The 288,358-nt window shown below is 41.7% G+C and overlaps 12 protein-coding genes across 18 annotated transcripts; 6 read left to right on the top strand and 6 right to left on the bottom strand.

The window, feature by feature from the left end:
* Positions 1–116,524: 116,524 nt before the first annotated feature.
* On the bottom strand, positions 116,525–120,381 carry bloc1s2 (biogenesis of lysosomal organelles complex-1, subunit 2). 2 transcript variants are annotated; one of them, XM_061239699.1, is made up of 5 exons: positions 120,302–120,381; positions 119,437–119,553; positions 119,108–119,227; positions 118,372–118,476; positions 116,525–117,339 (listed from the first exon to the last, which is right to left on the bottom strand). In XM_061239699.1, exons 2-5 carry the CDS (start codon positions 119,477–119,479, stop codon positions 117,308–117,310), a joined length of 300 nt encoding a protein of 99 aa, XP_061095683.1. In that variant the 5' UTR covers positions 119,480–119,553; positions 120,302–120,381; the 3' UTR covers positions 116,525–117,307. The 2 variants fall into 2 exon arrangements, with proteins under 2 accessions (XP_061095683.1, XP_061095682.1); XM_061239698.1 differs by having other exon boundaries at positions 120,147–120,356.
* Positions 120,382–120,548: 167 nt separating this feature from the next.
* Positions 120,549–171,164, top strand: usp24 (ubiquitin specific peptidase 24). 4 transcript variants are annotated; one of them, XM_061238342.1, is made up of 67 exons: positions 120,549–121,351; positions 128,414–128,582; positions 129,963–130,030; positions 130,288–130,431; positions 130,706–130,828; positions 131,751–131,786; positions 132,514–132,579; positions 135,216–135,281; positions 135,399–135,473; positions 135,727–135,885; positions 136,180–136,294; positions 136,796–136,899; positions 138,199–138,306; positions 138,847–138,942; positions 139,158–139,319; positions 140,300–140,395; positions 141,252–141,359; positions 141,738–141,884; positions 142,169–142,300; positions 142,456–142,567; positions 142,910–142,986; positions 145,447–145,587; positions 145,676–145,729; positions 146,013–146,128; positions 146,316–146,382; positions 147,013–147,123; positions 147,349–147,447; positions 147,782–147,955; positions 148,037–148,122; positions 148,220–148,328; positions 148,675–148,833; positions 149,200–149,297; positions 149,512–149,607; positions 150,595–150,823; positions 151,434–151,596; positions 152,170–152,325; positions 153,135–153,205; positions 153,611–153,771; positions 153,965–154,026; positions 154,116–154,307; positions 154,836–154,950; positions 155,234–155,378; positions 155,488–155,607; positions 156,311–156,436; positions 156,681–156,779; positions 156,939–157,021; positions 157,108–157,249; positions 158,296–158,415; positions 158,750–158,970; positions 159,048–159,172; positions 159,521–159,662; positions 159,744–159,894; positions 160,025–160,120; positions 160,241–160,344; positions 160,547–160,660; positions 161,643–161,850; positions 163,337–163,426; positions 163,517–163,619; positions 164,437–164,558; positions 164,826–164,939; positions 165,383–165,448; positions 165,883–165,949; positions 166,091–166,169; positions 166,277–166,352; positions 166,448–166,534; positions 167,160–167,270; positions 167,442–171,164. In XM_061238342.1, exons 1-67 carry the CDS (start codon positions 121,067–121,069, stop codon positions 167,502–167,504), a joined length of 7,881 nt encoding a protein of 2,626 aa, XP_061094326.1. In that variant the 5' UTR covers positions 120,549–121,066; the 3' UTR covers positions 167,505–171,164. The 4 variants fall into 4 exon arrangements, with proteins under 4 accessions (XP_061094326.1, XP_061094325.1, XP_061094329.1 ...); XM_061238341.1 differs by having other exon boundaries at positions 141,735–141,884; XM_061238345.1 differs by lacking the exon at positions 140,300–140,395 and having other exon boundaries at positions 120,550–121,351.
* A 158-nt stretch (positions 171,165–171,322) lies between these two features.
* pcsk9 (proprotein convertase subtilisin/kexin type 9) lies at positions 171,323–178,518 on the bottom strand. The gene is made up of 12 exons (XM_061238346.1): positions 178,212–178,518; positions 177,405–177,596; positions 177,014–177,137; positions 176,661–176,794; positions 175,690–175,831; positions 175,385–175,581; positions 174,879–175,062; positions 174,507–174,677; positions 174,256–174,404; positions 173,982–174,147; positions 172,694–172,866; positions 171,323–172,297 (listed from the first exon to the last, which is right to left on the bottom strand). The coding sequence occupies exons 1-12, from the start codon at positions 178,389–178,391 to the stop codon at positions 172,100–172,102; spliced, it is 2,010 nt and encodes a 669-aa protein (XP_061094330.1). The 5' UTR covers positions 178,392–178,518; the 3' UTR covers positions 171,323–172,099.
* Positions 176,547–215,899, top strand: dhcr24 (24-dehydrocholesterol reductase). Of its 2 annotated transcripts, XM_061238348.1 has the most exons (10): positions 176,547–176,738; positions 177,349–177,482; positions 204,880–205,035; positions 205,717–205,822; positions 207,124–207,242; positions 209,711–209,974; positions 210,380–210,523; positions 212,692–212,889; positions 214,342–214,520; positions 214,982–215,899. In XM_061238348.1, exons 3-10 carry the CDS (start codon positions 204,916–204,918, stop codon positions 215,133–215,135), a joined length of 1,284 nt encoding a protein of 427 aa, XP_061094332.1. In that variant the 5' UTR covers positions 176,547–176,738; positions 177,349–177,482; positions 204,880–204,915; the 3' UTR covers positions 215,136–215,899. The 2 variants fall into 2 exon arrangements, with proteins under 2 accessions (XP_061094332.1, XP_061094331.1); XM_061238347.1 differs by lacking the exons at positions 176,547–176,738; positions 177,349–177,482 and adding an exon at positions 198,987–199,466.
* bsnd (barttin CLCNK type accessory subunit beta) lies at positions 179,196–185,480 on the bottom strand. Its single transcript, XM_061238349.1, has 3 exons — positions 185,297–185,480; positions 183,289–183,374; positions 179,196–182,146 (listed from the first exon to the last, which is right to left on the bottom strand). Exons 1-3 carry the CDS (start codon positions 185,471–185,473, stop codon positions 181,864–181,866), a joined length of 546 nt encoding a protein of 181 aa, XP_061094333.1. The 5' UTR covers positions 185,474–185,480; the 3' UTR covers positions 179,196–181,863.
* Positions 185,488–190,466, bottom strand: si:dkeyp-51f12.3 (uncharacterized protein LOC107988041 homolog). 2 transcript variants are annotated; one of them, XM_061238350.1, is made up of 3 exons: positions 189,863–190,466; positions 188,735–189,050; positions 185,488–187,431 (listed from the first exon to the last, which is right to left on the bottom strand). In XM_061238350.1, exons 1-3 carry the CDS (start codon positions 189,900–189,902, stop codon positions 187,257–187,259), a joined length of 531 nt encoding a protein of 176 aa, XP_061094334.1. In that variant the 5' UTR covers positions 189,903–190,466; the 3' UTR covers positions 185,488–187,256. The 2 variants fall into 2 exon arrangements, with proteins under 2 accessions (XP_061094334.1, XP_061094335.1); XM_061238351.1 differs by having other exon boundaries at positions 185,491–187,431; positions 189,840–190,466.
* Positions 195,290–197,805, bottom strand: si:dkeyp-51f12.2 (uncharacterized protein LOC100151460 homolog). The gene is made up of 2 exons (XM_061237411.1): positions 197,512–197,805; positions 195,290–196,211 (listed from the first exon to the last, which is right to left on the bottom strand). The coding sequence occupies exons 1-2, from the start codon at positions 197,778–197,780 to the stop codon at positions 195,971–195,973; spliced, it is 510 nt and encodes a 169-aa protein (XP_061093395.1). The 5' UTR covers positions 197,781–197,805; the 3' UTR covers positions 195,290–195,970.
* Positions 215,900–216,609: 710 nt separating the features above from the next.
* Positions 216,610–220,524, top strand: si:ch211-121a2.4 (transmembrane protein 205). Its single transcript, XM_061237871.1, has 4 exons — positions 216,610–216,741; positions 219,508–219,679; positions 219,892–220,055; positions 220,216–220,524. Exons 2-4 carry the CDS (start codon positions 219,586–219,588, stop codon positions 220,522–220,524), a joined length of 567 nt encoding a protein of 188 aa, XP_061093855.1. The 5' UTR covers positions 216,610–216,741; positions 219,508–219,585.
* A 1,393-nt stretch (positions 220,525–221,917) lies between these two features.
* On the top strand, positions 221,918–224,201 carry pars2 (prolyl-tRNA synthetase 2, mitochondrial). The gene is made up of 3 exons (XM_061240173.1): positions 221,918–222,110; positions 222,520–223,087; positions 223,228–224,201. The coding sequence occupies exons 2-3, from the start codon at positions 222,524–222,526 to the stop codon at positions 224,107–224,109; spliced, it is 1,446 nt and encodes a 481-aa protein (XP_061096157.1). The 5' UTR covers positions 221,918–222,110; positions 222,520–222,523; the 3' UTR covers positions 224,110–224,201.
* A 926-nt stretch (positions 224,202–225,127) lies between these two features.
* Positions 225,128–229,662, top strand: ttc4 (tetratricopeptide repeat domain 4). The gene is made up of 10 exons (XM_061240764.1): positions 225,128–225,488; positions 225,995–226,112; positions 226,386–226,547; positions 226,704–226,781; positions 227,214–227,338; positions 227,689–227,775; positions 227,975–228,222; positions 228,470–228,554; positions 228,855–228,937; positions 229,077–229,662. Exons 1-10 carry the CDS (start codon positions 225,381–225,383, stop codon positions 229,177–229,179), a joined length of 1,197 nt encoding a protein of 398 aa, XP_061096748.1. The 5' UTR covers positions 225,128–225,380; the 3' UTR covers positions 229,180–229,662.
* Positions 229,607–234,345, bottom strand: ttc22 (tetratricopeptide repeat domain 22). The gene is made up of 7 exons (XM_061240763.1): positions 233,766–234,345; positions 233,404–233,459; positions 233,125–233,240; positions 232,901–233,019; positions 232,338–232,499; positions 231,358–231,510; positions 229,607–231,045 (listed from the first exon to the last, which is right to left on the bottom strand). The coding sequence occupies exons 1-7, from the start codon at positions 234,327–234,329 to the stop codon at positions 230,512–230,514; spliced, it is 1,704 nt and encodes a 567-aa protein (XP_061096747.1). The 5' UTR covers positions 234,330–234,345; the 3' UTR covers positions 229,607–230,511.
* A 3,542-nt stretch (positions 234,346–237,887) lies between these two features.
* On the top strand, positions 237,888–251,215 carry lurap1 (leucine rich adaptor protein 1). Its single transcript, XM_061240091.1, has 2 exons — positions 237,888–238,734; positions 247,288–251,215. The coding sequence occupies exons 1-2, from the start codon at positions 238,525–238,527 to the stop codon at positions 247,987–247,989; spliced, it is 912 nt and encodes a 303-aa protein (XP_061096075.1). The 5' UTR covers positions 237,888–238,524; the 3' UTR covers positions 247,990–251,215.
* The last annotated feature ends 37,143 nt before the right edge of the window (positions 251,216–288,358 follow it).

The raw sequence follows: 288,358 nt of genomic DNA, 5'->3' as shown, positions 1-288,358 counted from the left end.
TTTGGATATCCCCATGTTGTTTCTTTGGGGCTCCTGGAATAATGTGCCCTTAAAGTGAAGCAAGACCATTTCTGAAGCAATGTCTGAGAACCTAAAAGTCACTCTGACTCATCGAGACATTAATTATGTAAAGTGAATGTCCAGACGATAGACACATTGATTGCACACTGAATACTGAATACTGACACTCACACTGAACTTACTAACATTGAAATGTGCCAGCTGAACATGACTGCCAGTAGCTATGAAAGTACAGTCTAGCGATGGCTCTTCTGAACTTACAAACAAAGGAGTTGTCTATAAACTAGAAAGAGTGAGTTCAATATGTTATGCTGTATATATGGGGTACAACAGAAAACTATGTTACTCTTGACAGCCCGAGAAAGTATAATACATGGAAGCACAGCCAGTCGGTTGAAATGTGATAGGTGTTCGAGGATGGCTGGTGGCATGGGGAGTATTTAATCAAGTGGAATTCTAAATTAAAACAATTGGGCTTCTGTAGCAAATTGAGTGATACAGCATCAACATCAGAGACCTGCTCTTAGAATGCGGCATAAGTAGTGTGTAAATGACATTAGCTCAATTGACGAGGAAACAATAATTTAAGCTCCGTGAACAAACCACAGTGGTTGGACCCGATTGTCTTAAATGCCGTCAGAAAATTATTGTGCAAATGAATATGGTTTACTGAGAAGTCCTCTGTGCTTACTGTAAAACTGACCACATTATCCTTTATGGGGGGGATTTTCAGACCACTTCCAGGAAGAAATGAGCGTGAATAAAAGGGAATAAAAGGGACAAACCAAGACAGCCTACGGACAGGCCAGAGCAGTCCCAGGGGACACCATTCATCAGACTTATCAGCCAGCATTCCCGGCCGTTTCATTAACCAACGCCACGCTGTGTCTGTGGCTCCCCGCTAGCCCCAGCCCTAGAGAAGCTCCAGCAGATCCCTATCTGTGTGTGAATAACCAAACAAAGGTGTGGCAGAGAATCGTGACCCTCCTTTTCATCCGCGGGACGGAAACCCAGAGCCGGGCCGTGTGTCACTGCACTTACCACGTTTCCTTCACTCTCCTCCCGGCTCAGCTTTCATTGAGAAACTGTAAAGGGTGTGAATTTCCAAAAAAGTCACTCTGACTCATCGAGACATTAATTATGTAAAGTGAAAGTCCAGACGATAGACACATTGATTGCACACTGATGTGCAATACTGAATACTGACATTCACACTGAACTTAGTAACATTGAAATGTGCCAGCTGAACATGACTGCCAGTAGCTATGAAAGTACAGTCTAGCGATGGCTCTTCTGAACTTCTATGAGAGTAGCATACAAAGGAGTTGTCTATAAACTAGAAAGAGTGAGTTCAATATGTTATGCTGTATATATGGGGCACAACAGAAAACTATGCTACTCTTGACAGCCCAAGAAAGTATAAAACATGGAAGGACAGCCATAGAGTCAGTTGAAATGTGATAGGTGTTCGAGGGTGGCTGGTGGCATGGGGAGTGGCATTCTAAGACATCTGAAAATGATGGATTGGTATATGCCTACTCATTTATTTTGGAGAGATCCAAGGGCAATAGTTCCTTCACATTAAAGGCATGTTGACCCCAGTCTGTGAACCCTACAACTCCCCCCCTTTCAGTCCTGGGGTTAAGTGTCCTTTCACAATTCTGCTCAAGACACAATCATTGTTATTAATAGCCTTTTGACAGTCAGAGTGAAACAGAAGCAGTTGTTAATTATTTGATTTGGGATCAGTAGATGGAAAAATCTGATTTATTCACATAGACATATTCAATGTAAATACTGAACATAAATGCCACAATTAGTTATTTGTTATTAAATGAGGCTTCATCTTAGATACAGAACAAACATAGGTGTCAACCAACAGTGGTTTAAATATTTAATCAAGGGGAATTCTAAATTAAAACAATTGGGCTTCAGTAGCAAATTGAGTGATACAGCATCAAAATCAAAGACCTGCTCTTAGAATGCGGCATAGTAGTGTGTAAATGACATTAGTTCAATTGATGACGATTTAAGCTCCGTGAATAAACCACAGTGGTTGGATCCCATTGTCTTAAATGCCGTCAGAAAATTCTTGTGCAATTGAATAAGGTTTACGGAAAAGTCCTCTGTGCTTATTGTAAAACTGACCACATTATCCTTTATGGGGGGGATTTTCAGACCACTTCCAGGAAGAAATGAGCATGAATAAAAGGGAATAAAAGGGACAAACCAAGACAGCCCACGGACAGGCCAGAGTAGTCACAGTGAACACCATTCATCAGACTTATCAGCCAGAATTCCCGTTTCATTAACCAACGCCACGCTGTGTCTGTGGCTCCCCGCTAGCCCCAGCCCTAGAGAAGCTCCAGCAGATCCCTATCTGTGTGTGAATAACCAAACAAAGGTGTGGCGGAGAACCGTGACCCTCCTTTTCATCCGCGGGACGGAAACCCAGAGCACGGCCGTGCGTCACTGCACTTACCACGTTTCCTTCACTCTCCTCCCGGCTCAGCTTTCATTGAGAAACAGTAAGGCGTGTGAATTTCCAATAAAAGTGGAAAAAAGACACTGATTTTCCTGAAATAGACAGTTGTAAACAGGATAGCTTGTTTAAGCTGGTGCATGGTGCAATGTTGTTGAGGATATTACTGTACTAAACAGTTTGAGTAGCTCCTAGGCTTAGGGGAGTTACTTTCTGTATTCCAGCAAATCAAACACTGGGCTTTAGAGCACTCAGGACGCCTCCGGATGTTTCTGCTTTTTAATTTAAAATTACAGCCTGGCGTGGGTGGCAAGGGATGATATGGAATTGAATTAAGCCGTGTCCTGGAGGAAAGACTTATTTAATCACAAACTCTGATTTGAAACTTCAAATGTTTTCCTTGTTTAACTCTGCAAATACAAATGTAATTATACTGGAACTAAATCAGCCAGAGGTTCAACTGGATTGATATTTTTACTGCTTTCTATCCCATTTTGTGTTGAATATTATTTGACCGCCTACATCTTCTGCCCCCTAGCTAGAAAATGGGACATCAGACAGATGACATGCAGCAAACTGGGTCTCCATCTGCTCTGGGTTGTCCTGTCCAGTACTGTTTCAGTTCAGTTCTGCTGTCCCCAGGGCTGCAGTGGTCAAAACACATCTATATCTGTCCACCACCATATATACTAGCCGTATCCGTTCGTTCAGATAAAACATGTTCAAATTATGATCATAATGTAATGGCACAAGTACAATATAACGTTGGTTAGCTTTGACCTGATTGGCTTATTATACGTATGTTCATAGATTTGTTGGTCTGCTGTTAACCTAAATCCAAACGACAAACGTTTAACATCTTTGCTGGTATAACCTGTGTGATGTTTTTCTTTTTGAAAGCCATTTATCTGGGACATGCATTTAGCATCTTTGGTGTGATGGCCTGCTTTATTATTTTTCTTTTCTAGATCTGCTCTTGCACCAGCAAAATGTCGAAAACAAACTCTGGAGGTCATTTAGAACCTCATGTGGAGTGGCAGTGGGAACATTCAGCAAATTATGTATTTTTGTTTTGCATTCAAACACTCACTTGGAATCTAGACTCCATATTTAGGCTGCATCTCTCTTTACCTCTCTCTCACCCTCTCCCAATCCTCCAGACTCACATATACATTTCAGATGGCCCAACCAAAGACCAGTCCAACCAGCCATGCCTGAAATATAGAGGAAACACAAACAATACTTTGAGATTATGAATAGAGAAAAAATATATTTTTTACAGATGCTTGCTGAAGAACTGATAAATGCATTATATATTATTTAAAAATGTTCATATTTCAGTATCTATGAAACTGAAGCAACTACCAAGAGTTCCTTTTAAAGAGCTTATCACCATGTTGTTATATTCCGGTTAAGCCAAGTTTCTTCAATCCTGGAATTGGAATTTGTAATACTACCACACGCCCACACTAAACCACATTTGAGTAATAATGAGATACAGCTGCTCTTATACTGAACTGAACTGAAAATGAGCCTAGCACAAGGCCTGTGTTATCTGCAGATAGTAACGCATATACAGTTGGAAGTGTGGATTGAGTGCGAGTCTGTTATTGTGCCATGCTCGTGTGGCAGGTAGACCAAACACAGCTCGGACCTCTCTCCCCCTCCCCCATCCTGCCTGCAGCTGCACATCAGCGCTCGCTCAGGGTGTGGTGAGTAGGGAGACGGGCGGAGAGCGTGCGGTTCACGCGGCTCAGGTGCTGCCTGCTTCCTCCCGCCAAGAGCCGGTGTTTGCCATTCAGCCTGACAAGGCTGTGTAAACCTGCCACACGCAGCCCGGAGTCTGGAAACATCTGCCCCCGGGCTAAGTCAACAGACCCCGCGCTCCCGCGCCAGCCCCGGCACACGCCTTACAGTTGGTTCACAAACCGCTAGAGTAGGGAGCGGCTCTCACGGTGTGCCGTTACTCAACGTGGCTGGAATTTCAGACACGCTCGCCCTTGAATCAACATGGCAGCTGAGTGGAACCATAGTGCTTCCTCCCATACATCCCTGACCCGTCCACGCCACCAGTATCCTTCTCTCACATATGGTGGGCCCACCCCCAGGATCCAGAGCTCACCTGGACCAGAGAGGGTCAATGGTGTGCTGTGGCAAGTGAAGCGTGTGACCCAGTGATCCAGGCCAAGTTCTTCGCATGGAAAGACGCGACGGCGCAGGCTGTATAGGCTGGGAGCAGCCACGGCGTTAGCCGCTGATGCAAACAAACGGGATAAACTGGGGTGCCCTCCTCATTCGGCGCGTTAGCAATCACTGCTAGCCTAGCCTTCCCGGAACGTGACCCGGTCACTTCTGAGAAAGTGAGATTAGTGGATGCCTGTGGCTGATGAGCAGGGGGCTACACCTCCTCAGAGGGGGTCTGGAAGGCTGACAGTTGGGTCAGGATGATAGGACACAGCTGGAGTTGGGGACAACAGGGCTTCAGGGCGCCCGCAAGGCTGACAGGGCCAACTGCTCCTCCTTAAATTAGTGCCAGTGACATTTACAGTGCTGAATGATGCGCTACGCCAGGGTTCATTCTTTCATATTGCTTTAGGAGCTGGCTGCTGACACACACACATACACACACACACACACACACACACTTAGATACATATGTGGAATGACTGGTTTTTGGAATAATGTCAATGAAAGAGCTCAAAGTTAAACCAGGAATACTTGAAACTTTGTATACACAATCGCTCTTAGGACAGCTTATATCTTTGCATATTTCACTACATTTATATGTTTAAAAGTCATACGCACTTCCAAGTGCAGAAACAAGTAACCTTCAAGGAAATTATTTAAATTGCATTTTCTTTATAATGCATATGTAATATGCTTGAGCAGTGAAATGTGCCAACATCCAGTATTCACATGTAAGTAATCTGTGTTGGACATGTGCCTGCTTGCCAGTGGTAAGTGTTTTTGTTTTTATCTCTCATATTATTTCAAGTCTAATATGAGAATAACTAGCCCATGAAGTGAGTGAGATATCCAGATAATGACAAATAGACACTTAAGGAGGTATTTACGCAACTAAGTGGAATCCGGCCAAGTTCATTGTCTACATACTTATGAAAAGCACTCCACTTTAAAAAAAGTGACTACAGGGGTTACATTACTATGTTGCTGCTCTGTGTGTGGTGCGGGAAATTGACTGGCACCTGATCTCTTGCCAAGGTGTAGGTGAACTTTTCAGACACAAAATCCTGTCGACGAGTAGCAGCCAACCACAAGCAAAAATTAGCTAGCGGAAAAACAAAACATTTATGTTAAATAAAGGTCCTATGCCAACTTTATGGCACCGCTGCCTGAGTAGTCTAGTATGAGTACCATACATGAGAGAGAGTGAAAGTGAGCGCAAAAGCAAGAATGAGTGTGAGAGAAAGAGTGAGTGACGGAGATTATCTAGAGCTCTGTAGAAAAGCGATGGAGGAGCGGCTTCTGACAAAAAACATTTATGTTCTGTAGTATTCAGCATGTACAAAAGGTAATAAAAAAGGCCAATTCAAGACTGGGTCAGACTGTTATAAATTGGAGGGCTAGTACTATGTGACCCAGGCTGCTGGAGATGTCAGGCTTATAGCCATTCTGACTAGTAACAAAAGTTCTTAAGTCCTACCCCTACATAAAAATTCCAGCTGCTGGTCGCCTTTAACTCTCATTATAGTTGAAAAAATGACAGACAAAGGTCTACTCCAAGTTCAGTGGTACAGTTCCTTCTGCAGACAGATTTTGTGTGAAGCCTGTCTCTGACCTAATACAGTGGGACTCAGCAGGACTCATTTTGTGCCATAATGAGTGCCACTATTTGTAAATAATTTCAGAAAACACCCAAAAGACCATTGGATTTCTCATGAACATGCAAATCCACTTAGCATGCTAATAGCAGACATGCTGAGGGAATTATGGGTCAAGGGTACGTAAACGGTTCAGTGCCATTTGTTTTTTACTGGGCTTTATCCAAACACAAAGTGGAGACGAAGGCTTCAGAGACAAGATACAACATGAAGCAACAATCATTTGTTGGTACAGACAGTTAGGTCAGCCATGACTCTATGTCTGTGTCAACTTTACTTTTTTTTTAAGAAATGAAGTAATGCACTGTAAAAAATAGTTATTATCCGAAGCAGGCAGTATAATAACTCATGCCATCAATGTATGCTAGAATGCACTAAGCAGAGAAACTGGAGCAGGGTTTGGTACTGAGCAGTAGTTCAGCCACAGGCACTCCCTCTGGTGGTTTTATGGAAAATTGCAGCCTGGGTCACTGTTGTGCTGCAGATTCTGAGAGAATTACTGGTAAAAACGAAGGGTATAACCACTGCATTTAATGAAATTAGTGACTTGTGATGTCAGCAACTCATTGTAATGCATGCTCATGCACAGCCAAACAAATCGGATGCCTTATTGATGCAAGCGAAACTTTGCAAATGTCAAGCCATCCTGTTCCCATCACCCCTGCCAGGAGTCTCCTCTCCTTTCCCACAACCATTCAGTCTCTAGACCTAGCCAACTGCATATCAAAGCTGGCTGGAACGTGAGAAATTACTCAAAACAATGGACTCGTCCGAACAGTTATATATATATAGCAGGGGAGGAAGCTGTGTGACAAATAAAACTGAGAGTCACTTTCCTGGCTGAGGGAAGCGCCATCCAGCCGGCAGGTAGTGGCGCCTGCAAGATGTCTTCCTCGCTGGTTGTGTTCAGTTTCCATAATTGCGGCTCACTGTCTCTCAGTTGCCTGCATGATATGCCATGGTTTCCTGAGGAAGGGGTCTGTGTTCATTTGAATTCAGACATACTGGGCCATTTACTTGCCTGGCACTTTTTCAATGTATCCCACCTATGTTAAGACACTATACAAAATAATATAGCACTGTATATGTGAAGGTAAATATGTCTCAACATAGCTGTGAGCCCAGAGAGAATCGTGTCAGCATATTCGGTCTGTGTATATTTCCAACCCATGCAGTCAGTGCTGGAAACTGCCTGGCAATCTTCCACAAAGTAACTGTTGCAGGAGACAAGCACACAGAGATGGGGAGACAACTTCTTGTGCAAAAAAGCAATATCACCCAGGAGAATTTTTCGAGGAGCCGTCTGCAGAAAAACTCCAGATGTCTGTGTGCTTTTGCTTGCAAAGTGAAAATTAACAAAACATTAAGCATTCATTGACACACATACAACTGCACGACTGCAAGAATCATTAAAGCAATAGGTCCATTACCATTAAGAAACTAATGGTTTAACAAAAATAGATATATTGAGGAAGAAAGACTTGGATAAAAACAGCTCATTGAGAAAAAAGGATGAAGGGTTTCTTTCAGCAGATAATTTCCAGCATTCTTTACAAGGAATACATAACCAACATTAGTTGCACTTGCATTGTATTAGAGTTTATATCACATTACTTTGAACGAATGTAATCATAGGCACATTATCAAATAAACATGTGCATAAGAAAGGCAATATAACTTAGGTAATAGGTGTCTGGTCTGAAGATAATAGGTGTCTGTCATAAATACAAAGCAGATATTTGTATTAAGAAGGCAGATAAACATGATTAATTGGGTCTAAATGTGTTCCCCTCAATCCAGACTCCCCGGTGTGTTAGTGCTGGAGCTAATATCATTATTACTGTCTGACTCCAAACTAAACGGCTTTTATACTGTAATTTGCCCATTCTCGAATGGCCAGTGTGCCATCTTCACGGCTATCTGACATATCTCTGAGGGACATTACACAGTTTAGTCTGTGAAAGTGAGCTCTATCTCAGTCTTCATTCATGCTTATGCTCACAGGAATATACTGTCTTAGTTTAATAGGGAAGCTTGAGGAATTCAGTGTGAAAGCATGCCTATATGGAAATGCATGGAAAACAATTTGCATTCTAAGCAATGGTCTCCATCCAGAACCTTCTTCACTTCATCCCAACCCCTCTCCTGTTTTCTCCAGCACTGCACAGAGGTTTTCCAATAAAAGCTTCAGTTTGTGAGTGTGATTGAGTGTGTTTTGGGTTACCACGCGGTCAGCACAATGAACTCTCAGCATTGACACGGTACTGTGACCAGTTGTATTGTTCTGCACAGGAAAAAGGGCTTGGGGCCTCTTCATGAGCCCCAACAGATGTGGAGCGTCAGGCTTGCCGAGTGGACCATGCCAGCTGGTCCTCACCCTGGAATGACGGGGAGGGGCTTGGTCAGAGTTTGACTGCCTAGAGCTTCTAGGGTCTTCCAAGGACAGCATGTAGAGGACCCTCCCCATTGATGACTGTACCCCAGCCCTCTTGCTTATTGACTGGGGCCCACCCATGCCCTTTGTGAATGGGCCACGTTCAGAACACTGACCAGAAAAGTCGTTCTGATGCAGGCCTGCATTACAGCACCATCGAGGCTATGCGCTAATACCCCAGCCTGAACCCCTCAGGCTGACATCACTCCTGAAATGCCTGAAAGGCGTTCATCTTTAGAGGCTACAGGCACTTCAGCTTGAGTTATGGTGAGCTGGACGTGCTCACTGTATTAGTAATGCACAATCTGACCTTTTCCGCTTTGAGCATTTGGACTGGGAGATGATTCTGCTGGCCAACCCGTCCTTCACTGGAAGCTTTACTTCTCCATATTTTCCTCTCTTACTGTTTGGAATGTTTGAAATGGCATGTGGACTGTTATCTGGCTATTAGTAAGGGCATAAAATTCAGACATACATATAAATTATGTGTAAGTTGATAATTTGTTTATGACTCATTTCTGGATTACAAACAGTATGGCCAGTATAAAATATATCTACAACCACGGCATTCAATCTATTTAAAAATGCTATGATTCCTTAAGATTTATAGATGATTCATTATTACTTACAAGGGAATTGAAAGGAAATATGCAGTACTTTGGCTGTGCCACCTAGCATTCCTGTGTGGTTAGAGCAGAGCTGGAACAGACACACTGAACAGGTGCAAGCAGTGAATGATTTCTTTCCATTGCTTTCAGAAGTACGTCCACAACACCACATCAAGGTGAGTGAGGAGTGTGAAAGCATATTAGCTTTATTTGTATGAAGATGTATATGAAGCAGACATGCAGAAAGGATGAATGGGGCGACATGGCTCAGGCAGTAAGAGCAGTCGTCTGGCAGTCAGAGGGTTGCCGGTTCGATCCCCCGCCTGGGCTGTGTCGAAGTGTCCCTGAGCAAGACACCTAACCCCTAAATGCTCCTGACAAGCTGGTCGGTGCCCTGCATGGCAGCCAATCGCCATTGGTGTGTGCGTGTGTGTATGAATGGGGGACTGCGAAGCATCAATTGTCCAGCGCTTTGGATAAAGGCGCTATATAAATGCCAACCATTTACCATGAAGTTGTGGTAGGAGAAAAGTCTGGGAGAATAAGCAGTGGGGCCTGCCAGGATTATGGTGCCACTAAGGAATAACATGGTGACTGCTGTCAAGTTCTGGCCTATAAAGCACATTGTCTACCAGCTTATTCATGAGTGATACACCACAAAACCCAGGCATCCAAAGGATGCTCTCTGGGATCAATTACCTTCTATAAGAACTGACCTTGTAGCCTAGTTTTATTTATGATTAACTGGCTTCACATACACTTTCCCTCTTTCTCTGGCCCTGCATGCACTTATTACAACAAAAAACGACTTTCCCTCTATAGGCATTTAGAATAATCATCCAGCACAATTTTTCCGAGTCTCCACCAGTGATGGATTACTCCCATAACAGATGTTGGTTATTTACCCCGTTCTGCTCGCTGAGTGTCATTTATTCTCAGATCTCCGAGTGGAAGCGATTGTTTGGACAGAGGGTCGGCCCCCTGCACGGTCCCGCTGTGTGGCTGGGGGGAGTCTGGGCAGAGCAGTGCGGCACAACGCACCCCAGCACGGCGAGGTGATTTACCGCCGGCTAATGGGGAGGGTCCCGGAGGATTACATCACTGGATTCTTAATCGCCACGGCCTCTTCTGGCAGATTGGACACGATCCAGGCGGAGAGAAAAAGAGGAAAAACTGCGGCCATGTGCAGGATAATTAATGTTCTCTGTCTTGAAGCAGGAAGATTTTTTTCTTGTTGTTGTGGACCTCATATGTACTGTAGCACCACTCTCTCCTTCCCATGCCCCTACATTAGCCCTGATTCACATATTTCAATGCACCTAGCACCCATTTTCACTGTAAACCTCAAGGAAATTGAGCAACCGACCATTGAGTGCAACCAAATGTAGACCTGGCTGACATGCATAAAGCCTTCTGGGAATCCTCCTACTCCCTGTTCATTTCCCCCCAGAAAGGCTAAAGCTAAAGTGCACTTCTGCAGTAAGCTTTGACCCCTCCACCTGTGCTGGCTCCCTGTAACTGTGTATAGAAGAGCTTTCTGCAGCACGTTGGGTTATTTCCACATTACTCATGGGCTGTGGGAGCCATCGGTCCATTTGGCAGGGAGATCACGTTGGCCAAGAGTCTCCACAGCTGGATGGGGAAATCAGCTTTTCAACACTTCCATTACACCACCAGCTCTCATCTGAGCTCTGAGCAAATCTCATCTCTGAGGATGAAATTAGCTCATTCAGAATTCTTATCAAGCCATATCCATTAATGCTTGACTAGTAAGATGATGTATGGATGTTTTAGAAATGCGGTCTTTACATTAGTCTCACTAAAGCTGTCCACAGGATGGCCAATGAGCATATGGATGTACTGGAGTTACTTGTGTACTTGTCTCCACTGATTTACATGGGTGTGAACATGGAAGCAGTGAAACATTTAAACATTTGATCCCCTTTAAACCCTCATATGAGGGTGACGGGACATAGGATTATTTTCTCATTTCTTACAGCTATACGTGATTGGTTACAGTTTTTACACCTGCCTCTAAACATCATCCAAGGGGATGTGGAAACCACTTTTTGGTATGCAAATAAAACAAAATACATACAGTATATTGCAATGGTTGTTATGCTGGGCTTAGCGCTTTTTTATATTTTTGTAGATTTAATGTGAAATACAGAAGATTAGGAATACACTGAAAGTGTGTTAGTGCTGTGAAGCAGCTTTTGCACTGCATTGGATAACAGTCTGAATGTCTGTTCTGCTAAATCCTGACACTTATCAGATATCAGAAAGATATTCTTTTTGCAATGCAGTACAATGTGAAATAAGGACAAAGAAACTTGTTTCAAAACGTGCACATTTTATGTAATCATGACTTGGATTCATGCAATATTTGTCCTCATTTTGGAGATTGTTAAACTTGGCAAAATATGTGAAGGAAAAAAGAGTGTGTTGACAGAAAGACCAGAGTCCCGAGTGATATGATGAAGCTATCACCTGAACAGTGTTTACAGGGTTAATGCTGCAGAGCATTAAGAGAGAAAGAGATCCAGGGTCCACCTTCATATGAGCCCAGCTCCTTTCTCTAGGTGTTTAGATTGCTCCCGTCACCTGGTGTGTGTCAAAGGATGTGCTCAAGACCTTGGGCAGCAAGAACCCAAGCAGGATTCCATGATACATTGTCCTTGAAAGCCCTCAGAAGGTTCTGTTAAAGTTAAAAGAAACTTCAGAGAACTCAAACCCATTTGTCTAATTCAATGAACCTTCAATGAGTCAGCAAGCATAGAATCAATAACACTGCTGGAAAAGTTAGCAAAAGTTCTCTCTCCTGCCTTGCGCACCAGTGCAATTGTGCAGCCCGTAAATCTTTTTGCTGTACTGTACATATGTAAGCCATTGATTGTTTTTTTTTCTACAGCGTACCCCTATCCTCTTATATTGTAAATGGATCATTTTTTCCCTGACTGTAAGTTCACATTGAGAACAAAAGTTTGCAATTAGCCTGACACTGTTTATAAAAAAAGAAAGAAAAACAGCTTGCATGTGAAAATGAGAAACATCTTTAGGGTCTCAGCTTTCCTGACTGTGAATGGGGAGGGGGCGGGGGGGGGGGGGGGGGGGGGGCTGGGCTGGGTAGCTCTTGCCAAAGGAGTGCAAACGTATGTGCAACATGAGCCCTGTTTCAGAGGAAAGCAATCAGCTGTGCTGTGCAGGTCAGAGGTACTATCCAGTTTTACATGTCCAGTCTCCAGCACCTCTCATTTTTAAGGTTCATTAATATCAATCTTTTTTTTGATTGGCTAACGAGCTGGCTAGCTCTGCAACCACCTGAATGCCGTATAGCTGTGACGTCAAACCATCATTCAAAAATTACTTTCTTAATATGGATAGTGTTGATTTCTTTGGGGACTGTGCATTTTCATACTTTCACATTGTTTTTATAGCACCTACAATGTTTTCCACAATATGGGGTCATTAAAATATATGTATTGTTACAGTGAAACACATTCTGAAAGATGGTTCTGTTTCAATAAATCACAATGAATACAATAAAGTAAATAATACATTAAACAAAACCCAAGCATTGAGGTGTCATGGTTTGAGTGTCTCTCACATACATGCTAATTACAGACACAATTGTATTCACTTTGGAAGACTAGAGTAATATGTTGTCAGCTTATGTCAGGTGATGAAAAATTGATGCAATATAAAACAAATATAAATGAGTACTGTTGGAAAGACAGGCAAATAGCACTATCTACACAAGTAATCGTGATACGTGTTTTTAGTTGTATTTCTTAGTCCTTTGTCAGAACATGTGGAGTCAATTTTTGCAAATTTGAGAACAAAATATGTTACTGGCAATTGCATGGTGATGGGGAAGGTGCAATTCGTTTCCAAGAACTCAATCTATCTGATTACTTTGCTGGTTTACCTAACACGGTGTTGAACCCTGCATCTAGAGAGAGGGAAACCTGCTTTAACCAAGCTTGGCAATATGCATACTGCTAGCATGCTATTGCTAAAAGCTATAAATACATTCACCCAGTGACCACTTTATTAGGAAAACCAGTACACCAGCTTGTTAAGCAATCATGTGGTAGTAACTGAATGCATAAAACCATGGTCAAGAGCTTAAATTGTCATGCAGACCAAACATGAGAATAGGGAAGAAAAGTGATGCAAGTGACTTTGACCTTGGAATGATTGTTTGTGCCAGATGGGGTGGTTTGAGTAGCTACTGATCTCCTGGAATTTCCATTCACAGTCTACAGAGTTTACAGAAAATGGTGCTTAAAATGAAAAACATCCAGTGAGCAGCAGTTCTTGAAATTGCCTTGTTAATGAGAAAGGTTATTAAAATAACCATGCCTCATATAACAAAGTAACAGAAGACCAATATGTCTAAAGAAATAAGTCTAATAAATACCTAATAAGTGGTCATTTAGTGTCTATAAAACTGAAGAAATAATGTTTGAAATACATTTTATATAAAAGCTATACTCAATGGCTCCTTTCTGACCCCCTTCTGGGAATCCAGTACCTCAATAGCTTTGTTTTAAAATGAATACCAAAGCATTATATATCTAAAGTTTATGTGCACATCCCTGTTAAGTTATTCAAAATGATGCTTTAAATGCCTAGAAAGGATAGGCCTGTGTTCCCTGTTTCTTTTCCATAAATTTTACATTTATCAGATAAACATGTGGTTTGAGTTTAGAAAAAAAAGTATTACATTAGCAGAATTAAAGCCCATCAAGTTTAAATAAATGTATATCTCCCTGGGGTATTTTCTACAGCAATAAAAACAGTGCTGTACAAATGATAACCCAGAACTGGAACCAGTAAAAACTTCAAAGTCTGAAGAAAGATCTATAAGCATGGGAATCAGATTGATGTCAGCTCTGAGTTTGACTAATATAAACATTAGTCAAACCAGGTTAGCAGCTTTGATTTCAGATGGAAAGACGTAGGCTTAAACATAGGTGTAGAGACTTAATGCTAATAGATCCTATTTAGCCGTAGATGAAAGCAGAAAGAACATTGGAGGAGCTTATAACCATCAGTTCGTGTGGAGCTCAAAGAGAACACAATACCTCTTTGCTACCTTTGACCATAATCATATAGAAAGAAGAACTTTGCTTTGCAGAACTGGGATTTGCAGGTTTTGGGGAGGTGCAAAGAGTCTTTGATGTTCTGCACAGCCTTTTTCAGCAGAATTCAGCATAAAATGCTGCTGTCAGGTCAGTACAAGGGGCATCTGGGTTTCATGTTTAAGTTTTTAGATATTTTTTGCATTAACAAGTTTTCATGCTCATTTCCATTTCCTCCACCGAACAGACCCAGCTTCAGATTAATGACAAGCAACATGCAGCAACTGTTTTAAATAATATAACAGATGATACATCAACCTGATACTAAGACACTTCATCAGATGCTGAAACACTATACTGTCCAATCTATATAACACAGGGCCAATTAGCATTTAGCCAGTCTCTGTCTGAATTTCTTTGTGTCCAACTTTTATATGTGACAAACAGAGGAGACAAATTAACTTGTTACGCAATTAATACATCAAAGTACACAGCACGGCTACATGGTATACACAGTCTCAGATGACTCCGCTGCTGGATAAGAAGTCAGCAGGTAGCTTTTATATTTATTTGCATTCACACTTATTTATATAATTTAATATGTATTTCTCACTGGCACGGCTAAAATAAGTTTAGTTTATTGTGTGCAGTAACATGGTTTTCATGGAGACATACCATGAAAAATATGAGAAGAATTTCAGTTGGGCTCTCTGTTGAGATAGCAAGCTTATATGCCTAATCCCTATCACTCAGCAGCACAGGCAAAGATTTGGAAGGAAAATAGACTGAGCCAAACAGAGTTTCTCTCTGCTGTGGAGTTTCTGAATGAGTCAACAAACAATCCCATCTGCACTGGGATTCCTGAACTCATTGACCTGTCTTCTCAAAATGCCCTTTTGTGGCCCTTTTTCTGGGTCAGATACAGTGCATTGCCCAGAAGGGTGAAACTGGAAAGGACCCAGGAAACGGGCTTTGCACAGCCGGATATTGCTGGTGCTCGGATGTCCTTTCCGGTTTCCCAAACTAGAGTGATAGCATTTCTCTCAATCCATCAATCATGCACAGTGATGTTCCAAGTGCATTGTGCAAGTTGGAACAATACTTTATGATTTGGGTTCAGAATGTCTTTGCAGCTCTGACACTGAGCCTGGGAAACTCAAAAAGCTGGAGGCTTACCGCATCACTATCATCATCATCATCATACCCTGCTTTTGTGTCCTGATAGAGCTGTGCAAATCTGTCATGCCTACTGAAGATATTATTAGCCTCACCGTGACTTTCATGCTTGTCAGTCTGTCTTGAACCATAATTGGCTGGTAAGAAATACACTGAGTTATGCTATTATGATGACCCATGGGATTTGCTTTAGAACCTCAGATATAGGGTGCTCGTGACCCACCTACAGCCTAGTTCCCAGACCTGCCCTTAAAGAACCCTCAAGAATGCTCTCTGTTGCCCATGTAATTCATTTGACGGTACTCCCAGAGAATGGCTGCCTTTCTCCAATAAGAACGTGTGAATATGAAAAATAAATGGGAACAGCTGAGGTCTCCCACAGCTGTCCTTGCAGCTTGTGAAAACTGGCATGCCTTTGAGGGCCCGTTGTTCTCTTCAACTTTGTTTTTCTTGGTGAATTTTCAAATCGCGAAAACAAAGCAGCTTTACGACCTCCAAAAATATACAACAACAATCATTTTAAAGACTAGATAAGAATTTTTATTTATTGAAGCATGATGATGTTTTTCTGGTGTGGAGCTAATGTGTATGCATACCCAGTGGCGTAAAAGGTTGCCAAAAGCTAGATATGATTTAAAGTACAGCTGCTCTATTTAATAAAATTCCTCCACTATTTTCAGAAAAGTAGAAACTGTCTGCTTTAAAATGTACTCAAGTACCAAAAAAACGTCTCTGACTGATTTATTCTGTTTTTCTGGCATTGGAACTTATTTGGTCCACTCCTATAATCAACTCTAGACATTTTGTCTGCTTTCTTATGCATGCAATAATGATGCAAAGCAACACACATGATGAAGGGGGCAATGTATAAACAGGGCTGTAATGCATACAGGGATCACATGCATGTGGATGTAAATATCCACAAATTAATAGCCTGTGCTTTAACCTTCACTCTTATTTCAAATCCAATGTGCTGGAGTACAGAGCCAAAACAACACGTGTATCACTGTCCAAATACTTTTGCATGAACTGTACAAATATTTTTTTATATACTACATACTACAAATATCTGCAAATGGCAATCCTCATAGTCAAGTTGTCAAATAAATGTTAGCTCTCTAGTTAATTACAAGGCTGCCAAAACATGCAATTTATATAATCTGTATGGAAAAATGTTACCTTTGAGTTCACAAATCATCCACAAATCACATTCTATTCGCCAGCACATCCTAGCAAGCCAAAAGGCTTGCCAAAATGACAATATTAGAACCATTTGTCCTAATTAGCAATACGTTATCTGGTTCTAATTTTAAACATGTCATTTTTTTGCCAAGTTGATGCTGTTGGAGACCTAACAACAGCTAACAGTTAATGAGCTTGCAAAAAATGTTATGCCAACATGTATATACCATAAAAGATATACCATATTTCTGAATGCAGACATTTCTTGCAACTGTGGCATGCACAGAAGGTATTTAATCTGCGTGATCAGTTATTATGAGCATATTCAAATATTTTCCTTAAATTGGGTCATGGGTGAAGATGATCTTCTTCAGACAAATGATTAGCTTCTGAAATTATAGTGAGATGTCTTTATTGGCAATTATTTGGTTTAGAAAGGTAAATCCATTTTTACATTGGCTATACCTTAATTCAAAAGTATGAATGGAGTGATGGTTTATGGGAATCCTGGGTGATGTTCTAGAATTTAGGTGAGATATTCTGCCCTCAAAGAATTGAACAGATTTCCAATATGGAATGCTAAAAATGTATCAAAGTTAAATATACATCTTTAAAAGTAAATGTAGACAAAAATGGCAATAAAGTAAAGTACTAAAGCAACCAAAGTCAGCTTCATTTGTTTCTTCTTTCATCATCTGACAAGGGGATGTTTTGAGACTACAGATTATTTCAATCAGCGGTCCATCATCCATTGTGGCTCTAAAAACTCCCATAGGAGGTTTAAATCCAACTGCCTGTGCACATTGCATAAAAATGACCCCCTCTGTCACAAAAAAAGGATGGGAAGGTTTTTCTGTCAGTTTCACTGTCACTGGATGGGCCGTGGCATCCCCACATTTTGTTGCAAGGTGAGAGATTACAGACACTGCATTGAAATCTCTGACATTTACATTGTTACTTTGAAAACTGATATGTTATGTGTCCCTTTGCTTGCTCTGTTGTGTTGTGTGGCTGAAAGCTCCTCTAACCATTACACTTGTCAGGGCCTCACATCGTAATGAGCTGCTCTGTTTCTTTAGGGGATTAGTCGGGTACCAATAGGAGGCCTATGGCTGACAGTTTCTTATTTATGGCTTTGTTTCCTGGAAATGAGCACCAGGTGTATTGTATTTCATATTGGTGAGGCCTTCTCCTAATATGCAGAGAGAAAAACAATCTCCATTTCACATTGGCTCACATTTGCATTCTACAAACACAGGCTGTGCCAGTTAATCACATCACCAAGTGTTCTCTGTTTAACTCTTACTTACATGCTCTACTGATCACATCATTCTGTCCTAAAACAGACTTTCTAAAAGAGTGGGCAAGTTGGTCTCCTTAATGATGAAAGCATATGAAATGTAGGCCAATGAATGTTAGACTAGTGTATGTGATAGGCTAAAAATATTAGCAGATATTATCGTCTTTCACTTCTGAGAGGGGTGACATATTCCTTTTATGTCATCACATATCTGCAAGTTTTATTTTTGATATTAATTAAAATATTTTCATTCTCTGTAGGTATCAAAAAGATTCATTCTTGACTATGATTAAGCAGTATTAGGTGAAAATTGAGATAACAGTTTATTAAAATCATCACGCAATCTATTTAATTGAGGCTTTTGAAGAAGATAAGGATGTAGCACTCCCAGTCGTTTGCAGGAAAAGCTTTAAGAGACCTTTGTTAAATTCTGAAAATGCATACTATTCAATAGTTATCCAAATTTACAGTATTATGAGGATGTTTTAGGATATGTACTATATGCCGTAAATCATAATAATGATAAACACACAGTAATCAGAATTTCTTTTTTTTTACTTTGAATACCATTTATACTATCATACACACAAAAAAACTACTAAAACTAGGCAGTTGTAAGCTAGTTTTAAGAGAGAGCCTTCTGCATAGTTATGCTATGACTCAGCAAGAGCGTTAAGAGGGAGCAAGTGATCTATTACTCATTGAAGCGCCATTCAAGAGGATGGGGCGTGGCAGGGAGTTGGAGACATTACCGTGTTCCTAAAACACTGGGTTTCCGGGCAGAGACCGACTTCAATTGCTTATTGATTGCGTGCATATGGGTGGGGTATGCAGGGCGGGGGGTTAAATGGAAACGATACTGAACTAATGCATCGCTGTGGAGCAATAAATGATTGATGGTTTGTTTGAGTCACTTCCTGGAAAAACTGGACTGCGTGCGGGGAAGGGAGTGGGGCAGGACTGATAAGGCTGAGGCACAGAGGAAGTGGAAGGGGCAGAATAGTTTGTACTACAAGGCGTGGATTCTGCTTCATGAACTTCATGGAGCCTGGAAACTAAGAATAAATGCAGCACATGACCAGAAAAAAAAAAAAAATGTAATGCAGATCAAAAAGTTTGTCTTCATACATGCCACATGATTCCCTTTCCAATTAGTTTATTCAACCTGAAGGATTCATACCGTTTTACAAAAAAGTTTCAAAATGGATACAAAATGAACATGTATATTTTAATGAGAGATTACTCATTCTTCATAAGCAAGCAGTAATACAGACAATTAGGGAATATAAAAAGTGTCCAGATTTCATGTAACTCTTTGAAACACACAAGAGCTTGGCATTAATATCAACCCTACCCTCTGGGAATGCAAGTAACTTTATTTTTACTATTTCGTTTTGAACTCACTTCAGATTACAGTTTGCCTTATTATACTTACATGTAGTAGTATAATGTGAATTTACTGGCTGTTAAAGAGAGACGTACTGGACATGTGTTATTCTCTCTGTCTCCTGAGGTCTTTGCCCTTGGCTCTGCCAACACTAGGGAACTGACACTGTGATGACAGTTGGGGATTAATCCTGTGTAATGGTTTGAAAAATTAAGGCTGCACTCTGCCTGTTTTTGAACACAATCTGACTCAACCAACCACCTCCTCACTTGCTGGGATGGACAGGAGTTTGGCAGGGGCGGTTGGGCACGAATTGATTTTATTCCAAAATCAGATCAGCGCTCTAAGGGGTTCTCTCTCCCTCTGCCATGATTCCATCTCCGCATCTGTCAAGTGAGCTCTAAGTTTCCCTGAGGCATAGGACCTGCAGCCTGTGTTTTATTAGGCAGTCACCTCCCTCTCTAATGAGAACATCCCTCTGAGACCACGGCCCTCATCCTTGGGCGCAAACAGAAAGCCCTGTAACACAACTCTACCAGGGGTGCAGGTCCCCCACACAAGGACTGCATGGCTGTGCCAAAACTGAGTGCAGGCTAGAGTCCCACAGGCCTTTTCCAGTTACTGTGTTGCAATGAGATCACAGGTCTCTGGCATCCACAATTCCGGGACTGAAATTGAGCAAGGCCAGTGACAACTAAGAAAGGAGCCAGGAATGTCGACTGTAAATGTCTACAGTGCAGATTTTCTCAGAAACACAATTATGCGTATTTTCTTCAAAGGGCTTTTTAATTTCTGTGTAAACAAAAATGCTGTACCCTGTCGTAACTCACTATTGTGTTTGCTAAAAGTTAGAAAATGTTACAGCATGTGATTAATGACCATCTCGTGAAGCATCTGTCACACAAAGTCGCAAACTGAACATGAATTATGTAAATGCTGTTTATTTAGTTTTAAGATTACCCCAGTGGAAATTAACATTTTGCCATTTTAGCTGGGCACAAATTCAGAGTTTGTAAAGGGAATGTACAACAGCCTGAAGGTTTAGAAACATGCATTTTCAGTTGTGTCAATTACGCACTGTTACAGCTGCTGTAAAAATGGGCCATGGGTGATTATTCAACTTTTAAATATTTCCGTGCTTATTTATTTGCTCGTCTGGCCGTCCATGAAATCATCTCCCAAAGAACACCAGCTGTTTACCCTGCACATCAACAAGCTGCAGACACATCCTGCCCAAGAGGACCATGGGTGTTCAAGCAGTTCTGCTTAATCCTAGACCATGGGCCAGAAAGTAGAAAAAGGTCATTCATCGTCTCTTGTCATATTTTTTGTGATAATTTAGTTTTGTTTTATTCCCATGTATCTGGCTAAACAAGCACCAAAACAGCGATATGCATTTTAGCCTGGTCTAAAGCTTTTTCAGTCAGCCTGGTCTAAAGCTTTATCTGAACCGACTGGATGAAAACCATCGGGAAAGAATCTCACGCTCAACATTAAACAAGGACACAAATTATAGAGTGTCACTTCGATGTAATGTTGTCTTGTCAACCTGGTGTTAGGGGTGCTATCATACAGTCCTGGCGAATGTTGAATGTTCTGCTCTGGAGGCTTAGAGCTGTATTTGCTGCTCCTCTGTAGTCTTCTCCAGGCCTGGCATTGTTAATGAGCTTGCTGTGTGGCCATATGGAAGCGTTTGGGAAGAGGCAGAGGCTGAGATGCACCTGAAAGGAATTAAGGTTAGGGGCATGTCCGTGCCCAGGCTCAGCAGCTATCAAAGCCAGAGATGGAATAATCTCACTCTTAAAGAGGCCAGGAATGAATTCTTAGGTTACAAACTATTTAGGAGTGTCAAGAAGGCAAACGCTGACAGTTTTTCTTTCTTGTTTACAGACAGTAATTATGTACAAAGTTGTTTTTATACAGTGCTGTGCGAATAATTTAATTTTTTGTTGTGATGGTAATTGTTGACTGTGTATTTGCATTATTTTTCTTTTAGGCATGTGAAAGCAGTTAGGCAAAGGGAGAACCGCATGGCTTTCCCCACAAGGATAGAAGAATTTGTTCTCACCTCAGATAATCACATATAGAAATAATATGCTTCTCTGGTGTGTAGGAATTTCTGTTCAGACGGGGACATTTCCCCAAGTTATTTCTGAAGGAATGTACAATTGAAGAATTTACTCCTTTCAGTGCTCTCCTATACCCAAAGCAAGTTGTAGTCCCTGGTCATCACCGTTCTCTATGTGAATGGCTCACAAAGCCCCACTGTGTTGAGTTGTATTGTCATGTCAGTGAAAGGGGATCTCCGTATCTGTGGTCTGTGGTGCGTTGAGTTGTAGTAGAAAGCCATGTCTGCTTGCAGTGGATTGTGTTGTAGTGCGTTGTAAGAGAGTGGGCATGCGTGGCTTTTATAATTCATGTTGTGGTGGAAAGTGAATGGCGTTGGCAGATTATGCTGAGTTTGGTTGAGCTGAAGTGAAATGTGCATTGTGATATCAAACCGTGTTGGATTGGGTTATGTTGCAATGGAATGTGAGTTGTAATGTCTGGTTGTGTTGGGGTGTTCCGTGTTGCAGTGGAAGGTGGGTTGTAATGTCTGGTTGTGTTGGGGTGTTCCGTGTTGCAGTGGAAGGTGGGTTGTAATGTCTGGTTGTGTTGGGGTCTTCCGTGTTGCAGTGGAAGGTGGGTTGAATGTCTGGTTGTGTTGGGGTGTTCTGTGTTGCAGTGGAATGTGAGTTGTAATGTCTGGTTGTGTTGGGGTGTTCTGTTTTGCAGTGGAAGGTGGGTTGCGATATTAGACTGCGGGGTGTTGTTTTGCAGGAGAAAGTGAGAGGGGATCCCTTCGGGGGCCAGTCAATCTAACAGCTGCTCACAGAGACAGCAAGAATGACGGGCGGGGAGTCCGGTGGGTCGTCCGCTCAGAGGAAGCGGTGTTGAGTGACCACAATGTGGGGCGGCCAAATGGGGCAAAGGTAGTCGTACTGATGTCTGACTGGATCGCGCAGTGGCACCACTCGCAGGCCCCTCTGCCAGCTCAAGAAGAGCACAGCATCAATCTCACCCTCTTCATCTTTGGCCCTGGGTGAGAATCAAAGGCGTCTTTGGGCTACTTTTACACGGCTACATCTTATCTGCAACCACACATTTTCACAGCATCAAAACAGGGCATTGGGGTTTTAATACAGCACATCCCATGCCAGAGTGTCATGGGTATGTAGAGATTTGGATTAGCCCTTTTAAATGTTTATTGCAATATTAATTTCATAATAATGCCATTTTTACTTCTTTCTGGAGGGACACAATAAAAGGCAACTTATGAATATACATCCTCATCTATTTGAAGGAAAATCAAGATATTTGAATAGTCGGGATAAATGTTGCAGAATACCTATTTGCCTGCATTTATGGGAAGCAACACTGAATGTAAGGGAACATTAAATACAAGATGTCTATGCAAATTGTATTAATCAAAAGGTATATTATACACAGCATACAGAACACAGAGTTTGTTTTGCATTTGCAAACAGACCGGAACACAAACAGGAAATGAGTTTATTACCGTTCTGTTTAGCATTCCAAATACTGATCAGGTCACGCCTTGACCTCACGCCTTGACCTCACCAGAAGCTGACAGTTTGAGCAGCAACTGGGAAGTCGATCAGCTTGATTTGACTCACAAAGATGTTCTTGTTCTCCGAAACATTATTTGCAAATGCATCATAGCCTAAGAAATGAATGAGATTGAGGCAATATATAGAACTTCTGACAAATCTAGGATACAGATATCCAAATAACTTGGATTCTGTTCTTAAAAATGATTTGACTGAAATTTAAATTGGAAACAAATGTGTCCAGTGGAACTGACACACAGCAGAAAGTACGTCAATTCTAGGAACATAATTAATTTGAAAGGAACCTCAGATTATAATCAAATCCCCCTGACATTACTAAGGCCTCAAAGATTTTTTCAATTAGTTCACCTATAGCACAGTCAGAGCCAAGTCATACACATAGGATTATGAGAAGGGAGTGCAGCATTTTTAAAATTCCCGGCAGTAAAGTATCCCCATCTGAAAATGTCTCTTCCTGTACTCCCCCCCTCTCCATTTCTCAGATACTTCTCATCCCCTGAGTGGGGAAATAAGGAGACCATGACGGTGGATGGTCTGTTCTGATGGGAGCCCTATTTCCAGGCTCTCATACCAGCCGGACAGGGGGAAGGGTTTGGGGACGTCTGTCGGAATGCGTTGGGACGCAGCAGATTATCTGGAAACACAGTCCATTAGGGACATTACTTGGGATACCACTCAATTGTTTTTTAATTGAAGGAGGCCTTTGTGTTCTCACAAGGCCTGTTTTGTCTTCGGAGTGCCCTATGATTTCAGTCTGTAACTTAGATTTCCCTTTCCATCTCAGAGCTCCAGAATGCCCAGTCGGTTAGGGGTCAGGGCCCTAATGGTGCAATAATGTGCGGACTGTTGTCCAGGGGGCCGTGCTTACTGGGAAGGAATCTGGTTTGATGAGGATGCACAAATGGCCGCATTGTGCAGGGAAAGTTGTCATCTGAGAGCATCCTGACATTCTTGGGAGTGGGGGAGGAGGGTAGCTGGGACAAAGGTCACGTAACTGCAGAGCACAGTGATGACACTTGCGAGTGGAGTGCTTAGTTGAATTTGATGTGTGTTCACGTCTGTATGTGGCCCTTTTTACGGCTGCTGTGTTCATCGGTATTTCAGTGGAATGACATTGACTTTGAATTTCACTTCTGCCTTCCGTTCAGGGGTCTCACTGTCACCCGCATGCACGAGGTATGGTTTACATTTATTCACATGTGCAAACTCTCTCTCCAGCCCTCTCTCTCCCTCACAGACACACACACGCACACACACACCCTTGCGCTCACACAGCTGCCATTGGATATCATGAGAGATGATTCATAACAGTGACTAAAAGATGACCAGAACTTGGACTGGATATGGAGTCTGTGAGGACCCTATGAAAATATTTCTTTGTGAGTATTACTGTAGGAGGGAAGCAGTTGGACACTTTGCCAAACAAGAGAGGAAACAGAGAGTGACTGTGAATAGTGTCTCACAGCAGGTCCTACAGATCCTGTTTATTTTTTGGCTTGGTGGATATTAACATACAGAGCACTCTGTATTAAAATGAGCAATCCCAGAGGTAGCAGAGCTCTTTGGAAATCGCAGGAATCCCTGTTTATCTGGAGCTATAACAATAAACCAAACCCTCGCTGTATGGCAGTTCACGTGGCTGGCAGAAATTATTTTCAAGTCCAGTCAGTCTTGTGGGTAGAATGGGAGGGTTTGTTGATTTCTCCTTGCATTGTTGTTACTGTACATCAGTGTTGTGTTCATATGGGAGGTCTGTAGAAAGAAGCCTCAGCATCTGTATTGCTTGCTTGCTTGCATCTCAAATGTAAGAATTTGTCATACAGACTTTCCTTCAATAGCCCAATGACCTGGCTGTATGCTCAGGACCCTCGTAAGGTCTGATTTATTTCAGAGGTAGTTTTCCCACATCTGGTAAGTCTTTCAAACATGTGCAGCGCATGACGCAAGGAGGAATTGTGCACACAACAACCATCATGCAATTTTATAAAGTGACTCATCATTGCAAGAATAGATGTCATCCATTTGCAAAGCGAGAGGAGACAAGCTGTCTTAGCTCTGAATGTTCAACAAGAGTCGGTAATGACTCCCAGACCAGTGTCTGTTTTCACAGCACTGTTTATAGAAGACCTGCCTGCTGTTTGTTGCGGAAGGATACGTTTCCACACCTTCGATTCTGCGCCACGGTCTTCAGGCTATCAGCCTGGACATCATGGGCTAGGCTGAGTAAATGAGCAGAGGCTTGGCCTATTGTGGACAGGAACCAAGAGTAAACCTGTGTGCATGTGTGGGTGCGTGCATGTGTGCGTGCATGTGTGTGTGCGTGCGTGTGTGCACATGCAAGCTTGCATGCATGTGTGTGTGTGTGAGAGGGAGACATGATATATTTATTTAGGGGCTATTCGTTTTGGAGAAATATTTATCCATATCCACCGGCAATTTATTCTAAAATAAATATCAATCTTGGTTTTGGAGCAAGGCTGTGTACATATGTGATTTGTGTATTGCGGCTCTCTTGTGATAGGAATGTACGGCTCATAGTGACCTGTTTTCTAAAGGCAGTGGAACTCACCCCCTGAAGGGCTCTTATCCCCAGAGGAAACAGGAGGAAAGCAGTACCTGTGTAACAGTGGGAGGAGAGGGCTGAAATGAGAGAAACTACATCTGAAGGGCCTGTTTGTTCAGCCTCAGTAATCACTTCCAATTAAAACACACCTCACTGTGCATCCCACCTGCTTTCCACCATAACATCCCATTTCATGACCTCATTTCCCTGTTCCCACGTGTGTGTTCAGCCAGCTGCACACCCACACTGCACAGCAGGGCCATTCAGAGGCATTCACTTATTGCTGAATAAATCTGTCAATCATCCATTTGGTTGCATGGAGACAGGGCTTTCAAAATACATGCAGAAATCAAAATCGCACATGAAAATACTTCTAGAAAAAAATGTAATGGTGGGCTCTGACTGTTTCACCTGTAACCACTTACCATTATTTTAAGCTACACCCGAAAAAACACAGAAAGCCCAGTGCTTTAACTGGTTCATTGAGTTGCTGATGTGTGCACACTGAAGGTTTTGAGTTTCCACTAACCGTGACACAGTCTTAGACCACTGGCTTGTCATTTGACTATGCATTATCTGTACAGGAAGTAGGGTTATGACCCTACTGTCAGCCCTGGCATATCCAGGACATGTTTATACAGTGCGTTCTTCAGCTTCAGATCAGTGCACTCAGGATAATCTGCAAGCCTATCAGAATCTGTAACTAAACTCCGCCCCCCCAGGGTGACTCTTTGTCTTAAGGAGTGTGACACCACTCGTCAAGTCAACGCCCATACTAAGCTGCTTTCACAGCAGTCAGGAACCTGTCAGTGATATGGTCTTTCACACACACTTGTGTTTCTCTCATGTTTTCTGAAGGCCCTGATTTTATCAAATTAGAAAGTTAAGCTTAAGTCACAGTTGGTGACAGGTCTTCTTTTTAGAGAAGCTAAAGTACATTGTTCCAGTTGAAAATTCTGTTTTGAGTTCTGATGAGAAGTGGTTCTGACGAGATGTACTGCCCTTAATACTTTATCCATCATCAATGCAAAAGCCCTGGACTCGTCATGGTTATCCCGATATTTCCATTTCGGCATTCACAATGAGGCAGGCATGCACAATGTGCCCTTTAATTCTTTTGAAATCTATTTGAAATGGAATATATCAGGGTGGGGGAGGACAATCGAACTCCAGCTAAAAAGGTCAGTGAGTGGGAGCAAGTTTACAATATGGGACTATACCCAAACAGAGACAATACCATCTAGTGTAGAATAACAGATGTTTTACTCAGTTGTTCAACATACTGACGCATGCATTTCATAATTAACTGTGCTAGATGGAAGCAGTTTAAGTTGAGCTGGGTGGTCGCAAGCCACTGTTCCCCCTTCGATGTTTCCTCACAGATGCTGCATCTTTTAAGAAATGGAAAGACCCTTTCCAACTAACTTTCATAGTTCTCTCATAGTTCAGCCCATGTGTCCTCCTAGCACTGTCATTTGTCACTAGCTTTCAGTTATCTGTGTAACTGCCAGGCATATGCTATATTCTTTATGACACATTTAATTTTATGACATTTTTCATAACAAACAATGGTTACCATTCTCCTGTATTTGGTTATTGCCGATTAACTAGTTACAGAGGGGAGCCTGTTTTCAACATAAGGCTAGAATATTGCAAGTAACCATTCCAGTAAATGGTTCATATTCACTTACACAGTTATGAGTATTCTGATGTTCTGATGTTCTCCTTTATTTGAAGATCAAATCAATCAGCTGTAAATGTGGACACTGACAGGACAAGGGCAAGGAAGAGAACAGTTAGCAGGGTGAATAAATACCGTTGCTATTATGCGACTTGTAGCAAACTCGTAGCTGCTATTTGTTCCAAACTCGTAGCTGCTATTTGTCGTATTTATGGCACTGAAGACAGAAATAATCAAAGTCAAAGTCATGTCTTGAATGCGCATGTACAGAACTGGCAGATTTTTCTATTATGAGCTGTTACCAAATCGTTTTTTCAGTTGTGTTCCTAAATAACTAACAGAGCATAGCCTTAGCCTAGTGGATGTGATTAGTGAGTCTGCACAAATGGCATTGATGTAAAGGGCTGGGCATGGATATTAATGAAAGGTGTGGGGGTGGATAAGCCTTCAGGTCAAACCACTGAGAATTTTAATTATGGACCAAAGTGGATCAAGCCATGGCACAGAGGCAAGAGTATGCAAATGTTGAGTGATTTCCACTCACGTGACACTGCAGATGTTTCCTTTGGCAACAGGTTATCTTGCATCAGGTACTTCGGTGGCAAGGAACATGCATACAATATATGTGTTAAACTGCATGTAATCAGACGACCATTAACAGAACAAACAGGTGCTAGAATCTGAAACTCCAGCAGTTGTTGCTCCATTGTGTTTCCATCCGTTTATTGAATTCTGGACTTCCAATATACATAGTTTCAGAACCGGTTCGAATGTCATAAAGAAATGTAGTCATACAATATTCTGTGGCACTCTGGTCTATAGCGGTTGAATCTCTGCATGCTCTGGACTCAATCTCTGGAAACCAGAGTACCCGGAGGAAACCCACGCAGACACGGGGAGAACATGCAAACTCCGCACAGAGAGGCCCCAGCCGACGGGGATTCGAACCCAGGACCTCCTGTGCTACCCACTGCACCATCCGTGCCGCCTCATGTCAGGATATGTACTTCCTAAATAATTTATGGTATATTTAAATAGTAGTTACAGTATTTTGTACAGTATATTTAGTGGAATTTAATTTTCAACTTCTGGAAGATTCCACCATGTTGACTCATTGGGGGAATATGTCATGTGTTTTCAAAAATGATAATACAAAGTAGTTCAGGGGGCTGACAGCTCCATTTAAAGTAACACTGAAATTGCACTTTAAATTGATGATGGCTTACCTGCCAGCAGTGAGTATAGCTAGTAGCATACCGTATCTGATTTTCTCGCAAGCTGACACAACAGACAAATGTTTCTTTGTTCCCTGTGATGTATTTTTATTTGAATATAATTGAGTGGATATACAGGCAATATCTTGTTTTTTTTTCTGGGGAAAAAATGGCATTTTAAAAATTATTCCATTGTGTTGCGATCCAAATCAGCAGAGTTTGTGCTGTCATTTTAAGCCAGTGTCTAACCTTTTCTGTAGTAATTTATATGATTGTCTGTTGAGCAAAAATAAGCTCAGTGTTTGCAGTTGTAACTATACCAATTACCATGTAGTGTACCGTGTAGTTCAGGGGTACACATACCTAAACCTTTTTATTTACCTTCTAAATGGAAATCAAACTGATCATATGATTACATGTAACAACCTCATAATCAAATCAAGCTGATAAAAATATGCAGTTGAAACAGATGAAAATAGATGACAGACGTTACTGAGATTTGGACAGGCACAGTCTTACATAACCGCAGAGGCGTGCATGTGAAATCCATACTCTAGAGTGATTTAAGGCACATGGTTTTTTTCTGGAGCAGGCTGTACTTGCGGACGGCAGATGTGGGACGGTCCTGTATGGAGCGCAGACTATCACTCCGGGTACCACAGCTCCAGCAGTGAAGCCAGTGTTTTGTTTGGCTGAGTGTGCATCAAAAGGTGACATAATTGCTTAAACGCTGCCAAATGTCTGATGTAACCCAAGAAAGCGAAAGGAAGGCTCAGAATCCAGAATGGAATTGTAAAGCTAAGTGGCCCTCCGGGAATTGTTTTATTATTGTTTTAATGTCCGGGTCAGGCTACACTATATCACTAGGGGAGATTTTGCTTTCAGTCAGAGGAACTTTCCTCCACATAGAAACCCTCAGGGAGCATTTCCTCATCACCAGGCAGTTCAGGGGTGCATCTGTAAATGACACATGCACACTGTGTTGGGACTGGTAAGACCAGCAGTCTTCCTCGGGGTCTTATTATTGGAGAGGTAGAGAGATGACCCCTAAGGCACTCACTTGTCAAGGCAAAGTCACATTGTTATCCCCGTGTCACATAAGTACTTTTGGTGAGGTATTATAAGGATTGCACTACACCACTGACCACTTTGCTGCAGCAAGCCAGTTCCTGTACCACCTCAGTTGTGGCAAAAAAAAAACAGGTTAACAGCCTCATGAATTTCATGACACTTGGAACGTGCTGATTAAGTGGTTGAAAGTTGCATGATATACTATGTGCAAACATATTAACCTCTAGATTTTGTTATTATATGAGAACTGGAGGGGAATTAACTACTCAAGCTTTCTGAGAAACGTTGATAGAGCTTAATAGGCCTGAGTAATAAACAGCACTTCACCTCCCAACTGCCAAAAGGAACAGAAATGATTTGGTGGATCTGTCAGGGTGAGAAGTTGCTGGAACTTTAACTGAGCCTGTATATCTCAGCCCTTGCAGTTGAGTCTGGGGCCAGAACAATAGTCCTGGATCCCGGAGCACGCCGCTGGGAGCCTCAGGATCCAGACAGTGACCCAGCGGAGACATCAGTGACACAGTCACTGCGGGGAAGCGTCAGTCGTGGAGGAGACTTATGTGGAACATTTATCCCGTAGTTCAGCTAAATAAACCACCCTGAGTCCTTCCTTTTCCTGTTGTTTTTAGACAAAATTAAATACTGAAGAAAACCATCAACCAGCGTCGATGAATGTTTTATAAGCCAAGTTCATTTCAGTTAATGTCAAATATTATACTGAAGGAACAAACCGTGCCTGCTCACAGATGGAAAGCTGACAATTTCATTTTGTTGTTTAGTCAAACAGTTATGACACCATTTTAAACCCTGCAGGCTTTGTCAGGTGGACTATTAGTCAAACCAGTGTATACTGTATGTACAATCTCTCCTTTCATATTTCAGCTTCTACCACATGTAAATGATGGAAACATACTGTACATTTACATTACATTACATTATTGGCATTTGGCAGACGCTCTTATCCAGTGCGACGTACAGTTGTTTAGACGAAGCCGGAGACAATCCTCCCCTGGAACAATGCAGGGTTAGGGGCCTTGCTCAAGGGCCCAATGGCTGTGCGGATCTTATTGTGGCTACAGATTATTATTATTATTATTGTGGGATTAGAACCACCGACCTTGGGTGTCCCAGTCATTTACCTTAACCACTACGCTACAGGCCGCCCCTGTATATGTATACTATTATACTCATTTTGTGTAATTGTTCAATTTAGGCAAAATTGTGAATTCATAAGAGAGAAAACCATTTCAAATGAAAACAGACAATAATTGGCATTTTGCAGAATCATATTAAAAGTTTATACAGCTGATCTACCTTAAATCACTGTTAAAAGTCTGTGTATGACATGCATTCATGTTTATTTTGCACAGAGGTTATGAACTTTAGAGTGGGTTATATTTATTGCCTGTGCCTGCTATCTGGGGGGGGGGCCTTCTTCTCACCCAGCGCACCAATGGTTTCAGCTCTCAGGGACTGTGCCATTTTCTCTTTCGGATTTGGGTTTTGACACCTTGACACGTAGCCACTGGCCAGATGTTGCAGTCTTGCACAATGGGGGGGAATTCTAACAAATTCAACCTGGGCTCTCTCTGGGCCCTGCACTTTATGACTTCCCTTGTATACACGCCGCTGTCCGTGCTGATTTAATGACAAGTCTCAAATATTGACCAACTGCAGATTTGTTTACGCACGCACAGCTAAACCAGGGAAGAGCTGAGCATGTGGGTGACATTGTCGGTATCGCTCTAGCTGCCTCGTCTATCTCATATCTGTTCTTTCCTCCCTGGTCTTTATCCACTCTGTTTCCTCTGTGCCATTCTTTCCCAGCCTCGGTTTAGTTTGTTTTTCCAGTCTTGCAGTCTAAGCCCGGGTTGACACTGGCAGAACTTGTGACTATGATAGGAAGAGTGGGTTTAAATTTGTCTGCGAGGGTGCTTTAGTTGGTCTAGCACTAGGTATCCTGAATCCATGTTCACTGGGGGCTGTGTGTTGACACTGCAACAGCAGAATTGGAATTAGACAATACAGTCTTGGGGGTCTGTCCTTTGAACCCGTGTCCAGTAACCCCTCACCCGCAGGCAATGGACCTTGATGTTTTGGGTTCCATAATCAACAGCAGCTGCAGTTTTCTGTTACCTCTAAAGGCTCTGAGCTGTACCCATGCCCATTTAGACAAAAGCAAGAATTGGGGGTGGGGGGAGGGACATTTGTGGGATCAGAACTGGGAATTAACCTCTTTTGACACACGGATTGCAATTTCATACACACGGGTTCAATTACGTGCTGCTGATATCCAACCAATGAAGGACCCCAACAACAGTTCGCCCCTCAACCTCTGCTCCTCACACCCTGAAAACTTGCGAAATCGTGATTTCTTGCCCCTTGGTAACTGATGCAAGGCAGAACCAGAAAAACAAACTCCCATAATGTCCTGCTAATTACAACATCTCATTCTCTATAATGGGAGCTGTGGGGTACTGTCAACCTTGACATGTGCCAGAGGGCAGTTGTATTGTGTGCTGATATTATGGAACCTCACAGGAGGTAATTGTTCACCCATGTATAATCCAACATGATAAAGTCTGGAGGTGTTCTTTACCATACACTCTGGAAGAAATGCAGCAACCCCGATTTCCTTTTACAGAGCTAAAAGGCAGGTAAGATGTATTTATTCTCCAAAAGACCAGATATACATTCGCTTCATCCTTTAACAGATATACACATGTTTATAGCTGAGACGTCTGTGAGTAATTTTTACCTTTTTGGAAGGCTTGGAGGATTTTTTATGTGGCCGGTTAACTTCAGCTTGGCAGGAAATCCCTACTACTCTGGATAAAAAGGTGGAAAATGCATGTTTATCCATATTTCCAGGCTTAGTATTATTTTCCATGGACTGTCACTCTGAAACGTGACTTGTTTTTTAGTATGGTAGAGAGGCAAACCATTATATCATTTAAAATGAAACATACATGGCTAATACAATTCTACATTTACAAATGGTTTAATTTATTTATAGGACTGTTTTTAAATAATTCTGTCTAGTTATTGTTGGCTGTATTACCAGTTACAGGGTAAAATCATAAATTACATATAAAATTTCATCCCTGCGCTAAAACAGAATGAGCCAGAATGCTTAGTGTCTCTTACCATAGTAGTGATGGGAACTCTTTTTCAGTTTATGAGCTGCGTCTTTTGGCTCTATTTGTTCCAAAGATTTGTTCGTTTGGCTCACTCATTCGTTCACTTGTGAGTATGCACATGAGTCTCATATGTTCCTTGGTTCGTTCACAATGTAAACAAGGCGCCCGCAAGTGGCTCCCTCAGAATATCAACCAGTCCAGTGGAATTAAATATTTATTTCCTATTTTAAGTTTCATTTAGTATATTGTGTAAACCGCATCCAAATAGGTTTACTAGGCTATATAACCATAATCATTACCCCTCTTTTAGACAGCATTCTTTGATGCCCCCTCTCTGAACCTCCGCCTCACGCTCACGACTACTGTCTGTTCTGGCTCCACGGTGGTGGAACGAACTCCCCGTTGAGGTCAGAACTGAAGAATCTCTCCCCACCTTCAAGCGCAAGCTGAAGACACACCTCTTCAAGCAGCACCTCTCCCCATCCCTCCCTACCTCCCTGTGAACCTTAATTGTTGTCTCTGTGACCTGCTTTGTTTATCGGTATTTTTAGTTAGCTAGGTAAGCAGTGTTTGGATAGTGAACTTTGGTCACTTTTGCTCTGTTGTTTGTTTATTTGTTAAAAAATAAATAAATAAATAAAAAATTGGCCCTCGTCCTTATCTTTGTTGTACGGGTAGCAGTTGAAATTGTACTTCCCTCTAGGGTCTTTCAGCGAACTTATCCCTGGTTATGGGTATGCACTTTGTTGTACGTCGCTCTGGATAAGAGCGTCTGCCAAATGCCAATAATGTAATGTAATGCCACTTGTTGCCCTGTTGTAGCCTAGCTTATTAATCAAAGGAAATTAAAATGCTATATTTTTATTTTTTGGATTGCAGATGGTTAGTCAATTGTACATTTATTTAATCGTGCTTTGCTGTATGGATGATACTGCACAAAAGCAGCCTGCTTAGTTGCCTAAATAATACACTCATTTCAGGTTTCATAACAAATGATATCCCTGTTCTGACTGGCACGGACTATTTACATACACACAGTCTGTTATCATAAGCATGTAGCATGTCTGAAGTGACTAAGCATTGGCTATATAGTTGCTATCTGCAAAGGCCACAGTAGCTAGCTTGTTTAGCCTACTGATTTCCACTTGCCAAATGCCTATGTCCACAATAGCTAGTTATTGGCAACATGACATGCCTTTCATCAAGAAAGGTTGGTGGAATGTCCTTTTGAATGGGTTAGTTTACAGTACATGCTGATTTGCATTATACAGTGTCTGTGGTACTTGCTGAGTTCTTCAGAACCCTAACTCAGGAATGAAGCACATTCTGTCTCGCTAAGGTCGGCCCATGTAAAAAAAAACACTTTTTAATTGAACTGAAGCGGCTCAAGAAGTTTTTACTGGGCTACATTTGGAGTCAGAGAGGGACTGAAGGGAAATGTAAGGGAACAAAACTCTTTGGTGGAAGAATAATGGCTGGTTAACTATTGTTTTGTTCTGCCATTGGCGTGCACCGTGGAAATTGTGTGGTTTTCTGAGAAATTGAGTGAAAATTGCTTTGAAATCCTCTAGGTCGAATGCATTGTTATGTGACCACAGAGGACAGAGGCAGACTAAGTGAGGCTAATTATGTCCTCTCAGGGAGAGTAGAGAGTTGTGTTGAAGGGAAAGGTGAGAGGGCTCTGTGTATGGCCAGGTTTGCTTATTGGTCTGACATTCACGGAGGATGACAGAGGGGACAATGAATGGCTGTGACGCAAATGCTGGGTCCTCCCATCCCTAAACAGGAAGAGGAGCAGACTGGGGAGAAGTTCATGGAAGGCCATGAGAAACCATGGCAATTTCTCTTTCTCAGCTACAAGCACCAACGTGTCCCACTGTCTCTTCTACCTTGTGGGCTTTGTCCGTCCAGTCAACCTATCATAGTTACAAAGGAAATCATAGGTTAATAGGAGGCAGACAAACCATACAAAGGAAATTAATATTTAAAAAAAGCTTTTTTTAAATATTAACTTTCTCAAGTTCAGGACAGCGAGGTTGGGGTGGCTGAGGGTAACACTCTAAATCCAGTTTGTCAAAATTGTTTCCTGTCACATGTGGACCAAACAAAAGTCTTTCAGATTGGTCACTTTGGGTATTTATTCTTTTACTATTCTCTTCGGATAGAGGTCTATGCTGGAAGGCGTCATGTAGCATCTCTACTCCAGACCTTGGAACCACTTGGCGCCATTTTCATTCCAAAGCAATGAGCAGTTTAATTGCTTTCTGGGGGGTTTAGTCTTTCTCTAGCTGATCCTTCCCTTGCTTTGCATCTGACCTCTCTGTGTCAGGATCTTAGGTTCTCTGCTATAATATTAAAAAAGGAATATTGACTTCAAGCAGCTCTCCCTCACTCTACTCGAATGCCAACTCTTTCCCATGATCGCACAACCAGAAGGGGCTGTTTGTTCACAGGGCTCTAGACGATCAAAATCATTTCAGCAACTAGCCGACCAACCCCCAGACGCAACTGCACAAGTTATAGAATTTCATGATTTTGAGTGTTCTCCGTAGAGCTACTTGTGATACTGGGATCCCTGGAGTGGAATCTGGGGAAGAGATCCCCTCCTCAGCTACCTCTAAGACAGCTGGAGATTGTCCCCAGCAATAAAGCAACTCACAATAGAGTTCAGCTGGAGAGTGCAGAGAAAAACATCTGATACTTTTAAAAATGATGATTCAGCAATTTTTCTATACACCCTGAAGATTATACTTAGTATAATATTGTTTCAAGCCCCGTACCGCTCTAGCTATGTTATGAGAGATTTCCAGAAAGAATATAAAAGCCACACAGGGACACAGAGATAGAAATGTGTCCTTAGGTCAGAAGCTAATGCCAAACAGAATTAGTTAGCATTACATGTATCTTTTCATTTCGCCTCTGCTATTCAGTCCTGTTGTTATCGAATAATATACACAAGCACTACCTCCACAGCTATCCCCCGATATCACCATAATGTTCTGACTTGTCCAAACATGGAGCTCTCTGTAATCAAAGTTCAGTGGTTCCGTTTAGTCCAGCAGATGGTTATGATATTAAATGAAAAGGTTGGATATAAAGCAGGATCATTTTTTTCCACACCTGTCCTCCTCTGATGAAGTACAATATGGCTACGTTGTCTTTTTAATCATGTTTTTGGACACCCTTTAGTTGAACTCTTGCTGGCTTTTGCTCATATGTTTTTAATCAAGTGATGTATCTGTGCTCAAATCCACTGGCCATTAGCTGAGATTTGGCATGACAGCCCAGGACGTTCTGTACTGTTCAATCTCGCGGATGAGGCCAGATTTATTTTGATTCTTTTAAGGAAGACTAGGGACTATGAGAGAGACAGGGGTTGCATCAAGGGAAAGCTATTAATTCTGTATCGTCAGGCTATCATAAGAAATCAAAACTAATATAGAGGTTTCTCTGGGAGAATATTATTAGCTATGTATCCCTCACTGAAGTGAATCTGAACAAACACAAAATTTTCTTTAAGTTCTAGGGAGTGTATAAAACAGAATTCCATGAACCAAGGCCCAGTATGGGAATTTGGAATGTGATAATTAAAAGGCTAAGATTTATATCTGTTTTCCAGGCCAAATGTCTTTTTTTTTTATCTCAAATAAAATGTGCAGAAATCTCTACAGAATTGCTCATTGTATTTTTCCATCAGCGATTAGATATGGCACAAATACAGCATACCGTAACTCCTGATCATGCTGAATAGCTCTGAAGTGTCAAGCCTGACAGAAGGAAAACCAATTAAATCTAAAGAATTTAGCTCTATGATTTATAAGATCCTTCCATTCTGAAATGATACCTCGGCCTTTATAGATGGGCTGTAAAAGGACGCAGTAAAACATGGGGACATGTAAAGAATAAAACCAAGAGGTTTTTTTTTACTGAAGAGGGTCTTTACTGCATCGTGTGCGATCCACCACTGTAGACCAGGCTTATAGGTTCATGGACAAGTTAAGTGGAATAAGTGGAATAATTTTGTGCTCGTGTGGTGGCTGATGATTTCTGATTATTTTTTGTGTTAGGAAGTAAATTCCACTCAATGAACGTGACGTTGAGGAAACTGGCCGAGGCCCAGTATTATACAAAGTTGTACAAATATTTAGGTTGGATGCGTATGTGAAGAAAACATGGGGTCAACTTTTTTGAAGGTGGCTGAGTGTGTAGAGAATAGTTATTGTCCGTGTAGTGAAATGTGTTCATTATTAGTCTCTGCTATGGCATTCAGATTTTTTATACAGTTTGTTATTTATGCACATTAAATGCATAAAACCTGTTTTATTGAGCTTGATATCCACTTCCTTTTGTGAAACAATTCACTCTCAGCCTTTGTGCTACTGATGTACTGGTAATGAAGCTGGAACAAGCCCTTTCAATTTCTTTAGAATTGCTTTTGATTGTCTACGTGTCTGTGTTTTTCTCTCCATAGAAAATAAGCCCCAAATCATTCCATGTGATGTTGAACAATTTTATTTTCATAGCATTTTCAGGATATGTGTCCTTAGATGGCATAGAACCTCCATAAGCATTAGCAGTACTATGCGTACAGTGGTGGGCATTCAGTACAAAGCAGGTTGGCTCATAAACAAGGTTAATTTAATTGAAAGAATTGGCAGTACTTAAAAATTACATTGATTTGTAACTGGGCACAGCTCTAGTTTGCAGTGGTTTCTCCCCTTTGATGATGTGCATGCATTTACCTTGTTAACTGGACATCCTCCATGCCCCTATTTGACCTCCATGGTTTAGACCCATCTTGCAGTCCCTCCCCAACCCTACCTGGCTCATCAATCACGGCTCTCAGCAGCCTTTTAGAGGGTTCCGCTACAAGATGAGGACACGGTAACAAGCAGAGTGGGTTCCTGTTTCCATCCAAAATGATGGACCAATGGGTAGGGCCATCACTCTTTAAAAAGAAGGCCATCTTTCATTCTTCACAACATTGGTGTTTTTTTAGACATATTTCCCAGCATGCAAAGCTTATAGTGTCTGGTAACCCCCCTCCTGTGTACTCTTCACCTGTTTTCAAGTCTCACACTAATCAAATCACATGTGCCAAACGAGCCTATTATGAGGTCTAAAGTAGTGTTACCTAATCATAGGTACATAATACTGTGTTTTGAAAACACATTTGAACAAGTGACTTGTTGTTATTTCTTCAAGCCTAATTAAATTGGACTGGTAACTACGTCAGTGTGAGTAAATGCAATTGTGACTTTCCTGCATTGCTTCTGGGAAGGAACCAGAGAAGGTCTTGTGATAGGTAAGAGACCCAGAGTGCACTTCCAGGGGCTCCTCTGTTCCCTTTTCATGATGATATTGTTTTAATATTTTTGTAATGTGTAATGGAACCCAGATGGAGCTCTACAGCATCGTTTGTGCTTTATTTATATGCTGTACCATGGACGCCAAAGCTGATTTCAAACTAAAAACGTAATTCTGACATTGCTCCGAGGCAATGACCGATGAATGCATTTCAACTGGGAACACTTCAAACAATAATCTTTAGATACCTACAGAGCGTTTTGCAGCTAATTAATTGATGCAGAGGTGGTACTTTATGTCCAAGCCAAACTTTTAGGAGCAGATTGAAATAGACAGCACATATACCAGGCAAGAAAATCTTGGACTCTGTTTCTCACTTAACATTCCCAACTCATTAGACCTGATGTTACGAAGAACAAACCAACTATATTATGAGCAAGTAAGCTATTTGGCTATGTAACTAGCTGGCTATATAACTAAAATATGACAGTCTACTGCAAACAATGCAACTCTAACTTTTGACGAACAGTTTTAGACAAATAATGGTTGAGCTAAACACGGCCCGAGATTTGTGGCTACACACATTTTCTTAATTTTTTTTTTTCTTTCCCCCCCGCCACCATTGACTGTGGGAAATAAAACCAATTTTCAACCAATGAGCTTGAATTATTGTACAGCTGTACAATGTTTTGGTACAGAGTGTCGGTCCGTCAACTCTATATTTTGAAGCCAGAATTTAAGGATAAAAATATAAACACAGACAGAGGATAAGTCTACCTGCTCATACAGCATCCATCCATCCATCCATCCATTATCTGAACCCGCTTATCCCGATCAGGGTCGCAGGGGGGCTGGAGCCTATCCCAGCATACATTGGGCGAAAGGCAGGAATACACCCTGGACAGGTCGCCAGTCCATCGCAGGGCACACGCACCATTCACTCACACACTCATGCCTACGGGCAATTTAGACTCTCCAATCGGCCTAACCTGCATGTCTTTGGACTGTGGGAGGAAACCGGAGTACCCGGAGGAAACCCACGCAGACACGGGGAGAACATGCAAACTCCGCACAGAGAGGCCCCGGCCGACGGGGATTCGAACCCAGGACCTCCTTGCTGTGAGGCGGCAGTGCTACCCACTGCACCATCCGTGCCGCCCCTCATACAGCATACACTGCTTAATTAGACATTTTGGCTTTTCGGTTCCATCATTTTAGGGTATAGATTCTATTCGCACTTTATTAGGTAGACCTATACACAAGCTTGTTAATGCACATTTTTAATCAGCCAATCATTTGGTAGCGACTAAATTCGTAAAATCATGCAGACACTGTCAAGAGGTTCAGCTGTTTGAGTATCTCAGAAACTGCTGATCTCCTGGGATTTTCATGCACAACAGTCTCTAGAGTTTGCAGATAATGGTGCGAAAAACAAAAAACACCCAGTGAGGAGCAGTTCAGCAGGCAAAAACGCAGTGTTAATGAGAGAGGTCAGAGGAGAAGGGGCAGACAGGTCGAAGCTGACAGGAAGGTTGCAGTCATGCAAATAACCCCACATTAGAACAGTGGTAAGTAGAAGAGCATCTCCGAACACACAATGCGTCAAACCTCTAAGTGGATAGGCTACAGTAGCAGAAGACCAAAAAGTAAAATAATAAGTCTAATGAATACATAATAAAGTGCTCAAATAAAAACTTTGTTTACTTACACTATAAATGTCTGCTCATTTATACAGCCTAAAATCTTTACTGCATAGATAAATAAATAACTCAAAATTGCAAGGATTTGGAAAGAGTGCTGACTAGTACTGACTAACTGTAAGTCAGATAGTCTCCTCTTCATTAGGCTCTTTCATAGTCTTGCATTCACTTCAGAGAGCAATGCCAAAGGGCAGCACAGTATATTCAATATTCAAGAACAGTTTCATGTCCATTTTTTTCAAGTCAACAATAAGGTTTTGAATCGCAATTATTTTCCTAAAACCTCAAATATTGCTGCAAGGTCATCTGGCACACGGTGGTTTGGCACAGGCCTCTGTCTTAAGCCTCGGACTAAAACAAGCAGGGGCCTTGTGACCAGCATGACCAGTTGTGATAGTACACATCAGTTTCAAATATCAAATATAAAGTTTTATAACTTTATTGAATAAAATATACTGTACAAGTGCAATAGGGAAAAATGTGAACCAGGTAGACAGAGAAAGCCTTCTTTTCAGCTCACCTTTTCGCCCTAAGTTGTGTGGGCTGGCCCATTTATGCAGCTGTTTGCTGAACTGCAGCTGCTACGGGAAAGCTACACTTTGCCACTTCCTGTGTGTGCATGAAGCACAGCCCTGGTGAATTGTGAATGGAGCCAGCCCACATGAGTGCCCCCACAGCCCACCCCCCTGGCCCACGGAGGTCGAGGAGGCTCTGCCTCTGGAGCAGAACTGAACAGACACTTGCACCAAGCCTTCCTGCGGACAGGCAAGCCCAATAGAGCAGTGGAGCACCGTTCATCTGGTTAGCACATGACACAGCCATCACAGCAGGGAAGTGTGGCAGCACTAAACAACAGCTCCCCCAAAAGTTTGCTAAAACGTTTGAATTCAAGGCTTATTTTTCATGCCATTACATTTGGGTGGGAACAAAAGCTGGGAAATTTATGGAGTAAAGAGTACCTTGGCCATGTTGTGGTAATTTCGCAGGGTGAACTCCTGCTCTGGCCCTCTTTGCGTTTCCTTGGCAGAGCTCTTCTCTCATTTCCCTTCTTCGCTCCCGCTGAGCGCTGACCAGACTGGGCCACCCTAGCCAAAGCTTATTTATTTTCAATGACGTCGATGACACCTGGCCCACGGACACAGCTCACCACCCACGAGTGTGTCCAAAACCCAAGACTCCTCTTACCACCCACGTTCCTGTTAGACCGATTGTAGCACTCCAACAGAGTCCGGTACTGGGCTTGTTAGTTTAGATTGCAAATGTGCCTTTTCAATGCCTTGAAAATAAGCGAGCGCAGATTGTAGGTTGATAAAACCTGATGTCAGACTAGGGCTACTTGAGAAGACCTTGAGAAGAACGTGGTAACAGTAGATTGGCTCTGCTTCTAGAGAGTAACTGCATTAAAGGTTCTGCGTGCGCCAGATGAAGTGTTCTACCAGAAGGTGCGGAATGACATTTATAGTCTCTAGGAAGGAGCACAGCACAGTGATATACCCACTGCTGCATATGTAAGTGCTTTGTGGCTGCTGCACAAACCATTACAGTCCTGTAACAGTCTGATGGGACTGAAAAACAATATAGATTACAGCAAAGCAAACATTAGCACAGCCTTCCACTTTTCACAAAAGTACTTATGAAGCAGTTCAGCTGCATTGGGTCCAGCTTTGACATTACTGGAAGTGAACCTGTCAATATGAGGCCTACACAGCATGTGTGCGTCCATACAAGAGCTTGTGTCTGAATGGGCTATGTAAGCATATGTATATGTGTGCATTTGTTTTTAAGCATTTATCGCATTTTAGTAAGTAGTGTGCGTGTGTGCGTGCACGTGTGCATGCGTGTCCATGTGGATTTAGGTATTATTTTTACAGCTCAAGAGGTTACTGTGTCCCTGGTGTCTGTTCGCTGAGGCGAAACACTGCCTTTTATCTGTGTGTTTGAAGTGCCACATGACCTTCTAGCACAGCCAGCAGACTTTCTGTGAAACACAAAGTTCTGCTTTCTGTATTTCATCCCCCACCACAAATAATTTCCAGGGAACTGCGAGCATCACGATAGACAATAGAGTTCATTAGTGCTAGTGTTCAAAATTTCTGTATTTATTGCAACAGAATTCCAGCAAATGAAAAAAATACATGTTTTTCTGTGGCTACAGGAGGATAGAAGGAGATGGACTGTGTTCATTGAATGAACAGGAGATTGGGCAGAAGTGGAGCTCTGTTGTTTACGGCTGGACCCTGTTTCTACCTGAAGTTTGCCCTCACAGCCAGTAACAGTGATGGTACAGGCCTATCCATGCTATGCTCCGAGAGCTGATTGCCTGAGTCTGGAGTATCTTCATTATTGACCTACAGTTCAGATCAACAGATTCAAATGGGCCCTGGGACTCAGACACAATCACAAGCCACAATTAGATTAGCCGTGTGTCATTTGTCAGATTTCGACATTTTCTAAGTGCTGGCTTCAGTGTCCTGGAAAGAGGGGTGAATGTGCAAATTGTACCCCACCATTAGTTTTCCAAAGGAAAAACAGGCCCTCTGCTATGGTCTATGTGTGTGGGGGGTGGAAATACCTTACAATCACTTCCTGAACAAAGGTCATTGGCTACCAAATTCAACATTATATCATACACTGGAACAATATGGATCGAGCTGGGTAGCTCTGTAACAGCATAGTAATGAATTTGGCTCCTTTTCAGTCGAGCAATGGGATAACTAGGCTGGGCCTGGTTTTGATCCAGTAGTGGTGTTCTTTTGCAAAATCCCAGTCATCTCTGCCTTGGATGAAATTGCCTCCCATTGAGTTTTCCTGTCGAGCGCCTTTAAAGTTCTGCCCCTTTCTCACCGATCCCACAGTCCCTGAATGACCACATTTCCAGCTTGGGCCTTTGTAGCTAATCCAAATGGTAAATGCCAGAGGTACTGACTCTTTCCAGTCAGGCTGCCAGTGAAAGGGGTCACCAGTTTTATAAGCCTGTTTTAATGCTACAATATTATGCGTCCCATCGTTGCGCAGGAGGGAGCTAAGAGAGACATCTGACTGTGCAAATAAAAGCACTGCATGCTTATGAGTCTGCAAATATTATCTCAACTTCACAGCTTTTTGTTTTTGTGGTAGAAACCTCATCACATTTGTAATAGATGTGATAGACCTTTTACACTATAAATGATTAGGGATATTGTTACATGTGCTTCCATCAGCATTGCAGTATTACTTCAGAGATACCTTTTGCACTCTAAACATGTGCTGGAAGAAGAAAGCAGGCCAATTGGTATCCTGTGAGATTGCATTAAATCATTTATACACATAGGTCCTGTCATAAATCACTTCAGTATTAAGCCACAGTGGGTCAGCACTATAGAGGTGATGGTTAATGTACTGTAATTTACTGAGCAGAAAAATTCTCACATTCTCAAGGGTAGCGAAATCCGCTCGGACACGGCCATAGGTGGTCCAACACTGGCGCTAATGAGTTAACCGTAAAATAATCCAGGAACCAGGGTGCATTCAGGGACACTGGGTCTATTGGACCTACAGAGAGGGAGAACAAGAGAGCATGGCATTTTATGGGAATCCATAAGGCAAGCCACATCACAATTGTTATTGGAAAAGCATTGGCTACTCCCAGGCTGGTGGAGAGCTCAGGTCTAAGGGAAGCAGGAAGCAAGCTGAGGTAAGAGCGTCATAGCCTCCGGTGTTGGATCATGTCACACATTAGATGACCCGGGTCAAAGTGCAGGGGGGGGGGGGTGCAGACAGAGCTCACGCTGACCTTCTGCATCTCCTGCATTTGTCATGATCAACGGATGCACTTTCGCCTCTCAAGGTTTTCCCACCGGCAGACTGCAATGTTCAACGAACAGGAGAGGTTGTTCTTCAGCTGCTCTCGGAGCTGAGAAAGAAGGGCACTGGAGATGTCCAGTGCAGCAGGCATGAAGCACCAGATAGCTCTACTCCTTGTGCGGATGGGAGGGGAAGGGGGACAGGGGTTGGGGTTAAATTAATAACACATGCAGGCTGAATTTCCCGTATTGTTCGCAACTCAAACCAGCTGGGCACTCTTGGCTCATCCATCTAAATAAACATTCTTGGAATGGCCATAAGCGCTCAGTGTCTGTTAGTCATTAAACAGCGCTCTCTGCTTGTCCTCTTTGATGCCTTCCATGGAGTTAAAAGCTACATACACTGTACATGAAAACTCAATGTTAAGGAGGTGTTCCAGAGTTTATAACACCTCTATGTATTTTCATATGGTGTTGCAAAATGTAAATAAGAGGGTTCTTGGGTTCTGTGAAAACGGATGCTTGACAGAATGCCACTAGAAAGTGAAATAATAATGTTGTATGCACTGTGTGCATTGGCCCTGGTTCAAGGGAACTAAAGATAGCAGTGAAAATAATAATGGAGCCATCTGCTGTTACATTGGCACAGTGGGTACAACAGGTCCAGAATGTAAGCTTCACCCTTGAGTGCGATGCATAATGATGGGATCCGTACATATACTCAAGACAGTTGAAAATTGACAGAACTCAATACGTAGCTGTGATAGCCTTCACAGTGTCTTTTTTAAGGAATGCAAACAAGACTTTTTTGCAATGACTTGCCTTTCATTAAAACATCGGGAACAGCTGTTTGAAGTGCTTGTCATGATCCAAGCTACATTCGTGGAGGCAGAGAGAGTGATTTCTTTTTGTTGACAATTACATACAAAGATCAGAAATGGCTTTAATCCTGTAGGCCAAAGTTTCTTTTATTTTAATTAGGTTTTAAAATCTGTTTCATTTATGATTGGCCTGTTTTATGTATAATAGGCCAGAACCTATTTTGTAGTTATTTAAGGCCATTGGTTCTTTTTCACAAGCATATCTCAGATGTTTTCTAGCCAATAGGCTATTTATATAGGTATAATGCGAGAGCATGAATTACATCTGCAAAGCAAATAGTATCTATGTCTATGTCTATCGAACAAACTACAATGTTTAATGTTTAGCACCTGCTTGTAGTGCTGAACAGTAAGATAAAGAAACGTTCTGTGACTTTGAATGATCATTGACTTCATTGCTATATTGCATGGTGATATGGCCAGCAGCCATGGCAAGCAAGTCTGCACTTGGTTAGTACTTGGATGCGAGTTTTAATGGGAAAAATAAGTTACTGCAGGAAATGGTGTTGGTGGGCCAATAACTATCTTTCCTCTGGTCAAATAAAAATGCCAATACCCCAGTGCTGTGATGGGGACACTGCATTGTAGGAGATGCCATCTTTTGGATGTTACAATAAACCGAGGTTCTGACTCACTGTGAACATTAAAGATCCCATGATACTCATTGAAAATAGTATGGGTTTCCCCAATGTCCAAATTGCCAACCTGACCCTCTCAACCTGGCACCTAATCATCCATTGATTTAACTGGCTAAAAATTGTCCTCCACCACTGGTGCAAAATGGCTGCTGTGTATCACCCAGGTGGGTGCTACACATTGGTGGTGCATGAAGTGACATACCCCCTCATCACTGTAAAGAGCTTTGAATCGTTGGCCGATGAGAAAAATGCAAGGCATTCGTTTATTATTTAAAATAGTATGGCTTAGCCTCACACAACCATTCAAATCACAATGGCTTAAAAACACCAGATTGCTTGGTTTAACAAATTTAGTTTGTTTACACAATGAAGAATTGTTAAACATCAATTCCACACGGCTATTGTCCCAGCAGACAGATCACAGACAATGAACCTCAGCTAGAGAAGTTCAAGCTGCATCCAAAGTTCATATTATGTCCATTCTAATATTGAGTGTTATTTGACGTTCATAATGACAGTGCTAATGCTGCTAGTTCAAATATGACCAATGTGTTTTTACAGGTAGATTATTGCTTAAAACAAGCTCAGTTGCCCAGGATAATATGCATATATTCACTTTGGAAGGAACAAAAGGTGGTTGTTTTCACATGCAAAGAAATCCTTTTTTTGAATGACTATTTTAAGATTGATGTCTGTGCTGAGAGACTGTGATTTGGCTTTAGTGATCCTGCTCTGTCTTTGTGGCTGTCCTGGCATGGCCTCACCATCTGGAATGAGCAGCACAAAACTGAATCAGTGGTACTGAATTTTTCTCACAGCGGAAAGTATGGAATGTCTTCCTTCTAATCCCAAACTTGTCTCTCCCAAGGAGGAGGCAAGTAAGATTTTCTCTTGTCCTCTCTGCTCTGTGGAAATTTGCTTTTTTGCAGCATCAACTTCGAAGCTGTTTGACCTCAGGAAAAAGAAAAAATAATTGTATATGAATGGGAATTATGTTTCAGCTGACCTTCCACAAGGAACCTCTTATTTGTCTTTGGCATGCTGTGGCTGGCTAGTCTTTTGCCAAGTCATACCACTGAATCAGACACAGTGGGATTGTGAAAGGAACAACTGTTGGGTGAGGATAGCTCTGAATGTGGGGACAATGCTCGGTTCCCAGACAGCACATGATTTTACGTACTGCCATTACCTGCTCTAATTGTGCTATATTTCACACTTAGAACATACCTGTTTTAACTGTGAACCATTAGAACAATTATAGAACAATTAGAACAGCTGCCCAGCTCTACGGGAATACTATATTGTTTGTCTAGGGAATACATTTACTTCATCTATTTAGTGTGGTAAAGAGTTAACCAGAATTAACTGTGTAATTTATTTATTATTATTTAGTCACATTTAAGCCCCATGCTTAAATCAAGAATGTTTCCACCCTTTTCCCCTTCAAATTCCTCCAGCTTTTCCCTTTTAATGCATTGAACCCACACTAATTCTATTCCCTGGCGTTTAAGTCCAGTATGATCCAATGCAGAGTCTCTCGCAGTATACAAAGCTCACCTTGTTCTCCCTGCGGTGATGTCAGTGTTATTGTTTAATGTCGAGATGCCCAACACAGTGATATAATTTGATCCTAGCTGGGAGCGCAATATAAAATGCTTTCCTGTGCTGATCGTACACCCAGAAGCCCCGGCTGTCAGAGACCCAGCTGTGGGTGTTTTTTTTAATGCTGCTTTGTGGGGTACAGTTTGCTTGACGGGAAAATGATCCTTTGTCTTCCTTTTGTTTTTGTGATTTGTGGAAGAAAGCGCAAAATAACTCATTATACAGATTGTAAACTGTTAGCCTCTTTTTAATCACTGGAGCCCAGGGGAATTCCCTGAACCACGCTGTAATGACTCGCATACAGTAGGCTGCTTGGAAACTGTGAAGTCTCATTTTTTGTTTTCTTAATGTCTATAATGCATTATTCTAATGAGCCTTAACTTTGTCATGTCAGAAATGTTTCTGCAGTGCAAGGTGAACAGGTCATGCACCGTATAAAGTTCAAATCAGTAGGCCTGATTATAATCAGAAGGAATGGTTTAAGCTGACAAACTGCCCACAGTTTGACACCTCATATATTTTCCCTACACCACCTTTTTCTGTACGTAGTGGTAGCATACATTAAAACCCAGATTTATACATTTATTTTCTTTTTCCAACCTCAGCGATTAAATCATCGGAATCAAAGTAAATGTCAACCCTGTCATGAACTGCTGAAACTAGATGCGTATACTTTGCGTTGGCGCAACAGTTTATTGGAGTCCTTTGCTACCTGGGGGTTGAAGGCAGGCTGTTCATTTCAAGTTCAGCTTTTCCCCTAGCATGCAATGCAACGCAGCACGCCAATAAAAATAGTCAAGGTATGAGGCTCTTTGAAGAGGATGCACCACATCCTGCCCTGTGCTGAAGGAAAAGGGCGGTGTTTGCACTGGTGGCAAACCCCTCCAGCGCTGTGCACCATAAAACGGAATGGATCTGTCATGCAGGTAGTGCCTCAGAATTTACCCTGCTGGCTTTCACCACATCTGTGGCTGAGCCCAAAGGTGAGACGTGGGCCTGTGGGACGCAGGAGAAGAAAGGGAGCGGGGTAGGCGGAGGAGGCCAGCTCATGCCTGTGGTGTTTTGTTTTGGAGAGCTGGGGGAATTGAAGCTGGGTATTTTATGATGATATAACCTTATGAACCATTTACAGTTTATGCAAGAACTGGTCACATTACCCCCATTCTGGTTTCCACTTGAAATTGTGTGTGTCCTTCCAAGTTCCAAAGAATGTCAAAAGTCAGTGGTCAATGGTGAACAAATGCATAGGAATATTTTGTATTTTCTTTATATATAACTACCTTCTACAGTACCTCCCTTGGAGTATACAGCTGAGCTGGCTTTTTGGATAATAAACATGTTTTACTCTGCCAATAAAAATATTCTCCTGCTCAAGAGTTTTCATTAAGAAGATATATATTTTTTAAGAATCCTCTTAAGAATATGCTCTGCACATTTTTTATATGCATCAACTTTTCCCTGCATTGAGTAAAGGGTAAAGGGCAAGCATTTTAATGCTGAACCACTTTAATATAAAACTTTATGGAAAACATATTCATTATTGTTCTGGTATTCAGATGTGGTGTCATAATTTACAGTATTATGTATTCATTGTAACATGACAGCAAGATCCAGTTTGCCAAATGGACCCAGGACTAGATTAAATAACCCCCTCATAGCCATAGACGTGCTGTTGAGTCAGTCATTAATAAGCTTTAATTAAACAAACAATCCATTATTAAGAATAATAAGTGCTTAATTATTTTAAGACTGTATGTGTGCGTGTGTGTATGTGTGTGTGGGAGAGCATTGTATGGACATGATGGTATACAGTAAAGCTGTTATTGTATATACAGTACATAGCATAATTAATTATTTGATTGACACCAGTCAAAATCTGTGACTTAACTGAAGCGATTAATCAACATAGTCCAGTCAACCCAAGCATAATGTCCAATAATCAGAAGAATAACCAACGATTTCAGCTAGCTCAGATGCAGCTGTGTTGGGACAGATCTTTAAAATGAAGCCTTAGTTACCAAGGCTGTTTGTTCTTTTTTTTTGGTTTAAAAATTTTTGTTTAAATTATTTAGTACTTTAGGAGACATCATTCCACTATTGAATCGATCTATGTATTGCCGTGACTACAGTCCTTAGTTCTTGAGGTGTTATTTTAAAATCATGATGTCACTGATGTGATGGTGCATGCAGAACTAGTTTAGCCATTCCAGATAAGCAATTCCAATGAAATACAGCTCAAAAAAGGACTACAACTCATTTAAAGTATTTTCTGCAAAGTGGCAAAAGGTATTTCAAATATATCTGTCCCCTGGCACTGGAAATATTTTACTTCAAGCCACCTAATAGTATTATAACTTTCCTCCATATACTCATGTAATGGACATTATTTTTAGAAAATAAAGCTTTTCTTTATTTTCTATTTCATCTGGCTTCATCTATCTCATTAAAGGAAACCAATTAATTCACTGAGGTAGGATAATCTTGGTAAAATAAAACTTGCTAAACCTGGTTTTCTGATAGCTGTGCTGCATGACTTCTGCACTCCATTATTATGGCGTGAATGGGTGAAAGCACCAGTTCTTTTTTTTCTTTTTTTTTAACTTTTTATAAATTCACAAAAACTAGGGAGAGCAGCTTTTCTGTTAAGGTTAACATAATTTCTCCCAAGTCCAGCCATGGCCATGCCACATAAACCAATGGTATGACAGATCTGAGAAGATATATCATCCGGGGGCAGGGTTCAGATGTTCTGCTTCAGTTAAAGTGGCCTCACCTTCACTGTAGCGTGGTCTCTGCCTGCTCCTGGGCAGGAGCGGAGGCGGACTGCCCAGAGGAGGGGGCACAGATGGAGTAAGAGGAGGAGTGGCGAATGGGACGAGCCAGGAGCCTGTGTTCGACCAGCCAGTTGGATGAGGCGGGCTGCAGTTAAGTTGGAGGGAAAACATAGACCTCGTCCATAGGGAAAAGAAACTGAAGGAAGTAAGAACTTTGTGCATTGATGCCTCCACACAAAATGCTGACTGTTTGGCTTTCCTCTATGCCAAATACTTTCCCTGCCTTTTTTCTCAGGACAAAAAAAATAATTATGGCAGCACTCTGAAGTAAGAGTTCACTGATGGGTTAGAATTTAACACTTTTCATGTGCTGGCTATACAGCATGCTTCCATATTCATAATATTGGGTTAGACTTCATTAATTCGCTGGTTTTCAGATAGTTTATTGACCGCAAATAATAATAATAATACTAATAATAATAATAACAATAACAATAACAATAACAATAACAATAATAATAATAATAATAATAATAATAATAATAATGTCGGCGGCACGGATGGTGCAGTGGGTAGCACTGCCGCCTCACAGCAAGGAGGTCCTGGGTTCGAATCCCTGTCGGCCGGGGCCTCTCTGTGCGGAGTTTGCATGTTCTCCCCGTGTCTGCGTGGGTTTCCTCCGGGTACTCCGGTTTCCTCCCACAGTCCAAAGACATGCACGTTAGACTGATTGGAGAGTCTAAATTGCCCATAGGTATGAGTGTGTGAGTAAATGGTGTGTGTGCCCTGCGATAGACTAGCGACCTGTCCAGGGTGTATTCCTGCCTTTCGCCCAATGTATGCTGGGATAGGCTCCAGCCCCCCTGCGACCCTGATCAGGATAAGTGGGTTCAGATAATGGATGGATGGATAATAATGTCACAAATGGCAATTCAGGATATTAAGTATTATGTTTTTAAAAGTATTACATTTAAAAATATTGAATTTCTTATGGCAGCCATGTTTTTTTCATATTAAGTTCAAAATTGGGACACATCAACATAGCATTGCCTTTTGGCCCACCACATTTGAGAATAACAATGACTGGCATAGCTCAATTTTGTTATTTATGTTACTGAGCATAAATTTGCATGTTGCACAGTTGTTTTTGCACGGTACAAACACGGTTACAGTTCAGGAAAAGATTTTTTGCTGTTTTTCACAAAATGTAAAAATGGTTGAAAATCAAATTGGTCAAATTGGAAAATCTAATTTTTGTGTTTTTCATCTTCATGCGTCAGATGTGTCAGTGTTGGTTTTGTGGCCAAGTGCGTTTCTATTTCTATTCATCTATTTTGTGTGGCAATGCTCAAATAAACTAACAATGTCTCCTGTATGAAAAAGGAACACTGTGTCTGAAACTTAATCTGAAACAGGAAAATCAATCAGGCGATATTCCCAAAGCATTGGGCTTTCATGTGCAGCAGGCTGCCCCAAAGCCTGAAAAACCACTTTAACGGAAGACCAACTAGGAATGCTACTTCAACATTTTCCCATATATCTCGTAACAAAAACAATCTTATGCAGAAGGCCATAGTCCTGATGGTTGTCAACGCTCACCGCAGCTTGATACTGTTTCTCAACGTCAATGTCACAACTCCCAATAAAAATAATCCATATTAATCTCTGTGGATGTCTGATCAGTCAACTAAACACAACTGGCTAGTTAGCAGTTTGGTTAATTAGTGTAGGAACACCCACCTAGAACATTATCATCATTTTATATTTTTTCTATATTGTTGATATGTCAGAAATGCATGAACAAAGAATCGCTGAATTTGGGACATCCGGAAACTTTGATAAATCCCATATTATTTGCGCAAAAATGCATTTCCGAAGGATTTACGGTGAATTTCATTCGGCTCACGTTTGATAAATGAGGCCCAAGGTGTATACAATTCCAAGCAATTAAATATATATAGTGTTGTTAATCGTTTACAGTTAAAACTATAACAATTTAGTAATCATGATTAAGCCTAGTCCTGGATTAAATTTGAATTTGAATGGAGATTCTCCCCGTGTAGCAAGTTGCAGCATCAATCACAGAGTTGCCTATTTTGCAACTAGAAATTAAAAATAGACTTTTAAAATACTTTCAAAAGACTTTTGGGAATATCAGCATAATTATGCAACATTATTTGTAAACAGAAGGCAGAAAGGGCAGATGGCTGAAACCATTACCAATACCATTTCACTCTCACAGCATAGCCTTTTATAAATCATAGGCATGGTGATTCAGACAGCAAGATAATGAGTTATTAAAGGCTGATGTGAAATATGTACAAACACACATAGTGTTTTCCTCGTTAATTGTGCCACTGTAATATTGCTGTCTCGCAGTATGTGCGTAGTTTTATGACAATGAGTGACGGTCGTGAGGAACTGGTTCAATTTGGATATGCTTTCAGCTCTACACTGTAGCAGTGGCTACAGCTTCACACAGGGCTCTTTAAACGGATGGATAGCTGCCAAAGTAACAATGTACTGAGATTTTTACAGTTAATTGCAACAGGCACCAGCTGCTATTTTTGGGCTCGCCATATGTGTCTGTGCTCTAAATGGCAGGATTTCTGTTTTTGTCAAACATGAGAGTTGTACTTTATGGTAATCCAAAGGAGAAATAAAGTATAGCAGCTCATTTGGTTGATCTGGCACTCAGCAGTTGGTTGACATAGTGTAGCTGGATGATGGGACTGGAAGAGTGACACATATGATCTAATGTTTTGTTTTTCAGACTTTCCCTTTAACAGGGCCAGCTTGCATGCTGGGACAAGACCACCACCCTGCTCTGGAGTTCTCACTCTGTGGTTGGAAGCTGGTGCCTCTGCTGAATCACATTGGGGTAAATACCACCTTGGCTGCCAGTTGACTGAAAGGTTTTGGCCCCAAATATTCCCCTTGTGGAAGATCTCTTATTCTGGAAGGTGGAGGTTATTCTTTTAATACAACTGGACAGAAGACATATAAGCCATCAGCCTTGAAGTATAAGCCATCATTTGAGTTCTGCACACATTTCTCCAGATATTCTACTGTAGAGCTCAGACTTTATGTTTTTTCTTATTTTGTCCACATGATTATAGATCAGCCTCTTCCAGCCTATCCATTTGAATAGAAAAAGTCTGTCTGGTGATGCTGTATGTCCGGTGTTCATTTGTCCATGTATATGAGGTCAACGAGCAGTGTGACCATGCGCAACATCATGGATCACTTACTCCTTTTGGATGCCCTTACACATCAGGCCCTTGGAAGAGAACATGTTTTTAGAGACCGCACTCATATATTTGGGGAGACAAACGGTTATTTTGATTACCACGGCCAGTGCTTCTACAAATCTGAGACTTTTGGCTCCAGAAATTATGAGATAATCCAATCCAACCTATTCCACCACATCTCCAAGTAGGCTACTTCCTTTGCTTGGCTTTTGTAGGTCCCTTAATTCCACTGTTGACAAATGATATGCATTTGGTTTTATTGATCTCAGAAAGCAGGACATCAATCTCCAAATTCATAGAGTTTTTATTCTTTATGAATGACTCTTCCCTAAATTGGGTACTACCCCTTATATGGTGTTTTTGGGTGTCAATTCTGTTAATTCACAGTTCTCAAACAGGTGGGGTTCGTCATGTTTCTGTATTCATTCACGACAGTTTTCTGACGTTTGTTGAATCTGAAGTGGCACACTTGTATGAAATTATGAAAAAAAAAAAAAAAAAAGTTAAGAATAAGAATAGGAAAATGTTCTTGTATAAGGCCCATTGATATTTTATCAGATTTTTCCTTCATTTGCATCTGATCAGTGTGGTTATCGCACTAAGGACTTCAGAATTGTTCAGGGACATTGCTTCCCTCCCTCAGCATTAACAGGACGAAGTATGCACTACCATGACACCTCCAGCTCCTGCACAGTCAGAATTTAATTTCAGATTTTGGTGTGCACTTCTGAGAACTAGAGCTCTCGACAATGCCTCCCAGAAGCCAGCATCTGTGTTAAGTTTAATTTTTTTCTAGAGATGTATGTTACAAACTGGTTTTAAAAGAAAACATCAGTATCTGGTGTTTTTGCTTGCATTTGTTTTTTTTTGTTTGTTTTTGTTTTTTTGTGTTTTTGTTGTAGGGGGTGGGGTGGAATAGCAGGATGAGGTCATAGGTGAAGTCTCAATTGTTGAAATGCGCTTGTGAAGTCCATTGGATGTCATTTCTTTTTTGTCCTCTGTCTTTATGTAGTATATTGCAATGAAATAGAGAACTGGCAGCATAAGTCAGCCTGGTTTCACCCCTGATATGACCTTAAAGGAGTCAGTCAGTTCATCTGCATGAAATACTTTGCCTTAAATGCCATCATAGGTGTATTGTTTCACTGCATGTTGCTTCACTTAATTATCATCTCTCACTGTGAAATATCACCACACTGGGCTTTCTAAAGGATTTCTCTGCTTTTCCCAGGATGCAATTCACTTTTGCAGGAAAACAAAAATATATTGCTACCTGTGGGATTTGCTTTAGAAAGTGTTAGTAAGCAATGTTTTCTCATTTAGTTTTGAGCCCACGTCCTGCCCTCTTAATTTCCGTCAGATTGAAGTCAGTTTCAAAAATTCTGCCGGGGTTTATTGCCTTCCTTTTTTGTAACCATGACTCCAGTTTGCTTAGAGTTTCTTGTTTTACTGCTAGAAGAGTCTCAGGAGATTTTAATGGCACTGGCCTATTCAGCATCTCCTCAGAGTGTTCCACCCATCTGTTGAGTTGTTCTTCCTCTGTTGTTATTTTTATGCCTCTTTTCTCCTTGACAGATCTGTCAGATAGTTGCCATTTTCTTTGTTATATAGCTTTCTTGTGTAATCTGCTATTTTCTGCTAAGTTCCTCTTGTCACTCAGTTTTTCTCATTACTTCACATTGTTCACCTGCTATATTGTACATGCATTGCAACTCCAGTCCTACAGTTATTTAAAGCATATTTTTCTGTTATTGTATTTTTCTTTCTGCCATTTTACATGTTGATTTCCAAACCTTCTTCTTCTGTTACATTATATAAAATCTGTCTAATTGTATGTTAGTATAATATGATGTATAATTTTCTAAAATTTTCCATCTTCCACGTGTGCTGTGTCCCAGTTGTCTTGGAATATTGGAATGGTCACATTTATAATGCCATAATGATTATATGAACACAGGCTATGTCTCAGGAGGGATTTGATCCTTAAGAAAATAATATGCATACAACTTTATTCATAAGAAGCTTGTCCCAAAGCCAGAAAAAACATTTACGTGCAAAAAACATTAAAGTTAAAACAACTCACAGATTTAATTCATAAGTAACCCTGGTTGGTCTACTTTGGTGCTGAGTCCCTCATCCACAATTCACACCAATACGATTTGCTCAATAAGCTAAAGACCAAGGCCCCCAGTTTATGGAACAAATCACCCGACTATTCAAACACCAGGTGGTGACCTAACACTCGTTCACAAGCAAATGTTCAAACGGCCATTCGTGCTTTTGACCTCAAGCAAATATAAGAGAAAACACCTGATGGCCGGAAACAGTGTTGACATGTTCCATCTCTGCAATCTCATATACATACACGTCTTTAAAGAGAAGATCAGTCAGTGCCATAGCCTTAACTAGAGCCATTAAGATCCCTGATAGAGATGGACAGGAAATGAGGCCGATGTGGGTCACTAAATCATTTAGTGGAGCATCTGTTTAGAATGAATCACCAGCTAAAAAAGCTCTGCTGTCACATTAGTATGAGGTGGTTGTGATCCAGATTGAACTGATAACATTCTTATCATGCTCTCTACTGTACTGTAGTTAATGTAGGGGTTCTGCCTCTCCTGCACCAATATCCTCTGCTCTCCTCCTCCTATACATCCTTTCTCTATCTTCTTTTCAGCCTGCCTTTTTCGATTCTCTCTGATACCTCTTTATCTTCATTCATCCCGCTTTCTACCCTTCTCCCTCAGAATTCATGGGCCACATCCTCAGAAGTGCCATAAATTCACACAGCCGGAGAAAGAGGTGGTGCAGCACCACCCTGTTGTTGAAGAGACCGTGAGGAAACAGGGCTTGGGTTTCATCGCCTTCGTCGATGGGGGGCAGGAATAACACAGCGACGTTTAATGGGTGGCCCCTGAGCTGTTGGTCAGCCCAGGCCAGTCCCCAAATCCTGGGTCTAAGGTCTGTAAATTAATCCAAATTCACCATGGGCACACAAGGTGAAAACCAATAAACTTCAGGATGCAGTAAGTTAGATTTTAATAAGGGGAAGAATTTATAATGTTAATAAACATTAGCTGAAGCCAGACTGTATTCAGAGGATCTAAGATTTCAGTTGTGTCTGCCATGGTCAGCTGACTATGAATTATCCACTCTAGTTATCAGCTTTGCCCTCCCACCTCATACGTGCCTAATTCCATATGAGATACCACCTTGTGTCCACTATGAAAACTGAGTGGAGCCCTACATTTCAGCTGGAAGAAATATGTGCTGGGAGGGGAGAAATAAGTTGAAATTCATCAAGAACAGTCTAGAGCAGAGGAGAAAGTGACAGCTGATAGGTCTCTGGCAAGCTTGTTTATCAGAACCAAGAGTTTGTTCTTAGTGAAAGAGAGAAACCTATACTGAAAGTCAGTGTGTCAGAGGACGGCTTGTGCTGATACATCATCTCACATCTGCTATTCATTTAGCCTGCCCTAGGAGCTGTTGGATTTGTGTATGAAATATTGAGGTGGTGTAACAGTGTAAGGTAATCCTTACAATTTGCGCAACACAGCTCCGATGTTTCCCGAAAATAAAAGCAAAGTTATTAGGGTGTATTTTACTTTAATGGGGCAACTGGGATGCCATTTCCTTCTCAGAGTGTCAAGGTTGACTGAGCAGGGGAAATGGTCGAGCGTATGCACAGCATGATTGGAGTGGGGACAGTAATTCAGCAGCCAGTATTAATGATATGGTGGCCTAGGACTGAAAGTGTCCTTCGAAAACACCTTGGGTCGCATGCATGCCTCATGTTTAGTAGGCTTATTGCTGACCTCCCACAGTTAAGGAACCTATGCTTGCACAGCAAGAATTACCTCGGTCAAGGAGGGTGAGAGAAATATGTAGTATTTGTGTTTATTCGCGTGACTGAGTAACTTTCCTTCTAGAAAATAACAAGTATCATGGGGTAGTTTTTAAGTTCAAGTAGTCAAATCAGGTAGGTGACGCATAGCACAACACATATACCTAGTTCAGTCAGGACCACTCTCGTCTGGTACAATAGCTATTTATTTAGGGAGTGAACCTGTGACCTCATTCAGTTATTTGGAAAATAAATTATATATTGCAAAGACAGACATATCGTCACAAGCAATATAATGTCATGTTTCCTTTTCTGGAAAACATAACATCATATAAAGATGAGAAAGACCATATTAGTTTCCATCACTCATGGACCAGCCATGCTGTTGCTGTTGACCTGGGGAGAACTGTGTCCTGTCCACTCCAGAGCAGTGCTATTATAATACATCACTGCCCTTTGATGGCAATATATAGCTTAGCCTCTCAGCAGTGGCCTGCTCCAATTCCTAATTAGAGGCGGTGGCATTGAGTTACATGCAAAACCTGCACAGATTAGAGTTGTATGAATGACCTCATTAAAAGCACCATGGAATACTATAGGAAATATCTCGTTAAGCAATATTTAAATTCATATTCACATTCTCACATTGAGGCACGCCCGGCAGTTCTTACCTTGAGTGACAAATTTAAAATGGTAATTTCATGAAACTGTGGGTTCTGCCAGTTCAGATTCCTGTAGTATTTCCTGGTTCTTAAAAGGTCCTTATTCCAAAAGCCTCATCAGAGGAACAGTGTGGTGTCATGCTCTGTAATCCCTTTCATTTGTGTACTTACTAAAGATTTAAGGCATGTTTTAATTATTTGGATACCACCCACAGACATGAATTAATTGCTGCCACTAAATGACATTCTCAATTAATATTTTAGCAGCTTAATTGGAATATGACTTTTATGAAATTATAACTCCTGTTGAGACCAAAGGGATGCAGAACAGGACCCAGTTGCCCATTAAATGTCATACTCTGTTTGTGGCAGGAAAGGAAGTCATTAATATTGCTAATACAGATTCATTGCTAATTAAAAATTAGAACTAGCTGTGTGAAAGCCTTGATATTTCAAACTGAACAGCTATATACCATAATTGACACATACACCCAGCGTGCAAAAGTATTGAGAAAGTACCACAATTTTTGTTGACACAATCTCTTAGTGCCTGCTTACTGGCACTAACACATTATTATTTGGTCCTCATGTTGAGAAACAGCAACAACAGACTCTATCTGCAAATCCCACACCTAGAATAAACTGTAGGGCTTTTGCTAGCTTTATTTACAATGAACTACTGATACAAACACACACCGCTGGCCTAGAAACTGCTGAGCAGCAAACTGTCCAATTACTTTTGCTCCCCTTGGGGACTATGTATAAAAAGGCCTGTAATTTCTACTTGGATCATCCGATATGGGTGCCTTCAAATTAAAGCTGACTGTGCTGTACTGTGCTGTGCTGAGATTGGTATTTAAATGAATTTAAATTTCAGGTAGTGATTTGTTATTACCTCAAGGCACAAAAGCAAAGCATGAATAAGACAAAATTTTTGAACAAATTTGGCCAAAGCTGTTTATTATGGATTTTGATGTTTGATGTTTGATTTTTTGACTGTTTATTTTGTAAAATTCAGGAAACCACCACTGGCCCATCTTGCACTCAGAATGGGCCCATCCTGGGCTGGTTATTTCTTAAGAAAAGAAATCTGTTTATAACCGGAAGAAAAAATAAATGTGTCCTCCAAAAACATAATCTTAAATGACAGAAAATGTCAAGAATAAATTTGTACTTATTGTTCAATTACATTTCCTTTTTTATACAATCAAAAATTACATTTAATAAGAATTAATATTCATTGGGTTCATTCATGAGGTACAACTGGAATTAGTATTTTGTCAGCAGTTAATACTTACACAGGAAACTTTGACCTCTCGTCTGGAGGTAATGCAGTAATGTCCAGCTAAAATTCACTTCCATGACAGGGAAAGGAGAAAAGTGACTTTTTCAAAAGTGTTTAAAGGACTAACAACTGACAAGACAGTTGATACCACATTAGAGCACATAAAGTCCGAATTTGAGAAAGGTCCAGAACGGATTTTCCAGTATTCTGGTCTGTTAATGGCCTGCTTTTGGTGTTGCTTTCCCAGGGTGGGCAGGCCTCATTGGTGAAAGAATGGTGGGGCTGCTGAAAGACCACAGTCCAGATATGCTGATCACAGATTAATTCATAATATTACACGGTGACCTCAGTCCTGCAGTCAGTCCCCAGGAGCAGTTACAATGAGAGACCCTTTCATCATTCATGTACAATAGGCTCTGCTTTCAATTAGCATGGCGTCATACATGCACTCTAATGGGGCTGTCGAGGGTTTGTGTTTTGAATCGTTTGTTAATGAAGTACACCAGCAGTGATACCTTGGATCTGCTGCAGTTTGATTTGAGTAGTGTGTCTCCCTCCTATCAACAGGCCAAGCTCTTAGGTATGCACATGCACAGGCAGGTGCACCCGCACACGCACACAGACACACACACACAAACACACACACACACACTTCCACATTCATGCACGCACACTTGTGCATACACAGCTTGTATACATGAACCCATGTAGACATGCATGCACACATTCACATAAACATTTGCATGACAATATGTTTGTGTGAAAACCGACCACCATGCAAAGCTGTGTTTGTCATACTGTTTCTTAGGGGAGGGTCTATTATGGCATTAGGCCATCTGTAGTCTCAGAAGCCTTGTAAAAATATAAAAGCAGCATTTGTGGGACTGCAGACAAGTAGACAAGGCACTGGAGAAGATCTGTCAGCAGAATTCTGTTCCACACCTCTGAACTCTGGAGCCCAGAAAGAACTCGCCCCTTTATCAAACCTCTCCCTTCATCACCATCAATTTGTCAACACTGGACCAATGCTGTTAGATAGGGTGATGTTATTGTTTTTTATCTGTGTACGATGCACTGAGGTGGTACCTCCGTCAGACTCAGTCCCATGGGCCTGGTTAGGGGATCAGATGTATACAAGAGCAGGCATTTATTCTTCCCATTCCCCTTAATCAGGGAATTCCATTCTGTCTAGACACACCATGTGTATGTGCTTCATGACAATAAAGGAGACCAAATTAAAAAAAATAATTTCACTCTTTCAGAGGTAAGGTAAACTAAGGTCTTTGTTACATACGCCAGGGCTTCCCAACGTTTACTCTCCCTTGCTGTTCAATATACAGTAGTACTCGGCTGCTGTTTAGATGATTTTCAGATGACACAGCTCTTGTTGGTTTTTTGTGGAGAGGTGCTGATGTAGAGTGGAGATTTTAGGGAATTTTTTTATTTTTGACATTTGTAAACCTGGTCGTGAAGGCACAACAGAATAGATTAGTGCTGAAACTGTGAGAAATTTGTATGCCTACTTTCCAGTGACCTGCCCAAGGTGTACCTGTACTGTTCAACTCTGGCCAAATGGGGCAGTGTACAATTGAAATGATTGAGTCTGACCAACTGCCAAAATTCTATCAAACTCAAAGCAGTGCTGTGGAAACATGTCTGTTTCCATCCAAACATTGCATAACTACAGTCAGGCTCAATCAGTGGGAATGTGGTTATACAATGTTAGGTGTTTATTTTGATGCAAACAATACTGTGTGTTGTTGTCTTGCGGTAAGATGCAAGGGGCCCATTATGGGAGAACAAAATGTTACTCTATTTGGGCAGCGCATATTGGTCTAAATATTATAAAAATTATGACTGTACCAAGGAATAAGGTAATTTTAATCATTGCTTTTCTCAAAGCAATTTTTGGGTGGTTTTCTCAGGTTAATGGTCAGAAAGTTCTGGAAACTAAAAGAGTTTTTAAGGGAAAATATAATCTATGTGGGCATTACAAGAAGTAGGACATGATTGTGTCACTTCATGTTGTTACTAAATAATAATGGGATACGTTATCGTAAACATTACCGCATCCGATTCAAAACCAAATGTCCAGTTTGAGACCATGACATTTTCAAGATCAACACCACAATGATTATCAGTACTTATGTTTCAGAAAGAAAGCATATTTTTGTGAATAAATAATACTCACATAAAATAAGATCTGTATAGATAAACAAATTAATATTGTGGCTCTAATAATACTGATTGATTTGAGACCTTGAGCAATTGAACATTGAACATGTATAGCATGCATTTGAAAAAAATTGGACAATAGCTTGCTTATGACTAAAGCTAAAGGAATGGTTTATAAATACAAAAGTCTTATTTGTATTCAACTTGGAGATACTCCAAGTGTTATTTATTTATTAAACTAAAAGAGTGCATAGCTGAATCAAATAAACATTAAAGCGCCTTATGAGTATTAGCCAGCATGCTACCATGTGATTGCAGGAGCTAGCTAAGTAAGCTTAGTGATTAGTGTAGACAAGCTAAGTTATGCAGTACAAGCTTAATTAAAATGAAAGAAAAACTTTCTTATCCATCAATGATGGGGCTTGCACAGAATTGAAGACCAAACATGACTGAATGTACTAATAATGAACTAATTATAATTTTTAAGCACATCACTTTGTTATGTATTTGTCTTGGCCTATACAGTATGTGCAAAATTGTATCGATGAAATGTACATTACATTTCCTTCTCTTCCTTAGACTGTTTTATTACATTTCTTTCTGGTTGTTCCATTTTGCAATGAAGATGAAGCTATATTGCTTTCGCCTTGGCTCTGTTCAATTGTGGCGTTCACAGTAGTAGCTCCAGATAGCCATAATATCTAAGTATAGTATTTTCCAGAGCGGGCTAGAAATGTAGGACATGCTGCTTTAAACCCATACAGGCCTACGGCCTGGGACCGCGCAGGCTTGCTGTGCTTGGCTTGTGTTGGAAACAGTGCTGCACGTCCTCTCAGCCGGGCATGTGCTTTTTTAAAAACACGGTCGGACAGAACGCGGCTCTCCCCGGGGAGCTCCCAGTGAACAGCTTCTCTTTAAGTCAAGCGCACACAGTCCGATGCTCTGTTTGTTTTTCCTGTGAACTGGCTGCTGTGTGTTTCGCGTTAGATTTACGCCTCCAAGCCCTTGTCGCAGCCTAGTTACCAGGCTGGCGGCACCAGGACCTGCCACAAATCATGTGACCCCTGCAGATCTCCCAGCCCATTAGCCTCATTAGTTGATAATGCACCGGGTGCTCCCCAAAGAGCAGGCCACAATTCAGCACGCACACAAACGTTTACACGACCCTGGCTCTCACAGGCACGCACTCTGCTGCTGCTGCTTTTCTCAAGGGCTGCAATGGCACATTCTGCTACCACTGCCCATATTTGCACTCCGGAGACACCGCACAAGCCATGTGATACTGTATTTTGTATGCTGTTTGCTTGCCTAAACTCAGTAATCTTGCATGGTAGTGCATGATCCCATTCTAAAAATGTCCACTGTAAAACCGGACCTAAGCCCTTAAACAATCTGTTATTTTCTCATGCTGAGCATACTGTACAATTAGAGATGTGTAATGAGTGGCCAATCAGCCACTGAAAAAGGGTTATTTCAGAACACAACATTCGGACTGTGTTATGTTTCATAGATTAATTATGCTCTGACCTGTCTCCTCTTCTGCTTTTAGGTGTACTGTGTGGTATGAAAGCAGACAAACTGCACAAGCTATTTCATTACTCTGGCCTGAACATAGGTAAACATTTCCAGTTTTTGGTTCAGTTTCATTTAAATTAATTGTAACTGAGTTGAAAAATGCTCATGTTCGATGCATATTTTACAATGTCATTTTTTTGTTGAATTCAAATGGAATTGACCCCAACACTGGTACAATGGTACAATTAAAGTATGCTAGATTTTTCCCAGTTTTGATCTTTTCAGGCTTAGAAACAGGTGTGGATTGAGGTCAGTCTATTCAGGGTTTCAACTGGATTAACAGACTTGATTTGATGGCACCTCTTTGAAAAGAGGTATTTACTCTCACACACCCTCGGCATAGTTCACCTCAGAAAGTCCCTGCCATCCGTACAAGATGGAAGAGGTTGAATTGGGTGCGCTGACCCTTTGGCCTGGGGGATCTAGGCATGTCTGGAGCAGGCTTATCAGGCACAGAAGCAGACCCAAACAAGATGCACAAATACAGCACAGCGTAATGGATGAGCAACAGGGCAGGGATGGTCTCGCTACACCACTGTGATCAAGAAGAGGTGTAGCGTGGGTGTGACCTTTCAGATGAAGGATGTTTCTAAAGGACTTTAATGAAACCAAGCACTCTTTGAACCCTGCTGAACAGCACTTAAAAGCAGGACAAACACATAAATTAAAGACAGGGCTTTGAGCATGACATTTTAAAGATGACAGAGGACATCCTGCAGACACAAACTGCAGACATCAAATAGCCAATTATTCTTTGGCATAATTAGGTGTAATTATCTATTCATATTTATAATTACGTTTATATATATATATATATATAAGAATGTACATTACTGTATTTACTGTATCAGTTTCTGCATCAGTTTCAATGTAGTATAAGCATATATTTCTAAATGAAGTATGAAAATAATGCATTTCTTAAATGGTCCTGATCTTTATCGCTTCAGAAAATCTTGTCTCTCTTTAGTTTAAACTCAGCCCAGAAGGGCATTGTCATAACATCACTGAGGACATTCTGGTTCTGCACTGCAATTAAAGCTCAGCAATATAATAGAAGGCCAACCCATGCCTTGCATTAATTGTAATTAATATTATTTTTTTATGAAATATAAAGCAACTGGAACCCAGTGCAGAGATGAAGGATTGGGACAATGTGTGATCTGTTATTATTCACAGTCAGTAACCTCGCTGGCAAATTTTCTAACCACTTCCAGGGACGAAAGCGCCTTAGAGCTGTCTGTACTGCAATTGTCAAGCCAAGATTAAATAAATGGATGAATATAATTTCAATATCACAAAAAGACATGAATATAACTATGTTTGGCATAAACCTTTAGTGTAAAGCTCAAACATTATTCTTCTGTTTCCATTAGGTTTTTTTGTTGAAGCAAATGTTATCTAAAACAACATCAATTTCATATTCTTAACTTTCTCTTTTTTCATACAATGGGCTCATATGATTCAGCAAATAGTCGTAAATTCAGAAAATGAGTGTGCATTCGTGTGAATTATGAAATAGCATATTTGATGCCCCAAAAATGGTTCTTTCGGATAGATGGCACAATTAGCAATATAGCAGAGCGTTGATATAACATTCTCTTATTCTTCCTCAAAAGACCACTAAAATATGTTTCTGAAAACATTTGAGGTGACAAATAAGCCATGCAATTGTTGAATCTTGATTCATATTTCAGCTGCAACACCTAGTTTGAAAGTTTGATCCAAGTTTTGTTGGCCAGGCAAGCTGCACTGGATGATTTAATTTGCTTGTAATCAAATACAGAACTGTCAAATGAACCACAGCACTCATCAGACTGCAAAGGTCTCCATAGAAAATGAATGGAATGCATTGCTTGCTGGATTTGGTGAAGAAGCAACTTTAGTGTACACGATTCGTACAAAAGGTTGGGGCCACTCACAAATTTAGTTTGTACCTAAGAAAAAATCACAGAAAATTTGTGAATGCAACAAGTTCTCTGAAATCACTTGTACGAGCAATTTAACAACAAATCTGTTTGTATGCGTGTTTCTTGCATGAGGCCCAATAATCCTAGCAATTTGGAGTTATTAAATTCTGGAGCAGCAAAGACCTTGATGGATGCCACGAAAGATCCTATCTGGTTTGAGTGAACTAGTATGATGTCATCGTTGTAGGTCATCAGCAAAATATCTTGCTTGAGTGAACTAGACATAGGGCATCCATTGCAGGATTGAGTGCCAAAAGCATTTAAAGCTAATAAGGGTATAGTTTAAGAAATAGCATTCACCAAGCCAGGGTCATAATTTATGGGAGGTGGTAGAGGGGTTAACCCCCCCAATATTACAAAACAGGCCAAATAAACCCACCAATAGTATGGCATGATGGGAAAATGTCCCATGACCCTCTTACAGGGTTGCAGTTCATGGAGTCTGTGGATTTAACAGCCCCACCCCCAATACTAAACTGAAGTTACGCCCTTGCACTAAGCTAGTCTCCATGTTTTACTAAGGTCACCTAATGCCCCTGTTTTTATAAATCTCCAAAGCTTTATTTTCAACATTTAGTGATTGAGCATGCTAGGTTTTTAGCATGGTCTATGTGTCATGGGAGAAGGGAACAACAATCCAAGGCTGTGCCTTCTGATCCCATTGACAGATGTCCATCGTCACGTGGATGATATGTGTATGTAAGAGTCTGTTTCCCCGAGGAGATCATCTTTCCACAGAAATCTAAGCACTGCCTTCCCCTGTAACATTTTGTGGAAGATGTTTGTGAGCAAAAAGAATGGGATAGAAATAGGAAAAGAAACCTTGTTTTTAATATATTCTTTTACATAATTTATGGTGAAAGAAACCCAAGCATAATTTACCTTCCATTTGATGGTTATCACAAATCTGACTAAAACTGCATTCCTTTTTGTCACCCTTGTCTAAACTAAACAACTGGGGCATTTTGGGTCATCCTTGCACTAATGAAACTGCAGCTTGGATGAGATAAAAACACTGAGAGGAAATATCTGTATGGATCATACAGATATTTACAATGTAGGAGATTCCAATTTCTTCCAGAATACTGCAATAGTAATAGAGAACACATCCATATACATATTATATACTTTTAGCAGACGGTTGGCATTTGAAAGAAAATTAAAACGGACACTGAGGCAACAATGAAAAGAGTGTGACTATTTCATTCAACCATAGAAGAATTACATGAGAGAAAAGAGCAGGGCTTATCTGCGTGTGACTGTTTTATCCTGAGCTGATAAATACTGGCTGTTAAACATCCTGGATTTAATACTGCGGGGTGAACTGTCCTGACAGGTCTGGGAAGCAGCCTGGGAGGCAGCCTGGCTCAGTGCTGTGGGTGACCTGGGCCCTCGTGTGGCAGGAGGGAGCGCTCCAGGTAAACAGCCCAGTCCACAGGATATCCTGCCCGGACGGGTGGGGGGGAGAGTCTGACGTCAGTCACTTGACCCAATGTGTCAGACGGCTTCCCTGGCAGACATTCCGGGCTACCACCCCTCCCTGTCTGCAGTGCCAGAGACCGGCCAGCGCTTTCCCCTGAACCCCTTTCTCAGGGGTGACTAGGACAGATGAGTGCTGGACCTGAGGGGCAGGAACATCGAGTGCTTCCACAGCCTGTAATGATGAGAGTGCAAAGAGCTATGGTTCTAATCCAGGCTACAGTATATGCCATGTGGCACAACTGTAGCCAAAAGTTTGATTGCCGAATATCCCTCCCATGTGTGTTTCCTTGTTCCAGTAGAATTATTTGCAGTCTTTATGATTGCAAAAAGAACAAAAGCTTAGACGTTTCTATTTTGTTTACTAATTTGTCTTTTTGGTCGAAAGCAATCGGGACAAAAGTTTCTTCAAGGTAGAGATGGATTGGATTTTCTGTGCTCACATGAATAGCCTGCAAGGATGTGTGCAGAATTTTCTTAACAGATGCTGTTTTTGTTATGGTTTATGTTCTGGAGCAGAAATGTCCTTAAGTGCATATTTCCCTTGTTCCCTCTCCAGAAAGAGGAGCCAAGAAGTGCTGCTTGGATGAGTTTCCATCTGATTTAGTGATTTTAGAAATATTTTTCCAAACGTGATGATAATGACAAATTCATTTTGGTGACTCAAAGAGGTGTCCGTAAAATAACTTGGTGTCTTGATAATATTAATTTGAAATGAGTTTTTATAGAATAGCTCAATACTTACGAATGCCAGTCATATTATCACTCTACACTGAGTCACTTGTTTAAAGAGGTTTACAGTGATCGGATTCACTGTATTTCTTCAGATGTTTCTCTGAACATTACCAAAACATGATGTATTCATTAACTCATTCAAGTCAAACTAGAATTCATATTTCTTCAATACTGCCTTGGAAGAAGATACAAGAGGGTTTAAATGAAGTTTCCCTGATCCTCCCTACATATAAAACTTGCATGAATAATGAACAAATGTAGAACTGGATGACTAATGTGAATATAACTGACTGTTTTTATGTCCTGCAATGTCAGTCAGGAAACCTGTGTGGCCTGAAATTGTGTTTTATGTTAACTGACCTTTCACTATTAACCTTTCTCAGTTGATAACCCTAAAGGCTCATTAAAGGTAAAATGCATGTTGATGGCTCTCTACATTGTATTGAAACAAGAGAAACAGTGGATTCTGTGCATGTGTGCAATGACATAGGCACACACTCAGTGATGGCAATTAGAATTCCACCTCATCTTCTGTGGTCTTCTCCATTATGCACACTGTTGTGTCTAATCTAACTTAACCTAGTAAAATATAGTTGTTCTTGACTTGTAAAAGCTCAGCTACCTCAAAGTTAGGTGTAATGAAGGACATTGGCAATAAATGGTTAAAAAAGCGTTATAGTGACTACCACTAGTACCATTTTTATTTGCCAATAAATACAAGCCAGTAAACTATGTTGAAGAGCCTTGTTTCCCGGAACAGAAGCCCCTGTAGTGCATGATATCCTATACAAATGTATTGGTTTTGTTCTGGTCTGTTTAGATTATATGGAGCTTTATTGCTGTATTTCATAGGGCAGCTTACACTAGACATTGTGATGCCATGGAAGCAAGTGGAACTAATATTAATGCAAACAGACACATGTCAGCATTGTGGATACAGGTCACATACGGGAGTCTCCACAGTTTTCTATCGAATAATAATATAAATGCAGTTTGTATGTACGAAGCAGCTTGTCCAGTGGCATTATGTTTCCAGAGGGTGAACAGGTTAATTTTACAATGTTTACTTACAATTCCAAACATAAATATCAGTTTATAGATTGCACCCGTACTTCTTTCCTGAGCACAGCGGTCTTAGATTTCATATACATTTTTCAAGAGTAATGGAGCAATATATCCTTGTACTTATTGGATTTGCATTACGAGTTACTTTGGATGAGTTCTTCTTGCTTTCTTTCTTGCGTCAGGAACTGAACTTTGCCATTACTTTACCTTTGATACATTGGCTTCATGAACCAAAGGTACCAAATTAGCCCCTTTCACACATGCATCTTAACCTGTAATTGTTCCTGCCAATTTTCGGCCAGCATCACGTGTGTTCAGGAGCTGTAGCGGTTGATTTTCCAGGTAAGATGTTCCTCCAATTTTAGACTTAAATCGTCCACCACGACTTCCAACAAAAGGTTAAACCAGGAATGTTTCACTTCCAACAAGCTACCACTAAAGGGAAGTCAGAAAATGAACCGTTTTATTCTGTGAGAAAAGATGTCATGGTGTATTTTGTAACATCCTACATGGTGTGTTTTGTAACATCCTGCATTGACTAATCCATCCACAATTGGTATGCTGAGTGAATAGACTCAACACAGATTTTTTCTATGTAGTAGGCCTTTGTGTAAATGGTGAAAACCACCACCAAAACCCGATAATTGAACCTGTTAATGTTGTGGGTTCCACGCGTGAAAGGGCTTTTGATAGGATGTCTGAAACAACAGATTTCTTTTACAATTTCAGGGACACATATTCTACATACTCTGGGTTTTGCACTTAAAATGAATGAATTAGGCCTACTACAGATTTCAAATCTTTTCCACACTCAATCAGTCACGGTCAGTCTTTCAAATTCCGAGAGTGTTCGTACTCTCTCACTACTAACTAGTGATACTGTATGTCTGATCCATTTTACTATTCCCCAGTAATTTCAGCTAGGGTCTGTGTTTTTCTAAAGATGACAATGGCATTGTTTTCCCAATCTACTGCATGTTGATGGTGTACAAGCAGATGTTTTATTATTATCGTGTATCTTAGTACTGTATACACGTGAATTATGTACATTGATTTTGAATTATTATAAATGGTAACTTTTTCCATTTTGTTTGACCAGGAAATACAACTAGTCATTAGTCCATATCAGTGGTGGGTTGGTAGAAGGCTGAGTTACTGAGCAGGGGGGGCAGTGGCCCATGTGAGATCAGCACAGTCAACAGAGAGCTTTCTACAGGTCATAAATAGGAGATATGATTTTTGTGCAGCTATTTGGAGCCTGTTTTTGTCTATGCTGGATGCCTGCAAATTCAGTCCCAAGTGATGATTTTTCCTTCTGTCAAATCGTCTGCCAAAACCAGCAAATTCCAGGTGCTTTAAGCTGAGCAGCAGCAGGAAAGTAGGGGTGGAGGGGGTGGAAGGAGTGCCCCCCCTCAAAAGTGCATCTGTGCTGTTCCAGCCACCTCTGTGTTTCCCCCATGGTGCCTCTGTTCAACCTTCTTCAAAGCTGAACAACTCCTCAGAAATGGATGTCAATTTACATAAACACATTCAGAGTCATCCAAGACCATGGCAATGTATTTGCCAATCTATATATTTTCCCAATTTGTAATAGTAGCAGTAGTTTGTGAACATATCAGAGTGGTATTCATATAGAAAGGAATGACTTCTGCCACTTTGAACTGATGAAGAGCACTGCTGTCTTTACGAGTCGGATTCTTTAATAGCGACCTTTATGATAAGGGTGGAGGGTTGGCGTAGGAAAATCGCTGTCATGGAGTCAGCAAGCCACTTGTGTCAGTATGAAAAAGGTGCCACACTGATGTTCCACTCTTTCTGAACCGAGATATCTGGCCATTTTAAAATTGCGTGTGATAGGCTTTGATGTCCCTTAGCTTGGAGCAATGAGGGAAGCAGCTACTTTGGTGGAAATTGAATTTCCTGGCACGGGCTCAGAGCCAAGGTCCTGGAGAGTGTGCAAAAGGGAAGACCATAGTGTGATGCCAGAGAAAATACGGAGCTCAGAAAACAAAAGTCATCAGGATGTTCCATGGGTACTGAAATGGCAAAACCAGCAACACTCCTCAGAATTTTCTAATTTAAGTATCTAACGAGTTCAGCACATTTCATCCTTCCCTCAAATGTATGTTCTTATTAGACTTGCCCCTTCTTGCTGAGTTACATAACAAAGTCTCTTGGCAATAGCTATCAACTACCACTAATTTAAGGAAAGCTGCAGATTCAGAGAACCAGTGTAATGCTGTTTAAACACGGTTTTATCAACTTACATAACTCAGGCAGGGGAGAGCAGGATAAGTTATCACACTGTTCATTTCTCCAAAACAAGAGGCACAATCTCAAAACCTGAATAGCCATTTTGTGTGACTTCATGTTATGGGGTCAACTCCTGGTTTACATGTCAAAATCATACTAATCTGATGTAATCTGAAAATGGCTGTTCACATTATGTAATAAAAAAAAATTTTTTTGATACTTTAGCTGCAGTCCTATGTTAAGATGACCTTGAGATAAGGGCCTAATTAGCACATATGTCAGTTTGCGGCAAGTTGTCTCAATTAATTTTCCCCACCATAAATTGACACAGAACTTCATAAAAAACCATTGTGATATTGTATAATCAACAACTAAGTTTCTTGTAATAGCACTAATGGTATTGTAATCGGATTATTATATATACTGTACATTGAGCAGCAATCAAATCCCTGTACTCTGAAGAGTTAGATTAGTCAGATATATAGTAGACTACAACTGCCACATGCCGCAGTGTTCTGCTGTTGCTGATTTTATAGATTGTTGATGGGGTGGTAAAGGGGGGAGTTCTGCAGTTGTTCATCATGGGGATTGTTGACGGCTGCAGAGGTTCACCACTGATAATGGCGACCTGTAGCGTAGTGGTTAAGCTACATGACTGGGACCTGCAAGGTTGGTGGTTTGATCCCTGGTGTAGCCAAAATAAGATCTGCACAGCCGTGGGCCCTTGAGCAAGGTTCTTAACCCTGCATTGCTCCTGGGGAGGATTGTCTCCTGCTTAGTCTTGTCAACTGTATGTCGGTCTGGATAAGAGCGTCTGCCAAATGCCATTAATGTAATGTAATGATAATAACAGGGGTACCAGTAAATACACTTGGGGTGGAAAGCATCTCCTTGATCTGGCCCTGTTTGTCCCTTGGTAAAATTTTTTTTGAATTTTAAACATTCAAATTAACTTTGTTGTGTTCTTATTTGTTGGTAAATCCAATTTACCTCACATGATGTGACAACTTACCCACTGATGGGGCAAGTGCACACACTTAACTGTCTATGACTCTGTACTGAAATAAGATATGAAGATATAATGAATACAAAATATGTGCCTGAGACTTCATTCTTTTGATAGCACATTTAATTTGGTATGACATTTATTCCACTGTGATGTATTGCGCCCAAGACATGTAAGAAAGAGTGAAAAGTGTGACAATATGCCCCGCTCTCCCCTATGCACAATTAGAGCTAGTATACGTAAACCCTGTGCAAAAATGTTATTTTGGTATTTAAGGAAGTCTATGGCATTTGCATTATTGGTTATTAAAACAGACATAAAAGTTGCAGTACTATTGTGTAACACTATAAAATGTGCTGTGTACCCAATAATGAATTGTTCCTCTAAAGGTTCACTCAAAAGACATTACATCTCGGACAGCAGCTGATAGAAACTGTAAATCTCAGACCTGAAATGTTTTTCTTCAATCATCTGCTTTACATTTCTACCTGTGGCTGTGACTGTGACTTATATGTAAATGCATTCAAATCCAATATTTCACACATTTTGAGCATCTTGTGGAAATAACTGAGTGCAGGATTCTTGAGGGTTGAAGAAGCTGTTTTCCAGCCGAAAGAAAAAAGGAATTGGCCAAAATCAGAACTGTGGAGTATGGAAATGGACTGGGTTAGCTATTCCCATGCCCCACCTAAGTAATCTGTCAAAGCCAGTGCTGATGGTCTCCTGTTCACAGGATATCAGCGTCTTAGTGATTTCCTTTCCAAGTTCAACATATGATTGTGAAGTCACTTTGATCTGTGCTTACGAAATACTGTGTATACAAGAGAGCACGTATTTACCTGGACTGAGCTTCTGAGAGGAAAAACATCTGGCCTGACATCCGTCCAGACTTGATGACTGGAAACTGTTCTTTAAAAAGCCCAGTACCTTTGCTGGACTTAAACATTTTGCGAACGTGACATTACGTGCTTTAAAGCAACTTCCCAAGGGATGAACTCTGTGGCTATGAGGACAGTTTAGAGTAGAGTCACTCTATATAGAAGCAAATTCTCAGCGCATTTCTTGTTACCGGATGCCAGGAATATCAGGAATTATGAAACAGGATCTTCGGCTGCTTATAAATAATATTGCAAAGGAAAACACCCGCCCCCAATGCATCATAATTTGCATCCCCTTAGATTCCTGTTTGTGCAACTAATTTTAAAGAGTATCAATAACAGCCCTCAGGCCTGGCAGCCAAAGGAAGCTTCTCTGTTGTACAAACTCTTAAACAAAAAGCTAATTTTAGAAAGTTCCTCCAGAACCGGGAAACAATGAGAGGAAATGACATGGCGTCGCAGTGGAACCAATGGGCCAAGTCACTTGGCATGGACACACCCATTCTGAGATCTCAATTGGGACTGGGAGGCGATGTGGGGGAGGACAAGATTGAGTAGTCCTTAGTGCCATAACACTTACAAGTACAATGTACAAAAGAGCACTACATTTGGCATTCATTATTTAATTTCATAAGAGAGAATGTTAAATTTGATTTGTAATAGAGGCATAAGAAGCATGATATTGCAACATACTTAGCACAATATTTTGATTATCACAATATTTTGCTTATTAATACATTTGATTATCTTTTTATTTATTTCTGCTGACAAATAAGAAACATATATGTGTCATGTTAGCTTTAAAGCATGTAAATATAGATCTCAGTAGATGGGCCGTATGGTATAAAGCAATGGAGAGCAAAAGATTAGAAAATTATGTTTTGAAATTCGACAACTGTTTACGCAACAGCTTAGAAGTTGCAAGAAGTCTGGCGTGGCCTTCAGCTGCCATGCTGTAAGTGAATGGCAGCCATGGTATCCTGGCAGTGCTCGTGCAGAGTGAGATGTCCCCACAGGTTCTTTGACTGTAGAGGTTCTGTATTAATGCCAGGCCCATAGGGGCCCTCCTGGCCTTCCACTCACTTCCTGTGTAGGAACAGCAAACCTGGAGAATGTTTATGGCCGGGTTCCGCTTCTCAGAAGGGTGTATGGTGCTTCCTTTATGACAGGATTTCCAGGCTCTGACTAAAGATACCCTGGTCTGAATAAAGTCAAAGATCTGTTATCACATGTTTACTTAGTACTGTATGGTCTGTCGAAACGGTGCGCCGTTTACAGAAAGTCACATTTTCACTAAATCACAAATTACATTGTCTAGTACCTTCTTATTGGAAGAGTGTATGTGTGTATGTGTGTTTCTGCATGTATGTGTGTGTGTTTGTTTGTTTGTTTGTTTTTGTGTGTGTGCCAATGTATAGTATGTGTGCTTGCATGTATGTGTGGGTGCGTGTGAATGTGCTAAAGAACTAGAAAAAAGAGTAGTAGTTTTAGCCTTGACAGAATGTCTTTATTATTATTCTTGGTTGTTGGATGGAATGCTGTGAATGTGCTGTAACAAATATTATACCAAAAATAAAGCAATAAATGTAATAATAAAAAAACAAATAGTGAAATGAGGAAATTTGATGAGGAATGTAGAGCAGGACTGCATATATCGAGTGAATGGACTGACTCTGATTGATGAACAGAAAGCTGGTGTTGAGTAACGTGGTAATATCCCACTCTCCACCTGAAGCTTGGCAGCACACAGCCCTGCTCCATTATTCTCCCCCTAGGGAGCAGATCCAGTTTCAGACGTGATCTACTCCAGCAGGGCTTCTCAATGAAGTGTGGCAGCACAGAAAGCGGACTGTAGATCCAGCTTTTCCACTATGGCTGCAATGTATACTATGCTAAAGTCTGCTGAGCTAAAGATGGCTCCAGAAGTAGTAGAACTGAGCCACCTAATTTGTTGCAAAGTCCCATGTTCACATTTTGAATATTTACGCCATCTATGCTAGTACACTACAAATAATGCTTTTTATTTAATCTTATTTAATGTTCCTTATTATTCATCGTTTTTGTTTTATTAACCTCCAGATATTTTATACTGTTTTTAACACATTAATGACCGCCACTTTTCTTGACACAAGCTCGAAAATGACATACCCAAAATTAAATTATTACTATTCTTGAGCCCTTTTGACTACAGGCATAATCCTGGTATCTTCTGGGTTCCAGGGTCAGAATCACTTTATATATTACTAAAACAAAGTTACAGAGGCTCAAACACAGTGAAAGTGGAAAATCACTGAAAAGATTTTCTGTTTTTGACTGGATACAGATTATTGTAGCTGTGGCTGGTACGCTTAGAAACACAATGGAGCCAAGTCACACAAACACTGTATACAATGGCAAAAACAACAACAATGGTAATTACTCCAGATGAATTCTAAGTAAACAGCGGACATTCTATTGATGTTACTCTGAGTTAGCACATTTTTAGAATGAGAAACTATTATGCATTTTGTCTGCTTGACACTTGTCGTGAAAAGGACACTGACATTACCTTATTTCTTGCAGTGTGTGGATTTCTAAAATGCAGAGGAGATGAGGTTGCTTGATTTACCACCCACATGTTACAAAATAAGGAACTGTCGTTGCTCAAGCAATGGCATTTTAAAATAGGTAATACAGATAGAACTGTGGCAGATTTGTGTTCGCAGTACATTCTGTTGTGTAGGGCGAGATGCACATGTGGGGGCTAGCGAACACACTGTCACAACATCATCGTCCTGGAAACATACATTTTTGCAGAATTAAATGTGTTTTACACTTCAATTACATTATGCTAAGTGTTCCGAATTGCATGTACTGTTAAGGGTTTTCATGTACTTTATAATGATCCAGGTTGTTGATGGATCTTCATTGTATTTTAAATGTCATTCCTGATTTTGTGTGTAAAAATGAGGGTGAGAAAACACAACTAGTTTAGGCAGTCCGGAGCGGACCTAAGTGAGAACTGCATTAAATGATACATTTGGGTATAAAACAAAAATAAAATAATATAATAATAATAATAATATAAAAGTTGTTTGTGTACTTGGTTGTTGAAGTGCATGTTGGAGCCATTGGGGAAACTGGAGAAAACCCTGAGACAGGAATAATTGTTAGCAGCTGTGTGTATTTCACCTAGTAATTGGTGCTAGCGAGGTGCTCTCGTGGGTTATTGTCTTTTTCAAGTTGTATCTTGAGTATTTCTATCGAAACAACAGTTGAACAGTGCAGAATCCATTCTACAATAAACAGAACTTATTTACCTGTAGCGTAGTGGTTAAGGTAAATGACTGGGACCCACAAGGTCGGTGGTTCTAATCCCGGTGTAGCCACACCTGAACTCACTTCAGTGTGCATTATTGTTCTGCAGTGGGTTGGTTGCATTTTCTGTATTCAGCGTCAGTGTTATTTAAGCAGTTGTGTAGCGCACCAGCGGCAGCTGTGTGCGGCAGCCTCGGCTACTTGCCTCGGCGTACGAAGTCGCGGGTGTACAAAGTCGAGGGTGTCTATCTACGGGTGTCCATCCAGGCTGTCCGAGAGCCTGATGTTTGATTTTGTTTTTGCTGCCTGCCCTCATTCCACTGTGTAGTATTCCCCTTGTCCTCCCTAGTTCCCTCCATGTGTTTCCTTCCCATCCCTGTCCTCTCTCCTCTCCCCAGGTCCCAGTCAGGTAGGAGGTTCGCCTCCCGCCAACATGGGCAGAATATCTCTAACCTCATCTTTCCTACCAGATCCCCTGGTATTGATCTCTGTGTGGCTGGTGGCCTCTGGAACTGCCAGTCCGCCGTCCAGAAAGCAGACTTCATATCTGCCTATGCCTCCCACCTCAACCTTGACTTTCTTGCTTTAACTGAAACGTGGCTCTCACCAGAGAACACGGCCACCCCGGCTGCCCTTTCCTCTGCCTTCTCTTTTTCCCACACACCCAGATCCTCTGGCAGAGGAGGTGGCACAGGTCTCCTAATCTCATCCTCATGGAGATCTAGTGTCTTCTCCTCATCCCTCTCCTTCTCCTCTCTTGAATTTCATGCGGTTTCTGTTACTCTGCCGTGCAAACTGTTTGTTATTGTTGTTTATCGCCCCCCGGGTCCTCTGGGGAACTTTTTGGATGAGATGGACATCCTCCTCAGCTCCTCACCTGTCAATGACACCCCCCTGATCCTCCTGGGTGACTTCAACCTCAACTCAACTCAACCTCAAAGTCCACCCAGTCTACCTTTCTCTCCCTCCTCTCTTCTTTTGACCTTACCCTCACTCTTTCCCCTCCCACCCACAAAGCAGGCAACCTTCTTGACCTCATCTTCACAAGGAGCTGCACAACAACCAACCTCTCTGTAACACCACTCCATATATCTGACCACTCCTTCATCTCTTTCTCTCTTCCACTCTCCTCTAACACCCATCCATCTCTCCCACCATCCACTGTCACCTGTCGACGGAACCTACGCCACCTGTCTTCCTCCACCCTCTCATCTACAATCCTCTCCTCCCTACCATCTGCGGAGTCTTTCTCTCGACTGTCTCCCGATGATGCGGCTACAACTCTCATGTCCTCCCTCATCTTCCTTTGATTCTCTGTGTTCCCTCACCACCAAACTAGCTCGGGCCTCCCCCCCCAGTCCTTGGCTTTCTGATGCTCTACGAGCTGTCCGAACCGAACTGCGGGCGGCGGAGAGAAAATGGAAAAGGTCCTGTCTCCCCAGTGATATGGCTTCCTTCCATGCCCTCTTATCATCTTTCCATTCCTCTGTCTCTCTAGCTAAATCTTCCTTCTTTCACTCGAAAATTAACGCGGCCGCCTCTAATCCCCGCAAACTGTTTTCAACTTTCTCCTCTCTTCTGGCCCCCCCTCCCCCCCCACCCCCCTCATCACTCACACCTGATGACTTTGTCTCCTTCTTTGAAAAGAAGGTCGATGCTATTCGCAATTCCTTCTCCCAACCCTCCACCCCTGCTGACCCTCCGACCCTCCCCAACTCCCTAACCTCCTTTTCTCCCCTCTCTGACGCCGACACACTGAAACTCCGTACTTCCCACCGCCCAACCACCTGTCCTCTTGACCCCAACCCCTCTCCCCTCCTACAATCTATATCTGATGACATTCTCCCTTTTCTCTCCTCTCTAATCAACACCTCCCTCTCTTCCGGCACCATGCCCTCTTCCCTGAAGAGGGCCAGAGTCACTCCCCTGCTCAAAAAACCTACTCTTGACCCCTCTGCCCTGAACAACTACCGGCCTGTCTCTCTTCTTCCCTTTCTCGCTAAAACTCTGGAACGGGCGGTCTGCTCCCAACTGTCCACTTATCTTCTCCAGAACAATCTCCATGACCCCAACCAGTCTGGCTTCAAGAGTGGCCACTCCACTGAAACCGCCCTGCTCGCGGTCACTGAGGCACTCCACTCTGCTAAAGCAAAATCCCTCTCCTCTGTCCTCATCTTCCTCGACCTGTCAGCCGCCTTTGATACAGTCAACCATGAGATTCTGCTCTCATCGCTGTCTGGGATGGGTGTCACAGGTTCTGCACTCGCTTGGTTTTCCTCCTACCTCTCTGGTCGCTCCTACCAGGTGACTTGGAGGGGCGCAGTCTCCGACCCTCACCCCCTACGAACTGGAGTCCCGCAGGGCTCGGTTCTTGGGCCTCTCCTCTTCTCGCTATACACCATGTCTCTTGGTTCTGTTATCTCTTCCCACGGCTTTTCTTATCATTCCTACGCTGATGACACCCAACTCTTCATTTCCTTCCCCCCCAACACCCAAATCACCACACGGATCTCTGCCTGCTTGGCTGATATCTCTGCGTGGATGACTTCCCATCACCTGAAGCTCAACCTTGCCAAAACTGAGCTTCTCTACATCCCTGCTAAGTCCTCTCCGTCAATCGACCTCTCATTGACTGTTGAGGACTTTGTAGTTTCCTCCTCCCGTACGGCAAAGAATCTTGGGGTGACTCTTGATAACTGCCTCACCCTGGCTCCACAAGCATCCTCCACTGCCAGAACCGTCATCTCCTGACTGAGAAAGCCACCCAGCTCCTAGTCCAGGCGCTCGTCATTTCCCGCCTGGATTACTGCAACTCCCTCCTAGCCGGTCTCCCAGCATGTGCCATCAAGCCCCTCCAGCTGGTCCAGAATGCTGCAGCCCGCCTGATCACCAGTCAGCCCAGGTCGGCTCATGTCACCCCGCTTCTCATTGGCCTCCACTGGCTTCCTATTGCCGCACGCATCCGTTTCAAGGCCTTAGTGTTGGCATTTCAGGCTGCTAAGGGGACTGCCCCACCTTACATACAATCCCTGATCACTCCCTACTCCCCAGCTAGACCACTCCGGTCTGCCAGCTCTGGTCACCTTACGGTTCCCTCTCTACGTGCACCTGGCGGTCGAGCTGCACGTTCACGCCTGTTTTCCGCTCTGGTTCCTCAGTGGTGGAATGACTTGCCTACCACTGTCAGAACAGCAGAATCCCTCCCCCATTTCAACGCAGACTCAAAACCCACCTTTTCAAACTCTACCTTAGTCCTCCCTCCTGATTTCCCCTGCCCCTCCTTTCTGATATCCCTATCCTTGTCTAACCCCCCCCCCCCCCCCCCCAAAAAAAAAAAAAAATGCACTTCTGATGACAACTATGTTTAGAACAGCATTTCCTGTGTATTTTGCTAGTTTCTGGATGTGATGCTCTGACTTATGGTAGAACCTATGCACTTGTAAGTCGCTTTGGATTAAAGCGTCTGCCAAATGACTAAAATGTAAAATGTAAATGTAAAATGATCCGCACAGCTGTTGGGCCCTTGAGATTGTCTCCTGCTTAAGTCTAATCAACTGTATGTCGCTCTGGATAAGATTGTCTGCCAAATGCCAATAATGTAATGTAATGTAATTTACTCTACATGGACTGTCTTTGCCTGCCATTGCCAACTGACAAAGAACTTGTGCACGCTACTGGAAATCCCACATAACAAGGGCGTGGACTTGTTACAGAGTTTTATTGCTTTCAAACAATATATCCTGTTACCATAGTGATTGAAAATTCCACCCTGAAAAAAGGAATGAATCCAAAAATAATAATAATAATAATTTGTTATTTAGCTGACCTTCTGGGTCCCACTTTGCCCACTTTGCTTGCCCTGAATGGAAAATGTCATGTAAATGAATGTTAAAGCTGGTAGTCCTCCCAGCTGTTGTGATTGGGAGAGGAACCGTGTTTAAAATCTTTAACGGCCCAGCCCCTTATTTTAACACTTTAACACTGCAAAAGGTGACATGCATTTTTGTCTTAGACTTAAGTTTTTTTTTTTCTTTGAATTAAAAAATATTAGCTTTTTTTTTGTTTGTTTGCTTGACAAGTTAAATTAATCCATTGGTTGACCTCATTGGCAAGATGTTCATCTTTTTTAGCAAAAAAAAAAAGAAAAAAAGAATTTCAGTGAATTTAGATTAAAATGTACTTGTTATTTTTTGGTTTTTGCAGTGAACACATTTTGTAATTAAGTTGTGATAACCGTTGAGTTTTATATTTTATTTGTATGACTAAAAACCACGAGAGGGGAGCTGAGCCCTTAAAAATATAATCATGTCAATAGCCCCTGTGACCTCATGTCTTTATTGGAGCTAAGACACCCATCAACTTCATGTCTGTGCCCTGAAACATAACAATATTTGCTTGCAGAGATTGTATTTTACAACTTCTCTCTTTTCTGGTTTGAAGGGCATTGGGAATGATTTTCATCGATGAGTTACTTCATGTACGTATACAGTTTAAGATTGTGTGTGTGTGAATACACATTTGTGTGTGTGTGCACGTGTGTGCGTGTGTGTGTGTGCGTATGTGTGTGCACACGTGTGTGTGTGTGTGCGTGCGCGTGTGTACATTCCCGTGTGTGTGTGTGTGTGTGTGTGTGTGCATGTACGCTTGTAAGTGGGGAAGGCATAGTACACTGTAGGTGAGGGCCCAGTGTTTGGTTGGAGAGCACATTGGTAAGCCATGGCCATGTCCAGCAGTGCTCAGCAGGGGTTTGTTGTAACTCCTGAGGCTGCCCACGCTCCAGTTTCTCTGCAGTTTATTTAACAAGATCTAGGGGCTACATTCACTCACAGTGCTTAAACTGGCCCCTTTCTCAATAAGAGCTATGGTGGGTCAGTGCTGTGGGAGACATGTCAATAAAATACAATCAGATAATAAGAATGGCATATCATATGTCCACCATGTGAGATGTTCAGCATTCATAACATACGGCTTTTTTCATGGAAACTGAATGCCACATTTGTATTTATTTATTTTTTGTAGACATGATGACAGGAACGACTGTGATGGACAATATTCTGCTGTGAACGGAACCCTGCAACTGATACACGTGAGCTGATTAGATTAAGCCAGAAAACCTGCATGTCGTTTAGTGTGTTTTCGTAGGCAATTGCCAGTACGATGGCTCATACAATTAAAAGGAAGACAGTTTTATAAATGTGCCCTTATTATTTTACCCTTCATTTGACCATATTTTACAGGACAAAAAAAAACATCAGATTCTGATGAAGGATTTGCAATTTTATTTCGTTCAATACATAGTATGTTTACTTCTGTTAAATTCTCTATTTACTGTATCTGTGTCATTGTTTCAGGGAAGTTATAGAAGTGATGACAGTACACCTTTCATTTTAATTTCATTTAGATTAAATTCATTTTCATTCGAGAGAATGATCAATCTGCACATAAATAAGCCCTGTTATTGCACGCTCGTTATCTGGGAAGCAGGATATTAACAGTACAAGCTGTCTGTTTAGTGTTTAGACCAAGTCCTTCCCCCATCAGGAAAAACTGTCAAAACATGCCCCAGCCAATTCAAACAGAAGAGCTCAGTGATGTAATTAAACTGGTATTTTGAGATATTGCTTGGTAAAGCCAGTCCCAATAGCCTTGATGTGACTCCCTTTATTTCTTTTTTATTGCATCATTTGATGTGAGGAGAGGGTCAGATGGTGTTGTTCATCAAAGAAATATGCTTTGGAAAGGTACTGTTTACTCAGTGATACCACAATCAAAGTGTTTCGTGGGGTTGTACTTAAACTTGGGAAAACACATTAAACTAACAACTAATCAAGACAAATTAATATTTTTCCACTCGAGCAGTTGATGTCTGAGGAGTATAGTTTTGACAATACATTCAATAACTAAGTTCATGAGATTCTCACCTGTCACCTATGACCTGAATAAACTGAAATGGACCTGAATGGAAATCGAAGTCTCAAACGATTTAGCTTTCCAGTAAACCGATCGGTGTCACTGCCTGTGTTAAAGGGGCCATGTATCAGACATTAAGTTTTGCTGCCGTGTTTACAGTGAATCAAAATGGGACAGAAATGTTAAAAAGTTGTGTCAGGAAGGATGGGTTCTAATTTTAGTATGATTTGAATGGTGTCTGAGCCAACACATGGTGTGCAGACAGGCCGGTGTGCGTGCCGCTCTGGGCACTTCCTGATAGCCGGATGTTTTCAGTCATGCTGTGTGTCACAGACTAGGCCCACATTCAGACCCATGCTCTGAGCAACACAAGGAAGGGTGCGGCTTTTAGCCAGCTCATAATCTCACCCACACCTCTATTAGTGTGTTAAATTAGTCATATATAAATATAAATATGAATACCGTATATCTGCAATACTACATTGGGTAAATGGTTAATATATAAATGGTAGTGTTAGCTACAGTACAAGTAAGCAAGCTTTAGTTGTCATGGGTGTGTTGTAGGTCTTTACGATAAATTGCCAGCTCTACATTAAATATCCATGGTCTTATGGGATGGGAATTCAGAATGTTTGCTTATCTGTGGTTTTCTCTCTGACCTTGGTTATGTCATTGAACATTGTGATCAGCATCCTTTTAAAATTGGCTAAATATAGGCCACATGCCAAACAAATGTCAGATTGACATTAAGGGCGAGTAACTCAATATGATCACCTTTCACTGGTCACCTTAGACTGACTCCTGCTTTATTTAGGCAGTGACACATGGATTTCTGTACCAGCCGTAAATTCTGGCATCAAGCTGTGCTGGTCTATATCTATAGATGATCGTGTGGCTTCATTTTAGTAAGGGGACTCCATGAAGGTTCACAATTTACAGCATCCTTCAACTGAAGGATATGCTTTTTATAAGCTTTCTTTAAGGAATGTGGAAATGGAAAAAGTCAATCAACACCATGAAACTGAACTGCTTTCCTATGCTTCCAAGGACTGGATTGGAAACTTACTAAAACAACAGCCCTTTACTTCAGCCGAGGGAAGAGGAATTCAGCTCAACTAGAATGACAGATATGAGGGCACTTCAGGACCAGGACATGAAAGCTACACTTCCAATGGTAACACAAAACAGATACAGCGTAATGCAAGGTTCTTAGATTATACCATTCGCCACAGTCTAGTGATTGCAAGTTCCCTGTTTCAATGAGGTTGTGTAGCTTGTTCCTGTGAGTAGCATATCAACACATGTCCTTTCCTTCAATAAGAGGACCAACCCCACTGGCCTAATATAAAAATTGGCTGTGAGGTTGTTTTTTTCAGCTTACTTTGAACTTTGTTTTTTCTTGTAATTTACACACATCTTGGCCATTCATCAAGAAGCCTGCTCCACTGCCAGGTTAGAAAAGCACACAGGCACACGTGCTGGATATTCTGTTGCTGATGCACTCCAACATTGTTCGACCAAGCACAAACTCTAAAATTAACTTTTACAAGCAAGCACAGCTCATTTGTGGCTGCCATCTGCACTCCATCTTCAAACCAAAATGCATTGACAACATGAGGAACAACATGATATCGCTATGATATACATTCTAGAGGTAGACATGCAAGAAAGGGGAGTCTCAGCTTCCTGCATTATAATGCAGGCTTAATTTTCAGCAGACAGGGTTTCTGCAGTGACGATGCAGGAAGTATGTACATAAACCGGTTGGCTCACAGTTTATCCACTCTAGCTTTGTTTAAAAGATGGCCCAAACAACTGCAGCCTTTAGCTATAACAACAGCCAGAAGCAGGGGATTGAGAAATATAAGCAATGTCCTTGTTTCTTAAACACAATCAGTCCGGTCCAAACAGGCAGCATGTGGTTCAAGCTGGACATGGATGTTTTGATCTTTTAAAATATGCATTTTTTTATCGAATAAAAGTTTACAAAATCTGGAAGTCTGGTGGCTAATAAACTGCCAATGAAACCCACTGACACTTGTAGAGAAAGGGAATAATATCTGTGTCTGTATTTGTAATCAGGGGGTGCTGACAAACTGTTGAATGAGGGGCAGGGGATCCGTTTGTCTCATTCTGTTAGATAACAAATACATTGTTCCATTTACCGTTTAATGCTCACTTTTCCACTGATCTTCTCTTCTGAATATAATTGGTTAACCTTGGTATGAAAATAAATCTGTATACAACACATTTCCAAAAACAGTATTTGGGGTCAGATGCACCCTTAAAGGGAACGGTGCGGAAATATGAAATGGCTTCTCTTTTCAAATGACTCTAGTTACAGTATATCAATGTATTTTCTTCATCTCAGTAAATCCATTAAGAATAGCAGAGGCTTAAAAAATGTTTTTTGGTTTCTGACTGAAGTTCAAAGGGAATAGGACATTTCAAAATGGCATCACTGAGCTAGTCCAAAGAATAAGTTGTCCTTAAGCAAGGTTAAGATACACACTGCAAAGTGTCTCTATGCCAATGCAGTCTTCCCGTGTAGCAAAAGCAAATCACTGTCAATGGCTCAGACTAAATTAGTGCAGCACTGCAATTATTGCATGTAATTAAGTGCAATTTGTCTAACAAGGGAATAAACTAGCCAATGGTTATTGTTTTCTTCTTGTTAGTTTATTGAGCAAGGGGAGATCTAGTATAATGTTACTAATAGTGGCAGAGATATATATGTTTTTAATTCTATAATGCAGAATATGTGAGCAGGTCATGTGATGTGGGGAAGGGACAGGTTGGTAAAATACACTTTAAACATATACTTTTGACACAATGATGACAGATTTGAGTAAGTCCCTTCAGCCAATTCCACTGTGGTTTGCAGAATGTTATTATTATTTCAATAGAATGTCATTTAAATACCCCACTGCAATAACAGAGTTGTAGGGGCCCCTCTAGTGAGTCACTGATTCATTACCAGTGCTGATTCATGCTGAGACTGATAAGAACACAACGTCCAAGCAAAGTAGTAACAATGTAGAAATAATGCATGATTTAACATCCAAACCTCTGCCTGGGTGGCCAAGTCCACACACTGCAGATAGAGGTTTACAGGCCACATATTTTCAGTTCTAATTGTCCTATCTATCAGCCAGTGACCAAAAACATCAGACCCCAATAAATCTTCATGTTGCACCAACACAAAAAAACAAAAAGCAGAAAAGAGTAACCAATGACAAACTAAAAGATCTTAATACCATTAAATAGAGTGGTCAGGGTGTCTCGGTGGTGCAGCCTGTAGAGCACTGACCGCATGCTTATCTGACCGTCAGACATTTGTCGCATGTCTTTTCCTCTCTCTCGCTCCCATTCTTCCTGTCTCTCTATACTATACTGTCCAATAAAGCTGAAAAAGGCCTAAAAAATATCTTTAAAAAAAAAAATTGAGTGGTCATCTTTTGATCCATCAATGTCAGAAGTCTGTACATTGCACATGTATGGCTCCTGAAACATATGTAACACCAGTAACAATCTACATTGCCAAAATAATCTGTTGCAGCTAATGTAGCTCACCATGCTCTGCATCAATATCAATGATTTACTCATATTTGCAAGTTTAAAAGTCATTTCCAACTCATCCTGTCATTACCATCACAGCCAAATCAGTGTTGGGAATGACTGTTGAGGGGATGACAAAAGTACAGTTTTTAGATAATAATGGTAAAGTACATGGAAAATCTTTGTTGCTAACATTTGATGTACACTAAATATAATAAAAATAACTTTAATTTTGTGAATTGAACCGAGACAGTGAAAATGTTCTCTTTTCATTGTCTCAATTCAATGAAAACATTTTATACATATATATGTATAAAATGAATATATTTACTTAAAGACATAATATAATAATAATAAACACTGGGCTTCAGACAACAACAAAACTGTGAGATTAGTAGGTATAATGGATTAAAAAGGATAGTAAATTAAGTGTAGAAAGCTGTTCAAAAGATATTAACATGATTTTAGTGTTAACCATGGGTGCCCAATTGTGCCACAGAGGGCCGAGAGTATGTAGATTTTCATTCCACCAAATCACTACACCGGCTGATTTCACTGATTAACACACTTCCAACCAGAGGAAACTAATTAGTGAAATTTGCGGGTGTAGTGATTGGCTGGAATGAAAACCTGCATACTCTCGGCCCATGACTGCACACAATTGGGCACCCCTGGTGTTAACTTCACATATGAGGGAGAATAAATGAAAGAACCAAGCTTTCAGGAAATATATGTAAAAAAGGACATAAAAGTATAAGGACCACTGCTACCTTCAGTGAAAGTCAGATCAAAGGCAGACAATGGCCAGCCAAAGAACACAGCTAGGCTTCCGATAGCACCACTTCCCTCTCTTTTCTCACCCTCTCTGTAGATCTCTGGCACTGATACATCTACTGATTTACAGGCAGTGAATTGCAGGAGGAGCAAGCTCCATGATAGGCCTGCAATGTGCCCAGTGCAGTTTCAAAACAAACAAACACAAATAAATAAAAAGACATAGATACCCTGCTTTATGATGCCAACAAGGGAAGAAGAGGCCTGTACTATTTCAATTCTGACAGTTGTGCTTTCAGGGCTCCATTAGAATGAAGAAATTACCTCGAAAAGATAGAGCGAGTCATTGAGTGATCCGCCCCAATCTTGCATCATGGTGAGTGAACTGTGGTCCAATAGCCCACAGCTCTCAAATCATCCAACAATTGCTCAGCTCTGATGGGCTCTAAACATCCTGGTGAGGTCACAGGGCCTGTCAGCCTCATGCTGGCGAGGTCTGGATGCTGCCGCAGAGGTCGGCCGGGTGTTTTGTGTGGTCTACGTATTGCTTTTTATCAAAGGCACAATGAGAACCATATGCCCAGTTGGGAAAGGTAATTCAACCTGGACATGAGCGGTTTCTGAGATTACTAGAAGCACAGATCTCTTGAGTCTGAACTGAGAGCCTGTGGTAAAATGGTACAGCCCAGGCGTACCCCACTGGGACCCTGGTTCCAGAGCGGTGCATCTGGTGGTGCTTAGGTCTGCTGTGTTTATCACCAACGTTGTGTCTCTCAGTTGGAGGCTCCTGTTATCAATCAACAACACAACCCAACATTTAATTCCCCTCACTCCCCCTGTCATTTGCCTGAGGAGTTTCCTAACTTTGTGTGTCCGGGGGTTGTTTATCAGCTGGGGTTCAATAAACAATGTCTGAAATCACAAAGTTGTATTGAGATGTGTCTGTGTGTGATGGGTTTGTTCTGGTAACGGAGGAAGAATCCAGTTACAACTAGATTTACGAGATGCCCAGTTTTTTGGAATGTCTGCTTTTCAAACTATTTGTACAGATCCAGTTTGTGGTCCCAACCAGGCCATAAAATGTCCAGTCTAAGTAATTGACTGAAAAAATGTACCGTTAGTACACCATTGGTTCTGACACCTCCCCACCCCACTCGCAAATTAAGCTGCTAGAAGTGCATGTTTCGACACATTCTAAATCTGGTGACCATAGCTACATGTGATTCCTCAAAAGGAGGAGTTTTTGTCATGCAAACCCTTTTCATTTGTCTCATAGTCATTCTGAAATATAGTCTGGTGGTTATATTTCAAATGGCAATAATGATTTATTGAATATAAGCTGTGAAAAAATGTACATGTGTATTTCATGATAATTGTGTACATATCTACTTCTGTATGGCGGCATGGATGGTGCAGTGGGTAGCACTGCCGTCTCACAGCAAGGAGGTCCTGGGATCGAATCCCAGTCGGCCGGGGCCTCTCTGTGTGGAGTTTGCATGTTCTCCCCGTGCTTGCGTGGGTTTCCTCCAGGTACTCTGGTTTCCTCGCACAGTCCAAAGACATGCAGGTTAGGCTGATTGGAGAGTCTAAATTGCCCTTGGGTAGGAATGTGTGAGTGAATGGTGCGTGTGCCCTGCAATGGACTGGCGACCTGTCCAGGGTGTATTCCTGCCTTTCGCCCAAAGTATGCTGGGATAGGCTCCAGCCCCCCTGCGACCCTGTTCAGGATAAGCGGGTTAAGATAATGGATTGATGGATCTAATTCTGCTACTTCTGTTTACAACATTGTCATCTGAATCAAATTGGCAGGTAGATGTGGGTACAATCTGTAGCATCAAGTCATTCCATTCTTGTGTGGAGGAAACCAGGAGAAAATTATAATTTTGAAACTGATGTACTAAATACTAAAGAATTAATCTTTAAAAATTAATTCATTTAGAACTTTATTAGGTATTTATTAGACTTTTTTTGACTTATTGGTCAACTGCTTGGAGCTTAGAGGTCAGCTTAGAGGTTTGACATGTAGTGTGTTTACTGTATACCAACAGGTAATGTGTGGTTATCTGCAAACTCTTGAGACTGTTGCGTGTGAAAATCCCAGGAGATTAGCAGTTTCTGAGATACTCAAACCACCCTGTCTGGCACCAACAATCAGTCCACGGTAAAAGTCACTTAGATCACAAGTCTTTTCCATTCTGACATTGGTCTGAAAATCACTTGACCATGTCTGCATGCTTTTATGCATTTAGTGGCTGCCACATGATTGGCTGATTAAATATTTGCATTAACTGGTTTACTGGTTTTGTAAACTTTGTTTAAAAAAATGATTATACAACATGATTATTACAAGCTGTGTGTTGATGGTAATTCCTGAACTTGCTAGGTGCTACGGTACATGATATAACGTATCAAACAGCTGAAAAATGCAAATACATGGACGCATATTTATTTGGTAATGTATAAATTAGGACTACCGAATGCACCACAGGGTGAGGCTTCACAGAGAGTACTTTTACATTTACATTTACATTTTAGTCATTTGGCAGACGCTTTTAATCCAAAGCGACTTACAAGTGCATAGGTTCTACCACAAGTCGAAGCATCACATCCAGAACTAGGAAAATACACCTGGACTGCTGTTCTAAACATATAGTCGTCATCATAAGTGCAATTTTTTTTTTTGTTTTTTTGTTTTTTTTTGGGGGGGGGGGGTGGGGGTTAGACAGGGATAGGGGTATCAGAAGGGGGGGGCGGGGTAAATCAGGAGGGGGGACTTTTATTTCATAGTTCAGATGGGAAAATGACTGGTTATCCCATTGTGTCACTCAATGGTTTAGCCCTACACACACTTGACAAGTGGAGTGAAACCTCACTTATGGTGAATAGACTGCATGATTCCTATACCTTTAGTTCATCCCTAACTCAAGATGGGTGAACAACTGGCTCGTCCATTGGTTCTGCATATTGCTTGCCTTCTTAAAAGGGTACAGAACATACGGTACACTAGTGGTAACCATCCCTGTTCCTGGAGATCTACCATCCTGTTGACTTGCATTTCAACCCTAATTTGGCACATCTGACTCTACTTATCAGCATTTTAACAAGCCCTCTAGCTGTTGAACGAGGTGTGCTTTGTTATGGTTAGAGTGAGTGAAAACCTACAGGAAGGTAGATCTCCAGGAACAAGGTTGGCTACCACTGCTGTACACCATAACCAAAGAAGGAGCTTGAATGTAGCGCAGTCTATATTTACAGGGAATATCCCAAGCTCGTCTCTTTCAGCCATCTGCCCATTGAGAGCCGGCAGAAGAGATGACAGCAGTTCTGTGTGATATATGGCGCGATGGGGAAGTGTGCGAGCCGCCTGATCAGAGCCCTCTCTGCTCTATCTCCCCTCTCAGACAGAGAGCTGACAGCACGGGCCATTATATTCCTCCTGCCCCAAACTCTGTTTATACTGGTGGGGAGGGGTGAGCCAGGACTCTCCCACACTGACAGATGCCAGCCCTGTGACCCTCCTCGACCGGGCCAGACAGTCGGGCGAGCAACGCTCTGCAGACACAGAAACGACGCCAGACCGGCACTCCTAGGGCAGGGAGACAGACAGAGGGCAGACGGACAGCCAAGCACGACCCCATCAGTGCTCCACTGCTCCACTGCCAGCTACTAACAGCCAGAGCGCCCAGAGAGCCAGGTGCAGAACTGTTTGTGTTTCTTGCTAATTATGTCAAATATTATTACAGCCTGCCATTCCGGCCCTATGTCCAGTTTGCCACTTTCTGAGAACGCCAGAAAATCTTCAATCACATAGCTGCAAATGAGCCTCAAAATGAAAAATAAAATGTTTACAGAGCACTCACAGATAATCGCTAACACATTAGATAAAGCAGCAGGAATTTCCATAATGTTTAATACCAGAGAATGATGAGAGCTTTGGTGCAAGTATTTTTGGAGTGCACTTTGAGAATGGGTTTTTGTGTCCCTGTGAATAAGGGAATAATACAAATCTTAAACTGTAGTGAGTATTATTTACCAAAATATGTAGCTTTGCTTTGAAAAGACCACAACCATTCTTTATTTATGACTCTTTCAGTGTATTACAAATCTGTTATGCAAACCAATCAGAGCCACTCACAGACACTGATATGTAATAAATAACACGCTTTAGTTTCACAGAAACGGGTCAATGCACGGCAAAGCAGTTTTGTGGGCGTGTCCAGGCAAAGGGTCAGAGTCCAAGTGACCAGAGCAATGAAGAGAAGGCAGGGCGAAGCCCAAAATAATGGCCAAAGCCAGGAGATCAAGAAGCGGGGCAGGAGAACAGCAGGGCTGAAGGGTAGGAGACAGGTACAGGAAGCAGGAGGGCTGGAGCAGGGCTTGGACAAAGACAGGAAAGACATGGCTCTGCTCACTGACGAGTGCAGTTGGTTCTGGGGGTGACAGGCGAGATGAGAGGTGTAGGCCCAGGAGAGAACTTTATATCATACGATTTCAGGGACGTGTATTGCTAATCCAGGGTTCAATAGTAAGAGCCTCTTCAATGACTCCGACGATATCGAGCCTGGACCTCACTCCTCCTTGGGTGGGGCATACAGGCGGGACAAGGCATAGTGCTACATGTTTTTGGATCCCATCCGGTAGGACAGGGTACAATGGAACCTGGAGGAAAACAGGTACCACCGGGCCTGACGTGGGTTCAGCCTGTGGGCCAATCAGAGGCACTCCAGGTTGCAATGATCAGTCCACACGACCAATGGCGCTCTCCTCAAATGCCATCTTGACTGCCAGTAACTCCCGATCTCCAATGCAGTGACGTGAGAAGAAGGTGCAGGGGTGCATCATGTCATCCTCTACTCTTTGCAACAGTACAGCTCCCTCTTGGGTGTTGGAGGCTTCAACTTCCACAATAAATTGTTTACCAGGTCAGGTAGGGACAGAACAGGTGCTTTAGTGAAGCATTGTTTCAGTTTGTTGAAGGCAGTGTTAGCATCCGTAGTCCAGTGAAAAGGGGTTTTGATGGAGGTGAGGGCAGTGAGAGGAACCGCTACATAACTGTAATTACGAATGAAGCGTCTGTAGAAGTTAGCAAAGCCAAGGAAGCATTGAAGTTGTTTGCGGTTTTCTGTTTCCGGCCATGCCTGGACCGCTCTTACTTTCTGGGAGTCCATTTATCGTTTTCCTGGGGAAATGAGGTATTTACTTGGCACCTTAGTCAGATCAATCGCCTCCTCCCTCTGAGAGTTGATGCAGGTGGCATGTCATTTCGGACTCTAGCCTGATATAATTCCCAGAGTCCGGCTTGTCGAATCATAGTAACCCTAGCACAATGGGAACTAGTGGGGATTCTGTGACATAGAAGGAAATCTCCTCACACCTCTTGGATCTCTGCTAGGGGAGCACCAGTTACTGTTACTATGGACATGTGTCTTCATCAGGGAGGTGTGGATGCCCAAATGATGGATTAGGGAAAGACAGATGAAGTTAGCTTCTGCACTGGAATCGATAAGGACTTGGACAGGTAGCTGGACTCCTTCCCAGGTAAGCAGGGCATGTTGAGTGGGTCAGGAAGTGGAGGAGTTTGGGGTCAGGGAAGCACCCGTCAGGACCTCCTCTATTACTGAAGGGGGGGTTTGCTTTTACTGGGCAGTTGTGGATAAAGTTACCCGGACCTGCACAATACAGACACAGGTGGCTTGTGACACGCTGCTAATGTTCCCCAAGCACAAGCCTTCCCAAAGAAGAGGGTAAATGACGTAGATAACTTTGGAGTGCTCGGAAAGGGAATGAAGAGGGCTGAAGCTCGAAAAGCAGTGAGCACTGGGTGAGGAAGGGGTGGCAAGAACCAGGTTCCCCTCGGGGAACTGCCGTAGAACAGACCTGGAGCGCAATGGCAGTCGCAGAGCCTCGGCCAGCAGAGTCACGGGCGCCATCTGTTCAGAGATAGTCTGTATAGACTGTTAAAGCGACCATAGCTCCATATCGCGCTGTCCCAGCCAGATGCCCTGGTACCGGAGGGCTTCGGAAACCTGTCGCGTGTCTGCTGGTTGCATAGTGGCCAGATCTTTCTGTTATGCAAACCGATCGGAACCACTTGCAGACACCAAGACGTAATAAATAACAGGTGACAGGAAAACGGAACATTTACCAAAGCGAATACGTAGAACGAGGAGAACACACAGAAACAAACTATGAGACAGAAACTCCAACGTGTCACAAAACGTTGAATTAGTTTCATTATTTTGCACTGTGCTCTCAATGCGTGTCATGAAATGTTTTTTCCGATTCTTAAAAACACCAAGTGATGAAAGGTACTGGGACTTCACGACGGCATAAAAATTATAGCTCAGAACCAGAGAGCCAGAGACGTTGAGAGTGTGGGACACACTGCATATCTTAGGACGCCTGTTGTCAGTGAGGCACGCCGCCAGATGGACAGGCGGATCAAGTGGCGCACAGCGCCACTCCGTTTCAGGCCCAGATTAAATTATGCAATTTCATATGGCTGATGTAAACCAAAGGGCATGCGCCTCGCTTGAAACGTTGCCTTTCCGGGGTGATAACGGCCGATTGTTTCGTCATGGGAGCAACTGTCCTCTGCCACGCATTTGTGCTGGACTTTTGCTTGTGTTTGCAGGCTAGGGTAACTTTGTTATGAATTGCGCTCATTCCCACAGTTTAATGCTATTGACGTAATTGATGTGAATTTGAAATGGAGCCAGATGCGCTAATCTGATGTTCTGCAGCACGGTACTGACATGCCGGTCACAAACTCTGGAGGAACATTTTGTGAAATTTTTTGTCAAAATATTTCCAGTTCTTCTCCAATCATCTGTAGAAGAGCAGGAACTCTGTTTTTGTAGAAAATAGGTCCGACTGGTTTATAAGGTGAACTGTATTATGCAGGCATGCCCTGCTTCTGACCACTAGAGGCGTCTTACAATGCTGAAATGTATTATGTTTTAAGACATATTTGAAGTTTTGGTTTTATATAACCAGATGCTCAAAGCTAATTTGGACTAGACATGGATAAGCTCAGGCCCCAGCTGTAACTGTCAAAATTAAATGTTGTTTCATTATTTAATTCTTTGTCAAATAGGCCAAACTTTGATGTGGCAGAATCAGATTATTCTAGTTCTATTCAATTCCAGAAACAAATTTGTACTTTCAGATGAATGGAACCTCCTTCCTTAAATGTCTGTATATCTTTGTTTGCTTGTTTTAAAACATCATAAGTGACATTTAGCATCTAGTAACACTGTGATTTACTTTTATGTTCAGCTTCCTTTATCACTAGTATAAATCACAAAGGCTCTCAAACTCAATACCTTAACCAAAAAAACTGAGGCAAAATTGATATGACACAGCAATATGTAAACATACAAACAGACTCAAGCCATAAGCCATGAGTAAAATACTGAATTTAGTGTGTTGGAGAAGATGTGAATGCTCAAATTGAAATACTCCTCGGAGTGGTGGAGGTGTAAGTGAGACTGACAGTTGGTTTTATGTCACTGCAGTCATGTGGAGAGCGTGTTTTTGACCTTTACAGCATTAGTCAAACTCCAAGATGGAGGCTCCTGTGAGGCCTTGGGGTGTCCAAAGTTCAGCAGAAATATCGCTTGGCTGGGAGGAACAGTTTCGTTGGATAACATCATCCATTGTGACTTCCACATTTCTGTAAAATGTATTTTTATCTGTGGAATTACATGCATTGTAACCTGTGACTCACAACACTTTGCCTCTTTGTTGCTCCTCCTGTCGAGGGGGTGCCGAAGCTTTGGTTCGAAGGTCGTGGCAGGACACACATTGCACAGTAAATTGTGGTGTTTTCTTTGAAAGCCTGTGCAAATCAAGAGTTTTGATCTTACAGATCTGGTTCATTGCTGGATTTGGCCTGTGAATGGGTGATGTGGCATTACTCCCCCCCCCCCCACTGCCTGGGGCAAGAGCTCCCCTACTATTGGATGCCAAAAATGGCTGGTGCGCGTGACTCCCCAGATCTCCACATCCTCTGAGAGAACTCAGTCCAGCGCTGATATAAATCTGTCTAACACATGGAGACGCAGGCCCTGTGCACATGATCCTTCCTCTGCTCTCCTCTTTTCCTTTGCTCCTTCGCTTTTCGCAGCTTTGGGGCTCGCTGCAGCATCACCGTTTTGTGAGATTAATGACACGGGGGCCCTGATTCTCATGGGGCGCCCCAGTTGGAGGAGACCTCTGTGGGTGCGGCTCAGTGTTCAGTCCCACTGAATTAATCTGTCCCAGAAGTAGTAGCACACATCATGCGACATCTCTGGGCATTTACACAGCGAGCAGGCAACCTGAATATAGTTTTATCAATCTGACAGGTGGCTTGTGTTTGCACGAAAATATGTCCATATGTCCTCAGCCCATTGTTGCAAGGAACAAAATGTATTTTATTGAACTCTTGGCCACCACTATCTACAGCCATATGGTAGTTTTTAACAACCCATTCCTTATCAAGATGTGGTATCATATTTATATAAATGCGGTGGATCTGGCCAGAGGTCAATTCTGTAAATTCTGCTATTCTGTTGTGTATGAACCTTTGAAGGAGTTTATGAAACGATTCATGTGTTTGTTTTCATGAGTATATCTAGTGAAGGAAATTTCAGTAGTTTCAGTCACTGCAGATATTCTTCAGCTGATTTCACTGTTTTGAAATACACATTCTTTATTTTTCTTGTTCTGAAATATGGTTGGATTCCCATGATAAGCATACCAGTGCAATTGCTGGTATCATGCACAATATCACGGCATGTTTTTCTGAATTTTGCCTGGCACTGGCCTTGGAGATATTGTTCTGATAGGATGTTGTAAGTCCCAAGACTTAAAAGTAAAAATCATTTACCCATTTCTCACACCACATCATATCCTTAAGCAGCAAACTTGTCATGAGGACAGACAAGCTGTCTAGCAAGTCTATAAGTGCTGTATTATTGTTGGAGTAATTAAATGGGCTTGTGAAAGATTGTGGTTGAATTGGCTGTTTCCATGCATAGTTTTTTGGGTTTCAAGTTTGCCTTTGTTCGGGTAAATCCCCTATGCTAAATCCTCTTATGGGAATGACATTCAGGCAGCTCAGTAGAAATGTATTTGTTCGAGTGTGGTTAGTGCTGGATTGGGGGAAATATTTTCTTGGGTTGTGTGTGTGATTGTGGTTCATTGTGTTATGGAATACATCTCAGAGGAAGTTGGAATGGGAAAACATACAGAGAAGGAATGAGAGGCTCTTTTTATTGTGAAATATTTGGACAATAACAAATTTCTCTTTAACATGTTAATGATTTTCAGCACTCCCCATGCACTTTCTATTCTCCAGTATATTTGCTGATTTCAAGGGATTTAGACTCATCAATCCACCTAGAACAAGAGGTTGCATTTTTCCCCACACTATTTTACTGCAGCTGGAAGCACAGAAAACAGCAGATTTGCATATTTTCTGCATTTAAAATAAAATGTTATGGATGCTGTAGGTTCTGTGGGAAACTGTATTATGTTCCAGTTAATATAAAATGTTAGACATATGGATCATTTGGATTAGGACATCTGCCAAACAATGAACAATAGTAATGTTATTATTAATATATTTTATTGTTGTTGAGTCTTTAGATGTATTTTAAATTGTGATATAGCATAAACGTGAGAAAATAACTTTAGTATGACACCTTACGATTTGTGATTGAAACCACTTATTTATTCAGGTTTCTGTGAACAATTTGCCAAAAGCACTAAACTACTCAAGATACCTTCTCATCCCTGCCAAAGGCAATCATCGCATAGCCTTTTAACTCAGATTCCCATGACAACCCATCCCCTTTAAAATGGAGAAAACACTAATCAACACAGTCAGAGTGCCCTCCTGTCTGCACCTACTCTAGGCCTGCTGTAAATCAACCTATGTGCCTTCAAAAGGAAATGTCTTTATAATCACGTTCTCCTAGCACCTGTAGGCATCAGCAGTGGCTTTTCCTTTAGGGGCTGTGAAGCTAGGCCCCACCAGCAGATGGCACTGTAGTGCACGATGCATGATAACACAGTCTGATTAATCAAATAACACTTTAATGGAAAATTCTACTTGGTCAATGAAGTAAACTCGACTTCATAATCGTAATAATCATAATGGCGCTGCATGGAATAATTTTCCTTGAAAAAACATTTTATCTGAATGGTTTGAAAGTAGCTTATAATGGAGTATTTGTCCGAGGAAAGACAGTATGTGGGAATTAGTATGAGGACGGTTCCTAACTGCCTTTAATTTACAGAACCTTAATCAGCCCTGCCTAAATCAGCTTACATCTGCTCTGCTCAGTTTGCCCAAGACCAGTTCAGTCATTGAGCAGCAGATCTACAATATTATCAGGTTGAAAGTGTTATTCACAGGCTAAAGTCAATGGCAATGACAGAGACTGAGGATTTACCGTAATGAAGGGGGAGGATCTGCCATTTGCCAGAGGTGATTTTAAATGTGAGGATAGCTTAAAGATGTTTCTGCCCTTTACCGTAAGCAGACATCTCATATCTAAAAACATGTGTGCCCCCGACATGGATTTCTTAACTCTCAACATTATACTTAATGCGTCAGCTCCTCCAGCCCTCAGTGATTATGAAACGCTTGACTGTTTCAGTGCTGTGTGGTCCTCACAACTGAGTTGTGCAAACATACTTACCTTTGAGATGAAATGGCGTGTGACCAAACCAAACCAAATCAAAATCAGTTACAATCTTCCGATAAACACGTCTGTAGTGATTCCTGAGAGCCAAACCTGAACCATTTAATTAGGTTCTACCTCTTCTCAGCCCTTCTTTGCAGCATCAAAGCTTCAGCTTATCCAGCAGTTTGCAGTAAAGTGCCTGTAGACAGGGGTAATGAGGTTCCCTAATAAGCTATCAGCTCATCTTGGAACTTCACATGCATTGTGAGCTGCAGGAGAAAGTACAGGGAGTGGGGAGTTGTTTGTGTGTTTCACTTCATGCTATAAGAAAAAACAGGTGTGCTGCTAACTCACAGGCTGCGCATCGTAAACATGACCATCTTTTTTTAGTTCATCAAAGATGAATTGTTTGTGCACAGATACCACAGAATTTCCTCTCTCTTTTCTCTCAATACTTGGTCAGAGATGTATTGTTGGAAACATTCTGTATCACAAAGTAAATAAGTGTCGGAAGTAGCATGTTTATCTCAACGATTGTACATGTTTCCAAAGAAACATTCATAAATAAATAAAAGTAACAGTCTTGACAGACTGTCATAGCTCCTGACAAAAATATTTTGGACTGTTAAAAATAGACAAATCAACAATGTTGAATTTTTTTTATAAAAGCCTCAAATCCTATGATTTCCGGCTGACTATTGGAATAATCTCAAATAAAGTTTAGACCAAGGAAAAATGTCAAACAATGAATTCAAATGAGAGGATATGAAAATATTAATTGTGAATCTCTTCGAGGGCCTTATTTGAATCAGGGTCTTATGAGGCAAAGTGAAATGTGATTGAATTATATGTATTTTTGCATTTTTTATACTGGCCATTCCAAGAGACGACCATATGGTGGCCTAGTTCTAAAGCCAGGTTGAAAACAGACAGCATGAGGTTCAGTTGCGTACTTGATTTTTCTTTGCCTCAGTCTAAAAGCAGCTTGGTGCCAACTGCCTGGATATCAGCAGGTTCCCATTAGAGTCCTTCTCTCTGATCTGCCCTGCAGAAAATGACACAGAGCTCTCTTCTCCTTCCACAATCTCTCTCTCTCTCTCTTGCTCTCTCTCCCCCCTCTCTCTCACACTCTTTCTTTCTTTCTTTCTTTCTGTCTCTGTCTCCCTCTCTCCCTCTTTCTTTCTTACTTTCCCCCCATCTCCATCTCCCTCTCAACCAAAAGCTTGGTGGCCTTGGCTTTTATTTGCAAAGCAAAGGGGCTGTCCTCGTTTCTACCTCTCCCTCAAGGGAAACGGCAGTGGGATTCATGAGTTTCCCAGCAGCACTGCGGCATGTTGATGTGGGGAGCTCTCCAGGAGGACTGGGGGGGGCTCCTTGTGTGGCGGGGAGCACCTCCTTCACTTTGGGAGGGGCTCCAGCCAGGGCTGGGAGCATGAACTCTGAAGACGTGCTCAGGTCAAAGTCCGGGTGCAGAATCAGGGGAAGAGACTCAGTTTGTGGCTATTACCTCAGGTGTCGCGAGATTTGATGGTGATGCATTAACTGGCTACGCCAGAGAGGCAGAGTATAAAAAAGCAGAGTGATGTTTTACTCTGTTTTTTATGTTAAAGGTGTGATTAATGTGGTTATTATGGCAATGTTGTTTGTTTTCATATGTTGAGGCAGTTGAATGATACTTATGAAAATAATTTTTCTAACGTTTTCAGTGTACATATGCTGCTGTGTATTTGTATACCATATCCCGGATGAGATTTAAACATAATCTGAATCGCTGCCAACAATGCAATGGAAATATGAAACATATGGGTTATGCTTCGATTGAAATGGTAATACATGAAAAATAATACTGCTTCACCTTGTCATGTCTGTATATTTCCTGGCAGTTTTTCCAACTCCCCCTGGAATTACTCCAGTTCAATCTAAGTTTGAATAAAAAAACAGAAAAGGTTATAAAAGAACCAAAAGAGCCATGTGTTTGTGGCGGCATTTGAGAACAAAATCCTTTCTGTTTGTTTTAATTTAATACAACATGATCAATTTGTACCCATGTTGCACTGGGCAAAAGGTTCAAATGTAAAGAAGCGGTTAGGGATTAGAAAATGCATAATGTTAAGATCCTGCTGCTTTATTCTTTAACCCATTTCCTTACTTTTTATCTGGGTTTCTGCAGTGAAAACACAGCTGTTTAAATTGAGTTAGCAAACAGCTTTTGATTACTGGCTGACTAGGGTGAGAATGATTTGGGTATGTGTGGGAGGTAAAGGGGGGGTACTGGTGGTTCTGCTCTGGACACAGTTCAGTAAATTGATTTGCGGAACGGGGCACTCCACCCTGGCTGCACTGACAGACCCACATTGCCCATGTCAGGGAAGCCAGCACACCGGGAGAGAAAAACACAACCTTGCTTGTGAGTTACAGGCACCCTCATGATCTCACTTTGTGGAATCAAAACCACCCCTGCCAGCAGATTGGGTCATTTTGGGACTAAGTTCCAAGTCATAAGCCTCCTGCTCGGACTACACTTCAGGGAAGCATTTGTTTTATACGTTATTCTCTGTTAAAGAGCTATCTTAAAACGTAGAATGTGAATTTCTGTTAATTCATTTACACAAGAATCCAGTCGTGGAGGACTTTGCTTAGTCATTGCTCAAATGGCTCTGAAATGTAGTGCACATTGCAGTTGTGTCTGAACTGATTGCCGATTACCAGAGAGGAGGAACTTATTTCAGAAGGAACGGCTGCACACATCGTGATTATGAATATGCATAATACAGCTGTGGTTAAATTTTCTTGCTGTTCAGGCATGCTGAGATGGTCTGTATTTGATAATATTGGACCACAAAGAGCAAATGTACCTATCTATACATGTGAAGGTATAATACAGGGGTCGGCAACCCTGGTCCTGAGAGCCGCAGGGTGTGCTGGCTTTTGTCGTTACTCAGCACTTAATTGATCGATTAAAGCAGTGGATTACACAGTTAACTCGCCTCACCTGGTATCTTGGGTCTGAATCAGTGGCTGGTATTAAGGCGAAAACAAAAACCAGCACACCCTGCGGCTCTCCAGGACCAGGGTTGCTGACCCCTGGTATAATAGAATGGTAGCGCTTTACACAAATGTAGTGTATAGCAGGTGAGTCTATTTGACAAAATCGTCCCAAACTTTTGCACAGGGCCTTCAAAATTTTTTACTGCTTATTTTGAAAATTTTAATAAAAGGTAATCATGCTTTAAGATTTTAAGACGTGTCATGTTTAACTTTGTACCATTTAGAGGTCAGATTTGCTTCTGTTCACCAAGATATTCATTGTAAAAGGCTTTTTGACCAGGGGTGCCCACATTTGAGCATTTTCGGCCAGTCCGGTGAGCTGTGTGACGAATAGAGCTGAAAACCAGGCTGGGATCCAATCACATTTTGCATCCTCAGGCTTAGGTGAATGAGTAAAGATATGCGTCTTATGAAAACACCATGTGGAACACATTTGAAGGATTGGGGCGAAAATGGGGTGTATAAGGTGTAAATCTGCTACATTGACCTGGGATTCCAGACAAAGGTCGGACTGTGGTTTAGAAAGACCATCATTTTTTAGAGTAGTTAACCACAGCTGGCCCAGGCTGACCACAGGCTGATTTTCAGAAGAAGGGCCTTTTGGAGATTTGACGTCTTCACCAAACCATTTGCTGAAGGCTACGTCAAGGCAGCCTCATCTCAGAAATGTGTGGTTCCAAGGCCCAGAAGAATTCCAGTGACATCTAAACTGGTATTTGCTCTGCACAGCGTGTGATTATGCTGCCCCGACTGGAAGGAAAAAAGCAAAATCATTTATTCCCATTCTGTGAAGACTGTTGCAACTTGAATCTTTTCTGATCAGTATTCCAAGTAAGGAATTCTGATCAAGAAGGATCCTTGACCACATGTTAAACAGATGCCCCACTGACATTTACATTCAAATGACTGGATTGTATTCCAGTAATAAACCAGTGCTTTTCTTCCCTTGACGAAACAACATGTACCGCATTCATTGGTTTCAGCAGGGATATGTAGCCAAGTTGCCTGACAGAGCTAGTTGAATAATAATAAAGTAATATTAACAATGAATCTTTCCAAGATAAACAGATTTGAGCCTTCAGAGTGTACCAAGAGGATGCTGACTGCACGCAACTGATATCTTGTTTACTGTGCGTGGGGTAGAACAGCAAATCCCCAAAGGCCAACGGGGGCCCCGGGTAAAGCTGTCGTATGACGTTGACTCTTGGCTGTGGCATCTTAGCCAAAAACCTGTCCAGATTTGACAGAATAAATCTGCAGGTAATACGAAAATTGTTTTCAGACCATTCATCAGTGTTACTGCAATGACTGTCTTCTGGCCATGCAGAATAACTGAGCCAATGAGCAGTAAATTGGCTTTGCCTTTCTCAGCATGCTTTGACACAAGGAGGGTATACTGTTAAAGGGTGTAGATCTCACATACTGTACCTCAACAGGCAGTGACCTCACTGCTGACATGGCCAAGCAAAAGTGTGAAAGGAAAAGATGAATTTCAAAAGATTTTTATGTGGCAAGACAATGAAAGAAGATGTCGTGCTCCTAGCACCAGCACCTTCTACGGCAGATCTCAGTCCACGGTGCCAAATACAACAAGCTCTGCTGAACAGGGTCCAGGCTGTGAAAACAAGTCAGCCACCCAAAGGGTTGATCACATGTTTTCAAAAATCCCAGTTGTATACAGCATCCATAAAATGTTAGAGTACAGTTCAATCACTGATTTTTGTTCATTGCATGTATATTGTGTAACTGTTTAATTTCGGAGAGATGATTCATCATGTAGGCATGATTAATATTTAAGCATACTTATGTGTGTGATTAATTCTGAACCTATAATTTTTAGAGCTTCTTCTTTCTCCAGTAGCGATAACACAAGCTGGCCCTGCTACCATCCATAATAAAATAATGATGAAGAAAAACATTTGGTGTGCATGGGGATGACTACAATGTTTTTTTATGTGTTACCAATTTTGTCTTTAGTTTGGCTATGTCATTTTTAGGATTATTTGTGTATTATAAAGTGCCTATCCTTTTCTTGTCGAGCATAGAATAGAATATACCTTTAATCTAAAATACTTATTACTTATTTATTACACTTTTTATTTGACACGTTGTGTATTCAGAGATGCTCATCTGCATACCACTGTTGAAATGTGTGGTTATTTGCGTTACTATCACCTTCCTGTCAGCTTCAACCGGCCGGGCCCTTTTCCTCTGACCTCTCTCATTAACAACGCATTTCTTCCCACAGCACTGCTGCTCTCCGGATGTTTTTCGTTTTTCGTACCATTCTCTGCAAACTAGAGAATATTGTGTTTCAAGAACCCAGGAGATCAGCTGTTTCTGAGATACTAAAACCACCCTGTCTTGCACCAACAATCATTCCACAGCCAATGTCACTTAGATCACATTTCTTCCCCATTCTGACATTTGATCTGAAAAACAGCGCTCATGCATTTAGTTGCTGCCATATGATTGGTTGAATGTTTGCATTAACAAGCTTGTGTACAGGTCGACCCAATAAAGTGATCACGGAATGTACTGTATATGGTTTAGAAATGTTTAAGCAAAACATTAATTCTCTCTATTTATGGTTTAGGTTGATGGCCTGAAATTTTGTCTCTGGATTTCTTTTCATTCTCAGCAGCCTATTATTTGTGTTAAACGCAGTTGATTTTATTTGATATGTTGTTAATTATTTTAGATATTGTAAAAGCTTTCTCCTATAAACAGATTAGATGCACTTCAAAATGATTTGTTCAATTTCACGTTTTATCTGCAGTTGTTTACTGTTACTCCTTGAACATTTTGGAATGTGTATTGTTACTTCATTTTGGGGATTCTAAATTGTTAATTGCTTGTTTTTCTAAATGACTCTCTTTTGCTTTGCTTTCTGTGGAATTGCTGAAAATTACTGTGCAAATAACACCTTTGATAAGCATCCAGTTTAGTCGTGTCAGACATATGAACAAGCACAACTTGTCGCAGAATTGAATAATTTATTTGTGTTTTAATTGCTGATAGAATATTTAAATACAAAACATACATTTCAGTCTTCATTAGATCTTGCTGTTTACTAGGGAACATAGACAACTTGTTATTTTACTACTCTTTGTATAAAATTGTGTATTCTTTTAATGACACTATTAACAGAATACAATACAATATTATTCATATTCTTCAATCATCTCCATCCATCCATTATCTTAACCCGCTTATCCTGATCAGGGTCGCAGGGGGGCTGGAGCCTATCCCAGCATACATTGGGCGAAAGGCAGGAATACACCCTGGACAGGTCGCCAGTCCATCGCAGGGCACACACACCATTCACTCACACATTCATACCTATGGGCAATTTAGACTCTCCAATCAGCCTAACCTGCATGTCTTTGGACTGTGGGAGGAAACCGGAGTACCCGGAGGAAACCCACGCAGACACGGGGAGAACATGCAAACTCCGCACAGAGAGGCCCCGGCCGACGGGGATTCGAACCCAGGACCTCCTTGCTGTGAGGCCTTCAATCATCTGACATTACTAATTATTTTTTACTACATTACATTATTTTAATTTAGCAGTCTTATCCAGAATAGATCAAGTGCAACATTAAAATGTAAGCTTGCATATACCAACCTAGAACCATAATACATGATGTGATTAAATATCCTTGCAGCAACTTTATAGTGTAGCAGGAAGTTGAACACAGTCAGCTGATACAAGGCCTGAATGTAATTTATTCCTTGGATGATGTACAGACAGGTCATTGCACATGCAGTACTGCTTAGAGCTGTTGCTCTAAGTAACTTTAGCCATTACATAAACTACAATAATCTGTTCTTGCTCCTGCATTCATTCTGGTACGCTTAAGCATGTCATCCTCCTCTCCACTCGTTGCCACAATCCCTCTCTCTCCCACGCACTCTCAAGCCAAAGCCAAAATGATGGAGGTCCTCGAAATACATGCAATGCTTACAGTATTCAATACAATATAGGTACAATGCTTCTGTATAATGTCTCACGATAACATAATACACAAATAATACACCATTCACATGGTGGTACCTACTGTAGGTCCTTCAATAATAGATTGTCCCAGAGACAATCTCCAACCCTTAGCCAGGTCTTAGAAGTCTTGGTGACTGCAATGGCCTTGTATTTGGCCCTGGGCATAAGAATAGCAATAACCTTTTTGTCCTTTTTTATGTTTTATCCCTTATCAACCGAGCGTGTTGGATTGCGTCAAGTTTTGCCTCACCAATGCAGACCTGGTCAGGAATGGCACAACTGAGACTTGAATGGCCAGTTGCAGGGTGAAGGCTTTTGCTATGAAAAAGGCTCTTTACAGCCTGAACCATCTGGAGGCCCCCCAGAGTTCTGTCTTAGCAAAACTAGGAAATACTGCACCAATTTCTCCCATGCACAGTTATTAAAGTGTCTGTTTGTCATTGGACTTAAACAAACAACATAAAAGGTTTGGCTTTTCAGGGCCCTGTGCACACCAATTGGCACAGATTGCATTATAATGACACCACCCTGCAATCATTTATTAGAAAAGAGGAAACATTGACATGAAAGTATGAAAAAAGGGGAATAAGAACACTGAGGTCCCGTATGTTTTTAAGAATTCTTCTTTTAAGACATGAATTACAATCTGCATTAATATAACTTGCATTATCTCTGTTGAACATGCTGCATTTCCCATTCATTTCCATGAAGCCTTGTGACTGAGTCTAATTTAATTAAGTGAGGCAGTAACTCAGACTCTGTGACCACATTACCTAGGCAACGTCGTCATATATTATTACCAGGAAATTGAGCATGGCCATCAACCATCTTACTGGAGTCAAGAAATATCTTCAGGAAATGGAAAACAATATTTGATGGCCCAACGCTGGTGTTTTCAGGCATTCCTAGCATTGGCCAGTTGAATGTTAACTGAATCATTATCTTCTCTTTTTGTATTGAAACACTCAGTTTTAAAAATGTCTATTATGAGTTTCCCCTCTCTAATTAGCTTACTTGAACAAATGGATCTAACCAAGAATCTTAGTGATGGTTAATTTGTCAAAAGTGTTATTGTAAGAACGTTAATGAGCTGGGGTTACCAAGACATGCATTTTTCTGGCTTGACAGGTGGCTTTCTGGACATATTAGGACGGTTTCACTGAAGCTCACTGAAGATTACTGATGAAATCCTCAGAATTTAGTTACATTTCTAAGTCATCTTTTAAAATGTACTTAACTCTACACATTAATTTTTCCAATATTTATAAACAGCATTTACAAATACACAGCACCTAATAACATGTAAATCTCTATGAATTACATTTACTGAATATTCTATGCAGCTGATCAAGACTCAAAATATGTATTGTTAGGAGTTACATGAAGATTCCTTTTTAATGTTTACAATATCAGGACTACAGGTTAAATAATTTGTTGGGGGTAATACTCGCAAACCATATGTTGACCAATAATTACTTGGTCCAGTAGCTTTTTTCTTTTTCTTTTATTTTTTTACTTGTCTAAGAGTATCCACCTATAGTGCTGACATTCAGCCAGCTGGTAAACTGTGGTCTTCAGACACTTCAGCTAATGAATGAGTGAGCCCTACTGAATGCTCTCTGGAAGCATCGCATAGCCTGAACTGTGCATCACCAACAGCTTGTCTGAGCAGCATGGACCCAGTGGATTAATACAAGCTGTCCATTTGTCCCTATTTCCCCCATACATCTGGATGAACACAATATGTCTATGCTTAAAGGGATCTGGAGCCCTGCGGCTATTTTCTGATAGTAGGGGGTAGCAGAGCTCCCTTAAGGGAAGATAAGCCAGCCCATTTGTTTTTGCATGAGGCATTTCTAAATCAGAGGCTAATGAAGAAAGTGGTACCACATGTGATTTCCTGAGCCTTGTGGAAGGGGAGCAATCTTGGCCCATTCCCCAATACCTAAGAAACTGTCTCAGAAGCCCCTCACCTGACCCCACCTTCCCACCCCTCACAACACATACACACACACACACACACACACACACACACACGTGCACAGGCAAGTGAGCTGAGCATTGTAGGAAAGACTCTTTGTGACTCCATTCACATAGAGTTTTGGCAGCAACACCCCAGCAACACAACATGTCCTCTGCAGAACCCTTAACACATGGATACACTTACTGTATGTTTTCTGTCTTGGGTTTTTGATCTTATCCCACCCTGGGTAGACAAGACTCAAGTCCAGCATTTTGCTTCAGCACTTGACATTTTGTTTAATCTATTAATTTATAGGCTTTGCATTTCAGCAGTTTTCACTAAGTTGTAAGATGAGGACAAATTTTTGTTTTGTATTTTCATTTCATTCTTGTTTTTTGTTTTAGGTAATATTATAACCCCTGGTCTGTAATTGTTAGCCAAATGAATAATTCAAACCATCACATTGCTGTGTCAGGATGGAAGGTATACATGGGAAGATGGGTTGTGACCAAAAAGCAACACAGCCAATTAAAAGCATGTGATATAGTACCAGATACTATATGAAATCTTTACATATGTGAACAATAAAGTTAAAGCGAAATGAATGATAGCCATCTGCAGAAAAAGCCATCAATACTGTATATGTTAATTGCTATTATCGTCTCAGAAATGGCTGTATGTGATGGTAGTAATGCAGATGCGCCAGTAATGTTTTATTTAACAAAGTAAAGTAACTCTTTAAAAATGGATGGGGATAAACTGCTTGTATATTCTCAGAAGCTCTAGAGTGAACTGTACGTTATATTTCACGAACAAATGAAAGCATTGTAATTGTATATTCATGTTGTACTATAAATTGTTACTCAAACAAATTAAATTATGACATGTATTCTTACTATATGCTGCTACAAGTGCAGCTGTGTTCCAGCTAAATACATATTTTAAACACACATTTTTATTGCATAATAAAAGATATGTAAAAACCATACTGACTGCAATGATTCAGTTTATGTTCATATTTATCTTTAAGACTACCTATCAGGAGACCAGAATGTACGGTATTTATACCTCTTTCTGTGAGTCAAACAAGGTCATTCATGAAAAATATGAGCAACAGCACAACCTTTCTGTCTGTTTGTATGTCCCCGTTCCACCCGAGATTACACTAACCGGAAACCCGAATCCTAGCGAGGGGCATGCCTGTGGGGACAGCAGGTTCGGCATGCTTACAATCATATTTAACCTCAATTTCCAAACAGCATGTCAGTGCACATCACCCTAGACCAGAGGAAGAAATGGCTTTAATGCAGAAGAAGAATTACTCTGAAATGATAAGACCATTGTTTACATTAGCCTTCAGGTTGCACTGTGGTGGGGGTTTGGGGTGGGAGAGTCACCAAAAACAGCCAGATAGCACCCACACTTTAGGATAGTGAATGAGTGATGATGCATGGGAGGTGGGAGGTGGCACTTCTAAAGGGTCTCTACGGCATGTTTGCAGATCGCCCTCACAGCAGCGCAGTTAGTGAGGAATTTGTTTGATTCCTCTGAGAACTGTGCCAAAGACACTTATCAGTTGTGTTTATCTATGCTGATATCCATTGAAACCCTTTGGAATGCGCTCCCCCCTGTTTGTAACTCCGCACTGAGTAGCACCATGAACAAGTAGCACCACAAAAGCGTGTGGCAAGCCTGGAGACATGGGGTGACAAAAGCAGGGTGCAACCATGCTCGTTGTTGTAACAAGCTACAGTTATTTGGTGAAGTGTAGATTTGTGATGGATGGGACAGCCCTGGCCAAACCCACACTCATTAAAGGAGCTGATGCAGCAATATGAATTTGTATTTCTCTGACAGAACACATAAGTGTACTAAATGTACACTCGTTGAGCACTTTATTAGGTAGACCTGTACACCAGCTTGTTAATACAAATATTTAATCAGCCAATCATGTGGCAGCTAACTGCATAAATGCATGCAGAGTGGTGAAGAGGTTCAGATGTTTCAGACCAATGTCAGAATGGGTACGAAATGTGATCTAAGTGACTTTGACCATGGAATCATTGTTGGTGCTAGACAGAGTGGTTTGAGTATCTCAGAAACTGCTGATCTCCTGAGATTTTCACGCACAACAGTCTCTAGAGTGAAAGAATGGTGTGAAAAAAAGAAGATCCAATGAGCAGTAGTTCTGTGGGAAAATATGTTTTGTTAATGAGAGAGGTCAGAGGAGAAGAGAGATGCTGAAAAGAAGGTGACAGTAATGCAAATAACCACACATTCCAACAGTGGTATGCATAATCTCTGAACACATAACACATCAAATATCTATGTGGATAGGCTACAGCAGCAGAACACCAATAATATAAATAAATACCCAATAAAGTGCTCACTGAGTATGTTGATTATTGCTCTTTTCGGACCACTTATTTGCAGAAATACAGTCATTTTTGTTGAATGACTTTGGAATTGCTCACAACAAAGCAAATGTAAATAATTTGACCATGGCCTTTTTCTTACAATATCAAGAGAGGGTTGGTTACTAAAATGAATAAAGAATGTGAGTAAAACAATTCACATTTAAGGATAAAGTCATGCAGGTAGGAGATGAGTAACACGGCTGTTTCTCTACTCATAGTGGTTAGGGAGTCTCAGCATGGTTGGCACTGTGAGAATGGTCCAATGCTAAGCAGATGTCCTCTCACAGCTTTCCCCAGTTGTGATGGGGCCCTCTGCTTGTAACAACAAAACTCGTAGATACAATCTGAACTGTGGGAATGACTGGGCATCAATGGGTTGTGTGGACATTGTAGCTTCAGCCGGGTTTATTTATGTCCCCATAAAGTGTGTTTTTTATGGAGGCTGTTGGTGGAGGAGGATGCTGTAGTCTTGAGAGTCACCCGCCTGTCGCTCTCTCAGTAGTCCCCCCGTTGAAGGGCATTGTTGGGAAGATTTACTGGCAAAGCAGAGCCAATCTGCCACCACAATTGGCTGGCCACATTCCAACCTCAATGCCTTCTTTGCTCACCGATTCATTGATCAGTGAGCTCAGTGCCTTTGAAGCTGTCCAAGCCACTGTGCTACTTTCAGAGTAATGTGTCCACTATAACTGCTGTTGTAGTTGCAGTGACGTTAAAAAATGAAAGCTGAAAAACTAGTATCATTTACTTAAGGCAGACTTTTTATTTATTTTTTATCTGAGCCTGTACTCACTAAAATGTGTTTTGCTGTGAAATTGCAAATGGCATTAGGTTAATCGCCTTGGTCAGACCATTTCACAGGTGGATATTTGGTTACTTTGAGGGACTTTCTGAAGGAAATGAACCCAACAACTGAAGTGAGACCAGTCATAAGTATTGTATGTTGTCCCAGTCTACTGCTTAGATGACAAAGGGTGAGGTTTCAAAGCATGGACATAATATTTAAAGGGCTTTTGTAGCCTTCAGCCCACATGGTTTTCCTTGCTGACAGCAGAATGTGTGCTGTGTTAGTCCCATTGGCAGTGTTTTTGTATAGGAACAGATTTGATCATTTATCATTGTTACAGGTGACGTGAAAGGGTAAATAAAAAAACCCAAGTGCTGCTTTTCCACCCAAAGGGTACGACGAGGGTAAATAATGGAACAAAGTGAGTAATGAGTTTGCTTTGTACAGGAAGCCAGCTAACAAAAAGGCTGCCTGCTCTTGGTTTCAATGGTTTTAAAGGTAAAATGACCCCTAAAGCATAAAGGTAAACAACTCAGCAGTGGAATCCCTACAGGTATGCTCCTGGCCACAGGATAGATAGTCAATAACGATACAAGAAACAAATCCCATCAGCACATTGCAGAGATCAGCCTTGTCTTCTGGCATTGCAGAGAATTACAGCAGAAGTAACAAAGAAGGTGTGATGTGAGGCTAGCAGTTTGCATTATGGGAAGATGCACGAGATGAATGTTTTGACAATGAACAGTGAAGGTTCACGGCAGTTATACCCCCCCAGCTCCCACGCACACACACACGCACACACACACGCACACACAATATATTTTAGAATGGCCACTGGCACAGGGTGAGAAAATTATTAAGTGGAATATTTGCGGTTTAGAGGATTGTAGTTGTTTACCTGGTCACACGAGTAGTTGCCAACTGCTATTCCAAATGTAATTAATCAAAAATCTAAGAATACTTAACTTTGTAAGTGGACACATGTTAGAATTGTATCTGTTTTCTGTTCTTAAAAATGATATTTTACTGAGAGGAGACCCAAGGCCTCAAAAGCTCATCCCATTTAATGCGCATGAGAATCTTTACAAAACTCCTCTCTGTGTTTCAATGTGAATGCAGGAAATTAGCGGCTGATCTTTTCAATAATATTTTTATTGTCAGTGTTTGTTTATTTACCCTTATTTGTAATGACCTACTCATACATGCAAATAAGTGTAACCCAATCCAATGGCACTCAATCATATACTGCCAACTTCAATACCATAAAGTGACACTGAAAATGAGTAAATACATGTGTGGAGGAGAAAAATAAATTGGAAGTACCATTTAGCAAGTGCTGGGAATCAATGCATAATTCACTGTTACAAGTGGACTACTACCCTAAAGCTAAGTAATATTTCAAATCTAGTCACAGAAAAGAAAAGCCCAGCAGAGTTAAGGTTTTGCCTCTGGAGAATGTGCCTAAGCAGAATCAGGGGTCTTGTGGAGGAGGGACAGTGATGGATGGTCTGAATGTCTGGGTAATTCATTGGATTGGGGAAAAGGGCACAGCTTCGCTAGAGAACACACAGGGGCACAGAGAGATCAAGCTTCACTGTGTGTGTGTGTGTGTGTGTGTGTGTGTGTGTGTGTGTGAGTGTGTGTGTGCGTGCGTGAGTGTGCCTGTGCTTGTGCGTGTGTTTGCCGTGTTCAAACTGTGTGTTATCTATTGCAAACAGAGCAGGAAACCATCAATAATGTATGTATAACTGTGTGAATCCAACATTCCCACAGGTGGCATATCAGTCATTGTCAAGAGCACATGACAAATTTGGTTTCCTTTTAGCTATCTTCAGCTGCTGACCATGTAGGTTCCTGTCCTGTCCAAGCCATACACCTGCCCTTCTCAGACAGAAAACTACAAAGATGGAACTGTCAGAACATTGTCTTCAGGATTCATAAAGGAATACAAACAATAATAATACATACAGAATAATAATAATAATAATAATAATAATAATAATAATAATAACAAGAAAAATACATTTCATTTATTGATTAAATTTAAGAGAGCTTGGCAATGATACATGCATGGTGATTTGCTTTCATGTTGCCAGTTCTCTAATGGTAGAATTGGGTGAATGAAACGTGTGCAATGTGAGCAACTGTCAGTATCAGGCTGTTATTATTTTGATCGACCCCTGCACAACTAAACAGCTCTTATCATGTGCCACGGACCTGTTGTGTCATGCCCAGGTGAGTATACAGGGTCCCCTGAGTCGCAGGTCAGCAGAGCTACACCCTGTCATGGGCAGCCCAGATCTGCCCTGAGAGGCCCCCTCACCCTGGTGGGGAAGTTCATTGTGGAGTGCCCCACTTGTAATTGTGTAATGACAAATGCTTGAGACGGAAAAAGAGAAGGGCCAGCTGTTTCTGCCAGGTCACGCAATGTGTGAGGCTAAGAGTGCACTGTATTTTTGGCCACAACATTTTCTTTCAAAAGAAGCTCCTGACTGTGATTATTCTTGATGTTTGTCAGGATACAGACGGTACTTTGTCTAAAATGAGCGGGCTGTTCCATGAATATTGAAGATGTTTATTGTTTGTTTGCTCGTTTCTTTATTGTGGGAAAAATATTTGAGATCACACACCATGTTTCTCCAATACAATAGATAAATAAGAGCATTCAGCAGTTACCATGTGCAAACATATTAACATATTGTAAAAATCAAACCAATAAACAAAGGTGTCCCAAACAACTGAAATCATTACAACTGATCGTTATTAACAATTGGGGTCATAATCTAAATGTTACAACAGTATAAACTTAAATCGCGCACAGGCAATCTAGATTGAGCTCAGAATGTTTTTGGTTTGCACCATTCTGTTAAGACAGCATGTAGCTCCTTAGCCGCCCCCAACTCACAACTCAAAATTCAAAAAAGCTCTACAACATCAGCTAAGCCCTTCCTTCACAAGAGGCCCAACGTCATTTCATCCTAAACCAAACCAGGTGCCCACATCTGAGCCAAAAGCTTGTTTGACAAAGAACAGCTTGTAAATGGATATGTGTGCCAGATCAAACAATGATCTATTACTGCACTGACTGTACAACAATACCCACGCAGGGAGACCTTTTTAATGGCGGAGGGTGATTAAAGACTGAAATGGGAAATGGTCTTTTAATCTGCTGATGTCATGGATGCAAGCCTCCAACCCCTTCATGAAGGCAGTGAGTGCTTGAATTCACCCAGCTGCTTGTAATAGAGCTTTAACTCTGTGAATATGTGTGTGTGTGTGTGTGTATGCAGGAGCATGCATGTATGTGAGTGTGTACACGTGTGTCCGTACCTCTGTGTATGCACATGATTGCGTATGTCTGCGATGTGTGTGTGTGTTTGTGTGCCATATACGTGTGCATATGTGCGCGTGCGTGTGCATCTATGTGATTGTGTGTGCTGTGTGAGCATGCCATGTGTATGCACATGAATGTGCGTGTGTGCCATGTGTATGCACCTATTCGTATGTGTGTGTGTGTGTGTGCATGTGCGTTTGTGTGCAAGCACCGTATGTGTGGACAGGATTCAAAGGCATACAAGCAATAAGTCATTGCTCTAAACATCAACATAAGTCTGTAAGTCTCCACTTGTTTTAATGTTTACCATATAAAAGAATGAAACAAATAATAAGACAATGTATTTTTGTCATTTCATGCGAAGCATGATTCTGTGTTATTAATGGTATTCTTATTACCTATGACATACAGTGCCCTCTCCATAATATTTTGGACAAAGACCAATTATGTCTTCATTTGCCTCTGACCTGCCAGTTTTAGATTTAGAATCACACAATTACTATGTGGTTAAAGTGCACATTCTCTGATTTTTATTAAAGGGTATTTTTATACATTTTGGTTTGACCATGTAGAAATTACACCCATGTTTATACATAGTCTCCCCATTTCAAGAGCAAAGAGAAGGAACTGCCCAAGATCCAAAGCATACCATCTGTGAAACACGGTGGTGGGGGTGTTATGGCCTGGGCATGCATGGCTGCCAAAGGTACTGGCTCACTTATCTTCATTGATGATATAACTGCTGATGGTAGTAGCAAAAAGTGTATAGACACATCCTACCTGCTCAAGTTCAAGCGAATGCCTCAAATCTCATTGGCCAGTGGTTCTACAGCAAGACAATGATCTCAAACATACTGCTAAAACAACAAATTAGTTTTTCGAAGCTAAAAAAACGGTCAATTCTTGAATGGCCAAGTCAATCACCCGATCTGAACCCAATTGAGCATGCCTTTCATATGCTGAAGTGAAACAAGCATGAGCTAAAGATGGCGGCAATACATGCCTGGCAGAGCATCACCAGAGAAGACACGCAACAACAAGTGATGTCCATGAATCACAGACTTTAAACAGTCATTGTATGCAAAGGATATGCAACAAAACACTAAACATGACTACTTTCATGTACATAACATTGCTGTGTCCCAAACATTATGGGGCCCTGAAATGGAGGGGGGGGTCTATGTATAAACACCTCTGTAATTTCTACATGGCATCTGACAATGTGCACTGTAACATGTAAAAAACACATTTGTATTACAAATCTCAAATTGTGGAATATAGAGGCAAATAACTAAATGATGGGTACGTAATGTATATTGTGGATATGCAGTGAAAATAGATTATTTAAGTATTTTATGTTTACAGGAAAAATATATAATCTAATGGGAGAGAATGACAGCTATTCCTTATGCCAGAGTCTATTTGAAACCACACACCGTGTGGCTCCTACTATCAACGTCTCTGGCTGTGATTGGTGCGAGCGGTTTGATCAGTGCTGGCAGCTTTTTTTTCTTGTGAATACTGACCTGCCAGAGATCAGGGTGATTGTCTCAACAATAAGACATGCCCCCAAGGAGTGGAACTATAATTGCAGCACACAGTTCATTGCCACCTTACAGGAAGGAGTAATTGCCTGCGTTGACTGTTAATTAGTCTCCAGTAATCAAAGTGAACTTGCCTACCCTGACATGTGACCTTATTCACAAACTAATTTTCACTTTTCCACAAAACACCTGGTCGTAATCACATTATTATCAACATTGGCACTTTATTAGGAATACCGGCACACCTACTTATTCATGCGATTATTTAATCAGCCAATTGTGCGGCAGCAGTACAATGCATAAAATCATGCAGATACGGGTCAGGGGCTTCAGTTAATGTTTACATCATTCAACCATCAGGGAACAAAATGTGATCCAAGTGACTTTGACCATGGAACGATTTTTGGTGCAGACAGGGTGGGTTGAGTATCTCAGAAACTGCTGACCCCCCTGGATTTTCACACACAACAGTCACTAGAGTTTGCAGAGAATGGTGCAAAAACTAAAAAACCCACTAAGCAGCAGTTAATGAGAGGTCAGAGGAGAAGGACCAGACTGGTCAAAGCTGACAGGAAGGTGACAGTAACGCAAATAAACACATTTCAGCACGTCATACCTCTAAGTGGATAGGCTACAGCAGCAGAAGACTTAATAAGTCAAATAAATATGTTACAAAGTGCTCACTAAGTGTATGATTAGGAACAAAGGACAAATCATGTACTTGCACAGTGCCCTGATGTAAAATTCACCTATGACCAGCTTGAAATTGCCAGCTACCAGCTGTTTTTTTAAAACATAGCTTGAGCTGGCCAAAACATATTGAGTATGGAGCTGGTGTGAACTGGTCAACCAGATATCTGTTTCAAAACTTGCTTGAGATATTTTTTTTTAGCAGGGTGGAAAACTATATTGAGAAAGATATAAAGGGAAATCTGGCAAGACCTGGAGGAACAACACAACAAATGTGATGATTGCTCACATTTCCTGACTTGATGGGATGACTACTCATTTAGAAGAAATTATGTAAGTGTGTGTGCATGGTGGGGCACTCCAGTGTTGGCTGAAGCCTGAGCTTAAGAGTTATTTATTAGATGCTGATCCATCCAAAAGACAAGTGGGGAATTTGTAGCATGTACTTGTGCAAGGTACCAAACCAGCTATATTAACAGTGCAATATAAATGGTTGAAGAGCTCATACTGTACGTCACTCTATATAAACAGCATCAATCATATGACTCCTTATGCTCACTGGCAGACTAGGGAGAGTTCCGTTCAAGGAAATATCTCCACCTGCTTACTTCTTAATGGTGCTCTCTCCCTCTCCCCCACCCCCCAAAAAAAATGGAAAAAAATAAAAAGGTTGCTGAGATATATTCACTTTTGCCTGGAGGCCCAAGCCGTCATCAGCCATCAATCAATTGGGGCTCTGAGGTGCTCAAATGGGTCTGCGCAAAGTCACAACATTACCTGCTGTATGTTCTGCTGGTAATAAATATTTACATTTGATAATGCAGTAATTGCTGACCTCTGGCCTGCACTTCCAGCCCGCAGGGGGGTCTCTGGTTTCAGTCGGCCTGGGAATTGACGGAGCGGCTAATCAGCCCGGTCACGTCTGGCAGGCAGGACCAGGGCAGGGCGGAGGGGGGTAGGTAATACAGGGAAAGGGAGAGAATAACATTGCCGGCAGATCCAAAATTAAGAGCTGCCAGAGCACTTCTTAACGTTAGCATACGGGATGCTGCATGTCCAACAGTTGTCATTCTTAAGTTTGGAGAAATTCACAAGTGTGGACCACTTCATCGAGTCTGGTCAGGTTCTTCCTATTTTCTTCCATGGACATGAGGCTGCATTGTCCAATGAAATAGAGCTTCATTGGTTGCACAGTGGAAAGTGAAGGGTGGGGACTTGTCTCTGCAATACACCCAGCTCTGCTGGCACCTTGTGGTTACAGCCTTCTGCACCCCGAGATGTTTTACAGTTACTGCACTGATGCTGAGGCAGCAACCCATCATCACTCTACAAGCCTTCTTCTACATAAACTCAGTGATCAATTTATTAGGTAGACCTATAGACCAGCTTGCTAATGCAAATATCAGCCAAATGTCAGCAACTCAATGAAGAAAAGCAGGCAGACATGGTCAAGAGGTTTTGTCATTGTTCAGTCCAAACATCAGAATGGGAGGACATGTAATCCAATTGACTTTGACCATGGACCTGGGGCTACAAATGCCTTGTTAATGAGAGGTGAGAAGAGAATGGCCAGACTGGTTCTAGCTGACAGGAAGGTGACAGAAACTCAAATAACCACACATTACAAAGATCGTATGGAGAAGAGCTTCTCTGAAAACACAACACATCCTGAAAGCGGATGGCAGCAGAAAAGTCTATTAAATAAGTCTAATACATATCTAATAAGGTGGTCACTGAGTGTATATTCAGTGCCGTGGGTTGGCATGCAATATAGCCAAAAATAAACATGCACATTAGGCTTTGAAACTTTATAGTTAAAAGTTAAGAGCAGGAGAGGGAATGGAAATGTATAACTCCAGAGACAAACTCCCTCTCGCTGGGCTGGTGTGTGTTCTTGTGTCAATCAATGTCAGACGGGCAGAGGCAAATTCACATGAGTGTTTAGACTACTGAAAATGTTCTTATCTTTCCGGCAATAACAATCGGAATACCTGCCTGACTGGTGAGAAGGGGGATCTAATGCAGGCCCCGGGGAACAGAGCTTCAGTCCAAACATGATGGACGAGGATAGAAGACAGTCCACCATCTTGAATGTACAGATTACATTTCAGTGTTTATACACCTTTTGTTGTTTAAACATTTCAAACTAGAAAGTTATATCACAGGCCTTATTCTGAATAAGTAAGTTTCTTATCAGAAGAACAGCAGAGATATAGACAAAATTGAATTTTCTGAACCGCTTTTCATACCAAAGAGAATGTGAACTGGACCTCTTGGGTTTATTTTCAGTTGATGCACCAGATTCTACTGTAACTAGACTTCATAACACACCCCTGCTTGGCAGTAGAATAATTTTCTGGATAAAAAAAGAAAAAGTATAATATCAACTGACTAGAGTGGACTAGATATACCATGTTTCTTCAGTTCTTTATGCATAAAAATAATATTATAATTAAACTGACATAAATGTGAAAAATCTTTTAGAACAAGAGATTCCAATGAGGCACTGCAGTAAATGGCAGTCAAATATTTTGCGTACTTGGACTGTAAAAGGCCGAACTACCTTATGCGGCATTAAATAATTTTAGATAAGATAAAATATAGAGAAGATATACAATACTATTCTAATTTTGTAAATAAAATTCTAGCTTTATTCTATTATTATGGCCATCGGACCACAGAAAAGCCAAAGGCAAATCAAAAAATTGTTTATGACCAGCCAAATACATTTTTAAATTAAATACATTAGTCAATAATTAACGACAGCTACCGTTTCCGCTTCAACTGTAGAGCCTTTTGTTTATTTGCCTTATTTAAACATGATAGAGTAATACTGCCATCTGTTGGTTGGTTAAAAATCTACCACATTTATTTTTTTCATTGATATTGAGGAATGCACACAAATCTCACTTTTAATGTTTTACATAATTTGGGTATTCATTACACAATTAGTTGCCGCCAATGTATACAAAAGCTTCATATATCTGAGGGTATGCATACAAAATATATTAGTTTTAAAAATGCGCTGTATCAATTTTTATAAGAATTATTCTCCGCAGAGTTTAAGAAAAATGAATCACTTTAATCTGCTGTCAACATAGGAAATGGCCAATTCTACTTACTTTCTTAGTATTTCAAATCATTTGTCCAGAAAAACGTATTCAGTTGAGAAATTGGATTAAGCACAGCAATTGGCAGGGTAGCAGGCACAAAACACAACATATGGATAACGAGGTTCTGCTCCAGGGCAAAAAAGGGCACAAACATTCTGCTATTGCAATAGTGTGTTAGCAATGCATCTACGGTACATGCAGTTTGACAATTGCAATTTGTGAAGAACGTGGTTTTAAAAAAGTGCCGACTCGAAGACGAGCTGGTGCAAGATGCGGTAGAACTTCATGCGGTTCAACATCGGCAGTTCACCAAATCTAGAAGCAGCTTCCTTGCACTCTCAGAAAGCCATCTACTGAGGCATCATTGAGGATGTCAAATTTTTGTCCAGTTCAGTGTTAGTTCATTTGTTCATTTGCTAGGTCCAAAGTTCATTTTCAATGCCCTTCATCATTCTCCAGACGTCGTCTTGCACTGCATTAGGACGAAGGAAGGCACCCAGCTGGACCTTCCCACTTTTCACCGCTTCTCCAGCTTCTTAAACTTGGCCTCTAAAAAGGAGTCACATGACCTTATTTTCAGACTTCTGTATACCGACAGTAAACTCAATGTTGTAACTACACAGCACAACAGAAATTCACACAGGCAATAAAGTCAAATTTCTCGAAACCTCTGAAGCGGCCATTATCTGCACAACAAACCTGCATGTGGAGACACTAGCTCAGGCTGAACACATGCGGCATTATCATGAAAAATTTTTTATGTACGCATAATTGAAAGTTAGTAATAAAACTGTGATTTTCATTTTAACAAGTGCATGGTAGTAGTGAAACAACAGACTTGTAATAACATGTTAGGACTGGGAGGAAAATCTGGCCTGCCAAAAAACAATACCTCAAATGGTTCGTAATATATGTCTGAAAGTAATTTGACAGAGATGGGCAATTGTTTGATTTACTCTGAATAGATTCATTTCCAGTTACTGAGAGAGAAACAGGATGGCAGCAGAGACAATGATGGCCGTGTACTGTAAGGGTTCCAAAGGGATACAGGACTGTGCAGAAGTCTTGGGCCCCCTAGACTTTATTATATATACACGTTTGAGATTTCCAAATATTCAGCTTCCAAAAGATTTAATTTTACAGAGACATTTTTGTATTTTATTTTAAGAAGTAACATATTACTGTAACAATTGACTACTATTTTACATAAAAACTTTATCAAGGCTGTCTTAGATCAGAAGCAAAGAGCCAGCCAAAGTCTGCAGAAGAACTGTGGCAAGTCCTCCAACATGCTTGAAATAACCTCCCTGCTGATTGTCTTACAGAACTGTAAGACAGAATTGGCTATTTCAGAGAAGTGGTGCAGTTTTAACGGTGAAGGGCGGTCACAAAGAATATTGAATTGATTGCCAAATTACTAAAATGTAATGTAAAATGTATAGTATGTTTATTTAGGACGTTTCACTGAAATATTTTTGAAAGAATCTTATCTGTACAGAATGTTATACAGGTGCCTCAGCACAGTACGGTATATTTACGATACTCCATGGGTCTGGGGAGACCAGTGCAGCTGAAACATACCCAGCTTTTTGGAGTAGGTGTCCAGCCTGTACGCTGCTTGTTCCAGAGACGTCACTTGCTCTTCAATTTGGTTGATCTGGTCCAGGTAAGGCTGCAAGCTAGCATCTTTTATAAAAAATAATAATAATAAAAAGAAAAAAAGAAAGAAATTAGCACCAAGTTTAGTTTCACATATAAGACCCGGTCTTATTCTTGGTGACCTTAAAGAGGTAGCAATGAAGATTTTATACATGAAAGCTTAAGTATGGCAGCTTATTTTCTTAGTTTATTTTCCACCAAACACCACCTTCTCAGTCGAGGTGTGCATTATCATTGCTAAATAAGAGCCAAGCATTCTAAACATTTTAAAATAAAATTATGGTGCGATTGCTGAAAATAACCACTAATGATTAAATCAATACACAATGGAAGGGCCCTACAATCACAATTCACCATCTCCGCAACCTCCTCCAAAGGTATAGCAACATGAGGTCTCTGAAATGCCTGCTTATTTTCCACACACTTCACTGTAGACAACAAAGGTGTCTCACTGGCCAGGGGCTTGCAACTGTGTTATACCCTGGCTGTATTATTCTCCCTCCCTGGGCCATTTGTGTACTAGCCTCTGCGACTCCCGGCCACAGCCAACATATTCTGGATTCAATCCAGCCCATAGGGAGCATCAATCTTACACCCCACACACCTACATCAAAGTCACAGTCACTCCACTTGATCCTACATGAAGATCAAACCTCACATTTCTGATTAAGATCCTGCAGGTTGCGACTGATGTTTATAGATATGTCTTTCATTTCCATGTATTTCAGACTGGTGAGTTTGTTCATGTTTTCCAGGAGTTTGTAGTCTTCACAAGTAGCTGGAAAACAAAACAGGTATTTTCATGAACAGGTTGCTGTTAAACAGATTAGGAGACAAAATGTCAACCTTACCCTTATCAAACGAAGACCATATTACTGGATTTTTCTTCACATCAAATTCTGATTATTTGGATTCCTATTCTCGAAGTCAAGTACCTGCCTTCTCCAATGGGCATGGGTGCCATTTGGTTACAATATGCAAGTTTACCTGTGAGTTCTCCTTGCAGAAATACAGCCATCTTGTCAAACATGTCCCTGCAGAGCTCATCGATATTGGGCTCAGCAGGCTCAGTGGCTTCCTCTGCAGTTTCCACACCACCGTCATCTGCAATCCAATAGCACCAAACTGATGAGAATGCTCAAATGCTCAGACAGGTCGAGAGGACTGGCTTACTTAACATTTACATTTACATTTTAGTCATTTGGCAGACGTTTTTAATCCAAAGCGATTTACAAGTGCATAGGTTCTACCACAAGTCAAAGCATCACATCACATCACATCACATCATAACCAGTGAGAATTCTCATATTAAACAGACAATGGATGCAATACAATCTTCAAAACAACGATGAAACAAGACTCGAGACAGTACAAAACCATATAAAATGTTCTATACAAAACTGTTAACAAGCAAGCACAAATTAATTTGAAGCTCAAGCTGAAAATACCCCCAATTCAGCGTTAACTGTTGGCTAAACGAACACAATGCAGCCTCCGTTGTTCAGAATGACACGTCGTGCATTACACGTGAAGTTAAGAAATTATACAATGAACTATACTGATACGGTCAAGTAGTTTATAAACTAAACGATCTAGCTCCAAATGCAACGTAGATCCCAATTACAATCTGGTTAGGTTACCATTGCCTTTGCCATTACGGTGAAAACAGGAACTAGCTAGCTAACAACCAAACTCACTGTTATTGCCGGGCTTTTTAGGAACTGGTGCTAGGTTCTCAGGTGCAGTGTCTGGAACTGTATTCTCTTCTCGCTGGTCAATGTCCATTATCGGAATGCTTTCTGGTTGATATAGCTAACGACGAAGGTGAACAAACCGTATAATCGTCTATTACCCGTTTGCTGCCATTTCAAGTGCTGGTCGCTAGTGCGCAGAGGTGGATGCTGGAAGTTGAAGTCCGAAGTATGTAAATCCCTTGGTGTGTTCGCCGAGGTTTTAACTTCATATCCCATTATACTCCGCGCAAAAATCACATGACTGAAGAGTAATCCACGTGATATATTTTAATTCGATCCATGATCTACAGAACAGGCGACCCCACCCTAACATATAATACATGCCTGTCAGTGAACATTGGCAGGGTAATCCCGCCTTTTACGTCAGTAACTTCAATATTATGGAGCTATCTTGGTAGTAGTGCTTGCTGCAAGTTTTGTTAGAAGGGTTGAAATTCACTATCGTAACGTATTTTAATCTCAGTGATTACGAAGTAAATATTGAATGTGTCGCTTTTTACATCAAAGCGAGCTAATAATTTTGAACAGCCCCAGCAAGCATGTATTGCTGCACCACCTGATTTTTGTGCTATCGTAAATGTGTACATACTATCTATAACATGCAAAATATTAACTAACGTTCCATCCGTTTATAATATTCTGCACTTTTGACATGAATGGTCTGTCGTTTTCTATTTAAGCGGGTGGAACGAAGTGACGCTCCGACGCAGCCTGCGTAGTGCGTAGTAGACTTTTCTGCTGTTATGGCCATCGTGACTGGGTGGAAGAGGTTAGCAGGGACTGTAAACATGGCGGCGTGCACAGCCAGAAGTCTGTGCTGTAAACCCCAATATTAGTGAGTGAACTACCGAGACAAGTGAACCATGGAGACCGAAGAGGAGCAACATATGACAACGCTGCTCTGCATGGGCTTCCCTGACCCCGTAGCTATCAGGAAAGCTCTTCGCTTGGCCAAAAACGACATCAACGAGGCAGTCGCGCTTCTAACCAACGAGAGTCCCGGACTCGGGTATGGGTATGAGCCCATGGAGAGTGGGCCTGCTCCAGGGCCTGGATCCGGTGGTGATGGAGAAACCAACAATCGTAGTGGGAGTGGTACTAGCGGGTTTGACCCACCACCGGCTTACCACGATGTTGTGGAGGGCGAGGTAAGTAACGAGCTACCTCGTTATTTAAATTTTAAATGATCATGTAATATGCATGCCACTAGTAGCTAACGTTAGCTTGCAAACACCAGACAGATTGGTATGACATCGAGCTGTCATCGAGCGAAGGAGGGAAAACCCAAGGTGGCTAACGTTAATAACATTTGTCGAGCAGCAATCTGATTTGTCCATAACGTTAGATAACTTAATAATTTTCGGCGATATGGACTCAGCTAACGTGAATTGCTTCATACATTTGAACATGTAACGTTATGGTTATGTATGGTTGCGTACATTTGGCTAAATGATCAAAATGAAGGGTGACATTTTAAATTAGTGTGCCAACTTGCTAAAGATAAATATTCCCTCACCATACTACGATATGGAGAAATTAAGAGAACTTGAGCTAACGTGATGGTTGCACTTGGTAGTGGTTTTCTACTTCGGCTTGGGGGAGGGGATTCGACGAGTCTTGAATCTTAAAACAATATGATATTGGTTACTACATTAGCTAGCTAGCTATATAAATTAAAACAGTTGGGTTTTGGTGAACAGCTAATAACTAAAAGTGCAACAAGTCTAACGTTTGCATTGCTACCGAGATAATGCTGAATGAATGAAATGCGAGGATGTATCTAGCTATCTAGTTATCCTTACCGATCTGAAAACGCCTTGGGTATCATAGTTAGAATGCTAAGTATGCTACCTCTCTGTTTGCTTAGCTTAACGTTACATCTTCTATGCTGCAGCAAGGTAGCCACTTAACGTTAGCTGACCAACCAGCTCGTTTGTTAAGTTACTTAATGGTAGCTAACGTTAGATGCTTAACCTTAGTCACCTGACATGATGGATCTCTTGATCTGTTCATGAGAAAGTTAGGTTATTATGGGAGAATCCTTATGAGCGCCATGTGGGAAGTTGGCTAGCTACCTGCTAGCTGCTAAATGGACACTGTATCGTAGAACATTAGTTAGCTATGGTGTAACTGTTGCTGTAATGCTAGCTAGCTAGCTACCTAGTTATATTGGTTTACGTATAGCTAACGTGACTCGGTGGTATCAAGAAACCGATATATAGTAACGTTAGCTAGTTATCAGGCTAACAAATAGCTACAGTAGTCAATTGCTCTGCAATTGTACATAGCCTGTTGGTAGTGTATTGGTTTTGTGGAGTTCATACTTTGGTTTATGTTAACTAACTTAATATTTCCGAATAAGACTGAGGAATAAAGAATATGTAAATATATTTCCACGCCCTTAAGAACTAAAACCTTATAAACAAGCACTGCTAAACTGAGATGCTCCATATTTTATTTTTATTTCGACAATATTTTGGCAGTAGAAATAAAAACTAATCTTGGAACACAATTTCCCCATGTGGCCAGGGTCTATTGGTATATAAATACATTCCCCATTCCCATTCTGTAATTATGTGTAATTATGTAATCTTTTATGAATGAAAAAGCAGACTTTCTAGTTTACTGTGTATTTGCATATACCTTGCCTCATGTAAGTGTCTTCATTAGTTAGCAAAACACGTTTTAAGGTATGACGTCTAGTGCAGTAGTCTTTGAGCCTGTTCCGAGGTGCATACACACATCTATACATCCATCTAGACTGTAGACATAAGACCGCTGAATCGCATTAGTGCGATATGTAAGGAGAAACAGAAGAGCAACTCATCAACACAAGGATGAATATGACCATCTCAGCCTGTTTGTTTGGGGTGAACAGTGTTGAAATGGTATTTCCAATTCCGTGTGAACCAGAGCTAGAACAACACAACATGTGTGACTGTTCAAATACTTATGCACTGCACTGTGTATGTGCATGTATTTATACATACAAACATACACCTCACAGTCTAGTGCTTCCCATGCTTCTATGTTTTGACTCATTATCGCTGCTTTGTTTTTGCCTTTGGAGCGTGTCACAGGATGCAGGCTTCATGCACCCATCCTAAATATAGCTCCAAGTCACAGTGATACTTACAAGCAATCTCTGGTGAATTGGAACACATAGTAACAGACAGGCGTGTTCTGTTACTTCTCCCCTCATCGGAGCCACTGCACAACAACCAGGGGAGTAAACCTCGCTGGATTGCAACATTCATCCTCTGCCTTAGCCCTCAGATCACACTGCTCTGTGCCCTGGGAGCTCACAGCTCGACAGGCTGGTTCACACACCCCTTCTTCTTCACACTATTTTATACAGAGAACAAATAGAGGGCACTTGTCCTTGTCCACTGCTATGATTTCCCTCAGTTCTGGTGGTTCATATATTTGATCCTGTCATTTATGTGCTTTCTCATGTGTATTTAATATAGCAATGAGCAATTGTTGATTTGCATCATGCATTCTGAGGAAGGTTTGTTGACCATTGGCAGAGGAAGGTTTTTGGCTTAACTTACTCTTAACCAGCAAACCTATGTTGTACTTAAATTATTTCATTATTTATATCAAAAACAACAATTATTATGAATAATAATATTAATATTTTTGAGCTTTTTGTGTGCTGGTAAACGGCTTTGTCTTGCTTTTTTGGTTGTTTTGTGAACTGGTTTGCTGGTTCAACTGTTATCGTGTTTGGTGTAGTGCTGTTTATATTCTAGGCATTAAATCAGTAATATGTTGGTAGCCACCTGCAAGGCTGATGAGTCATGTAGATAAACTGTCCTGCAGTGAAAGTTAATGGAGAATTTATCTAGCATTTTCAGACCAATTTATTTTCTATTTTGGAAATGTCCAGGCTTCACATATGGTGGCCTAAAGGCACACGCCTTCCTTTCTGAGACTTTCACTGCCAAGTTTCACTGTGATCGATTTAAAAATTGCATGTTTTTTTACAAGGGTTTTTTGTTCTAAAGCCTAAGTATTCCATTGATTTACATGTAATGTACTAGATACTTCTCTCTTTATTCACAGAAGTGCCACTATAAGCGAAATGTTAGCTCTGCTGAATTGAAGTATTGCACCAGCACTTTCACATTTGACATTCTTGGCCAGTTACACTGGATGCAACATTCATGCATCTGTGGTAAATATGTTTCATGCAAAAGATGTTTTAGTTCCTGTTCCTGTTCAGTGTACCAATAATTGCAAACTATGTTGTCATGTGGCCTATTGTACCTACTGGGTTGTGAAAGTTTTGATTGGGGTTTGTGTCCATTTTGGAGGGAAAAATCAGAATATGTGTAGTCTGACGCAATATTCTGTCTATTCTTACTACAACAGCAGCACTTGGTATGTGACTTCCAAACTTCTAACACTAGTAGATATTTTAGAAGAGCAACCACAAAATTAAGTCAAATGGATCATTTAAGCCCAGTTTACAAGTACTGCCAACAGTCAATAAAACGATAATTTCTGGCTGTTATGATTTCCATTGCAACCATATAACAAATCAACAAGAAAGCTTTTGGTGGGTTCTGATTTGTCCTGAGACCATGGACAACATAAGTGTTGTTTGCATTGGTTATTTTAAACGCGTACTTGATTTCTATGGACTGAAGTGTCCCATGAATTTTGAATATATATTTAAAAAAGTTTCTGTCTGGACATGAGTGGAAAGCAAATAAAAAATAAAATAAAAATTCTGCTGATGGAATGAGTTTAGTTTATCATGTTGTCTGCAGTGCCATCTCGTTTGTGTAAAGGTTTTACTTATTAATTCAAATTAATATGTCGACAGATAGGATCACTTTAAAAGCTTGTGATTTTAACAGAAACATTTTTATTGAAAATGTAGAATTGTCTGGTCCGCGTGATTTACAAAGTAAATTATGTTTTTGTAGGATTTTTAATGAAAATTTTTAACTTGACAATTTTGCCACACAATTCTTGTAGAGCAATTCAGATTACCCTTCCCTTGTTCATCTCACAAACAGTATTGATGTGACACTTCTAATCCTGGGAGTACTGAAGCATTAAGGAAGGCAGAGTGAGCGAGAGAGCGGGATTGCTTCCTTCTCATTTGTCTGTAGAAGAAATGCACTTCCTCTCCTTAGATTTATGTTTATGCATTTTACTCGATCGGTATCAGTCTTGGGGAAACACAAAAAAAAAACAAAAGGCCTCATTTGAGCTCATTTTCCCCATTAGGCTATCGACTGCATTGTAACCATTAGCTAAATATAAATCAGTTTCATTGTGGTTTGCAGTTTTAGATACTATGTTTTCTTCCAGCCTCATCTATGAGCCTTATGATTCTAGCACATTCAGCCGTCTTCCATCAATGACAGGCTTATCTGTGTTTGATGGCCCTGTGTTATAGGGCAGTTGGAGTTGAATGGGAGTTGCTGAGAATTGTCTTTACAAGGCCGGAAGAACCATGAAGACTGGGTGGGAGTGATTGTACCATTTGGGGATGTGAGAGATGTGTGAGGTGTAAATGACATTTGTATTTGAGGTAGTGCATACCATTCCTCCTTCTGCACTACGAGTAAATAAAAACCGATACCACAGCAGCAGGCTGTAGGTGTTGACTTCTGTACAGTGAGCAGCATTAGAATAGTTATAACCTAATAGAAGTCAGTGGACCTGATTGGAAATGCTGTTAAAAAAATAACACACAACTTGTTATTCGAACAAACTCCTGATATGTTAGTATTTACTCTTATGGAGATATTAATATCTGTTTGAATCACCGTTTTGATCCAATGCAAAACCACTATAACTGTAAACCAATACATGCAAGATATTCTCTGAGCTGGACCCTCAGAACTAAAGGAAATATAAACATCCACCACCAAAAGATGTATGACTGACGATTGTCTTATTCCTACCATTCAGCTGGCATTTCTGTGCGTCTTGTCTGCTGTGTTTTCCCTGTATCCTACACAGTGTTGAAATGGTATGACTCTCCAGGGATTGCAAAACACTGTGAGAGCAAAATACAACTCTCCGGGGAAAATGCAGTCCCTACAAAGTTGGTTGGTGTGAAAACGAGCAGCCATTACTGTTATTAGAACCCATTTATTTTATGTATTGTGTGTTCACTCATCCAATGATCTGACTGGAGTAAAACCACTATGCCAACATTTTCAGTTACATATTGCACCTTTAATTTTGAATTAAATCTAAAATGTGATCTTATAAAAAGGCAACCAGAGTAAACTCAAAACACATTTTTACATATTATTTCATTTATTTAAAGAAAAAAGAATCAAACACCCATATCACCCATGTGAAAAAGTGACGGGCCCTTTAACTTAACTGGTTGCACCACTTTTAGCAGCAAAAACCGCAACCTTACGCTTCCTATAATTTCATATCAGTCTTTCACATCACTGTGGAGGAATATTCGCCCACTTTTCTTTGCAGAACTGCTTTAATTCAGACAAATTAGTAGGTTTTTGAGCATGAACTGCTCGTTTCAGGTCCTGTTACAGCATCATTATTGGGTTCAAGTCAGTATTTTGTTGAGGCCACTCCAAAGATTTTAATCGCCGTGTCCTTGAACATTTTTTGGCAGGCCACCCACTCCTAGGAAGATTCACCACATTCCAAGTATTCTCCATTTAGAGGTTATGGCTCTCAGTCCCAGAGCCTTAAAAATGGCTTTTCCACACTGATTTATTTCTTACCTCTTCTGGAATTTTCTTTGATCGTGGCATAGTGTGGTGACTACTTCACTTTGATGGTAAGGCTCATTATGAGTGAGGTTTCAACAGGGCCGGCTGCAATCAAGCCTGGCTGTGTTCAATCAGTTGAACCTAGTAATGAAAATCTGTTTGGTTAATTGGTTTATCAAGTAACATATGGGGGATATTGGTGTTTAATAACTGTCTTGTGTTTACTTGGTTACACATTAAATTTTGTCTGAAGATCTGAAATCAGGAAGGGAGCAAATCGTTTTTAACGTTGTATGTGCAATGGGTTATTCCAGTGCCAGGATTGGGAATAGGGTGATTAATCTGGTTTAATCTGCACTTTATTTTAAAATTGGGTGTGTCTGAAGTCTTGTCTAGGAATGGGTACGCCACGCCCATGTGAGTATAGCTGTATTCTTGGCTGAAGTGAAGGTCTGCTGTGTCATTGTTTCTGTGGGAAGGGAGTGGAGGTGCACTGCACTATTCAAGGACATGTCATGACATTCTGATCCCCTTCATACCTGCAGTGCCTCATCTCCATCTGAAGGCCATGGATATGGAAATGTTGCAGTTTCTAGGCTGAATGCTGTCTCTCGCTGGCATTGTGTTTGCTAGGCTGTATGTTTCAAGCTGTGTTCAGGGATCTGTGTTAAGGGGCAGCTGTGAATCTGCCTTGAGTCAAATATTTCAGAGAAAACAATTTCCTCAACTGTACAGTATTCCCGTAGGCTAGGACAAATGCTTTGGTCTGTTGGACGCCTGACATTTTACAAACCAGTTTAGATGCAGTCTAGTCAATATGAAAATTATATATTTTTTCTTAGAATGTTACATTGACAAAAATGTGTTTCAGTAGTAGAAATATGTTGCACTGTTGTTTCATTCTTACATTTATTGCATGATTAAATAAAATGCCTTATTGAACCAAATGTATAATTGAATCAGTTATAGTTTTACTTGAAAAAAGGAAACCTAATTATGATGATTACATGATGGGGTGTGTTAAGTGGTATACGAGTTTAAACAAATTGCCATTTTAAATCTACTCCAAGCTGGGGTAATGTAGCTAGTCAAGCAAATATCTGTTGCTATTGCACTTGCTGTAATTGGAAACTTAGCATTTTCATTTACAAGTGCTCCTCCTGCTTATTTTATGTTGAGAATAACTGGCCTATTGCAATGTATTCTGTTGTCACCGAGTTTGCCAGCAAGCTAGGCAGTTGTCTGCTGTACATCAGAAATGTAATTATTTCTTACAATGTACAGTACAAACTATGTGTTTGGTTATATACTATTGTTATAATGAATGAAATCTTTGTGTTTTGTAAGGAATTTCCAGCCAGGTTTTTATTTTAAGAAGTGTTTGATTGACTTTGCACCTCTGCAGGTTTAATATTGTGTGAATGTGACTGTCCATCTCTGCTTGCTTGGCATAACCCCGCCCCATCCCTGATATGCCATATGTGTCTCTGGCAGAGGAGCAACGATGAAAATGGAAACTGCTCCGGCGGGAACATGGAGTTTCCCACCACCAATCTGTACGAACTGGAGAGCCGTGTCTTCACCGACCATTGGTCCATTCCCTACAAGAGGGAGGAGTCGCTGGGCAAGTGCCTCATCGCCTCCACGTGCCTGGCAAGACTGGGTGAGGCCCGTATACACTTACTGATGTCTCCCATATCTCTTACAGGATTCCTCACTTATTTGTGTGCTTTAGAGTGCGCTCAGTATTCAGTGCTTTCTGTCTCCAAAATTGGACACGTCTTTATTTGCTGGACATATTAAATATGTGCTGCTGTTTTTTGGACTAGAAAATTGGCAGATGTGAATAATTAAACATTTTGCACAGCACTAATTGGCATGAAATGCCTAATTTCACACAGCTGTCATAGTCACTCTGCAAGACAGTGTCAGTTACCGGCAGTCTGTTACCAGTTTTTAGCGTATAGTAGTACAGTGCCATATTTATGCAGTTTTTCTTTCACTGCTCTGCTAAACTTGTACTTACAATTCAGAACTCATTATAACTGTGTTGAATGTTGCTTCACACAAATGTTTACCCCCCCCCCCCCCCAATGCGTTTCTCCGTACCCTATTCCAAATAGCAGTCTAGGTGCGCACAAATGTCAGTTCAAGATACAATTGAGCTAATTAAATAATTAAGAACGGAAATTGGGACAAAATCCTGAAATGGAGCGGCCCTTGTTGTGCACCCCTGTAGTATTGTTGTTCTGTAGCTGTCCTTTTATTTGCCTGAGGCTGAATGGTGCTATGTGCAGGATAGGGCAACCCCAAAGAGATATTTTCATTCTGCACTGCCAGCAGCAGGGTGGGGGTGGCAACAAGCCTGAAACTGTGTTGGATTGTTGTACTTGCTGAGAAGAGGCTGCCTTTTCACAAAATTACAACAGTATGGATGCATGAATAGAATGATGCAGCTCAGTGATACATCGGTTATATACCCTACATGGGTTATCGTTGATTGAATCGGGAGCTTCAGTTTAGTAAAAGGACTAAGATTGGATTGTGGCTAAATGTATAGTCGGCTAGCATATGAAGGGCTCTCGTGGTGTCATTGTTTTGTAACTCCTTTGGCTACAGTATAGTACAGGCTCCTGTATCACATTTCTTGCTCACAGCATGCACTCTGGTAGCTTTACCTTATGAGGTAAAACTATGTACTGTTATGTGCTGCCTTTCTCCACTGCACAACCCTGTTTCTCCCTGAAAATGGGATTATCAGAAACTCTGTCTTCGCCTAAATACAGAAAAAACAGGTTTGAGCCCACATATATTTATTTCTGGATTTGTGTTTTCTTGGTGTCAGACTGAATGGAGCTGCCATTGCTGGTAGATCGGGCCCTGTGATCTCTGCATGCATTTATGCAGCTTTGATCTAGCTGCTGTCTGCCGTGAAGACCAGGAAGCCCCCAGCAGTTCTGCTCCACAGCAAGGGCACCTTGTTCGTCCAGCGTTGTTCTGTAATTAAGGCTTCTCTTATCCAATCTTTCCCTTATCTGCCCAGGTCTTGCTGATGCAGACGAGAACTGCAAGAGGTTCATAGACCGATGTATGCCAGAAGCCTTCAAAAAGGTAGCAACCCGGGGTGTGGGTGTAATGCACTGCAGTAATCATATTCAAAATGTCCACACATTAGAATGCATTTCTTACCTAATACTTTAAAGGGTATTCTAATTTAGTGCTTCACAGGCGTTCGGCATTAGGATTGTGATGGCGCCACAGGATTAATGCAGGTTCTGAAGGGTTGGGTCAGTCGGTCACCACACTGTTTCCCTCTTCATAACTTCTCTCTCTCCCCCTCCCTCGCTCTCTCCCTCTGCTTGCGATAGCTGCTGACGTCGAGTGCTGTGCACAAATGGGCCACAGAGATTCACGAGGGGATCTACAACATGCTGATGCTGCTGGTGGACCTGGTGGCTGAGCGGGTCAAGCTGGATCCCATCCCTGTAGGGCTTCTGGGGGTTCTCACCATGGTATAACCGGCCCAGCCACTTTTCATCTTCCACTTCCGCTGACCACACCAGTTTATCTGCCACGGGGCTTTACATGGAAATGAGCCGTTTGCTAAATCTTGTACAAAGCATCTCTTCTTTCTGTGATTAATTTATTTGTGCAAAATCTCAATAAATGAAACAAATAAATGAAACCAAGCAAACAGTTTGTTGGACCACTGGCAGTAGAGAAGCTGTCGGTTGTATCGATATGCGAAAATGACTTTTGATTGAAATATTTTCTTTCTTCTTGAAGGCCTTTAACCCAGACAATGAGTACCACTTCAAAAACCGCATGAAGTCCTCCCAGAGGAACTGGGCGGAGGTGTTTGGGGAGGACAGCATGTTTGCCGTGTCCCCCATCTCCAGCTACCAGAAGGTATTCTACACCGGCCCTCTACCGCTTCTGACTTCTCACAAGAGAAGAAAAAGGAGCACAGCAGGGTTATTTTCCCAAGTAGTGTTCTGTACTGAGTTTGTGATTTATCTGAAAGTAAGTTGCATTTATTGGCTTTGCGGAGGGCGGAGATGTGACAGTTGTTCCCGTTTCCTGCTTCATCATTGTTCTGCTCTCAGAGATGTGTGGCTGAATGGTAGGGAAGAGACACTGTTTATTCGTATTCTCTCTTGCGCAATCGAGATGTTGTTGGCTTTCTGTCAGGGCAGGAGTGTGAGTCACAGCTGCTGCCCAGTGCAGAGAGCACATTTGCAACAACAGGACTGTGTTATAACCTGCTAGTCACTGACCAAGTTCACATACTTATAATGTGTCTAATCTGAGCCATGTCTGACCAGCCACTTATTTTAGCACCACTGTTGGATAAAGTCCTATTGGAGAAAAATGATTGCTTGATTGCTATTATGCAGATTCTTCGTTTCTTTGGCTTAAAAAAGGGCATCCCTGGCTTTCCAGGTCAATCAGTGTTGGGATCAGTTGAGATCAGTTGAGAATTCCAGTTAACTTTATGCATAGTCCTTGAAAGATTATGTAATTGATATTGAGAGATATATTAGTTCAAATTTGACATTGAGATTTGTTTTCACTGAATTCCTTTAACTTCCATTCAAATTCTTTATCCTGCGTCTGTCAACCCAGATGTCATTCTGTTAAAGTGCCTTTTCCGAAATTTCCAGTATTGGGTAAAATGCAGATATCTTTGTGCACCAAATTAAAATAGTCAGTTTTGAACAGAAGGAAGTGAGAGGAAAAAGTAGGCCAAGTGAACCCAAAATGTAAATCTATAGAAGGCGGAGGGATGAGATGAATCAGCTTTTTTTTCTTCTTCTTTTTTTTCTTGCAGGAGCCACATGGATGGCTTGTCGACCTCGTGAACCGAGTGAGTATTACACACCTGCACTCTTCAGAAGTGTCCTTTAAACAGCACTGCACACTGTACAAACAAGTCCTTGGTGCTTTCAGTCACACTTGAATACCCTGTCTCAAAGTATACAATATCCTCTATTCCACATTACCTACTTTACAAACAAACCTCGTAGACGCTCCCTTTTACTCTACACACAGGGCCTAGACTCCCTACCAGCCACTGTCTAGATCCAATATCCAGCCTCCGCCCTGTTACACCTCCTGTCCCACAACCTCTTCCACCCCTCCGACTGTCCCCTTCCCCATCTCTCCCTCCCTCACTCACTCCTTCTTCTCCTCCATATATCACGCCATCCAGGGTTACCCATCTTCCTCATTGCTCCTTCTCCTTGAGTCATAGGCAAATGTCTTGTCAGTTTCGTTTAACATCTCATCTTTTGCCATCCTGCCAAAGCAGGAAAGCCACAATGTAAATCACAGGCCATTAATTTTTTTATGATGTTGCAGAGAGCTCTTCATTATCATGGATGCCCTTTTTAATGTATAATAAAGCTTGCTGCTTGTAGATCGCCGGTCAGCCCTTTATCTGATATGAATTCATTTGCTTCACCTTACTGTTGAGGCCCATTGCAGGTGTAGCGAGTTTATCACAACAATTATCTTCTCCCATTTTAATGCCTTGAGCTGTATCTGCCATGCCTGTGTTTCGCGTGCTCTGAGAGGTGAATTCTTGTTTCCAGTTCGGGGAGATGGGAGGATTCACCGCGATTCAGAGCAAGCTGAACGCCGAGGAAGTGGAAATCGGGGTGAGTCAACCGTAACGCGACGAAGGTGGGACCGGCCCCGCTAACTGTTGAGCACGGGGGAGCGGTGTGCCGCTTGATCCCGCCGCCATTTCTCATGCTGCTCGTGGAAGTGTGTGGGCGGCGGGGGGGAAGAAGCGGGGCGTGCTCATCAGAAGAAAGATTCAATTAATTCAGCGGATCAGAATGCGCATTGGGTCCTTGTACTGTTCTGGTGTTTACCCGGAGGAATGAGAGACGCTCGCAGCTTTCCTGCGGCGGACTGAGCTAGCGCGTGTCGTACCTCGGTGAACGCTTACACTTTAAGGTGAACTCCTTAAAGGAGCAAAGCGGCGAGGCAGGCGTGTTGACGGGCAGAGCTGAACTGTGGTTCTGACTGGAGCTGATTGAGCCGTGATGAAGAGCCTCCTTACTGTCAGACTCCTCTTCTCTCCCCCTCTGTGAGCTCAAGAGCTGTCTTATTTAAGTCTCTCTAACAAGTGCCTTCTGCTGACACTGCCACAGGGGTTGGTGCAGCACTGCTATGTGGGGCCTCAGTCAGTGAGGCTGTCAGGCTGGACAGTCAGCATGTGATAGGGTTTCAGATAGAATGATGATTTATTTGAACTGTGTGGCGTATGTAAAACTGTTACATGTGGGTGGAAATGCATGAAGTTTTGGTTTGAAAGGCTATTTTCCACTGCTCCACTGGGCAAGATGTGCATCTGAGCCCCCACAGTCACCCAGTTTATTCATAAGGGCACACACACACACACACACATACACTACAACTTGTGCTGTATGGGTGCAGTTATCTCTGTCTATAACCAGAAATTTTAGAGGTGGAGATTGGTAGGGATAGTGAGTTATTGCAGCAGAGTTTACCTTTGCACTCTTGCAAGGAAACTGCTTTTTGAATTTGGCCACATCATTTTGTGATTTTTGCCTAAATATGTTGATGTTTGTTAACCGTTCAATATCATGACACCAATTAATATATTTTATACTTTGGCTGTTTTGTACTGCACTTATCCATAATTACGCGAAGTACTGGTAAAATGTGGTCCGTACTGAAATATTATTTAGTGCAGCAGATGATGAAACCAAATGCATTCTGTCCATAATTCATCAACTATAATGGAGCTAAAATTAGGAACTGTGATAGTGATACTCCGTTACCCACCGTCACTGAAATGTTACAGGCAGGTTTGAATTGATCATCAAGTAAAGCCCATTGCCTTAGTTGGCCTGTTTAAAAAGTGTTCTAAGTTTCATTTCTTTATTCACCAGCTGTAGTATTAGCCAGGTGCCTTTTCTCAGTCATCTGCTGGAAGAGAAGCAATTAGTCTGAGCTCAAGAGAATGTAAGCAGGCTTGTCGCTTAATGGGTTTGCACGCAGTTGTCAGAAAACCGTGACCGAAGATGGCTTAGCTGTGTTTTCAATGAGACGTCAAGCACTTCAACAGTGGGGGTGTTAAATGTGTTCAGCAGTTTAACCATTATAAGTATTCATTATCCCAGGCCTGCTTTTTATTCTAAACTGCAGATTGATGTATTTCTCAATATACACTCAGTGAGCTCTTTATTAGGTATTTATTACTCTTATTGTTTTTGCTTATTGGTCTTCTGCTGCTGTAGCCTATCCACTATCCACAGAGGTTTCATGTGTGTTCAGAGATGCTCTTCTGCACACCACTGTTGTAATGCGTGGTTATTTCCATTACTGTCAGCTTCGAACAGTCTTGCCCATCTCCTCTGAGCTCTCATTAACAACGTGTTTTTGCATTGGACTGCTGGATGTTTTGTTTAGTTTTTTCGCATCATTCCCTGCAAACTCTGTGTGTGTGAAGATACTGAGTTCTGTGATACTCAAACTACCCTGTCTGGCACCAGCAATCATACCACAACAGCTAAACCTCGTGACCATGTCACCATGCCTTTATGCATTTAGTTGCTGCCACATGATTGGCTGATTAAATATTTGCATTCACAAACTGGTGTTAAGGTCTCCCTAATAAATTGCTCACTGAGTGTTCATTAGTGTGCTTTCATCTTTTATTCACTCAAATAATGGTTTATCAGACCAAAGTTTCAAATGACTACATTTTGTTTAAGCCTCTCGGCTATGCGTTCACCTTCAGAAAGTTACAAAGGAACAATTTCAGCAAGCCTGTAGAAAACCAAAATGGGACAACAATGCAGCTCTCCTTTTTGAATGAGTGTGTTTACAAAAATGTGTGGAATTTTACACTGCTGGCCCAGGACTCCTCCCTGAGTGCTCAATCACAGGCTCCTCTGGTGTGACACTGCCCTCTCAAAAGGATGTCACCTCTTGCCCTGAACCTTTAACCGCTGCTTGAGGCATCTAGGCTCACGCCCCGATTTGTACAGAAAACAAACATGTCACTGGAGTGTGTTTATTGGATTGTGATGTAGAGAAGATGTAGGCTGTAGTATCATTCACGCCGTTGGTGGATTACCACATCCAAGCCAGCTCCCAACACAAGCCAGAAATTTCCTCTCCATGCTTCTACCTGTTTGAGCAATGTTACCCTTTGCTGTTTTACCTTTAGAAGTTAGTACTGTTGTGGAGTGGTTTGTGCTGCTTGAAAGGGCCCCGGATGAGCTGTGTGTCAGTGTGTGGCTGTTTGTCTCTGCAGAGTGTGTCTGCCCTGGTCCAGCCACTGGGAGTCTGTGCAGAGTACCTCAACTCCAGCCTGGTCCAGGTGAGCGCAGAACCATGTTTCTTATGGCCAAACATGCGATTGCTCTGTGTGATGGCACAGTAGTCAACATGGTCGTCCGTAGATGCATCAGGGTTCTGATTTCTGTTCTTCCCTCAGCCCATGCTGGATCCCGTCATCCATAAGATGATCACCTATGTGCAGAACCTGGAGGAGAAAGACCTGAAAGATAAGGTACTGCAGTGACATCATGTCCACTTACTCTGCTTACTTTGAAAGGGGCCAGGTACTTGATGCTGATAGCATCTCATTCACATGCAAAATGGATTCTATTTCCATTTGAAACCTTGACACTACTGTACCGTAACTCGACGGCTGTGGTCTTTTATACCAATACGCTTTTGAGAGAAACTTTGTAACGTATTCACTGTGGACCCTGTCGTCCTGCTGTTGATCACGCGAGTATCCGTGTCTGGTTTACGCGCAGAGGCTGGTCAGTATCCCCGACCTGCTCTCTGCCATCAAGCTGCTGTGCATGAGGTTCCAGCGGGAGCTGGTCTCCGTGGTGGACCACCTGCGACTGGACATCCTGCTCCGCATGCTGAAGACGCCCCACTTCAGCGCCAAGATGAACTCCCTCAAAGAGGTCAGGGGCCGTACTCACACCCACACTTCCCCTCTGGCCACACCCGGGCTCGCGATAGGCGTGACGGTCAGAGTGTGTCCACAGCAGGGTCCGCTCCCGAGGCTGTAAATCTGTCCAGTGAAGTAGCACGAGGGATGTGTGGAAAACCGCGAACCCGTGTGACTGTATCGGAATTCTACTTGTTTTTTTTTTTTTTAATAGCAGTGAAAAATCTCTTGGTGTAGCTTAGAGTCTTTTCAGCATAAACATGTGATCACTTTGATAATGTTCAGTCTTCTCTTCTCTGTATTGTAGGTGACAAAGTTGATAGAGGAAAGCACTGTGTCCAAGACTGTGAAGAATGCCATAGACACTGACCGACTGCTGGATTGGCTGGTAGAAAACTCAGTCCTGTCAATAGCCCTTGAAGGTAATATCTTTTAAACTTTTGAGGCTAGGACAGTCTTTTGTATTACATACTGTATTAACATATTAATTCAGGAAATAAATAATAAACATAGACATCTTCCCTTTAAGTTATGGTGTAAAATTTTGCATTTGTATATTGTTTTGTTTTTAGAATTACAAGCTCTTGATGATAACCTTAGTGTCCCTACTGTATTAGCATTTGTTTGTTGACCTTAGCTGAAGGACATTTTCCTACAGTCACGTCCCTATAGAAGTGCTTTCATTCCCTTAGCAGTGTACTGTACCTTTTCTAGGAGTGTAATCTTCACATCTGACTAGACCTTCTCCCTCGGGATGGCTGGGATTAGAGTTCTTCTCTTTAGCATTCAGAGCAAACAAGCACTGTCGAGCCAGTGATGAACTAGCAAAGAGTCTTTTAGTTCATCTTCTTTTTACTGTGTTTTCTTTCTTTTTTCTTTTCAATTTATCCCTCTCCCCATTCCTGCTTTCGCTCTATTTCTAGGTAATATTGACCAGGCGCAGTACTGTGACCGAATAAAGGGAATCATTGAGCTCCTTGGCAGCAAACTCTCCTTGGACGAGCTCTCCAAAATCTGGAGAATACAGGTCTGTATCTCTGCAGAATGACAGTAGTCAGGCCTGGCTGCTGTAAAATGGCTAAGACAAAGTAAGGGACCGAAAGCAGCCAAGTCCTGTGCAGTCTCATCCTGTGCTAAAGAGGCTAGCCAGACCGCATCAACTGACCTAACCTATTGTTGCTTTTGAAATTATATACGCTCGTTTGCTCCTGCTTTTCACAGTTCAAGTCACAAACTTGGTTTTCATATATACCATTCCTAATGTTGCCTAATACTGAAGCAATAAAATATCAATGTTTCCTATACCACTGTGCGCATGAGTTCTGTTTCAGGGTCGAAAGTAGTTATTTTTGTGGCTTGGCAGCGTGGGTTTTGTTTTGTTTAAAGAAGTAGATCCAGCCCTGTGATAGGTCACCGTTTGGTGTTAAAAACATTAGAAACCTCACTCATTCAAAGAAAAATAAATCAAAAAAGTATGCGTCTGCAACTTCAAAGGAGTTCCCCGGAGCTCTGGATTCCAGGAACAGCTTTGGGAATTGCAGGGGATCTTAAAGTGGTTTTAATTGATTGATAGTGCCTGGCTTTTTGCCAGTTTCAGATTCTTACCTTCTCCCTCTCTGGAGCCCGTGCTTTACGCTGGATAATGAAATGGATGATGCCTTCTAACGCTGCAGTCTTGTTGTCTGTTTCTTTCGAGTAAGTGTAATCAAAAGCTATTTAGGAAGTCTGTAAGTGTCAGATGAAGCCGTCCACAGCAGCTCTCCGGTCGTTGTTTTTTCATGCTCTGCTGAATTCTTCCTGTTGTCCCGATGTGCTGTCTGTGTCCCTGTCTCCGCAGACACGCACAGTAACATGAATAAACACTGCCCTACAAAGGTCTGGGTTTGACTTCATGTCCACTGGGACAGAGCTCAGTTCATTTACATTTGAAGGGATGTAAAATAAAGTATGGAAGCCGCCATTGGACATTATTAGTAAATCGGAGCCGTACGAAAGCGGGGGTGGGCTTGATAAATGACCCAGTTTATTCAGACAGGAACAGGCATAAAGAAGAGAATGGAAACTGACACTGACGGTTCCCCTCCTTTGAGTGGGTTAAAGGAGCATTGACCTTTTTAATCTGTGTAGCCATGGTTACACTGCAGTATGTTCCCCTGCTCCTCTCTCGCGTTGTCTGTTGCGCTGAAATATGAGCGCTAGCTCAGGGCACTGGGACTTTTTGTAGGCTGGTTCCATCTGCCCAGTCCAGCGTGCAGTTAGGTTGGTGGGTGTGTTTTGGTGCGGTGCGGTGCGGGTGTGGTGACAGTGTACCCCTCTCCCTGCCCAGGCGGGTCAGTCCTCCACGGTTATCGAGAACATCCACACCATCATTGCAGCCGCAGCGGTCAAGTTCAACTTCGACCAGCTCAGCCATCTGTTTGTCCTCATCCAGAAGGTACGTTTAAGGATGTTCGTTTTAGGCTCTCCCCCAAATCTCCCCTTCGTGGCTCTGAAATATACTGCATTCATGAAACCTTTAGCAGTTGGCATATGCGTTAGAGTAAATGTGCATATAAGGGCTGTCATGATTTGACATGTGACTGATAAGTATAACCGTCCCTTCTACTGTTGATCAGTGTTTAGTATATTTCATTTAAATATTGTTTTGACCAGTTTGAATCTGTTCAGCTTTTTTTTGCTGGAGACCCTAATTATAAATGCCTTGTTCAATTAAATAGTTCTATACATTTCAGTTGAGAACAAAATCTAAACCAAATAACAAATATCAGGTGGTTTTTTTTTTTTGTGGTTTTTTTTTAAACGCACTACCTTGGCTTTTGACTGTTCAGAGTATACGGCAGTGGGGTCTAAATTTATATGAAAAGGGCCAGTGTGGGTGCAGGTTTTTGTTCTAGCCCAGCATATTTCAGATGCGATTAAACACCTGTGTCATGGAGGATTTTTACGAAACTAACTATTTGCGTATGTTCTGTAGAGCTGGGAGGTGGAGAGTGACCGTGTTCGACAGAAGCTCTTGAGTCTGATTGGGAGGATCGGCCGAGAGGCTCGCTCTGAGGCCACAACGGGCAAGGTGGGCGCAAGCACGCATGTGTGACTGCGCGTGTGACTGTGTGCATGTGTGCGTGCATCCCAGATATTGGTTCTAGCAAGTTGCTGGACTACTATTTGTCTATTTTATCCTTACTGTCCTTCATTGTGTGGTTTCAATGAGCATATATATTTTGTGTGTGTGTGTGTGTGTGTGTGTGTGTGTGTGTGTCTCTCTATCTCTATGTGTGGTCACAGGTGCTGGAGGTGCTCTGGGAGTTGGCACACCTGCCCACATTGCCCGTTAATTTGGTGCAGCAGGCGTTGGAGGAGCATCTGACGATCCTCAGTGATGCGTATGCTGTCAAGGAAGCCGTCAAAAAGATCTACATCCACAAGTGCGTTGATGACATCAAGAAGGTGAGCTGTGTGCTTCTGACCGCAGGGGATGTCTCCAGATCAGGAGCTCATTCCCCTTGTCATAATATGATTGGTAGGCATGGATAGCTACCGCAAATCTATTTTTTACTTTATATCTTTATAATGGGAAGATGGAAAATGGTTCCCTTTCTTTTATGTCCCTGACTATATAGTCGTAGCTTGAAACGTACATTTTGGACAAATATTTGGCGGTTTTACAAGAGGAAAATAAATTGACGTGGGACCACACTTCCCAGGGATCTAACTTGAAAGTGAGATTAATGTGTCAGATTAATTTATGCAGCAAAGTAAATGCTCTGTGGATGCAGGCCAGTGTGCAGTTTATCTTTTCAGACTGAGGGAACAGGCCGGCTGCATTCAGCACAGAGAATACTGGCCCCAGTATTAAAATCAGGAGCCTTGTGATTCTGCCGGATGTGTAAAAGAAATCTGCTGGAGAAGATGGAATGTAAAACTCCTGTCTGAAATGCATGCACAAATGTGTGTTTTAGCTCATAACAAGCAATTGATGAATATCTGATGATGTTAAACAAACAATAGTTGTGTGTGATCAAACCGATCCCTACTGCCTCCTTCCTCTAACGAATGTGTGTGCCACTGCCAAAGCCAGGCTTATCTCTCATCTCTCCCTCCTTCCGTCTGCGGAGCATCGACTGAATACTAAAGCTGTCACTCTTTCCTGACGAACACTTCCTGCTTTGTGCCTTTTCTGACCGGTATTTATAGTCCCGCGGTCTGTAGAGGAAAGCCCACTGGCCTGAGTGGCCACTTTGTCTACTTCAAAAGATGAACACCCGCTCTCTTTCCAAGGCGCCAGATAAGCCTGAGTTGTCCGCGCAGACAGTCGCGTACGGCAGTGCGAAGCTAGCGGGCCCCTGTCGACTCTTTCCTCCTCTCCTACCTCTGCGTTTCATTTACAGAGGGAGCACTTGAATGAAATTGCAGTTGTATGTTTTTAGATACAAATACAGGAGGAAACAAAATCTTCCAGCGAGACACAAGTCTCTTTTCTAACTGGCTCCTGGGGCAAGAAGAAACCAAGCTCAGTGTTCAAAGTAAGAAACAGCCTGGGTTTCCCTTGAACCATAACCTTGACAAATCACCACTCACTTCCAATCTTACTGCAACTTCCCTTAGACTGGACAATGAGGCTTGATCACTCTGTGGGCATATGATTGGTTCCTTTCACATAATACCTCCTTTTCCAGATTGACCATGGTTTACTTTCCAGTGGTGTGGCAAAATGCTCTCCTAAATCTCGAGGTGTGGGCTATAGGTTAATCTGTGAAGCTGGCTCTATCCTTTTTTTCCCCCCACAACATGGTTATGGTGGTTCAGGTGTATGTGTAGTATTGTTTCCTTGGCTAAAGATGAAAATGGGTCGGTTACTTTCTGCTGTGGAAACTGGAGCTTCTTTCTTGGGGCAGACCGCTGTTCCAGTCGGTGCTTCCGACCTGCCATTAACAATTTGATGAAATTTGTGCTTTTAACCATGACTGTACCCTGACATTTAAACATGCATATGGGGGTATTTTAAAGGTTGATTGATATGCTTGGCGCCCAGGCATGGTTTATATTGTGTTTATCGGTAACATTTTGAGATGACTTGCAGTAAGCAGTGATGTGACCCAATTGAGGGTTGATGTCTATAGGGCCAGTTTTCATGGGTTGTTTGATTCACAAGCCCTGTATATGCAGGTGACATGACTGTTTTTCTATAGAAGAATTAATCTGCATTTCTCATACTGCAATGAAGATCTTACATTCTCATTTAATAGTCATCATTCTGACATTCATGATTCAGTTCACGCCTTTAAAAGCTGCCGTGTATGTTTAAATGTATGTTTGGGGTTTATTGGCTGTGTCCACTGGGCACCCTTGCTAACTCCGTGTGTGTGTGTGTGTGTGTAGTCCTCACAGCAGAGTAACCCTCAGGCTGTGTGGGTGGTGCCAGCACTGCGTCAGCTCCATGAGATCACCCGCTCATTCATCAAGCAGACCTACCAAAAACAAGACAAGGTGAGCTCCCAGTCGGCAGCACTACTCAACCAATATGTTAACACTGCAGTCCAATTGTCCAATGCTGAACCAATATGTTAATCCTCTGCGGTCTATTTTTACAATACTGAAGCAAAATGTTCAAAACTCTACAATTCAATACATTACTTACAATACGGTTTCAATATGGAAAAGCGATCTACTTTTCTTCAATTTTGTGCATTTAACGTTCACTTAAAATAGCACAAATATGATAAAACTGCATTCTACATTTACAATATTGAATGGATGTAGCTTGGTTTTATTTAATTGAGCCTTTTCTGGATTGTGTGTGTTGTGTGTTAACGGCTCGTACAGAGTAGAATGATCTCATGGACCCCTTGTGTTCACGCTCAGCAGAGCATCATCCAGGACCTGAAGAGGCACGAGATTGTCAAGCTGATCACAGGGAGCCTTGTGTGCTGCCACCGGCTGGCGGTGTCTGTTGCTGGCCAGGGAGGACTTTCCGGCTCCACGCTTGTGGATGGCCGATACACTTACCAAGAGGTAGTGACTGGCTGTGTGTCTGCCTTCAGTGGCTTTTATGGTAGTCTCCTCTCTGACTCTGGTGCACTGCGCTTCGTCGCATGGCAATTTAAGCCCCGTTACACCCACTGCCCCCTCTCCTGCTTTCTTGTGAATTGAATAATTTATTGGAACTTAAGTGAGATTTATGCTTTTTATAAAGATCCATTGATCTATGACGGTCCCCAGAGTTATGGATCGTTTCACTTTTTAGAATGGCTGCCAGTGTTGACGTGCTCACTCCTGTTCCGTCTGTTCCCCTGCAGTACCTGGAGGGCCACCTCAAGTTCCTGGCCTTCTTCCTGCAGGAGGCTAGTTTATACCTGGTGTGGAACAGGGCCAAGGAGGTGTGGGAGTGCCTTGTGTCTGGGATGGATGTCTGTGAACTGGACAGAGAGGTACCTTACCGAATTTGATTATTTCCACTCATCTCTCTGCATGATATGGCTGTCACAGCTTTTGAAAATATGGTTCGCCGTTGGTTTAAAGTTCGCTTGCATTCGCCTGGCTGTCCCTCATCGTTTGACTGTTGGCTTTGTCCGCCCCTTCGTAGATGTGCTTTGAGTGGTTCACCAAGGGGCAGCACGACCTGGAGAGTGACATTCAGCAGCAGCTCTTCAAGGAGAAGATCCTGAAGCTGGAGCCTTATGAGATCACCATGAACGGTGAGGATGACCCACTCACCTTGAAGCAGGCCCAGATGTTTCCTCCAGACCCGAGCTGAGCCCATATTCCTTTCAGCATGAGACCAACCAGAGCATGCATTTTGCAGCATTTTGAATGGCCAACCTGATTTGAACCCAGCGTCTACAGTGTGTCAGTAGGCAACCCTGGTTTGGGGTATCGTCGAGGTTCTGTTTGGGGGAAAAGATACAACTGATGTCTGTGTCAGATCACTGTTACCGTCTACCATGCTTCCCATCATGGCTGAACAATGGGCTCAAACAGAGGTCCTGCTGTCTTCTTTCTTAAAGATGATCTAACACATAATTTGTTTGTTTCTTTAGGTTTCAACCTTTTCAAGACCTTCTTTGAGAATGTGAACCTCAGTGACCACCGACTGAAACGACAAGGGACTCAGCTGGTACGTAACCCATCGATTCTGCTGCCCCAGCCTTGCCTTCTGCTCAGACGAGGAACATTTTAATTGCCTGAGCTGGGCTCTAACGGACAAATATTAAGTATTTTACCCCTCAGGTTACGGAAAAGTAGTACATTTGCCAGGATGACTCATGCATGAGGCCATAAGAAATTCTCAAATCTCTTTTTATAGCTGTGTTTTCATCATCTACCCTCAGAGTGCTAGACAGCCATTTCTATGCCCATTATTTCCTTGATAAACTATTTTCATTACTGTGCTGATTGACAGCAATCTGTTGCTTTTCACTGCACTAATTAACATGGACGATTGTGTGCTGTATTTAAATTGTAATTTAATGCTATTGTAATGGGCTGGTGCCTTGATATTTCATAATGTTCGGCTACCATCCGTGTTGCAAAGTAAATGGCTGTGATCACACCATGGAATGCTACAGAATGCAGGACCTTTCAAAATCTGCATTTCCCATTCACTTGAGATGAAAATACCTTAAATGCCATAAAAAACTCACGATAATAACACAGTAAATGTATGTAATTTGTGCTAATGACTTTTGACAGAATTGGGACGAAATTGCAGGATTAAATAAACTACAAATAATGTTCCGGTATTCCCTGATCAAAAGCAAATTTTTGCCCCATGGCTAGTAGTATTAGAAAAACACTAGAAGCGATTTCCATTTTTACTCATGTTCAGCAAGCCAGCTTGCGGTTTTGAGCCTTAAATTCAAATTAAGCACTTGCTCTTTGGATCTCGCGGTGCTATCAACCGCTGTGTAAATATTATGATCAATAAATTAAATAAAGATCATGACCGAAAGACAATTGTCTCAACAATTGAAGCAGTGTTTATTTTGTTGTGGTTCAAGTCTGGGTCATTGCCCATAGTAATCATAAAAGAAAATACAGAATATCAGCATTTATAGAAAGCAGTGTATATTTCCCCACGTGCTTTGGCTCTTTGTTCTGCATAAAGAAGGCAGAATCCTGTGTTAAACGCAACCAGTGAATGCATAAAGACGTCAATTATGGTGAAACTGCTGCGTTTTTCAACTACAATTTCCCAATTTAAAAGCCGGTATAATCTTAAACCAGTAGAGTCTGTGTGAGTGTGCAGCTGCCACAGGGGAAGATACCCCTCATCATTTGCATTCATTCATGTGTTGCTGTAGACATTTCTGCCTCTTTTTACTCCGCTGCTAAAGTAATGAAGATCGAGTGGGACAGCCACATTTTGCATTTGTAGCTTTCAGCAGCAAGCCATTAAGTACTCAGAATTCTTCTCCCTCATTGCTTCATTACACAAATCCCATCGAATGAGAAACTTTCCCCCCTTGGATAAAGCCACAACATTATCGGTTACCCATTGAAATAACCAGGTGTGTTTCTCCCAGGCCCAATTACAAAGTTTTTACATTGTCAGCACAATCACCTCCATTTTGTGTGTTGTACAGAAGATGCTGATTTATCTCAAATTGGTGTATGCTTTTGTAAGTGACAGATTATTTGTGTAAAATGTGTTGCATCTGGGCATTGCTGTCAGAGCAGAAAGAGTTATGACACTCCTGTAAGGGCATGGTGTGTCACTTTGTTGGTCAGCTCAGCTCTTACGGCTGCTAGTATAGTGTCACTTGACACGATTCCCATTTACTGCCTATTTTCTGTCAGTTGCTCAGTTTTGGAAACTTTGACATTATAAAATGAGGCTGTCCATTTTTTGCACAGATAATAACATGCACAGTCATCTGTCACATTACCCAGAGTGCTTTGCTACACAGTGTAACTACAGTGAGTCTCAAATTCAAGCCCTGTGATATGCAGCTACTCTCCAGCTTCCACTGATCTTTTCTATGCCCCATCTCCACTCTCTTCTCTTCCTGTAGGACCTATCTGCCCCTCTCATTCTCACAAAGGGAAAAACAGGCCTTATAGCAAAGCTCTGTGTGTCTAATCTGGTTAAAGTCTTCCTGCTTTTTTGACTTCATAGTATTCATATATAGTTAACCATATCAGAAAGTTCCATTTGTAATTGTGTGGCCATTTATTGTTGATGCTGATGGGTGAAGTAGGTCAATCTTTTTTTTATTTTTTTTTTATAAATATGCTTGTACTAGGCATTTATGGAGATTTTTGTAACAAAACAAAACAGATGAGTATAATGGCCCATCCACCCCAAGAACGATAACTGTCGTTTTAAAAATTGTTTTAACTCGAGTGGACGTGGAATTCGTTTTAACAATATTGTTGGGATTACTATCGGGCGGCTTGCACAGCGTAGTGGTTAAGGTAATTAACCTTTACAGAATGTTCTCGTTCAGCGGTGTGGATGCTCACATCGTTATCATTATGGTTATAGTTGGGTAGGCCTGTCAGATGGCAGAAAATCCCGGTTGTTAGTTTGAGTCTCAGACTGACGTCTCCTCTCCTGTCCTCCCTCCATGCGCAGTGTGTGGAGCGCTTGGACCTGGCAGGGATGGACTTTATCTGGCGCATCGCCATGGAGTCTCCCGACGAAGAGATCGCCAACGAAGCCATCCAGCTCATCATCACCTACAGCTACATCAACCTCAATCCCAAAATGAAGAAGGTGAGGAGACCGCCCAGCGTGATCACGCGGCACAGACCACCGCGACCAGAACTGCCTTTTAACCGCGCCTGTTTGTCTTTCTGCGCAGGACTCCGTGTCGCTGCACAAGAAGTTCATCGCAGACTGCTATAAAAGATTAGAGGTGAGTAGCTTCCATTGCGGTCCAATGGAGGAGTCCTTGCACAACACCGTATCTTTTGACTGAATGTGTAATTTAGGAGACAGGTTGGTGATGTATTTTTCTAGGAAAGCTCTGCACGCGGAAATGTGGACTGCGGTGAAACGCGAGTGAGGTCTGGCTTTGAGAGGAGTGGTGGGGGGCCAGGATGAAACCTTACACTCGCTCATGTGGAACCCCAGGGTTGTGTTGTATGCGACGTTGTCGGTCGCCTCGTGGCATCTCACGCTCTCCCCGCTGTACGCAGGCTGCCAGCTCGGCCTTAGGTGGGCCCACCCTGACGCACGCCGTTACCAGGGCGACCAAGATGCTGACTGCCACGGCCATGCCCACCGTGGCCACCTCTGTGCAGTCACCTTCCAGGTACGCCCCCGCCATCCCCCCAGCCCTGCCCGGGCACCAGGCAACAGCGTCACATTCTTCTCATTACCTTACAATGGCAGCTCTGTTCAGCCCCTTCACTCCATGCTGTGATCTTCTTATAATCTACTGAAAGTCTACATTTGCAGAGCACCGACCAGCGTAATGAGCTTATCTTTTTTTTCCTTAGGTCAACAAAGCTGGTGATCATCGAAAGGCTTCTGTTGCTTGCCGAGAGATACGTTATCACAATAGAGGTAAAGAACACACACGGCTGTTTGTTTAGAATTGGTGAGCGGTGAGCGTGTTGATTTCTCGACCATGGATAGCGCTACAAAACTGTGCTATGGAACGCTACGGGATGGAACTGGCTGAAGATGTGTCCACCCATCAGATTAGACATTAATTGGATAGGAATTGAATTTCCCCAAAGTATTTATTTTTAAATGATGCCTCCATGCAGTCCGTCGAGTTATTGGATCTAATCACCATCGTCAAGTGATTTGATGCGTCCTCTCTTAATATCCATGCTGATGATTGACCTGACATAAAATGCTTCCCTCGTTTATGTCGTCTCTAATTTTGTTCAAAAGCCACACGTTTCTTTGGCAGGAAGCTGAGAACCATTATGACTAATACATCGGGACACATTCAGCACTCTGGATTTCTCTGAATGGAAACTTTCAGTCACGCATTCAGTTTCGCTCCCTGTACGCAAATTACTACAAATTACTCCTTTATTAACTGCTACTCCTTTTTTTTTCTCGCCTCACAGAAGAGCTTCAGCTCTCATTTTTACACACTCAGACGATGCTTTGATTACTGCGCTGTTCATTATCGGCAGACTTGTTCTCTGCAACTGTGCCGCTGTCTTCTTGCCTTTTTAGGATTTATATTCTGTCCCTCGGACGATTCTACCTCACGGAGCTTCTTTCAACGGCCACCCCGTTACCCTCCATGTCACCTATGAATCTACCAAAGACACTTTCACTCTGGAGGTACGTCCACCACCGTGACTCATTTCACACCACTGGCCTCTGTCATCCTTTCAAGCTCTTTATTTCTCTTTATTTAAATGTTTAATCCTTCCTACCACTCATTTTGTCTATGTAGAATGGGATGTCATATTCTCCAAATTCAGTCAAAATGGCAGATGATGCTCAGGCATTTCACTGGTACTTTGTTATTTTTTTATATCTGTTTTATATTTATCCCTTTTGCAGGCCCACAGCAATGAAACTATTGGCAGCATCAGATGGAAGATAGCAGACCGTTTAAGCTGCCCTGTGGACAATGTTCAGATATTTGCCAATGACAGTGTGGTAAATCAGATTTTATTTTCTTGTGTTCACTTTAAAAGAAAGTGTATTTTTGAAATGAAACTGTGATCAGATTTACTATATATCACAGGTTTTTAATAGTGACTTGCACTCTAGCTGTGTTTTTGTCTTATTGCCGATTATTGCTTACAGCTCTGGCTCTAGGGAATGCATTTCAGTCCCGTCTTTTCTCTGTAATGGCATTTCCAGTGCTGTCGATAATCCGCTCTACTCATTCAATTATATCATTGCATGTAATCTGCATAGAGAAGTAGGCATGTGGCCCGTTGTACGCTTGGCTGCAGTGTGACCGCGTTGTTTCACACGTGCTGTCCAGCTGACCATGAACCGAGACCAGAAGCTGCTGAACCAGCTGGGCTTCTCGGACGAGCAGAGCCTGACTGTGAAGAGCTCGGGCACGGGCACCCCCTCGGGCAGCTCGGCCGACTCGTCCGCCAGCGCCAGCAGCAGCAGCAGCGGGGTCTTCAACACCACCTACGCCCTGGAGCAGGTGCCCGTCCGTCCGCTATGTCTCCCCCCGCTGGCCAGCGCCGGGCACTGCACCCTGTAACCTCCCTTCTGTGTTCCGCAGGAGAAGTCTCTTCCCGGGGTGGTGATGGCCCTGGTGTGCAACGTGTTTGAGATGCTGTACCAGCTGGCCAACCTGGACGAGCCCAGGTGAGAGAGCGCGGCGTGGCGGGTTAGAGCCGCCGCTTTGAGCGTGGATGCGGGGCGGCGTTTTTTAAAGGGTTCTCCTCCACCGCTGTCTCCTCAGAATCACTCTGCGTGTGCGCAAGCTCCTGCTCTTGATCCCCACCGACCCCGAGGTCCAGGATGCTCTCGATAACTTCGTGCCAAAAGAATCCAGCGTGTGGAGCCACCAGGTACTCTCCTCTCCCCTGCTCTATGTACTGCAGTGCGTTCAGTATGGTGCCAGCATTGGCGCTCTGTCATGTTCTATATGACCAAAGCATTTCTTTAATGCTTCGAAGTGAGAGAAAGCTGGGTGTATCCCGGTAGTTACTGCTTTTTTCATAGTGTCTCTCTGTGCAATTAAATTTCTCTGGATGTGAGCGTCTCCTGAATTAATAAAACCGTGTGATGAAAATGAAAATCCCTGCAGTGCTGTTTGATAATGAGTGATAATTAGATGAGCAGTGTTGTGTTTTTGCGGTGTTTGCCTGTCTGCTGCACTGAGCCCTGCTGTGTGCGTGTCTGTGTTTGCTGTAGAAAACCCTCTTCACGCTGGGCTCCGGTAACCAGGCCTCCAAGTCCCCGTCTCTGTCGTCTAAACAGCAACACCAGCAGAGCGCATCCTCCATCCTGGAGTTCCTGTTCCGCTCCTCCGCACCCGGCATGTCCACCTTCAGAGTGCTGTACAACCTGGAGGTACCCGCACCCACGTCCGCAATCTCACACACACACCTCTCACACACACACGCACACACGCACACACACACACACACACACACACACACACACACACACACACACACACACACACACACACACATACACTTCAGTCACCCACCGACACATACTCCCATGTGTACAATCACGCACATCTCACATGCAGACACACACACACACACACACACACACACACACACACACCCATGGACATATGCACCGTGCCTCACACACATTTCACACACATAAACATACATTGCGTCCATACACCTCACACTCCTACTATCTATCTCACAGACCCACCACCATCATCCTAATCGTTGTTGCTGCATCTCTCCTTTCCAGGTGCTGAGCTCCAAGTTGATGCCTACCTCCGACGACGAGATGGCCAAAACCAGCGTCAAATCCTTCTGTGAAAATTTCCTCAAAGCAGGGGGCCTGAGGTATGACTTCCAACAGTCTTGATATCTGAGCCAGTCTTTTAGGCTGTTCTGTTCAGATCGCATATCTATAAATACAATCTTCCTTAGATACAGACAAATGTGATAGATACGCTATTAATAGGACGGTTTAGCGGGTCCCCACATGGCCCATGCGAGACGGCGTGTCGGGCTGGGTTCAGAGTGCTCACTGGCGGGTGTGTTTTCCTGTCCTCAGCCTGGTGGTGAATGTCATGCAGAGGGACTCCATCCCCTCGGAGGTGGACTACGAGACCCGACAGGGAGTATATTCCATTTGCCTTCAGCTGGCGAGGTATCACGTTCCCCGCAGATCCACTTTCCTCTCACGCTGCTGGGGGGGTGTATATGTGTTGTTTACCCCTGTAGGGTGTCGCAGGTTTTGAGTCATTTCCAAGCAACTTGGCTCGCGGTAGAGGGTACGGGAAATAAATTCAAAATCCAGGCTGCTGCCGAATTAATTAAAATGGAAGATTGTACATTATGAGTTTTGAATCTTATTTAAATCTGTTTTATTATACCTTGGTAAAAACAGAAATATTAAATTAACATCTAGCTATATCGATATCGTAAATTGATCCAGGCTGGCGCCCTGTAATGTATGGCAGTAAATTTGCTCATATGTCACACCAAAGCATCTGACCTGCTGCCGGTCTGACCTGTTCATGAGGCTTAGTAACAACCTCTGCCATAGCCATAGACATAGACACCTCAGGTGTGAAACCTGCTGTTGGCTCATTTGGCAGTGAAAGGAAGTCTCCCCTCTGCCCATGACCTTCAGTCAGACCTGCGGCCCCAGCTGGGACTCTTGGCAGTTCCCACACTGAGGCCTCTCTCTCCTCCACCCTGCCTCCACGCTGGGGGAACGAGCTGGCCTGACTGCAGGCGGTCGTGATCTGCCTTCGTGCGTGGGCTTAAAGCACACCTCTTCTGACAGTTTCTAACCTCCTAGATCTCAGACCACTTCTATTCATAGCAGCCTTGGATCTGGAGTTGTACAATTGCTGTATAAGTGGCAGAACATTCTTTATATATATCGATCCATGTCACTTAAACTCCTTTTCGTTGCAATATTGACCACAAAGTGCGTCCATTTTTAATCCGAAGCGCTTTCTAACTGACGCCTGTCGTTCACCCTTTCACACACTGACACCAATGGCGATAGGCTGCCATGCAAGGTATGCAATTGGGGGTTAGGTGTCTTGCGCAGAGATACTTCGACCCACCCGGGTTAATATCGCCCCTCTGTGCTGTGCCTCTCCTCCCTGGCTCCCCCTTGCAGGTTCCTGCTGGTGGGGCAGACCATGCCCAGCATCCTGGATGAGGAGCTGAGTAAGGACGGCGTGGACGCGCTTTCGTCCCGGCCCTTCCGCAACGTCAGCCGGCAGAGCAGCCGGCAGCTATCCCTGTGCGGAACGCCGGAGAAGTCCTCCTACCGCCAGATGTCCATGTCGGACCGTTCCTCCATCCGCGTGGAGGAGATCATCCCAGCCGCGCGAGTGGCCATCCAGGTCAGGGGGGAATGGGATGGGATGGGATGGGATGGGATGGGCCGGGCCGGGATGGGCCACTGGGGCCGTTGATCAATGTCACCTCCAGCTGTGTAGTGCAGAGACCTTGGTGCTATCGGCCTGGGCTTCATACAGGAATCTGTAGAAATGATCTCAAGGACAGGATTTCCAGGTCTAGTACAGAGACCTCAACGTTCAGCTTGTAAAAGTGCTTGGCCTGTCATCGCAGTACTCTTCAGAGTTCTCTTTGCCTCTTTTATGCTCAGGATTTCTGGCTTCAAAGAGGAGAATGGAAGTGAATTAAATGATTTCTTTAAATGTATATAGTATACAATTTCCCAGTTTGAGTCAATATTTCAAAACAGAGAGAAACAGAGTGTAAGAACCAAGTTCAAACACAGTGCAGTGGTTTTTCCTCTGTAAAGGCTTGCATCATCTCATCTGTTTCCTCACATTAGCAATGCTAATAGAACAGATGGCCTGTACTAAAGAGTCGAGTTACCGCACCCTGATGTGTCTTAATACGTTTCTGTTTATCGTCTTATCTTTTATAGGCAGCTTTCCTGTCGGGTATGTTGTTTTTCATTCTTTTTCCCCTGTCTGTTATCAGACTATGGAAGTTGGTGACTTCACCTCTACGGTGGCCTGTTTCATGCGACTCACGTGGGCAGCTGCAGCAGGACGATTGGACCTTGTGGGCAGCAGCCAGCCAATAAGAGAGAGCACCAACTCCCTCTTTCCCTTGGGCATCCGCAGTCGAGTCAGCAGCACAGGTGAGGCCTCCCACAGCACAATACTGCCTGCTGTTAGGCAGCACAGTCAGGACCCACTGCTGTTAGACAGCACAGTCAGGCCCCACACCACTCTCTCCTACTGCTGTTAGACAGCACAGTCAGGACCCACTGCTGTTAGGCAGCACAGTCAGGACCCACTGCTGTTAGACGGCACAGTCAGGTCCCAAACCAGTCTCTCCTACTGCTGTTAGACAGCAGTCAGGCCCCAAACCACCCTCTCTCCTACTGCTGTTAGACAGCACAGTCAGCCCCCACACCACTCTCTCCTACTGCTGTTAGACAGCACAGTCAGGCCCCACACTGTCCTGCCTGCTGGTGCAATCTGAACATCATGTTAGCAGTGCACCTGCCATTGAATTATGCTTTTCAATTTGGTTTAACTTTTAATATTGAATTTGAATTAAAAGAGCACAGGCTTAACCTTATTTTCAGCCAATTCAAACGTATATCCTTTATTATAGTATTCCGTCATTCATGAATGCAGAGATCATTTGGATAAGTATTTAATCTCCCTGGTTTTTTATTCTGACTTGCGCTCTCTGCCTGTGGCAGGAAGTAACTGCAGCTCCAGCAGTGAGGGAGAGGCCACCACCCTGCACGCAGGCATCTGTGTGAAACAGCAGTGCGTGTCAATTAAAGACACCATCATAGCCCGGGAGGCCCTGTCGCTGCTCGTCACCTGTCTGCAACTGCGCTGCCAGCAACTGAGTGAGGCCCCTCTACTCCCCGACACACTTCTACATACCATGAGTGCATGTTGTAAGCACCGCTGTGACAGGGAATGTGATCATATGTGTGAGCACACACACACCGCAATGCAGAGGTTTTGAGCCAGTTCCATGGAATGCTGTAAACATGCAATTTCTTTGACTGGAATATTGTTTTCCAACTTCAATATTTTTTTGAACGCTATAGCATTTTGTGATGTGAATTAATTAACTAAAGCTTGTCGGTGGTAGATACTGTATTGTGGTTTTGATATGCCGTGGTTTTATAAATCCATCACAGAAGTGGTTTCTTAAACTTGACAAAAAATGGTATCCTTGCTGTTATGATTAAACGCATACACAAATGCCCTGAAGCCGATATCCTTGCCGGTGCTATTTGTTCTTGCAAATGCACAATAGATGGACATGTTGGTGGTCACTCACCTCATTATATATCTTCAGCCCATTGCACTCTATTATTTTATCTAGATATTTCTGGAATCTTTTCTAGATTTAGTTAGTCCTTTTTCATAGTGTGTATGTGCCCACCCACAACAGGTTTGTGCGATACTGAGCATTTCCAATCTGGCAAGATACCGTGATTAATGTCACATCTGCGATGTGAATCAGTTTAATGCATGCAGAAAAGTGATTATATAACATATTTCAGATATTTCTGAATTAGTTATGCGTGGTGTCAGATTAGTCTTTGTACTATAGCTGGTTCTACAAGATGCCCCGAAGCCACCCCTGGGAATGATGCATTGGGTATGGTACTAATCTAGTGTTTTTTTTTCTGCTCAACTCTAGGTTCCTTCTACAACTTGCCTTGTGTGAGCGATTTTATAATCGACATACTGCTTGGATCACCCAGCGAAGAGGTATGATTTTGCGGGTAAAATATGGCTGCGATTTCTCATTGTTTTCCGCTTTCCAAGAAAAGGCAGCTTGCATGATGCAAGAAAACCATAACTGTGATTAGAGTGGGTGAATCTGCCTTGTACCATCTGTCATATTGTTAAAACTCGGCAGGAAAAAGAGCTCGCAATCCAATTTTCCTCTTTTTACATAATCTTACCCAGTTGTGTGTGTCTGAATGTGTGTGTCATATTTTTAAATCTTCTATTCATTTATTTTGACGGGAATTAAATATTGTTTAGCAGACAAAAGCAAACTGCTCATTTTCTGATGGTTTCTGTCATGCTGTGCGCCTGAATAATAGGACGTCACATGAGAATGGCCATGTTTCCCCTCTAAGCCCTGTTTTAACCTCTGTCTGGTTACAGATTCGCCGTGTGGCCTGTGACCAGCTGTACACTCTCAGCCAGACGGACACCTCTGGTTACCCAGACCTGCAGAAGCCAAACCTCTTCCTCCTGAAGGTGGTGCTTACAGCCCAGCTGCCCCTGTGGTCCCCTACCAGCATCATGAGAGGCATCAACCAGAGGTCAGTCCCCCCCTGCCCAACCGCTGTGACAGTGTTTTCTGCATGGATTTCCCATTGCCTGTTTCTTTGTCACGTGTCTGCATTCCTAAATGTAGAGCTTTAATGGATCCTGTAATGGGATTGTGTTCTGTTGATTGCTGCAGAATGTCTCTATATTTGCTAGCTGGTTTGCTGATGCGTTTGTCTCCTGTAGGCTACTGTCTCAGTGCACGGAGTACTTTGACCTGCGATGCCAGCTTCTGGACGATCTGACCTGTAAGTGTGCGGAGCTGTGTTACCCCGCGTCTGACCGTGCTGCTTTTGGGGTTTTGGTGCTGGTGAAATGTGACCGGCGCCTCTCTCAGCCACAGAGATGGAGCAGCTGCAGATCAGCCCGGCGGTCATGCTGGAGGATGAGATCAACTGGCTGGATAATTTCGAGCCCACCTGGACCGCCGAGCTGGAGACCAGCGAGGCCGACAACATCCTGCAAGCGGGGCATCTCCGACTCATCAAGACCCTGCTGTGCCTGTGCGGGAACGAGAAGGAGCAGCTGGGTGAGTGTGTGCCGGGCACCTCCCGTAGTGAATGTAGGCTATGGGCAGGTCATACGTAATGCCTATCTATGTAGGGTATGGGCAGGTCATACGTAATAACTGTCTATGTAACCTTTGGGCAGGTCATATTTAATGCTTGTCTCTGTAGGCTATGGGAAGGTCATAAGTAATACCTGTCTACGTAGCCTATGGGTAGGTCATATGTAATGCTTGTCTATGTAGGCTATGGGCAGGTCATATGCAATACCTGTCTATGTTGGTTAATAACTGTCTGCTTATGTGCACCTGTAGCTGTCTAGGTTAAACTTTTTAAATGGGCCAATAAGCGTTTGAAGGTTTGATATCGCTGAAAATTTAGTTGATGGATTAAAACTTTAATCTTGGTACATTATATCAAGTGTGCAAGCTGGACTCATGGGCTGGACTCATGGGCTGGGCCCAGTGTGCGTCATGGTCAGACTGAATGGTAGCTTTTTGTGTTGCTCTCTATTAGTTTTGTTTTCAAACTTTTCACCACTTCCTGTGCAGGCCCCTCCTTGATCCAACAGCTCCTGGACGACTTCCTGTTCAGGGCGTCGCGCATCATTCTCAACAGCAACAACCCCTCCAGCTCCTCCGCCCCCATCCAGGACTTCCACCCCAAGTAAGATCTCCACTGTTCAGCGGTCACTGGTGGTTGTTGTACACAATGGTCTTCTCATGCCCTTGTAGGTTGTCCCTCTCAAAATTAATTGCTATTTCAAATTAAAATTGGAATGGTATAGCTTGTCATGTCTCACATTTTGGCAGTGGTGAGGCATAAATATGAAGTTTGAGACAGGGGGGCTGCTGTTAATCATGTAGAATTTTGAGCCCATCTCACAGAAATATGGTGTGTCTGGGTGCAGCTCCCGACCCTGATCTGTCGCGCGTCTCCTTTGCGTTAGGTGCAGCACGGTCAGCAGCCGCCTGGCCGCGTATGAAGTGCTGGTGATGTTGGCGGACAGCTCCATCACCAATCTGCAGCTCATCACCCGCGAACTCCTCTCCATGCACCACCAGTGTGACCCCTCCCTCACCAAGGAGTTTGATGTGAGTGAAAGAGGGATTTGCTTTGGTGTGCTGCAGCTGTGGCCATCATAGACGCAAGATTGCTTGTGTGCTGGACTGACGTCTTGTCTGTGCTGCTCTGCTCTGTCAGTTCCTGCCTCCCGTGGACAGTCGCTCGGTGTCAGGGTTTGTGGGCTTGAAGAACGGCGGTGCCACCTGCTACATGAACGCAGTCTTCCAGCAGCTGTACATGCAGCCTGGCCTGCCTGAGGTAAGAGGACCATGGGGTGGAGCCTGGGGGGGAAAGACCAGGCCATGGGGTTGAGCCTGAGGCGAAAGGGGCAGCAGAGCTATGGTGGAAAGAGACCGAGAGAGGTCGAGGGTGGAACCTGGGTGAAAAGGGGCAGAGCTTCGGTGGAGAGACAGAGGTAGGGGGTGGAACCTGAGGGGAAAGGGTAGGGCCAGTGCACATTACCACGCTCAAGTACTCCTCATGAGTCAAGAGAAGGGCATGTGTGCTGTTAAACCGGCCACGGCACTCTAGTGAACCTAGCAGTTCTCCACCACCAGGTGGGGACAGATGCTATGTGTGAGACCAGCAAGCACATTACCAGGAAAGATTATGTTTTTTTGGGGTTTTTTGCTTAAATGCAGACTAAAATTAGATTATTGGAGTCACCGTTCAGTCACAAGTAATGCAGTATGATTTGGGTTTCTTTGTTGATATTTTTTTTTATGGTAAATATTGCCAGGAAAGATCAAACCTGTCAAAGTACACTTGGAAATAGTCAAATGGAATGATTTTTTTGTGTGGTAGCTATCCTTGCTGTTTGAATGATGCTTTGTGTAGTTGTGCAACTTGTATTTGGGCCAGTAGCTCTGTATGAAGTGTGTCAGGCATTTCCTTCAGGCTAGTTTTAGGTCTAGTATAAAGTATGTAGGGGTAGGGAATAAATGCTAATTATGTTTCCCAGGCCTTCCTATCTATCGAGGATGACACGGACAACCCAGACGAGAGCGTGTTCTGCCAGGTTCAGTCCCTGTTCGGCCACCTGATGGAGAGCAAGCTGCAGTACTATGTCCCTGAGAACTTCTGGAAGGTGGGCATCTGACATATTTTAGCCTGTGACTGCTCAAAGTCTGCAGCCTTTCTGTTCAAGGGAAACGTAGCCCAATGCTGTGTGAATCTGAGTAAAGTGTTGATTGGAGGGCCTCACTGCGCTTTGTATGGGAGGAGACGGCAACTCCTGGACAGTCCTCCACAGAGCACATTGCATCATCTGGGCTCATGTCTGGTGTAGTTTGCCTGAGCGGTGTGTAACTGGTGGCGCCTGCTTTGTGCAGATCTTTAAGATGTGGAACAGGGAGCTGTATGTGCGTGAGCAGCAGGATGCCTACGAGTTCTTCACCAGCCTGGTGGACCAGCTGGATGAGCACCTGAAGGTATGGCCTCCTAGGCGCTCTTCACGACTCTACATCTGCAGCAGCGTATTCTGCAGGAAAAAAACGCTCCAGTCCTTTCAAGTGATTGTGTGTGTGCGCCATTATTTTTAGTGACTCTTTTTAACTGATTTCTTTTTTTGTTCTACCCCGTGTGTTTAGAAAATTGGGAGAGAGCAGATTTTCAAGAACACGTTCCAAGGCATCTTCTCCGATCAGAAGATCTGCAAGGACTGTCCACACAGGTACAGTATGCGGAAAACGTTAACTGGCTGTCAGTAGCTGTCACTGTTGGAAGCTCCTAAGGGTGACCTGGTTTCTGGGACCGCAGGTATGAACGGGAGGAGACCTTCATGGCACTGAATCTGGGTGTGACCTCCTGCCAAAGTTTAGAGATCTCCTTGGACCAGTTTGTCAGAGGAGAGGTCCTGGAAGGGAGCAATGCCTACTACTGTGAGAAGTGCAAGGAGAAGGTATCATGACTACATCCACATCCATACCCTTTACTGTTCATCACCAGTGCCATTGTTTGGTCATTCATACAAGTGTATGTGGAGGTCTTCTTGCACCATTTAGGCTGGATAACATTGACCGCAATACATTGTTTTCTTGGGTTTTTTCTCTGCTAAAATCTATCACAGAACCATGTTTGTATTTTTAATTTTCTCATTTAAAAATATGTGTTGTACCTGTTATATGTAAAATAATAAAAGTCTAATTGATGTTCATTCTTAAGGCAGTGCTACAGGTGGCAGCGCTACTCTTCATTTATTACCTCGGTGTGACCAGTGCATTGTAACTTATACACTTGCATAGACTGCCACTTCCATACTGAGTTTTATTAGATAGATTACAGAGGTGATCAGTAGTCCTCATATGGGCTCCTCTCTGTCCAAACAAGATTTAGGATTTCGTTTATAAATCTGCCGTGACCGCAAATAATGATTTGGATTATTAGATACTGGGTATGCCTATGCATGTGCCCCCAATCTCCAAACACCCAGTCTTGTTTCTTTCTTCCTGACACCAATGAATGGACATAGCTGGTCAGAGACGAAGATTAAGGGTCTACATTTTAGAAATGTCGGGAAATTGTACATTTGCACTTTCCCTTTTGTCAAAGGCTGCATTTAAATGTTTTACTTAATGGGGTCCTTGAACCATACACCTCTCCACATGTAGAATTGACTTTGAGTAACTGGTAGTTTACAAGCTAGCACTTGGTTTAATCTCTGCTGTGCTAGCTGGAGCACTTGTTTAAAATACCAAACCAAAATAACAGGCCACCCAGAATTATAGTGAGTCCCCTGACTAGCCAATGATAGCTTAGCTCTTCATGTTTTTGTTTTGTAATGATAAATAATGAGAAAAGCATTCCTGAGTATTGGCAAGTCTGCACTGCTATGCTATTTCAAAATGTTTCTCAGAGGTAGCTGAGATTTTTAGCTTTAGAAGTGTGTGAGGCCCTTTGGGACTTGCATAGAGCCCCACCCCTTACTAATCTCTTCTCCTGCTCCAGAGGACTACAGTGAAGCGCACCTGTATTAAGTCCCTCCCCAGCGTGCTTGTCATCCACCTCATGCGCTTTGGCTTTGACTGGGAGAGCGGACGCTCGATCAAGTACGACGAGCAGATCAGGGTAAGACCACGCACAGCGTAGATCATATCTCAACCAGATGGAGTGGGGGAACTGTGTTGGGGCAGTCACTGGGAGACTTTCAGCTGTACCGCATCATTTCTGGCCTTTGTGCACTTTTTCTCTGGTGCCCTTATACCCTAATTGTGATAAAATTGGTGTCCTCATTTATTGGGAATGTATCCTTCTGATTTATAGATATTGCCTGCTCAACATCTGTGTTTTTGTGTTTTTAAGACCTAAATAAATGGACCTATGAATGTGGTTGGTTTTACTTTCTTATGGAACCAGTGACACATTGATGGATAGGGGTACTCGCTGTTCCCTCTCATATTAGTTCCCATGGGTATTGAACATGGAGCCCTACACAGTCTCGGGCATGGCGCGCCAGGACTCCAGCTCTGACCACGGGGAGAACGGGCGGGGCGGAGAGCCAGGTTCTGGAGGGTCACCCAGGAAGAAAGTGACCATCTCTGAGAACTATGAGCTGGTGGGCGTGGTGGTGCACAGTGGCCAGGCCCACGCCGGACATTACTACTCTTTCATCAAGGACCGCCGGTGAGTCTCATTGTATGCAGGTGTTTGGAAAGCGTTAGCGATGTGACCACACTGATATGTTTCTCTTCCCCTGCCAGTGGAAGTGCCCGGGGCCGATGGTACAAATTCAATGACAACATGGTGGAAGAGTTTGACATGAATGATGAGACGCTGGAATATGAGTGCTTCGGAGGAGAATACCGACCCAAAGTTTATGACCAGTGTAAGTTGGTCACCCGATTCACCCTAGAATGCAACTCCTTCCCATCTTTTCTTCATGTTATGCTAGAAGGGTTTGACCCATGAGTTGCCTGCACTGGCTGATACTTGATTAGTAGGCTTTTGTCATGGATATTTATAGGCTGGGGCTGCCCAACCATGTTATTGGAGATCTACTGGCCTGTACATTTTCATTCCAACCCTAACAAAGCACACCTCATTCAAATTAATAGAATCAGTTGTGCCAAATTAGGGTTGAAATGAAAACCTACAGGATGGTATATCGCTCGGAACAGGGTCGGGCAGCCCTGTTGTTGACTCAGCCGAATATCTCTGCTGCTGTGTCCTTCAGCCAATCCCTACCCGGATGTGCGCAGGCGTTACTGGAACGCTTACATGCTCTTCTACCAGCGAATCTCCGACCAGAACTCTCCTGTTCTGCCCAAGAAGAGCCGTGTGAGCGTGATGAGGCAGGAGGCCGAGGACCTGTCTTTGTGAGTGCCGCATGCTTCACGGTCACTACAGCAAAAGGCCTTTCCTGGCATCCCAGACTTACAGCTCCTCCCCTTCCTCAGGTCTGCGCCCTCATCCCCCGAAATCTCCCCCCAGTCCTCCCCACGGCCCCCGAGGGCCAACAACGACCGCCTGTCTCTGCTCACCCGTCTGGTGAGGAAGGGAGAGAAGAAGGGGCTGTTTGTAGAGAAAATGCCGGTCAGGATCTACCAGGTACCAGCGTTTGAGTGACTAAACCTAATTTATCCCTGTCTCAGGGTGCACAGTGATGTCTGATGGAATGCTTATGTCTTTAAAGGTCTCATGAGTCACAGATGTCTAATGAGGCCACTTATCTCAACAGATGGTGAGAGATGAGAATCTGAAGTTCATGAAGAACAGGGATGTGTATAACAGCGACTACTTCAGCTTCACCCTCTCGCTGGCCTCTGTCAATGCTGTACGTAACGACCGCTTCTTTCCTGGGGGGGAAGGAGTAGGGCTTGAGTCCACCTCCACCATCCAATTGCTTTGGAGATCACAGCGTTTTAATTTTTCATTTCTCTCCGTCTGTCTGCAGACTAAGCTCAAGCACCCTTCTTACCAGGCCATGGCCAAGGTCAGTTTGCAGCTGGCTGTCCAGTTCCTCTTCCACACTTATCTGCACACCAAGAAGAAGCTCAGGTATGGACAGCACTGGCAGTGACAGATTCTCTGGGGACATGTGTTGGGTGATGCAGCGATTATGACATGGGAATGTGATATGATGACACAGGGATGGTACTGTTTGATATTTTAGTGACATCATTTGAAAGAACTGTTACTAGTGAAGCAACAGTGTTGCTGGTGAGTTTGTAATCATGCATTGTTTCTCTCTGACCTGCAGGGTGGACACAGACGAGTGGATCACCACTGTGGAGGTCCTTCTGTCCAAGAGCAGCGAGGCCTGCCAGTGGATGGTGCAGTATTTGGTCAGCTCTGAGGGACGGGAGATCATCAAGTGAGTGCCCCCTAGAACCCACATTCCCTTTCCATTACTTCTAATGCGTTTAGTGAGTGTTGTTGACTGCAAACTGATAATCATTCAGTGAACTCATTTAACCATTTATGGTTTAATCATTATAGTTTCAATTAGAACACAATGGAATTTTCAGAGCTCCTGATAGTTTTGTGTCACAGGTTTTTTTAGATGTGTGCTTCAGGGCGACTTCCTAGCCTGCTTTGGCCCCTTGCCTGTGCAGCTGATTGTTGATCCCCACTTGTTTCCCAGGCTCACAGCCCAACATACTTAAACTGCACTCCAAGTCAGGCCCGTTTGGGGAAATGTCTTGCACCTGCACAGAGGTGTGGCAGCTCTTCGTGTTTGGATTCGCTGCAGAACTTGGAAGTAGTCTTGAGCTTAGAAATGTAAATATTTAGAACCGGCAGGCGCAGTCGGGAAGCACGTTGATCGAAAGGAGTGGCCGTGGAGGAGGCTGCCGTTTCATTGGCTGTCAGCATCGAAAGTTTTAGCAGCCCTGCTATCACGCCATTTCCCTCTAAAGGCCAAGGAATTTGTAAAGCTATTGGCATGTCAAGGCTGCGTTGAGACGGCCCATCACACCACACCTGTGTCTGACTACTTTCAGACAAGCAGAATGTTAGATCAGCTCTCACCGTCTAAGTGAGCTATGAAATGCTTCCTGTTAAACAAGTAATTGTACTATTTTTTTGTCCATGTGAGGTGGTTCTTCCTCCAGTAATATTTCCACTCACACCAGACCAGAAATATGTTTAAACTGCTTGCATAGCTGCCTTCTGTACAGTACTGGATTGAGCACCCCCAGGTGTCTCATCACAAATTGTCTAGCGCCTTTGTCATAATTCATGGGAAATAATTGTACTGTTATGTAGCTGGTTGTATCCTTGTGACTAACGTAATGAGGAGCATGGGGGAGAGGAGAGAATGACGCTGGTCTTCATCTCCCCTTGGCACCTGGTAGGATCTGTCTCCTGGAGTGTAGCGTGCGGGAGGTGCGAGTGGTGGTGGCCACCATCCTGGAGAAGACTCTGGAGAGTGCCTTAACCTTCCAGGACCAGGGTGTGGATTCCCTGCTGGACGTCCTGCTGTCTCTGCTGGACAAGGACGTCCCAGAGAACTGCAAGAACTGCTCGCAGTACTTCTCCCTCTTCAGCAGCTTTGTACAGAGGGTGAGACCTGGAGAACCCAAGCCGTAACTGCTCCCGGACTCGTCAGAAAATGTCTTCGCTGAAACAGTGTGGAACAGTGCTGCCCAGCCCTGTTCCTAGAGGTCTACCGTTCCTGGAGGTTTTTGCTCTAATCCTAACAAAGCACATCTCATTGAGCTGCTAATTAGTGAAATCAGATGTGCCAAATTAGGGTTTAAATGAATATTTTCAGGACTGTAGATTTCCAGGGAGAAGGTTGGACAGCTCTAGTGCCATATTTCTCTGAAATCCTATCTTACCTGTACAGTAACCATGGTACTTTCAGTTGGGACTGGATTTATGGAAATAGCCATTACAGAGTAAAAGTAAATTTTTCCATCTTAACCACAGACAGGAAACCTATATAGATGCATAGATGCATCCTAAATCCCAATTAAAGTGTCATAACTTTAGGATAACCCTGTTGGTGTACTAACTTCAATGTTAGCCCTTGGAACTAGATAACATTCACTAACACTAGCTAGCTGGATAACTGCTGTAATGGCTGATCCTTCATTACTTTCTGAGAACAAGGAAAATGTTAACGGGCGGCATTTAATTGTGGAAAGGCTTATGACAGACTCAAACAACGTGTTGCCGTTTAGTAATTTGTCTGGATTGAATTTTAAATAAGTTAGTTAAAATAGTGCCGATGCCTGAACCAATAACCTTCTTTGAAATACGAGCAAATTACAACCCTAAAGAATGTATTTTTATCGCAAATTGAACAATTTGTTTTAATTACCCGTTTAAATTATACTTTATACTTATTTATGAGTATAAAGTTTCTAACTTGCTGATTCTCTTTGCCATTTTGACCGATTTACCTAACCGATCAGCTGTGTGCAAGATTTAAATATAGCATCGTTTGTCCGGCAACAACAGACATGAAAGTTTTGATAATCGATTGAGTTTAAGATTTCCGAACCTGAGATGAGAAGCTGGAATGAAGTAAGATGAACAGATGCCTAAAATTAAGATTTGCTTCTGTAGAATTTGTGAGATTTTCTTAGATTTCAGAGCTAATTTGTTGACTTAAATGGGCAGTTCACCCAAAAACGAAATCAAAGTATGTTTCCTTTTACACAGAGTACTATCTATTCTTTCGAAAACAGCTGGCTATCCGCTGATCAAAAAAATTGTCACTTGCCCCAGAATGCTGTTGTGCTTCAGCAATTACTTCTGCTCGCGAGAACACAGTTGATTTCAGGCAACTGAAGAAATGGATCTGAATGTAAGATAGGATGTTTCTGTAATGCGGCCCCTGGTGTAAAATGCTTAATTTTCCTCCCTCCTATTTAACACTGCAGAAGGCAACATCTTTACACCAAACCATGTTCCTGTAGTCAGTTGACAGGAGGATATTAAGAGAGTGCTTGAGTGGGTGAGATTGAGAGACACGATGGTTGTTCAGGAAAGCTGACCATGGTTGTAATGGTGCTGACCTCTGCTGTGTCCTATGCCTCAGGGCTCTGGACCCTGTCAGCTGCTTCTGAAACATGCCGCCTACCGCAGGATGCTCATCTTCCTCCTGGGAGCCAACCGGCAGAACAACCAGGTAAAGGCATGGGCCCACCGGGCCACCGTCCTGTGTCATTCGCATCTCTCCTGTCCCCCCAACTGAGCTGGTCCCTCTGTCTGCCCACAGAACCGGCGGTGGAGCCCTGCCCAGGCACGGGAGTTCCTTCATCTCCACAACACTCTGGCCCTGGTGGTGCTTCACTCAGACCTCTCTGCACACAGGACTGTCGGTCTGTACACTGTCTGCCTTTCATTTCACTCAGCCGCTCCAATGTGCCAAGGTGCATGTGGACCTTCAGAAACATACTGAATACTAGCCGAAAGCGATTGGGTCCTCTCAGTCCTTTCAGTTGATACACCTGCAGGACTCATTGAACTTGAGTGCAAATTGAAGATGAAATTGACTTGGCTGACCCTCATAGGGTCTGGCATTCCACCACAAATGTGTATAGATCACTTTCAAACATCATATTTATACTTTTGTATGATTCCTGTACTCCAAGAGCACCTGTGATTATTGTGGACTACCTGTAACGCTTTTCCCACATGTCTTTCTTTAGAAAGGTGTTTGTTCTTGGCAGAACCTTGCAGATGGCAGCTAAGAATAATCACTATTCTTTCGTGACTTTCAAAAATCACAACTTGAAGGATAGCACAGAAAATAAAATAAAATATGAACAGGAAACAAAATGGAATGCACTTAATCATGCACACTGTGAAGGAAAACAACATTTTAATTTATATTTTTGGTCTGAAATTAATGTATGCCTGCTATTTAATTGAAAGGAAACTGAATATTGTTATTGGTCTCTGAGGTTACACTGAAATTCAACTTCAGTTTTTATTGAGGGCAATGTTCCCACAAGTGCCTGTTGCATTGAAGGTCAGAATGTATTTTCTTTTGTCAGTCTGCTTACACCTTTAAAGAGAAGTCTGGAAGCTTGTGTAGCATTGCGGTTATGATTGTGATGTCGGGAACACTGCTATCCTGTTGAGAAGTACCATTGACGTGACACGGCTGCTGAAATGCGTTGGGTCATTTCTCAGCTCCAGGGTCTTACAAGCACAGCTCACCCGGGAGCATCCCCGCCTCTAGCCCCCTCCTCCCTCTACACGCTGACATCGAAACCTCGCTCTTCAAACTGGAGGGCCAGCCCTACCTGCTGGAGGTAACGGTTCACCCGAGCCCAGTGTTTACCCAGCAGCTCTTGTTGTGTGACAGTTCTGTCCTTGTGTTTATCTGCCCTGCTGTAAACATGGGGGGGGCCTTATTCTCGGTTTCTCTGCACGTGTGTGTGTGTGTGTGTGTGTGTGTGTGTGTGTGTGTGTGTGTGTGTGTGTGTGTGTGTGTGTGTGTGTGTGTGTGTGTGTCTGTGTCTGTGTCTGTGTCTGTGTCTGTGTCTGTGTCTGTGTGTCTGTGTCTGTGTGTCTGGCAGGTGATGTTTGCCATGCGGGAGCTGTCTGGGCCTCTCTCCTTCCTGATGGAGATGATCACCTACTGCTCCCTGTGCAATGAGCCCTTCTCTCTCGGCGTGCTGCAGCTCCTCAAGGTATCACCGCAGGGAGGGAGTGAGGGGGCTGCCCTCATGTGGCCTGTATCTGTCCCATAGCTCTGTAACTCTGCTGTGTTCCATACTATACGCTCCTTAGCCAGTCATAGTCATCAGTTTGATTTAAGTCCTGTCACTTCTCTAAGCAGAGGAAGGTACTGTGCTGGAAGCAAAAAGGAAATTCCTGTGTGTTAAACAAGTTCAAGTGTAAGCTTAAATTCTGCTCCTGCCAATACTCACATTTGTTCTATTAGGTGGTACTGCTTTATCCATTATTGTATTTTTAGATTACATTACACATGACATTACATGTCATTTGGCTGACGCTTTTATCCAAAGCAATCACGCCTTGGACAGCTTGCTGTTTTTCACTTGAGGAAACTCAGGGTCATATTCTCCAGCCTCCCTGGTAATTATGAGTTTGTCGTTTGTCCTGTTTTTAGAATCACCTGGAGACTGCCCCTCCTCACGAGCTGAAGAACGTCTTCCAGATGCTGCTGGAGATCCTGGTGAGTGAGCTGAACGCAGTGTCACTCCGGTTTAAGTGTCTGTGTGAATGCCCCACTGTTGCACTAGAAGATTCTGCAGGTTTAAGTTGCGTATAAGCACCAGGGAGCACTGCAGGCTTACTGTAAGTACAGAGAACACTAAATCTGTGTGTTCCATTTGTAGGCTCTCAGGCTTAATGTATTCACTGCTGACTGCAGATTTACTGAGTGTGCCATTAATCATGTGTACTTTCATGACCGCTTCTTAGTAAATGTTTGACTCATCTAAGCACCATTTCAAAACTGAAAATTACTTCCTGTCGTTTTTCAAACTGGCAGCTTCCCATGACCAGAGGGCCTGGGTGCAGGCTTTCTTAGATGGCCACACATTTGCTACTCTCTTGAAAGGCTTCTCATTTGTCATAGCTGTACTAATATGTGATTTTATTCCACAGATGGTAGAAGACCCTATACAGTCGCTGAGACTGAAGTTTGCGTTTGAGTCAGAGAAGGGGCTGCTTGGTAGGTATCCTTCAGGTTTGTGATGCGAGTGCAGTTGATGCGGTTGTGGTGTAGTTGCCTGTGGGGGCCCTTTAATGCAAAGCCAGTAGTAGTGTTGTGGCTCACTGAGACAGGTGTGTAATTGTGTGCCCTCCCCTGCAGCTCTGATGCACCAAAGCAACAACGTGGACAGCAGCCGCTGCTATCAGTGTGTCAAGTTCCTGGTCACTCTGGCGCAGAAGTGAGTCACCCCTCCTCATTCTGTTCCAGGCTTCCTACTGAGGTCACTGGCATGTTGTGCTCTCCACACATTGCCTGAGGCTAATTGTGATTGGTGCTTTTGAACAGGTGTGCCCCTGCCAAGGAGTACTTCAAGGAGCTCTCCAGCCACTGGAGCTGGGCTGTGCAGTGGCTGCAGAAGAAGGTAAGCCGCTCTTAGCCCTCGGCCTCAGGACCAGGGTGTACTCCCTCTTTGAGCTTGATTGAGCTGAATGTGCTGAGGCTGATTCTGCCTTGCAGATGTCGGAACACTACTGGACTCCCCAGAGCAACGTTTCAAACGAGACGTCCACCGCCAAAACCTTCCAGCGCACAATTTCGGCACAGGTGAGGAACTCTGGCTGCATCCGGTGTCATGGACCCGAGGCTGCTCTGTGGCAATTAGAGCATCGATATGTAGGATAAGTACGTGTGGAGTGTGCTTCTGGATGCCAATTTTATATGGTTTCTCTCAGACCTCTGCACACAGGAAATATTTTCAATGGTGCGGGTTAACCGTTGCAGACGTTTGTTAAATCTGTCCTATTGAAGTGGGATACATTTTCTTGTCATGCATACATTCTTTATGAGTACCTGTGCACAGAATAAGGTTCTGTTATTTGTCTCACATATCCTATAATACGGCGTTATGTGCAATGGGGGGGCCGAGAGTATGCAGGTTTTCATTCCAACCTGCTAATTTCGCTAATTAACACACCTGCAACACCCCAGAGAGGAGGGTACTAATTGCTGAAATCACCTGGTGTTGTGAGTGGTTGGTATTAAAACCTACATACTCTTTGTTCCTCAAGGCACATAATTGGGCACCCCTGCTATGACTAGATGAGTCAGATTTTCCCCCTCTACTATTAGTCAATACAGGATGTGTGGTAAATGGAGATTGAATCATGTACTCTGTATGCTAATGGGTATATGCGTGTCTAAGTTTTGATAGTGTACCTTTGGCCCACAGGACACGCTAGCTTATGCTACTGCCCTCCTGAATGAAAAGGAACAGTCAGGAAGCAGCAATGGTTCAGATGGAAGTCCTGCCAATGAGAACTCTGACCGCAGCCTGAGACAGGTACATGTATGCCCACCATTCAGCAGGGTGTAGTGCGGTTTCTAATTTACATTAGAGTCCAGCTCCACATTGTACATTGGTCATTCTCCGGTTGGCTGTCCTGTTCCAGGTCTCTGAGTAGCGGGTGTTGTGAAGAAAACACTCACCCTGTCCCTCTCTCTGTTCTCTCAGGGCTCAGAGTCTCCCATGATGCTGGGTGATTCTAAGAGCGATCTGGAAGACGTGGACTCCTAAGTCTCATCGGCAAGATGGGAGTTTTCCGCATAAAAAAAAAAAAAAAAAGGACCTTGAAATCTTCTCCAGTGGAGACGGGGCTGTGGCTTTACACAGCCAATCAGAAGACTCTGACTGATAACTGACCTCCATGGGGACAGGAAAGGAGGACGTGGAAGCGATGCAACAAACGGAAGCGTCTCCCCACCACCCTAATAAAACCACAGACTTCCGTAAACATACACTCTTCCACTCTTCATCAGCAGGGGCCCGGCTTCTGCACTCACCTTCACATTCATAGTTTGACCTTTACTAAGGGGCTTTATAGAAGTTTTTTAAAAAAAGGTTCATGTGTGAATACCTTCCAAGCAAAACCGATGGAAGTCAAATCAATTTTTTTTAAAGTACCATACAGTGCTGCAAAACAAGTAAGGTGTTGAGTGGGTTCATTTTAAAGTTGATTTTCTTCATTTTTGCCAATGTAATTAAATAGATACTATTCATAATGTAAAATTGTGTTCCATAAATGTAATTTCAAATGTAAGATAATATTTTAAAGTACCCTCTGCTTTTCTGAGTTTCTGTATCTGTGTGCTTTAGTTCCCTCTAGCAGGAACTTGTCAGAAGTTTGAAAAGTTAATTACTCATAAGCTTTTTTTTTTTTGTTGAGGATATTTTTAAATGCACTTTAAGGTCACATTCAGTTCTCTATTTTTTGAACGCAACATCTGACAAGTCCCTTTCTAGAGCTAATTAAAAGCTCATGTGTGCAGGCATTTTTTGTTTTAGTTTTAACTGTAAAGTCACAGTGGCAGATTTTCTATGGGATTTACTGAGCAGAGGCCTCTGAAGAGAACTGCTTTAGCTGGGTTTTGTAGATTCAATGAGGAGGCTGCTTGCTTCAGGTCAGAACCCCAGGCCACTTTGTTCCCATAGAGCTGTGTGAACCTCTGAATCCACGCAGCCAGGGCTGAGTCTGATGGAGCGCTGAACATGCTGTCAGAATGGCGTGCGGGTCTGGTCTCCTAGGAAACCGTGCCCGCAGAAGGCAGGATGAAGGCTGTAGGCCGAGTGGAGGCACGACTTTGAGAACGGAGACGCGATGGAGAGAGAGCAGCAGTCTCCACTCCTCCACCCCTCCTCCTACCCGTGACCCGTACCAACGCTTTCACCAACGCTTCTGAACAACGAGCAGCGAGACGTTTGTCTGCTGGATTTAATTCCTTTTTTCTTTTTTTTCCCTTTTTTTTTTTATCATATGGGGTTTATTTGCACGTTCCTGCTTCTGTATCCTTACCACCCTGTGATTTGATCGACCTGCCCGATGCTGTTAGATTTCTCCGCTCCTTCTGAGAGCTGCTTTAGAGGCCTCGCCCAGCTTTGGGTTCTGCAATCTCACGTGCCATTGGCTGATGGAGAGGAACTCCACACAACAGTTGCAGGCAGAGAGCACATTCATCTGAGAGGTAATACTTGGGTCCCAACTAACTAAAGGGTTTTTTTGTTTTTGTTTTGTTTTTTTGTTTTTTGTGAATCACAAACATAAGACACAGTATGTATGTTTTAGTCTAGTGTGGCAAATGAAGACACAAATCATGTTCGGCTGAGAATCCCACACACAACTTTCAAAGGTCAGCAGCTTTCGTTATTCTTGAAGCCTGGATCTGAGACGACGCCAGGGTTTTGCCAAATCGCGGTGTGATAGTGAATCTGGGTGCGGCAGAGTACTTACAGGTGTGTTAAGGTTTCTAAGCAGCGTGTTCGTGCAGGCGATCTTGATACCGGCTGTCCTTGGTCTTCTGCCCTGTGAAAGTGACCTACTCCTTCCTGTAGGAGGTCAAACTCGCAGCTTTCATATTTCACCTGAAAATCCTCCTGTTAGCAGAGAAGTGTACATTGCTAGCAGCCATGTGAAATGAGCTAGTAGGAGATATACTAAAGGTCAGACGATGCTACAGCCCGTTTGGCTTAAATAAGGGTTATTTCAGCTGTTTTATTTGCCTTTGCCGCCCTTTGTTTATTTTCTCTTTTGCCTTATCACTCATCTGTGCATAGGAGAGGATGAACGCATCGTCCCACCTGCTACCTGTGAAAGGAGCCTTTAAGTGCCTTTACAGAATCCTCCAGACTGTTCCAGTGCACCACTCCTGAGACTAGGAACACAGATGTACAGTAGATCAGTCCAGTACACCACCACCCTCACTTTGCGGGCTAAACACAGGCAGAATGACAAGCTCTGCGCAGGACGATGACTGGCGCTCTTAGAGAAGGGGCTACGTGCACCTGCACCTGGGGCAGGAGCAACGAGCAAATGCACTGCAATTACAAATGGCCCTTTCCCGAAATGTTGTATGCCGCTTGCTTTTATATTTTTCTTGTTTTCTGTTCCTCATGCTGTTTTGGCAGGGTATGATATGGGAAAGTGCTGCTTAACCTCCAGCTTAGATGCCTGGGTATACAGCTTTAACACTTCAATGTTTACAGTGTGTGGACCTACCTAGCAGTTACACTACTTGGAATGTTACTTTGGAATGAAATTCTGAGGAGATGGATTTGATTCCATGGCACCCTTACTGTTTGCGCTTCTTAGTAAGTGATTCTTGGCCACTTTTTCACTGTTTTTTGGAGAGGACAAGGGCTTTGCAAATGGGTTCATTTTTAAGAAAACCGAATCTTCTAGATGATCTGTGTGTAGTGCACCTCGCTGTGAAACTTTTCCTCTTTTACTCCCTGCAGCCGAATGTGGTTTTCACAGACTTTGCTTTTTATGTGAGTGCGTGCGGTCGTCTGTTGTGGCGTACTGGTGATCCACACATTGGATTGAGATGCGCAGGCCTTTCCGCATTTGTGCGTCTCAACTCGGAATGCAAAAGTTGGCCTGGTTTCACTGTGTGAAAGGACAGGCCTTTCGCTCCGATGGAGAGAGCATCAACGGGGTTAGGAACCCAGGGAGGCAATTAGGTGGGAATCCATGAGATTTCTCTTGATATGCAATTAAGTCTCAGTTTCTTCCACTGAGTTGGAAGGGCTTTTACTTGTAAACCTCTCTGTTCTGTCAGGAGAACTCCTCCAGGCTGCATTGTAGGACCGTTGAGGAGCAGTGGGAGGTGTGGAGGAGATCACCAGTTCAGTGCCTTCACGAGAGGCATGATTGTGTTGTCGTTTTTGCTCCCCTACCCCCGCCCACCCACCCCCACCCCGTGTTCTCTGAAGGACATTTGTGACGAGGTCAGAGCGTGATGTGAATACTTTATACTGTGATGGCAGAGCCTCCTCTCAGAACTTTGTCAAGTTGCCAAGGACAACTCGTTCACTCTTCAACAAGACAATGATTAAAGAAATGTCAAAAAGTCTAAATTTGTGGTTTAAGTCGAACTACCAGGGTTTAATAATAAAAAAAGAATCTTCTGGTATTTTCCCAGTCTGGCACCAGTAGTATATTTCAAAAGGTTCCAATCAGTCCTTTGTTTTTAAATAGGGGTGATGGGGTGGGATATAAACATTAAATACGGGTTTTTATTCAGTAAATGTCATTTTGCTTTGAGCATTCATTTTGCTGAAGTATGAAGTGTCGGAATTCTGTAATGCATGTTAAAACGGAGTGTTAATTTGTACATCAGAGTTTGATTATGGGAATATTTGATAAAAAAAAATAAACTGGAATGCACAACCTTTTACAAATATCGTGTTGTGACGTCTACACAAGATTTTCAGGGTTATCGGAGCGCTCGCGATGACAAAAACATTGCGAAGAATGCATTATTTGAAAGGGATTTATTGTAAAAATGCAAACCAATGAATACAAATATATACAATTGCATACAAAAACTTTGGTTCATATTATGTTTTAATGCAGTGTTACCTGCATGCATAAATGATTACAGTAAGCTCAGTGGAAAAGGTAGTGAGCCCTGTATATATCTATATATGGCAATTGTTGGTTTATCAAAGAAATGCAGAGAATCCTTTATTTTTTCAAAATCAAGTTTAAAGCCTCATATTCAAAATCTATGTGAATCAATTTATTCAGAAGCCGGAGTGGACTTCTTCCTAGTGGTTTCGCCATTCGAATGAAATCTTCAGCTCCTGTAATTTGGACGCTTAACACTGGAATTTTCTGGAAAAAAATAGGATTACTATCACTGAATTAATTGCTTCACTTAATTTACGAAGACAACAGGAAAACTTTAAATGATAACGGCTGAGCAAAATGGTTGCAGTATTTATAAAGTTATGAGGCTGTGGGAAAGTCGGATTGTATGGCCAATTCACCAAACGGCCACTACAATTCTTTGTTGTCAATTGGACATTTTGTCACCTGGTGCTTTCAGAACCACTGTAACTGTGATGTGAACAGTGTATAATTCTGTTCTAAAATCATTACTCAAATGGAATGCGTAACAGGAAGCTGCCTACTGCCTACATGTAATCTCTTCTTGCCTCTGTGCATCAACATTTAGCGATAGCACTTGAAAGCAGCCTGACGGTAATCTACACGTGAATGTATAAAATATGTATTATGAAGAATGAGCTTGAGTGCATTGAGAAGGCCCTGTAAAAGCAGGGCAGAAGGTCGGGGGTTCCGGCAGAGGAGATGGTGCCTCTGTCGGGCGGGGTTATTTGTGGTTGCTCTCGGCGTGCTTCTGTGCTTGGCCGCTGCGGCAGCAGATTGCGAAGGCCTCGGCCCCCTTGCCCCCTCCGGAGCTCCTGACCACACAGGTGTTCCCCCTGGCGTAGGCCCCGTGGGTGAGGGACCCGCGTGACACGGTGCTGCAGCCCGTCAGAGTCCAGCTCTCCTCACAGGACACTTCCACCTGAGACCCGCCAGACAACATCACAGCACATTTTATTCATCCGTAGTGACGTACAAAACATACAAACAACCGAACGCGTCAGACAAGCCATAACTCCGTCCTGTCCTTTCACTTCAATCTCAAAAAACCTCCTGATCAGGACAGATGGATGTGCTGCCCATATAAGACTATCATACCTATGTAAAACAGAATTGGCTTTTATGTGGAAGCGGGAAGTAAATAATCTGTTGCAATATTAAGTATTCAACCCGTCTCTGCTGGAAAGGCGCTGTAATGTGTAGATGTAGTTTGTGTGCGCATGTTTTTGATGAAATGGCGATGTCTTTGCGGAGCGTGGCTGGGCCCTGGGTGCAGTCTCAGCTGTGTGACGGGCGGATGCAGCGGTGGCCAGCGTACCAGTTCGTTGAAGCCGGGTGGCGCGTGTTCCTTCAGGCGGCACTGCAGGCTCGGAGCCCGGCAACAGGAGGCGTGCGGTTTGGCGCCCTCCCCACTGGAGCACGCGTTCTTGTCGCCATGGAGAGGCCGCGTGGAGTCGGCCGTACCCCCGCCGACCGAGTGAGAGCTGCAGCCTGCGGGGGGTCAGAGTGCGTCAGAGGTGTTTCTGTGCGTGCCAACACTTCTGAAGAACATTCACTGTTACCATAGGGTGCCTGTGACTTGACCCCTTTACTTTTTTCACGTTATTGAGTTGTAAATGTAATTTTTAATTGATACAATTGCCGTGTTTGCCCATCAATCTAGGCTCAATAACCCATAATGACAGTGAAATGTATTAAAATGTATTAAAAATCAAAAACTGAAATCTCATTTATGGGTATTCAGACCCAGTATTCAGTACTTTGTAGAAGCCCCTTTGGCAGCGAGTCTGAAGTTGCATGCACTCTGGAGCAGGCTTTCTTAAAGGACACCTCTGTATTTGCTGCATTCATCCTTCCCTCAGTTCTGACCAGTCTCCCTGTCCCTGGAGAAGCACCCCTATAGCATGATGCTACCACCACCATGCTTCACCGTAGGGACGGTATTGGGCAGGTGATGAGCAGTGCCTGGTGTTTGCCAGACGTAGTGTCGGAGTTCTGCCCAAAGAGTTACATTTTTGTCTCATCAGACTAGAGAATCTGGTCGGCCACCTACAAATTTCTTCCTTTTCACAATGATTGAGGCCACTGAGCTCCTGGGAACACTTAAAGCTTTATACCCTTGCCCTCATCTATGCCCCACCACAGATTTATCATAGAGGACTACAGAGTTCCTTGGACTTCATGGCTTGGTTTTTCCTCTTGACATGCAGTGTGAATTGTAGGACCTCACATACACCGGTGTGTGCCTTTCTAAACCATCTCCAATCAATTCAGGTTCTAGACTCATCTTAAGGGTAATTAAAGCGAACCGGATGCACCTGACCACAATTTGGAGTGGCATAGCAAAGGGTCTGAATACGTATGTAAATGAGAGATTTCAGTTTTAGATTTTTAATAAATTTACCAAAATTTCTGAACACTTTGTCATTATGGGTTATTAAATGTAGATTGATTGGCAAAAATGGCAATTTTATTCATTTAAAATATAATCTACAACACAACAAAGTGTGCAAAAATGGGAATACTTTCTGAAGCTACTTTCTCTAGTCAGTGCAGTGAGTCCATCCTTTTTGACTTTGAAAAGAAGCCTTAAGTGCGAGTCGTACCTGTGAGATGGTGGTCTGGGCTGGGGCATGCCACCTCCGTGCCCTGCTGCTCAGCGGCACTGGCCTGGCACTCCGCCTTGTCCCAAACGCAGCAGCGGGCAATGGCGTGCACCCCCTGTCCGCCAGCTCCGTTATGAGCGACGCACATCTGCTGCCCCTCTCGCTCCTGCCAGAGAGAAGCCAGGCAAGGCACATGGGTGAGGTGTAAATCACAACGTGGGAGAGTTACATACAGTAATACGTTGTGGGTTCACGAGTCATGTCTCCGACTCACGGTGATGGTTTCTCCTGCACGGACTCCGTTAGGGGAAAAGCTGGAGCAGCTGAACATCTTTTCTCCAGGTCGGCAGTGGGCCCCCGCCGTGTCCGCAGGTGAGGTGCCAGACTTCCCAGACCACACCGACCTACACAGCAGCTCCTCCTCTGGGACAAAAAATTAACACAGATCTCATTTGTCTCTGTCCATATTGGTTTTTTTTTCCATGCATTTCATTCATCTAGTGATGTACGCCTGTCACATCTGACCTTCAGACGTGGAGGTGGGTAGTGCAGCCACCATGTTGGGTGTGGTCACACGATGCTCCTCGGGGAAGGCACTGAGGTCCATGGCGTGCTTCACAGAGTGTCGCAGTAGCCTCTGCAGAACCTCGGTGGATGTGAGGTTGGAGTTAGAGCTGAGAAACACTGCAGCAATCCCTGAGAGAAAACCGAAAACAGGAAACTGCCTTGAACTGTCAAAGGCACATGTACTATATCTCGCACTGTTCAAAAACCTCAAGCAGGACACAAGTCAGCAAGACGGTGGCAACTTTGAGTCACAGTGATGTCACATTCTTCATCTTTTAGGTGACTGTTCAGTCTATTCGAGCTGCATCTGGACATCCGTTGCCATCTTACCGGCCACATGAGCAGCTGCTTGTGACGTGCCGCTGTTGGCCGTGAAACAGGTGGGACAGTCACTGGAGGCGCTGATGATGTTATCTCCAGGGGCAAAGAGGTCAACACAGCGGCCAAAGTTAGTCCCAGTTGTTTCCAAGTTCACCGGCTGGTCTGCAAAGTTTGTGGCTCCCACAGTTATCACCTGACAGAGAATATCAGTTTTCAATAACTGCATCCTGAAGACCAGGGGTGCCCAACCATGTCCCATGGAGGGCCGAGAGTATGCAGATTTTCATTCTAACCAATCACTACACCAGGCGATTTAGCCAATTAACACACCTTCAACCAGAGAGGAGGGAACTAATTCATGAAATCTGGTGTAGTGATTGGTTTGAATGAAAAACTGCATACTCATGCCACATGATTGAGGCCAACCCTGCTCTAGCTGCTCTCTGTAGAGAGTAGACTGATTGGAACAGGCTGGATAACATTCAGCCTGTGTAGTTCTCCGCTGCAGAAGTTACCTGTGGTTCAGAGGCGGGCGAGTAGAGGCAGGCGTCTTCGCGGTAATTTCCTGCAGCAGCGATGACCACCACGCCGCTGCGCACCATCTCTCGGCAGGCGGTGTTCAGGGTGCGACTGAACCCGCTCACGAAGGGCAGCAGCACAATCAGGGGACTGTAGGGCTGGGCCAGCAGGCTTGCGTGGATGTACTCCAGGCCTGCGAGGCAGTGTGAACATCGGTCGGATCGGTCACCAAGGAAACGACAGAAGTTACCTCAAGAATGGGATATGAGAGACGCCGACTGGCCGGTCTCGCTCGACCTACCCGCAAGCGCCCCTGACACGGTCCCCTTCCCCTGACAGTTCAGCACACGGACGCTGTTCACAACGGCCTCCCTGGCCACGCCCGAATCCCTCCCGTTAACAACCCCGGCTGTATGGGTGCCGTGACTGTCGCACGTGCTGGCCTGAGGGAGGGAGGGAGGGAGGGTGAGGGAGGGATTTGTTGAATTTGTCATTACAGCTTGTCCTGTCTCCACATGAATATCATTGCCTGTCTGCTTAACCACTGTCATATTAAAAAAAGCAGCTTACATGGGTTTGAAAGTGGTAAAAAGCAATAAGCAATGGGATACTGTAGATACTGTAAAATGTTACATACAATTTAAACTGTGGACTAGAGCCCAGTCTTCAACAAAAACAGTGGCATAATGGATAACAGATTATTTGCCTTTAATATGGTATATCTCGGTTTGTGCTTTTTATTTTTTAAATAAAATAAATTCCGGAAGCTTCATAAACTCTGGATTATAAAGATTTATTTAGTATCCCAGTATATTACTGTATACCAAGGCATATTTTGTATTTAAAGCAATCGGGCAAATGTAAAAGGAGGCCGCTAAAAACCAGAACAACTTTTGCAAACTCGTCTGCCACCCAATGGCGGTAATCTGACACTGCGCCATTTCAGGTTAATGCCCATTTTGAGCATAATGTGTGCAGTGCAGAATCCAGATTATTCAAATGCAAAATACGTCTTTACCGTAAAATGTTGTTGCATGACAAAAAAGGTAATGCCGGCACTTCTACCAGGAGAAAATATCATGAAGGAGCTCATCTCCAAAATGCATAATTTAATAATAAATGCAGTCATAATCAAAACTTCATTGTAGTGAATACTTTGTAAGCATTTTCATGCATTTGAATGCTGTTTAACTCAAATCTGTAGCTGAATTGTTTTGAACAACAACAATATCCCTTTTAATAATTGAGCTTTTCCTTATTTGTGTGACCAACCTGACGGTGGATCCAGACTCCGTCCTCCTCTGGAACGCTGTTAAAGTCTGTGACCTGGACCCGACCCTCAATCTCTCTGTGAGTACTCTCAATACTGGTGTCCAGGAGGTAGACCTCCACCTGCCCACCATTATCTGAGGGAAAACAGAACACCATGAGTCCAGGCACTGCATACCACACATGTAACCTCAGCACTGCAAGCGATCCAACACATGTCAACAGACCCCTTCAAAGTCTTCCAATTTAGGAACTAAAGGCAAATTATATAGCCTTTAACATCAGATGAAGACCACACAGCTTTGTGGACAGTGTGATGTTGGAGGGCCTCTGAGAAGCCAACTCGTTGAACTTACTTGGTGGGCTGTACTTTCCAGCAGTGTGTTTAGTCTGTACAATCCGGTCCAGATTCCAGGGAATACCCTGTGCGAAGATGGAAGAGTCTTCCTCGATGTAGTCCACGTGCGGCAACCTGACAGCCTGTGATGGAAACACCAGCGCACATTTATAAACATCATCTTAAAGGACATATCCCAAACCTTGTCTGAAACCACTTCAGAACTCAAAGATATCCATTGCAATAAACCCATAGGTTTCTCGGCCATTCATTTTTTTTAAATTATTGAATTATTGAAATGCATTCTTTTACTAGGAATGTGTGTTTGTGTGCTTGTCCATTTTAATCATGCAGGTATCAATCTTGCCTTGCTTCCCAAAAGGCACAGAGTGTAAATTGAAGCTTTTTACCAGGTGAAGGACATCGCTGCTCATCTTGACAAGAAATCCTCGGAAAGCTCCTGAGAAGGTCTTAAGGACTTCTATAAGGTATCCGCGTTTCGCCGCCTTTGCCCGGAGCCTCCGCTTCGTGCGTTCCACTTGAGACTCGTGAGTGCCTTCATGCATTATAACAATATACTGCCCCGGCATTCGCCAGGCGTCCTGTGCGTAAAACCACAGGTGGTTAGTGGTCGGAAATGTCTTGCCATTTGTTTTGCAGTATTTGTTTGTATTACATTAGAAACACATTTTATACATAGCCGCAGTAGGCCCTAAGGCCTGCATCAAAAGCTTATGGACTATGTGTAGTTATATCGAATGATACTATGAACAAGAAAATGAACAAGAAAAAGCCACGGCTGAGATCCTTGAGATGGCTACGATTTATAATCGCCTGTGCCCAATGTATTTGACTATTTCTGTAATGCTTTTAACAGCTTTTTTTATTTCCAGACATTAATCCATAACACAGAAAACACACAAAACCATAGCTTTTCATAAATTGATTCAACAGAATTATTCCTATTAGAAAAATAGTTTGTATCTAAGCAAAGGTTGTGCAAAGTCGATTCGAAATCTAAGTATGTTGAAAAACGTTATAACTGTCACACAACCCCCAGTATAGTTTTCCTATCTTAGTCATTTTCCTAAGAATAGTAATATGGGGAAAGAAAGGGAGAGGTGCGTGAGTGTTAAAACGAACTCAAAAACGATTGTCAAGATTCATCATATGCGGGCGTAAACGGACAATGGGAGGGCAATTTGCCGGCATTTTACCTTATTACACCTGAGAAAATCTGCAGATGGTTCTGTTCCAGTTTCTGGTTGTGTATCGTCTTGAAGAATCAACGACAAAATCAGATCATCATCCTCAGGGTAGTCTTCGGCCCATACGGTAAAGGGCAAAACAAGGCAAAAAAGAAAAGCAAAGCTGGAAAATTTCACTAATTGCCTCATTTTTTAAATGGTCTTATGGTGAGGGGATAGCTTTTACTGTATGACTGTAGTTAATACTAAATTATAATATGATGTAACAACAACAAAATAATAATCTACTGTTCTCTTGAATGTGAAACGCAATTACTTTTGCAACGCCTTGACAAATTTACCAAAAGCTGTTGGCTATTATAATACTATTTCTGCTTGAGTGCTACCTCTCAAGGCGGGGACTGTGACGTTTTGGGGGGTCACGCCACTCCGTTTGTATCGAACGATTCTGCATTGTTAATGAACACATGTGCACTCATTGTGAGGGAGTCAGATTTCACGTGGTCTGCAGAAATAGGATAACAGACGTTACAACAACGAAGAAAATAGGATACAGTTACGCGAGAAGCATGTTTCTTTATGTCTTAGGTGTACTTTGTATTCTTTTTATTTATTTTCCCTTCACAAGATCAGCCAATACAAAATAAGTATCCTATTGTAAATTTGATTGAGCATTTCAACAAACATTTTAGCATTCATCGATTTTTAGAAAATAACAAACATTTATCTACTGAAATTATAATTAAACATAGGCCTACCCAGTGGGACCATTCCATGTAATCAGATACCATAAAACCATGTTTTTGTTATGGTTATTAGCTCATTGTAATGAGAATAACATGATAATGCTTTTCAGAAAATGTGTGTATGCATAGGATGGGTTGCTGGGTGTTTTATGCGGGTAAAACAGTAGTTATATAAACATGCAAAAAGCATATATACAAGCTCAGTGCAGGCTGCAGTCTCTCACTGGGTAGCCAATCTCATGAAGTAAACGCATTGTCTCATAAGTCTCTTGATGTAGGCAAGAAGACTTATACATGTAAGATCCTGTATACAGTAGTAAACAATGTAATGACTTTGTATGCTGTATGTAAACTGAAATCAGTAGATCCTGAGAAAGTTGGGCACAAGTTTAATAAAATGTGTACTGTGGGCAGTTGTTGGAAATTAAAACCCACAAAGATTGATTTTGCCAGTGGTGACTGAATACTGCTCTCTGCTGTATATAAGGTGAAAATGCCAGTTGTGGCTTTGGAAAACCGAATAATAAATCACAAGCCATTATCAGAAGTGAAACCTATCAGGGTATCCAGTATTTTATTAAACATCCTTCACCAGGCAAACTCGCAGATCATTATAAAATACATTTCAGTATACACGTGTCAAATAACCACATGCAAGACTGCCTAGCACAGAACTGCCTGGAAGGCAACACGGTCATCCAGGACCAGCTAGGCTATGGATGAGTAGTCACTCATTTTGGAGCCTCAGTCCGAAGGGACAGTTGGGTCACCTACTGTGGAGTAGCACAGGGCACAAGTTAGCATGTAGATAGTGATGAAGGATAAGCACTTGGCTGGTGTGATTAGGCCTGTGGTATATTACATACTGGACAAGCTGCCATTTCAGTGTTGGAATAGCCCAAGAGAGAAGACCTGGGGAGAAAACGGCAACCAGGCTGTTTTGGAGAGGCTCTGTATAGTTAATTGGTGATCATCCAGGAGATGTCTGGAAAGCACAGCAGTTTTATTGGATGATTTCAGAGTACCCGGGGGGAGATGGAAAGAAAGGTTTGAGTACCATCTGCACCGTGATGGTGTGAGTGGCTCCAGCAGTCTGGTGTGGAGGAAAAGGGTAATGGGCAGAGGATTGAACTGCGTCACTTAGCGGAAGCAGAGGTATTGCACAGGATTAGGAAAATGGTGGAGGAAGTAAAGTAAAGTACGGGCCATAAGAGCCTGGTCAGGCCCCATGATGCCCTTAGCAGAAATGAAGTCCGCCGGTTCCCCCCGCTTGCAGCGGTCCAGGCGGATCGATGAGCATCAGTCTCTGGGTCGGTGCTGGGAATATGAGGATATTTCCTGTCCTGATCCGAGCAGCTCTCTGGGGTAATGGGTATGCAGGCCAGGGAGGCTCTGTGGCTTTATTTATAATGGTGATGGAAGTGCAAGAAAACGGATCTGAATTTGTGCAGGGATATGCCCATTGGGGGAGTGGAAACAGGGAATGCAGCAGAGAAAAAGAACAAAGCAACTAAAGGAGGCCTTTGAAGGGAAAGTGCTGTAGAGCAGATACGTTTGATCACTAATATTGATCACTGTTTGACCACTTTCACATTCTCCAAGGTCGTAAAGGCATAGTTCACGTTCTGTGGGGTTCCTTTATACATTTTCAGTTTCAGTGTACAATTGAGCCACAGTTATTGTCTGCAATGGAGGTACAGTATAGAGCATTCACATGTCTGCGTAGTGACAAATATACTTGGTGGCCCTTCTCTGAACTTAAGTGAACTCCTATTGAGTGAACTGTTCAGTGTTTGGGGGCGGATGAAGCTCAGATCAGAATTGTAAATAAGGACATACCAGTGCACGATACAGACCATTTCCTGGCATCAAGTGAATATATAATCTTTGAGTTTGGATCCCTCAGGATCCTCGTATTTCCAAATAAAGGACTTCCCTACTGGTATTTACTGAATAGTTTATAATGTAGCGTCACTCCTTAGGCACTTCTCAATTGCTGCTGTAGCTAGCAGATAGAGGGACGTCCAGCTAAGTGGACGGATGGGGGGCGGGGGGGGGCAGTCTCTCATCGGACCCACTCAGAGCTCTCAGCTGAGTCAAGTGTTGATCTGATTAGGCAGAAAACAAACAGGAGGGCTGTCAAGGCTACGGGGACTGTTGGGAATTCTTCCTTCTGTGTCTTCAGCTCTGCATCTGGCTCCTGCTGTAGGTCTCATAAAATACAGCCTTCACTCGCTGTCAGTCCGTCTCCTAAAGCTTCTTATTCTACTGTGCTCTTGTACGAGTCTTCGCAGTGATTTCCTAGAGAAGAAAAAGCGGGCTGTGATTCAATGCTCTCCAGTGGCTGGCCTGACTGAGCCCACTTGTTGCCAGGCCGTGATCTCATCTGGGGGACGGGCCAGCAGCGTGCTGGAATCTGAGCTGATCAGGACCACGGCCTGTATCCTTAAGAGCTTCATTAACCCGCCTTCTCTTTGGCAGCTGTTTTACTTACCTGTGTTTTAATGGTGCAGTTTAACGGCAGGCTGTACAGTTTATAGCAGTTTTGCTTTAATAAATCTTCATTTTTAAAAAGTGCTGTAATTTCAACATGATGAAACCAAAGTGTATAAGAACACCCTTAAATAAAATCTGAGAATGTGCACTTGAAACATATGTGTTTGATTACAAATCTAAAATTGTGGAGCACAGAGCCAAATCAAGAAAAAATAAATATATTTATCCCAAACATTATGGAGCTCACAGTTTGACTGTTCTATAAAAAGTATGAAGTTATCAATACTGTTTTTGCAGACACTTACAAAATGAAAATATTACAAGGGTTGGGAGGACTTAGCCAAACCTGACCTTGCTATTGAAAATACTTGATATAATGTGACAGCTTCTGGCTTCTCTTACAGTCCAGACCTTGAGCTTCACTCACTGTCCAAGTCTGATCCAAGATGACAAGGGTCCTCCACGTTCCCATAATACATCTCGGAGTCTAGCTCTGTTGCTTTGCACCCTGTCGGCGGGGTGCTGGTGTGAAGCAGGACAAGCAGGGGGCAGCTCTGAGCTGTGTGTCCGAGGACTGCGCTGTGGTCTGACTGCACCTGGAGCCCAGTGCCTGCACGTGGCTCAGGCTGAGTGGGTCTGTCTGGCTCACTCTCAAGGTCATCGGGGAGGACTGCCAGGGGCGCTCTGACTGGCTCTGCTGCACTACAGGGGCAGAGTAAAGACATAACAAGACTGTGAGTCCTGTGCCTGGGAACTCAAAGTGAGATTCTTCAGACACTACTAGTAGTTTAATTTCTACTCTCCATTCTTGTACTAGCCGCTCATTCAGTGTAAGACTTCATTCATTCAACAGTTCAAACATTCAAACAGATGATGACAGTCCTGGATATGGTGTGCTTTGAAAAATTACTTGCCCCCGTCCCGATTTCCTTATTGCCATTTGTCAGGCTGAATGGTTTCGGATTAGATATTAGAAGGGAACATGAGTAAACACAAAACATTTTTTCATTTATTTAATTAAAAAACACTGATGTGAAAGACTGATATCATATTATAGGAAGGGCTTGGTCGCAATTATTGTGCCTAAAGGCGGCACAAGTTATTAAGTTTAAGGGGACAATTTCATTTTCACGGGGAGATTTGGGTATTTGATAACTTCTTTCATTAAATAAAATAGAAAATGTGTTTTGTGTTTACTCAGGTTTCCTTTGTCTAATATTATATTTTCTCCAACTATTTGAAACCATTCATTGTGACAAATATGCAATAGGAAATCAGGAAGGGGGCAAATACTTTTTCACAGCACTGTATTGGGAAATGTATTTGAAGGTACCATTCAATTCTGCCTTGTTTTACATATAATTGCATATGTTTATTTTTAGTAGTCATAAAGATAAAAGCTATTTTTCCTTTTGCTGGAGGTTCCTTGCGTGATCATATAACAGTCACACTAATCATATCATAGGCAATATCCAGTACCTCTGCTGATCTCATTGTGAGACCACAGTAAGTCATTAGCTCCAGTTTGAAGAATATCTCAGATACAGGCGCTTGTCATTAGCTGCAGTTTGAGTGAATTCTCTGGAAAAGGGTTCTGGCCACTGATATGCCATTAGAGCCCTGCGCTGTGCTCCATTGTGTCACACATAAAAAAACATAAGAGGAAGAAATTGAATTAGGCTGTTGTCTGTAGAGCTAGGCCAGTGTCTGATAGAACAAGCCTTTCATTACAATGGCATGGGCTTCTCTCGCATGGTTCTATCACAGTTGCATAACCCTGGTGCAATACTCTCTTCCTCATCACAAGACTACAGTCCTTTGTCACTCAGCCGTGTCCACAGTACCTCTTATGGGAGTCCTGAGTCACAGTGTAAAGGACTGTTTTCCCAGGGGTCCAGAACTCTTCCTGGTTGTAAGCGACAAATGTCACCTGAAAGAAATGCATGGACAGTGATTGTTCTATTGGGTCTGGTTACATGAAAACAAGACTGTAGCCTCTTGCAGTTAGTGTGGAAGTAGTTTGGTGGCACTGACAGTAAAGACAACAGCAGAAAAAAACCTGAATACAGTAATTATTAAGAAATCACTCAAATCATAGAATGATTGCAGTGTGTTGATATAATTAGATCATACAGTCGTGTTCCAAAAAATAGCAGTACAACATCAGTAACCTGATGAACCACTGTTATTAGTAGGAGTGATATTTCTGCATGGCAAATAATTTACTTGGAGACGTAGTATTGTAATAGAAAAACAACAGACCCAACTGTCATGATATGCATGCTGCTTGTTCTGAGTAATTGTTTCATTCATTGAAAATGGCGTGTTCAAATAAGAGCAGTGTGGAGTTTAATTAGACAATTCATTCATTCAGTGAAAAAACAGGTGTCATTAATTGTCCTTTATTAAGGAAGAAGGGAGCAAATGTTTCACATTGTTATAAAATACACACATTGTTTCCTTCTGAATTGCTAAGTAAAATGGGCAGTTCCAAACATTGTTCGGAGGAATGACATCATTTGATTAAAAAGTTGATTGCAGAGGGGAAAACGTATAAAGAAGTGCAACAAATTATAGGATGCTCGGCTAAAATTATCTCAAATGCTTTAAAATGGCAACAAAAACCTGAAACACGCAGAAGAAAACGAGCAACTACTGTTAAAACGGATCGAAGAATAGTCAGAATGGCAAAGATTCAGCCATTCATCAGCTCCAGAAATATCAAAGATGATCTACAAATACAAATCTTCAAAGATGATCTACAAGTGCTGTTACAGTCAGAAGACGTTTGTTCGAAGCTAAGCTATCAGCAAGAAGCCCCCGTGAAGCACCATTGTTGAAAAAATGGCATGTGCAGAATCGGTTAAAATTTGCCATGGAACACATCGATTGGCCCAAAGAGAAATAGCGTAACATTCTGTGAACTGTAAAGTAAAATTGTTCTTTTTGGGTCAAGTGGTCATCGACAGTACGTTAGACGGGTACTGAATTCAAGCCACAGTGCACTGTGAAGTGTTGGGTTCGTATACCAGGGATCATGGATCAGTTTGAATATATCAAAATACTTGAAGAGATTATGTTTTTGTATGCCGAAGAGGAAATGTCCCTGAAATGGGTGTTTCAACAAGACAACGACCCCAAACACACGAGAGAGGAACATTTTGGTTTCAGACAAAAAGGATTGAGGTAATGGAGTGACCAGCTCAATCCCCCAACCTCAATCCCATTGAAAACTTGTGGGGTGACATTAAAAATGCAGTTTCTGAAGCAAGACCCAAAAATTCACAGGAACTGTGGAATGTAGTTTGTTCATCCTGGGCTGAAATACCTGTTTCTAGGTGCCAGAAGTCAATGCAACGCAGATGCACAGCAGTTATCAAAAACAATGGTTATGCAACTAAATATTTGTTCAGTAATTTAAAGTGAAGTTAAATCTTGAAAAATGTATTCAGTTTATACAGTAATGTTTCAGTTTGAAGAGAAAAAATTTCAACTGCCATTTTTTTGAACAAATTAATATTCTTTTTCTTTGCTTCCTATAAAATAATAACGCTGATTTCATAAAATTTGTTAATGCTTTGATTTGGAATTGAATGTGTAATGTTTCCAATACATTTGAAATATGAAACTAAAAGCTTTTAAAAAAATAGTTGCACTTTATTCACTTTTTTAATGCACTGCTATTTATTTGAACACAACTGTACATGCAGAGAAGGCTGCCCAATACGAACAAAATCAAAAATACAAAGGCTGATACATTGGTGTTGAGAAATATACTCATTTGTAAGCCATATACAGTAATTATAGGACTGATCAATGTACTGGAGTAAAAGCAGTTTCATGTGTTCCTACCTTAGGATAGCACTGGCACATGCTCCATACAGTGCCAATGCCCACCATGAGCACACCCATTGCACAGAAGGTAGCATACACCTGAGGCTCCTCCACACTCATGATGAAGAGGCCAACGGCCACGACAAACAGCCCCAGAATGATGAGCCCATAGCGGTAAGGCTTGTTCTCAGCCATGGTGCAAGCCCCAGAGGTCCAGAGGTGCTGCTCAGGAGCAAAGCGGTCAGGTCCTACAAGGGCAGGTCATCAGGGCAGAGACACACTGAGATCCCTGTCTTCTGTGCTCTGTGACATTACGCCAGTGCAGCAGAGGTGAAAAGGAACCAGGGAAGGGCAATGCTTCATTAAGCTGAATTTGACTGACTGTGCCAAGTGCCAATGAGCTGCGAAGTTACTGATATCACTGCACCTGTAATGAGACTTGGCCAGGTAACCTTGCCCTGGGCAGCCCCTTCTAGAGGCCCTGTCTCCCATTCACCTTCACCTGCTGCCTGCTGAAAAACAGCAGTGTCTTACATTTGAACAGGGCATAAAATGCAGCTATTGACCATGCTTAGAGAACTTCTGGTTGTTCTGTAATTGCATACATTATAGTTCAGTTAATCTTTGAGCTGTATTATATTATGAACGATAATAGCTAGTGATCAATTCAACACTGGGCTGGTTTCACAGACAAATTAAGCTTAGTCCTGGACTGAAATGTGTTTTATATGGAGAATCCCCATTCAAAATGAATTTAGGCCAAGGACTAAGCTTAATCTGTGTCTGTGAAACTCACCAATAGTGTTTATGTCATTTCTTTGACATACATTTACCTGTATTTATACGAAAGCACCATCCTTGAGCCAATGCATGTCATATGTAATTTACTTATGTTCATTGGTGAATGTTCATATTATAGACCATTCAGAATGACTGTACATAATACAGCAAATTCAGAAAACACATTCGGAGGCACAAACTCTTAAATACTTATTTTTCTCAATTATCCTAATAAATCCTGCCTTAAAAAGTGTACTTTTTCCATTCATACAATGATTATCAATATTTTAGCTGCATGAATTGTTAGACAGATTACCTAGTGAAACATAAGTAAGAAATAAATACAGGGAAGTTGGTTTTTCATGTTGAATAAAAAATCATGAGAAGACTAAAAGACAGAAACCCATACTCCCAGTGCAATAATCCATGTTCCACTTGATAAGAACTGGAATTAAATGGTCATGGTTGAAATCCTGATCAGTTCATAACTAGCAGACCGAACTGCTCAAGGGCTCAGGTATGACCAAAGGAAATGTATGTACAGTACATTTCATTTTAATGAAATCTGAGATTCCTTGGTTCTCTAAAAAATAGTCTGCTAATTACCCAATGTCAGCAACCATGAAGTATTCCACTTACTGACAGACAATTATGCACAGGAGAGAACTTGAGGAATGGTAGAAATGAGGAATGTCGAAGGAGGACTGGAGCTTACTGGGTCTGTGCTGACCTAGTGTTTTTGGAAATCCCAGATGCAAACCACAAAATACCCATAACCCTCACCCCCCAAAACACAATGGATGGCGTATGCTGTATTATGTGCCAACTTTTTCATTAGCTCTTCTTGTTATAGAGTTGGTAGTCCCATTAGCTAGGACTTGCTGATTCCCATTACGATTATATCTTGGTTTTCCTTCTCCATCTGATGTGGGAAAAGTTTGAAATCTTTAAATAGTCCAAGCAGTTAAATCACCAGTGACTGGGTTAATGACTGCTTCCTGTGTGAAGGCTATAAAACCAGCACCGTTATGACCCTCTGAGAGTATCATTTTTTTGTCCAAATGCATCAGTCAGACTGTTACCAACTCTTTTATGAGTTCATAAAGTTCTGTTTTCAAACATAAGTTCCAACGAATTGTGTCCAGCTACAATGAAAAATAGCAAAGGCACTGTGTTGAGTAATAGGGGGACTGAGGGGTCAGAGGTGCTGGACGTTGCCCAGGGCACTCTTCATGACTGTCTCATAAGAGGGTGGAGGCTCCATGTCCCAGGGTGGGGGCGTTCCCGGGACAATGTTCAAATTGGGCTCTGGTGGGGGAGGGTTTGCTGATTCTCTGTCCTCTGACACCGCCCTGCGGATCCTGTCCAGCCTCCTGCAGGACAACAGAAAAAATATCTGCACTGTGACGAAAAACATGTTTGTACTATGGCTGCCTGAACAGAGGCATTAACTTAAGGACTGTTTGTGTAGCAGGCACCTTGTTCATGACTATCTCTCACTAATAGCTTCTTTGAAAAGTGTCCGTTTTGCAGAACTAGGGTGGTGAAGCCATCCCTTCTGGATAAACATGGAATGGAACTGACATGTGTTGCTGTTGTGTTAAATTCAGAGGTGCACAGCTAAAAGGCAAAAGGGAGGGAACTGGTCTACCTAAAACTGAGCAGATTATCCCCATATTAAATACTCTTTGGGAGCGCTTTCTTAACATCAGTTTTGCCATAAAGATGTACTTTTCTTTCATATAAAAGAAGGAACTGTTTCTCAGCCTCCCTGAATGGTGAGTCAGTTTTGCATTGAGCTTAAACAGTGAAACTATGTGTTTATTCCACTCACACAAACAGCCTCTCTGATGAAATCTCAACCACATGCTTCTCTGATCACTCCAGCATGCTCACCAGTCAAGCAGCCACTTGGCCCTGACTGCAATGAAGCTTCTGTTTTCTATTAACATTGTTCTCTTAATCTCATAAATGTGCTGTACTAAGACCAAAACTTGCCAAACATTTTCATCTAACGCTGCGCTAGTCCAACTCAAAGATGACATATTGTACAAGAAACAGATCAGACCCTATCCCTCTTCCTCTCACTTCACTCGGCTCATTTATGAGGCGATAAAAAAGGGAAATGTGCTTCAATAACCCACTACTTCTTGTCATGTGGTGCCTTAACACTACTCATAGCCAACTGTTTTGTGGTATTGTTTTTTTTTCTAGGTCCCATCAAACATTCACTTCCAGACCACTTTTAAAGTCGCTCAACATTTCCTGGAAAAAACTGATGATACACAAAGGCCCTTGTGTATTCCTGGGCAACCTTGAGTCTCCTTAGACAGTTAGCAGTGCTAGTGTGTAACATAAACTGTAGTGACACTCACAAATTAAACAGAACAAGGCCAATAGAATCTTCTTGTCCAAGGCAGTAAGCAGCCCCCTTCCTCCCCCCAAAGCTTCATCTTCGACCTACTTCTAGAATCAGAACATTCATTACTTTCCTTTTGTCCTTACCTCATAAGCATTTTGGAACAGATGCTATAGATAGACGACAACTGAGGCAAGACATTCATTTAATTGTACACTGTACCACATGGAGTTTTACACTATTTAGATGTGTGGATTTAATCTTCAATCTTCTACTGAATGTTTTTTTTCATTGGCATGGTAACAGTCTGACCTTACCTCTGAAGGCTGATGGCCTGGTGATGACTGTAGCGTGTACCAGTGCGTGGGTGTAGCAAAAAGTGACCTGGGACAGCCACATGGTGAGACTTCATCGCCATATACACCCCCAGCACCATCAGGAAGAATCCAACCAGGCCCAGCGCCAGACCAAACCAGGTCACCATCTGACCCACACACAGGAACATCAAGCCCCCCACCGTCATGAAGAGGATGCCCAGTGACAGCACTCCACCATGGGGGGAAGGCATCCCTCCTTTGAGCCCCTCGGAGGCCACAATCTGCACACCACTGGCCGTGGCTGTTAGCCACTCTCCTGATGAGGAGCAGAGGCACAGTGTCACTTCATCCTGCCAGTGAACTTACATCCCACACTACAGTGAGTGACAGCAGAAAGGCAGACACTATCAACAATGTCACAACTACCAGATGCAATTTGACTTTTTGGTCACCGGATCATTTGTAAATCATGAACGTTATACCCAAGGACAACAAATTCCATTTTGCTAAACACCAGTCTACACTCTTTTATTACAGTATTCGCGCTGGCCACAGATATTCTGTGCATTCATGTTTTTTACTCTGGACATTTTGGCCAAGCTCCCCTGTCTGTCACTTGTTGCTTCATCACAAGATAACATCCACACTGAGTTGGCCTAACGCAATTCGTATCTCGTAATCTTGTATAACTTTTGTGGAAAATAGCAACGTTACAATACATTCTCTTTACTTTACATTTACATTTAAACGAGCATCGCGTAACAGCGTTGGTATTATTTAGAGAAACAAAAGGCAGATTATAATATTGCAACTGAAAATATCCAGAAGTGGAATCACGTCCAAGTTGCGTTGAAAAACAACATCGCTATACCCTAAACAAGATAGAAAACATCTCGAAGACATGTTTATACTGTGGGACGTTCATGCTGTTTCTCGATCAGACATCTATTATCGTCAATCTAATCTAACACCACACAAGCACGAATCTCAATCAGAATTGGAGGTGTACATCTTTGGAGGGAACATAACCACTAAGGCAAAGACTGGATTGACTGAAAAGACAGTAGCTCTAGCGACTGCACAGCAGTATAAAGAAGTTGCCTACCTGAAACTTATTTCAGTACCTACTTCCAAAGAAGTAATCGATGGTGAACAGGTTTAATAGCATTTGGCTATTGGATGTAGCCAATGGGCTTTTAGTGTTCTTCTTCCTTGTCCTCTTCCCTTTTATTTACAAACGGCTGGAAAAGATGATAATCATAATTGAAACGAGAAAAAAAGTAATACGCAGAAGTTTAAATTCAATCGATTATTAGTTGACCGCTATTTTTGTACAGTGCGCAAAAGTGTTGCAGCAAATTGCAGCATGTGGTCTTCCGAATCCAGTACTGGGGCATGGCGATCGATACAAAGTCATTGCAACAAAAAACGCCAAGCGCAAGCCACGGAACCCTGCCTGTATTTGCAAACCCCGTACACTGCTGGCGAGAGGAAGTAGGTTTAAACAAGATTTTAGCTGAGAGAGGAAGAGGGTGGCAGATGTGAGAGATAAGAATGGTCCTGTTTGGAGGCTGATTTACAAATCGTCTAATCAAAGACCATTGAGATATATATTTTTTACTGGGCAAAACTGCTTTTGGTAAATTACGCTTCGAAAAAATGTTTCCTTTTTGGTGTAGCTACAAACATATCACACACACGTTTGTTCCCCTTTAGTTTTAGACTGTAAAGATAGCTTTCAGTTCGAGATTCGGTCAATATTTAGATTCAGCGCTTGGGTTAATAACTTTTTAATCAAATAATTGGACTTGTGAATTCTTCACGGGTGGTATTTTATTCCTCGCTCACTTCCATTACACGTACTATATATAACATTTCCGTGTATGTTTTTCAAAGCATTTAATATTTCAGGTACCGAGATATTTTAGATTAGTTGCATATTGCTGAGAGCTATATACGATTTTTCACAACCTTTATTTGACCTCCCCACCCCCATTTTCATTCAGTACATGAATTCAAAAACAGGATGTGCTCCCATGTACTGAACAAACCAGATAAAAGGAAGTGTGAGCCTTTTAATTACCCTGTCCATGCCAATAATTAGGTAGTAAACATATGGCATATTCAAAACTATTGAAATCCAATAAAGGATTCACAAACCAGCAAGATTGTGACCATTCCAATGTGGTGCCCCCTTCCAGGTGCATTGCATTATTCTGCATTACATTAGAATCACTTAGCAGATGCAAGTGGATACCATAGTCTCAGGAATACAAAAGTACAATATCAAAGAAAGCCCATTTATATCAAAGAGTGTCATGTAACCTAACAAACAAGAATTTGTATCATAACAAAAGTAATAAGCAATAACCTTTACACAAGTATACCTATAACATTGATGCAGTGAGTTATACGTCATTATCAATTTTGGTTAAAGAGCAACAATGTATATGTCTCCTACGTGTGCATGTTGATTAAACATATAGTGCTATTAAAAAGTATTCACCCCACTTCCTGATTTCCTCCATTAATGAATGAATGTGAAACTACTGTGACAAATATGCAATAAAGAGGAAATCAGGAAAAGGCCAAATATGTTTTCAAGGCGCTGTATGAAATGTAAGGTTTCGTGACCTTTACTCTTCAGGTTTCACAACTTCGGACAAGGGTATTGAAAGTGTACACAAGGTCATCTTCCATGCGGTTTCAGGTCATTATGTGTTTGGGTAAAGGATCAGACTTTCAATACAACTTTTCATACCCATTATAGTGTATTAAATAGACAAATTTCAAATAGAAAAAGTTAATAATTCATAAAATCTTAGAAAAACTATGAAGGCCTAATCCCAGATGCTAGTTTGTCATACTTTTTGGTGAAAACGTTAGAAGACATTGAATATTTGTGTATTTAGCCTACATTATGATGTGTTGGGCTATACCTAAATGTGCAGTAGGGCTATATTAGAAAACTCTATAAAATCTATAGAGTGACAGGGCTTGTGGAAGTTTCTACCTTGGGTCCTTGTTCATGTGGTTTGAAAAAAATAAACAGACACAAGTCTTTGAATAGCTACTTCCATGTCCATAATGATGGATTAAATATGCTTTATATTAGAAAAATAATGAAAAGGGTTTCACAAATCATAGAAAGCTGATTCATGGCTGATTCATGCCACCTTTGGATCATCAGGCTTATTTTCTACCTAGTCACTGTCAATAATACACTGGAAGCCACAAGTGACTACTTTTTGCCATAGGCCTACACTGTAAACCCTTATTTCCTTATTTCTCTCATATGACATAATCTGGCGCTTGTATTTCTATTTAATATTAATAATTTATATAGGTTAGTACAGATTAGGTATACTACATGTAATCACAAAACAAATCTGAACATTTCAATGATTTAATTCTCCCAAAAATACAGACAACTGGGGTGATATACATGATTGTACCTTTTCTGCATGCACAAAAGCAAAGCCATAGCTAAAGAATGCACTGTAAAATATTGCAATTACAGTACCTAACATTATTGTAATGCAGACTTTCACACTCACAAATATGTGGGTTTCCAACAACATCCCAGTCTACGTCTTTTAAAATATAATTCTCTGTTAGAATTCAAAACTGTGAGAAATAGTCAACCACCAAATGAGAATAACATTTCTGAAATACTGTATATTCCCTCTTGACATAGACAATTCACACAATTGTACTGTGTGTTATAAATGCAGTCATAAAGTTAGTCATGCTGTGTTCCTTGTTTCTTCATCTGAGAGCTCCCTGAGTGTTCTTTTATGCCCTTACAACAAACAGCCAGGGACCCCTGAGTACCTTTTTAAAAAGTAGTATACATTCCATTACACAAGTATATTAAAAATGAAATGTCTTTGATATACATTTATATAGGCTACACATGGTAGAAACTACAGTCCTGTTATAGGCTGAGGCACAGAATAGTCAAGTGAGCTTGTGCCCAAAGCACAATATTACATAGCATAACCTATAACTGTCAGGGTATTCCACAATAGAATACAATTATTCAACTATTTTGATTGGGAAATAAAAATTATTATTTCTTTCCACCGCCATTTAAATGAAATAAAATCAGATAGAAAATCGTTTTAGCAGCCCAGAATGCATAATGCATTGATAGATTCACAAATTGTCTCAAAAGTCCAATATAACAAGTATGAAGTAGCTATACACTTCTCCTATACATTGTCCAGATGCAACTTCAATGGATATTGTTTGACACATTCTGTGTACTGTTATCAGTCTAAGAATTACCCATTTATTTTTACTGTACTATTCAATGGTTGGAAGATATCCCAATGTATATTTAGCTTATGTTGAAATATAATGATTATGGAAGAGTAGTGCAAAAATAATTTCTTAATTTCAGCTTTCAAGGAAGATAGAACTCACGTGTATTATGTTCAGTGATTTACACATTGTGGAAAACTGGTTAGAAATGGGTAAATACTAGGAATCAAAAATGCATTTTGGTAAGATTGAGATTGAACATCTCAGCATCTGAATATCTGGATATATACACTGTAGGTCTTTTGACATTGGTACAATTTTTGTTCTTTTGTCTCACTACTCCAGCACATTGGATTTGAAATGAACCAATGAATGTGAAGTTTAAGTGCAGACCGTCACCTTTAATTTGAGGGTATCTACATCCATGTACCGTGGTTCATGTTGCAATTACGTCCCCTATTATCAGCTACTATTGTATGCCAAAGACTTCAAAAGCAGAAATAGAGGCTGCAGGATGCAAAACAGGATGCACACCACTAGTAAGATCCAAAAACAGCCTGCTAAGAAGTACTGAAAAGAGAATGCAGAGTTCATGAAAATGGTCTTGTGGACAGATGAGACCAGGATTGACTTGAGTGATGGCAAGAGGAAAATGTGCAGGCCAAAAATGACCTCGCAAGATCCAAAGCACCCCCCTTCACCTGCGAAACAATTTGGGCAGTTATGGCTGCCACAGGTGCTGGCCTTCATTGCCTTCATTGATGATGTTACCGCTGCAGAATTAATTTTGAATATTACAGACCCTGCTCAAATTTAATCAAATACCTCTAAACTCATTGGACAGTGCATCATCCCACAGCAAGGCAATGATCACAGACATACACCAGGGCTCTCTTACTTCTTCTCTTTCCCAACAGTTTGTTTGTCTATTATTTGGCCTATATCTCTGGCTGTTTTTTTCTCATTTCTCAGCCTCATAATGTCTTGACTTTCATGGGAACATCTTTGGTTATTGACCATTGTTGACAAATACCAAAATCAGACTCCAATGGCTATCAAAAGCCAAGAATCATGACTAAATACTACATTTCTTATTATACCTGCACCAAGGAAATTATTGAATACACCTGACTAAGCAGAAACAGCAGAGAAATGAACTGTCCAATTACTTTTGGTCATCTAAAATGGAGGAACTATGTATAAAAGGGATGTAATTCTAACATGGAGCCTCAAATTATAGGTGACAATCTGCAGTTTAACCTGATCTTTGTTGTTTAATTTCATGTCCAATGCTGGAATACCGAGCCAAAAGAACAGAAATTATACCAAATACAAATACAAATGGACCTCACCGTATGAGGCCTAAATGTTACCCATTTGGTTGAATTGTTTCAACTGTTTATTTTTTGTGTATGTATTTCCAGAGATTCTGATATACCTAACTTGCTCTGCTGAAAGTTTAACCATTTAATTTGAACTGTTCTGAAGTTTCTCAACCTATGCCAGGTACATCACAGAGCTTGTTTCATATTGAATCAAGGTTCCAGGTAACACTATATCTATGAATGAAAAATGTACTTTAAATGAGATCTTGTTTCTTTTTCTTTACTTGCTTTAAACCTTTTCTAAGAATAGCCTTTTGCTCAATCTAGAGACAAAGATATGACTGTCTTGATAACACAGTTAAATTGAATGAGATGGAAATTTGGGTCAGAAAACATTCCCCCATAGGTAAAACATAAATACAATCTTAAGTTAAAATCAATAGGGGTGAAGTAAACGGCAGCTATTTTATAAATCCAGTAGAATTTCGTAACCATATGCATTTATCATATTTACACCACATCACAGTATATTCGTATAAGCTATAATTTGGATTGTTAGGCACAATATCAATGACACTCACTTTTATTTACATTTAATAACTGTTCAATCAGTCTCCACAGCTGTATGATTCTGGAAACCATTTTATAGGTCAAATTTCAGTGCCAGTGAAGTGAGTTGGAAAAGATTGTCAGTTCTGCATTATATGAGCGGCTAGATAGTGTTACATTTAAGGCAGTTTTTGATAAATGCAATGCTAATTACACTTTTTTTTTTCACCGAAAATGTGTACCCTTTTCACATGCATGTCATTTTGTAATACTTATGTGGCAGTGCAATCAAAATCCTTGTCTGTTAATCTACTTGGTGAAGTGATTGACAGTGGAAATTTTAACTATCCGGATCTTATTGTTCTGTTTACATGTATGTGTAAGTAATTATGCTACATATGTGATGAAGGCACTCAGCAGTTTCTCTGTTCATTTTATTTATATGATTATAGCACTCCACAGAGTTGCATATCCTCATTCTGCAATCTGCTATAAGTTAAATAAGTTAACATAGCTAGTTTGTACCATGCTAAATATACTGATATATTATTGAAATGCATTATATAAGTCTTTAGAAAATTTCTATTGATAAGCTAGAGCACCCAGTTATTAATCAGTCACAACCACAACCTCACAAGACACTGTGCTTAAACCATATAAGGAATAGTTCTCTTCAAAAACCCTTATCCCCCCAAAAATTAATTTGGCCCATTTGTAAAGCTTACACAAGGTAACTGTGTATCATACAATTAACATATGTCAGAGATTTTTCTTGTGACAGACATACCTCCCCCACACACCCATTCTATACCAGCTCCTGCAAACGGCAAACAAACTTTGATTGGAAATTGTTGAGGTTTAAAGTTCAGGGGGTGACAGTGTGCCAGTGCTTTGGTCTAGGCTCCTTGGATTGAGCAGAGGAGGACAAAACCTCTGGAGGTACTGTCCCTCTCGAAGGCTTCAGAGATGGGAAGTGAAGAGGGGTTGCCACACTCCAGGGCTCATCTGTGGATCCAGACTGAAGTACAGGGGCATTGTCACACAGTCCTAGGCTGATCTGCCAAGACAGGAAGGTCATCACATCACATGGGGAGTGTCAGACTTCAAAACTTATCTCTCGAGAGCGGCCGAAAAAGGGTTCTGTAGGCAAAAGTGTGTCTGAATAGCTACGGCGCATGTTTGTGGAACTCCTGGTGATTTTGATGGCTACTTCATATGGGGGTGGCGGTTCCAGGTCCCAGTGAGGTGGCCTCCCTGGAGGGCTGCAGTAGCTGGACTCCACAGGGGGGTAGTCAAAGTCTTCCCCATATACTGCACATCTTTGCCTCTCCAGGGTTCTACAAAGACATAGTGAAGCAAAGCAAAATGTTCCAGTAAGTGCTTCATTTATAGTGCAGGTAGGCCAATCTGTTGGTATTGATATCTGAAACCAAAGTCTGAGAACATAGAATGCCTTTCAGGGGTACCTTTATCATGGTACTTTCTCAATTAAAAACTTCAAAGAACAAAAACAACGCACCTGAATATAACGTTAAGATTGACCCAAACTGTGAAACTCATATTGCGTAGCGCATAGTACAACGCAAACAAACCATAATACATTCCCTGCCCAAGGAACAGAGTGTAAAATATGAATGTGTTTTCTGGTGGGATAAGTAAGAACAAACCCGTGCAAGGTCGATAAATCATCGGAAACCGAAGCCCCACGATGCGTGCAGTGACATATATGAACACCAGATGGCAGACGTATACTTTTAATTATAGGCCTAAAACAGTAGTCGTAGCCAGACAATGAATTATTAACATTAATGTACAAAAAGTGTTTTTCTATTTAAAATACTATTTTTTTGTTTTGTTTTTTGTTCGATTGTGTGACTAAATAAATATTAATGGCATTGTATAGTTATTACATTACAAGTTCTTATTTACATTGCTCGCTGTGGCATATCAAATAACCTTTAATTGATTTATTGACATCCCGCGTTAAAACAGAATGTACCACAAAGAATAACACTTTATTTTATGTAATATATACAAATATAATAATTTAAAGAAGAAATATTAATAATCATCATCCTCATAATAATAATAATAATAATAATAATTATTATTATTATTATTATTATTATTATTATTATTTTTATTTATTTAATTATTATTATTAATGCACTTATGGGTGGGCGTTAGAGCTATTTGAAACTCAAAAACTGTGTTTCTGTGATTGTATTTTATAGCGTTTATTCGTGAGACTTAATATTAATTGAAAAGAAATTAACCATCTGAGTGTAGGTTATTGACCAGCAGGTCAATAGTAGGCTAAACTACTATTTGAAGGGTGTGACGTGATTTATAGGAAATCCAGAAACTTGAAACGTTTTAAACGTTTTATCAATGAAATACAAGTTTTAAATATAGTAAAGTACGCCAATGCATGCAGAAACAAAAAGCTTTTAATAAACACGAAACATTGACTATATTTAATTAGAAATATAGTTTTAAGTGTTTAAATAATCACATTCAATGTATATCACAATTTCTAAGAAATTGTCTACTCATGTGTCACTTGTGGTCGACTGTACATGGACTGGCTGTAAAATAGTTTCCGCTGGACGTTAAAAGACAAAGCGTGCCACCAACCTTTGGAATAGGACCGATTGGGATTCGGGAAAATGACCATGCGGAGGGTTAAAAAGGACGTGGCTGTATTCGCTGCCGTAAGAGCCAGCGTTGCTTTTCCCATTCATAGCCCAAAAAAGTCCAAGGATCAAAAGCATAGCGCCAAGCACAACACAACACAAGCTGAACGCCTGCAGCTTGCCATGGCTGGACTTCAGAAAAGCAGTTGCCCCACCCGTAACAATCAGAAACGCTCCAATTACTACAGCCCCATGGTGCAGGGAAGGCATTGTCCTCCAAGGATCCGAGGCTGGATTGCACTTGTCGGTGACCTGTCGTTATCTGCAAGGTGCAGTGTACATGGGTTTCATTTCCATAAGTGGTAGTTCAAAAATGCAAGTTGAAGTTCAGATTCAGAACATCTTAGACGTATTCTTCTTTAATTTGGATAAGCTTGATGTAAAGGTAAAATGAATACGGCAGAATAGGGAGATGCATTACTATACAGCATTTCCGCGTCTTCATAGCCAGGCCACTAACATTTGTGTTCAACAAGGATATTATATTTGGTTTGTTAGATTATTTCTTGCTCCTCGCATTTCGTAAGATATGGACGATGTGATTGTGCCGGTTTCTTCTCTTAACAGCTGTTCTTCCTTTTATATAAAGTCGAGTTTTATCCTTAAATAATTCATTTTTAATTCACAAATAGTGTAGTATGTTCCACGGATACTTTCTTCAAAAGAAAAAAAGAAGAAAAACATTTAGATAAGCGTATCAATTTCAGCAACTAAGAAAGACATCATTCCACACAAACAGGCGGCGCTTCTGACTTCATGTTAAGATGCTTCGCCGGCGTACTCTGTTAAAATAAATAATGTCTATTGCCTCACAGCAGAATTCTGCTGTGTGGCGTCTGTGTTGATGCTCCGCCCTTAAATCTATTAGAATGCTGCACATTTTCCAACTTACCTTAGACAACCCAAAGTCAAATTTCAAAAGCCAAATTAGAGTATCCACCAACAGACATAGCTATGCAACTGCAACAGCTCATGTCATGTAATTGTCTTCGGAGTAGCAAGCAACCTTTATTCATTGTTATTGAAGGAAATACAGGGTACTGTTTTGTGGGATTTACATATACAATAAATGATCAGAATTAGATATTTTCCGTTTATTATTAATGTTATTTATATTATTGTTATTTGTAACGTGTTTCAGGTGTAGGCCTATCCAGTGCAGAAACACTGTTCTTTAAGTATCGCATATGTTACTTAATAGCCAGCCTACTGTTTTATGATCATGAAACCATTGCGGCTGAGTGAATGGTGTGACGGTCTTTTCCCTTTGCGATTGGATAGAACTTTGAGACGCGCCAGCTCGAGTCACCCGAATTGGTGATCCATTAGCCTATCCGAGACGCTTGTAGGCGGGCAATGCTGTCAAACGGGCTGGTCTCCTTCGCGTGGAAAATTAAGGTGTCAAATTCTGTGGTTTCTGATAGTTCAGTTTTAGCAAGGCGCTGTTGGATTTCTTTTATGTGTATCTATTAATTACCTGATCCGTTTTTTATGTGGATATCAAGTAGTGCGAAGAGGATTCATTACATTGTAGCTACTCATTGCACGGTGTAGCCTATGGATTGAATTTTTTTAATGCAATTTCTACATTGAAGGCTATTTGAAACCGGCATAAAATAAGCCAGGCTAGCCAAGTTATTTGATTGAATTCTAGGAAAGGGTGAAATGGACCCGTTATTGTATATTGCAGGGTTGGTAGTTTTATTTTTGTTGTGGGTAAAAGTTAAAGGGTTAGATTACGTAATAATTCATCAAAGGTGGATATTTGTTTGTCTCTTCCTCTTGCCTTTATCCGTTATATTTGACGTGTACTATTACCTGCGAGCTTGGATCATTTTCAAGATGTGCTCCGCTCCAAAGCAGCATGACCAGAGAGTAAGAGACATACAGAGACAGGTAAGGAGATTTCAAAAATGCAGATGTTAATTTGTGCGCGCCAGGCGAGCATGGAACCTTATCTACATGTGCAGGTGCCTAGGATATACGGTAGCTGTAGATCTGCTCTTCTTAATGTTGTGTGCGGTAATTATTCTAGTCATTAGCTCATCAAGTAAAATGTAATGAGAACATCTTGTCAAATTAGGAAGTTTAAGGCATATGGTCATATTCCATTCTGGAATTGAATATTTAATCCTCTGGAATTTCTTAAGTTCGTCCTTACGTTTCTCAATCACCCATGTTTAACCCTTATAAGGTCTTCGGGTCTGTGGGACCCGTTTTCAGTTTTTAGCTTCAGAAAAATGATACAAATAATTATTTTTTCAAACAAAGATTCATTGGCCTTGGCTCATTTTCTTTGAGGAACATGAATCAAAAAATATTTTCAATGAGCCCCCCCTGTATACCCCCCCAATAAATTTATATTACATACAGGGTCTTCGGGTCCACTGGACCCGGGGCTAGTGAGTGTGGAAATCATAGGTCCTGTGCATTTTCCCTTCCTCCTCTCTGGGCCTGTGTGTGTGTGTGTGTGTGTGTGTGTGTGAGAGAGAGAGAGAGAGAGAGAGTGTAAAGCAAGTGAATGGGCCCTTGGTGTGAGCACCCACAGTGTGCACCCACTGTTCCCGCACAAGGTCGCAAAATTGGAGCACCCAACACTATCTGCACCCATATTCCCACACATTTCACCCTCTAGCTTGCGGGAACCAATCTTGGGGACCAGTCACTATAAATACCTCTGTCAGTGTGGTTCCATACCACAACTGATCAAGATGGCAAAGCGATTCTCTGTTCAGACTGCCTTACAGTTGATATTGGAAGAGACAGAGGATTTTGATGGTGATGCAGGGGAAGAAGTTTCAGAATGTGAAAAATTCAGAGTCTGACACTGAGTCTGAAGAGGATGATGAGCATCAACCAGCTCTGAAGCGTAAAACAGCCTCAGGACCAGCCCTTCAGCAACCAGGACTATGTGATCAGCCAGGAACAGCCTGTGAGCAGCCAGCCCCAGGACCATCCAGCGAGCAGCCAGGACCAGCCCGCAAGCAGCCAGCCCCAGGACCAGCCCGTGAGCAGCCAGCCATAAGACCAGCCCATGAACAGCCAGCCATAAGACCAGCCCATGAACAGCCAGCCATAAGACCAGCCTGTCAGAAAGCTCCGAAACGCAAGCGCGCCTCAGGACCTGGCTGCCGGCAGCCAGCCTCAGGACCTGGCCGCCAGCAGCCAGCTACAGGACCAGCCGATGAGCTGCAAGCCACAGGACCAGCCAGTGAGCAGCAAGGCACAGGACCAGCCCATCAGCCAGCTCCAAAACGCAAGCGAGCCTCAGGACCAGCCCGTCAACAGCTTGCAAATGACAACATATGGATGTCAAAAAATGGCAAAATTGAATGGTCTTCCTGCTCAAGAAATGAACCCCCACGCATGGCTGCCAATGTCATTTGGATGATACCAGGACCTACACGCATGGCAGTCACTCATGTACAAGACATCAACTCTACTTTTGACCTTTTCATGCCATTGTAAGGAGGATTCAGGAGGAAGGTGATGGTGCCACATCCTCATCATCTGCAACATCTGAGGTAAGTGTTTGATGCTGTTGCAGTAAAATAATTATTTTTTCTGTGAAAGAGGAGTGTTAGTAAAGATCTATCTTTTCATTGTTCTAGATTTTGGCCAGCAGCAATACAAAGAAGCGCTGTGAAGTGTGTGGCCCCAAGATGGACAGGAAAACAAAATATACATGCACCCAGTGCAAGAAGTACAATACACATACAGTGAAACTGTGGCCCTCATGTGTGGAATAGGCTGGGATAAAAATGGCTGTATTCAATGGGGCTAATGGGTGTTATGTGTATGTGTTATGTTCAATGGGGCAGACAGGTGTAATGTGTAACCTGGCCTGAGTAGGTTAAATTTATAATGAAATTCAAAGAAATAATACATTATAGTTTTAGAAAAACTTGCCTCATTTGTACTTTTGTTGATTATATTCCAGTAAAGCCTGTTTTGTGATTCATTTCTTATTTTGTTACACTTTGATTAAAAAAATAAACAAAAACGAGTGCCATTTCAGTTCATAAATGTGATTTAACAAAGGTAAAGGGAACAAATTTAACATATGTGTTGTTTATATTACTTGCAATTGGGATGAAGTAAACATTTGCTGAGTATTTTAACAAAAAAAGGTTTGATTGTGTTGAATTAAAAGCCCCAAAATGCTATGGGTCCACTAGACCCGGCAGGACCCCCTGTGTAACAAAAAAACGAAGATCCTATAAGGGTTAAGCGTGTATTCTACTTTAGTTAGCTGGCAAGAACAGAGCCATTTGCAGTCGAAGAAAATGGTGAGTTGTTACTTTGTCACAAGTTGAAATCATATCCATTAAACATAGACTGCAGAAACGTCCTAAACCAGGGGTCGGCAACCCTGGTCCTGGAGAGCCGTAGGGTGTGCTGGCTTTCGTTGTTGCTTGGCATTAATTGATCAATGAAAGCCGTTGATTACACAGTTAACTCACCTCACCTGGTTTCTTGGGTCTGAGTCGCTTGCTTATTTTAAGGTAGAGACGAAAGCCAGCACACCCTGCGGCTCTCCAGGACCAGGGTTGCCGACCCCTGTCCTAAACGATCAAATGACTGTTTTGACTACCGAACGATATGGCAATGATATCTTGACTTGTACTTTAGGACTAGGTATACCGTAGTACATGTTTAATGAAATTATTTTAAGTCACGAACAGCCTTTACCTTTTCATTCGCACCATTCTATTCAGATCCAGTTTATCTTGAACTGTAACAATAATGGTAACAATTAGCTTACTAAAAATAATCTAATTGAATTTGCAGCCCACTGGCGTGAAGCAGGGTTTCAAACAACAACAAATATTTTTTTAAATTTAAAAGTCACCCAAATGATCAAGACATTAGGTCAACGAAATATCTTTTTAAATCTAATGTCTAAAGGAAGTAAACTGTCCAATCAAAACTTTTATAGGTGATTTTTGGTTATCAATCTTATATGTTCAGCCTTCTTTCTGCATTTGCAGAGTGGCCTAGATATGATAGGCCATCTCTGGTTTTAGCCTGGCTATGCTGGAAATGTGTAGGTCTGAGAAAGTGGGTGTGTTGATATTGCTCTGAAGCCAGGATGACTTAATGGGATGCAAAAAAGGGGATGTTCTGGGTTCTGTATCAATGAAGAGTCTATTTATGCGGTGCGCTTGATGTAAATGTGGACCCCATGGGGGTGCTGTTTGTCTCTGTAGGGGTGTCTTGTGTCTGGTGTAGCACTGCTTGATTGTGTTGCATGTATCCGAGTGAGTGAGCTGTTCATCTATGTAGTAGTTTTGAGTGTGTGTTTTGTGGCCATAAAACTGGTCTTTTGCAGTTCTGTGGTTGTGTCTCTGGAGCAGTGTAGGAAATGAAGTGCATTTCAAATAAATGGAGCCAAAAATGGCAGTAGTGACATAGTCTCACACACTCAGTGAGCAATTTATTAGGTAGACCTCCTTGTCAATGCAAACATTTAATCAGCCAATCAAATGGCAGCAACTAAATGCATAAAAACATGCAGACGTGGTCAAGTGGTTCTTGATTGTTGTCAAGAGGTTCAGCTGTTGTTCAGACCAAATGTCAGAATGGGAAATAAATGTGATGTAGGTGACTGACCTTGGAATGAGTGTTGGTGGAGTTTAGAACAGTGAACGGTGGAAAAAGAAAAATCCAGTGAGCAGCAGTTCTGTGGGCAAAAACATCTTGTTAAAGAGAGAGGTCAGAGGAGAATGACCAGACTGGTTGAAGCTGACAGGCAGACCGGCAGGTAACGCACATTACAGCAGTGGTATGCAGAAGAGCATCAGAAGAGTGGATAGGCTACAGCAGCAGTGTACATATGCAACTGTAAATAAATAAAGAAATACATTTAAAATAAATAAAAAAACAATTTCATACAATTTTCCTGGAATTCCACTACTACTCCAAAAAATATTATTTCAGTTCTTGCACTCAATTCTGTGCAGGTAACAACATGTTTTGCTTTTGCAAAATAATGTTGTTTTGATCAGTTAATGTTTTTATCCCATTACTTTTAATGTTCACAAAAAGACACCAGCTGTGATTACTTATTTGCAATAAGCTTGATTTCATTAATAATTTAAATGAGTGATGTATTAGTTGGCTGTGTTACATCACTCACATGTGTCAATGTCAAGGGGGAACACAATGTCAGATTGGCTATGCATGATGACGGTTCTTTTGAACTCTACAGTAGTTTTATGATTTGGCCAGAAGTGTTTTCGGTAAGTTATAGTAACTACCTTTATAGCCGAAAGTGGAGGTAGCGATTGATTGTGATTGTGTTGTATGAGTATCTGGGTGAGTGAGCTGTGTAGCTCTGGAGTGTGGTTGTGTGGCGGTGGCTGTGTGGTGGTGGATGGCTTGCTGGAGCTCCATGCTGTGTAGTGGTGGATGGCTTGCTGGAGCTCCATGCTGTGTGGCAGGGGCTGGCTTGCTGGAGCTCCATGCTGTGTGGTGGCTTCCATTGTCTGGGGGATAATGAGTGTGGCATTGGGAGCTGGCACCCTATTGTCAAGCTCCACTGAGAGGTAAAATCCACCTTGCGTCACCGCCTCTCAGTTTGGCACGTTTTCTTCTTTAATTAGGCGTGTTTCCTCTTTGGCTCCCTTTCTTTCTGCTCTGTTTTTGCAGTAAAGCTCTCTTCTTTGGGCGAGAAAGCGAAAAAAATATTAATACTTACAAACTCAGAAATCTGTTGAGGCAAAATTGAAAAGTGACTACAAAGAAAGCCATCTGCACAATGTCTAAAGATGCAAATAAAACATGGCTGTGGGGTGTATTCCTGCTCCTCACCCAATGGCTGCTGGGACAGGCTGCAGCCCCCCATGACTGTGACCAGGAATAACGCGTTTAGAAAATGGATGGATGTTCATTGGTACGTGGAATTACCCAACCAAGGAAAATATTCCAATGATTTGAATACCCTGTGAGATTAAATGAGGATTAAATCTTCATTGGAAAACACCAGTGTGCTACTCAATTCAACATCCTGCATGCCACAGTGTCTTTTTAAATCACTTGGTGTAGCACACAGTTGAAGCAAATGCCTGCAGACACTGTGGCCCGCAGGACATGGTTAGCATTGTTTTAGACAGTAGCATTGTTTTAGAAAGTACACCTGGTGGTTTCAATTCCAGGAAGTAGGCCCTGCAGTATTTCATGTTTAAGGTTGCCCAGCTAGGGCTAATGTATTCCCATATAATGTGTAATGTAGGTCTAAATTTTGTATAATGGGTCTCTGTTCCAGGTGCCCCTCAAGTAGTATTTTATTTGTTTTGCTTACTTTGAGGTTCGGGAATGGAAAAAGGACGGTGGAAAGACCTATATGTGTACTGGACGCCCTGGCTGGCTCACTGTGTCACTGCGGGTGGGGAAGTACAAGAAGACCCATAAGAACATCATGATTAATATGATGGACATCCTCGAAGTGGACACCAAGCGGCAGGTGAGACAGTGGGTAGAATATTTTAGAGATTTGCCTCAAATATGCCATCTTTTCAGGATTCCTCGATATGGTCTGTACTCTCTAGCTCTAAGCTGAGACCATAAGCTTAATTAGCTTATAGATCTTGTCTGTCAAAATTAAAACAATCTATTCTCATTCTAAGTCTTCAATGCTATGAGATTGATTATAGAAGAGAGTAACAGCTGTCAAAAGGATTTGTTTAAATGTTGTGGGGCATTACATCTGAGAATTTTGAGTGTCACTGTATTCCCTTTCAGTTCACTTTATCCATGGCACACAGAAATGGTGAGCGTTATGTCTTAATGAATGAATAGGATATATATCTGATAGATGATGAGATTTTTCATTTTAAAACACTAAGACCGGGTCTTACACTATAACATTAAGCCTATTTTCTGGGGATCATGGTGCGATGAATTTCTGTGAGTGAGCTTTGTCTGAATGAGTAATGAGAAGAAAAGGGTTCCTAATTATATTTGCTAATCTTGCTAATTGTGCAATGCGATTGCTTTCCTCCACACCTTGAAGGCTTTCCACAAACTTGGAGCAGTCTAATGAGTACTTTGTAATTTGTGCGTATTGTAATCGTAACATAAATTTCTGTGGGTGTGCGTGGGGTATGTGTACCTGTTGACCATGTCTGCTTTTTAAACACCACAGATTGTGCGTGTTGAACCTCTTGCTAACATGGGACAACTGACTGCTCTTCTAAACTCCATTGGGTGGACTCTCCCTGTACTGCCAGAACTGGATGACCTTACAGTGGGTATGTACTGAAATGGTCTTCATGTTCCCACTGAGGGATGAGACTGAGAAACATGCTAGGGATGAGCTCAAATGGTCAAAATACTTTAATGTACATGTAGCAGTAGCTATGTCAAATGGGAATGTCCACTGCTGTAATTTTTCCATGTTTACATACTATATTTGTGAATTGAGGGGCTGTATCTGTTTTAAGCAGAGTTAATGCTTGGGCCAAATGCAATTACAGTACAGCTGGCAGAGAAATGGCTGCTGGTCAGGCACATTTCCTGGATCAGTTTCCTAAATGGTCTCTAGATTCCAGACAATGAGGAGATCAACAACTTAATGCATTGCAGCTACACAGCTGCAAATTCATTTGGAAGTCTGTCGAGACCAGCCAATGAAAGTGCACGTAAAATGAGAATGCTTGGTCCATTGTAGTTTAAACCGCTTATCCAAGCAATATTGCTCTGTATTAGACCCTGTGCAAGTGTTCATTAAGCTGTAAGAAAAATGTAGACTTTTCCAAATTTCTAAATGGAAAAATAATAAAATTTAAAATGTCCATTTGATGTAAAGACATTAAATTCAGATCTGCACTCAGTGTTTTTCGTTAAGATGCGGCTGAAAGATAAAACCATTTGAATGTATTGCTTTCCTCAAGAGAAGTGGTTTTGTATGCTGATGGTAGCCTTACATACTGTACCTTACATTATAGTGTCACCACAGATGTACAAGCTAATCAGAGAGAACTACAGGCAGGCTTTCTATCATGTAGGCTGTGAATGATGTATTATGAATGAGTGCTCATACCTGCAAATCCAAAAAGAAATATCAATATTTCAAATGGAACTCAACTGAAAACATAGATACTAAATAATGTAAAATATAATCCCCATATTGACAGGTCATAGTGCTAAATTAGTTATTCCATCTGAGCAACAATGTTTTCATCCCTATACAGTAACTTCAATGTTACTCTTGATTTTTGACATTCCTACTATGCGGCCATTTATTCTACAACTCATAATCCCAGTACAGTTCCTATGTTACAGCCAATATAGGTAAAGTGACAAGTAGGGGCATTGAGATGTTCCTTTAATCACATTAATTTTCCATCAGGGTACACTCGGGTTATTCTGGGCTCCTTACCAAGGGAGATGCTTTCTACAGCGACATCAAAATCAAAACCAAAACTCTTCATCAGTCTTATTCCCTGCTGCCTCAGCTATATTGTGTCAGTTTGTGTGTATCCTTGCCTTGACTCGTATGGACATGCAGTGTGATAATGTGGCTGTGCTCCTGTCCTCTGAATGCCACCAGGGGGACTGATCATGGGCACGGGCATTGAGTCGTCCTCCCACATCTATGGCCTTTTCCAGCACATCTGTGTGGCCTATGAGGTGGTACTAGCCGATGGCAGCCTGGTCCGCTGTACTGCTGTGAGTTCAGTTTAGGCATTTCTTTTTTCTTCAGTTATTCTGTTTTTCACTTCAGAGCCACTGTACACCCACTACGTTGAACAACAGTTCACCAACAACCAAAATTTGCTTTCCAAAAAGTGTCTGTTAAGAAAGGAAAAAACACTTGTGTTTCATTGAAGTGTATGACAAATGCTGATAGAATTAAGCCTCATGTATGTACAGAGTATTCTGTGATTGCACTACTTCTTTGTGGCCACGAAGACTCTACTCATACGGCTCTTTTTTGACAAGAGCTCCACAAGTTGTATTTTCGAGGGGAGGTTTTCTGATGTGCCTGTGTGTCACAATGTTGCACCAGTTCATTAGCTACAGTGGGGCAAAAAAGTATTTAGTCAGCCACCAATTGTGCAAGTTCTCCCACTTAAAAAGATGAGAGAGGCCTGTAATTTTCATCATAGGTACACTTCAACTATGAGAGACAGAATGGGGGGAAAGAATCCAGGAAATCACATTGTAGGATTTTTAATGAATTAATTGGTAAATTCCTCGGTAAAATAAGTATTTGGTCACCTACAAACAAGCAAGATTTCTGGCTCTCACAGACCTGTAACTTCTTCTTGAAGAGGCTCCTCTGTCCTCCACTTGTTACCTGTATTAATGGCACCTGTTTGAACTCGTTATCAGTATAAAAGACACCTGTCCACAACCTCAAACAGTCACACTCCAAACTCCACTATGGCCAAGACCAAAGAGCTGTCAAAGGACACCAGAAACAAAATTGTAGACCTGCACCAGGCTGGGAAGCCTGAATCTGCAATAGGTAAGCAGGTGTGAAGAAATCAACTGTGGGAGCAATTATTAGAAAATGGAAGACATACAAGACCACTGATAATCTCCCTCGATCTGGGGCTCCACGCAAGATCTCACCCCGTGGGGTCAAATGATCACAAGAACGGTGAGCAAAAATCCCAGAACCACACGGGGGGACCTAGTGAATGACCTGCAGAGAGCTGGGACCAAAGTAACAAAGGCTACCATCAGTAACACACTACGCCGCCAGGGACTCAAATCCTGCAGTGCCAGACATGTCCCTCTGCTTAAGCCAGTACATGTCCAGGCCCGTCTGAAGTTTGCTAGAGAGCATTTGGATGATCCAGAAGAGGATTGGGAGAATGTCATATGGTCAGATGAAACCAAAATAGAACTTTTTGGTAAAAACTCAACTTGTCGTGTTTGGAGGAGAAAGAATGCTGAGTTGCATCCAAAGAACACCATACCTACTGTGAAGCATGGGGGTGGAAACATCATGCTTTGGGGCTGTTTTTCTGCAAAGGGACCAGGACGACTGATCCGTGTAAAGGAAAGAATGAATGGGGCCATGTATCGTGAGATTTTGAGTGAAAACCTCCTTCCATCAGCAAGGGCATTGAAGGTGAAACGTGGCTGGGTCTTTCAGCATGACAATGATCCCAAACACACCGCCCGGGCAACGAAGGAGTGGCTTCGTAAGAAGCATTTCAAGGTCCTGGAGTGGCCTAGCCAGTCTCCAGATCTCAACCCCATAGAAAATCTTTGGAGGGAGTTGAAAGTCCGTGTTGCCCAGCGACAGCCCCAAAACATCACTGCTCTAGAGGAGATCTGCATGGAGGAATGGGCCAAAATAACAGCAACAGTGTGTGAAAACCTTGTGAAGACTTACAGAAAACGTTTGACCTCTGTCATTGCCAACAAAGGGTATATAACAAAGTATTGAGATGAACTTTTGTTATTGACCAAATACTTATTTTCCACCATAATTTGCAAATAAATTCTTTAAAAATAAGACAATGTGATTTTCTGGATTTTTTTTTTCTCATTTTGTCTCTCATAGTTCAGGTATACCTATGATGAAAATTACAGGCCTCTCATCTTTTTAAGTGGGAGAACTTGCACAATTGGTGGCTGACTAAATACTTTTTTGCCCCACTGTATCTCTGCTGCATGACACAAGTAAACAAGCAATCGCCGATAATTTGCAATTGTTGGCTGAGCTCCACAGTGCTGAACAAATTAAGCTTTGTCCATAGGTTTCTAACAGTAGGACTTTTATTAGTACAGGCAATCCCTTGTGCTGCCTGACATTGTAGGCATGGTCTTTTAGGCTGCACACGTGTGCCTGTTACACTATCCCAGTCACTGGAGATCTGTGTCTCATTGGTTTCTAATGGGGTATTTGATGAAGATGTAGTGGATTTTTTGTCAGTTACCATAGTTTTTTAAAGAACAAAAAATAGCAAAATATCCCAGCTCTGAAAAATGAACTTTTTAAACTGCCTTCTACTGCTGTGGTATGGCAGCTATCATTTTTAGTATTTTAGTCTAGATAGGATTTGTTTTAAAAGTTAAATAAAATAATCTGACACTGTATCACTTCTGTTTTTGAGTATGCAGCTCACACGTTTATCTGTTGCTGGAGTGCTCACCAGGCCCTGTTGTGTCTGCCGCAGAAGGAGAACTCAGACCTGTTTTATGCCGTTCCGTGGTCATGTGGCACGCTGGGATTCCTGGTTGCGGCTGAAATCCGTATCATCCCGGCTAGGACCTGGGTCAAGCTGACGTATGAGCCAGTGCATGGCCTGGAAAAAATCTGCCAGCGATTCGCCCAGGAATCCGCCAACAAGGAGAACCAGTTTGTGGAAGGGCTGCAGTACACCCTGGACGAGGCGGTGATCATGACAGGAGTGATGACGGAAGAGGCGGAGCCAGACAAGGTGAGATGGGGAGGGGCCTTTTGTCAGCCAATGACAGCCAATATCCCTATCAACATTCTCATTATTTGAAGGGGAATTGTATGAATTGTAATTTTGGAGGGTATTACTATGGGCTAATAAAATTGTGATAAGATATTTTGACATCCCCTTATTGGTAGAAAACATAGATAAGCTCCATAAATGGCAGAGTTTGTTGGTAATAACCAATAGAACAATACTGATTGGTCGGACACTACTTCCTACTAATAAACACAAGGAGGCCAGAAGTATTACCAGAAGGTATCCACTAATCACTGTTGATGTTGCTCCTGTGTACTTGTCCACTCTTTTGCCTGTAGACCTATTGGCCTTGTTCCTGTTGTTCTCCGCAAATGGTTTTAATTGTTATTCCACTACTGTCCCCAGATCAACCGCATTGGCCTTTACTTCAAGCCCTGGTTCTTCAAGCATGTAGAGAACTTCCTTACTGAGAATCGCAGTGTTGTAGAGTACATTCCTCTACGCCACTACTACCATCGCCACACACGTAGCATCTTCTGGGAGTTGCAGGTAACTCTTCCTGCTCTAGTGACACAAATAATACTGGTTGAGTCATCCCAAGACTTTATCAGCTGCTGGGTGATTTTAGTCTGTCACTCATACTGTAGCATTTTACTTATGTGCAATTCAGAGACCATGAACTTCAAGCTATATATTGCAATATTCTGTTAAATGTAATGTAATAATAATTCTTTAGTAATTCATTTTTTATCTGAAAGTGGAAATACATTATGTATCCTGACCATATATCATGAAGTGATGGTAATAATGGTATATATTTTTTCAGCAGATTACATTATGACAAAGGGAAAGGTTTATGACAGGGATTGCGATCCCATTACTGAAGAGCAATATGTGTGTGAATATCTGACACAAATGAACTTATTATTTAAGTAGCCCAGTCATTTGCATCGTCTGAAATTTTAGCTACATTTTTTGACATTGTCATGGATCACAATGATTGTTTGCTGTGGGCTAATCTGCAAGTGATCTACCATTTATGTATGCAGCTTATTAGCTTGATGAGGTAATTGATTAATGCTGATGTTGGCATGAAATACAGGAACATGAATTAAATACCCCACTCCTGGTTTATTCATTTGATTAAATTCTAGCTGTGTGTGTCCAGTATAATGAAAATCCAGGTTGTGAATTCCATGATATCTGATGTCCCTAACACACAATATCCTAATGGCATTGCAATGTGAGGGTGAGGTTCCGGTATAAAAACCTGAACTTTTTACAGAAGTCTGTTATAAGGTCGCTCATTAAAGCAACTTTGACATTTCCGCATCTGTTTAGGGATTCTTTTATAAATATTTGATTAACAAATGTATGGTGTATATCCAGCAAGATTATGCATGGAGTCCTTGTCTCTGTCTGGGGCTGTCTGCTCCACAATGACTGGTGCCAGACTGTTATTGACTGTCTACTTTCACCTTACAACAGGATTCAACTGCTACTTGTATCTAAATCAGTGATGAATATTAGGACGATTAAAAAATCTTTATGATCCATCTTATAATGGATCAGTTTCCATAGAGAACAGTTCAACAGGCTGAAACTCTTAAAGAAACATTAGCTTAGTTCATTGTTGTGACAGTAGACCTGGGCTGGGTTGCTCACATAAGTAATCTTGGTAAATCTACGGAAACGTTGAACTGTTTGTTAATGTACAGAATCGCAACACAATTTGATCAGGAACATTTAGGTGCCAATTGAGCATCTTGGTGGTGAATATGTTTGAAAGCTCAATTATTAAAGCTTAAAGCATGTTAATTTTTAATTTAGTGAAGTGTATTTTTTAATCTTTACTTGCCATAGTAGATAAGGAAGCACAGGAATATATTCCAGCTGGATTTAATTTCTTTATTCTCTTATATAGCAAAACTGGATTTGCAGACATGCTCAGATGTTAAAATAACCTATCCAATGCTTCCTCTTGAAAAAAACAGCTTGGCTGTGTTAACATGAAAATGGTTCAGTTCAGTTCATGGTCAGTACCCAGGCATTTATAACCATCATCTATCTAGCCTGATCTTTTATGGTGGTTTGTTAATGGGTTGGGGCTGGTGTCAGAAAGCTGATATTGGTGCCCTTAGTCCTAGTGACATTCAGCTGCAACTTCTCCTTGAAGATCAGCTATAATATTGAATCATGGTGTTAGTTTAATAATGGATTATCCCAGGGACAGATCAACTGCCAAGGAAAAGTTGAAGTTGGTACATTTTTCTCTTTGGGGTGCATTAGCTAATATCCCTTCTTCACTGCATTAGACGGCTGAGACACGGCAGCCCTAGCATCCTGCTGCTTACATCATCTCATTTCCAGCACTTTACCCCTCCCTCCTGCACCCCCACCACAGCACATTTCTCAGCATTAGATCGGCTAATGCCTCGTTTGATTGCCATTAGCACCAAGTAAATCAAGTGTGGTTGGGTAATTGTGCCTTTGCTTTGCTGAAATTGCATTATAAATTATGCAGATTGTTATTGTCTGGGTTTGCATTGGGGGGGTGTCTGTGGTGGCCTTTTAATGCTTCCTGGTTCTTTATCTTCTATAGCCATGCTATCTCACCTGGACCTTATTCCGTGCCCCAGGAAAACTTACCTACAGGAGAAAAATCCACAAAAGTCGTATAGATCTCTGATGGGAATTGTGTTTTTCTGTCTTTTCAGGACATCATACCTTTTGGAAACAACCCCTTTTTCCGGTACTTATTTGGCTGGATGGTGCCGCCCAAGATCTCCCTGCTGAAGCTGACCCAGGGGGAGACGATCCGCCGGCTGTATGAGCAGCACCACGTGGTGCAGGACATGCTGGTCCCCATGAAGCACATTCAGAGCGCCATCTTCCGCTTCCACGATGACATACACGTAAGACCAGGACCCGCACCGCCTCCTTTCCGGAGTGTGTGTGGGTGTGTTTGCATATGTGTGTGTGTGCGTGTGCCTGTGTATGTGTGTGTGTGAGTGTGTATGCCTGTGTGTGTTTACATATGTGTGTATGTGTTTCTTGTTACTCAAATATGTCGATGGGGTTGTCAATGGAATTCTCTCATCCTGAAAGACATCAATGGCAATTTGACACTGCTATTGATGATATCAGCAAAATATATATCCATTTAAAGGCTTGCTCAAATATTAAAGTCAGTGCTCTTGCCCTTTCACTTTATGTGTGTTGCCAGATGAGTGTTTCCCTGTCAGCTTTGCTCATGCTGTTCATCTTATGTGAGGAAATTCTGTGCCCCATAGGACCTCAACCCATAAACTTAATGTACATAACCATAACCACTAATGCACCCATGACATGTTTATAGTTTAGGCCCCTTATGCTGTGAAAATATTTATATCTTGATTTGTCATTTCTGTGGCAATGGAAGACTATTCTTCTATGGCCAGCAATTTACGATACGTTTTAATTTGTATTGATCTATGTCTTAATTTATGGAAGTACAGTACTGGCACAATTTATGTAAGCATTTATAAACAGATTTTGATGATTCATTAAATATTTTGCAAAAAAGAAATTACAATTTGGAATGTAATATCAACATACTGTAAAACAAATGTAAATAAATAATTAGCATTTATGATAAACAAGTAATACATTAATAATTTTTTTTTGTATACTTTACTTCAAATTACTGATGGACACATAATGTTAATACCACTTGTAGTGAAGAAGATAACTGTTTTGCTCTCTTTGGTGCTTTCCAAAAATAAAATAAATTAAAACATGATAAAACATAGTAAGCATAGATTGACAAAATATATACATTTCAAAACATTAATTTAACATGTTAAACATGTTAAAATAAAATAATAGAATGAAAACATATGTCATTAAAACAGTAAAACCAAAGAGATAAAATAAATAATAATACAAATAAAGTTAACTGAACACAAGATTAAAAAGAGTTGTTGCTTACTGTGTACAGTAGTTGCAGCAGCTGATGATTTTCTGTAAGTGTTTGGCTTGGAGCATATGTTGACAGGCAATCAGAAATGTATGATGTTGCTAAATCATTAAGAGCTTTGTAAACCAGTAAAAGTACTTCAAAATCTATTATAAAAGACACTGGGAGCCAGTGCAAGGAGGTCAGAATGGAAATGATGTGATCAAATTTCCATTTTTGTTAAAATTCTGGTAGCAGCATTTTGTGCAAGTCCAAACTAATATGTACTGTTCAATTTATTACAGTATATTTCTATATATTTTATGTATGGGCCACTGCCATTGGACAGGTGAGCGTAGTGTACCCAGTGCTGTGATGTGGAGATCCATGCATGACAGTATTGGTAACAGGGGTGGTGTGGCTCTTTCAGGTGTACCCCTTGTGGCTTTGCCCCTTTGTGTTGCCCAGCCAGCCTGGCATGGTGCACCCGAAAGGGGATGAGGATGAGCTGTATGTGGACATTGGAGCCTACGGCGAGCCCAGGGTCAAGCACTTCCAGGCACGCGCCTCCACCCGGCAGCTGGAGAAGTTTGTGAGAGAGGTCCACGGGTAAGAAACCCACACACACACACACACAGTGTGCATATAACAGCTATTTTGTATGTTGTATTTACACACACACACACACGTATAGAGTTACACATTACCAACACAACGTGTGTGTGTTGTTAATTCCCTCTGTTTTATCAATGTATCAATCAATGTTGTACAGGTAGCAGTTGAAATTGTACTTCCCTCTAGGGTCTTTCAGCGAACTTATCCCTGGTTATGGGTATGCACTTTGTTGTACGTCGCTCTGGATAAGAGCGTCTGCCAAATGCCAATAATGTAATGTAATGTAATCAATGTGTGAAAAACCAATAATTTTGTGTGTTATCAAGGAGATATGTTTTCTGCGTTATCAAGGAGATATGTTTTCTGCGTTACCAAGGAGATGCAGTAGAACCTTGTTTTAACATTTATATGAGCACTGTACATGCTCCATTTATGATGCAGTCATTTTACTTCAGTTTTCAGATGCTGTATGCAGATGTGTATATGGACCGGCAAGAATTCTGGGATATGTTTGATGGCTGTCTTTATCACAAGCTGAGGGAAGAGCTAGATTGCAAAGCAGCATTTCCTGAAGTCTATGACAAAATCTGCAAATCTGCCAGACACTGACAGACTACAGTGGGACAGTAGTCTTGTTCCCGTTCAAGTGCCACTATCTGGAAGAAACAGTCATGCAGTTTGTACTACCGGGACATTTGTGACAACACTTGTAATACAGTGCTTTTTATTTTGAATTAAGACTTTTTGACATGTTTAAATCTATTTTCTCTCATATGAGTTAAAAAAGCACAAGGCCAACATTTTAGTATGTCTGTACCATAAATGACTCTCTCCAAACTCTCCAAACTATAAGAATAGTTATAAGCATACAAGTCTTCTAAAATTACCATGGCCTCCCTGCAGCAGTTGTCCAACTGATGAATCCCCAGTTTAATGTGCACATTTCATATTGAGTGTTTTGTAATTTAGCAAACTACCTGCAGATGTAAGTGTATTTTTTATTCTTTTGTTTGTCTGGCTTATCTGAAAGGAGTGGGAGCTGTACAATGCCTGGTGGACCATATTGCTCATACTATATTCTGAAATAATAATGAAAAAAACACGAAAGAACTAACTCCATATGAATTCATTGCATCTTACAATATGCTGTAATTGTGGTGATTGAAATTAATCCCCATCCAGCACACATAGCAACACATGAATACTAATGTTAAATCATTATCCTGTCCAAAGTAGTAAATCTTCCTTAACTGGAGAATTTCAGTGAACAATTACTTCTTTTGTTTGTAGGTCACATTTTTTGTAATCTAGTCCTAAATAGGAATTTGTGTTTTTTAGGATCTCAGAATACATTATGTTGGTAATTGTATTGAATTTAGTCTTCATTGTACTTCTTATTATCTCATGATGATCAGTAACCTGAGCTATTCCTGACTGGAAACCCTTATCATGGGACCTTATCCTAGGGAAATAAGAGAGTATACAGGAAGAGTAGAAATGATCATTTGTAGCACAGAGGTAAAAGTGAAGTAACCAAATGGGTATCGGGGCAGATCATTACATATCACTAAAACACACATTTTCATAGAAATTAGATTGGCAAATAATTTGCTTACTATCTTTACAGTCATTAGTTAATTCTCATTTTAATGGTACATTGGGGATGTGCACTTTTGGGATACATTGATAGATTATTGACCAACAAACAAGTGAGATTCATTTGTACATTTTCTTGTGATCTTGTTTGGTTCTTTATCCAAATCATATATTTTTGTGGTCAACTGAATCAGTGATTTATGTGGCTTGTATTTCCTGAAGGTAAATAATATCACCAGCATATTGTAGACCATGGGTGTCAAACTCTGGCCCGCGGGCCAAATTTGGCCCGCAGTGTAATTATATTTGGCCCGCCAGGCAATATCAAATACTATTAGAGCTGGCCCGCCGGTATTATGCAACAGCGCATTCACCACTAATACTACAAATCCCATAATGCTCTGCTGTTGTTTTGGCGCGTCAATCAGGACAGGACCCCGACATGCCCTCTCCTGTGTGTCAGTAGCGATCCGTGCTTCGGCAGGAAAGCCCCCGCTCACCCCGCCTCCCCGTGCATCTCTCCCAGACCACGCCGCGACCTCATACTACAACTGTCACCGTGTTACCCCTTCCCAAAAATGTCGAAAAGAAAGGCAGAAAACAGAACTTTTCTGGACAGGTGGGAGGCAGAATATCTGTTTACATATGTAAAAGACAGACCTGTTTGTCTTGTTTTAGGGAGGGCAAAGTGGAGCTTTAGAATGTAGACCGCTGTGTGTGCACGTGCAATACATTTCTCACAGAAAACGTAATTTGTCCACTTTTTTACTTTACAGTAGAGGTGATCAAACTTACAATAACTAAGAGCTAGTGTGTTCTAAGCCTTCACTGGTCCCTGTACGATGTTAGCATGATGTAGCTAGCATACGCGAATAGCACAAAGCCATACAATTTGCTTTTTAACGGCACTTGGTCATTCAAACGATATAAATAAAAGCATTCGATTAAGTTCGACGGCACCGGAATTTTCTGTCCGTCCATAAATGGCAAAAGTCCCACCATAGGATTTATTTAAATCTTTAAAAGTTGTACATTTTCTGAATCGTCATTAATTCATCCTGTTTCTATCAGTGATTCGGCGTGATCGGACAGTTCTGTAGCTATGTAAATGACGGATACAGCACTGTTATTTGCTACCTAAACTTTGACGCACGCTCGAGAGCGTTAACATGATTGAAGTCTGACATGTCTATTGTCAAAATCCATTGAAACTATGAAAAAGTAACCAGGGACTTTGGACGTATAAGGCTGGACATACCGAGTACCCAGCAAAAATATTGACCAGTAAAAGCTATTGTTGCGTCAACATTTTCGATCTCCATAAATGTAAACAATGGAATGGCAGTGAAATCTGCCTGTTTTTCGGTGCCGTCGGGGTCCAGCATTTAACATTGATGGAACCGCCGTGTGCGCACAGTTTGCTGAAAAACTCAGTGTACTCGGCGCTGAGTCTAGCCGGCGATTTGCCGATTTTGATGTCCAGAAATGTAGATTTGAACTGCTTAGTAATCCTTCGCAGTTGATGTGGAAAACGCACCAACCAACCTCCAAATGGAGCTGATTGAACTCCAGTGTAATGACACGCTGAAGTCAAAGTATGATGCTGTTGGCGCCGCACAGTTTCCACAGTTCATCGCTGACACAATGCCTCAGCTCCGCACCCAAGCTGCTCAATTGCTCTCCATGTTCGGCAGCACTTATCTATGTGAGCAACTTTTCTCCTTGATGAAGATGACGAAAACATCTCACAGGAGACGTCTGACTGATGAACACCTTCGTTCGATACTGAGGGTTTCCTCAGCTCAGAGCCTGAGCCCAGACATTGATGAACTAGCATCCAAGAAAAGATGCCAGGTATCTGGCTTGGGCACATCAGATTAGATCAGTGGGTCGCAAACTGAGCAATAATTAACGTTTTCTTTATGCACTTTTTCTTGCTACTCCAAGGGCTGAATGGTTGATTCATTCATTGTTGTTATTTTATTTTCAAATTTATTAGCCTGTGGAAAAAGTGTATTTTGATATTTACCTCAGAAGGCTGCAAATAGAAAAGAGGTCTACAATTTTTATTTAAATTTTATTTTATATGCCATTGATATGTTTTTTTTAAAATTTGAAATTCGAAGTTATATAAGCGTTGCTTGTTCCATATTCAATGTTAAAGCAAAACTTGTTTGGGTCCATATTAAAAGGTTCATTTGTTCAACGTTGGCCCGCGGCTTTGTTTAATTTTAAATTTTGGCCCACTGTGTATTTGAGTTTGACACCCCTGTTGTAGACTGATTAAATTGCACCCAAAATACTCATGCCTTGGGCTCCCCCTAGTGTCTGCTATGACTGTGTTGTGTCGGAACTGTGTTAAGTGCAATATATGAAACTAACTAATGGCCTAAGCAGGGTCGTGGATGGTACACAGCTGAGTTCTCATGAAGACATCCCTGCATCATATAGAGTAATTTGCTTTGTATTTGTTAGGGTGGGATTTTACTGTGAAAATAATGTGAGTAAAAGCACTTGTCAGTTCTGTATGACTGGTTCTGCACAAATGAATAAAAACTTGTTAACTAAAAAAAAAGTGTTTTTTTATTATCTTAATAGTAAATCATTTATTATACAATATGCTTTCTATTTAGTCTTGGTTGATTATTTTAGCTTGATAAACATCTAGCTATTGCTCGCTACTCAACATCTGGGGCACCAAGCTGATGAGCTCAGTAGGAGGATGTATCGAGGGGCAGTAATATATTCCATTATATCCAGAATCATATCATCATGTCATATGTTAAGACAAAGAACAAAGCCCTTCTCAACCGTTTGGGGTTGAGTCCTCTTTACATTTCATCTTCTTGTTGCGCTCAGCGTACCATCAGACTGCACAGCTAGTTGTCTCGCGACTCCCGCACTTGTTAGTTAGTGGAATGTTAGCTAGCAACCGCAGAAGACGCAGAATGTTTACTTTCAAATTACGAGGGGATTCAGAGTGTAGAAATATAGGTTTTCTGGTCCTCTAATGTAACATGTAATATTCGTTTTATATAATTTGTGAAGAAATCAGGTCTATATTGCATGAAAAAACAAGTCATCTTAATTGTTCCAGTAAATACACAGTCTTACAGGTAGTAGCCTAACGGTACATTTTTGTTTTAGCTGTTTATGTAATTAGTTAGCTAGCGAGCTACGTTCAACCAATACTAGACTGCAAATTAGCTAAATAACGTTAGGCTACCTAACGTTAGACTGGCCTGTAACTCGTTGATAGGCTACGTTGACAACTTTTTCATTGTTGTGCTAAATTTGTAAATGAAGTTATTTATGATATTTCATTCTGATTGGGGTGAAAGGGAAACGTCAGCGTGTAACATTGACCTTCCATGTTGCCTTCCAGCCGCGGTAAGTTCTTGGTTCATGGTGGCACCAGTTCTGTAAAGTTTGAGTCTGGCGGGACAACTTGGAAGAGTTCTGAATGAATAACCTGGAGGAGCCATTACTCAAGCTGCTGCACCTCGCCCTACTCTCCACCTTCTGGGGCCTGCAGATCTGGTACACCTTCTTTACTTGTAAGTTCCTTCAATCTCATTTTCCATACTGTAAAGTTGACCTAATTAATTGTACCTGTATATATTTTAAATGTATTACCAAGCTAAATAGTAGAATGTGTGTATTGAAAAGTTGTAACAGTTTAGGATTTGGGTTAAAGTACTTAGTATTCGTTTCTAAATTAAATAAAAATGATCAGTTTGGCCAATCATAATAATTTGTTTCTGCACAGCCCTTGTGATGGGCTATGTTCTGAACAGACACACGTATGGATACGTCCAGAGTCGACTATTGCCTTTCTACCACCGCATTGGCTCTGCCTGTGCCTTCTTCAGTCTTATCATATTTGAAATGTACCATCCTCACAACCCGACATGTGACAAGGATACCTACCAGGTACAGTCCATTTACGTGTGGTGTCCACTTGGGTTCTCTGTGTGGTCCCCTGCAGCAGAATATGGTTTTCCTGTGAAGTAGAAATTCAGAAATGTACATGTTTGAATGCATGATTAAAATGGGCATAAACATGCGTATCCCTCTGTCCTCTATTTCACAGATCTTCTTTTTATTTGCTTGTGTGATGGCAGCCACTCTTAATTTCCACTACTTTGGTGCAATGACCTGGGAAATCATGGCAGATATGCACCGCATTGAACAATGCTGGGGCATCGACAAGAACATCTTTCTCTCATCCAGCAGTGAGGCCTATGACAAGTTGTCCCAATCAAATCCTGAGTACAAGAGGCTGAGCTGCCAGCTGAGGTTCTATCAATGGCTGTCCTCCCTCTGTAACCTCTGCTGCATCATCTGCAATAGCTGCAGCATATGTTACCTGACACAGAATATCTGCCCACTGTGGCTGTAGATTTGCATTCAGTGACGTCCCTATGGTCTGTCAACCAACATAACAGAAAAATATAGTTGATGCTTGACAAATGCAAGATTATTTCTTCTCTCTTTATTTCTCACATTATCTACATTGTTCTATTGAAATGAGTATTTAACCAGTATTTACTGTCTTATTACTTTTTATTGTTTAGTGCTTGGAAGAATGTAAGGCATCAGAAAGTAATTGGCTTGGCATGCACCAAACCATCTATTTTTTTGGGAATGCAATTGTTAAAATGTATTTAAATATAAATAATAAAAAAATGACGTTATTGAAACAGGTTGACTCTCATGCTTCATCTCTTTTGTAAGCTTGTGCATATTTGATATGCTTTAAATACACAATTTTACCTTTTTTAGGTGAGGGAATCCAAATTCAAAAACAGCCAAAAAGGAAAAGGCTGCATATTTTTTGCTTTTATTCAAACAGGCTGATTCTCATAGCTTACATAATTCTGAATGTATATTTTAACTTTAGATTTCTGAAATTTATCAGATGCAGTTATGCAGAGTGGCATTTTTTTAAAACAAAGTAACCATTTTAGACAGATGGGTATTTTACTGAAGCAATTCAGCAACTACCATGTTGATGGGTACAACAGCAATGTCATACCTAAGAATCAAACCAAGAACCTTTATGTTATAAACTTCCTTACCTATTATTCTACACTACCACAAATATAAATGTATATACTGTATTTTTGTCTGAGGAAAAATCATTAGCTTCCATCAGTCAGTGACCCTCTTCAAAGGCTGTCACAGACTTGTAACAACCTGTATGTGCTAGCTGACTTGGATGACTTGGACCACACATTGGGAGCCCTTGGGTATATAAAGGCGTACTATGCAGGATTTTCACCTTGAAAGTATTATCAAACAAACATGTTCAGTCATTACTATGATACACTGACAACCTGTGTCTATGTTCATTAAGCATGATATAATACAAACAACATACTGTAGCTAAAACCTTATTATGAATGTTTTTATTGTTACTACCCATATAGAATAATATGTTCATTCTGATGAAAAAAATAAACAATGCCATATTAATTTCATGTGTAAAATAAACAGCAATGCGAATGGCATCTGTGAAATGTGTCCTTGTCATCCATCATCACAGCCTTATGTTAACAACACTGATGCCTTGAGACAAGATTCAAAGCTTCAGTCAAAGTTTCAGCTTCAGTTCGGTTTATTTGTATAGCATACACAATTAAAAAATATATTGTTCCAGGGTATTTTCTCAAGTGTTCTGAGGAATATAATTGTGGTAATGATGACCTTGAGTTATTGTCAGACTTCGGTGCAATAATTCATGTCTGCTCAGCGGGCGTGTTCGAATAGTTTGTCCTTCGTTGGTTGCCGTTGTTTTCCACTGCTACTATTCACATTCCTTGCAAATAAGGAAGTCTATGCATGGTGTACTTTGCCTTTGATCTAGCGGGAACACACAAGTTAACGTATTTCTCAAATGTGTTCTTATTTTAGTTTACAATAAATGTACTTTATCAGGATTTAAAATATATTTGTCCACGCTAGATAGATAGATCCGTGGTTTCGGTGAGTAACGACTTTTAGTGTCAGTTGGCTTCCCATTATGGTTAACGTTATTAGCTGATCATGACATTGGTAGCCAACTACCTTCTTGCCAGCACAAGAAATTTTATTGCCACCACTTTCTGAAAGAAAAAAAACGATCGTGACAATGCATTTCAAGCCAGATAAGATTAATTAGACAGTAAATACTGGCATTTGCAGACGTCCCGTATATCCCGATTTATATTACTAATGAGCTTGCTCGGCTGGTACTTTTACTCCGGAACTGATCTTAGCAGCCTGAGCTAACTTTTACGACCATGAATGTGTTGCTCAGGTGTAACGCGTTCGTAGTGGGTGGTTTCTTTGTTTTAAATGCTTATGTAATACGATTGTGATACTGATGATACTGTGTGATTTTTCTCCCCTGTAGTGTTATGATGGAAGCTGTCCTGTGGCTATGTTGCCGAAAGCTGCTGCCCCATCAGCCAAGAGCTTTGACTCGGCACACAAGATGCCTTTCGAGCTGTGTTGGGTCACCCTTGGGAGCCAGCCCTGTCCATGCCATAGGCACATCTCCCCTGCTGGCGTCCCGACTCTTCCAGCCCTCCAACCTGCGTGAGGGGATAGTGGGCCGGACAGGGGAAATTACCTGCAAGAGCCAGAGGCTAATGCTGCTGGGCGGCCTCATCCACCCCTCCAATCCTGGCTGCTACTACTACCTCCCAGCTGCAGTGCGTGCCATGGAGAAGCTAGTGCGCCTCATAGACCAGGAGATGCAGGGTATCGGAGGGCAGAAGCTGGACATGCCCTCTCTGTGTGCTGCAGAACTGTGGAGGCGCAGCGAGCGCTGGGATCTCATGGGCAGTGAGCTGTTTCGCTTAAAGGACCGCCACGGAGCAGAGTACTGCCTGGGCCCCACTCATGAGGAGGCTGTGACTGAGCTCCTGGCCTCACAGGGCACCCTGTCCTACAGACAGCTTCCTCTTCTGCTCTACCAGGTATTGCACACACAAGAGTCACATCATGTGAAAGGGCTTATATTTGAATTATTTAGTAAAGTTATGTTTGATTTTTTTAATACACACTCTGTTGTCTTTTGTAATGGGTTGACCAAGCCGTACTTTCCACAATATTGCAGGTGACACGGAAGTTTCGAGATGAGCCCAAGCCAAAATTTGGGCTGCTGCGAGGGCGGGAGTTCTACATGAAGGACATGTACTCCTTTGACACCAGTGAGGAGGCTGCCCATCTCACCTACCAGGCTGTGTGCCAGGCCTACACCCGCCTGTTTGCCCGGCTGGGGCTGCACTGTGTCCAGGTACAGGCTGACACAGGGAAGATTGGGGGCAAACTGTCTCATGAGTTCCAGCTGCCAGCAGAGATTGGTGAGGACAGGTTGCTCATCTGTGGGAACTGTGCTTTCTCCGCCAACATGGAAACCATTGAACCGGGGAAGACAGATTGTCCACAGTGCCACAAGGGCACACTGACAGAGTCGAAAGGCATTGAGGTGGGCCACACTTTCTACCTGGGCACTAAGTACTCTCATATATTCAATGCTTCTCACTACAATGCTCAGAACAAGCCAGTGCTTGCTGAGATGGGCTGCTTTGGGCTAGGGGTGACGCGCATCCTGGCTGCAGCTATCGAGGTGTTCTCCACCACGGATGCTGTGCGCTGGCCGGGGCTGCTGGCACCCTACCAGGTCTGCGTCTTGCCTCCTAAGAGGGGCAGCAAGACTGAGCAGCTGACTAGCCTGGCAGAGGAGCTGTGCCACAGCCTGGGGAAGTCCATGACCGGGCTGAAAGGGGAGGTGGTCCTGGACGATCGGACACAGCTGACCATTGGGAAGCGTCTTAAGGATGCCAGCCGGCTGGGGTACCCCTACGTGATTGTGGTCGGGCAGAGTGCTGCTAAGGAGCAGCCACTGTTTGAGGTGTGCTGCCAGCAAAGTGGGAAGACTCAGTTCCTCAGTAGGGATGGGCTGATGGACCTTTTGAGTCAAGTGGAGACTGTCTGATCTGATCTGCACTCTCATTAGCAGGGTTTGACTGCTGGGCAATGATTGTTTGTCAGTGACATACTGTAAAATAAAGTACTGTGACTTTGCAACCTTGTTTGAATGTCAGTTATCTTCATGAAAGTAAATGTATTATAGATAAAGAGTTATCTGTTCTTCAAATGAGCTCAACAATGAATCTAATGGATTCTAAAAGGAACATCTTTTTATGTCATTTCCGCAGCTCAAGAATGCAGTATTGGTGCAGATATTGTAGACCAGCCAAATAGATACTGTGTTCCTCCTGGCTTTGCTGCTTCTCACTACTCGAAGGTTCCAGTTTTGTATTATAGTTTGAATATTCATAAAGAGGATTCTGTGAGAGAACATCCATTTTGCTGGACAAGATGATGCCAAAGGTAACAATAAGCAGGTCTCATTTTTTCATATGTATATTTTCCCCAAATAATAGTGACAGTATATTGATGCTGATTTTTTGTTATAATATCTATGAATAATAATAAACATACCCAGATCGTTACCTAGACCGCTCATCTTGGAATGTAGTTTAAACGGTACATATTGCAAGAAGAGGAGGGAAGATTTATTTAATTTCTAGATTGTGTATTTGAAGAATGGAAGCCAACATAATTACCTTTCAGTTAGTTTACTTTACTTTTACTCACGATACCCCTAAAACTATATTATAAAGGGAATATATTTACTGCCGACACAATGTAGTAAACACAGAAGTGTTGTAATCACTTCATGGTTGTGAATGAGAGAAGTGCCAGAACCGTGTTGAACTTGTCTACATTTCTGTCGGACGTATTTCACTGATGCACTACAGAAAGCACGCTTTCAGGAAATGAATATCTGCTTTTTGCTTGTGATATAACCTATAACCTCACAAGAGCTTGCATTGCAATTGGACATACCGTAAAAATATGAGCATTTTCATTGGTTCACATTGGTAGAATAAAGTAAAAATTGATGCTAAATCCCGCCTATTTACGGCAAGGCCAATGGCAACAGAGAAGCGTCGCACCAAGAAGCCAATTGAAGGGTTCATAGTATGTGGTTCCTAAATGTAGCAATCGGGCGTGGATTAGGATATATTTACCGAAATATTTTCTTGAAGTTTACTGAATCGTACAGCTTGAGCTAGCGGTTGCCCTAATGTCAGTTGATTCATGTAATATAAAAAAATTGGTATTCGTGAAATTCTAAGTAACCGATACAGACTTAATCTACATGGTTGTTCCTACGAGCGTGGAAAGCAGAGGATAAACATGGCTTCACAGGCACAAGACGATAGCGATGATGGAATGGACGCGTTCATGGACAAATTTACTAAACAGAAATATAAAGATGGCTTTAATGAGAACAACTGGGAGGAGGTGGGAATCACTGCTATTCACATAAACATCTGCTTGCACGTGTAGTTTTGTGGTCGCAAATCTCTCACCGTGGGTGACAACATGCTCGGTTTCCAATGGCTACATTACTTACAGTAACGATTTGCTTATGAGACATTTGAATTCTGACTAGTCGTCCATTTCAGGCACGCATATATGTAACCAAGTTAGCACCTGCGCAGAACGAAAATGCAATGGGTTAGAAAATACTACTTTAAATCGGGGGCTTTTCAGCCTTGTCTGATCCAAGGACCCCGAGTACCTTCAATAACCCCCAGGGGTCCGCGGACCCTCTTATTCAGCACCTATGCTTTAAATCTAAATTTAAGGTCCCTTGTTCTGTGACCAGTACTTTGCTCAACCAAGAGATAGGGGGTTATTAGTTGATTAATGATTGTCTGAGTTGCTATATTGTATTTTTCAGTATTGGCATTTTAAATCGAGGTTCTATTCTAGTCTATTATTTGTTTTACCCCCCAAAACAACAGGAGTTTGACAAGGTGCCCATGTTCATGAAGACCACCCCTGAAGAGATTGACCCCCAGAAATATCCAGACCTAGCCTGTTTGCAGTCCATTATTCATGATGATGACAGACCACCAGAGGGTATGTCGTATCCCTCAGTTCTGATTTTCTTTGGCTGAAATGACGGATGTAAAACTCCAGTGCGAATGCTGTAGCTTATGGTACAGATTCTGAGTAATTGTGTCTGCCAATATTTTACTTATCCAATTTCAGACCAGTTTTAGGTTTTATTTTCCAATAGAAAGATCAAGATGTAGACAGTCGAGCCACCTCATCAGTTCTGCTTAATGCCACAATAAAATGTGTTGTTTTAAATGTGGCCTTTAGTGTAGATGTACTTATTTTTATTCCCAGAACAAGCAAGGTCCTTAAAAGATGAAGGGAATGAATACTTCAAGGAGAAGAACTATAAGAAGGCTGTTGTGGCATACTCGGAGGGTCTGAAAAAGAAATGCAGTGACACTGACCTGAATGCCGTCCTACACACAAACAGAGCAGCTGCACAATTCCACCTGGGTACAGATGTTCCTTTTTCTTCTTCATTTTCTATTGCGGTCCAGGAGAAGTCATTGGTTTTCTGTGAAGGTTTCACTTGTTCACAACTTTGTATGTACTCTTAACAGGTATTGGATAAGGATGCTATTTGTAAACCATGTCTCCCTCGTTTTTCAGGTAACATGCGTTCTGCTTTGAATGATGCAGTTGCTGCCAAGAAGCTTAAACCAGACCATCTTAAAGCACTGTTGAGAGGTATGTCAGTATCACCTTAATACGCTTGGCTAAATATACATCATCTGAAATGACAGAGGATGTTGTAGAGATGGAATCTTGCATGCTGAATTGGGAGAACAAACATACAAACAGCCTACAAAGATATTTAAACAATATCCGTAATTAATCTCAAAAGCAGTGCTACTCAACTCCAGGTGAATGTCTGCAGGTATTTGCTCAAGCCATGCACTACACTGCCTTATTACACTAATAGAGACATGGTTGGAGCAAATACTTACAGACACTGTGGTCCCCAGAACCTGGAGTTGGGTAATGCTGCTTTAAAGTAATATCCCTACATCTTTTGAGTCAAAAGTAACATTCAACCAAGATGTTCATACATATTAAGCTGAAATTAGATTTTCTCTCTGGGTGCCATTTTATCCAGTTTGTGTCCCTGCGTCTGCACAGGTGCCCAGTGTTGCATTGAGTTGCGCAGCTATGGTGAGGCTCTCCAGTGGTGTGAGGAGGGACTCCGGATTCAGCCCAAGGACAAGAAACTGCAAGAGCTGCGCACTGCAGCTGACAAACTGAAAGTAAGAAGACTTGGTCTGTCTCCCATAGAGATTACCAGTGCCACGCACCTACCAGGGAATACATGGTCTACAAGTGTGCAGTTTTTAATCAAAAGTTTATTTGATCTCTTCTGCCTGTTCTTCAGAGCTTAGAGTCATTGTCAGTGACCCCAGTCCTCATCCAAGAGGGGTGCTGGTCTTCATTCTAACTCTGCTTATTTTATCAATTAAAGTGATTCGCCCAGTTAACTGACCTCATCGAGTACCAAAAGACCAAGGTTGCGAAGCCCTACCATATGATTTTTGAGATTATCAGATTTACAATGTGTTCATAGTCTGAGAATGATGCCAAATGGGTTTCTTTGCTTTAGAGGACAGCGGAGAGAGATGCTAGGAAAGCAACGGCGAAGGAGAAGAAGGAACACACTGAGAGAGAGGCCCTGCTGGGTACTATCCAGGTATGTTATGTATCTTCAATTTTTGTCCTTAGAAGAAGGGCAGAGGTTACTCTTGTTATTCTCGACATTCCCAACATTTCAGTACACCATGAGCCCAACAGTTTGTTGCTGGTTTTATCATTTGTGCAAAATGGCTGAGTTCCAGTTGAAGGCTGTTGTTGGCTTGGACCATGGGAACTGATGGGACTGTTGTTCACAGGAGCGTGGCATTAAATTGCTTAAGCTAGAGCGACCTTCCAAGCGTAGTTCCGACAATGAAGAGGAGGACGGGGACTTTGGCCCATATGCAGCTATGGCGGGGCTCGATCTTAATGGCTTGAGTTCTCAAGAGGCCACAGGAGCTACAGTGTACCTGGATGAGCAAGGCACACTGCACTGGCCTGTCCTCTTCCTGTATCCAGAGCACCATCAGACAGATTTTGTATCTGCCTTCAGCGAGTCTACCTGGTATGTCCACTCAAACATTGTGTCTGTTTGTTCTTTTTTTACTTCACTACTCCAGTATCCAGTCTTTTAATTTGTGTAAAATGGGTAGCATCTTTAATCAGTATATATGCATTGGTACATATAAATTACATTCTGTCAAGGCGCTTCATACCATGTTAAGCGCAAGTATACCTGTGTCCACACTAGTCTCAGGACTAGGACACTGGTGGCAAATCATTGTATCAGAATGGAATGCATTTTGTTTTAGCTGTATAGATCACCTGGCAGTCATGTTTGGGGAAGAGCTTCCTCCCTGGGATACTGACAGAAAGTATCACCCCCAGAACTTAGAGGTGAGGATTTTATGAACAACGCACTGAATTAATTTACTCTGCATTTGTTCAAATATGGGATTAGTATAGCCATAGTGTAAAATTGTTTCTGTTTTATTATTATATATATTAATATGTGTTCATAGGTTAGGTTGAGTTTGTTTTCTAATGCATGTGAACCATAAATATTATTTCCTGTTTAATAGAATAAGGATTGTAAATGACAGATATTTGTATATTTGGCTTGAAGCTCTCTATACCATTTGGAGTGAAGTAGTTGTTCCCAACTGATTCTGAAATTCTGCTTGTCTTGATGCTCAGCTGTACTTTGAGGATTACAAGACAAAACGGCTATATCAGGTCGATCTGGAAACCCCCCTTCTACGTATCCTGCAGCATGACAGGTATTTATTTCCTATGTGGAAAATGTATATGCATATATTATAATTCATTATCTTCATTTCATCAGACAACAGGAATATTCAGACTTCTGAGAACCTGGAATTTATATTTCTATAAATCCCATTTGCTCTTGTCTTTCAGGTGTTTTGTGAAGCAAGGGACACCCAGCTTCATTGTACTGGTAAAGGGGTCTGCTTTCTGTAAGGACTTCCTGTCAGGGAAGAAGGTTCACAGACTGAAATGAAATATTCAGCATGAGAAGTGTACTAACTGAAAACAGTTCATCACCAACCAAACCCAATGAAAACAGCTCTCAACAACCCTGGATTGACTGTTTGGCGTGGCTATGGTTCCCTGTGGAGAACTTAATATGACTTAAAACTTAAATGAACCCAATTCATTTTTTTCCTTCATAAGAGAACATTGCGTATCTAGTTAAGTGTAGATGTTCTGAATAAGGATATCTGCTAAAACAAACATTGAAGCTTGCATGATCCTTTAAGTAATATCAGTCTCCCAAAAGGACGTTTTGAAAGATGTACCATACGCACGAGGAATAGTGTGTGTTACAGCTTTAGAATAGAACTGGAATGAAGGAAATGTGCATTTGAAGAGGTCAGAAGGAAGTGTTTGAGAGCACGGTGAAAGAAATAATTCTTATTTGGGAAGTATTTCAAGATCATGAGAAATTTTTTAAAGGTAATAAAAAGAAAATCCAATCAGAAAACAGGACATCATTCAAATAATTACTGAATCTATGCACACTTGTCTTTCTGAAAACCATTTCTCTTTCCTGAGCATTCCCAGTAGGGAATGACATTACGTTCTTGATGGAAAATACAATTGCATGATGTTTATGCTTATTGGCGAACATGTTACTACAAAAACACTCACAATGACTTAATTTACACTGTCTTTACATTAAGTTACAGCACAGTAAGTCTACTTGTCACAACTGGAATTTCTTCTACATTCATCATCCCTATTTCTGAAAGACCCCTGCGGCCCCAGCATTACCGGCAGTAATGCAACTCAACCCGCTGTTCTAGCTAAGCAGCAGAATTCTGAAGAACAGCTCAAATTTCACTTCAGTGAAGTGACTCCTATTTAACATACATCAACTGAAGTATTTATGCTGTCTTACAAATGACCAGTAATTTACATCAGGGCTACTGAATTGTGTCTCTGAGTATTGTATTGGAACTGACGGGACTGCTAATCAGCCGTGGTTTATATTTTTTTTGTTTTTTGTTTTTTGTTTTTTCATACTTTAGTGAGATACAATAATTTAGTGAACATTTCAGGCAAACAATTGCCACATGCATAACACTGGATAATTGCGCTGTTCATGAATTGGACCACATTATAATTTTCCACCAGGTTCATTTACAAATGTAGTTTCTGTAAAATGGTCAATTTCAGCAGCCTGCTCTTAATTAGGCTAATTCATAACAGTCCATGCATTTTGTTCTACGAAGTGATCTGACTCGCGCTGCTGCCCACGTGCTTCCTGCTCGTGCGCAGTACGATGTAGTCTGGTGTACGATGTTAACCCCCTCTCTGGTCCTGGTCGGTCTCACACTGACTGTGACCGGGCCAGGGGCCTCTTCTTGACCGCTCCCTTGGGCTGCACCGTCTCCAGCAGCCGGCGTATGAGGTCCGTCCGGCCCAAGCGCACGATGGCGCGGGAAAGCTCGGCCATCTCGTCCGTGTGCGCCCGGCACAGCGTCCTGAGCTCGCTCTGCACCGTCTCGTAGGGATAGCGCTCCTCTGCGCGCCTCACCCACACCTCCAGCTCCCTGACGGCGGGGCCCGGGTCGGAGCCGCTCTGGGAGAAGAGGGCCAGCAGCGCCTCCAGGAGGCAGCGCAGGGCGGCCGTGTCGCGGCTCCCGGGGGGCTCCAGGGTCAGGGCCCGCTTGAAGCAGTCGGCTGCGTTGCGCTCCTCGCCCTTCAGGAGCAGACAGCGTCCCCGCAGCAGCTGCAGCTCCGGCAGGCTGTCTCCCAGCTCGCACTGCAGCGCCTGGGCCAGGCTGACCAGCGCCGCGTTCACCGCCGACTCGTCCACCAGCAGGCTCTCCTGCATGGCGTCCACGCCCATGTAGTAATACACCTGCAGCCGCGCAGACGGGAAGTGTGTGAACGCATACACAGGGTGTGAGGGATGTTGTTGCTGCTGTTTTAATGTCACGATGACAGCTTCCATCAATGTATAATGCACAGCTTACACTACACACACCCATGTTCCGCCGCCCACTTTACATAAATCTGTGTGACAATAGTCAACATGACACGAACAATGCGGAATGGAGAATTAATATCTTTCACAAACAGGGTGGAAATGTATGTGACCAGGATTAACTATGATTCTACTTGTGCTTTTATTCAAGTGTACAGGTAATAATTTTCTCAAGTCAAGTCTCACCTGTCCCATTTCCAGGTGTGTCCTCAGACAGGGACGAACTTCTAATACACGGTCTAAGTCTGCCTTGGCTTCTGCTAACTTTTGTCGGTCCGGTACACCTGCCATACCTAATTTGGCTCTCTCCAGATCTCTTGCATAGATGGTCACATTTATCTGTGGGAAACACACATATGAGATATGAGAACTACATTCATTAAACTTGGGACATGCATGCTCAATGCGGTGATCTCTTCATCTGGGAAGGAGAGCTACTCAGCTACAGCCCTGGTAACTCTGTATTTTATATTTTTAAAAAGATGAATCTGTTTATTTAAATTACATGAAGCTTGTCACATTCTTATTTTTACTTCAAGTTTGTTGGGGATAGTTTGCCCTGCAATTATTAATGACTGCAGTAACCTAATAGAACCTTGAACAAATCAATTTAGAACTACAATGTGTTTCGGCAATCACAACCTGTTCACAAGCTGCACTTTGTGTATGAGCAAAAACACTTTGACACGTGAATTATTTACACACTTGCTCTTAACTATGGACTTATCCATGACATTGAAGGCCTCCTCCCATGCCAAGCCCTGCTCTTTCTGTTCCCATTTTAATAAAAAGCACAACAAAGGGAACAGAAAATAGGGAGAACAGAAAGAGGGAGGAGGCAAAGCTTGGGAAGGGTGGAGAAAAAGAGCCTTTCATTTTCTAGTATAAAGGTCATGTGAATAAATATCACAGCGATTTGTGCTAATGTACCACGCCTGTTCACGCACAAGGCACAGCAAGCCATGAGAACATTAGCTTCTGTATTTGATTTACAGAAGCTTTTACTCAGGTACCAGGTTGTAAATCTGACCAACAGTTGGAAAGTGCTCTCTATCTGAAACATGGTGCATTGAAGACCTTGATAAGTGCATGGGGTGATTTTCCCTGGCTCTGTTCAGTTGAGAAGTAATGCTGGAGTAAATGAAAGTGAGATTCCTCCCTGTTACCTTGGCGCGGGTGCGGTAAGCCTGCCAGTTGAGCTCCGGGTCGGGGAGCACGTTCAGTGCCATGTTACAGATCCCTGTGGCCATCTCATGCTTGCGCAGGAGGAAGAAGACTTTGGCCAGCCGGTTCAAGATGAACGCATCCTCGTTGGCGAGTTTAATGGCCTGGAGAAGAAGCATACTCCTGGCTCATGACATTACACGGTTGCAGCTGTCACACAACAACCCTTAACCTCTCACCATTTCCTCTCGTAGGGTCCTTCACAGAGTTAATCTATATGGGTGAGAGTCCAAACCCAGCAGGTCTGAAGTTAACAGAAGACTACTGACTGATCACAGGCATAAACAGCCTAGCAGGGAGACTTGAGTTTAATGATCCGTTGTGAGATTCAGAGCATATTAAACTACAAATCACACAAGAGTATCTAGAATGTTTGAAGAGAGATGGCAAATCCCTTTCCCTCTTCATGTATTCTTCCTGTGAAAATGTACATGATTAAACATACACCAATGCAAACAGTTCTAAGACAAATAGTCCACATTGCAGAAAATCAGATTTCCCCTACCGTTCCATAGCAGGAGAGGGGCTCTGAGCCAGAGTAACCGCAGTCATGGACAGCCATGGGAACAATGGAGAACTCATCGGTCCTCTCCAGCATAATCCCCACATAGCACCAGGCCAGAGCTGCAGACAGAGGAAGATCAGTCATCCAATGCCTGCCTTTGAATGGACAAAACATGGATGAATATTATAACATTAATTGTGCAAAATAATCACGTGTAACTGAACCTTTGTAGTGCGTTTTCTCTGACTTGAGGGTCTCTGTGAGCAGCTTCAGGGCCTTGTTGAAGTAGGATAGTCTTGTGTACTCTGAGTCGTTCTTCTCCTTCATCATATCATCCAGTCTGGGGATCATACAATGTTTTAAATATACAGCAGAAATATCCCACATCTTGTAATTTCTCAAGAATTGTTTTATATTCAAAATATAAAGACGATTAAATCACAACCATCAAAAATATTTTCTATACATTATTAGTTATGTGGTAGCAGAATCAGAAACCTTACCTTATATACATTGTTGCCATAATAAAATACCAACTTCTCTTTTCTTCAATAGGTATCTGTGAAGTGCAGAATTATTTCAATATTTAGGACAGCTACAGTGGCATTAGTGGCAAAACGCATACAATCCGCTGAATTCTTCAGTTCCTCACTATATTTATGATCATTGTTCATGGCCATGTGTGTGGACTGTAAGTCATGAAATTATAAAAATATTTTGTAGTGTTAGTTTTATAATATTTGACCATTTGGCCTTACTAAAATCACAAAACTGCATTTTACATGTTGGTAAGCACACACCCAGTGCTTTTGTGGTTTAGATACTTAATTAAAATGCTAGTTAGCAGTACTGCTCAGACACTCACCAGCTCTCCTCCATAGTCCAGAGCCCTGTTGTACAGTCTGAGGGCGGCCGTCAGCCTGTCCTTCACCTCCTCTTTGTCCAGCTCCACATCGTAAGGGTGCGCGTAAGCCTGCTCTGCCAGGCAGCGGGCCGCCAGGAGCCTGGGCTCGCCCTGGCCTGACTCCCCGGGCTCCAGGCCCATCAGAGAAGACACCATCTCCACACACTCTGCCCCCTCCACCTCCCGTTTCAGCCGGTCGTAGACGTAGCCCAGGTTGGCCCAAGCGTTGAGGTTCCCGGGGTCCTCCTTGCAGATGTTCCGGAAGACCTCCTCGGCTTGTGGCAGCTCGTCCAGGTGGAAGGCCAGCAGGCCCAGCAGGTTCCTCACGGCGTACTGCAGGGACCCGGCCTCGGCCTCCAGCTCCGCCCGCAGGCTGTCCTGCTTCAGCCGGGTGTCGCGCTGCCTCAGCTCCCTGGGCGTCTGCGACTCACAGTTGAGGTTCAGGTCCAGGTGAAAGTGGCCTGGGATGTACTCCATGCCCTCGATGAGGGCTTCGATGTCCTCCTCCGTGCTGCTTTCCTCCATGACTTCTCTCTACCACTCCACACACACTGCTGTGGAAATTTATCTGGGTGCCTGCATCTGAGGACTGGTAATTCAGGTTTAGTGGGGATGGCATGGGAGGGGACAGGACAAGGCAAGACTTGCAAGCCGCCAAACTAGTGTCATCGCTACGCACCTCTTTTCTTACTAAGGCCTAATAGGCGAGGAGAAATACATTTGCCTATGTTTGTCGCAATCAGTTCTTGCATATTTGTGTCCATATTTACAGAGGGTACGTTATAGGCAGATTCAGTAAAAGTGCAATAACACTTCATAATGAAATAATTTAATTAAATAATTAATTAAATACAGTCTTAATAATTCAAAGAGCACTAATCACAGAATTAATATTCAGGTAAATAACGGAGTGTATGTCAGTGAACTCCTTCTTCCTACCTCAATACCACTGTGAAAAAACGCTGATAGGAAATCTGTTAGTTGGGTACAGCATTGTTTTCATATTGAAAGCAGGGAGACTAAAAACAAGTCCTCTGTTCAATCTTTAATTGAAATTCACTCTCTTTTTCTGTGGGTTTGTTCTTTTGATGGATGTGTGTTACTGTCAATTGTTCCACTGGCTGTTGTTGCCTTAGTAACTACAGAATGCAGCTGATCAGGCTCGAGGCAAGTCCCCCAACCCCCAACATGCATGTCTACTGTTAGCACTAGTAGTACAGTATATGGCTTCATGGATAGACTGGTGTTGGCATTGTGTCTTATGTGTTGTGTGTTTGTGTTTGTCATACAAAATGTGTTATATAACAGCACTTACACAATATACATTTTCCATGACAATTACTATAAGAAAGCATACACACAACACCAAGACACAATGGTCTATACAGGTGTGTATTGACCAACGAAGTGTCCATTTTTTTTTTCACCTGTTTACACCTGAACTTAATAACTTGATTTTTTTTTTTTTACTGTGCAACACCAAATGTTTTACATTGTTAACATGAAATTATGTCAATAAGTTGATTACATTTCATCTGACTGGGATTTCTCTTACTGAAAAATCAATTGACATGCTGATAATGTCAATATCATAAAGTCCAATGCAATGCTGAATCCAACTGCCAGTGTTCTTACCAGGCTGAGGGGAAACACAATGATCTATACCATTGTGTATGGAGTGCTGGAATATAATACAGCTCAAGTTTTTTTGTGATTGAATTGCAATCCTTCATTTCACCACTGGAGGGTAGATATGTTCTTTTTAAAAACATAAGATCATTTTCTTGTATTAAAATCCATCCTGATTTCCCTCACAGTTGCAATATATTCAAATTATTGATAACTTTGAAAAAGATGAGCAAAAAGGCTGTAAGAAAACAGTCATGTGTAAATATCTATTATTATGACTGATGTGTTCATAAGGGAATTCAAGATTTTTGTAAGAATAGAGGCTAATGATGATCTAAAATAAATATGATGAATGTAGGTTTTTCAGGCTAATTGTTTGAAACATATTTCATTAATGCTAAACAAGGCACCCAACACCTGCAAGTGCTGTTCACTTGTGCAGGCACAAAACATGGGGACCGGGGAAAGCTTTTATAATTTTCAATTTATGTCTGCCCAGCAAAATGCAAACAAAGCCCCAACTTTGCAATTTATTGTACAAACAGCTCTAATTCGTATGGCTATGCTACTCTTGGCTGAAAGGTAAGAACTGCCATTTCCTGTAGAGCCTGAGCCTGATGCTACAGGAAATGATGCATAGCTGTTCAAAATCAGTAAGCTAGTAAGATAGCCATAACGAAGAAAAGGCTGATCTGTTTTTTTCTTGTGTGTGCACTGATTCATTCTTCTTGATGCTATGCTTTCCTGTTCTTTTTTTCTCTGATATTTTCCTTCAGTTGAGCTGGAAAAACTGAGACTGTTGTATTTCTTCTCTTTTTTTTTCTATTATCCCCAAAATGGCTTTAGCATGAGGGAAATTGTTACCATTAAGCTGCAGCTGTTTAATGATGTCATCAGAGTGGGCCCGAAGCCAAAAGGCACACTACTAAGGTGAATATGCAGAGTGCAGTGAATGCATCTGTGGAGCATGGGTCATCTGTATCATTCAACTCTGCTTCACAACCTTCATGTACTGACACACACTCTGTCTTTTGTGAATATCAATCATGTAAATATCTGTATAGCCAATGGTAGACTTTCCACATCAGATCTCCTGTATTAACTGCAACCCTGTTTGAAGTCAGTGAAACAACAGATGGATTGCAAACCTGATGTGTGTGTAGGAGGTGGATGAAAAATATTTAATTTTCACATTTTAACAGCTGTTGCCATGGTATTTCTCTCAGCTTGTGTGCCATCACAAAGTCGAGCCAAGTACATTTTCTGTGCTATCGGCCATGTGGTTGAGACACACGGTAACTGATACTGGTTTAATGATCATGAAAATCCCTCTACGCATACAGACCATGTCCCATATAGACAGAAGCATCTGCTGTTGTGCAGCTAACCATCATTTAACCTATATATAATCTTCTTAATCATTAATCTGCCTAAAGCGATATATGATCAGATCTGTTCTGAGTAGAGATCAACACTGTGCTGAAATAACTATGCATTGTGTTATTTCAAATCACATCAGTCATTAGTCTCACTTTTACACTCTTCTAAACTCTATATTTTTGAAATTGCCATGTTTTCACTTCAGGATGACTTTAAGCCTCGCTGTAAGGTTTAAAGATGCAGATTTTGATGGTGATGATAGTAGTGACTGTTGTTGTTACTATAATAATAATAATAATAATAATAATAATAATAATAATAATAAATAGATTAATACATTTATCATGTATTTATTTATTAATGTTCTTCTGATCCAATGAATGTTGGAATTTTCAGTCTACCTTCCTTTACATTCCACATAAACGTATGCTAGGCGGCACGGATGGTGCAGTGGGTAGCACTGCCGCCTCACAGCAAGGAGGTCCTGGGTTCGAATCCCCGTCGGCCGGGGCCTCTCTGTGCGGAGTTTGCATGTTCTGATTGGAGAGTCTAAATTGCCCGTAGGTATGAGTGTGTGAGTGAATGGTGTGTGTGCCCTGAGATAGACTGGCGACCTGTCCAGGGTGTATTCCTGCCAATGTATGCTGGGATAGGCTCCAGCCCCCCTGCGACCCTGATCAGGATAAGCGGGTTCAGATAATGGATGGATAAACGTATGCTACTTTCTTGGCTTATCTTAATGTGTGCTTCGGATATTCTTAAGAGGTATATATTTTTGACCTCTGAGTTGGAATTATTTTCAACCTGAGAGAATAATTTCCTGTGAGCAAAAATACATGCTGCTGCATGCATGCTACATGTATGACTGATAAAAGCAAGAAATAGCCCTGCTCTTATCACTAACACAACTAAGCTCTCAATACGATTACATAATAATATTGATGGTGACAGCAGTATAAGTATTGTCAACATGAAAATATTAGTTTTTATATTATTTATATTACGGTAATTATGTCGTATTACCGTACTTACGGTAATCAAGTTGCGCTTCGTGTTGTTTTCTGCTTCGGTCGCTTTCGGGCAGGTGGAATCTGCGTCCAGATACTTTGGCTAAAGATCGCCTGACATGAGCAATTTGTATGAGGTAATTTCAGGAAGACGGAAAAGGGATATTCTATTCCACAATAGTGATTTTTCGCTGCGCCGGTGTATAAATATGGTTAGCCTGGAAATATCTGACATGGTGAGATGCGACAATTAGTCTCTGGCTAGCTCTCGGAACGCGATGTAACTTGTAGCTAGCCAACGCATCTCTCTGGAAAGCTGTGGGCATTGTTAGATGCTGTCATTTCAACCTTTGAATAGAAATGTAATAAATGGAGCACGTGGAGAATTCGGGGGAAAATGGGAGATCAAGCTCGTTTTCAAACTGACTGAAAAATTGCCTACTCTTTTTGCAGTATCCAAATGAAATTGCCGCAAGTGTGGGCTTTTTTTCTTTATATTTTTCTGCTGGCAGCCAGTGTCAGTAGCTAACTATTGGGAAGCTTTTCTCTTTTTTGATCGAGTAACGCGAAAAACAGCCTCATGTGTCCACTGTAAATTATGAATATATTGATATTTCCACAATAAGCTGGTAATGTTCGCTTAATTCGACGAAATCTACTACAAATAGCCTATTAGAAATAATAGAGGAGTAAAACGGGAAATTATGGATGAAGGTAATGTTCACGAAACTATACCAGATTTAAAAGACCTAGAGCTCAAAATTGGGAGGAAAACGCCTGAGGGACTGCTTAAGTGGATGCGAGAAGATGCCTCGCATCGTGGAGACAGTGTTCTAAAAACACAGGAATGTAAAGATCTGGACCTCGGGAGGAAGGGCCTCACCGAAAAAATAAGAGACTTAAAACTGGAAATGGTAAGATCATCCATTTGTGTTTTCTTAAATAACTGTCATTCTCTTAATGCTTGGCTTTATCATGTCTATTGCCATATGAAGTCACTTCACCTTATAACAGAATGCAAAATATGAAATGGTCACTCAAACATAATGTTTTTACGACATAAATAAAATAACATAAGACTACCATCTCCAAAACCTTGAGCACAAATAAGGAACAATGTTGCTTTTTAATGCTGGAAAGCTGTAACCTATCAAAGCTGGAAGCTTGGAATTACATTTGGCTTTATATACAGTTTATGTAAAGTCTTTGATATTCGCAAAACGAGACACGTAATCTATAATTTAGTTCCATTTAAGTCAGCCACCCCTGCAGGTGGCTTGGTTGCTAGGAGATACCAATATATCTGTTGCTGCGTGTTGTTTCAGGTTGGGATACTATATAAGATGTATTTCTGATTATTATAATGCAGTTGCATGTGCAGTCGCTGCAGTACAGGAACCCTTCAACCCTGCTACCCGGTGTTGCTACAAAAGCACAATGCATTATGCAAATTGCATAAACAATTAATAGTTATTTTATGAATAGTAATAAAATAGTCAATGGGTTTTGCATTGTGCTTTTACTAGTAGCTACACTGCAGTGCTTTAGGGTTTAGGGCTTGATATATTGCTGGTTGTGCTTGTCAGCTGCTTATGAAAACAAAACCCCAGCAGTTGCAGCCTGCTTTCCCAGTGTGTGGAATGCCCTCAAACATAGGGATGGGGATAGATGCATAGGTCCTGTGGTTTCTGCTGTGGCACAGTAGTAAAACCCACAATAGTAAAACCCCTTCACATCTCAAAAAGGATTGATTTCCATTCTGCTCCTGAAGTTTAAAAAAGGCCTCCTAGTCTAGTCTCTGATTTATTTCTCCTTTTTCCGACTGTACAATAGAGGGCTTTTGGGTGATATTGAAGTGTGCCACATTCTCCCCAGAGTGGTTCCTCCACTGGTGGACAGCTTTCAGTCGCTACCTCGGGAAATGTATTGTCAGTGTAAATAAATCACATACTTTAGATTCAAAGCAAGAACACTCATTATATTCCATTGAGATGCGGGGCAACTCCACAAAAAATGTGCCTTGTGCTGATAAATGGAAACCTTTTGTTGCAGAGTGCAATACTTATAAATACACACAGCTTAACAGTACTTGTTCCCCAGATATGTAAACAGAGACTCAATTGGCCACTGCTCACCAGTTTATCTCCTAGCTGTGGAGCATTTTCCGTGATTCATGTGGTCATAGTTACTCTTTGAGAATTCCACTGTGGTGGTCAAAATGAGGCCTTCTATTGGTTAGAAGTGGATAATGCTGCACTCAAAATTCCATGTTCCATTTTGTGCAGAGATTTATTTTGAATGTAGTTTCTTTAACGGCTGTGGCCAGGATCATCACATTGATAACGAGCAAATAAAAATGCAGGCTAATCAATATTCACATGTGAAGTACTATCTGTCTGCTACTATAAAACAAACCCTTTGCCCTGTAGTACCTCACATTGCTACATTATTGCTTGAAAGATTGTTGCACAAGATATTGTCCAATGTTTTTTCAGCACAGTTATGAGCAGGCAATATTTTCACAGTTCAAGACTGTTCCTTCTTATTGATGAACTAGGTGGATTTATGCTTCATTTTCCCTGTGCTCGATAGCATTCTCGCAGCATTTTCTATCCACTGACGATAGGCAGGCACACTGTTGAAATTTTTTGTTTATCCTAAGAGTTGTATTTAGGCAGACATATTTAGCCTGTCCCAGAGGAAATCATCCGCAGTGTCATTTGCCTTCGTGTCATCATTGTGATTGAATTGGAAACATCGGTGCCGTAAATCACCAGGCAGCACTGCATGCTGGTCACATGTTAACAGCGATCTCCATTCAGTCTGAGGATGTTGTGGACATTTGTGTGATTAACAGACATCTTTCAGCGGAGCTACTTATGTGGAGCTGAGCCTGGCTGATGTCAGCTCTATGAAAGGATTTGCACAGCCCCAGACAGTGCAGTCTCATCACGATTCCCTCCCCTAACGGCCATGGCTGTCCTTCACTCACTCTTTCTGTTTGCTCTCTGTTCTCAACATGGTGTGGAAGGCTCATCACAGGGCAGTATCATTATGCATTTCGCATTATTACTGTATACACCCAGAAGAATGGCTAAGGCCAAACTTTGTGCTAATAACCCTGACCTGAGAGTAGACTACCATAATTAGATCTGAGTACACATTACATGTACAGTACAGAAGGGACATGGTTGTGGTTTGGCTATTTTTAAAGTCTCTACACTGTCATTGGGTGTCTTAAACACAGCTGGTAAAAAAGGCAGGGAAGCAGTCTCATCCCTTCTGAATAAGGGAGCAACCTTAAATAGATTGTGCAGTGTCAATGTTTGCATCCACACGATCTGTCTGCACAATGTTTGCAGAATGTCCATATTTTGAGAATCTTAACCTAGATCTGGATAAATAAGCAGACTGACTTCCACAGATTTGTTTGCTCTCTCCTCTGAATTGAATGAAATTCATTCCATTTCATGGCCTAGTGCTTTTGACAGGGTGCAGCGATGTGGTACATTCTCACAACAAACATGCTCACACACAGTGTGTGCATTCTTTTTCAAATACTGTACATCAGTCAAACCAAGAACCATGAAAGACTGCTGTCAGTTGCTGAATGGTAGGATGAAGTTATGACACTGTGCCATGTCATTGTGTTCTTGCTTCACTCACGGTCACAGGGGCCTGTGTGTGAGAAAGTGTCTGTGAGGCCTAGATTTAGTATAATCTGCCTGGGTCCCTGAGGGTATAACTAGACTAGAGGGCCCCAGTGTGTACATACTTCTGTTGGTCATATATCATGTATAGTTATTACTATACATGATACACATGAGTTAACTTTCATAGGGTGCAGCAGTGAGGCTAAAGATTTGCTTCATTTTTAATAGAACTTTCTCTGGTCACTTTCTTTGGAGTGTGTATGATTATAATAGTAAATGGACTGCATTTATATAGCACTTTTATCCAGAGCACTTCACAAGTGATGCCTCACTCATGCCATTCACCCATTCACACACTCTCGGCGGTGCATGATACCAACCGTCATGGGGGGGTAGGCCTCTTGCTCAAGGACACTTGAGGACGGGGGATCGAACATTCAAGCTTCCGACTTGACAACCGTTATTACCTCCTGAGCTGTTGTACCAGCATCCTTCTTCATTGACCTCCTTTACCATCCATCTCATTTCGTTTAGAAAGATCCAGAATGGCACCGTGTGCTGCCCAGCGCCTCCTCACCCGCTCACCCTCTCACAGGCTGTGCAGATGGAGCAGGGGTCGCGTGTGCGTCAGCCCCGCTCCCCTCTGTGAAAGCTGAAGGACTGAGCCAGCGCTCGTGTCTGTTCCTGCAGAACCCACGGCCTGCGCAGAACTCTATGCGGCATGTAGCTGTGCTGTGCAGCACGGTCTGTCAGGATATCAGCTGCTAGCTGCTGATGCTCTAACAACACCCGGCAGACCTATTCATCATGTTAAACTGCATGAGAAAAAGATACTAAAATGTAATCTTTTCTCTTGTGCTGCTTCTGTTCAGCTTAGCACAGCTTCATTGGTACACCATGAAACACACAACCTGAAAGAATAAGCTTGATTCCAGTTAAGTTCTACTGAAATCTTAGCCCACTAACAAAAATCTACTGTTGGCTTGATTGTTAGCTCAGGTCAAATTGTGAGTAGGCATTATATTTGTTTTCTTTTCTTTTTGAGGGTGTTAGGATAGTTTACCTCATGAGATAGAAAGTGCAATTTACACTACTTTAAGAAACAAATTGGTGTAAATGGTTCATTTTACTGGCTTTTTTAATTGAAGGTTGAACAATGTTGAGTTAGCAAATAGTATCTGCCATGAATCACTGGGTGACATCCTTTATCCTCTAGTGCGAGGGGAATTAAATGACCTATGTTAATCCAGTTCATTAGATGAAGTGCCAGCTGTCAAAGATTTGATGCCAGCATTCCCCTTAGTGTCCCTTCAGTGGCAGATCTCCTTAAATTGCTTCCACACTGTCTTGCTTACTTGCTTGTTCTCAGTGCTCTCAAAACATTCAGAACACTTTTACAGGTTTTTCACACAATGCTGGCAGGAATAAACGACTTGCACATTTAATTGACAGGGGAGCTGCAATTAATTATTTTAAACTGTCAGACAGTTTCAGCTTATTCACTGCAACTGCGGTTTGTGTTATAATAAGACTCCATATTGTTGATGGTGAATCATTGTACGCCAGCAGTATAAGAGAACTGAGGAAATTTGACCATTCCACTGTAAAATGTGAAATTCTAATCCTGATGAAGTGCATGCATTGAAAATGCTTGATGATGATTTAGCCATGTGGTTTTGGCATAGAGGAAACTAAACACATTGAGAGAATGTTCTTTATGTGGGCCTTTAGTTTTGTCAAAATTCCCCGGTATTCCAGTTTATTCCTTTATTTATCCACATTGTTTCTGGACCCTCTATACCTCTTATTTATATCTAAATACTCTTCCAGTTTTAACTTGGTCTCAGAACCAGTTTTGAGAAACACAGCAGTGATATAGTATGTTTATTAATACTTCAAGTCGGAGAAGCATCATTATTTGACACAATAAATGTCATGTAAAATCATCTAGAGTTTTATATTTTTTGGTTATAATTTATGCCTTTTTTCATACGGTGCTGTTACAGCAGAACTCATCTGAAAGCCTATTAGCGTGGGTTTACTTCACAGTGTGGCTGTGATTAAGTGAGCGTGTTCGTTAATGTAGAATGGAGACCATGACAACAGGCTGATGAATTGTTAGAGAAAAGGGGGAGAGTGTTTCCCTAGTCAGCAGCCCTACTGCCTGGTGGCCTTTTCTTTCCAGCTGACTGAAACAAAACAGAGCTGGATGTGGTTGCTTTCAATGGAAACCTCCTTGGGAAAAAAAGGTTGGCGTTAGAGGGGTTTTTGGTGAGCTATTCTCTATATATTAGGGTATATACGCTATACCCTGCTCTATGGCCCAAACGTGTCTGATGTCCATGTTTGGTAATAGTGCTACTGTGCTATTTGAGATACCATTTTTGGAATGAGACAGATTAAGTTGATGAGGTCTCTGGTGTAAAACCCAGCTATGACCAGCTTGACAGCTACCAGCTATTTCAAAACTTAGCTTGAGCTGGTGAAACCATGTAGAGTATGCAGCTGGTCTGAACTGGTCAACCAGTTACCAGCTGTTTCAAAGCCTAGTTTGAGCAGTTTTTTTCAGCAGGGTTGTTAAACCCTCAAATTGTGGTTCACTGTGTTTACTAAAGGACCCATGGCATTTACCATTCAGCAAATCAAACTTGTCTCTCTACAGTGAATAATCTGTGTGAGTGTTCTCCTGTGCATCACTCAGAGTTGTTGTGATTGGGGGCATATAAACTGTTCTTGCCCCACATTGCAAACCTCATGATGATCTTGAAGCCGGAATATGAAATATTATTTTATGTTCCTCCCTGGGTCACATAATATTTTTTGATTGATGCTTGGGGAGCACTTACTGTACTTAATCCTCTTCTGACAGAACCTGGTAGCCCTTGGGTGATCTATGGGTGTATTTCAATGGTGTAGTTAGTTTTCTGCTGGTTTGATAGCTCTACCATTTTATTTTAGTGGATTTTATATGCCTTTGGTTCCTGCAGTCTATATAATATTCAAGTGAAGAAGGGAGCTAGCTTACATAGTACAGGGCTATGATATTGTGACGCCACTGGAAGATGCTTACTGATTAGGACTCTCCACTGTGTGCTTATAGTGTGGTTGAGATATCATTCATGCAGCTAAAGGGAAAACGGGTTACGCTAACTCGCAGGGATTAGACGACAGACGCCCGGGCTGGCACAGCGGCGGCAGCTGTGGTTGGAAACGGACTCTCTGAAGGCTGTGAAAAGAGGGGCTCCTTCCTCTCCCCGCTCCAGGCTTCCTCCCGTGCGCTGCAGACTCCCACACAGAGCGCGGCGGCTGGGACGCCGTCGTCAGCAGGGAGCTCAGCTCGGAGCCCTGGGAATGTTTCCGGGCCTCGCTCATTAATCTCGCGGCTCACGAGGGCTCTGCCCGCAAAAGGCCTGACGTCTGTGCTCCTGGATGCCAGCGCTTTTATTACGGCACGCACAAATAACGCTCTCCAGTTTTCACCCTCTAATTCCAGAGTTCGCCATCAGCAGAAATCTGTCAGGAGCTCAGAGATGCAGCTTCTGGATTCGTGTAGCATGCCACCCCTGTATCCGGTACATTTTCCCCATCTGACTGTCTGAGCTGTTGGCCTCCAGCTGGGATGTTTGTTCCCAATGTTTAGTGATTTTCTGATGTGACAGCGTGAGTCAGAGAGAGAAATCTTATAGAGTCATGAATGTCAGTTTGTATTGGCCACCCTCTTGTTTTATGGTCTTTCTGTTGAAGGGTTCATTGAAGGGGTGGTCTCCCGGTGTCTGATTGTTGTATTATATGACTGTAACCCACATCCAAGCTCATTTAGCTAACACCGCTCTTTAATGTCTGTGGAATTATTTATCTCCAACTGAGTACAAAAGCGCAGTTGGTGAATTCTGTATACATCTACTCTGAATTTATGGAGCCTTCATTTAATTAGCTTTGTCACACTTTGGGTGGCATAATCACTCACAGATTTCAAACCGTTTCACAAGCCTCATCACACTATATGCATAATATCACATATGCTATGAGCTGCCACATGTTAAATGATAGTATGTCACATCATTGAGTTAATTAATGCACATTTTTTTCTGGCCAAATTGTGACAATATTAAAGTGGCAGTGCCTCATATGCTGTATGTGGATGTTTATTGTTTCTGACATGCTGGAATCTGCTGTTGGAGGTCAGTGTTGTAGAGGAGTGAGCCATTAACATTTCATTTTGGAAGGAAACTATGTCTTAGACAAACAGACATATTCGAGAAAATACCCTTGGGTGGGTAGGGGTCAAGGACTGGAGATGTTAATTAAAATATAAATCCACCATGTAGTTCCTTATCTGTTTTCATTTAGAAAATGTATTTCTAAAATTCTCTCATTACATAACGTCTCTGACAGTGAAACCATAACAACGGCTGCGTAGGCCATAAAAGAACAGATATCTGTGTTTGGTGCAGAAACTCACAAATATCTATATCTACAGTATATTTTTGTGGGCGTGACATAGAAGTGTCTGGAAAACAAAACTGTAAACCAGCATTAAACATTAAAACAGCAAATCTCATTAAACAGTTTGGTATTTAGAACGGTCTTTAAATATATTTTGACAGGGTAAAGAGAGCTCTAGAGCATTGTGCGGTGGGTGAGGGTGTTGGGGGAGGTGTGCGTTGGGAGGTGGGCTGAATGATCCATGGGTCCCCGGGGGCTGCGTTATCGAGTGACCTGCAGGGAGGAGGGTGGGAGAAGCAGAGCAGTACACCGTGAAGGCTGCAGAGTGTGTGTGTGTGTGTGTGTGTGCGTGTGTGTGTGCGCGTGTGTGTGTATGTGTGTGTGTGAGTCTGTGTGTGTGTGTGTGTGTGCATGTGTGTGTGTGTGCATGTGTGTGTATGTGTGTGTGTGTGTGTATGTGTGTGTGTGCGTGCGTGTGCGTGTGTGTGTGCGTGCGTGCGTGCGTGTGTGTGTGTGTGCGTGCATGCATGTGCGTGCGTGCGTGTGAGTGTGTGTGCGTGCGTGCTCATGCGTGCGTGCGTGTGTGTGCGTGTGTGTGTGTGTGTGTGTATGTGTGTGCGTGTATGTGTGTGCGTGCACGTGTGTGTGTATATGTGTGTGTGCATGAGTGCGTGTGTGTGTATATGTGTGCGTGCGTGCGTGAGTGCGTGCGTGCGTGCGTGCGTTTGTGCGTTCCATTGGACAGGCTGCCATATCGCTCAGTTGGCACTGATTAGCACATGTGACCCAGCTGCTGTTTAAAAGTGTCGTGGGTTCAGCTGCCAGCCTCCCTCTGCATTGGGCGATGTCCAGAGTGCACTGTGATTTTTGGATGCTTGCTGGGCAGGAGGGGGATTGGTGCTGACAGAGCTGTCTTAATTCTCTTAAGTAATTATTGCATCTTCTAGCCTCTCCCCCATGGCAATTTCCTGTAATGAATTACGTGTTTTTACGCAACCATGGTTTCTATTTCCTTTTGCTTATCTAACTTCATCTGCTCCCCCAAACACTAAGTCTGAGGTGGTGGGAGTTATATTCCTCTCTGTTTTCATTCATTATTCAGGGCTTTGACATGGGAATAAACACTGTTTACCCATGACATGATTTTCAGTGGCAAATGAATCTAAAAATTAACTGCTGTCTGTCCATTTCTTTCCCCTCCCCCATTTGTTCCTCTCAACCCTTCCGCTCTTTGGTTTTTCATCCCTCCCCCTCACTCCCACACCTTCTCTGTCTTCCTGTTTGCACCCCCCCCTCTCTTTCTCTCTCTCTCTGAATCCCTGTTTTCCGTTTTCCTTTGCCCTGGTCTTTCCCGCCACCTGCCCCCAGGCTCACCTGCGCTCCGTGGATGTGAAGATCCTGCAGCAGCTGCTGGCGGTGCACGAGGGCATCGAGGCGGTCAAGTGGCTTCTGGAGGAGCGCAGCACCCTGACCAGCCACTGCAGCAGCCTGACCAGCAGCCAGTACAGCCTGGGCGAGGGACTGGACACCTCCCTGAGGGGCAGCTGGAGCAGCCTGCAGGACCCCAACGACAAGCTGGACAACATCTCCGTGGGCAGCTACCTGGACACCCTAGCCGACGACATGGACGAATACTGCCCCTCCAGCTCCGAATCGGTCCTGTGCTCCACCCCCCTGGGGACGGACGCGCCCGACCGGACAGGGGGCGCGGCGGGGTCCCCCCTGGTCAGGTCCGAGCACCTCAAAGAGGAGCCCCAGGTCTGGGCCAAGCAGGAGGGCCCCAAACCTCAGGAGGGTGGGAGAACCGCGTCCTCCAGCAAGGACGGTGGCCAGGTGCAGCCGGGCAGGAGTAACGGTTTCCCGGATAAGGGGAGCAGGCAGGGCGGCGCCCCGGAATCGGCCCGGGCCTGCCTCGCCGAGAAGCTGGGGAAGAACCAGAGCCCCAAACTCAAGCCCTACAAGAACGGCAAGATCGACCTGGAGGGGTGCAAGCTGAACAGCAAAATGCACCTGGAGTACGACGCCCACTGGCGCTGGGTGCAGTCGCAGGACGACGTGACGTTTTTGTGAGACGCGCCAGCGGTCAAATCCACTCCATCCCTGTAGTGTTTCTATTAGGAGGCATTTAGACTGCAGCCCCCCAGTGAAAGCACTGCAGAGGTACAGGGGGTTGCTGGCTGGTTGAAGTTGGCAGTGTAACCACGGTTAATCGGTTACGTCGTGCAGTGCTCCTCAGGTGTGTTTCATGTCCAGACTCGCAGGATGATAAGCTGTGTTCTGTCCTTAGCTCCATAAGTACGGTTGCACAGTTTATTTTAGTGCCACTCTCTCCATGCTATGAAGGCGGTTCTGAACAGGCACCTCACAGCCAGTGTCCACCATCAATGTGGAGGTTGGCAGCATTGCTTTTGTTAATAAAAAAGAACTAAATTTTTTGGCTGGAATTTTACTTTGGTCACAGTTATATCAAATTGTTTACTGAACCGCTAAGCATTAATCACGCACCGGACAGAGTCAGTCGATGTTTCAGGAACAGTGCTAATGCAATACTGTACCGTAATTTCGAATTGGTTTGTACATTTACTTTTTGTGAGTAGGCCAAAATATCAATTTAATCTCTACTTTGGGTCTATTGCAGTAGCTGTGGTTGGTTGCTGTCATTACAAGTGTACTTAAGCACACCTGTGTAATTGTAGATGTATGTATAATGCCATCCTTCAGATATAACTTATCAATTGCAATACAATTTTGCTGTAAATCAGGTGTGTCATTGGTTGTTATTATATTATATTGCTGCTTTTGGTAATTGTGTTTCTTTCAGTACAGTACTAATCAATATAATCAAATTAAATATTATATAACTTAATTCACGCCACGTGCACTGTTGTACATGTTGCTAGATATTCCATTGATGATTCAGACACTATTTGTGGTTTGTTGTTTTTCCATCCAGTGAACAGCAATAAGCCTTGTCAGAGGTTATCTGTATGGCTGGGTGAATGTAACATATTGAAGGCAGTATCAGTTTTAGTCATAAGAATTTAGCAGAACGCTTCAATCAATCATCTTGACTCACTGGGGAATCTTCATAGGTCACAGAAAGTGACCGTAACAGAGAAATGTCCAGTGTTTCACAAGCCACTAGGAGCCCTGATGCAGCGGCAGACATTCCCCCACCGTTAAAAGCCAGTGTTCGTGGCAATGCGTGCTTAAGAGTTTCCATGCCTGCTAAATTTGTGCTGCTATGTTGCAGTTAACTGGGTGGAAAATGGTGTGAAAGAGCAGCACTGAGTGCCTGGGGTTACTGCTGCAGGAGGCCAGGCTCCCAGGGAGCTGAGCCATTGTGAAAGGGCCCTTCCCTCCTGCTCTGGGCACAGCGTTCCCTCTCTCCTCCACCTAAATCGCTCTCATAGCTACGGTAGCTAGTTGTTCTCTCAGGCCAAACGAGATGCATGTATAATCAGTGTGTAATGTCTAACTGAGCCTGCAGATGCAGTGCAGACTCATCGCAGGTTAGTGGCTAAGTGGACTAAGCCTGTACGTGAGTGGACCTTTGCATTCAAATGACCCAGCCTCCCACGTTTTTCAGTTAAACGCTGACAATCATTGTTGTTTTCTCCCATCCTCCTGCCTGTGTTTCGCTCTTGCATGGTATCCCCTCAGCAGTCTCAGCGGTGTAGAGTTTTTACGGTTCCTCTCAGCCCCAGAACACTGCCCCCCTTCTCCTCCATCTTTCTGCTGCACTTGGGCTTTCAAAGGAATGGCCGGCTTCCAGTCGCGCTGTGACTAGCTGGAAAGGCTGCGCCAGCAGACATCAGGACCCAGTCATGCACAAGTGTACAATAAGGATTGTCATGCGAAAACGGTGACCTTGGACCAGTTCTGAGGATGGCAGGGGTCTGAGCCAAATTCCGTTTCCAAAGTGTGTAGACACAATTCTGTTAACCATTTTTTTAACCACTGTTTCTGTTCTGTTTAAGTGGGATTCTAGTACTTCTAATGACAAAATGGTAACGTTCATCTTTGGTCGGGTACATGTTCCCTATTGTGACAAATCTGCTGAAATATTCCAGATTGTTTAGTTATACAGATGTTCTGGCAGTGATGAAACATCCAAAGAGTTTTCTTATGGTTGTTTGTGGTATAAATCAACTCCCCCATATGGAAGAACCATCATTTTTATATGGCCCTCTATCTGAATAGTCCTTTGGCAGATACATTAATTTAAATTATATGTTTGTATAATGTGATCGAAATGTATTTCTGAATATATTTGAGATGTATAGAAATATGTATATTAGAATATATTTTCATAAAATGTAATGTTACTGTTTATCAATTAGGCAGTTTTATTATATTTCTTGGAATGTTTACTATAATCAGTTGCTATAAGTGAGTTTTTGGTCAGTTTTCTCATGTAGGCATTCACCTTATTTTACTTTGGACCAGGTTACCAGCCAATACAGAAAAATGGCCTGATTTTACAGCCTGCTCATTGATTCTGTACCCTAGAATACGTTTCACAGCTTAGTCACTCTAACTGTCCTGCTACTTCCATGGTAAGGTTTTTTATGAAGAACTACATACCCATATGTTGTATATCCAACCATCAGTATCCCTGACTCCTTTCCCCGGTGTACATCCCACTCAACTGTCATTGAGTGCCTGGGAACTTTCTCAGATCTGGAAGCCGGCGGCACGCAATAATGAGTTAAAGCACGGAAAGAGGCTTTGAGCAGCTAGCAGTTGGGGCTTGTCGGACAGTGTTTGATTGGCTAATTAAGTTTCCACAGCGCTGGGTGTGGAATGGTCCGTGGAGCCTCTACTTCCAATGCCCCCTGTGCCTCTGAATAATCCCAGTATTGACTTGTGTTTGAAGCACCTGATCTCTGCTGAAAGAAGGGAGCTGTTTAGCTCAGCTTTTCTTTCTTGTTTTCAATTGTGTGTGTGTGTGTGTGTGTGTGTGTGTGTTTGTTTCTGAGTGTCAGGAAAGATGTGGGGAGGGATGGTGCAGGGTATTTGTTCACCTTACAGGACTGGAGCAGAAGAAAAGCCATTGAGACCAACTGTGATGCACTGGATCCTGCTGCCAAATTGACTTTGATTTTGGTTGTGCTTGAATCATAGGGTTTATTTTTAGTTGAATGACTCTGTTCATGGAGTAGTATTTTGGAGACCAAGCTTTTGTTCTCTTGTAAAATGTATGAAAGTATGAAATATGCATTATTCTGGATGTTATACAGTATGCAACTGTACAGTGCTTATGAACATTAAAGTATGCTATATGGTAAACCTATCTCTTTGAATATGTATATTTAGTGTGTTTTAAATCTTTTATGAGACAAAGTCTTAATGGGAAGAGAGATGGTTATTAATCATAGCGTCAATGAAACAGTCAAAGAGCATTATTTTGGCAGGGAATTTCAGCCGACTGCCCCCGTGTTCCAGGGTCTCTGGGGTTTTCAGCCCATCAGCCTTGGCATGCATTCAAATATTTCAGTGGAGAAAAAGAAAACAGGGCAGAGACACATTTGTACTTTCAGTAACCATAAGCCCGTTGTGTCCACTGTTGTGGTTGTGCTATTGGAGAGCAGCTTGGTTTGCACATATCCCCGGGTTAGACCTTCTCCCCATTACTCAACCCAGGCTCGCAAACCCCAAGCCAATTGACGTTTGAAATCAGGGGTATTGATCTAAAGATCTGGTTTGAGCTCCCTGCCAGGTCCCTGCTCTGTCATCTTCATTATGATTAGAGGACTGGGATGAAGCTTAGGGGAGGTCTGTTGCCAGGCACTACACTGGAATGTATAAGCAGTTCCTAAGGGAAGTGGGCTAATATTCCGACTGTATCAGCCTATAACCGAGGCTGCTGATTGGGCCCACAGGAGACGTGTTTTAGAGACCTCTCAGCTGCTGAGACAAAAGTCTCGCTCTCATTGGATGCTGTTGATATTAACATCTCTGACTGTCCCTGGTCTGCTGGTTGGCCCTCCAACCTACCCGTACTTTGATGAAGCCATTTCTTCCAGAGTATTATGACTGGAGAGGGATGTTTGTTCCTGTTTGTGTGAATGGGATAAGCCACAGTGGGTGTGTTCAGCACAGAAGGGTGGGTTAAGAACAAGGGCTCCCAGCTGTCATCCCAGAACAGTGGATTAGATCGAAATTGAGCTATATTGTTTTGAAAACAGTGCAGCCGCTTTGGAGCGAATCAAAGCCTTTGTGGCTAGACATCACAGCGTTAATGACCGTGTCGCAGATTTCGCTTTGGAGAAGGCTGCACCTGATGCACTTGATTCCTAAGACAGAACTCAAGCCAATGCTGCATGTGTTGACTTGAGCAGCAGCCCTAAAAATACAGATGTACTCAACAGTGGCTACAGGCTGAAACTGACAGGGGGATTGGGGGGTAAACCTCCCCAATCCACAATTGGGGGGAAAAACGCCTCCACTGCCCTGTGACAGGAGGCATGGGGTCTCCAGCCATCACATAAAAATGTTGGTTAAAAGAAATGAGCACCAGATGATCCAGTGGGTCTGCAGAGGAAACTGTAAAACACATTTTCTATGGGGAGAAATTCTCTCCAGCATTCCTTCACAGTTTGTTCACAGTGGAAAATGACTTGCTGAAAAAGCGCAGCATTAAAATAACAAGTCTGCTCACTTTAGCAGGGGCACCCAGTGCAAACAAGATTTAACAAAAAGGAGTGGCTCCGATGAATCTTTTCATAAGAAGACATCTTCTCCCAGTGAGGTGCAGAGATATTATTTTAAAGTATTGTACCACTGAACATACACAAGGGTACTGCTTATTGGTTTTTAATAACAGCGTCTGTTGTATAGAATGTGATCCTTCAGATAATGCAATCATATATTGCTTCAGTGGAGCTCTCAAGATCCCTGGGCTATATCAGGAATGAAACTCTAAACAACACCCCCCCCACTCAATTTATCCCTTTTATTCCCTCCCACCCCACATAGTTTGTTCAGCTGGATTTCTTGCCTGTGATCACCATGTCTCTGAGACCTGGTTGAACCCCTTGCAGTTAAAGTTGTTTGTGACTGATTTTTCCATATTTTCCATTTTTCTGCTCTTTCCACTAAGTAACGCTCACTTACACTTACTTACAATCTGTTACTTACATGATAGCCTTCTGAAGACAAAATACTGTCTCATGAGGCTGTTCTTCAAGTATTGTCATTCATGATTTTATTCTTGACATATCTGTCCCTTTATTGTTCTGATCTATGTTGAGTGTGTGGCCTGCTAATTGGAGGTAGCCTGTGCTATACTGTTCAGCTATTCTGACTGTGCCTGTGAGTATGTAGGGGAGTCACTCTACATGCTACTATGTAGCACTCTTGGTTACTCAGACCATAAAGCCTAAAACACTGCAAAAAGCAGGAAAAATAAATAAATACTCAGATTTATTTCATTTCAAGGACAAATCCTGACTGTAGCTTTATGGAGATGGTGGTTTTGACAATTTCCAAATCCCACTCTCTGTGTAGCTTTTTTGCCTACAGAATCCTTTCTGCGTCAGCCCGAAGTTAAGAAAACATTTGGCTTATAGTTGAATGTCAAAGATTTTTTTTCCTTTAAATTGAGCACTTACACATACTTTGAGGATACATTCTTCTTCTGAATAGCTAAAAGCTTAGACTTAATTTTTTGCATTTTCATTATGGTATAGTCAGCTTTCTGCAGGTAATAATACTGCTCAGTTGTACTCCCATAGAACTTCCTGTGTTTGGACAATTAGGATATAACATCAATTTCAAAATTGTATATTGTACCTTAGATGAGAGCCTATGTTTAACATTGGGGTTCTTGCTCTCGGGATTAGGATTGAATAAAGGGGCAGAAATAGGCCACAACGTTCCCACCTAGTGATGTAATTGGTTGTGGGCAGGGGGAATCCTGTGGGACACGCTGTGAAATCTCAAATTCTGACAAAACGGTTGTTGTGAGAGAAATCCAAAGCAATGGCTTGCTTATGTGATTTGGTCTGCAGGGCATATGTGTGTTTCTGAGGATAACACATGTTATCAGAAATTGGAATGGCACCTTTCTTAGCTTTGTGCATATTTGAAATTATTTTCAACCATATGTCCAAATAAAATTATTGTTATATCATAAATGGATGGATATATGACCCTGGTTTTAATGAAAGCCTTGTGATTCTGTGGCATTGGCTATAATATGTAATGCAATAATTCATCATTACGAATGACGTTGTGTTGTCGTAGGACCATGGAATATTTGGAATATGCTTGAATTGAATGGTAATCAAACCAGACAAAAATATGTTCTTATGAAATAGCCCAAAACTTTTTTAACATTGAGAATGTCAGCTAATGTTGACTTCTTCATGCAAGATAATTCATTTCAGCTTCATCAGAAACAACAGTATCTTCAATCCAAAAACCAACAGAAAACAGAACGTCATATTTCCTCTTTCATCTTTAAGTTTCAGAAGATAGTATATCCATAGTATCTCCTTTTTCATACAAAACATTTTATCATCAACCACCAGGCCAATGGCTTATGTTGCTATTGTGGAATACCAAGTGAAGTCCACTTTATTTCTTATGTAGAAGACAGCATCTTCATATAACACATACATGAACCATAATCTCTACAGAAAATCATGCATGACAGCAAAAGAAAAGACCAGAACTTTTTTATGTGATTTGTTTTTTGACAGCTATCAAGTTCATAGAGAAAGTACGTATAAAATTGACTTTAATTTTTAAAAAGCCAGGGTAGCACTGTGCAATACTTGATAGCATTTTGGAGAAGGGATATCATATGATATGAATTATCATCAGTGTAAGTCATTAGTAGGACATACTGATGGTGGCTCTGCAGCTATGTTTTGATAGCACTCCAGAGGATGCAGGAATTTTGTAATGTGTTACACAGGAAGTATGCCTCATAAAATACAAGCTGCTCTGTACTACTGATGGCCACAGAGGAAATGTATTCTAGATATAAGGATCTGCTGGCTGATTGAATGGAGATGCAATTTCCTCTCCTATTCAGTTCATAGGAATATCATTCAGCTAATGCCATTCTCTTTTTAATTGACAGTTAAAATTGATTGATCTAATAATCTGCAGTCTCAAGCCTGGCCAATTTACTTGAAATGGCAGTTAAGTGTAGATTTAATGATGTGGCCAATGTATGGATGCCCACCTATCAGCAGTCTTGGTTCAGGCGCAGGTGAGATGAAAAGACCTGGTAAACACATAGTCCAGAGCTGACAGAAAGAATGTTATTTCCTCAACAGAATGTGCCGCCAACATACTCTAAAAAGAGCAGCCAGTCACTCATCTAAGTGCGTCTCTTACTCTTACGCATTTGCAGATCTGTGGAATGGGACCTATTCAGCACTCTGCTCATTCAATTAGTCAGAGACAAGCAAGCTTTGTAATGTGCACCTTAATGAGAGCGACAGACTGCGCCCACTCAAATGTAGCATGCCTTTATCAGCCAATCACGGTCACTCTCAGAGGTTCTTTTGCACACTACAACTCTTTCTCTCTCAGGCCCTGCTGCAGCTCACGTTCATAACCTGGAATCTAGCCTAATGGGGCACAAAGTAATGGGGGACAGACTGTTTTGCCACTGGGTCAATTCTGTTTGTCATCATCTCGGCCCATTGACCCAGTTACAGGCCAAAAACAAGCTGAGAGCACAATAGATAGAGCTCAGGGAGATTGCCTGGTTGCATCTTTTACAACCGTTATGGTCCTTCCATGAGCCTGTAGGCAGTTTTTGGACCAAAGAGCAGAGACCGTTGGAAGTACTATAAACACAGTAAATGGATTGTATGCATTGGGAACCAGGGAAGGGTGAGGGGAAGACAATTGTACATGTTTTGTTCCTCTGTTTTATGTTTGTTTTTGCTTTTTGTGCGGCTGCGCTTGTTTTAGGCTCCCCTACCGGTGAAGATGAGGACATCACGGTCCTGTTGCAGAGATCCTGCTCAGAAGATGCGCTTTGAGAGGAGACACATGCCTTTGCCTGGCTAACCTCTTCAGGAGATGAAGACACTGTTGACCATCTAAGACTAAGACATGCCCATTGCTGGAGACGCCGAGAACGGGTCAAATGGTAAAGTTTAGCATATGCACCGGGGCTCAGGGTAAGGCCCATATGTCTCTGAGACCTGGTCAGCACTGCCCTGTTTCTGGGCACTTGCAGAGGATTAGCTGTGCTTTGGTTGGCTAGGCTGTCACTGGACTGTGAAAAGCTGAGTGATGTCAGTATCCCTGGTACAGAACACATGCTCTAGAGGACAGATTAGAAAAAAGCTTTTCATCCCCAATAAATTAAGATCATCTCAGCAGCTGGCAACCAAAATTCAGGTTTTCTATTTATACTGATTCAATAAGAAACCACATGCAGTGCAGTTGTGAGAACATTGGAGAAAGGACACCTATGCAGTGTATGTGTGTGTGTGTGTGTGTGTTCGTATGCGTGTGTGCTACAGGAATGAACTCTGACACACATGCACAGTTTACAAAGCCCCTCAAGAAATGTCAGGGAGTAAATCCGATACATGAGTTAATGCCTTCTGATCCATGTATCATTTCACTAAGTCATTTACAAGGCATGACCAGACTCTGGCCTGACCCTGCGTTGGTTTTCCTTTATTTCAGTGCCTCTGCATAGCTTGCCGCCTCTGGAATGACTTTTTATTGATGGGGAAGATTCACTAATCTCCATTTCATACTGAAGGTCTTCCTAGTCACTTTTCTCCATATGCCAGCCAATCCATACACTCAAATGATCAGTTTGGTTTGTAGGTGCCTCACTGATACGAAAACAAGACTTCCAATTCAGCTCCTCTGTGAATCCTCAGGCTCTTTGCCACTGTTGGTTGTGAAGGAGATGGGACCTGATTACTTCCAGATGAGCATGGCTTTTCCTGGAGATGAATCAAATTTGATACCTCAGTTTATTATTCCAATTATTGTGATACGTAATAGCTATTTCCGGAGAGGTGGACTGCCTGACATGAAAATATTCCTGTGGTCTGAGCTGCAGGGTCCAGAGGGCAAATATCCAGGTGGATAAACCATGCTGCAACTAGGGGAAGAAGGTAAAGAGCATCAGTGTAATGACAGAGCTTTGTTCCATGTGTTATCAAAGAATGTGACGCTGATTCATTCACAGAGCACCTGCTCACCACATCGGTAATATTTCATGTGAGGGAAGAAATATTCATTCAACTGCTCCAAATTGAGGCTTAGTAAAAAAATATTTCTGTATATTTTCTAGAATTGACTATTTACATTTTTAGTTCATATTTCAAGTTTCCCTTTTAGGTTTTTGTTTATTTCCAGAAACAATCTCTTAATTCATAAAGCACATTTAGGTCATGTTCTACTTTACAGTTGGTTCACGGTTAGTTTGAGTTGCATATACATATTTTGTATGATGATATTTTTGTTGAGAAACCATGGCATTGGAGAACTAATTTAAACCTATTTAGCTCATTTAAACCCATTAAAACTATTTGAATAGTTGTATTGCTTTGTAAGTAATTTGAAAGATTCTTTCAAAAATGTTAAGTATCAGTAGTTTTCTACAGATGAATTGGTTCAGTTTACTCCCTTTCTTTGGATAAATAGTCCAGTAGTTCTCCACTATAAATATAGTTTCGAACTGTAATTGTCCTTGGAATTTCCTTCTCCTTTTAATCCAGCTCTGCTGCGGAGAGAGGCCTGCATTGGGACATGTTCTGCTTTGCATTGGACTTGTACTGCCATAGACTCCAGAGTCCATTCCTTTACATAATTCCTTTTAATTGGATGGTATTTTGTCAGCATACCTCAGGGGCTGTGAATGACACTAGCTAAATAGTTTTGTAGATTTAGAAAGATCAGTCTACCCTTCGTAAACAATACTTACGTCACCCGAGGTTAATTCCTCATTGATGAAAGGCACTGCTCATGCCCCACTGCTTAAAAAGAACTTACACATGTACTGTATGTCCACTGCAACCTGAAGGGGTTGGGACTCCAGAGTGCACCAGAATCTGTATAGTATATACTGTATCATGTGTCACAAGGTACATACTACACTATGTACAAGGTACATACTATGAGTACTACTAGTACTACCCATCACCATCATGAGCAGAATCATCATCATGAACATTATTACAAACAAACCTGGCGTGGGGTAATATTTAAATTTATAATGGGAGAACATAGTGCATCCCATCGTCACATTGGATTTATTATCTGATTGGTGGTTTTTAATGGAGGGACATTTTCACAGGGCTTTGATTGTCCTACTTTGTCAATAAATCATCTTTTGCAGATGACCACATTTGGCACCGTGATACAGTGGAGGGGTCATGGATGATGTGGTGATTAGTTTTTCAACATAATACCCCAGTTTTTTTCAGCATAGTATAATGACGACTAAATAGTCTATATTACGTTTTAGTAATCATCCATAATTCTACATACAGTATATTAAACAGGAACCAGTCAGCATGTCAGTAAAATGACAGTGCCATATAACATTATTTCACATGCATTGGGTCTGACTACTTGCCTATTTGTATCACTGCCTTCGTGTTAAAAGATGGATTTTAAAATCGTGGTACAGTTTCTGTCAGGAGAGGAAAATATTCCGTTTATTTTGGCAGGGCCAAGCACTGATTCAGTTTCTTTGTGAGAGTAATCTAGCCCGTTGTGAATTCATAAAAATCAGCTATAATTAAAAGGCATTCAGCAGACCTTGGTCAAATCCTGGAATGGATGTGAATATCCATCTACGGCAAAGGTTCATATCATTCACAAGATGCTGCCCATCTGAATATGATGGATGGTACAGAGCTCTACAGCATGCTAAGTGGAACAATAATTTAGGTGCACATATACTATCTTGGATGGATTAGTGTGCTCCTCATTTTCTTAATTTAGTAGCACATGCACTCCTTGGAAAACATGATACAGTTGAGGTAATGAGGACATGAAACATAGCATAGAGCCCTGTGGTACAGTGGCATAGACAAGAATATATTTATTCTAAATAAATTGATGGTGGAATTTCCCCACTTTACCCTCAGTCTGATCCACAGTGTCCGGTGTTGGGTCCCACCAGATACCTTCAAAGGGGAAAGTGTATATCACATCATTTGTGTGAAAATCCTCACCAACAGATTGCCTTGGAGTCAGGCATCTGGTGTAAGGGGGTCTGTTCTGGAACGCAACCAGAGCTCCAAAGCATTCAAGTGTGCCCTGCCAAAGCAGAGCCTGAGAGTTACATCCATCTCCCAACATGTCAACACCCTCTGTCAAGTGATGGATCACATTGTAAAAGAGATTAAGTGAACAGGCCACTAGCATATCCTGCAGAATATCCTGGACACACTTCTTCACACAACAAACAAGAACTGCACGCTCGTTTCCAAGCTTACACAAATTTCAACAAAAATGTGCGCTGGCTCATATTTTCTATTCCTCTCACCATTTGTTTTTTTAATTGTGTAATTCTGGATATTATTCATTGTAAACACAGAGGCTAACCAGTGAAAATATCAACGCAACCTCAGTGAGCATTTTAGACTGTTTATTTCAGTCTGGTTAGGGTTTCTATGTTAAGTGCTTTGAAAAGAATTTGATGTATTGAGACTGCCAACGGATGTCTTGAAATCAGCCAGTCCTTACTCTCCCTAACATTCCTTTTAGACTGTGACTTTATTTAGATGGACAAAATAAAGGATTCATCTGTGGATCATCTTCCTTCTTTGAGTTTTCTAGGTTGCACTGTATGGAAGGTGGTAAAGGTGAGGTAAGGGCGATAAAATACAATGAAAACTGCCTACAGCTTCAGTAACATGGATGTTTCTTGCTGACTATTTGATATTAAATCTTCATGGTGAGATGGAAAAACTGGGTTTTCATTAGAAACTACTTAGAGGTCAGATCTAACTCAGTCACTGATCTTTTGTACATTTTCTGGATACACAGAGAAAACCCCTGCCAAATCAGATATTATAAATGACACGGGGGCCCACTGTGGTGGTGCAGGCACTAAAGGCCTGGGTTGAGGTTACTGACAACACAGCCGAGTTGGGTTCAAAGGAAAGCAGGGGAGGTTAATCCAGGTTGTAATAATTGAGTAATCAGCATTCAACTTCCATGAGGTTTCTTATAGCCCAGCTGGAATATTCAAGATACTTACTGTGAAGTACAGCTGTTTAGATTAAAACATGTATAGAAGTAACATTTTTATATCTTCTTTTGGTTTTTAATATCTGCATTAGTGCTGACCATGGATCATTACAGTGTTGTCACCATTTCCCTGAATCATTACTTCAACTGTAATGATTTACCATTTTCCTAACCCTAATCCTGACTTTAATTCGAACCATAAACCTAAACCAAATTTCCAAATTACTAAATTTATTTGAGATGACTCCCAGGCTGAGGGTTAGGGTTAGAATTACATTTTGGAAAACAATAAGCATTAGGGTTGAGATGTTTTGGGTTATGATCAGATGTGATGGAAAGGGCAAGGGTAAACACAAGGAAATCTGGTTTTATTTCATTACATAATTCATTAATTTAAAAAATATATTTTACTGAAAAACATGTATAAAATATATATAAATAAAATATTTTCTAATAGTGTTAAGAAAAACGGACACAAACTGTAGATATTTTGACTACTTTGGGTTTGCAAACAAAAGAAGGAGGAAGTACTGGCAATGACCTCATTTCCTCTGGGCACAGGATCCTTTTAGCAGCTTCCTTTGCAGGTGTAAAGACACAATATGGATTAATTTGGGCTTAAATGACATGTTGGAGCATGACCTCCATAAGAATACTACTACATAATATAATTCATCAGTATGAAATCAAACTTGAGTTGAGTTCTACATACTGGTGAAAATACACACAAAGAATAAGTTGACCAGCCATGACCATTATGTCCAGTACATATGGCAAATAGAAAAGTCAGAAAGTTACGTTATATTATCCTGAGGTTAACATCCATATGAATGTTTGTTCAATCACAACAGTTCAGCTAAGGACATGGGACATTCAGTCCTCTTCCCACTGCATAAGAAGTAACTATTCTGGATCCACAATACATTTATCATTGGCATTGCATGTGTATTTTGCACCTCATGTTTTACAGCAGCCATACCATCATGCACCCAGCTCCTGCCAAATGGCTTATGCTAAGCAGGCATGGGCTGGGTTACTACTTGGATGGGAGACCCCCCGGGAAAACTAAGTTGTTGCTGGAAGTGGTGTTGGTGGGCCAGTAGGGGGGATGATCTTCCTGCTGTAGGAGATTTCGCAAAGAGGAGGGGGCTCCCCGTTCTCATGGCTAAATTCCGAACCCTGGCTCTTTCAACCTGCCACCATCTATCTATCATTTTGGTGGCATTTAATGTGTGTTAAGGAACCTAACCCTATCCCTGCTGTAAATAAATTTCATTATTATCAGAGATATGGTTAAAATGACCAGTTGAGATTGAATGAATAGCCTGTTCTTACTTTGTTATGGTTTCATAATATCTTCTTTTTGTTTTTGAATTGCATTATGATTGAACATATACTGCATACTGTAGACATTTTAGATTAGTGATCCTGACACATCTCATAAGGGCAATATATACAATATCGAAGAAAATTAAGGGTGGCAGCTCCAGAAGGAGAAATATTGGAGACACAGGAGTGAGGCAATCTTCCCATTTCTAGGAATCCCACAGACACTCAGTGTGTCAGCTGAACCGGGTGAGGTTTTTGTGTTTTGGCAGTTATGGTCTCCAACAATTCCAGGGAATTTCATATAAATGGGAGACACACCACCAAAGCTATACCACAGAAGAATGCGACCAGCAGGCTTTTTCTGCTCTGGTGGAAAATACTGAGGCGTGATAGACATCACAATGTGCTGCATGTGTGAGTTGATCTCTCTTCATCCACAAGGCTAGCAGGGTACAAGATGTCAGGGTACAAGATGTCTGACTATCAATACAGATATCACCTGAATGTATGTAAGGCAGAGCTCCTCATCTCGAGTTTCACAAGCCAAGTCCTCTTTCAAACAAATGGCTCTCTAGAACATATCAGAAAGATGCCTCCCTGTCTCAAACAGCATGATGGTGCGTTTGATGGACCTAGTTTACTGTATGATGGACCTGCTGTACTCTATGATGGATCTAGTGTACGGGATTCTGTGGAGGGGGAACTGGGACCATTCCTCAGTAATCACACACTTTAAGCCTGAAAACCATGGAAATATGGATACAGTATTTTCCCAAATTAATATTGAAAGCTAGGTTTAAGGCCAACCAAAAACCACCAGTGCAATTTAAACATTAAAATACATTGTGTGGTTCTTTACACACAAAAAACGTTGTACTTTGTGAGTGTTTATTTGAGCAAAGCTTACATCCTTGTTGATTCCAAAACATTCAACAATATCATTAACCATAGTCCCTATTCCTAGAAATGTATGTGACAGCAACAAACATGTGGAATAGTATTTATCAAAAATTTGTGAAGGTTTTTGTCATCACTTGGTCATCAACACCTTGAATAGCTGACAATATGTATCTGGCATGTACTGTTAGCTCCATAATTATTGGCACAAGGGAGAAAAAAGGCTGTATATAATAAACAACATGGATAATGATCTATATTTTATGTTCAAACTCACAGGAAAATATATACTACATACATTTATTCCAATGCATTTACTCTCAGATTTCAATGTTTTTTATGTACTAATCTAATTTTTTCTGAAAATGACAAGGTGCCAAAATTACACCCCTAACGATTATTGTAAATAAAATTTATAAAAATATATTTTTTAAAGGCAATGCAATTTTACTTAATTTAGTCTAAAGGAACTGTATTGCGTCATTCCATCACTTCCTGTTTCACAAGAGTATAAAAATGAGGTAACAGGCATGCAAATTCCCCTGTGTATGTGTACACAAATTGACAGTGATGTATCTTTTGTCAAAATGGAAGGATTGTATGGGTTTTCCAATCATCCTATACACACAGTAAAAGTACTGTAACAATGAGGAGGAACAAAGGAAATCTGCGAAGAAAGGGTTATACTGCTGCCAAGTGTTCATACATAGAATTGCACATGCAATCATAAAATTTCTCAATCCAATGAACGGATACAGCATAGACAAAATTCTTAATATACACCGACCAGCCACAATATTAAAACCACCTGCTTAAACCAGTTTAAAAAATTGCTTGAAACTGTATACACAAAAACTTGCATTCAAGTTACATTTTTAAATGAAAATATTAATATTTGTAAGCTCATGGGGGGTGCATTGTTTTGTGTCGTGCATTTGCTTTTTTAAACATGATAAAACTTGTTCAAGGTTTTAATGTTGTGGCTGATTGGTGTATTTGACTGCATTTCACTTATATACAGTATATTTGATGGCAAGACCATATTAAACAGTATAATTTGACTCCAATAGGGACCATTTGTACTCTGTGTTGATTTAACACTGAACATTTTACCGTCAAATACTCAAATACCCTCAAAGGCTGTAATTTATGTCAACTGAGGTACACATGAAATCATTTCATTTGGCATTAAAATGATGATCAATTGGTATTAAAGGGCCTAACGTGTATCATGAACACATTCCCCAAACCATCACCAGCCGGATCCAAGGATTCACCCTGTTTATGCCATAATCTGACCTAACCATCTGCATGATTGCAGCAGAAATCGAGATTCATTGAAAGCTCTGATTTATATAAGTATTCAAACCCTTAATTTAGTATTCTGTTGAAGCCCCTTTGGCAGCAATTACAGCTTCAAGTCTTCTAGGGTAAGTTTCTACAAGCTTTGCTCACCTGGATTTGGACAGTTTATCCCATTCTTCCTGGCAGATCCTCTCAAGCTCCGTCAGACTGGATGGGAAGCATCTGTGAACTGCCATCTTCAAGTCTCTCTACAGATGTTCTATGGGGTTTAAGCCTGGGCTTTGACTGGGCCACTCAAGGACAGTCAGAGACTTGACCTGAAGCCACTCCAGTGTTGTCTTGGCTGTATGCTTTAGGTCATTGTGAACCATCGCACCAGTCTGAGGTCACATGCACTCTGGAGCAGGTTTTCTTCAAGGACCTCTCTGTATCTGGCTGCATTTATCCTTCCCTCAATTCTGACCAGTCTACCCTGTCCCTGCCGCTGAGAAACAACCCCATAACATGATGCTGCCATCACCATGCTTCACCATAGGAATGGTATTAGCCAGGTAATGAGCAGTGCCTGGTGTTCACCAGACATTGTGTTTGTAGTTCTGCTCAAAGAGTTAAATCTTTTGCCTTTTGTTTGACAAGAGAATCTTTTTCCTTATTCTCTCAGAGTCCTTTCGATGCCATTTGGTAAACCATCTAGTCACGCTACCATAAAGGCCTTATTGATGGGAGTGCTGTTGAGATCCTTCCGGCAAGTTCTCCCATCTATGAAGAGGACTTCTGAAGCTCTGTTAGAGTAACCAAGGTCCTACTTGCCTGGTTACTCAGTTTGTCTGGATGGCTAACTAAGTTCTGGTGGTTTCATAATTATGGAAGGACACTGTGCTCATGGGAACACTTCAAGTTTTATACCCTTGCCCTCAGCAATACCTTACCACAATTTTATAATGGTGGTTTACAGCGAGTCCCTTGGACTTCAAGGCTTGGTTTTTGTCCGGACATGCAGTGCGAATTGTGGGACCTTATATACACAGGTGTGTGTCTTTCTAAACGACATATATCCAATCAATTCAATTTGCCACAGATGGCCTCAATCAATCAACTTCTAGACACATCTGAAGGATAAGTAAAGCAAACAGGGTACACCTGACCACAATTTGGAGTGCCTCAGCAAAGGCTCTGAATACTTATGATTTCAGTTTTTTAATTTTTAATACATTATGGGTTATTGAGTGCAGATTTAAGTGCAAAAATGGCAACTGTATCCATTTAAAATGAATTCTATAAAACAATAAAGTGTGCAAAAAGTGAATGCAAAAGCTACATTAAATGTGTTAATAACCATGTTCCCCATCAATGGTAAAAATAATAATAATGAAAACTCTTGCTTATGTGAAAAACAAATAATGTTTGTTTATAAATAATGTTTTATTATATACTAAAGCAAAATGTTAAACTGAAAACAGCTGTGTGCCTTTAAGATTGGACATAACTCAAATAATGACAAGACAACTCATTCCATTCAAACTAATAAAACATGTTTTTTGCACGGGTGCTAGAACCTCAAAAGAGAAATCAATAAATACAAAAATAGACTGCACACCACTTATTCAACAGTTTTAATGCCACGTGGATGCTGGAAATAGCCTATTCAAGATAGAATGTGAGAGATATTTATAATTTGCTTTACTTATCGTGTAAAGCACTTAAGTGGAACACATTCACGATAAAAGGTTTAACAATAAGGAAGTTTAATCTTGGGGTAGAGTACTAGTGGGGTCACCCAAGGATCAGTACTCAAAACTAGTCAACAGAGGTCAGCTCTTGCATGTTTCTTTGGCATAAATAGCCTTGATAAAGGAATTGGCTTACAACTAAGCCATTTTCATAAGGGTCAAGATTTTCATTTTACTTTCAAAGAGTGACTGAAGCACACACCAATCCATTACAAAGCTACTGTTTTATGTTTGGAGTGAGGGGTGGTCATACATCATTTTTTGTTGTTCTTGTTGATATTGCTGTGTACCTTTAGAATGGGAGGCTGGGCAGACCCGATTCTGAGCAGAACAGCTGTGTAAGGCATTATAATCAGACCACAGGGGGGTGGCTGCCTGCTGGACTCTTAGAACTCTTCAACTTTGAATTGAATGAAATCCTGATGCAGTACAGATTGTACAGGAAGATGACTGTCTAGACAGAAGAGGGAATATTTTCAGAACTGACTCCAGATTATTTTACCAGTTAAGACATCTTGAGGGGGGGTTATGGCAGTTTGTATTCTCCACAGTATTCCTTCCCTGTATTTCAAATATATTGACTATCAATATTGTCTTGATATTTAAGTGCCATTCTACCGCATTGAAAGAATCATATCTACAGCATATCAGATCAATAACTTATCCATCTATAAAATAATCAACATCATGAACTTTGATTACAGTATACTGATGTATTACACAGTTGTTTATAAGCTGTAGTTTATAATGTTATTTACATTTCCAAGTTCGCCACAGTGCCACCAACCTCCAAAAAGGAACACTGTAGCTGAAGCATGCAGACTCTTCATTCACATACAAGCCAGTAAGTGTGTTTTCAACATTGCAGCCGTGCGCGAAGTGAGCTAAGGTAGCCTATGGGAACTTGGTGAACCCTGGCTGACTCATGGACTTCTGAGTGGTAAGAGTCTGTTAGTGGCATAGATGTTGGTCAGGATCCAACCTACATGTGTATCGTTTAAATGCAGCTCGTTACAAATTCAGTGTACAATATAATAAAGGAAAACTTAATCTAAATATGGTGCAAGCATTTACTGTACATTCTTTTCAACATAAAGTGTACTTTTTAATCTGTTCAAACATTTGAATTTTAAGTTGTTACAACTCCATTATGGTCTGTACAAATACACAGTACAGTATGCATAATATACACAAATATAATTTTCCAGAAATATAAACATGCCTTTACCTTTTTATTGACCACTGAGTTGAGTGTCTAAAATCTGTCCAAAATGACTGATGATGTTTTTAGATACTACATGTATAGGACTTTCTTTTGGAACAGTTCAGGTCAGTATTTTTGGCCAGTGAAACAGCCCCTGTATCCAAGACAGGATTTCAATATGTTAACTTCTTTTTTTCCTTGTCTAGATTCCAGACACCACACCAGACCGGAACATGCTTTTATGGTCTTTTTGGATGATGAGATATACGTATATAAATAAGTGATCATATTGCACTGAGTGGCTAAGGTCCAGTGGCAAATTGCGGTTTCAAACAAAGAGCTCTTGTTCAGCAAATTCAAATATCCTGTGCCAGTGTTAGAGGCATGGCAATAATCAGGAAGCAAATTAGCAGACGCTTCCAGTACAACTGACATTGGTTAAGTTAATTGAGTTTTTGATCAAAGCCAATTGACAGTAATATTTGAAGTCACTTTTCAATTGGTGGTTTTTGAATAGAAAGTATGAACAGAATGACTTTCAATAATACAATATGTTCAGCACATTCAGTGTGTTTTCTTCATGTTTGGTATGGATTATAATGATTTTATATAATGATATAATTTGGATTTAATATAATGATACAATTTTGAAAGGGACATTACTTGTGTTGCAAATAATACAACATAATTAATTATCTTGTACATTTTAACCATTATATACTTTTTTTTGTTTTAACAAGACTGAATAATCTGAAATTATTCTCTATCACAATTACTACAAATTTAAATGAAAATGCCATTGCTCAAGTGAACAAAACAATCCCTCTGACCACCAGGTGGCAGTCTTGCATTTTGTACAGAACCTCTTCTGTTCTCAATTTTAATCTATGAGTCTCAAAACTATAGCTGGTCCATGGCTGCTTGCAAAAAAGGGACAAATTGGTTAAGCTTATTGCAAGTAATTTCTTATATAGCATGCATCTTTTCAATCTTTCTCCAGTTGTACAGGACTATCAAGTGCACACACCCATTTCCAAATAGCCCTATTGGCCTGCATGAGAAAAGTTGTTTATCAAATCGAGATTATGTAATAAAGATTAATTTCTCATAGATGACGAAACCTAATGTATACAGTACATCTCTAGACATGTACAGTAGTCTACACATGTACATTTCTTCATGTCATGCAGCTTTGGATTTGTGCATCCATATACCAAATACTGCCAAACAATATAAATACATCAAATGATGGCAAATGAATCACAAAAAAAGTTTTAAGCAAAATGTTTGCATTTGCTGAAAGCCTCAAAAGACAGGAAATTAAATTGATCAGCCTAATGCTAACATCAGCCTGCTCTCCATTAAAGTCTCCATAACTGCTATAGCCATGTATAATGTCTACTGTAGGTCAAACAACATGTGCTCACCACTGGGCAGATTGTTTAAGATTCAAACTTCTCAAAGAATTCATAATCTTTGAGTAGTGCACTGTAAAGTGTATTGGCAATTTGGCATATTAAAGTTAGAGGCAATATACTTATTTTCCACATTCATTTCTAAAGCATGCTTTATTTCCAGCATGCCCATGTGTCCTGTTTGGGACCACATATCTTGTATCACTCTTTCAGCATAGCTTGCCCACAAACTGTGTCGGTACGCAGCATACAATTTTTAAACTATTGTGATTGATAGTTCCTGCATTAAAGTGTATATAGTAAGAGTATAAAGTGTATTTTGTTATGACCTCATTCATGTAGGTTTGAAGCAGATATATATATATAGCCTACAGTATGTATGTATATTGGCCTATATATAATTATTAATCTTTGTCCAAAAGTAACTGCACAATTAAACAACTGTCCCTACTGTGCATTCACAGTCACTCAATGATAGTGTCACCCACAAATCACTTTGATTCTCACTATAGGAACACATGTTATAATGTTGTATGTAATATATACAATTAATTCTGTTGAATTCATTAAAATAATAATATTCTGCCATGGTAATGCTATGCAAATAATTGGGTATAAATGTGAAAGAAAGAGTAATAAACTACAGGGCTGTAGCATGTTGTCAAAGATCTGTGCTTATATCTTGATGGGGAGCAGGCTGATGTTAGGGCAGACCGATTTAACGTCCTGTCTTTTGAGGCTTCTGAAAATAATATTTGATAGGTCATTGTAAATATGCAGTCAAAATAAAACCATTGTCTGAGAACTTTATTAAAAGAATCGATTCAGCCCACTAGTTATAGTAAAGAAAATCCCATTCTCCAAATTTCTTGTACGCGGATGCCATCTACTGGCAAAAATATTTTTCTCCGTTAATTTGTGATAAATTCTTGATCGAATTGACCACTCGACCAACGGTTTTATTTTAATAACAAGTAGCTATGCATGTTTTAAAAGTATAGTAAGCGTCATTGGTTTCCATTTCAACAATTCTGCTGAGTGAAAAGCATTTGTTCAGTCAAATGTTGTATGTCATCCGTTGACTGTCATCAACACGGTATTTGTATATTATCTTGCCAGCGAGATTGCATGTTCTCTCATGTCATGTGTAAGTTAATGGGAAATATCCCATATCCGCCAGTCAGCTCGCTAGGGAGGTAGATCGCAAATTACTTTTAGAAGCCTAATTATAGGCTAGCTAGCTAGCTGCTATGAACACCGTCACTGCCATTTTTCCATGTAGCTAACGTTAGACCTGGCTATCTTAGTGAACTTTGTTGCTGTTTACGACTAGCCTAATAAACTGACATAGCTGCCGATTTTGCTGTAAGTTTTCAGTTTACATACGCCAACCTAGCTGCACTCGTGTGTGCTAATATGTCTAGCTACTTACCTGGCTGCACGCGATAACGTTGCTGAACATAACGGTCTCATGTTCGTTTAGAACTTTAAATTAACCTGATTCATTGTGTCTCCCCATGTTACGTCTATAGACAATTCATCGTCGAAATGTAATAAAAACGTACAGTCATGAAATTGGAAAAAACATGTGAATTACCAACAGAATGAGTGGTATTGTGTCGGGATCTGTTGGTTTTAAATTTGAGTTATTTTTACACAAAAATCATGCTAATTCCTTAGCTTTACCAAAGTCAGTAGCCTAGTTTGTGAGGCCGTTGCCTTTGTAGTGCGAAATGGCCTTGGGATTGGTTTTAATATTAGTGAGATACTGAGGTTCAAATTTGGCCATTTTCAATTGAAAGACCAAACCAACGCAAACATACGCGCATAATAGGCCTAAATGAATAAATTATGGACTATTTACGCTTTCGTGCTTTTTTATTTGGCTAATATGCTCCATTTTGCGATTTACATTTATATTGAATGTGTAAATCTTCGAAAGACAAAAGACCTCTGTAGAAATAGTGTGTTCTTTGCTACCCACTCTTTTTTTCTTGATTTTTTTTTGATACAGCGTAGGCCTATCTTGAATTGTATTTGTCATTATGAGCTGCTGATTGTCTACTGAAGTTAAATAAGTTACTTCGAATGGATTCCATTTTTATTAAGAAAACATTAAGATTTAATGACGATTGATACAACGTTATGATTTTATATTTAAAGGACTTGCAGCTTCTAATTTGAAGTGATTCTTAAAATGCATGTAACATGATCCTGAAATGCACTTTTGTGACGATGAATTCCGTGTGAAAAGGGAGGAGACACAGTCAGAAAATGAGCGCTACATTGGCGAGCCATGAGTCGGCTCTCTAGGCTGTAGCGTCAGCAGACAGCCTGACTAGCACTCCGCCAAGTGCCTGTCTATTGTGTGCGTGCTGCAGGCCAACTACACAGACGGAAAATAGCAGATCTAATCTAGAGAACGCTAAACCCCGCCCGCCCAGAAATTTCAATGCTTTATTGGAACACTGGTTGTCACCAGTTAATGAGATTGGAACTTCAAAGCATTCAAAGTTAGCACCCACTGAAGATTTACTGGTGTCCATCAGACTGGGCTTGAGGAGGACATGTCTTGTTTTGAATCTCATTGCCTAAATGCAGTTTGAAAGTAGTAGTAAATTACGGTCAACTGTAGGCTTGCCAATAGCAGTGAAACTGACCAGGTAAAGAATGAGCAATTCACTGACCCTGACCCTTTTACCACTATTTTTGCCTAATAATACTAATACTCATGATAATCACATGTCAGTGGTAACATCTGACACCATGTGAAGCAGGAGATAATATTAGGCCAGGGCTGACAGGGAGAGATTCACTGTAAGTTTAAACTTCCAGAGACCTTGTATATGCTGACTGATCCAGTGTGGGGGTTTCTGGGGCAGGCTTTGTGACAGTTGAGAAAATGCATCACTTGAACTGTATGAACTATCTCTCACAAACATATTTCTCTTCTGGCTTTTTTGCTCTTGTACTTTGTGGGGGAATTGTGTTTTGTGTGTGTGTGTGTGTGTACATGTACTGTACTGTATGTTCGTGGCTGCCAGGAAGCATGTGTGTCTGTTGATGGATGTGTGCATGTATGTGTGCTCTCATATCGATATGTTAACATTTCTGCAAAAGCTGCAGAAATCTAATGCATATGAGAAACATAAGAAAGCCTTATGGTAGAGGATGCATTTCTGCTGGAGTCTTACTATGACGTGAGAAATTCCGTATGCTAGTGAAAAACCACACCTCACTATGTTTCTTTTGAAATTAGCCCAGAATATTCTTTTCCATTTTTTGTAATCCTAACAGAAACTGTCCAGCCAGATTTGATTAAAGTGATTGGATTGTCCCTTTCCAAAAAAAACCTATTATATGGTATATTATTTTGTGTTAAACACTTAAGTTTTTGGACAAGATGATATATTGTAATACTATGATAATCAGTTATCTATGCTGAGGAGTGAAGTGGAGGGTGTAACATTTTAGAAAATGGAAACTCTATTTTACCAGATGGTTGCCATTGCTATGTCTGAGGCATAATGGTTTGTTCCCAAACTAGCTAACAAATGTGAACAAATGAAAAAAGACAGGCTACTAATATGGGTTCATTGTTGAATTGAGTAAGAATGGTGAGTTGACAAATGTATATTTATCTCACACTAGATTTCAGAAAATAAGATGGATTTAATGTTATTTATGATTTTGTATATGGTTATATTAATGGTTTACGTCCATTCCCTTTAAATTAATCAATGTGGCATTAATGTCCTGTGAGAAAAGCAACTGGTCAATATTCAACTGATTAGCAATAGACAATGCATGGAGACTTCTGGGATGAGGTGTAGCCAAAATGGATGCCAGATTTGATTTAAGAAGTCTCTTTTTTTAACTTTCACAGTTGTGTAATAGAGTATGGCTAATATAATCTATAATATTTACAGCTGTGTTTGGGGAATAAAAAAAAGTTTTGACTGTTCCATGGTATTATTGCACCACAGAACATATTGTGATGAATTTGCCAATTTTCCATGTAACCTTTTAAAAGGCTTAAATTATATTTTCCCCCTGCGCAGATTATTTTTTTGATTTTCTCTTAAAACTTTATTGCATACACTTACTGTATTGATTGCCATTTTGTTTCATTTGGCCTTGCCAAGACCACCTGGGTAGCATTACATAAAGGATATGGAGGAGGAAAAGAGGAAAAATTATGGTGGCCTCATACATTTGTTTGAATTTACAGTCTCACCAGGTTTTTTTTTGTCATTCCCTTTACTGTATTTGGTTAGTTGTATGAGCTGTAGAATGTTGTCCATGTGAATGCTGGAGAGACAATTACAGGTGCAGGTGCACCCAGAAATCACTAAGATGGAAGTAACTTACTATATCAGGCTTGTTGTAGGTCAGACCACTCTGTAGGCAAAGTGAATGTGTTTTATATGTTGCTCTTTTTCAAACATTTTACTTAATTCCAATTTGGAATTGCCAATTGCCTCTTAAGCCATCCTCACCTGTGTAAGCAACATTGCAGCTGAAGTGTATGTGCTCCTTCTTTTTTCATTTTTCAAATGTGTTACTGAACTTTGGTTTACCCCAATGATCATGCCTATTTTTCTGTTTTGCGATTAGTTAATTGGTGGTGATCAATCTTGTTTTGTTTTGTGTAGCTGTACCTTTGAGTTTGCTACTTTGTTTTAAAACCAATTTCTGGGACTAAAGACTGTATAATTTGGATGATGGGCAACCTGTTGAGATTTTTAATGGCGGACCAGTACACAGAGTGGTTTTTAAAATTTCCAGAAGGGCAAGGGTTTGTGAGACTGAACAGTGAGTGACTGAGTCTGAATGTCTACAATTTTTCGAGGCCTGGGAGTCATGGTGTAGATCCTTTGATTTCCAAGCTGTCCAGCCTGCACTTATACCTTTTCTTCCTGAGCCAATAACCTTTGTTTCTACACACCAATCTATTCATACAGTTGGATATTTTACTGAAGCAATTACGTATGTCTCTTTTGTCTAAGTATCTTGCTAGAAGGTGCAATGGCAGAGCCCCAGCTGGTCAACCTCTGAGTTGCAAACCCAGCTCCCTAACCATTTTACTGCATTATGATCTGGTCACTTATTATGAAGTACAACCTATAACAATACTGCCGACAGTCTTGAGTCTGTTCCAGACATGAGGAGGTGTGATGGGGAGGTCTGCTGTTGAAGAGCGTCCATTTGGGCTCATGGCTGGAGGCCGGTTGCCTCTGGCCTCATCAGTATCACGTGCTACTGGGCATCCAGCTGAGCAGCTGGCCAGTGTGGTGCTCCCCTGATGAACCCGGCCTGTCTCCAGTCAACCTGTCAGATCACATGAGCATGACAAACCTCGGTATGCAGGGCTGCAGAGTGTATCATTTATTTTTGCTCAGTTTTTCCACCTCCACTACAGGGATTTCACACAAAGTGACTTGCAATTGTTGGGCTTTGTTTTTAGTTTGGCTGCCTTGCCAGCTCACATTAAACCATATTCAGAAGCAACATAATTGCTTCTTTAAATCTCCTTACCTCCTCAGTCATCTGCATTAGTACAGGTGTATAGTAGGAAAAAATAAGATCACTACTGCTTGTGGTCTTACTGCTCTTTTTACTGAGGCCAGCTTAATCCCACATTAAGAACAAGCTTCATCCTGTTACATTGTCATTTAGAATCACAGTCAGGAGGCTCTCCGGTTTGTTGTTTGATTTTCCTATTAAAGTTTTCTGTTAAGGAAGGCCTGTGCAACAGTTCATAACAACCGCAATTCAAAGCCTCTTTTGTTCAGATTTTGCTTTGATGTTTTGCAAGGCACGTTTCATTGGCTTGTTGTTATCATGTGATGTGATGCTCTAAGGTGATACCCCACTGTCTCAGATTTGTCATGGTAGTTTCAGTGCATCTGGTGGTCTTCTAACAAAACGCCATTAGGTTACCCAGCTTCCAATTAACATCACAATCTTTCATAATCTAGTATTCAGGATTGATGTAGGGAACTGAAGCCAACGACACTGTGTTCTTGGGGTTCCGTCTTGGGTAGTCACAATACAAAAAAGTGCTTCTTATGCACTGTCCTGTGTCGGCCTGTAGCGTAGTGGTTAAGGTAAATTACTGGGACACGCAAGGTCGGTGGTTCTAATCCCGGTGTAGCCACAACAGCTGTTGGGCCCTTGTGCAAGGCCCTTAACCCTGCATTGCTCCAGAGGAGGAGTGTCTCCTGCTTAGTCTAATCAACTGTATGCTGTAACTGTTGCTCTGGATAAGAGCGTCTGCCAAATGCCAATAATGTAATGTAATGGAACAACAGCATACTTTTTTGTTTTGCAAATTTAGTTTACACATTGGAGGCAATAATTAGTATTTGTTGTTATATTTCCTCATTTTTATGTATTTGTTTATGTTATCATGTATTGTTTTAAATCAATTCTGCTAATTGCAGCTTTATTTTCCATTAACATAAACAGAATGCATGATCAAATGGAGGGTCTGTCAGAAGGCTCGTTGTATCGATGTACAGCTTTTAGTGACCTGAAGCCCATTTTTGTCCTCCATTGCCCTATTTCTATATACACAGTCTGAGCTATAAAAAGAAAGTGAGAGACCACACACATGCTTTTCCCCCATGTAAGGGGGAAACCTCCAGAATGCTATAAATCCTGCCTGTTGGGACAGACAGAAAACCAATAACCAACTTCCAATAAACAGGATATCATCTCTTAACATTGGTAACCTTCCGCCAGTGATTAACACACATAGACACGAATGAAGAGTCGCCACCAATGCATGTGGACTCAGGACATCTTTATATCTGTCATGTCAACAGCTGTCTCAAAGAAAGATAGATGGCACGAATGTGATGCCGGGGATGTGGAGGACGGAACTGGAAGTGTGGGAAGAGACGTGGCAGGATCGGATTTCTCCAAACTATTATGTGCAGAAGGGAGCCTGTTCTTTTTTAAGGAGCTTAATGAGAAATACTCAGCGAAGCCACACCTGTTAATGTCAGATTCCATGGCTGCCTCAGTGTACAAGGTGACAGGCATACCATTTCACACGCAGACTGCATGGAGACAGGTATTAATAGGTGGCTATGGCAATAGCTTGTTGGGAGTAGCCTTTACTCAAAAATGCACATTGGACATGTAGTAGTCTTTGTAGTAGACATGTGACTTTGGTCTATCTCTTGAACTCACAAATGATTTTATGAGTATGATCTGAAAAATAAGCATGCAACCCCAGCTCTTATTTGAAATAATTCTCTTGCTACGCCTATATAATTTATTTCCAGACAATTGGGAGGACATAGCTTATGAGGCTTTCTGCCTCTGCTTTGGCACCGTGTATGCTAACAACAGGTTAAATACGTCTTATTTAAACAAATATGTCTTGATATGCTACAGACGGTTCTATAGATAGTTTATTTCCAGCATAATGTGGAATTTGGATTCACAATGGCATGTTTGCATTATTATTTTTCTCAGTGTGTTCCTGGAAAACTAAGTGCATTATATTTTGTTTTTTTAAACAAGCGCCTATAAATTCAATTATTTCATGAAAAACAATTTTTAGATGCCCCAGAGTCCAGCTCAGTGGGGGGCTGGCTCAGTTATGGCTGCTCTCAATCATCACTTTCATGTTTTTACAAGCAGGGAAGACTACTCAAAACTACAGAGCTGGTATGCCAGATTAGCAGTGGGTTTCAATGGTGGAGACTAAATTCAAGGCAATGTGTGAAACATATTCGTCACTGCAAGGCAGACCACTCAGAAGAGTCGTACTGACCAGCCTCTGTGATTGTATGTTCTGCACATTTCATAGAAGAATGCTTTGAGCCAACTGCAACAGCAGCCATATTCTGATATCGCTCAATAGGAATTGGGATGGAGGGGAAATATGTGACTTTAGACACAGTGTAGTTTTTAGCCAAGGGTCTATCTAGTGCTATCTCTTTGCTATAGCTCTTTGAGCCAATGATATGTTAAACCTGACTTCTGACTTCTGTGCAAGTATGAGGGAGCTGACTGCTCTCAGGGATGAGAGTGAATGCTATGAGTTACTTCTCACGCTATCCGTTTAATGAGTTTACCCAGAAAGCTACATGTCAAAGAAATCACAAGTGCCCCCATTTCTGGGGTCAGTAGTGGTTAGCAGTTCAGCTTTGTTCACATTTGATCTCCCTGCCTTTAATGAGCCAAAACATGACACAGCTCTCCTAGAAGAAATGCCAAATGATTTCTGCCCAGATTGTCACCCGCTGTACAATGTGTCCATTTCTGACAGGGACTAGGTCTAATGCTTTAACAATAGCTCCCCCCGGACCACAGACCAGCAGTAGCAGGAGCTGAAGTTCATTTCACACCTCAGCTGAATGAACAGTACACCTGCCTTGAGTGTCAGGGACAGACACAGTCTGAAGATCAAAGGGTAATCCTCTCTTGCACAGCTTCTCCCTGAGGACTCCTAATGATCATCCAGCTCCAACAGGCCCTCAAGCTGAAATAAACTCTTATTAACCCTGAAATCCAATGTTGACTCATTAAGAATTCCTACTGAAGTGAGCCTCTTTCCAGCCAAGTTAATAAACTCAATCAATTTTTCCATCTACACGCTATAAGGATGGCTTACCCTCCCAGATAGAAACGATCAGATCAGAGTACAGCAGAATCTAGCACCGTGCAGTGGAGATAGACTGCAACAAGAAGCCTTTTTAATGTAATATGTTATTGCATATGGTTATACTTAACTCCTATTGCTGGTATCTCAGTTATGATAGATTGCTTGTGATGCTGTCAGTAGCATAAAATATACGTACCCAAACAGCTTATTTTAGCAACTGTTTTAATCTTGTAATGTGACTTACATTTTTTTAAATGTATTCATTTTAAGTTCAACTCATTGGAAATATATACCCAGTGGGCAATTTATTAGGTAGACCTGTACATCAGCTTGTTAATGCAAACATTTAATCTGCTAATCATGTAGCAGCAGTGTATTCTACATACTGTAATTCTGTGTTTCCCTTTTTTCATGTTACAGTATGTGTGTTTTGGTGCTGGGTAATGGGTTTTTATCATGACTGCAATCATTTTACTTTAATAAGTATAATGGATACAAATAGTACATATAATAAAGACAGTCAATCAGTAAAGCAACCATTACCTGCTGCGTAGTGCCAGTTTTAATGTGTACTTTGACTGCATGCTGGCATTTGACCCATGTATTTGCACACAGGCCATGAAGGAACACAGCTTTCGCCTACTGTCATAGGAAACACAGTGGGCAGTCGAGGAAAGTCAGCATTGCAGGAACAGTTAATCTGCTAGTGAACATCTATCACCATGTGATGACCTACCAGTGGGTCTGAAACTATGTATTACATTTCACAGACATGTTTGAGGAGTTCTTGAGAGTGACTAGATAAATAGAAGGTAAATAGAAACAACATGATTATTTAGTTTCGAATAGCTTTTGACAACAGTAATTATGTACCTACTCTATGAAGTTCTGGTGTTTAAAGGAATATCTCTCTTTATCAAATTTGTCCCTGAATATATTGTCAAATTCAGGATGCTTTTATTTAAAATTTTAGCTAATTATGTGGTTTAGCATTCTAAACTTAAAGGTTATGAAATGCATTTGGAATACATAGCGATTTGTGGGTCTTAAATATTCACTGTATGCTTGAGAATCCCTGTTTCTGACCACCTGTCTCAGTATATTAATCTCTCCCCCTGCCCATCACTTCTGACCTCCTTCTTTGCATTTAGTTCCTCTGGTTAACTCATACCATTCCACTGGCTGTTTACTCTCTTCCATAAAGCACATTCATGTCACCCCCCCCCTAGCTCCAGAAACCACACGTTTTTTTTCTTTGCCATTCAAAACTATTGATCAATCTCCCTGCTCCGAGTTCTTGGTAGGCATTTGACAATCATGTTTCTAATGAAGTCTTGACTTTTACTCAACAGCGCTGACTCTGCTCTGGTGGCCTCCTTTTCCTCAAGTCTGATTCTCCTTGACCTCTCCGCTGCATTCAACACTGTTGATTCTCCCAACTTCCATGTCTGCAATGGGGATCAGTAGCATTGCCCTTGCTTTTATTGCATCCTACCTTGCTGGATGTTCCTTGCAGGTCACGTGGGGTGACACAGTATCAACACCCCATAGCCCAGGGATCAGCAACTCACAGTCCTCGAGGGCCAAGAACTGCTGCCTTTCCACCCTCCCTTCCACACCTGGGAGTCAGGTGTGAAGGAAGTTTGGCCAACCATTAATAGCACTAATTACCCGGGAGAAAAGAAAACCAGGAGTTGATGATCCCTGTATTAGCCTCTTTATAAGAATTCCCCGCCTCTGTCCTTGGTCCACTTCTCTTCTAACACTACATCAAACCCCTTGGTCCTGTAATTTTAGCTGTGCTGTTAATACTCAGCTTTTTCTTTCCTTCTCACCATCTGACCCAGTGCTTGAAATGGACCAGTACCCACCAGTATGCTGTACCGCCACTTTTTCATTTCGCTCTTCGCATGCGTGACTTTTTCTTGCATAGCGGTACATATTTTAAGCCCCCTTTTCTGCCCCATCAGTGCTTGAATTGGGCCGGTACTCACTTTTCATTTTTGCCCATATGTGTACCGGTAGTTCCAGAACAGACTGGTACGCCGTACAGGAATTTTGCTCATGTGCACCAGCGCTAATTATTTTTCCACTTCGAGCACAGATCTAATCTGCTGGTCTTTGCTTCTCAGCCTGCCTGAAGGACATCTCGAGTTGGATGGAAAATTGCCACCTAAAACTGAACCTGGAAAAGACTGAGTATGCGCTATACCCCTGCTATATTTTCCTCACCCTTCATGACACCAGTGTGTTGGCTTTTTCAAGCACCAAGAACCTTAGAGTGGTGCTGGATTACAAACATCCCAACACTACAAACACCATGGTGAGGAGCCAGGTGTGCAAACTCTTCATGCATACACCCATTCTTCACTACCTACTTAACCCATCTTCTGGTTCAGGTTCTGGCCCTCCTCAGCCTCCACTGCCCTCCACTGGCTACCTGTAACCACACAAATCAAATTTTAAACATTGATACTATCCTTCAATAAATTAAAAAATATAATCAGACCGTACGCATCAGTCCCACAACCTTGGGATATTTGGTTCTTTCCCTTCTCGCCTGCACTTCCTGATGATGTCTGCTGCCTGTTCTTGTCTATCAGATTTGAATTAGCTTCCCACCATGGTCAGAAAAACTGATATCTTGTGCTGAGACTGAAGACTCATCTCTTCAGATTGCATCTAGGCTCCTCTACTCGACCCTGTTTAGCACCTTTACCCAGCCCAAACACCTGATTAGGGGGAACTTACTTTCCTGTTTTCAGTCTGTTTTCATTCATATAATGGATTTTAATACGTTGACTCAAATAGTTTTGTGTTCAATAGAAAGTTGGCCAGTTGTCAATGAAGTCAAGAGGTGGACTTGCTGTACCCCTTGAGGTACCCCTCTAGGGAATGATTGTACTTTCAATCCTTTATCTTTACACTTATGCTTGTATTGGGAGTTGCTCTGGATAAAGGGATCTGATAAATGCCAGTTAAGAATCACTTACAGATCTTCTGTCAAAGTCTCCATTGCCCTGCATTTTCCACATAAAGGTAACCTTTAATTAAAAGGCAGTGTGCATGTCTGCATCTGCTATTCTGATTGCTCGCATATGTCAGCCATAAAAGTTTTCACATTAAACCATGCTCATAATTGCAACGACCAGTACAATAAAAAAGTTCCCACTGTAGTGGTCTTTCTCCAGGCTGGTAAGCCATCTACCTTTATGCTCTTCTGGAATACTGTGTCCATGCACTCACTTTGTGTGGAACAACCAGGCCCAGGTCCTGAGGATAGAGAGCTCTGTCACTTGCATGGCCACTGGCGTTCATCTTCAGACAACAGAGAGGAAGCACATTAGGTAATGGTTGCTGTACAGTTGTTTTGGTGTGGCAAAGACTGACATGTAACCTGTGTTACAGCTGTCCGGCGGACAGAATTAAGCTTGGCTTGGCAGTTATTTTTATCTCAGTGACATCAGTGAGGAAGACAGCTGATGGCTAAGGGAAGCTGGCTCAGAGACAAGGAGCAAATTTAGTTTTTAAAATATCTATTCCAAGCTAATGATTACAGCTTCTGGTCCCAACCCACCACCATGGAATTTATTGTTACTCAAAGTAAAGTTATCATATAACAAAATTTTCTGTATTATATCAACTCTTACAGAGTGCATACGGTCCCTATTAAACTCATGTGTATTCTGTTACAGTTGAATTAACACTGGAGCTTCTACTGTGCTGAAAACATTTAAACTGCAATAAAAACAATGAAAGCCTCTTTATCATCAGAACATACATTACATGTCCATTGTGATATACAGTACTACATGGAAATGAAGCATTTGTGTAGATTAATTCACCATTCCATATTATTTAGAAGAGTTGAAATAACCCTTGAATGGCTGTGCAATAAGCTTGGATAAACATACACCAATGTTCTGTATTTGTTTAACATGGTAGACATCTAGACAGGGTTTAGAGTATATTCTGTGGAAAAGACCATATCCACAGAACATGAGCTCAATGAATAATGCTGACGCAGATGTAAATGCATTTTCCCCATCAGAGGCTGTTAACAATTTTCTTGGCAGTTGTTTCTAATCATCTGCAGAACACCATGTTTTTCTCTCCAAATAGCGTTTATTTTCAAAAGCGTAAACATGGCGTGTGTTTTTCATTGCTCTGTGTTTGAAGTCTGAGTGATTGCAATGAGCTTCACTAAATATGGATTGCTAGTTTCATTACAGAGAGAGGATTTCCACAGATGTTATTTTATTACAGTATACAATTGGTTCATAGATTTTGTCATTTAATGAACTACACTGTAAATCAGGGGTGTCCAAATGTATATGAAAAGGGCCAATGTGGGTGCAGGTTTTTGTTTTAAGACACCTGATGCTATGAAGACCATGATTACATGAACTGGGTTAAAATAAAAACCTGCAGTCACATCAATATTCACATCAAAGATATTATGCTAGGCCAAAGCCTATTTTATGACTTTATCACTTTGTTTTACTTTCAAGATGAATCTTTTATCAGAAATTGCATGATACTACTATGTACTGTCTAGAGTATTGATGTTCCAAATATCCCCCAATTGTTTGCCAGCTGACAGAAAGGCCCCGGGTAGCACTCCATGCCATATAGCATTATTGGAAATATGGTGCATTGTCATAATGTGATGTGAATGCAAACTATAATCAGGAACATATGACTTAGAGGAAAGTTTAGCCTGAAAGGTAATGCAGGCTTGTCGCCAAGTCAGACATGTGAAATATTTCCGCTCCTCTTTAAGTGCCAAAGAGCCTGTGGCATGCTGGTGTGAACTCTTCCCTGGTGTGGTACTTCCACCCATGAAAGGAAGGCTTGTAGCGTGGCGCCCACCAGGGTCCGGCCCCCTGAACTTGACTGCTTGTCTCCTGTCATCAAATCATTCATATACATTGGTCAAAGAAGGTATATTGAAACAATATTTCTGTCAACCCAAAGGTGTCAGAAACCAAAATTAGAATTGTGGTGTATGGGTCCAAATGTGTTCCTGGAAAGATAAACTCATATGACTCTTACATATGCATGACGCAGCATGTGTTATGATGAAAATGAAGTTTGGTAATTCAGCAATCTGCATACCAAAACTTGATGAATATCTCGTTATCTTATATTTGTGTGCTCACTTATATCACTGAGCACTATAGTAAGTATTTATTAGACTTCATTTTTAGACTTATTAAGTCTTCTGCTGCTGTAGCCTATTCTGCATACCACTGTTGTAATGTGTGGTTACTTGTGTTACTGTCACCTTCAGAGGAGAAGGGCCAGACAGGTCGAAGCTGACAGGAAGGTGACAGTAACGCAAATAACCACACATTTCAACAGTGGTATGCAGAAGTGCATCTCTGAACACACAACACAGCAAACTTCAAAGTGGATAGGATACAGCAGCAGAAGACATAATATGTCTAAAGAATAAGTCTAATAAATACCTAATAAAGTACTATAGAGAAAGCTTTTGGAACTTCAAGGCAAGTATACAATAAATAAACATTAGGTCACATGTTCATGAGCTGCAGACCTTCTAAATTTCATTAGCTCTTTTTACAAAGCACTTCTCCGAATCACAGTACAAATGGCTTCATGAGGAGCGCTCAAAATGAAGAAGAGAGAAATGTAGATAATGAATGGGTTTTGGGGAGATTATAAAGCACTTTCCTTTCATCTTTGGGAGACCGGCCTCATGTCTGACACTACACAGAAGGTACAGCCGTTAAGCTCATCTTGACCTGTGCCGAGCTCACATTTTTTTGTGCTGATGTTGTGGCCTATGTTGTGGCCTAAGTCCTACACATTTGTATCCACAATGATCAAATCCCATCGCTTCCTTTTCATAATATCATAAAAGGCACAGCACAATAACAACACTGTAGTTTCAAATTGATTGACAACAAAAACTTTTTTTTTTTAAATTGCAATGGCTTGTAAAAGGGTTCATTAATAAATCAGTATATCTGGGTGTCCAGTCAGGCATTAAATATGTCCTGTTTGACACCAAAAGGTACAGGTTTTTTTGTTTTTCACAATTTTGTTTCCTCTGAAACTTGGTCCTAACTTTTTGATTTCAGTTGGACCCAACATACATTACAGTTTTTTCATCAATTGAATATTTGGTTGGAAAAGAATATGTCATAAAATTCTTTTATAAAATATTATTTCATCCTGAAAGTAATTTATTACAGAATAACAGTTCTGACCTCACACTAAACCAATAAAAGATGAAGACCAGCTTCCCTCATTTTAGTGAGGTTTCTGGAAAAGCAAAGATTGTTTTGGTTTGCTTTTGAGTGATAAAGTAGAATTTCAGTATATCACAAAAACATTTTTATAAGTCTAAAAAATTGTAATTTATTACTCAGATGGTACACAACATTCTTAAATACAGATGCGTACATAAACAATTCCACAGGAATAATCTGAGGAGCAGATGCAGACAGTATTCTCTAGACAATATGATTGGGCAAAAAACAAATTAATCCTCAAGTCTCAGTGTATACTCAGTATCAGATTTAGCGCTCAGTGTTACTTGCTGTTTCTATGTGTAAAAGATACCATAAAATCATAAATAACAATACTGTTACCATAAATAATATATACTTTTTCCCCACTTGTTAAAACCAAAATCCAACCATTTTTGTATTACATTGATTTCTAAGGTCTTGCACTTGGCAACATGGTAACGTGAGGGCCAAGGCTAACTTCCCTTTCTTATTCCATCTTGCCTTCTGCACAGAGAAACAGGCCAAGATATCAATGTTAACTTTTCAAGATGGTTTGTGTGCTTCCATTATGCCATACAAGTTAAATAATAAATTGTTTCTGCAGAGGCTGCATGCTTTCAGTGTAAAAGGGATGAGATAAATCACATGCCTCACATTTTATATAACGCTTTTCCATTTTCTCAGATCCAGAACAGACTGTACAGTAAGTGTGTCTCAGTAGAGCTGTTAGAACTGCTTATATCTGATTAAGCCAAGCATGAGGAATCCCTTTTGAACTTGGTACAACATATTACTATGTGTTGGCTTGGGAACTCTTGCAGAGTGTAATTATGTTGGTACTTCTTTGGTACTTCTTTTCCTCTGGTAAAAAGGATAAATAAGGCTATCAGTAATCTGTAAATGTTGCCATGTCTGTGATCAAAAGCTGGCCATTTGAACAGTTGCACTCCAAAGCTACTTAATATAAGCAGTCTTTCTATTAAACAAAATGTCACAATACAATGGATACATCTATTGAAATGGGCCAGTAATATTGATATTCTCTGGTTGATATTGAGCATGTTGTGGTCTGCTTCCATTTCTCTTTATATATGTGTTTAATGCAAGTGTGTGTTCCAAGAGAGATAGACCAATGACATTATACAGTATACAATATAGAAGTCATCGGTTGTTATTCTGGCATAATTTTCACACTGTTTTTATATAAAAAGTCTGTTTCACTCTGTACTGTTGTTTGAGATTGTGGTTACCCGAGTGAAAATGTTTAATCTCTCTGATATAAACAGACACAGGGGGCTTTCAGTCTAATTTCTGCAGCAGCAGAAATTGTAATTACATTGACAGTTCCTAGACGATAATCTTGTTAATTTGACTCACTGCTAAATTCAAGATGTATTTGAATCAGGAAAAAATAAATCTTTGTAAGTTATCCTCTTAGAGCACTTTATAGGTTGAATTAATAGCCCAGTTCAGTTCCTTTCGTTTGACCTGCAATGATTGAACCAGACCGGAAGCATCTGTATTTCTTGTCAAAGAAAATAAAAGTTTCAATAATTTGTCCTATGATAATCCATGGCATGTTCCAGGAGAAAGGAAAAGGGTAATTTGTGATACTGTGTTAAATGTCCTCCAAGTACATTTGGACTGCTGTGGTAGTCTTGCATACAATTCCTAAAGTTCATGTTCTGACCAGAACAAGGAAAGTAATGCAATGAATAACATGGAAAACTATAATATTGACTGTGTTCTGTTGGGAGCGTTTGGCCTGTGTTCATGTCTTTTAACTGAAGCTGGGAAAACCATCAGGAAGAGAATTTCATTCCACTCAGAACCTGACCCCACCAGGGAACTGCTCAGAAGGAAAATTATATGGAAAAGGGATTTGAAGTCACAGAACCACACTGCTGGTACCTTGTTTCCACCCACTTATGTGACCTATCTCTTTTTACGTGCAAATACACAAACTGGATTTTCTTTTTTGTAAACTGCTAATTGAGAATGTTGAAAGCTTAAAAGATCACTACAAACAAGGTTTGGGATATTTTAATGTAAAATGTGCTTTGATGTGAAGCTTACAAGATTCCAGTTTATGAGGTGGCGTAGGCATACATGTCTTTGTAATTATTTTTTTTCCCATTAATCCACATATTAACCATTTCCCTACTAAGATAGAAAAGTATAAATTATTAATTTTAATACTTCGTGATTTGGAACACTGTTTTTTCAGCAGGTGAATGTAATACCAGTGTAATTCCTGAAAACAAAATCTGCGAAAATAAGATGAATTTGAAAGAAAAGGGTAGAAAAGGGAACTTTGAATAATATACAAAACAAGAACAGTGAGTAGCACCTATGCCCCCTACAAAAACACACTACTGCGCTCTGTCCTCCTCTATCAACTGGCCATCTTAACAAACTAGAGGCACAACATAATGGTTTATCCTAATCTACAAATCCCTCTTAGATCAGACTCCCCTGTCTATTCTACTGCAAACATCTGTCCTGGTTTACAAAATTTAGATCTGCCAGATACGTTCAACCTGAGACCCACGAAACAAACTACACTGGGCCTTCTGTTGTGCTGCAGCCAGACACTGGAACGAGTTGCAGAAAATGCTTAAAATGGACAGTCTGGTCTCAATCCCTGTTTATAAATCTAAGGTCATTGAAACATTCAGACTCATGTATTTGTTATATATATGATGGCAATGTTGCCTTTAATGTCTGCGCTAGAATCCCCATGTCTTTCTGTGGACACATCTTCTCTGACTCTCCTGGCCAGGCTGTCATCGTAAATGAGAACGCATAAAGTAAACATTTATGGATTTCCAGAGGTATCAATGATGGGCGTATGGGAGTTATATACAGCAAGGAACTGATACTGGAAATGAGCCCATGTGGATCTTGTACTGAAGTTAGGCCTGAGGCACAGAAGCCTTCACCATGGCACCTATCTATATTTCATGTGCAAAAAGGGTCATCAGTAGTAAGATCAGGGTATTATTATACCTGTACATAGCATTCTTAAACACCAGGTGTGCATTCAAATGATGCAGGTATTACCAGACAATAAAATATATTTATAGGTGTCATGAAATCCATGTGGGCTGATTGCAAATGCCGATCTTGTGAATTACCTGCATAATGGGAAGAGAAGAGTAACACAAATGATTGTTTGTGTGCTTCCCTGCTGTGGAAGATATTCCCTGCAGGGACTCATTAAACCCAGTCACAGCTGGCTGATGTGCATATTATCTCCACACAGTACAATCAACCCCACAGCAACAGCTGCCTTACCTTGATTCCAATCATTGGGATCTTTAAAAATGATCCATTTTGTTTTGAATTTGTTTGGAAGGGCAGCATTAACAATAATAGAAAAACAAAAAGCACAGATATACTGTAGCATCTTCACTCAAGGACCAGCCTCTGGTTGGCTGTTTCATGTCTTTAGAATTACATGGCCTGTATGGCTATTGGATGAAGCACCTACAGTGTAAAGTACACAGATTTTTTCATTAACTGAACATCCTTTTGACCTACCAGAGAACTGCAGTGATGGCCTACATATCTCTGTTTGAACTTACACTCAGCAGTCTATTTTCCCATGTAAAGACAAGCTTCAGGATGACTAATCCAAATAACATTATTATATTTTATTCTAAATACTGGAAACAGGGTATGAATAGAGCTCTAAGTATCTGTCATGTTTCTATTTATATTGAGCTTGACTGTCTAAATGTTTTATAATACAGGGTATTGAATATTCACTCAATAATATCTTTTACCAGGACTTAACTCTGATTAAAGTCGGATATAGTTTTGAGGTCACACAAGCCTCTCTGGTTCTCTCTTTTGTGGAAAAGCATGTCCTGTGGCAAACCTGGGCTTTTGATTTCTGGTCCATTCTTATTCCCCCAGGATGGGAGTCACTTCCCCTTCCTTTACTGCCCGATCTCCCTCCAGGCCCCCTGTTTTCCTCTGGTATTCCCCTTGTCCAGGTCCTGGTGACTTTACAAATCTGCAGTAAACATCCTGGGGGTTTCTGGAGTCCATATTAATGGAATGTTCTTCCCCACCCTCTGCTTAACACTATTCCAGCTGTTGTGCACACTTCCTGCCTTTTGCAATACAATCATTTTAAATGTGGCTGTTGCATGATAGAATGAAATTGCTGCATCATGAGTTAAATGAAATGATTTTTCCCAATAGTGTAAGGAAAATCGGAAGAGCAGATTTTTTGGAATAATTTGCACAAGGTAATTATTTAATTTGGTTAAATAATGAGCTACCTATGTTTTTCAAGGGCATTATTATTTTCCGGTAAATTCTGTATTCATTTGGTAGACATTATTATCCAAGGTTCCAGACCAGCATGGAAAGGTACATGCTGAATAGTGCAGAGAAATTAAGGGGAAATTTGAATAAGATGTAAAATTGAGTTATTACTCATCAGCCAGAAGCAGAAGGAAACAAAAAGGCATTTCATCCAGAAAAGCCAGACATTCAAACTGCTATGGTAATTTGTCCTTTGTCCACTCTGTGTGAAAAAAACCTCCAGCCGTATGGTTTCCTCATTCTCATACAAATTTGTCAGTCTGAAATAGTACAATAACAGAACAAAATGTAATACAACTTGAAGTACAAAACACCACAGAGGCTGGTAATATAATGTCCTCCATTATGTGACAATACAAATTGGAAAATGAAAAAATGTGAAATAATATGCAACATACAACATAGTCTGATTGACATCATGGTTGTTACTACTGAATTCTCATTTTACAGTGTTATGACACTTGAGAACGCCTTCACTTCACCATAGAACCTGGACCATGCCACTCCCTGAAGTGTAGTCAATGAGAGTTAAAGATTAAAATTAATGTGCCAGACCAGACCAAGAACCGCTTTTTTTTTTAGCCAGATTCATTTTTAGTTGACACAGTGCAATGGCAGAGTGAACCAGAATGGCTTCTCACAAAAATAAATGCTTTGCTCTTTTTCATTCTGTTTACCCAGGCCTGGATGATTTTGGCTTGAATATCATTTACAGAGGAAGCGCATTTCCAGGAACTTAATTTACAAGCTGTTACTATGAAGCATGTGGCTGAAAGACAATATGCAATTGGACCACATGTTATTTGGATAAAGTTTGAATAGGAAATAGTCTTTCTGGTGTTCAGATTACAATGTGTAGGAGGAAACATGTCAGTACTATGAGGCCAAGAGCCAGCTCAACTTTTCTTTCCTCTTCTCATAATCTTAATCAAGCTATTTTCAGTCAAATTTGAATGTATATATATATACATATATACATCATCCAGGAACAACACACAGCTACCTGTCCAGGAATATAGGCTGCACAATGTGCGTGTTAAATCTGTCTAGTATAATGACTCTTAAGAAAGAAATCTGAATCATCTTCCAATTTTTAAGTGGAAGGGACAATCTCTCCTGGTGATTTCTCATCCAAA

This window comes from Conger conger, chromosome 4 (genome assembly GCF_963514075.1).
Source record: "Conger conger chromosome 4, fConCon1.1, whole genome shotgun sequence".
Taxonomy (NCBI): Eukaryota; Metazoa; Chordata; class Actinopteri; order Anguilliformes; family Congridae; genus Conger; species Conger conger.
The sequence above is the reverse complement of the archived record's forward strand: the minus strand, read 5'-3'. Positions and strand labels throughout refer to the sequence as shown.

Excerpts from the sequence above, each read along its gene's own strand:
- bloc1s2 (XM_061239698.1), bottom strand. The coding sequence starts at position 120,234 with ATGGACATTGACCAGCGAGAAGAGAATACAGTTCCAGACACTGCACCT. Across the intron at positions 119,228-119,436 it reads TCTGCAAGGAGAACTCACAG|CTACTTGTGAAGACTACAAA; the intron begins GTAAACTTGCAT and ends TTTGTTTTCCAG. Across the intron at positions 118,477-119,107 it reads GCAGGATCTTAATCAGAAAT|ATGCTAGCTTGCAGCCTTAC; the intron begins GTGAGGTTTGAT and ends TTTTTATAAAAG.
- usp24 (XM_061238341.1), top strand. The coding sequence starts at position 121,067 with ATGGAGACCGAAGAGGAGCAACATATGACAACGCTGCTCTGCATGGGC. Across the intron at positions 147,448-147,781 it reads TATTTGCCAATGACAGTGTG|CTGACCATGAACCGAGACCA; the intron begins GTAAATCAGATT and ends CGTGCTGTCCAG. Across the intron at positions 155,379-155,487 it reads CCCTCACCAAGGAGTTTGAT|TTCCTGCCTCCCGTGGACAG; the intron begins GTGAGTGAAAGA and ends CTGCTCTGTCAG.
- pcsk9 (XM_061238346.1), bottom strand. The coding sequence starts at position 178,391 with ATGAGGCAATTAGTGAAATTTTCCAGCTTTGCTTTTCTTTTTTGCCTT. Across the intron at positions 175,832-176,660 it reads GAGTCTGGATCCACCGTCAG|GCCAGCACGTGCGACAGTCA; the intron begins GTTGGTCACACA and ends TCCCTCCCTCAG. Across the intron at positions 174,405-174,506 it reads ACCCACCTCCACGTCTGAAG|AGGAGGAGCTGCTGTGTAGG; the intron begins GTCAGATGTGAC and ends TTTTTGTCCCAG.
- bsnd (XM_061238349.1), bottom strand. The coding sequence starts at position 185,473 with ATGGCTGAGAACAAGCCTTACCGCTATGGGCTCATCATTCTGGGGCTG. Across the intron at positions 183,375-185,296 it reads TGTGCCAGTGCTATCCTAAG|GTGACATTTGTCGCTTACAA; the intron begins GTAGGAACACAT and ends CATTTCTTTCAG. Across the intron at positions 182,147-183,288 it reads ACTCAGGACTCCCATAAGAG|TGCAGCAGAGCCAGTCAGAG; the intron begins GTACTGTGGACA and ends CTGCCCCTGTAG.
- si:dkeyp-51f12.3 (XM_061238350.1), bottom strand. The coding sequence starts at position 189,902 with ATGCTATTAAACCTGTTCACCATCGATTACTTCTTTGGAA. Across the intron at positions 189,051-189,862 it reads CATCGATTACTTCTTTGGAA|GAGAGTGGCTAACAGCCACG; the intron begins GTAGGTACTGAA and ends GCTCCTCATCAG. Across the intron at positions 187,432-188,734 it reads CAGGCCATCAGCCTTCAGAG|GAGGCTGGACAGGATCCGCA; the intron begins GTAAGGTCAGAC and ends GTTGTCCTGCAG.
- si:dkeyp-51f12.2 (XM_061237411.1), bottom strand. The coding sequence starts at position 197,780 with ATGCCTTCCCTGCACCATGGGGCTGTAGTAATTGGAGCGTTTCTGATT. Across the intron at positions 196,212-197,511 it reads CAATCGGTCCTATTCCAAAG|AACCCTGGAGAGGCAAAGAT; the intron begins GTTGGTGGCACG and ends ATGTCTTTGTAG.
- dhcr24 (XM_061238347.1), top strand. The coding sequence starts at position 199,236 with ATGGACCCGTTATTGTATATTGCAGGGTTGGTAGTTTTATTTTTGTTG. Across the intron at positions 205,036-205,716 it reads AAGTGGACACCAAGCGGCAG|ATTGTGCGTGTTGAACCTCT; the intron begins GTGAGACAGTGG and ends TAAACACCACAG. Across the intron at positions 207,243-209,710 it reads GCCTGGTCCGCTGTACTGCT|AAGGAGAACTCAGACCTGTT; the intron begins GTGAGTTCAGTT and ends TGTCTGCCGCAG.
- si:ch211-121a2.4 (XM_061237871.1), top strand. The coding sequence starts at position 219,586 with ATGAATAACCTGGAGGAGCCATTACTCAAGCTGCTGCACCTCGCCCTA. Across the intron at positions 219,680-219,891 it reads CTGGTACACCTTCTTTACTT|CCCTTGTGATGGGCTATGTT; the intron begins GTAAGTTCCTTC and ends GTTTCTGCACAG. Across the intron at positions 220,056-220,215 it reads GTGACAAGGATACCTACCAG|ATCTTCTTTTTATTTGCTTG; the intron begins GTACAGTCCATT and ends TCTATTTCACAG.
- pars2 (XM_061240173.1), top strand. The coding sequence starts at position 222,524 with ATGATGGAAGCTGTCCTGTGGCTATGTTGCCGAAAGCTGCTGCCCCAT. Across the intron at positions 223,088-223,227 it reads TTCCTCTTCTGCTCTACCAG|GTGACACGGAAGTTTCGAGA; the intron begins GTATTGCACACA and ends ACAATATTGCAG.
- ttc4 (XM_061240764.1), top strand. The coding sequence starts at position 225,381 with ATGGCTTCACAGGCACAAGACGATAGCGATGATGGAATGGACGCGTTC. Across the intron at positions 225,489-225,994 it reads ATGAGAACAACTGGGAGGAG|GAGTTTGACAAGGTGCCCAT; the intron begins GTGGGAATCACT and ends CCAAAACAACAG. Across the intron at positions 227,776-227,974 it reads CCCTGCTGGGTACTATCCAG|GAGCGTGGCATTAAATTGCT; the intron begins GTATGTTATGTA and ends TGTTGTTCACAG.
- ttc22 (XM_061240763.1), bottom strand. The coding sequence starts at position 234,329 with ATGGAGGAAAGCAGCACGGAGGAGGACATCGAAGCCCTCATCGAGGGC. Across the intron at positions 232,500-232,900 it reads CCCTCTCCTGCTATGGAACG|GCCATTAAACTCGCCAACGA; the intron begins GTAGGGGAAATC and ends CTTCTTCTCCAG. Across the intron at positions 231,511-232,337 it reads CTTACCGCACCCGCGCCAAG|ATAAATGTGACCATCTATGC; the intron begins GTAACAGGGAGG and ends TGTTTCCCACAG.
- lurap1 (XM_061240091.1), top strand. The coding sequence starts at position 238,525 with ATGGATGAAGGTAATGTTCACGAAACTATACCAGATTTAAAAGACCTA. Across the intron at positions 238,735-247,287 it reads GAGACTTAAAACTGGAAATG|GCTCACCTGCGCTCCGTGGA; the intron begins GTAAGATCATCC and ends ACCTGCCCCCAG.